Source organism: Mustela erminea, chromosome 1 (assembly GCF_009829155.1).
Source record: "Mustela erminea isolate mMusErm1 chromosome 1, mMusErm1.Pri, whole genome shotgun sequence".
NCBI classification, from domain to species: Eukaryota; Metazoa; Chordata; class Mammalia; order Carnivora; family Mustelidae; genus Mustela; species Mustela erminea.
Genome location: NC_045614.1, coordinates 21,740,191 through 22,020,246, shown reverse-complemented (window position 1 = coordinate 22,020,246; position 280,056 = coordinate 21,740,191). Strand labels below are relative to the sequence as shown.

The 280,056-nt window shown below is 46.4% G+C and overlaps 11 protein-coding genes, 3 non-coding genes and 1 pseudogene across 36 annotated transcripts in view; 7 read left to right on the top strand and 8 right to left on the bottom strand.

Annotated features, from left to right (window-relative positions):
- The window catches only part of NEK4 (NIMA related kinase 4), a 35,510-nt gene extending 2,045 nt beyond the window's left edge, over positions 1-33,465 (top strand). For 3 of the 4 annotated variants that reach the window (XM_032321967.1, XM_032321942.1, XM_032321960.1), the window contains 14 exons: positions 23-289; positions 1,896-2,093; positions 2,496-2,603; positions 4,026-4,180; positions 5,735-5,876; positions 7,999-8,403; positions 12,486-12,635; positions 13,178-13,324; positions 14,001-14,067; positions 14,839-14,948; positions 16,264-16,352; positions 17,785-17,990; positions 18,435-18,568; positions 32,534-33,465. In XM_032321967.1, coding sequence (XP_032177858.1) covers positions 23-289; positions 1,896-2,093; positions 2,496-2,603; positions 4,026-4,180; positions 5,735-5,876; positions 7,999-8,403; positions 12,486-12,635; positions 13,178-13,324; positions 14,001-14,067; positions 14,839-14,948; positions 16,264-16,352; positions 17,785-17,990; positions 18,435-18,568; positions 32,534-32,626 — 2,271 coding nt within the window. In that variant the 3' untranslated portion in view covers positions 32,627-33,465. Of the gene's footprint in view, positions 1-22; positions 290-1,895; positions 2,094-2,495; positions 2,604-4,025; positions 4,181-5,734; positions 5,877-7,998; positions 8,404-12,485; positions 12,636-13,177; positions 13,325-14,000; positions 14,068-14,838; positions 14,949-16,263; positions 16,353-17,784; positions 17,991-18,434; positions 18,569-25,813; positions 25,907-32,533 lie in introns of those variants that run through there. The other variant, XM_032321952.1, reaches the window with a different exon arrangement.
- Positions 33,466-36,692: 3,227 nt separating this feature from the next.
- SPCS1 (signal peptidase complex subunit 1) lies at positions 36,693-38,689 on the bottom strand. The gene is made up of 4 exons (XM_032321906.1): positions 38,273-38,689; positions 37,879-37,938; positions 37,708-37,794; positions 36,693-37,202 (listed from the first exon to the last, which is right to left on the bottom strand). The coding sequence occupies exons 1-4, from the start codon at positions 38,486-38,488 to the stop codon at positions 37,077-37,079; spliced, it is 489 nt and encodes a 162-aa protein (XP_032177797.1). The 5' UTR covers positions 38,489-38,689; the 3' UTR covers positions 36,693-37,076.
- Positions 38,690-38,813: 124 nt separating this feature from the next.
- Positions 38,814-50,287, top strand: GLT8D1 (glycosyltransferase 8 domain containing 1). 2 transcript variants are annotated; one of them, XM_032321885.1, is made up of 11 exons: positions 38,814-38,969; positions 40,646-40,781; positions 43,267-43,320; positions 43,401-43,499; positions 45,911-46,124; positions 47,653-47,770; positions 48,284-48,368; positions 48,714-48,826; positions 49,204-49,370; positions 49,482-49,594; positions 49,767-50,287. In XM_032321885.1, the coding sequence occupies exons 3-11, from the start codon at positions 43,305-43,307 to the stop codon at positions 49,955-49,957; spliced, it is 1,116 nt and encodes a 371-aa protein (XP_032177776.1). In that variant the 5' UTR covers positions 38,814-38,969; positions 40,646-40,781; positions 43,267-43,304; the 3' UTR covers positions 49,958-50,287. The 2 variants fall into 2 exon arrangements, with proteins under 2 accessions (XP_032177776.1, XP_032177766.1); XM_032321875.1 differs by having other exon boundaries at positions 40,642-40,781.
- Positions 50,288-50,369: 82 nt separating this feature from the next.
- Positions 50,370-58,027, bottom strand: GNL3 (G protein nucleolar 3). The gene is made up of 15 exons (XM_032321861.1): positions 57,881-58,027; positions 56,610-56,668; positions 56,111-56,248; positions 55,881-55,994; positions 55,579-55,662; positions 54,475-54,607; positions 53,372-53,484; positions 53,005-53,128; positions 52,528-52,615; positions 51,838-52,012; positions 51,571-51,713; positions 51,352-51,488; positions 51,096-51,265; positions 50,717-50,783; positions 50,370-50,623 (listed from the first exon to the last, which is right to left on the bottom strand). Exons 1-15 carry the CDS (start codon positions 57,891-57,893, stop codon positions 50,541-50,543), a joined length of 1,641 nt encoding a protein of 546 aa, XP_032177752.1. The 5' UTR covers positions 57,894-58,027; the 3' UTR covers positions 50,370-50,540.
- LOC116581828 lies at positions 52,071-52,147 on the bottom strand. The gene has a single exon (XR_004282251.1). It is a non-coding gene; the product is annotated as a small nucleolar RNA SNORD69 (small nucleolar RNA).
- Positions 53,244-53,325, bottom strand: LOC116581847. Its single transcript, XR_004282264.1, has one exon. It is a non-coding gene; the product is annotated as a small nucleolar RNA SNORD19B (small nucleolar RNA).
- LOC116581813 lies at positions 54,357-54,433 on the bottom strand. The gene has a single exon (XR_004282241.1). It is a non-coding gene; the product is annotated as a small nucleolar RNA SNORD19 (small nucleolar RNA).
- A 59-nt stretch (positions 58,028-58,086) lies between the features above and the next one.
- On the top strand, positions 58,087-187,176 carry PBRM1 (polybromo 1). Of its 14 annotated transcripts, XM_032321763.1 has the most exons (34): positions 58,087-58,258; positions 60,653-60,792; positions 61,056-61,181; positions 62,786-62,938; positions 65,363-65,460; positions 74,163-74,310; positions 80,933-81,076; positions 84,236-84,352; positions 89,712-89,780; positions 92,886-92,984; positions 96,097-96,182; positions 97,524-97,619; positions 98,254-98,345; positions 102,026-102,239; positions 106,299-106,440; positions 107,557-107,654; positions 109,723-109,767; positions 116,294-116,570; positions 118,804-118,909; positions 122,090-122,732; positions 126,858-127,069; positions 138,325-138,510; positions 139,418-139,575; positions 140,204-140,467; positions 146,630-146,775; positions 149,892-150,049; positions 170,122-170,305; positions 171,091-171,301; positions 171,926-172,127; positions 175,541-175,705; positions 179,078-179,233; positions 182,376-182,446; positions 182,560-182,776; positions 184,334-187,176. In XM_032321763.1, the coding sequence occupies exons 3-34, from the start codon at positions 61,134-61,136 to the stop codon at positions 184,504-184,506; spliced, it is 5,178 nt and encodes a 1,725-aa protein (XP_032177654.1). In that variant the 5' UTR covers positions 58,087-58,258; positions 60,653-60,792; positions 61,056-61,133; the 3' UTR covers positions 184,507-187,176. The 14 variants fall into 14 exon arrangements, with proteins under 14 accessions (XP_032177654.1, XP_032177659.1, XP_032177681.1 ...); XM_032321768.1 differs by lacking the exon at positions 60,653-60,792; XM_032321790.1 differs by lacking the exon at positions 179,078-179,233 and having other exon boundaries at positions 60,598-60,792.
- On the top strand, positions 127,081-129,447 carry LOC116578032 (annotated as a pseudogene).
- Positions 187,177-190,510: 3,334 nt separating the features above from the next.
- SMIM4 (small integral membrane protein 4) lies at positions 190,511-194,622 on the bottom strand. Its single transcript, XM_032321749.1, has 2 exons — positions 194,198-194,622; positions 190,511-190,851 (listed from the first exon to the last, which is right to left on the bottom strand). Exons 1-2 carry the CDS (start codon positions 194,346-194,348, stop codon positions 190,760-190,762), a joined length of 243 nt encoding a protein of 80 aa, XP_032177640.1. The 5' UTR covers positions 194,349-194,622; the 3' UTR covers positions 190,511-190,759.
- A 2,577-nt stretch (positions 194,623-197,199) lies between these two features.
- Positions 197,200-205,856, top strand: NT5DC2 (5'-nucleotidase domain containing 2). Of its 3 annotated transcripts, none has more exons than XM_032321712.1 (14): positions 197,270-197,501; positions 201,232-201,416; positions 201,552-201,626; positions 201,847-201,902; positions 202,010-202,103; positions 202,293-202,421; positions 202,532-202,592; positions 202,673-202,775; positions 202,887-202,988; positions 203,182-203,263; positions 204,925-205,011; positions 205,104-205,244; positions 205,346-205,410; positions 205,492-205,856. In XM_032321712.1, the coding sequence occupies exons 1-14, from the start codon at positions 197,270-197,272 to the stop codon at positions 205,751-205,753; spliced, it is 1,674 nt and encodes a 557-aa protein (XP_032177603.1). In that variant the 3' UTR covers positions 205,754-205,856. The 3 variants fall into 3 exon arrangements, with proteins under 3 accessions (XP_032177611.1, XP_032177603.1, XP_032177618.1); XM_032321727.1 differs by lacking the exon at positions 197,270-197,501 and adding an exon at positions 197,616-197,724 and having other exon boundaries at positions 205,492-205,753; XM_032321720.1 differs by lacking the exon at positions 205,104-205,244 and having other exon boundaries at positions 197,200-197,501.
- On the bottom strand, positions 205,746-232,983 carry STAB1 (stabilin 1). Of its 2 annotated transcripts, none has more exons than XM_032321688.1 (69): positions 232,730-232,983; positions 228,797-228,933; positions 228,342-228,457; positions 228,011-228,096; positions 227,868-227,937; positions 227,454-227,549; positions 226,845-226,955; positions 226,398-226,594; positions 226,037-226,167; positions 225,729-225,856; positions 225,338-225,426; positions 225,017-225,154; positions 224,744-224,887; positions 224,501-224,563; positions 224,098-224,211; positions 223,960-224,013; positions 223,658-223,738; positions 223,117-223,275; positions 222,669-222,731; positions 222,336-222,431; positions 222,062-222,148; positions 220,954-221,065; positions 220,294-220,480; positions 220,091-220,184; positions 219,803-219,961; positions 218,434-218,529; positions 217,727-217,822; positions 217,541-217,588; positions 217,233-217,363; positions 216,960-217,071; positions 216,480-216,557; positions 216,297-216,395; positions 216,066-216,164; positions 215,795-215,926; positions 215,503-215,631; positions 215,267-215,323; positions 214,880-214,963; positions 214,197-214,392; positions 214,000-214,095; positions 213,858-213,903; positions 213,694-213,770; positions 213,354-213,479; positions 213,075-213,148; positions 212,848-212,922; positions 212,489-212,611; positions 212,136-212,183; positions 211,605-211,682; positions 211,351-211,497; positions 210,746-210,886; positions 210,595-210,654; positions 210,053-210,229; positions 209,886-209,972; positions 209,646-209,795; positions 209,491-209,547; positions 209,207-209,408; positions 208,808-208,957; positions 208,602-208,706; positions 208,316-208,423; positions 208,013-208,206; positions 207,774-207,918; positions 207,560-207,693; positions 207,306-207,471; positions 207,108-207,217; positions 206,895-207,014; positions 206,660-206,809; positions 206,481-206,585; positions 206,230-206,376; positions 206,022-206,138; positions 205,746-205,936 (listed from the first exon to the last, which is right to left on the bottom strand). In XM_032321688.1, exons 1-69 carry the CDS (start codon positions 232,808-232,810, stop codon positions 205,880-205,882), a joined length of 7,722 nt encoding a protein of 2,573 aa, XP_032177579.1. In that variant the 5' UTR covers positions 232,811-232,983; the 3' UTR covers positions 205,746-205,879. The 2 variants fall into 2 exon arrangements, with proteins under 2 accessions (XP_032177579.1, XP_032177584.1); XM_032321693.1 differs by having other exon boundaries at positions 224,744-224,884; positions 232,730-232,982.
- Positions 232,984-235,008: 2,025 nt separating this feature from the next.
- Positions 235,009-268,062, bottom strand: NISCH (nischarin). Of its 2 annotated transcripts, XM_032321701.1 has the most exons (21): positions 267,818-268,062; positions 265,604-265,687; positions 264,854-265,036; positions 256,236-256,284; positions 255,178-255,341; positions 254,725-254,820; positions 253,483-253,578; positions 251,919-252,071; positions 251,222-251,290; positions 250,541-250,726; positions 250,238-250,366; positions 248,975-249,088; positions 248,499-248,610; positions 244,170-244,294; positions 242,964-243,013; positions 240,528-241,937; positions 238,374-238,788; positions 237,797-237,953; positions 237,216-237,344; positions 236,585-236,746; positions 235,009-236,244 (listed from the first exon to the last, which is right to left on the bottom strand). In XM_032321701.1, the coding sequence occupies exons 1-21, from the start codon at positions 267,911-267,913 to the stop codon at positions 235,634-235,636; spliced, it is 4,590 nt and encodes a 1,529-aa protein (XP_032177592.1). In that variant the 5' UTR covers positions 267,914-268,062; the 3' UTR covers positions 235,009-235,633. The 2 variants fall into 2 exon arrangements, with proteins under 2 accessions (XP_032177592.1, XP_032177599.1); XM_032321708.1 differs by lacking the exons at positions 235,009-236,244; positions 236,585-236,746; positions 237,216-237,344; ... (3 more) ...; positions 242,964-243,013; positions 244,170-244,294 and adding an exon at positions 246,822-247,926.
- Positions 268,063-269,460: 1,398 nt separating this feature from the next.
- Positions 269,461-272,590, top strand: TNNC1 (troponin C1, slow skeletal and cardiac type). The gene is made up of 6 exons (XM_032321738.1): positions 269,461-269,541; positions 271,065-271,095; positions 271,324-271,470; positions 271,758-271,872; positions 272,140-272,276; positions 272,363-272,590. The coding sequence occupies exons 1-6, from the start codon at positions 269,518-269,520 to the stop codon at positions 272,392-272,394; spliced, it is 486 nt and encodes a 161-aa protein (XP_032177629.1). The 5' UTR covers positions 269,461-269,517; the 3' UTR covers positions 272,395-272,590.
- Positions 272,591-277,485: 4,895 nt separating this feature from the next.
- Positions 277,486-280,056, top strand: part of SEMA3G (semaphorin 3G) — an 11,574-nt gene continuing 9,003 nt past the window's right edge. For both annotated transcript variants that reach the window (XM_032321680.1, XM_032321673.1), the window contains exons 1-3: positions 277,486-277,688; positions 279,441-279,601; positions 279,698-279,760. In XM_032321680.1, coding sequence (XP_032177571.1) covers positions 277,580-277,688; positions 279,441-279,601; positions 279,698-279,760 — 333 coding nt within the window. In that variant the 5' untranslated portion in view covers positions 277,486-277,579. The remainder of the gene's footprint in view (positions 277,689-279,440; positions 279,602-279,697; positions 279,761-280,056) is intronic.

Genomic DNA, 280,056 nt, shown 5'->3' with positions numbered 1-280,056 from the left:
AATCAACGTGTTTTCACTGTAGTATGTCATCAAAAAGCTGAACCTCCGAAATGCCTCCAGCCGAGAGCGACGAGCCGCTGAACAGGAAGCTCAGCTCTTGTCTCAGTTGAAGCACCCTAATATTGTCACCTACAAGGAGTCGTGGGAGGGAGGTGACGGTCTGCTGTACATCGTCATGGGCTTTTGCGAAGGAGGTGATCTGTACCGAAAGCTCAAAGAACAGAAGGGGCAGCTTCTGCCTGAGAGTCAGGTGGTGGAATGGTTTGTTCAGATCGCCATGGCTCTGCAGGTACTGTCCAGACACAGCATTCCACTTGCTCCAGGGTGACAGGGGGATGGCAAGTGGATTTTAGGAAAATCCTTCCCCAAAGCTTACATGAAAAAAATGTATTTAAAAAAAAAAAACCATTTATGAAGTGGACCTAGGCCCCCTTGCTATAGCATTAGAGTGTTTCTGAATGAATGATGTCTATATTGAAGTAGATGTGGATTTCAGTTTGCAAGGGATACCAGTTCTCTGTTCATTTAGTATTTATACCAAAATCAATTCTAAGGGTCCTGAGTTGACAAAGCAAAAAATGACCATGTCTGTTATCAACTGGTCAGCTGTGTCATACTGGAAGGTGGTTGGGCTAATTAACATGCTTGAACTGTGGGGATATGGGCTTTAACTCCACTGTGGCAGAGTGAGTGGAAATACAAAACATGTCTGTTTGAATATACACACATTCAAATGTGAGACTGTGGAATACCACTCTGGAACTGGGCAGACTTGTCCAGAATGGATTGACCTTGTGTAAATTTTAAGATATGCTGTCTAACTGTTGGTGGGAATGCAAGCCACTCAGGGTGGTAGTTCCTCAAAAAGTTGAAAACAGAGCTACCCTATGATCTAGCAATTGCACTACTGAGTATTTACTCTAAAGATAGAAATGTAGTGATACGAAGGGGCGCGTGCACTCAAATGTTTATAGCAATGTTTATAGCAGCCATGTCTGCAACAGCCAAACTATGGAAAGAACCTAGATGTTCATAAGATGAATGGGTAAAGAAGATGTGATGTGTATATATACAATGGAATACTATGCAGCCATCAAAAGAACCATTTGCAATGATGTGGATGGAACTAGAGGGTATTATGCTGAGCGAAATAAGTCAATCAGAGAAAGACAATTATCATATGATCTCTCTGATATGAGGAATTTGAGAGGCAGGGTGGGGGTTGTGGGGGTAGGGAAGGTAAAAAGGAAACAAGATGGGATTGGGAGGGAGACAAACCATAAGAAAGTATTAATCTCACAAAACAAACTGGGGGTTGCTGGAGGGTAGGGGGGATAGGGATAGGGTGGCTGGGTTATGGACACTGGGGAGGGTATGTGCTGTGGTGAGTGCTGTGAACTGTGTAAGCCTGACAATTCACAGACCTGTACCCCTGGGGCAAATAATAATTATATGTTAATAAAAATAATTTCAAAAAATATATGCTGACTAAATAGAAGTGATCTTGTTATAGTTGGAAATATTATTAAGCTCAGGATTTCATGAGTCTGAGGGGACTGTGCATATGACTCTGTACAAGTTGTCTTCCTCCCTTCAGGGGAAGATTGTAAGTGTATTTTTAAGTGGATCCGTTTAATGCTAAATGGTGAAATTGTCAAAGTACCCAGCAACAGTTGTGAAGGATACTGGTGCAAATTAATGCATAGAACAAAATTTCCTGCCTTGGAAAGTTGTAAATCCCACTTTCTATTTAGAGATGATAGAACAGTAGTGTCTTGATATTTAGATGACTGAGATGCTTTCACTTGTGCAATTGTTGATGTTGTGTAAGAAGTCAAGAATAAGTAAGTAGATAAGTGTTTTTATGTTTAATGAAGTTTTATTTCTCTCCTCAGTATTTACATGAAAAACACATCCTTCACCGAGATCTGAAAACTCAAAATGTCTTCCTAACAAGAACAAACATCATCAAAGTGGGTGACCTAGGAATTGCTCGAGTGTTAGAGAACCACTGTGACATGGCTAGCACCCTCATTGGCACACCCTACTACATGAGCCCCGAATTGTTTTCAAACAAACCTTACAACTATAAGGTAGGATTGAGTTGCATATGCCAGCTCACCCTGTCTCTAGGACAGTATAACTTCAGAACCCATAAGATAGAGAGTCAGAGGGATTCTCTGTGAATTGGCTTAAGAAAAATGTTTTCTGTTTCTCGGTTTTTCTTGAGATGATTTATTTATTTATTTGAGAGAGAGAGCACGCGTGAGAGCGAGAACCAGCATGGGGAGAGGGAGAAGCAGGCTCCAGCTGAGCAGGGAGCCCGACGTGGGGCTCAATCCCAGAACTCTGGGATCATAACCTGAGCTGAAGACAGATGTTAACTGCCTGAGCCACCCAGGTGCCCTGAAAATGTTTTTTGTTTTGTTTTGTTTTCAGAGGAAAAATGGCATAGGCATTCTGACATTTGATTATTTCCTATTTTTCTTTTCTAGTCTGATGTTTGGGCACTGGGATGCTGTGTTTATGAAATGGCCACCCTGAAGCATGCTTTCAATGCAAAAGACATGAATTCTTTAGTTTATCGGATTATTGAAGGAAAGGTAAAGACTATTCTGAAATTAATTGTTTTTAATATTTTAAGCAAGGTTAATTTAATGCAGCTTTGTAAGTAGCTATTGGCAAAAATGAGTCATCCTTGATGTCAGGTAGATAGGTAGGAATGTAAGCTCCTTCCATGGGGAAGGTTGAACTAGAAAGAGAAGGGATTGATCATATTTCAATATTAATTTGTAAAGGTTGCTTAATGGTTCTGAAAAAAATGGCTTTCTGAAAACCATCGCCTTTTAACCACAGGATGTTCAGGTGCCCTGAGAGGATATTCGTAGCTTCCCCTGAGCCACTGTGGTTAAATGAGCCCCATCTAAAATGAGTCTGCTCTGGGCAATGTACCCATTCCATTCCCAGCTTGCTCAGTACCTGGTGATTGGAAGACATTTTGCAATGATGTAAAATAATAATAATAATGATGATGATGATGATAAGTCTACTCTTTGAGGGTGATGCTCCTTTGATAATCACAATTACAAGTAGCCCGTGAAGAGCTGCACAAAGCAGTGTGCATGGTAGAGACACCAGAGCAACCACATGTATATGTTACTTCCATGAGGCTAGCTGTCCTCTGCAGTGTTAGCTATCCACACGCCATTAAATTTCAAAGCTGTAAACTACCTACTGATTTTAATATGCCAAGACTCATTTTCTTAATTTCAAAATATTGAAAAACACAAAAAAAGTAAAATGTACCCATAATTCTACTACTTAAGTCTCAAACGAGAAAGGAGTAAATTCCCCTCTTTTTAAAATTCTTTTCTCCCCTCTGGAGATGGCCATTGCTAGGAATTTCGTGCGTATCCTTCCTAGCATTTTCCTGTCTGTATGTATGTATGTATGTATGTATATATATATATATATATATATATATATATATATATATATATCTCAGTCTGGGTGTATATATGCCCATATACACACAGGTGCTTTTAGAGAGTAACTAAGATGGAATCAGGCAGTACGTATTAGTATACAGCTTGATTTTTTTGCTTAATATACGTGGGACATCTTTGTAGTTTGATAGCTGTCATATTTTTTAAGAAGCTGCCTAGCATTTTATTAGAAGGCTATACCATAGGCTATACTATAGCTAGACATTTAAGTTGTTCCCAGTTCTTTACTACTGCAAGAACAAGGCTGCAGTGAATATCCTGGTACATAAGTCTTTAGGAACTTGTGGTCTTATTTCTGAAGGAGACAATCCTCAAATGGGACTGCTGGTTTGAACGATCTACTTTTATAGTCTCACAACTTGCTGCTATGACAAGGACATTAGCAATATTGCTGTATGCTGGCTCTTTTCTGGTTCTGTGTATGATGGCTTTAAAGAGATATTGGGAAACGTCTACTTTTTCCTTATACTTTGCTTCACAAGACCAGAGTCGTAATTGTGATATTATTTCTCTTTGTAGCTGCCACCAATGCCAAAAGATTATAGCCCAGAGCTGGCAGAACTGATAAGAACAATGCTGAGCAAAAGGCCTGAAGAAAGACCGTCCGTGAGGAGCATCCTGAGGCAGCCTTACATAAAGCGCCAGATCTCTCTGTTTCTGGAGGCCACAAAGGCGTAAGATGCTTCCTTGCAAATAGATGGCTAAATAGTTGAATAAAAGAAGGTAGCTTCTAATTATACATTTATTAAAATTTTTTTTAAATTATAAAAAGTAAAAAAAAAAAGAAGGTAGCTTCTATAATTCTCATATGAGAATTTATGGTGACGTTTTATTTATTTATTTATTCTGAGAGAGAGAGAGAGAGAAGGGAGGAGGGGCAGAGGAAGAGGGAGAGAAAATCTGAAGCAGTCTCCATACCCAGTGCAGACCCCGACATGGGGCTCGATCTCATGACCCTGAGGTCATGACCTGAGCTGGAATCAAGAGTCAGATGCTTAACTGATTGAGCCACCCAGGCGCCCCCGTGGTGAGTTTTTGGAAAATTGCATGATGAGGGCATGTTTGAGGTTTATGTAATTGCTAAAATCAGAAATCTAGAAAACCAGCTAGAGAATCACTTTAACATTCCTCAGAGGGTTCCAAGACACATTAAGTACGATTGTTTCAAAAGGATATATGTTTTAGAAAGCACATGAAAATGAATTATCTAGGAAGCCTGTTACATGTTATGTACTATGTGAGAGTTATGTTTAAAAATCAAGCACTCAAATTTCTGAGAGCTTCCCTGAGTTTCCCTCTTCACTCATAGTTCTCAAGAGAAAAGTTTATTTCTTTGACTTGCAGGGGTTACCTTCACTAAACAGCTCTTCCATGACCTAAGAGTGATGTGATCTCTACCTTGTAAATGTTAGATTTAAGAGCAATACTAGGCAGGCCCCAGGGGATAAAGATAAACCATCTTTTTATTTACACTGTCTATACTTTGCACCAAACAGACCTTTGGCCTTCTACAGACTCGGTCTCATGCTCCTCTTAAATTCTCCAGAGGGTAAGTTAGCTCAGCTGTAGAAACGTCACACTAAAGGAGTCAGGACTATCAATCCTGTACTCTTTTATTCTGTAAGTCCAGGCTAAGCACACCCATCATTCTTGCTGTCAAACTTGGCAAAGCAGTTATGGTATAATTAAAAACATGTGAAGCTTGAAAATTATGCTGGTTCTTCTGTACATGAGGTAATTTCTCATTGGTTTTTCTTGGTGGAATAATCTTGTATTTACAGACAGGTTGCAGAGATTGTACAGAGAGTTTCTGTACACCCTTCCCCCAGCTGCTTCTATCATAGACATCTCATATTACTGTGGTGCGTTTGTCAGAACCACGAAAACCACAACAGTACCTGACTGTTGACTAAACTCCAGACTTGATTTGGTTCTCACCGATATTTCTACTAATGGCCTTTTTCTCTTCTAGGGTCCAATTCAGGATACCACATTGCATTTAGTCCTCCTTAATCAACCAAGTCTCTCGCTTTCTTGGTTTTTCACGACCTTGATTGGTTTTGAGGAGTACTAGTCAAATGTTTTGCAGAACGCCCCCTGGTTTTTAGAAAACTATTTTTTCTTAAGTGCAACAGTTTTTATAATACACACATGCATTGCCCAGATATGTAAAAACGTCTCATCTTCACTATACTGATAATAATTTCTTTCTTTTCTTCCTCATAAAGAAAAACCTCCAAAAGTAATATTAAAAATAGTGACTCTAAATCAAAGCCTACTGCTGCAGTGGTCTCTGGAAATGCTGAATTGAGTCATAAAGCCATTGCCCTCCAGCCACACTCTTCTGAGGGCTCCAAGACATATGGAATGGTATGTATTTTAAAAACCATTAAAGTGATAGGTTATTTAAGCAGGTTGTATGACATGATGTTAGCCATTTTGTAGTGAACCATTCATTGTGTTTAGTGCCTTCCCAATGTTGTGCAGCCATTACCTCTCTCTTGTTCCAAAACATTCCACGTCACTGCGAAAGGAAACCCCAGACCTGTTACATGTTATGTACTCATCCTTATGTTAAGTAATCATCCTCATTCTCTCCTCCACCTGACATCTGGGAACTACCAACGTGTATTCTGTCTCTGTGGGTTTGCCTGTTCTGAGTATTTCATGTAAAAAGAATCATAGTATGTGACCTTTCATGTCTGGCTGCTTTCACTGAGCAGGACATTTCGGAGGTAGCATGTGTCAGTTCTCTATCTGTTTTTATTTCTGAGTAATACTCCACTGTACATATGCACCACAGTTTGCTTTTCTATTTGTTCATTGGTGGATATTGAGTTATTTCCACCTTCTGGCTGTTGGTATGAAAATTAGGGTACAAAAAAAAAAAAGAAAATTTGGGTACAAGTCTTTGGGTCCCTGTTTGCATTTGTTTTTTGGGATATATACCTAGGAGTGGAATTGCTGGGTCATGTGGTAGTTCTATATTTACTTTCTGAGAAACCAACATACTGCTTTCCAGAGGGGTTGCATTTTACTTTCCCACCAGCTAATGCACAAGAGCTCTGGTTTCTCTATAATCTCACCAACTTGTCATTTTCTACTTTTCTGATTCTAGCCATCCTGCTGGATATGAAGCGGTATTTCGTGTAGTTTTGACTTGCATTTCCCTAATGACTAACAACATAGCATCTGCCCATAAGTTTCTTGGCCATTTGTATTCCTTCTCTGGAGAAATGTCTGTTAAGCACTTTGGCCATTTTTTAGTTGGGTTTTTTATATTTTTGTCATTTAGTTCTAAGAGTTCTTTCTATAGTCTGGAGAGTAGATCCTTATCAGATACATGATTTACAAATATTTCTTCTCATGCTGTAGTTTGGCTTGTCACTTTCTTGATAATGTCCCTTTATGTACAAAAGCTTTTAATTTTGATGAAGCCCAAATTATCTGTTTTTTCTTACGTTGCTTATGCTTTTGGTGTCATATCTAAGAATTCCTTGCCAATTCCAAGTTCATGATGATGTATGCCTGTGTTTTTTTCTAGGAGTTTTATAATTTCAGCTCATATTTAGGTGGTTGATTCATTTTTTAAATTTTAAGATTGATTCATTTTAAAAATTAAAAATGAATTTAAAATTCATTTTTAAAATTATTTTTTTCTATTTTTAAGAATCTGCTTAAAAATATTTATTTATTTTGGAGAGAGAGAGAGAGCATGAGCAGTAGGGACAAAGGAAGAGAGAATCTCAAGCAGGCTCCACACTGAGTGCAGAGCCTTATGCTTGGCTCAGCCCCACAACCCTGAGATCACAACCTAAGCTGAAACCATGAGTCAGATGCTTAACAACTGTGCCGACGAGGTGCCCCAGAATTTGCCATTTTGAGCCACCTCTAAGCCTACAGTTCAGTGGGCTCAACTATTCTCACAATATTGTGCAACCATCACCAGTATCTCCCAAAACCCTTTCATCATTCCAAGTAAACTCTGTACTCATTAAGCAATAGTTCCCCATTCCTCCTGTTCCCAGGCCCTGGTAACCTCTAATCTACTTTCTGTCTCTATGAGTTTGCCGGTTCTAGATGAGTGGAATCATACAGTATGTCCTTTTGTGTCTGGCTTATTTCATTTAGCATGTTTTTAAGGTTCATCCATGTTGTAGCATGTATCAGTACTCCATTCCTTTATATGGCTGAGTAATATTTCACTGTTATGTATATATCATATTTTGTGTATCCCTTCATCTGCTAATGGACATTTAGGTCATTTCCACCTTTTGTCCAGTGTGAATAATGCTGCTGTAAATCTTTGGTGAGCAATTACCTGTTTGAGTCCCTACTTTCAGTTCTTAGGGATATTTACCTAGGAGTGAGATTGCCAGATCATATGGTGATTCTGTGTTTAACTTTCTGAGGAACCTGCTCTGCCTTTTTTGAGTTGATTTTGTATGGTGTGAGGAGTCCTATAATAAGTTGGAAGCATATTTTCACTCAGGGTGAAGACAAATGTTTGTCCCAGGAGAAACCCATAGTCATTGCCCCCTTGAAGACACCAGCAAGTCTGAAAGGCCACACCTGCAAACCAGACGTGAGCAATACCTCAGAATCATTAGCCACAATCAGTAAAGTGAATATTGACATCTTACCTGCAGAAAGAAGGGATTCCCTGAGCGCCGGCTTAGTTCGGGAGAATCAGCCAAGACACTTAGATGCTGTTCATGAGCTAGAAGGTAACCGCAGTATTTCTCAAGTGAAGGAGAAGCTGCAGGATGGCACTAAGCCCAGTCCTCAACCCAGAAACCTGACTCCTACATGGTCCCCTGATGATGTCACTGGGGAAAGGAATGACCCAGCGAGACCTCTGCAGCTCCTCAACAAAGACCAGAAGCCGAGAGACCAGGTGAGTGATATGCATGAGGTGCCGGTTTCAGAAAGAAAATGGAAAGTGCAGTTACAAAGATATGAGTTGTGTTGTTCATTGGGTTCTACTTGGCATTTTAGGAAAATCAGTTAGTGTGTGTGCCATTTTAAACATTATAGAAACCAAAGGATAGGACCCGCAGGATTCTTAGACACCTTGTGCCCCCCACCATAGGGTATCTGGTGGAAGCATGCTATTTTTATGTTTTCTCCCATTTCTTTGTTACTCTTCCTTAGGTTTCCACATGGAAGGGTAGTTCCACCAAGTAGGTAACATCACATTTCTTCTTGCACTTGGAAAGTTAGTGCTTGATCTTACTTCTTAAGGAATAAAAAAAAAGTATTTTATGTGTTGGAACCAAAGGGAAAGGAAGAAAAGAAAAGGAAAGGAGCAAAAGGATTTTGATACTAAGAGACTGTTCTGAGTAAATTTAAAGGTTAACTTCTACTTGAATTTAAACAGAAGCTAAGTTAGATGAAATATGGCAATAGCTGAGGATTAGAGAGAAAGCCAGAACATTTGGTGACCTTTTCATTTTTATATGTAAAATATTCTAAAAATATATTTAAGATGTATATTTTAACTATTTTTATAATCTGTGCTAAAATATTTAAATTTGATATATTAAACATATCTTTATATTTGATATCTCTATATGACATATAAAAACTATTTTATACAAATATATTCAAAAAATTTTTTATTTATTTGAGAGAGAGAGAGCACACACAAGCGGGGGGGGCAACAGGCAGAGGGAGAAGCAGCAGCAGGCCCCCCACTGAGTAGGGAGCCAGACATGGAGCTTGGTTCTAGGACCCTGGTATCATGGCCTAAGCCAAAGGCAGGCGCTTAACCAGCTGAGCCACCCAGGCGCCCCTATATTCAAATGTTTTAAATAAGTTTTTGTTCTTATGTAAAAGTCAAAGTAAAGCCATTGGATTGAAGTCTTAAACTTTCTTTGGACACTGGAGTTCTTAGTACTTTGTGGATAACATTATGTGTGTGCTGCTTGTTCTGCTTGACTCTCAAATTACATTCAGATTCACTTCTTTCGTTTTTTTCTGTTTATTTTTTTATTTTTAAAATACCGATTCAGTGGTTTTCGGTGTATTTGTAGGGTTGTACAGTCATAACGTCTAATACCAGAACATTTCCATATCTTAAAGAGAAACCCCATACCCACTAATAATAGTCCATTGCTCCTTGCCCCCAGCCCCTGGCAACCATTGTCTGTATGGATTTGCCTGTTCTGGGCATGTCATGTACAGGCATACCTCAGAGAAACTGCAGTTTCAAATCCAGGTTACCACTATAGAGCGGATATTGCAATAAAGGTTATAAAATTTAAATTTTGGTTTCCCATTGCACGTAAGAGTTACATTAAGGCTATAGCCTAACCACTGTCTGAGCATTCCGCACATCACGATCTGTGTGCTGGTGGAAGGTCTTGCCCTGAGGTCGATTTGCCAACTGATCAGGGTGGTGGTTGCTGAAGGCTGGAGTGGCTGAGGCAATTTCTTTCAACAGGACGACAGTGAAGTTTGCCGCATCTATTGACGCTTCCTTTTACTTAAACACTTAGAAGCCATTGTAGCATTATTAATTGGCCTAATTTTAATATTGTTGTGTCTCAAGGAATAAGAAGGCCTGAGGAGAGATGGAGAGATGGGGAACAGCCAGTCAGTAGAGCATTGGAACACACACATTTGTCAATTAAGTTCTCCATCTTTTATGGATCCTTTGTGGTTTTCCCAAACAATTACAATAGTAACATCAGCCATCACTGATTACAGATCACCATAACAAATGCAGTACTATTGAAAATGTTTGAAACATTGTGAGAAGTACTAAAATGTGACACTGAGACATAAAGTCAGCAGATGCTATTGGAAAAATGGCAATGATAGACTTGCTCGTTGCAGGGTTGCCACAAACTTTTCCATTTGTAAAAAAAACAAACCCACAATTGTCTTTGAAGCATAATAAAGTGGAGCACAGTAAAATGAGGTATGCCTGTAAAGAGAATCATGAAATTTGTGGCCTTTTGTGGCAGCTTCTTTTACTTAGCATGATGTTTTCAAGGTTTACTCATGTTGTAGCATCTACTAGTATTGCATTCCTTTAAATTTTTTTTTTACTTTTTTTAAGGAATTTTTTTTTTTTTAAGATTTTATTTGTTTTAAGGGCAAGAGAGAACATGAACGGGGGAAGGGGTAGAGGGAGAAGCAGACTTTCCGCTGAATAGGGAGCCTGATGCAGGACTCGATCCCAGGACCCTGGGATCCTGACTTGAGCTGAGGGCAGATGCTAAATTGTCTGAGCCCCCCAGGGACCCCTGCATTCCTTCTTAAATTGCCAAATAAATTCACTGTATGTATACACCATATTTTATTACCCATTCATCAGTTCGTGAACATTTGGGTTGTTTTCACTTTTTAGTCACTATGGATAATGCTATTATGAACATTCTTTTTTGTTGTTGTTGTTTCTGTTATGAACACTCTTATACTAGCTTGTGTGTGGACATGTTTTCGGTTCTCTTGGATATATACTCTATGATTGGAATTGCTGGGTCATATGGTAACTCTATGTTTAACTTTTTGAGGAACTCTAGGACTGTTTTCCAGAGCAACTACATCATTTTATTTCTCAACAATATGTGAGAGTTGCAGTTTCTCCTCATCCTCACCAGTACTTCCTATTTTCTGGTTTTTTGATTCTAGCTATCCTAATGAGTGTGAAATGTATCTTACTTTGGTTTGGATTTGCATTCCCTGATAGCTAATGATGTTGAGCACCTTTTCATGTGCTTATTGGCCATTTGTATACCTGCTTTGAGGAAATATCTATTCAGATCCTTTTTCCCCACTGAGATTTTATGTATGTATTTATTTGAAAGGGAGAGTGTGCAGGCTGGGGGAGGAGCAGAAGGAGAGAGAGAGAGAATCTCAAGCTGATTCCATGTGGAGCATGGGACTCCATCTCATGACCCTACGATCATGACCTGAGCCAAAATCAAGAGTTCGCTGCCTAATTGACTGAGCTACCCAGGCATCCCAGAAAATAAGTTTTTTGTTTTTTTTTTTTAACTGTAAATCGATGGGGCATCTCGGTGGCTCAGTGGATTAAGCCTCCGCCTTCAGCTCAGGTCATGATCTCAGGGTCCTGGATCGAGCCCCGCATCAGGCTCTCTGCTGAGCAGGGAGCCTGCTTCCCCTCTCTCTCTGTCTGCCTCTCTTCCTACTTGTGATCTCTCTCACTCTCTGTCAAATAAATAAATAAAATCTTTTTTTTTTAATGTAAATTAAAAAAGTAAATAAAAAATATCAGTAGTCTCAGGTTAATAACAATCTGAGTAATTTAATTAAACTAATTATTTAGTTGGTGGGGCGCCTGGGTGGCTCAGATGGTTAGGTGTCTGCCTTTGGGTCGGGTCATGATCTCCAGGTCCTGGGGTTGGGCTCCTGGCTCAGTAGGGGTCTGCTTCTCCCTCTCCCTTTGCCTCTCCCCCTGTTCATGCTGTCTTTGTCTGTATCTCTTTGTCTCAAATGAATAAAGATCTTTATTTAATCTTCATTAAATATCTTTTTTAAATCTTTAAAAGTATATGTAATTATTTATTTGGGGTCACCTGTGTGGTCCAGTTTGTTAAGTGTCCAGCTCTTGGTTTTGGCTCAGGTTGAGATGTCGATTGTAAGTTGGAGCCCTGCCTCAGGCTCTGCACTGAGCCTGTAGCCCTCTTGGGATTCTCTGCCCCTCCTGTTCATTCCCCACACCCCCCATTCTGTCTGTCTCTCTAAAATAAATTTAAAAATCTTTTTAAAAAAGTAAGTACTTATTTTTATTTGGGAGAAGAGAAAAAAAGCCAGAATATATGGGTAACTGATGTCAGCGCTTTGTTTTTGCCTGTCAGCACTGCAAATGAGCATGCATTTTGAGAAAGACATTCCTCCTTCTCATTTCCAGTTATAATTTTATAATAGTTTGGCCATTTGGAAGTTCAAAAGACTATTTCATTATTCTGTTTTCTTTTTTGTTTGTTTCATTTTATTATTTTTAAGGATCAAGTTCCTGGTGAATGTGTTACAGAAAAACCAGACAGAACCCAATCGGGTTTAAAGCCACAGAGCTCCTGCTCTGAGCCTTCCCTTTCTCGACAGCGACGACAGAAGAAAAGAGAACAGCCCGAGCACAGTGGGGAAGAGAGACAGGTCAGTAGAGAGCTCTGTGGAGTAAGTCATTGTTCTGCAGTTTGGGAAATAGACTTCATTTAGAAGGATTAGCAGTTGCCCAAAAGGCTTGAAAGAAATGCAGGGAGCATGTGGAGGGGGGTGGCAATGGGGAGATGCTAACTATTAGTTTTCAAATCTCAGTGAGTTGGAAACAGAGTAAAGATTTTATCTTCCCCAGCAAAAATGGACAGGTCATCTTGAGAGTTCAGGGAACAAGCTAACAAGAGTAGATCTCTGATCCCTCCTGTGTTACACTGATGAAAAGTTTCTCCCCCTACATAAAATCCTGTCGACACCTCCTTTTTTGAAGTGACTTTCACGAGCACCCTCTCTGTAAGCTTCTTAGATGGTCGTTCACTTTTGGCAGAATTTCTTTTCAATAAACCTCAATGTTTTGAAGTTTTTGAGAACAAACCATTAACAAATACAGAGGAGGCTTATTGGTGGGGGAACTTTGGAGGTGGCTGTATAGGAAATTGATAATTTCCCACTTCCCCCTTTTTTAATTATTTAAATTCCAGGAGGCTGCTCCTCAACTTTTGCCTTCTCTTCCCATTGTTGGAAAAATGGATGTCACATTAACACAAAAAGATGCTGAAAACCAAAGAGGAGTGGCCATTGGGTGTGCTGCAAGCTGTTCGAGGAGCAGGGAGGTGTCTTCATCAAAGGTTTGCGGGAGTGTATATTGGATTTTTTCCCAACCCTATAAAACTTTTTGGTTGTAAAAATCCTGCATATGTTGTGAAGTTTTATATTAAAACATCTTAGCCGGGGCACCTGGGTGGCTCAGTCGGTTGCATATCTGCCTTCACATCAGGTTGTGTTCCCAGGGTCCTGGGATTGAGCCCTGAGTTGGGCTTCCTGCTCAGTGGGGAGCCTGCTTCTTTTCTCCCTCTTCGTGCTGCTCCCCCTGCTTATGCGAACTCTCTCTCTGTCAAATAAATAAATAAAATCCTTAAAACAAAACAAAACACCTTAACCCCACTTTTTGCCAAACAGCTTAGAGGACAAATTTGTGATTCTCAGCAGAAGCTTTTATTGAAATGGATGGAATCTACAGTTCCAGGGATGGTCACTTCCACTTAATTAAGGAAACTAAGTACATTCTGAATGTGAAAAATGCAAAATTTTCCATTTGCCCTTCCGAAAATGAGTACTTCCCAGAAATGAGGGTTGTGATCATTCCTAGCTAGTAGTTGTGACCATGATGTGAATTGGTTTCAAGCAGATACTCCTTTAAAGACCTGTGCAGGGCCTGTCCTATAGTGCTGGATGAGACATCAGACATTGCAGCTGTTATAAAAATAGTGAGTAGGAGTGAAAGTAACTTTCTCTCTTTAAAAGGATCGACCATTATCAGCAAGAGAGAGGAGACGACTGAAGCAGTCACAGGAAGAGGTGTTTCCCTCAGGTAAAGCTTTCTCTTTCCTTCATCTATTGGAGGTTGTTGGTTTGGCTTATGGATATAACATTGGTTTTGACTGTGAGGTGTGAGTGATCAGCATCAGTGATCCATGGGGGAAATTTTTGAAGATTTTTGGAAAATCTTGGAAGATTTTTTGGAAGAATTTTTGAAATTTCTTGGGCTTTTGAAAAGAATCAGCATAGGTTGTTGGGTTTGGAACTTGTGTATCAGAGGAAGAGGATAGTAAAAAGAGATCAAGAGAGCTTTGAGTGACATTAACTCCTGAGAGATTTTAGACAGGAAATGCAGTGAATGTTTAATGTGTTTCTGTGTTCAGATTCTGCAGGTCAGGAAGCACTCTCTTCTCGGGAATAGAGGAACAAAGCTGGGAGAATGGTGCTGCCCTGGGTCAAAGGCCGCGATCATTCTTATTTCTATAAAGACAGTACTAGCAGATTCTATTTATTGAGTGCTGACTCTGTCTCAAGCATTATGGGAAGCACTTTAAGAGCATTATCTCATCTTCTGTTTATGGTAACTCTCAAAGGTAGGCAGCATTGTCTGCATTTTGCAGCTGAGGAAGCTGAGGCTTGGAAAGGTTACATAACTTGACCAGGGTCACAGTACTGGTGGACCTAGAACTATGGTTTAAAATGAGGTGTCAGACGCTGGAGTAATGATGAATATGCTGAGTTACCTCTAGGCTCGAACTTGCTGTAAAGCCCTCTTCTGAGGCCAGCCCACCACAAACAACTGTTGGGGTGCCCGCTTTTTCAGGCCCTTCAGTGAGGAGAGCTTCTCTGAGTGCATCAGGTCCGGGGAAACCACAAGAAGAAGGCCAGCGTGCCCCTGCCCGATGGTTGTCTCCTGACTGCCCTGTGGCTCAGGTACGTTACACAGTCCCATGGAAAAGGGGGACGGGTCTGCATCTGGCAAGACTGATACAGTAAACCTCATAAATGCCAGCTCCGTTGATTTCTGGGACAGCACTGCCTGAATTTACACTTTTTCACGCCTGATAAGAAAAAGAACTGGTGAATAATAACTAAAAAGGTTATTTTTGCTCCATTAAAGGAATGAGTTTTTAGGTGCTCTTATAAGCAGTTGGTAGCTTAGTTACTATCTTTTTTAGGTAGTCTTTACAGCAGGACTTCCCAAGGGTTTCCACTAGGCAACATTTTGCTTATAATGCTGTGCAATGAATATACCCCCCTGCCTGGCCAAATTTGAGTCTCATTTGCTTATCTTTGCCCAGTTTCCTGTTTGTGTCTGAGTTCCTCGCCTAGGGAGGATGCAGGGGCAGCATCTAGTGGCTGAATGGGTAGTTGCAAGGTTTCCAACCCATGTTCATTTTCTGTCTAATGATACCCAGGGAATAACTATCCATTTTTCTGTATTGCAGTTTCTGTCATTATTTCTAGGAACGTATAATTATTTTAAAAAGATAGAAACTTCCTGCTCTTGGGGCGCCTGGGTGGCTCAGTGGGTTAAGCCGCTGCCTTCAGCTCAGGTCATGATCTCAGGGTCCTGGGATCGAGTCCCACATCGGGCTCTCTGCTCAGCAGGGAGCCTGCTTCCTCCTCTCTCTCTGCCTGCCTCTCTGCCTACTTGTGATCTCTCTCTATCAAATAAATAAATAAAAATCTTAAAAAAAAAAAAAAAGAAACTTCCTGCTCTTGCAAATAAGGAAGATTTGTTGCTTTAACAGTATTCTCTGAGTAAGTTGCTTCACTAATCAAGATACTCCTATCTTCCAGAATTGTAAGGTTTGCATGTAATTAAATCAAGCAATCCTTTAAGGTATTTTAACAAAAAGTCTCAGTTCTAAGCAAACTGAGGTTGCTTTTATTGAGGTGGCATTTTATCTAGCCTAAAACTCCTTAGGTTACTAGCCCTCTGCTTAGGAGTGGAGTACCGGAACTCTTCATGTGCTGTCTTCTGGAAAGGACATTTTTTTCATAGCTGAGACTTCCCAGGGCCTTGTAAAACTTTACCTTAATGTTCTTCAGGGTTCACTTGTGAACTTTATGGGTGAATTGGGACATTGTTTAGGTAAAGTAACTTCAACTTTTAGATTATTAGTTTCTTTGGTTAAATTGGACCCAGGTGCACACAGTATCTAGACATTGAATGTAAGAATGTTGCGTGTATTATGTTCTGGTTGTGTTGTCATGTGGAATTCTGTTTTTCCAAACATTAAAGGAAAGGAAACTCATCCACTGTCTATCTGAGGATGAATTAAGTTCTTCTACAAGTTCAACTGATAAGTCAGATGGAGATTCCAAGGAACGGTAAGGTTCTTATTTTCTATCTCTTTTCATAAACAATTTCTACTTTGATTAGTCTTAAACGTGTATTCAGACCTGTAGTGCTGTCATTAATAACTTATAAATGGGTTTTGGTACATGTTAGAGCTAAAACTAATGAACACATCTCTTCTAATGAACACATCTGATTTCATTCAGAATTCTTAGAGAATATCTTCTTAGATCTATGGTTTATAGTTTCATCAGATTTGCAAAAATTTTGACTGTTACTTTTTGGAATTTTTTTGGACTCCCTCTTGCCTTCTAGAGGATTTTAAGTACATATATACTAGATTGTTTAAAGCTGTCCTATAGCTCACTGATGGCGTTCATGTTTTTTAGACTTCTTTTCTGTTTCATTTTTCATAAATTCTACTGCTATTTCTTTGGGTTCACTAATGTTTTCTTCTACAGCATCTAGTCTGCTTATCCTATCTCATGTATTCAACACAGTGTATTTTTTAATTTCCAGGAGTTCTATTTGGGTCTTTTTCTAACTTCCGTGCCTCTCCTTAATATGTTAATGCATTCTTCTACCTTGGAAATGTGGAACATATTTATAATAACCACTTTAATGTCCTTATCTACAAATTCTATCACTAGTATCCCTCTTGGGTCTGTTTCTATTACCTGATTTTTTTTCCTCTTCATAAATGTGTTTTATTTTCCTGCTTCCTTTCACGTCTGATATTTTTGAATGGATGCCAGACATTGTCAATTTTATCTCATTGGGGACTGAGATATTTTTTGTATTGCTTTAAATACTCTTTTTTTTTTTAAAGATTTTATTTTTATTTATTTGACGGACATCACAAGTAGGCAGAGAGGCAGGCAGAGAGAGACGAAGGGAAGCAGGCTCCCTGCTGAGCAGAGAGCCTGATGTGGGGCTTGATCCCAGGACCCTGGGATCATGACCTGAGCCGAAGGCAGAGGCTTTAACCCACTGAGCCACCCAGGCGCCCCATGCTTTAAATATTCTTAAACTTTGTACTTAAAAATAGTTGGGCAGAATTTATACATAGAACCTGGGGCTACTTTCTGGTCTCTCTTTTCTAAGATTTCACTCTCACTTTCTAATGGCTATGGTTGTCTTGAACTCTGTCCATCGGTTTTGCAGGCCAGAAAGATTGGGTTTTCTGTTGTATTTTAGCGGCCTATGGCCTGCCCTTAGGCTCTAAGATGTTGATGCCCCTCCAGAACCTGCCTACAGGTTTTGTACATTCTCCATTGTCTTCACATCCTAGATTTTTGTATTTTGTTGAGTTTATACTTATTAATGGAAGCGTCTCTGTAATAGCTTACTTAGTTATTTAGAAGCAGAGCTTCCTAAATGTTTTGTATCTAATTTTTTAATGAAAAATTCTCATAAAGCCAATGAAATCACAGGGGAGTGGGGAATTATTATTTTTTTCCCCAGGAAAGGTCATACAAATGAAATGAGTGACTTGGTGCAGTTGATGACTCAAACCCTAAAATTGGAGTCCAAAGAGAGCTATGAAGATCTCCTGGTTCCAGAACCAGTGTCAGAATTTAAACTTCATCGGAAGTACCGGGATACGCTGATACTTCATGGGAAAGTTGCAGAAGAAGCTGAGGATCTTCATTTTAAAGAGCTACCTTCTGGTGATCAGTTTATTCTTTTACAGCAAACTGGAGAGCATGCTTTTTGGAGAAATGTGTCACACCGAGAAGATAATGCTCCCAAAATTTTTTTCTTTTTTATTATTTTATTGTTTGAATAGCTCGATAAAAGGCATATCTTGTTTTATGCAGCAAGTTGTGTTCCTGAAAAGCTGCATTCTTTAAATAAATATAAATGCATATTTGGATTTTTCATGTGGCTCTTCCTGAAATTAGACAGTTGTGGATTTTAGATTTAGGTAATGAGACATGAGGCATAAGTTCATATATACATTTGCCATCATTAAAAATACATGAAGTTATTAAATCCAATTCTTGTCAAAGTGAAAAGAATCTTAAAATGACAACTTTTTTTTTTTAAAAAAAACTTCATGCTGCAGTGTTGAAAGTATTTATTTTTTCCTGTTTTTGTTAATTGCTTTTTAGCTGTCATGCCAGGTTCTGAAAAAATCAGAAGAATAGTTGAAGTTTTGAGAGCTGATGTAATCCAGGGCCTGGGGATTCAGCTTTTAGAACAGGTGTATGATCTTTTGGAAGAAGAAGATGAATTGGAGAGAGAGGTGAGTGTCCCATTAGCTGTAACAGCTGCTTATATTATGGAATTCTTTTTTTTTTTTTTTTTTAAGATTTTTATTTATTTATTTATTTGACAGAGATCATAAGCAGGCAGAGAGGCAGGCAGAGAGAGAGAGAAGCAGGCTCCCTACTGAGCAGAGAGCCTGATTCAGGGCTCAATCCCAGGACCCTGAGATCATGACCTGAGCCAAAGGCAGAGGCTTAACCCACTGAGCCACCCAGGCACCCCACTATGGAATTCTTTTTAATAGACTTTTGAAATATAATTAACATACTGTACATTTCACTCATTTAAAGTGTACCATTCAGTGGTTTTTAGTATGTTGACAGAGTTGTACAGCCATTACCACAACCAGTGTTAGAACATTTAATACCCCCAGAAGAGACTCTGTACTCATCACTCTCCATTGTCTACCAAGTCCTCTCTACCCTTCAGCAACCACTGATATTTCGATGTCTGTAGATCTGCCTATTCTGGACATTTCATTTAAATGGACTCATACAAAACCTGTGGTCTTTTGTGATTGGCTTCTTGCAGTTAGCATAATGTTTTCAAGATTCATCCGTGTTGTAACATAGATCACATTCTTCATTGTTTTATATGGTCAGATAATATTCCATTATATGGCCATACCACATGTTGTTTATCTGTTCTCTTGATTGTTCCTGTGCTCCTGAGGCCATTGCTCTTCCTATTCTCCCAGGGCTAGTTCCTAATTGGGTCATTTGCATTACATCGCACCTGCCTTATGGAAACTTTCAGAGTAGTGCCTGAACAAACATTTTTTTTTTTTGTTTAAGATTTTATTTATTTATTTGACACAGAGAGAGATCACAAATAGGCAGAGAGACAGACAGAGAGAGAGATGAGGAGAAGCAAGCTCCCTGCTGAGCAGAGAGCCCAGCGCGGGACTCGATCCCAGGCCCCTGGGATCATGACCTGAGCCGAAGGTAGAGGCCCAACCCACTGAGCCACCCAGGCGCCCCTGAACAAACATTTTTTGACTAGGGTTATACTTCAGAAATATTTTATTTCTAGTTTTTTGGTGATAATAATAACAACAACAGTAAAGCCTTAAATTCCTGGAAATACAGTTGGTTCTCCACCAGTTTTTTATTTTTTATTTCTTATTTTTTTAAAAGATTTTATTTACTTATTTGACAGAGATACAGAGAGAGAGGGAACACAAGCAGGGGGAGTGGGAGAGGGAGAAGCAGGCTTTCCGCTGAGCAGGGAGCCCAGTGCAGGGCTCGATCCCAGAACCCTGGGATCATGACCTGAGCGGAAGGCAGATGCTTAATGACTGAGCCACTCAGGTGCCCTATTTTTATTGTTTTTGTTACATTGTCTCATTTTATTCAGATACCAGTCTAAAAACACATGGTCCAAGAACACTCAAACCAAGTATAGATAGATGTTAAAGACTGGTCTTTAAACATCATAGCCAGTGATGTCACACTTGACTATGATCTCACCAACATAAAACTACATCCACACCTCAGTGGCCACCAAACTATTCAGCAGAGCTTCCTTAACTGTGAGTTGTTGGAAGCTAATAGTTTGAACACTCTTGGTTATTTTTTTCCAGCTCTGAATAGCTGTAAGACTCTCAGCAGTGATTGGTTGAAAGAACCAGCTCAACCTTGGCATACTGCCAAAATGTGGCCAAAGCTTTGAGTAAGTTGGTAGTGCTGGGGCCTTCCTGCAAGGTTATGAACAAACTGAGCCATGTTCCAGGTTGGAAAGTCTGTTATCCTGGATGGCTGCTGAATATCACTTCTCCAGCAATTTAATAATAAATGGTACCTAAGTGTTGTTTTAATTTTTTATTTTAAAATAATTTTAGGGGTGCCTGGTTGGCTCGGTGGGTTAAGCCTCTGCCTTCAGCTCAGATCATGGTCTTAGGGTCCTGGGATCGAGACCTGCATCAGGCTCTCTGCTCAACGGGGAGCCTGCTTCCCCCTCTCTCTCTGCCTGCCTCTCTGCCGACTTATGATCTCTGTCTTGCCTGCCTCTCTGCCTACTTATGATCTCTCTCTCTTGTCAAATAAATAAAATCTTTAAGAATAAAATAAAATAATTTTAGACTAATACAAAGCTGCAGAAAGAGTATAAAGAATTCCTCAATATTCCTTATCTGTATTTCCTGATATTACTATTCTGCCACTTTTACTTCATTATTCTCTTTCTCCATATGTATAATTATTTTTCTATCCATTTGTGAGAATGTCTGTCCACCCCCAGAATTCTTCAGTGTATTTCCTAAAAACAAGAATATATCCTAATATGGGTGTCTGGGTGGCTCAGTTGGCTGGGTGGTTTGATTTTGGCTCAGGTCATGATCTCAGGGTTTGGGGATCAAGCCCTGCATCAGGCTCTACACTGAGTGCAGAATCTGCTTGTGATTCTCTCTTGAAAATAAGTAAGTAAGTAAGTAAGTAAGTAAATAGAATCTGTCCTTATAGAACTACAGCTCAGTGATCAAATTCAGAAAATTAACATAAACACAATACCATTATTGGGGTGCCTGGGTGGCTCAGTCAGTTAAGCAGCTGCCTTTGGCTCAAGTCGTGATCCCAGGGTCCTGGGATTGAGCCCCACTTCAGGCTTTCTTCTCAGTTGGGAGCCTGTTCCTCTCTGTGTCGCTATCCTCCACTTGTGCTCTCTTTCTGTCTAAAATAAATATATAAAATCTAAAAAAAATTTTTTTTAAAGTATACTACCGTTATCTAATTTACAGACCTTACTTAAATTTCACTAATTGTCATGCTGATATCCTTTATAGCAAAAGAAAAAATCTTCTGTTCTAGGATTCAGTAGATTCAATTCAATCAGGTTGAATGAAATAAGGATTACTGTTTTTAATAGATTTATTAAGATATAATTCACATACCATGCAATTCACCCATTTTAAGTGCATAGTTCAGTGTTTTTTTTAATATATTCACAAATATATATTTGCTATCACCACAGTCAATATTAAATATGTTCGTCTCCTTAAAAAGAAACCTTGTACTGCTAGCTGTTGGCCCTCTATCTTCTCCTTTCAGTTCTAAAGAACCAGTAATCTGCCTTTTCTATATAAATATACCTATTCTGGACCTTTCATTTAATAGAATGGTATAAAATATGTAGTCTTTTGTGACTGGCTTCTTTCACTTAGCATAATGTCTTCAAGGTTCATCTGTATGGGAGCGTGTATCAATATTTCATTCCTTTTAATGGGTGAACAGTATTCTATTGTGCCACACAATATGTTGTTCAGTCTTTTCATCAGTTGATGGACATTTGGGTTGTTTCCACCTTTTGCCTGTTGTGACTAAGTTTGGTATAAACATTGGTATACAAGCTCCTGTGTGGATTCAGTTCCCTTGGGTGTATAACTAGGAGTGGAATTGTTGGGTCGTATGGTAATTCTACATTTAAATGTTGGAGGAACTCCCAGATGGCTCTCCAAAGCAGCTGCACCATTTTACATTTCTACCAGCGTAAGAGGGTTCCAATTTCTCCACATCCTAGTCAACAATTACTGTTATCTTTTTGTTTATAGCCATCCTACCAGGTATGAAGTATTCAATGTGATTTTAATTTGCATTTCCCAGATGACTAATGATGTTGAATATCTTTTCATGTACTACTTTCCATTTGTATATTTTCTTGGGAGATATGTCTACTCAAGATTTTTGCCAATTTTTAAATTGAGTTATTTATATTTTAATGAGTTGTGGAATTCTCTGTATATTCTAGATAGAAGTCTTATTATCAAATATATGATTTGTAAATATTTTTCCCATTCTGTGGGAGTGGTAGAATGTCTTTTTACCACCCCTCCACCTTTTTTTAAAATGGCCTGAAATCCTCACCTTTATTTCTTGGCTGGCCTCAATGGGAGTGGGTGGTTGGGGTGAATCTTACTGGTCTGCAAGCAGGTCCAGGTTCTCCCTGTGGGTGCTGGGATGCTTGGGGCCAGCTTCTCCTTTGTAGGCCCCCAACTTTGGGATGCAATGGGTTTAGGCAGGGCCTTGCCCCCTGAATTTCTCCAGCTCCACCTTCAGCCCTTCGTTCATCTCAGGTGGAAAGTGCATTCAGTGTTCCACCTCCTCTTCTTTTTACTTCCTTGATAGTGTTCTTCGAAGCATAAAAATTTTCAGTTTTGATGAAGTCCAGTTTATTTTTCTTTTGCTACTTGTGTTTTTGGTGTAATCGAAGAATACCTTGTCAAATCCAAGATCATTTAGGTATAGCTGTAGATTTTTCTCTATAAAACTATAAAAGTTTATAGCTTTAGTCTGTATATTTAGGTCTTTGATGTATTTGAGTTAATTTTTGTATATGGTTTAGAGTAAAGGTCCATCTTCATTCTTACGTATGTGGCTATCCCATTGTCTGACTCATTTGTTGGAAAGACTGCTCTGTCACTTTGTAAAAAAAAAAGTTGATCATATACACATCTGTTTATTTTTAGACTCTCAGTACTGTTTCTTTAATCTGTGTTTGTCCTTATGCTAGTCCTGTACTGTTTTGTTAACTGTTGCTTTGTAGTAAGTTTTGAAATCAAGGTAGATGAGTCCTCCAACTTCGTTATTTTTCAGAATTGTTTGGCTATTCTGGGTCCCTTACAGTTCTATGAATTTTAGATTTGCTTGTCAATTTCTTCAAAGAAGCCAGCTGAGATTCTTGTAGAGATCGCATGGAATCTGCTGATTAATTTGTGGCGTATTACCTTTTTAATAAAATTAAGACTTTTGATTCATGAATGTGAGGCAATTTTCCATTTATTTAGATCTTAAGTTTCTTTAAACAGTGTTTTACAGTTTTCAGAGTGTAAGTTTTATACCCCGCTTATCAAATTTATTCCTGAGTATTTTATTCTTTTTGATGCTATTGGAATTTTTTTTTGATGCTATTGGAATTTTATACATTCATTTGGGATTGTTTCCTGAAAATGCATAGAAATAAATTTGATTTTGAAAATCTTGACCTTGTGTCCTGCAACCTTGCTAAGCTTATTTACTGGGTTTAATATCCTCTTTTTTTTTTTTTTTTTTTTTTTTGTGGTGATGGACTCCTTGGAATTTTCTCTGTATAATATCAAGTCATCTATGAAGAGAGTTAGTTTTACTTTCTAGTCTGGATACCTTTTACTTCTTTCCTTGCCTATTGCCCTGGCTAGAAGCTCCAGTACAGTGTTGAGTGGACGTGGTGCAAGTGGACATCCTTGACTTTGTTTCTGATCTAAGAGGGAAAGCATCCAGTCTTTCACTATTAGTTGTCTGTGGGTTTTTATAGATACCCTTTATCAGCTTGAAGAAGTTTCCTTCTTTTTCTGGTTTGTTGAGTGTTTTTTTAAATCACAGAAAGCTATTGGGTTTGTCAGATGCTTTCTATTTTGATGATTATATGGCTTTTGTATTTAATTCTATTGACAGGGTGTGTTACCTTAATTGATTTTGGGATGTTAAACCATCCTTGCATTCCTGTGATAAACCTCCCTTGGTTATGTTGTATACTACTACTTGTATGACTTTGGAGTCATGTTTCTTATATTTTGTTGAAGATTCTTTTGTCTGTATTCTTATAAGATAATCTAGTTTTCTGTGATGTCTTTGGTTGTGTTATTGGGGTATAATGGGTTCATAGAATGAGTTGGGGAGTGTTCCCTGATCTTCTATGTTTTTTGGATGAGTTAGTGAATAAGTGGTTTTAATTCTTTAAATGTTTGATATAATTCACCAATGAAGGCATCTGGGCCTGGGCTTCTCTTTGTGGATAGTTTCTTCATTATGAATTTAGTGTCTTGTTATACTCAGATTGTCTAATCTTCTGTTTCTAATTTTGTGTCTTACTAAGAATTTGTCCATTTCTTAGTGTGTAATTATAATAGCAATCCCTTTAAATCTTTTTTATTTCTGTTAAGGTTGGTTATTTAGGAGTGTGCTGTTTAACTTCCACATATTTTTGTTTCCCCAATTTCATTCTGTTATTTATTTCTAATGCATTTTATTGTGGTTGGAGAACATACTAATTATTTTTATCCTTTTAAATTTATTGCGCTTTGTTTTATGGTCTAGCATATGGTCTAACCTGGAAATTTTTCATATGTGCTTGAGAAGAATATTTATATTCAACTCAACTCTTGTTGTGGGGAGTATATTTTAGATTTCTGTTAGTTTTAATTCTTGTTCGTTTATAGTATTGACCATATGGCTTATTTCCTTGTTGATGTTCTGCCTGGTTGTTTTTCCCATTACTGACAGTGGAGTCCTGTGTCTCTACGATGTCACTGATGTCTCCAACTACTGTTGAATTTCTTCCTTGATTTCTGTCAATTTTTGCTTTCTGTATTTTGGTGCTTTGATTAGGTATATATATATGTATTTTTGATTAAGTATTATATATTTATAATTGTTATATCTTTCCGATGAATTGACTTTTATCGTAAGATTTTCCTCTTTATCTCTAGTAACATGTTTTTGTTTGAAAGTCTATTTTAGCTGATATTAGTATAGCCACTTAAGCTTTCTTTTTTTTTTTTTTTTCCACTTAAGCTTTCTTATGGTTGCTGATTGCATGGCTTATCTTTTTCTGTCCTTTTACTTTCAGTCTGTTTGTACCTTTGATCTGTTATGTGTTTCATGTAAATACTATGTATGGTTGGATCTTGTTTTCTTATACACCCTAACATTCTGCCTTTTGATCAGATTGTTTAATTGATTCACATTTAATGTTAATACTGATAGAGTTGCATTTATGTCTGCATTTTACTTTTTGTTTTATATATGTCTCATTTTTTTTTGTTCCTGTATCTCTACTTTACTGCTTTCTTTTGCATTAAGTGAAAATTTTCTAATGTAGCATTTTAATTCCCTAAATAATTTTTTTCCTGTATATTTTCCTTTCCTTTCTTTAGTGGTTGCTCTAAGGCTTATCATATACATCTTAAATTATCAGAATCAACTTCAGCTTTATACTCACTTAATTCCAGTAAGACATAGAAGTGTTATTCCTATTCCCTTTTTCCCTTTGTTGTGACATCATTTTATATATCATACATGCCATATTAATGTTACAAAACCAACACTGTCTTTCTATAATTATTTCTTTATATGATTTTATGTCTCTTGAAGTTGAAAGAGAGGAGAGGAAAGTATGTGTTTGTAACTTTTTCTATAGTAACTTTGTTATTTATTAATTTTTGTGTCTCTTTGTTTATTCCTGTGGATTCAAGTTACCATCTGGAGTCATTTCCTTAGCCTAATACAGCTTTGCTGCAACTCATCTCTTTTGTGGTGTTATTGGCAAATAGATTACATTTCTATATGTTAAAGGCTCAACAATAAATGATACATCCTTTTTAAAAATTGTTTTAAAAAATTAATCATTTTAAAACATTAAATTGTTTAATTTGTGTTGTTATAAGCTTGTTGCTTATTTAATTATAGTAAAATGCACATAATTTCAGATTTACCACTTTAACCATTTTTAAGTGTTTGGTTCAGTGGCATTAAGTATTACCATTGTAACAACATCACTATCTCTAATCTGAATTTATACCAGTTTATGTTCATGTTCAATAACATAAAAAACTCTGCTGCTTTAAAGCTCTGTACCCACCCTTTTCGGTTACTGATGTTACAAAATTACATCTTTATATATTGTGTGAATCCAAAACCATAACCTAGGGGCGCCTGGGTGGCTCAGTTGTTAAGCGTCTGCCTTTGGTTCAGGTCATGATCCCAGCGTCCTGGGATCAAGGCCCATATCAGGCTCCCTGCTTAGTGGGGAGCCTACTTCTCCCTCTTCAGCTCCCCCATACTTATGTTCCCTCTCTCGCTATCTTTGTCATAAATAAAATCTTAAAAAACAAAAACAAAAACATAAACTAGTAATTGGCCTTTTTAGTGCATTGGTCTCTTTAATTTTATAGGAAACAAAGTTACAGTAGTGCTAACTTTGAGACACAATTTTTTGAATGTATCTCTCAATACATGTAGAAAACAAAAGTGGAATTACACACTGTTACACAATACTAACTTTGATAACTGCTCACATATCACCTTTACTGAGATCCTCGTTTGTTCATACAGCTTTGCGGTACTGTCTGGTATCCTTTCATTTCAACTTAACAGGACTCCCTGTAGTAGTTTTGTAGACTGGGTCTGGCGGTAACAAATTCTTCATCTTTTGTTTATTTAGTAATATCTTAAGTTTTCGCTTACTTTTTCCCCTCGGTTTTATTGAGATATAATTGATATATAACATTGTTTAAGGTGTACAACCTAATGATTTTTATATTTATTGTGAAATGATTACCACAGTAAGTTTGGTTAAAGTCCATCACCTCTCATAGTTATAACATTTTTTTTCTTGTGATGAGAACTTTTAAGATCTACTCTTAGCAACTTTCAAATGTATCATGAGTCAGCATGCTGTACATTTAGTTACATTCCCCAGAGTTTATTTACCTCATAACTAAAGTTTGTACCTTTTGACCACCTTTACCCATTTCCATCACCATCCCAACCCCCACCTCTGGCAGCTACCAATCTGTTCTCTGTTCAGTCTTTTCAGAGTCTGCATAAGTGAGACCGTGCAGTACTTGTCTTTCTCTGTTTGACTTATTTCACTTAGAATAATGCCTTCAAGACCCATCTGTTTTTGGAAATGCCAGTATTTCTTTTTCTTGCTCACTTTTGAAGGACATTTTTGCCAGATAAAGGATACTTGGTTGACATTTTTTCTTTCTTCCTTCCTTCCTTCCTTCCTTTCTTTCTTTCTTTCTTTCACTTTGAAAATACTGCCCAGTCACCTTCTGGCCTCCAAAATTTCTGAGATTTCTGAGAGAAATCTGCTGGTAATCATATTGGAGATCCCTTATGTGTGAGGAGTTACTTCTTTCTTGCTGCTTTCAAGATTTTCCCTTTCTCTTCAGCTTTCAACAGCTTGATTATAATGTGTCTAGGTAGGAACTGTTAGTTTCAGCCTAGTTAAGAGTTCATTGAGCTTCTTGGATGTTTATATTCATGTCTTTCTTCAAACTTGGTGCATTTTGCCTATTACCTCAAATCTCTCTTTCTCTTTCTTCCCCTTTGGGACTCCCACTGTGCATATATAGTGGTCTCTTTAAATCCCCCATTAACTTGCTTCAACTGAAGGGGGAAGGGTTTGTAACTATCAGTGAGGACTGCAACAATGTTTGGTGGCTTCTGTGTGTACACCTCTCTGATCAGAAGCAGCAGTCATCTGTCAGTACACAGATCCCCAGTATTTGGACGCAAGGTTCTCATTGCCTTCTCTGGCCCCACAAGCTGTGTGCTGCCTGCTCCAGGAACATCTGCACAGCTGCCTGCCCTCCGGCTCCCCCACCCTCAGGACCTGAAATTAACCACAGTTTAACCTCCAAGCCTTACCCCAGAAACTGCAAGCCTTGAGTAGACTGCAGAGTTCCAAAATAGTTACATTAGGCATTCTGCAGCACAGTTTTTATCCATGTGAGATGTAGTCCTGGTCCTCCTCTGTCATCTTTCATATATATTGTCTTATATATTTACTTTTAAAATCAGCTCAGAGAAGGGGCACCTGGCTGGTTCATCAGAAGAGTATGTGACTCTTGATCTCAGGGTCGTGAGTTCAAGCCCCACATTGGGTATAGAGATTACTTAAGTATTTTTTTAAAAATCATTTCAGTGAAGAAAGGAGAAACAATATGCATTTTTTAAAATTTTTTATTTTTTATAAACATATATTTTTATTCCCAGGGGTACAGGTCTGTGAATCGCCAGGTTTACACACTTCACAGCACTGACCATAGCACATACCTTCCCCAATGTCCATAACCCCACCCCTCTTCTCCCAACCCCTCTCCCCCTAGCAAACCTCAGTTTGTTTTATGAGATTAAGAGTCACTTATGGTTTGTCTCCCTCCCAATCCCATCTTGTTTCATTTACTCTTCTCCTACCCTCTTAACCCCCCCATGTTGCATCTCCACTTCCTCATATCAGGGAGATCAGTGGAACTAGAAGGTATCATGCTTAGCGAAATAAGTCAAGGGGAGAAAGACAACTATTGTATGAAACAATATGCACTTATATTGGGTTTTATTTGCATAATTACTCTCAGGTATAATCTGAAACTGGCCCCTGTAGGAGGAGGGCAGGGAGAGAAGGAAGGAAGAGGCAAACACTCCAGATTGGTAGGTGGTAGTTCTAATAAGCAAGGGAACTCACATATGAGGCTTGGTGTAGGCAGCCACAAGATGAGTAGATCTCCACACCCACCTGCCAAATCTCAAATATTATATATTAAATATTATATATACTACATATTATATATGTAGTATATATACATATGTTATATTAACTGGGTTCAATCACTTATGCTGTCCAGATGGTCTCAACACCACATCATAATCTGAAGGCTTTGTCCTTGGAGCATACTTTGGGAGTGGGGCAGGCAAATGGAATGCATATTCCAGGGACAGGAGGGGATAGGGAACCTCCAATTGCCAGAGTCAGGCTCACAGGTGAACCAGAGGTAACATCCTCTTCATAACCTCCTCCAAAAGCAGTGCTTTTTGTGTTTCCAAGTAAATTGAAGTTGTTGCCCGGGGTCTTACTTTCAGCTTGATGAACTTCCTTTAGTAGTTTTATAAAGTGGTCTGCTAGCCACAAATTCTGTTTTTGTCTGGGAATGTCTTTACTTCACCTTTATTTCTGAAAGGTAGTTTTACTTACAATGGGATTCTTGTTTGACAGTTCTTTTCCTCGATTACTTTGAATGTATTATCCCACTGCCCCTTACTCTCCTTTGTTTGTTAGCTGTTAATGCTATTACTTCTCCCATGTAAGTGGTGTCATTTTTCTCTTGCTTTCATGATTCTCTTTGTCTTTTGACACTTTTTTTTTTTAAAGATTTTATTTATTTATTTGACAGACAGAGGTCACACGTAGGCAGAGTGGGAGGCAGAGAGAGAGGAAGCAGGCTCCCTGCTGAGCAGAGAGCCTGATGTGGGGCAGGACCCTGGGATCTCAACCTGAGCTGAAGGCAGAGGCTTTAACCCTCTGAGCCACCCAGGCGCCCCTTGACACTTACTTTCACGTGTCTGTATGTGGATCTCTTATGTAGATTAATGTTTTTCAGTACATTTGGAAGTTGTCAGCTATTACTTCTCTAAATAATTTTTCTGCTCTTTTCTCTCTCATCCTTCTGATGGTCCCTTTACATATGTAGTTGGTGTGTTTAATGATGTCCCACCTTTTTTTTTTAACATTTTATTTATTTTAGAGAGCGTGAGCTGGGGTAGGAGCAGAGGGAGAGGGAGAGGGAGAGAGAAACAGACTTTCCACTGAGCATGGAGCCCAACATGGGCCTTGATCTCACAATCCAGAGATCATGACTTGAGCCGAAATCAAGAGTCCAACGCTTAACCCACTGAGCCAGCCAGGTGCCCCAATGATGTCCCACATTTCTAAGACAATGTTCACTTTTCTTCATTTTTTCTCTCTGTTCCTTGGATTACATAATCTTGGATTACATAATCTTTATTGATCTATCCCCAGCCCACTTACTTTTCTTTCTGCCAGATTAAATATACTGCCGAGCCCCTCGGGTGAATTTTTCATTTGTTATTGTGCTTTTCCTCTCCAGAATTTCCATTTAGTTCTTCTTATAATTTCTCTATATCACTATTCTCAGTTTGATGTGACATTCCCCTCATACCTTCCTTTATTTCTTTAATTATGGTTTTCTTTAGTTCTCTGAATGGGTTTATAATGTCTTTGCCTACTAACTAGCATCTTATTACTCTGACAGGTAGTGCCTCTCTTGCCTGCCTTCTTTCCCAGTGTATGTGTCATACTCCTGAAAACTGGACATTTCAGAAAATATATTGTTATAAGTCTGGGTACTGGCCTCCCCAGGGAGGGGCATTGCTATTATTATTTGCTTCTATAGTGATTGGCTAGATTTTTTAGTGATGTCTATTTTATCCCTTCTTCCTGTCCCCACAGTGTAAGTTTGATGTTGCTTCTTAGTTGGCGAGGCCTTGGTTGTGTCCATAGCCACCTTAGAATGACAGGGGGTTTGGCAAAGCTCTTTGGACTCTCCTTTGCCCTTACTTCACTCAGCTGTTAAGGTTTCTTAGTTGCCAGTTTGATGGCTGTTTCCAACAGTGCCTTGGGCCATATATTGCTCCATAGACTGATCCAGCAAAATCTGGGCTCCTTTGAAGGGATGGTTCCCACGGTCAGTGTTTGAAATCTGTTTTGACTCTAGGGGGGCTCCTCCCAGCTTCCTGGTTGTCTCCATCAAAGTAGGTGGCCCACAGTTTAGCCTATGTAGCCGTGAATCTATCAGTCTCTTCCTAGTTGCTGTTCACCACTACTTCCAGTTTTGGGGAGCACTTGAATTTCTCCACTCTGTTCTAAATGAGGTCAGTTCATTAAGGAAACGATTTGGTGCTGTTTTAGGTCTTCTCACCCCAGGCAAGATCCTGAGCATAGCTGGGAGTAAGGACAGTAGCATACTTGTATCTGAGTGCTACCCCTCCTTTAGAAGCTCCGTGCGGGTGAGGGGCCTCTCATCTCCTCAGCATGCTTCACCCAGCATGGAGTCTTCACACTGTGGTCTGAGGCAAAGGTGACTGGGGCCCCAGTATTTTCATCGGCCCTGCTCTCAAGGTACAGCCTCCATCTTATAAGTCCAACCTGGTGTACAAATTTCCACCTCTTGGCTGTACTTTCTCAAAACTTATCCTTGACAACAGATACTGGAGGCAGGATAAGATATGCTGATGTTCTGCCACTCCCAGGAAGATTGCCTTTGGACTAGGAGCTGCTGGAAAGGGAGCCCTGTGTTGCTGGCTTCCGCCTGGTTGTGGAGTTTTTGTCTCACTGAGATGGGATGGGGGAGGGAGGCAGTTGGTCTTAGTTGAGATACCACCCACTCTCACTGCTCTTAGTAGCTTTTAGTAGATCTTTTTTTGGGTAAAAAGTGTCTTTATTTGGTATGTACGCTCTCAGGACGACTTCGAGAGACTTTAATGGTAAGTTTTAAAAATGATTTTCACCTGGGGCGCCTGACTCTTGGTTTTGGCTCAGGTCATGATCTCAGGGTTGTGAGATTGAGCCCTGTTGTCAAACTCAGCACACAGAAGGGAGTCTGCTTGAGATTCTCTCTCCCTCTCCCACATACTCTCTCTCAAAAAAAAAAATAAATAAAAAAATAAAAGTAACAATAATTTTCATCAGTTTCACTGAAGAGGGGTCTTCAGAGCTCCCCAGGCTATCATGCTAGATAGATTCAATTGGGATTACATTTTATGTTTGTTTTATCTCACTTAACTTGGGTCAGTTAGGACATTTTTGAAGACTATAGGCCATGTGTTTTATAAAATGACCCTCGGTTTGGATTTGTTTGATGTTGCCTCATGAATAGATTCAGATTATGCATTTTCAGCAGGAATACCACAAAAGTGATATTGTGTGTGAGATGTGTGACATCTGTTTAACACATCAGGTGTTATTTTAGTTCCAGGCATATATTGAGTATCACATAGTATATTTTTTTGATTATTAGTCAGATTGAAATTTCTGTTGCTTGTATTTTTGTGAATGCCTTTGCTGAATTATCTGTGGAATTTTGTTTTATTAATTCTAATATTGTTGTGTTTTACTAAGAGCTCTTTGTATTAATGATATTAATTTGGGGGGATGTATGTTGTAAATTTTCCCCAGTGTAGTGTTTGCTCTTAATTTCTTATGACTATAGTTTTTGATAACTTGAAGCTTAAAAATTTTAAAGAAATTATAGTATTTTCCCATGATTTCTACCTCTAGGGTCATACTTAGAAAAGCACCCCCCCCCCCGCTTTATTTAAAGCTGTTCTTCTAAGATTACAGATGTTTTTTTCTACTACATACTGATTTTCTTTTTATGTTTCCCAAATAGGCACGTTTGCAGGAGCACATGGGTGAAAAATATACAACTTACAGTGTGAAAGCTCGCCAGTTGAAATTTTTTGAAGAAAATGTGAATTTTTGAGAATTTAATCTGCCAGAACTAAAGACCTATTTTTAAAGGTTTTTGGCTTAAACAGAAACCTGTAATAATGGCTGGAGGCCATTCTCTTTTGGAATGAAGCAATGTCACAAAGAAAGAGAAAACCTTTGGCTATTTTACTCTCTTGATGAGGGAAGTCTATTACAAGATGTCTGGTTACTGTTTACTGAGCCTCAAACCACCAACTTTATATTTAGAACTTTATTTTTTTAAGGTACTAATTAGCTTGATTACAGGGCCATAAAATTAGATTGGAAGTTTTGTATTGTACTATTGTGATAAATGCATAGAAGTAAGTATGTCATAGTGATACTAATTGTCATTGTTAGTAATTTCAGGTAGTAGTTGATAAATTATTATTTTTTTTAAAGTCAACTCATGATTCTGGGAGTAGATTTTGAATATGAATATGAAGTTGTACCTACTGTTTGAGCAATGGAATTCCTTTTTTATATATTGATGGATGTTTAGCCTTTTATTTTCATTTAATACGAACTTCATTTACATTATATAAGAATTGAAACTAAGAAATATTTTGGCTTTGTCAATCACTGTTTTTGTATACTGGTCTTTTTTTAAGAGTAATATTTTCATTGGTGAAAACATTTGCTAAAACACTAATTCCCTTTCCAGTTAAGCAATTTGTAAGTGAGATCCAGCTCCTTTTGGTTATGTTGGGACATATTTATCTCCTGAAGTTTTGTCTTCTTGTACATCAAATTATTTGTTGTCTTTAAATGTATGACTGTGTATCACATATTTTATTAGTTGTTTAATAAGGGGTAACTCCCATGTGGGAAATAAATTGTTTTTATAAAAGTCTTGATTAGTAAGTTTTCACTTCTATATTCAAGGGTCTTTAAAAATACCAGAAATGTTTTCACTTTTTATAATTAAAAATGTTACCTGACCTTTTTTGAAAATTACACATAAAATACTCTAATGAAATGTTCCCTTTCCAGTCACGGAACAAGACTTTTTAGTTTTACTGTATGCCAGGAGCTGTGGATATAGTGGTGAGTAAAACACAATACTCCCCACTTTCACAGTGCTCATGGTTTGGTTTCTGAGACCTCTTAGCTTGACTTTGAAGGGTTTATTAGAACTCAAAGGTAAAGCCACCTAGTCTTAGTCCCATTTTGGAGGTAAATCTTTGGCAAACTGGATCTTCCCTGAACTATTCACCATTTCTTGAATGTTTTATGAATCTACATCTTTCTGGAGAAATATCAGTTTTACTTAAGTTTTCTCACTTGTGGCCATAATGTACATATTATTTTCTTAGAATTTAAAAATTCTCCCCCCATATGTTATTATTCCTATTCTGTATATTTTTATTTTGCTTAACCATTCAGTTTTCATCCCAATATATTTGAGTATTCTGTGGTTTTTCTGTCTTCAGTGCTTAATCATTTTTAATCTTATTATAAACACCTTTAAGAGCATGCATTTTCTTCTCAGTATACCTTTGGCCACCTTTCAGACTTTGATATTATTTTGACATAAATTTTTAAATAGTAATTCTTGTCTTGATTTTCTCTTTAAGAAGTGTTCCTTAGGGATGCCTGGGTGGCTCAGTCAGTTAACCATCTGCCTTTGGCTCAGGTTATGATCCTGGGGTCCCCGACAGAGTCCCGCATTGGGCTCCTTGCTCAGTGGGAGCCTGCTTCTTCCTTTGCCTGCTGCTCCCCATTCTTATGTGTGCTAACAAATAAATAAATCTTAAAGAAAAAAAAAAAGTAGTGTTCCTTAACTTCCATATACAAACGTTCCCTGGCTATCTAAAAGTAGAGCATTCCTATGAAACCTTTGGTAAGTTGAAACAGTGAAAAGCAAAGAGTATCCTCCATTTTCTGAAAGTTCATGACATGCTATTTCGCTTTTACGCAAGACCTTCAGTAATACCTGTTTTTGCTAACTGAAAGAAATTTGAAGAGCATTTTCGCTTTAAAAAAAAAAAAGCCATCACTATAGAAGTGTAAGACTTTTGTAAAAGTGAAGTGGCATGAAACGAAGCTTTCAGAAAGCAGGGTATACCTGTATTTTGAAAGCCAAGAAAATGTAATCTCCTTGCTCCAACTGCATTGCAGTGTTACTGAATATGATCTGCCCAACTTTAATTTCTTGGAATTGTTTTCCCTGTCACTCAGTAGATGATCCATTATTGTAACGACCCTATAGGCATTTAATACAGGTGAATTCTGTTATGCACAGACAGAATCACTTGCCTTTATATATTATTCAAATCTATTTATAAGACCTGACCAATAGAGTATTGTAATGATGGAAATGTTCTCTATCTGCATCGTGATAAGGTAGCCAGTGGTCATATATGGCTTTTAAGCTCTCAAAATGTGGCTAGTTTGAGGAGCTCAATATTTTAGTTTTAATTTAAATAGACACATAGGACTAATGGCACCATATTGGATAGGGCAGCTCTGAATGATTCACTCAGTTAAGTATTTATTGAGCACCTACAAAGAGTCACAAACTCTTATTATAGGTACTACACAAACAGCAAAGAGCGTAATGAGATCCCTGTTCCCCTGAAGCTTACATTCTGGGTGGGGCCAAGGAAAAAATATATAATGTGGGGTATATTAGTGCATATAGAATAATGAGGCATACCACTTTTTTTTTTTCCACACTACTTAGATAGGTCAGCAGATGCTTCCTTATAGTCACATTTGAATAGAGACCTGAATGAAAGGAAAGAACAAGTCGTGTATATCTGAGGGAACATGTTTCAAGTATAGAGAACAAGTGCAGAAGTCTTCGTTTGATCACTGGTCCACTTGATATACCAAAATCTGAAAGGTAGTGTTGTTCTACCAAGAGTGTAGCTTTGCCAAACTCTTATGTATGTAACGTTCTTTCTTTATAAGATTTCACATCATATTTAATACCTAATGGTTTCTTTTTAAGATTTTATTTATTTGACAGAAAAATCATAAGTAGGCAGAGAGGCAGGCAGAGAGAGAGAGAGAGGAGGAAGCAGGCTCCCTGCCAGGCAGAGAACCCAACACGGGACTTGATCCCAGGACCCTGAGATCATGACCTGAGCCAAAGGCAGAAGCTTAACCCACTGAGCCACCCTGGTGCCCCAATACCTAATGATTCTTAACAGTGACATCTTCACAGCTATGAAGTATTCTTTTTCCCCATTTAATGCCTTCTGATGTTAAGTATCTGACTTTATCACTATTACCTCTCCTTTCTGCCTGCATCTGCCTAATATATCCTTGTTCCTGTTTTCAACCTTTGGGTGTCATCATGAAAACATAAGGTAACTTGATGTTTAACGTTTTTTGGCAGTTCCCCCCCCCCTTTTTTTAAGATTTTATCTATTTATTTGACAGAGATCACAAGTAGGCAGAGAGGCAGGTAGAGAGAGAGGAAAGGAAGCAGGCTCCCTGCTGAGCAGAGCGCCCGATGTGGGGCTCAATCCCAGGACCCTGGGATTATCACCTGAGCCAAATGCAGAGGCTTCAGCCCACTGAGCCACCCAGACACCCCTGGAAGTTCCTTTTTAATCACATTTATTATTCTTAATAATATGTTCGGTCTTATTTCTGCTGTCTTAACTTTTCTTATCTTTTTTTTTAAACTTCCTGACTTTTGCCATATATTAAGGTCTTTGCTCTTGTTTTTTAAACTTACATTTTATTGTCTTCTCTACTCCTATGGAGAAATAGAATATTATCTATAAAAATCCTCCCACTCCCTTCCCACACACAAAACCTTTAAGAACATTTTTCTCTTCAGCCCTCTGGAAAATTAAAAAAAGAATAGGTTTCTACTTTGGTCCACCTCAAGTAAAGCATGGATTGAATTTTTTCTGCTTAACAAAAGCCTTATTTTAGTGGTACCCAAATATTACCTTCCCACAAATTTACATTAAATTTTTTTCATAGGTGCTTACTGTCAAGAAAGACATCTTTTAGGAACTTTCAGCTACAGGAAATAGAAATGATGCTCTGAGAACCACAAACTTCTAACCTTGGCTTCTACTCATAGGTTTGCTTACAGAGCAATGAACAAAAGACTCTTTAGACACAGACTTGCACTGAGTTTTAATTGCAAACATTAAAACAATTTAACCACTCATAGTGAACTATAAAACTTTGACAGTTAAATTGTACTTTCATTTAAGAGGCATTTATTCATCATTTTGGTAGACCTGAAAGAAACTTTGCATACTTGTGTTTTCTGTTCTCATTTCAGAAGAATATTAAGAAGAGGAGGTCTGAAGTATTTATAAATCAAAAGCCAGCTGAGCTGGAAGTGAAATATAAGGAGAACAAAATCTACACGCAGCTGTGCCAAAAGAGCAGCAGTGGGTTTTAGCTCATGTTTTGAGTATGAAAACGGAGCTCCTCTCAAGCAAAAGGAAAGCAGGTGCAAGAGTAAAGCTAAATCATGAAAAACCTAATTAGTTATTTTTAGCATGCCTCTTAATTTTCCTTTCCCCTGGTTTCTTGTCTTCTGAGCCTGAGTCTTGAACAGGTAACCACTTGAGGGGGTGCCGGCGGTAAATGGGCCATGGAGGAAGTGTCAACTGAGCCAGAACAGAGAAAATCCATCAATATTAAGCATTAAAAGTTTGAAAGAGCATTAGGTATAATGCCTGGTCCCCAAATACCACCTATGCAAAGGGTAAAAACAGCAGCAGCAAAACGGACATTCCAATGAAAACGAGGTACCTCTGCCCAGGTAATTTTAAGAATTGGGTACAACCCTCACCATTTACACATAAGGCTCTAAGAGGTAAAAGATGAGGCGGGAGCATCCTGAAGACTATAGGGAATTCCTGCTAGCTCTGACTTTAAGATTACTAATTGGAGCAGCTGCCAATAGAAATGAGCTGTGTCCTTTTATATGCAGCTTTATCTCACACTTTCTGGCATTCTACTTTTCCAGTGACAGCAAGGTGAAACACTGATGGCAAAAGTAGGTTTCGGAACGTTGGTGACGGTTCCCACTGCTAGGTCCAACCAAACCGGGTAACCAAATTCAGAACGCTTCACACGCCACTAACATCCGAACACCCACAAACTTCTTACCAAACACGAAAAAGCAAATCCGGCCATAACTATATAGACAGTCCACCCGAACTGTTCAGCCACGTACCCGTAGATAAATCCAACTATCTGAAACAAACGAAGTGTATTAATTGCAATCAAGCTGGTTAGGGGAGAGGGAGGAAAAGGATACTATGCAAAACCAATACTTACTGCAGAAAAAATAATAATTCCCTGAAACATCTGTTCGGCTAGCTTCTGGCCCTTGTAATCCTAGGGGTGAAGAAGAGCAAAGCGGGAATTGGTTCCACCACGGAAAGAGGCACGGTCCCTGGCCTGGCTCGCCAGCTTTGGCACCGGGCAACCCCAATGTCAGGGGCCTCCCCCAAAACTGGGCAAGGAATGAAATTCTGGGTTTCCTGGGGGAAACAGAAGCATCCTAGCAGAGCACGGACAGGGGGCTCCTCCCGGAGGTAGAGCGATGGGGACCCGGGAAGCACAATTCAGGAAAGAGACGGCAAGGCAGCCATCCGAGCCAGGAACCGCGCCGCACACGGTTGGTGCAGCGGCGGAGCTGCGTGCGGGGGTCTTGGGGCCGAGTCCTCACCATTTGTGTGGGCAGCGAGCTCAGATGCTCCAACATGACTGGCTGAGAAGGCTGGCAGCCGGGCGAGGGCAGCCAGGACTCGGGGACCGCACGCGCCGGTATCCGATACCGCGGGCAGCTACAGGGGCCTACGGAGCCCAGCAGTGGGATGGCCGCGGCCCCGGAAGCGGATGTTTCCCACAGACCCGAACGGCCCGAGGCCCCGCCCCGCGCCATCGCCAGGCCACCTGCGCTTTCGGAGCCCGCGGTAGCCCGGCGCCCTATCCTCGAGGGCTGAGGTGCTGACGGCCGAGAGGAGGCATCGCGCGCCCGGGAAAGGCTCGCCGTCAGTGCTGTCGGGTGCCCGGAGCCGCGGCCCCAGCCCAACAAACAGCCCTCCCCGGCACCACCTCCGCACAACGGCTGCCGGCGCGCCCCCTGTCTCCATGGCGACCGGCCTTTCCCGGCGAGGACCCCAGCGGCGGGGCTGCCCGGCGGCGCCTGTTCGGCGCCGATCTCCCGCGGTCGGAGCGGCGGGCCGGCTGCGGGTGGGCGGAGTGCGCGGCGGCTGCGGAGCCAGCGGGCGGGTGGGCTCAGTCGCGAGTGCGGGGAGGCCGGCGGCCCGGCGGCGAACTGGGCCCCCGGGCCTGCGGCGCGGGCGCTGAGCTGGCGGGGCGGGCCGCGGCGCGCACGGTGGCTCCTCCTCCTCCGGCTGCAGGTAAGGGCGGCAGCTGGGAGCGTCCGAAGAGAACGGCTTGGCTGCACCCTAATGGAGCGGGGAGGGGTGTCTCTGGGCCTGGGGGGAGCTTCCGGAGCGTCTCCCCGCCCCCGTCGTCCCTAAGTGTAAGGGGGCCCTAATGACTCCTAGAATTTAGAGGGGACTACTTCGGACCACATCCTCGAGAGAAAGGGTATCCCCTTGAAAAGGGGACCCGCCCTCGGCCTTCCCTGCATGAGAATGGATACTCCCACCCGGAGAGTCTCTAAGTTGGCGGTGCGGCGTGCTCGCCGGCTGCATCGGGCCCTCCTAGTAGAGACCCATCAAGGGTTCGCTCTGCCTCTCTTTCAGGACTGGTGTTTACCTCCCAAACTTGGGCTCTCCCTTGTCGCTTTGAGCGAGGTGGGGTGCCTAGGTTTCGGAGAGAAACCGCCCTGGGAAACCCCAGCCTCTGGCCTCTCTGCTGTATTGCGTGTCGGGAGTCCCAGACGGTGGGGTTCTCAGCACTCCCGGGACTGCCGCCCTCATCCATACATTCGGCACATTCACGGTACCTTTTTCTGGGCCACGCAGTGGGCCTAGGATACTAACGTGACCAACACCAGCCGTAGCCTTCCTAGAGCCCAGAGCGTGTCAGGGGAGACAACGGCACCACCCCAGGAATAAGTGACAGCAGGATTTATTCTGGGATAGGGAGGCCTGGGGGGATGTGGGAGCTCAGGGCAAGTGCAGCCGATGTGGGGTTTGGGAGAGTCTCCTGTGAGTCCTGAAAGCCAAGTAGCAGCTAGCCAGATGAAGAGGTAGGAGAAAGTGCATATATCCTTAGTGCCTTTCCAGATCTTTCAGCCTGACAGAGACTTAATAGACTTTTTATTGTATATAGAAATAGACCTATCCCTCCCCCGCCTCTTAAAGTTTTATTTATTTAAGCATTGTCCACACCTAACATAGGCCTTGCACTCACAACCTGGAGATAGTCACTGGCTTCTGAAACTGAAGCCAGCCGGTCACGCTGTGTTATCCCTTTTTAAACGCACTTCACAGTGTGGCATTTGCTGTAAAGGCTTTATGGTGTTGGAGCTATAATATATGATGGGAAAAGGAAATTACCTGTCAGGTTCCATTTGAGAGAGCTCTTTTGTTGGAATCCATGCTGGTCCTTATATTGAAATGTATTTTCATGACTTATTAAAGGTGGTGTTCCCTTTCTGCACCGAGAACCACCATTGCTCCTAATTACAAGACTGTTCAACAAATACCACATGCCGAATACCAGTCATGGTTTTTTGATGGTGAGGCTACATCAGTCAACACTTTCAGTGCGGTTTCTGTTCTCATAGAGCTCACCTTCTAGTTGGGGCACACAGAAATAAAAAAGCAAATGAGATAATTTTGTAATGGAGGGGCTGTGGTGAACTTTACTGATGGCCTCTGAGGGGATGGATAAGGCGACAGAAAGATGGCCTTGGTCTTTGGTGACCTCAACGAGATCAGTTTAAATGGGACCCTAGGACAGAAGTCCGGCTGGAGAGGAGGAGAGGAGTGGAGCGAGAGATGAAAATTTTCCAAGCTTTTAGAGTGAAGGGAGCAGAGAAATGGGTCTGTGGATCAACTGGGGAATGGTGTCTTTTTTGTTTGTTTGTTTGTTTTTTGTTTTTTAATTAACTGGAAGATAGAAGAGCCTGATACGCTGATGGGTCTGATCCAGCAGAGAGGGAGGGTTTGCTGAAGCTGCACCAAGGAAACAGTTAGAGGTTAAGTTACAGAGCATCCATGGCATGGTCTTTCATAAGGCTACATATTAACAAGAGGGTAAGTGGAAATGTATGCACAGCTGCCGAGAATGTGGGGACTAATGCAGGGACTAGCCAATTTAAAAAATGGTGTTCTTTCTCCTTAAGGTTTCTTCACCCATATTTCTGGATATGCCTGTCCTGGCTGTATGCATGTGTGCATGTTTTGTGAGTGATTTGGGAATGTGGAGGTTTTATTTATAATTTCTAAACAAACAAACAACAAAAAAAAAAGAATTTCCGTAGGGAAAAATTGAATATGGCTGATCACGTTCACAGCTGTGTCCTCTTAGAAAAGTACAGCCACTGTTACACATGCCAGGGTCCGTGTGTGTTTTAAGAAATCTTTCTAACCGCATCAGTGAATTTCACTACAAAGATTTGCACCAGGAAAGGAAGTGTGGATCAGAATCATAATAATTGGCAGTGCTCATAATAATTGGCATTTTGCATATAGATAACTGTAGAAGAGTTTTCAAGGCAAGTGGTTTCTGCCCTGCTGATCTCCTTAAGTACATCAAGTACCTGCTAGGATTGTGGGTTTTTTGTGTCTAGCTAACTGGAATAGCACAGATACATACATCTCTCAGTCCACATACTATCTGTTAAGTAACAGTTACTTGACATTGTTGAGCTAAAACACTGTCTCTTGTACCATTAAATAAATGACATTTATTCAAGTGAGGTAGTTTTTTCCAGTCTTGGTAGAAATTGGCTCCAAGCAGCAGATGCTACAGTTTTGTCTAAGCAGCTCCTGGTCAGCCAGTTTCTGGAGGAAAGGCTCAGCTCACCGTGTGATAGAGGCGCACTGCTCAGGGTATATAATGATGTGTGTTCTTTAGAGAAGTTCATTGGTATAATGTACTTTATATATAGTGCTCTCGAAAGAGATAAGAGAGGGAAAGAGTGTGTGTGTATTTTTTAAAAATATTTTATTTATTTATTTGACAGAGATCACAAGTAGGCAGAGAGGTAGGCAGAGAGAGAGGAGGAAGCAGGTTCCCTACAGAGCAGAGAGCCCAATGGGGGGCTCAATCCCAGGACCCTGGGATCATGAGCTGAGCCGAAGGCAGAGGCTTTAACCCACTGAGCCACCCAGGTGCCCCAAGTGTGTGTGTATTTTTGATTGTTCTTTGGGAGTCTGAATTATTTTCTCCCAAATTTGTAGTGTGATTGATAATCCCCAGTTTTTAAAATAATCCTTCAATATATTTCTCTTTTTTCCAAAGGCCTTGAGAAATCAAGAAGTGTCTGATAGGCACAAACTTCTACAGTGAAATTAATTCAGACTTACTTTGATTTTAGAAATATGCTATAATTCAAAGTGCTTTTTGAAGTTAATAGCCTTAGGTAAATGTTAGGTACTCCCAAGGGTGAGAATGAAGTAGCAAAGGATAAAGGTCTTAGGGGTAAGATCATAGTATCCTGGATGCATAAAATCTTTTAAGGAAACATTATCCAGAGATGATGTAGAAATCTGATCATTTAATTTATTTGCACACATATTTTCATTTCCACTGAATTATGATTGTGATTATTTTACATTTTACCTTTTTTTTTTTTTAAGATTTTATTTATTTATTTGACAGAGAGAGATCCCAAGTAGACAGAGAGGCAGGCAGAGAGAGAGTTAGAAGCAGGCAAGCAGGGAGCCCAATGCGGGGCTCAATCCCAGGACCGCGGGATCATGACCTGAGGCGAAGGCAGAGGCTTAACCCACTGAGCCACCTGGGTGCCCCATTTTTGTTTATGTTGTTTGAGCTGTGGGGCTCAAACTCACAAACCCTAGATCAAGAGTCCCATGCTCTACTGACTGAGACAGCTAGGTGCCCCTATTATTATTTTAAGATTTTATTTATTTATTTGACAGAGCACAAGCAGGGGGAGCAGCAGGCAGAGGAAGAGGGAGAAGCAGGCTTCCCACCAAGCAGGGTGCCCGATGCAGGGCTCCATCCCAGGGTCCCGGGATCATGACCTGTGCTGAAGGCAGATGCTTAATTGACTGAGCCACCCAGGTGCCTCTCTCTGTTATAGTTTTAAATGATTTTGGAAATGTTTTTCTCTTTAATTCCAATTAAAACTGGGTGGTATACAACTCAGAACAAGGACGTTTTGTACCTTTGAGGCTGACCTCAGGTTATTTGATTATAGATAACTCAGTCCTTCTCTTATTTAACTAGGAATTTTGAGTAGAAATCCATTTGGAAAACATTTTCATGGTGGTTAGACACCCAAGTATTCCTCCTGATAGAATTTATTTTGGTTTTCATCTGCTGACATTTAATGTACAAGGCTATCTATTTCTCCCAAGTTATTTGCAAGTATTTTATTATCATGACTACTATATAAATTCAGATCTCAATTTGGGTTCTTGGAAACTGTTAATTCAAAATGAGTTTCTGGCAGAAAATACTGTATGTTTCTACATGAATAAGAGTGTTGAGGCATTTTGATGGTAATTCTCATGTACCTGCTGACTTTGGGGGCTTGTTTTTGTCTTGTAGGGTTAAAAACTAACATTTATATAAGACAGAAGAGAAAGATGTCCTTCCGTAAAGGTATGCTCTTTGTACAAATTACGTTGTTTTTATAGCTGCTCAAAAGGTAGAGATTAACGCAGGCTTTTCCTGTGTTTCAGTAAACATCATCATCCTGGTCCTGGCTGTTGCTCTCTTCTTACTGGTTTTGCATCATAACTTCCTCGGCCTGAGCAGTTTGCTAAGGAATGAGGCTTCAGGTATGGGAGCCCCTACTAGTGCCTTGGCATCTGTTGAGGGCCTGGAGTTCCCTGTATCCCGGCATCCCAAGTTACGTCACTAGGCTAAAGGGAAAGAAAGTTTTCTGGTCCTTACAGAAGCTGTTAGGCTCTGGGAAAGGGAGTGGAGGTACTCATGCTCCTGCAGCCTCGCCCCAACCCCTTCTACCAGTTGTGTGGAGGTTTGTTACAGGTTTGATAAGGGTAGATCCTTTTTACTACATCAGAGGCCTTAGGGGAGCCTCCGTGCACTGCTGTCTGCTCACACTGTGGCATGTCACAGGGGGCTTTACAGGTGGGGACAGGTGAGTGACGCTCCTCCTTGATGCCTGCCCTGTTTACTAGTGTCCTGTGGTCACTTTCCTTCATCTGTTACTTTCCTTTAACCTGTGGAAGAGTGTCATTGGGACTAAGCACAAAACCATTAAGCCTACCAACTGATTTAAAAGCCACTTTATTGTATAATTCTGTTGTCAGTTCTTTTAAATTAGTTGTTCACACTGCTCCTGCTTTGGTACTGAGGGATGTTTGAGGCTTCAGAATGTTTCTCAAAAATCACCTTGGGGTTGCCGCACACCATAGTTGACCACAGCAAGAAAAGACTGATAGCTTTCCCCGACCTTCACTGAGTGCTCCGATAGCGTGTTTTGTAACATGGTATATTTACATATATACATATTATATGTACATAAAGGAATGTATGTTCTGGTGGGAACATTTATAAAAATGAAAAAAGCAGTCAAGCTCCATGAGATTAATTTGTTCACTCCTTTATCTCACTTGCATATAGATGATGGCGGTACACGGGAGGTGCTCAGTAAATTTTCATTGAATACATGATTTCATTACCTAGAGAGAACTGTCCTTAAAAGTTCGGCATAGTACCTTCCTGGGTTTTTCTTCCTGTGTATATATTTTTTCTATTATGAGATTATGCACTCTATAAACTGTGCATGACAGGTTTTCCATGTGACTGTATCTGAAGCAAGTCACCATGGTGATAGATACCTTTTTTTTTTTAAAGATTTTATTTATTTATTTATTTGTTTGTCAGAGAGAGCGAGCGAGAGCATGTGCACAAGTAGGCAGAGAGGCAGGCAGAGAGAGAAGCAGGCTCCTTGCTGAGCAGAGAGCCGGATGTGGGACTCGATCCCAGGACTCTGGGATCATGACCTGAGCTGAAGGCAGTGGCTTAACCCACTGAACCACCTGCATCCCCAGATACTCCTCATATATAATTTTAATGCCATGTAGTTTGTCTCCACAGGAAGAAGTCTTGGTGTAGTGATTCAGACTTTTTCTGATGGCACCCTTACAAAAATGTGTTACACAAGAGCACACAAGTGTATCATGTGTACTTATTGTCTGCCCTTTATGATGGTGGAGATTTGTCTGTTTTATTCATGGCTACAACGCCAGTGCCTAGGTACTGCCTTCCATATATTAGGTGTTCAGTGAATGTAAATGAATGTATATTACAAAAGGCTAAAAAGAACCCTTACAAAACAGTACTTAGAGTTGCTGTGTGTGATGCAGTCTGATATGTTCCTAATTCTGTTCCAATTCAGGAACTGTTTTCCTACTCAAATTCTGATTGTGACACACTAAACTGATTTCATGCCTATTTATGGGACATAATTCATAGTTTGAAAAACAACTGGTTAGTCTGTTTCTAGGTTTTCACAATTATAAACAAACTTGTGACTTCTGATTAACTTCTCAGATTTTATCCTTAAGAGAGGACAAGGGGAATTACTGGCTCAGAGGCCATGTACCTGTTTGAGGTTCGTTTATTTATACAAGTAATCTCAGGCCCTGATGTGGAGCTAGAACTCACGACCATGAGATCAAGAGTCACACAGTTTCCCCGACTGAGCCAGCCAGGCACCCACCATTTAAGTTTCTTTTTTTAAAAAATATTTTTATTATTTATTTGACAGAGATTACTGGTAGGGAGAGAGGCAGGCAGAGAGAGGAGGAAGGAGGCTTCCCACCGAGCAGAGACCCCAATGCAGGGCTCAATCCCAGGACCCTGAGATCATGACTTGAGGCGAAGGCAGAGGCTTTAACCACTGAGCCACCCAGGCACCTCCCATTTAAGGTTCTTGATACAAATTGCTAAAATACATTCTAGGAAGATTCTGTTGTATTCCCACCAGTGTTGTATCAGAATTCAGTCCACCAATTTTTTTTTTTTTTTAATGCTTCTGCTTTTCCAAAAGCCTTGTTACACATAGGAAAAAGTTTCTGGGCCATATGCCTCACATTGCAATGAGGGGAGAATGAGGTAAGTATAGTCCTCACCTTACCTCTTTTCATATCTTGGGCTCTCTATTCAAAATCTCATGAGACTGTTTGTATCACAATACCTTCCTTGTGTGTGTTCTTTGCAGATTCAGGAATTGTGGGGTTTCAGCCCATAGACTTTGTCCCAAATGTTCCCCGACAAGCTGTAGACGGGAGACAAGAGGAGATTCCTGTGGTCATTGCTGCATCTGAAGATAGGCTCGGGGGGGCCATTGCAGCTATTAACAGCATTCAGCACAACACTCGCTCCAATGTGATGTTCTACCTTGTTACACTCAATGGTACAGCAGACCATCTCCGGTGAGCTCTGCTTGCCTGATGATTCTGCTTCTAGAGGATGCTCTAGGACAGGCCAGCTGCCAATCCAGGAATTTTTTTTCTCTATGTATATTCTTTTTCTATACAACTGGGATTATCCCACATCAGAACTGCACATATGACATGTTTTTCCATGTGATTGTATCATAAACATTTCCCCATTGTAGGAGAAACAATACAAGGAATTTGTGCCAAGATGTAAATCAGCTGTGCCCTATACACATTGTCGACTCCGGCTGATACCATTTGGTAATGAATTTCTTGGTGAAAGATGCAATATGTTAATTTACATCCTGTTACAATTTCCTTATTTCATGGACATACCCTGAGTAAGTCTAGAGTAAGATGGGACGGGGGAGCAACGGCAAGGTGGTGTGGTGAAGTGAGCGGACGCAGAATCTGGATCCTGGCCCAGAGTGACTGGGAAACATTTATTTAGCCCCTTGGAGCCCATTTCCACATCTCTAAGTGTGGGGTGAAAATACCCAACTTAATGAGAAAATATATAAAAAACACAATCATTCAGTAAATGTTCCTTACTTCAATTGCTGGAACTAATCATAGAATCCTAAGTTGATTAACAAAAACTCACCTAGGTCTTAAAAATGCTCTGAATTCAGATTTATGAAATTTAGTCAAAGAAACATCTTGTCTAACAGGTTAACAGTTGTCAACTTTTTTTTTTTTTTTTTTTTTTAAGATTTTATTTGACAGAGAGCACAGGTAGGTAGAGTGGCAGGCAGAGAGAGAGGGAGGAGCAGACTCCCCACTGAGTGGGGAGCTGGATGCGGAGATCAATCCCAGGACCCTGGGATCATGACCTCAGCTGAAGGCAGCGGCTTAACAACTGAGCCACTCAGGTGCCCCAGTTGCCAAAGTTCTGAAACATTCCTGGCCTTGTGGCTTTCTACATGGTTCATGTTTAGTTGAGAAACTTGTGATGACTTTTTAACCCCCTATTTTAAAAACTCCAAAGCCATCTAAAGTGTAGAAACAAACACTACATTAGAATAGCTACAGAAAGAATGTACAGTACCTACAGTACCTTAGAGAATATAGACTTTTCTTAGAGACAATACCTTAGACTTGGAAGAATTAGTCATTACAGTGAATTAGAGTCTATCATAATGGGGTGATTCCCACTCTGTTGATAATTAGCTTTCACTGCCATCATATTCTGACTTTTCTTCATGTATGTGAACCCCCTTCATGTATGGACCACATATGGTAATGGGATGTTCTCAACTCCACAGGGAGTTTAGTGATCGAAAGTGTCAGCCCAGGGGGAGCACCATCCGTCACCAGAGAATCTTGGTTCAGGCAGGGACGTGGGTGGGCGTCCCCTCACTGCTGGTGAAGAAACCAAGGTTTGCATAGGTGAAGGGGCTGTAAGACGCCTATCTCATCACCAGGGTTCCTCTTACGTTGTGCCCTTGGAAGGCACAGAGAAGGCTGTAGTCTTGGGGACATGGTTATATAAAACTGAAATTTGGTGCTTTATTTTCATCAGGTCCTGGCTCGGCGGCAGTACCTTGAAAAGCATCAGGTACAAAATTGTGACTTTTGACACTAAACTTTTGGAAGGGAAAGTAAAGGAGGATCCTGACCAGGGGGAATCCGTAAAACCAGTGAGTTCTCTGCATCCTTGTTTGTACTTGGGAGTTTAGTTGACTCTAAAACAACATAGGTTTGAACTACAGGAGTCCACTTACATGCAGATTTTTTCAATATGGATTTTTTTGATACAGTACTGTAAATGTTTTTTCTGCTTTTAACATTTTTTCTAGCTTACATTATTGCAATGCAGTATATAATTCATGTAACATAAAATAGGTAAGATTTCTAGTCCATAGTAGGTTATCAAGTTTTGGGGTAGTGACCTTTTATGTGGATTTTTGACTGTCCGGGGGCCGTTATCCCTAAACCCTGCATTGTTCAAGGGTCAGCTGTATTAGAAAAGGACTGGAATGCCCGAGTAATTGGGCGCACTGCAAGTAGCTCCCTGGGGGACCCAGGTGGGGCAGTTCTTGAGCCCTTCCACTATCTCCTGCACGGGCATGAGCAGCATTCTGGGAATTTCTAATAAACGCACAGCCACTGACTGATCTTATGCCAATGCTTCTTTCCTTTTTATTTCCCAGTTAACCTTTGCTAGGTTCTACTTGCCAATTCTGGTTCCCAGTGCAAAGAAGGCCATTTATATGGATGACGATGTAATTGTGCAAGGTACCAAAGACTGTCACCATTGGTGCTTTTCTTGTCCAGAGTGTGGGCGGTTGTGGTGGTTTTAGCATCCTCTAAAAGGTCATCCTAATTGGGAGGAGTGGGCACTTTTTTTTCCCCTCAAGATTGTATTTATTTATTTGAGAGATATCACAAGTAGGCAGAGAGGCAGGCAGAGACAGAGAAAGGGGGAAGCAGGCTCGATCCCAAGACCGAGATCATGACCTGAGCTGAAGGCATAGGTTCAACCCACTGAGCCACCCAGGCGCCCTGAGGAGTGGGCATTTGAGGCAACTTAAAGCGTAAATCTTAACAACAAAGTGTAAATTTTAAATCTGTCTATTTCAGGGGATATTCTTGCCCTTTATAATACACCACTGAAGCCAGGACATGCAGCTGCATTTTCAGAAGATTGCGACTCAGCCTCTACCAAAGTTGTCATCCGTGGAGCAGGGAACCAAGTGAGTTACTTATTGGGTATCTTGTTCAGACACTTCCATGCTCTATAACGCAGGGTAATGGGGGAAAGCGGCAAAATCAGGGAGCTTTCTTTTTTGCGGTTTTACATTCCTCAGTTCATCCCAGAACTCAAGGTTGCTTTCCTATGGCTTGGTCAGTGAACATGACTACCTAATTCTCCTTGAATATCTGGCTTAGTATATTTATTCTAGGTTCCTATTCTAACTTGGAATCTGAGATGTCAACTTTATTTCCTTTACATGGAACCCTCTGCTGATAATCCAAGTAGTTAAATGAGCAGGTTTTTTTCTTTACTATTGGTTATATATCTATTCTGTTTGAAGCAGTAAACATACTATATATCCCATCTGTGTTTTAGTATAATTACATCGGCTATCTTGACTATAAAAAGGAAAGAATTCGTAAACTTTCCATGAAAGCCAGCACCTGCTCATTTAATCCTGGAGTTTTTGTTGCAAACCTGACAGAATGGAAAAAACAGAATATAACTAACCAGCTGGAAAAATGGATGAAACTCAATGTAGAGTAAGTATATAGCTGGCCACCCTGTGAAAACCCTTATTTCAACTCTGGGGACATCTTAAGACTAATTTGTCGGGATTCTCCACTAACACCTTCCATTGGTTCTCTCCCAAGAGAGGGGCTGTACAGCAGAACGCTGGCTGGCAGCACCACCACACCTCCTCTGCTGATTGTATTTTATCAACAGCACTCTACCATCGACCCCATGTGGAACGTCCGCCACCTTGGTAAGTCGAAAAAATCCACCAAAAGGCCTAAGCTAGTAAGGAATTAATTGAAGGACTATTCTCAGGGACGGGATATATCTAGTTTCCTTTAAGTTTTCTCCAGTTTGATGTAGCATTCTTATTTCTAACTAATACTAGTACAATCATTTGGCTCTTTTTCTCTCAATGTAAGGTTCCAGTGCTGGAAAACGATATTCACCCCAGTTTGTAAAGGCTGCCAAGTTACTCCATTGGAATGGTCACTTTAAGCCATGGGGAAGAACTGCTTCCTATTCTGATGTCTGGGAAAAATGGTATATTCCAGACCCAACAGGCAAGTTCAGCTTGATCCGAAGACATATGGAGATCTCAAATACAAAATAAAATGTAATTTATGCTATAAGCATTTCTCAGGAAATCCTCGAAGACAGTATGTGTGGGAAGTAACAGTTGTAAGGCTTCCAAGCCAATCTGCGGCAACCCATGTAAAAAAGAACATTTCAGCTGGGTAAAGAGGACAGACTACCCTGGCTAACAGACAATAAATGTCTCCCATCTGCCTTACCAAGTGTTTGCTTACTACCATGCTGAATGACCAGAGGTGATTGGACTGACAGGGATGGTACAGCTAATTCAACACTGCTGCTTGGTTTTAATTTTGTAACCTTAACCTGTGGTCTGAGCTGTTAATAAAGTGAAACCTACATTTTTCAACAGGTATCTTGATTTTTTGTTTCCAGATAATTAATTATGCTTCTATTCACTCACTGTATAAGAGGGGAATTCTCTTCTTATAGAACTTAAGACACTTTTTTAATTGCCATATTTTAAAAAATATACATATTTACAAAATTTACAGTTTACACCATACTGTACAACAAACTGGTCCATCACTGGTCCATCACACACAATATAACAGCTTAGCAGTCTGTTCAAAATGCTAAGAAGCCACCTTATGAAAGGACTATTATACGTAGTCTGTACTGAAGTCATAAGCATCATCTTCCTCTTCAGTCATTTTATCTGAGATGTAAGATAGTGCTGACTCATCTATATTAGAGAAAAGAAAAGAGATTTTTAAAAAATAGGCAATTTGATACCATGCTGCTTCGTTAGTAAATCCCTCCACCCAAGCTGCCCCACCTGCTTGAGACTCTTCAGGCAGTGCCTCCCAGTCCTCTTCTGCCCCACACATGTCTGAGCTCTTTTCCTGTGGGACAAAGAGAAATAGTATGACATTAGTAACCCTTGTCTGCCATTAATCCAAGGAATGGCGTATCTGGAAAAAGACCCGGAAGGTACACATAATGGGATGCACAAAACTGAGACTAATGATTGCAAGACTTAAAACACCTAAATCTTAAGGGGTTTTTTTGTGTTTTTTTTTTTTTCCTCGGGGGGGGGGGGGGGCGGTAATCTGTTACATACTGTTTAATTTCTCCCTTCAGCCCCTTCCCATTTGTTAGACATTATAATGCTAGAAAACTTCCTTCAGTTTAAGCAACTCAGGCAACATACTTACAGCAGCTTCTTCAACACTTTCCTGGTCACTGTAGTCCTCCCCCTCCTCCTGCTGCTGCTTCTCTTTCTGTTTTGGCAGTTCTTCGGGTATGTCCTTTTCCTCAATTATTCCATTTGTCAGACCCGAAGACTGGAAAAGGATGCTACTGGCTAAACGAGGACCCCTGATAGCTAGGGAAGAAACACAGTGCTCATGTAAATAGAGGAGACCTTTTTCTGGCCCGTCAGCTAGTGAAGACTGTAAACACAAAACTTACTACGTATGCTGTGTGCATTGTTCTTTTCCAGTTCTTCCAGATTAAGGCCCTGTATCATGTTGGTCGCAACGCCCTCATTAATATGTGGAGAAGGAGTCCAGGATGTAGGGGGATGGCAATAGTAAGCCAAGGAGGCACTGGTATTAAACACAAGATTTGTCAAAAATCAGTTACTTCATTCCTTGTGATCCTCAAAATGCCAAAAGAAAGAAGTCTTACCCTGTCCACTCTGACCACATCAGTTTGGCAGCACCTTCTAAATTTGGGCTTCCACCTTTTCGGTGCAGTCCCCTTCTCTGAGCAAGGGATGTAAAAAATTCCAGAGGATTCTTAAAATCTGGAACAGTAAATTTCAGTACCACCTTTAAAAAAAAAGAAAAACTGAAAATGTCATTCATCTGATAGAGTAAAAAAAATTTTGAAAATCCTCTACTTAAAATGCTTATGATGAAAAAGAGCGCAACAGAAGGCGGGGGGTTCTTCTACCTGTCGAGCATCGGCCTGGGACAAGATGGCGCTAGCAGCCTCCACTGGTTTCACCACTTCAATACTTGCTGGACTTCGCAGAGCAAGTGCGCTGGCAGAATTCAGTGGAGACACGATGAAACTTGGACTGTCTAGGACGGTGATTTGTTTGTCCAGGCTGACAATCTGCATGCACCTGGAACAAGAGGGATGGTAACTCACGGGAGCACTGGTTTCCCTGGAGGATGAGAGACAACACGAAGCTCAGGGTTGGATTGAACAAACTCAGCACAGTCTGTCAGATCCGGTTCCTCATCATCAGCTTCATGTTTATCAGAAACACTAACAATGCTCCTCCCCTACTGAAGACAAACACACGGTACAGCTTACATGCTGACCTCACACGCTGTCTGCTCTGCCATGAAAATTTCCCCTCCACCTGGCTGACTTCAATTCAGAGTTGGGGTCAAGCATCCCTTCTTCTGAGGCAGTTTCCCCTTCTCTCAATCTACTTGCTTGTCTTTCAAATTAGATGGGAGCTATTCCACACTAATCAGTTCTTCCCTAAGTCTAGCACGGACTTATCCCTGCTCCTTTCACGGACACCTCTAAAGAAAGAAACAGAAAATGGTCTTCCTTGAGCTATCCAAAAAAAAAAAAAATTTACTCATCTACAATGAAATATCACAATTCTGGAAAAACTCACTTTACCTTGTAAGCCCCATGGATACACCAACATTACATATCCGTTCTTGTTTTAAGCTATTGATGATGCTGCTTTTCCCCACGTTTGGGAAACCTACAAATGGGAAATCCATAGGACGAGAGATTATGTATTGGTAATTATAAAATTTTCATTGCCTTATTTTGGGTTTGCCTGATGTTTGCAGCAAGATCAGAGTTGGATCTGAGTGTCTTCACTTAAACACTAAGACCAATCTTAGCATCTTCATTTCTTGCACAAGCAATCAGAGCAGGAAAAGATGATTAATTCAAACAAACCAGCTTTCAGAAACCAAACTCCTACAGTGCACAGCACAGCACTGAAATAAGCAGCAATTAAAATTTGTTTGTGTTCGGTGAAGTGGGTAAGAAGCTGTTTGAACAAGCCCTTTACTGAGCACCAACCTAATACACTGTTAACATGAGTAAAACCTTGGCAAGTAAGAGATAAGAAATGAAACTCACCAATTACTCCGACCTGAATGGCTTTGCCATAAGCTTCCTGAAAACCTCTGAGAAGCTTCCAAAGGCCATCTTTTCCAACACAGACTTCGCTTTGGAATGGAGCTCTCTTCCTTACCTTCAAATGCTAAAATTCCATGTAATTAATTTAACTACTTCTGATACCCCACCAAATAAAACCCAAGCAATCTGGCTCCAGAGCCCAGCTATTAAAATCACCGCACTATTATCTTTCAGATTATCTCTGGATGAAATCAGAGTTGGATCTTATGAGTTCTCATTTTTTAATCAAGATTTTATATACTCATCATATTTCAGCCATCCAAAATCTGAAAGAACCATACTTCCCACCACGGACCGAAAAGAGTACCTTGACTATCTTGCCCTTGTCCTTCAGATTTGTTGAGGCTCTGAACACCACTGTTGGTAATTCCTTCTTCAAATAATTTAACCAGTTCTCCAAATTCTCCTTTGGTACCAAATCTAATAGGGATTAGGTACAAAACACACACCCCAATTTGGTCATTCTGTTGACATGAATATGCACTATCTGAAAACTTTGGATTTTACTCTTGTCTCTTCAGTTTTTTCAGAAGGATTTTTTTTTTTTTTTTTTTTTTTTTTTAAAGATTTTATTTATTTATTTGACAGAGAGAAATCACAAGTAGATGGAGAGACAGGCAGAGAGAGAGAGGGAAGCAGGCTCTCCGCTGAGCAGAGAGCCCGATGCGGGACTCGATCCCAGGACTCTGAGATCATGACCTGAGCCGAAGGCAGCGGCTTAACCCACTGAGCCACCCAGGCGCCCTTCAGAAGGATTTAAGTGGAAGATGGAAAGAGGGTAAACTCCCTACCATGCTGTCCTTACCTTAACCAAGTTCAGTATCTATACCTCAGTATTTCTTCGATTCCCTTCTGCATTACTCACCCTTCAAAATTAAGTCAACCTATTAAATTATGACCCTACTAACTTAACTCTAGAATTATGTTTCCAGAATGTAAATTACCTGAGCGTTTCCAGGTATTTACCCGAGGGTGACCAACAGTAACTATGGATGGCATTCTGGGTTTTTCTGGCCCTGATGCTCAAACCAGTACTTCCTAAGTGCACTTCATATCATCATATACAGACATTATGCAGATGTGGGGAATATGGCAAACTACCATCACTTCCTAGGTCCAGTACATTGCACAGTAAGCTAAGTAGAGAAACTCAGACTCTTAAATAAGACAAGATAGTAAGTACTGAATGGCCAAGAAAACAAAACAAAACCAGTAGGAACCCATTATTGCTTATAGAAAATACCTCCATCCCACTGCCCAGCACTGTCTTTAGCAACAAGACCATATGCACTGGCTTTATTGAGGTCAGAGTTGGATCTTATCAGTCTTCAGTGAAAGTAAGACTGGTCACATGTTTTCCTCATACCTCACTAGTGCACTGGTACATAAAAGGCATCCCCTTTTGCTCACCTGATTTATTTAATATAAGTACCAGCTTCTTCTGTCCACCCTGGATAATGGCCTCTTCTACCTGGGGACACCTGCAACCAAGAGGATCTCTGGCATCCAACACCTCCAGCACAACATCTGAGGCTTCAATCACCTGGCAAGGCAGAAACTATCAGAGGAGGATCCCTTGCTCTGGCAACACCCTCCGTATGAGTGTACGGGCATCTTCCACTTCGCAAGAGGGTAAGCTCAGAGCTGGGTCTTACATTTTCACTTTGACATGAAGAATGTTAGCATGTTCATCCTTTCTCACAGCAAAGTAAAATACAGGCTTGCTTGGCAGCCTCTGGTCTCCCATGAAAGTGGATTTGAAAAGTAAATACTGAATTATACTCTAATACTGAATTATGTAGTTTGACAGGCCCCACTGGCCTGCCAGGAGCTGCTGAGCAGCAATCATGGTCTAGTCATAGGGAAGTAACCTTGGGAAAATGGGTATTGGGAATAGGAGTTCTAACCCCTGACTTCCTTCACTTAGGTTTCAACAGAGTATTTTTTCCACACTGGTTGCTGGAACGTATTTTCCTCTATTTTAAAAACCACACTATCAACATGTTACTTTAACACAAAGTAACATTTTTGTAAAACATGCTTATAGGGAACTGTTCCTGTGCAAAACTTTTGAACTTTAAGAATGTTTCCTTTAGCTAAACAAAAAAGGCTCTAATCAGAATAAACCACAATAAATAAATAAGCAAACAAACTAAAAAACAGGAGAACTCGGGTGTCTGAGTGGCTCAGTCAGTTAAACATCTGCCTTTGGCTCAGGTCATGATCTCAGGGTCTTGGGATCGAGCCCCCCCCATGCACCCTACTACAAGGGCTCCCTCCTCAGCGGGGAACCTGCTTCTCCTTCTCCCTCCGTCCCTTGCTTGCCTGCCCATTCTCTCTCTCAATCTTTACAAAAACAAAACAAAACAAAACAGGGTAAGTCAACTTGCTGAAGGATTCATCTACCTCAAGTGAACTCCACTTCCACATTTACAGGGCTGGTGTCAGAAAAAGAACGACTCTAGTCTTCTCAACCTCACTACCATTTTTAGACATTAACCTAGACTAAAATACCTTTTTAAGTTCCTGACAATACAACTTCTTCGGATTTTGTTTGCTGGACTTGGGTTTGTCCTTAGCTTTGCCCTGCCCGAATTCCTGCAAGGTAAAGACAAGGGGAAAAGTACACAAAATAAGCACCTCAGGTACAACCTGATTCTCTATCTTCCATGGCTAATTAGGGGCACTGCAAGTGCTATTTCTATTAGTAAGAGTTGGAACTGTCTTCCTGTTCAAGAGGCACAGCTGCCCCTGCCCTAGGTATGTGTTTTTACTTCTACATCAGAACTCTCATTCACAAAGACACTTAATCATACCTCTTTCACAGGTTCCAAGTTAGATGGCTTAACACCAGGATTAGTTTCAAGTTTTCTTTTCTTTTCCTGTTCCTTCTGCCTGTCAAGTCTCTGCTGCTGTTTTAGTTCTTCAAGCTGTGTCCAAGCCATAAGAGAAATGGGTGAGCCCAAGCAATCTGGTGTTATTTTATTTTGAAAAGCTACACATACCCTCACACCACTTGGTCAAAGTTTGAATTAACGTATCTTACTCGTTGTTTCCTTAGCTCAGCTTCCCGAAGAAGAGCCTCTTTAAAGGGAGCACTGTTTGGAATTCCTGGGTCTTTTCTAGGCTTTTTGCGACCCCGTTTTTTAGCCTCCTTCCTCAATTTTCGATGGTGCTCTCGAACCTATTATAAAAATTCTTATCAGTATCTGACTAAACTTGGTTATACCTATAAGATAACCTGGAAAAGTTAAACTGTAACAACACAAAGAACATACGTACTTATGTATAAAGCAGCAAAAACATGTCATCAGGAGACTCTCTGCAGACATTAACATGTTGATCAGAGTTTACAGACTTAGCACCAAATTACTGCACTTACCTACAGCTATACTCCTGATGTCTAAGATTGTGCCCACATACAGTCTATTTAACTTCAAATTCACAAGGTGAAATCCTATTAATCCAAACCTTCTAGTGGAGAAGAGGTGGGACAGAAATGAGTTTAGCATTATATTTAATGTAGCTCTTTCAAGCACACTTACCTTTTTTTGGATTTTATACCGCTTATGGCAGGTCATGCGTTTACTTGCTTTCTTTAACTCTGCAAAGAAACCCATCACAAAACGATTAGACACAGTGATCCATTTTCGTTTTTAGTGACTGTGCTTGGGGGGGTGTCGTCACATCACTTTTCCTATCTAGCAATTAACCAACTCTCAAACCTAATTTAAGAATCATATGTGGTGGATAGTAAATATAGGCCATTCTAAAACCTCCGACAACTTGACTCAGTATATCTGGCACAGAGCCCAGCTTCCTTACTCCCCCTCTTCCCACAGAAGACTAAAATCACTCTCAGAAGCATGTGACCCCAAAGGGCAGGCACTCTTTTTTTTTTTTTTTTAAGATTATTTATTTATTTATTTATTTGACAGACAGAAATCACAAGCAGGCAGAAGCAGGCAGAGAAAAAGGGGAAAGCAGGCTCTATGCCGTGCAGAGAGCCCAATGTGGGGCTGGATCCCAGGACCCTGAGATCATGACCTGAGCTGAAGGCAGAGGCTTAACACACTAGCCACCCGGGCACCCCTAGCACACACCATGAATCACAAGTTAGGACGGAACAGTGGATTTCAGAATTGGCTCTCAGACCTGGCCAGTGCCAGACTGAACATTGCCCAAGAGAGGAAAATCCTGGGCCGCAACTGTCTCAGACACTGTTTAGGCAGGAGACCCAGACCTCATCTTCCCTTTTTTTTTTTTCTTTAAGGGTTTTATTTATCTGGGCGCCTGGGTGGCTCAGTCGGTTAAGCGTCCGCCCTTGGCTCAGGTTATGACCCCAGGATGCTGGGATGAGTCCCCCATCCGGCTCCTTGCTCACCGAGGAGCCTGCTTCTCCCTCTCCCAGCTTGTACTCTCTCTGTCTTCGTCAAAAACTCCCTCGGTCTCTTTATTTTATCTATTTGACAGAGAATAAGAGGAGGCGGAAGGTAAGAGGCAGAGGGAGAAGCAGACTCCGCGCTGAGCTGGGAGTCCATGCAAGGCTGGATCGCAGGACTCCGGATCATGACCCGAGCCAAAGGAGGACGCTTAACAGACTAAACAACCCAGGCGCCCCAGTGATCCTCACTTTTGTCTACCTTTCGCAAAACAGGCCGGCGGTCAGCGTGTGGCCTTCCGACCCTCGCTTCTACTGGCGACCAGCACGACGGCCTATCCGGAGGCTCCCCCATTCCCACAGAAGAACGCCCCGGTGGTTCGTTGACCATCAGAGACAGAGGCCCCTCAACACCCGCTCCCCGATCCCACTCACTCGGTCGCTTCATTCTGGTAGCGACAAGGACAGTGCCGGCAGTGACTGTAGAGGCAGCAGCAGCAACCTGCGTCCCACACAGCCACGTGTAAATTGCGGCCAAGCTCGAGCGCCACGCACTGACGCTATTGCCGTAAAGAGCGCCGCCGCCCGCTCGCGTGCGCGCGCACGAAGTGTCGTGCGGAGCCGGGTTCGCTTGGCGGCCGCGGGACTGGTTTTGCGGCGGCACCGGGAGGGGTGAGGGCGGTGAGGGCGGCGGGTGCTGGAGCGACGGCAGCGGCCGCAGCCGGAGGAGCAATAGCAGCAGCCGTGGCGGCCACGGGGCGGGGCGCGGCGGTCGGTGACCGCGGTCGGGGCTGCAGGCGGCGGAGCGGCTGGGTAAGGCCGGGCCCGGGACGGGCGGGGCCGCTCCTTCTCGGCCGGCTGCCGGGCCTTTGTGTGGGCCCGGGCGGGCGGGAGCAGCGGCGGAGGCCCCGCCCCGGCCGTGGGGACGCGCCGGTCGGGCCGGGCGCGCGGGGCGGGGCACGGCGGCGGGCGTCGGGACGGCCAGGCAGCCTGCCGCACCTGCCGGCCGGGACAAAGGCGCGCTACGGCCCGGAAACTCCCCGCTCTCTCTTTCCCGCCCCTGCGGCTGGCCGAGCACTCGTCGCGGGCAGCTTCAAAGCTGTCAACGTTTCCCTTAGTCCCGAACCAGTGACAGGTCCGGGAAGTCTTTCATTTCTTCCGCAGGTCAGGGCCTCCTTTATTTTGTTGTTTCTTGACGGTTCGGACTCAAACTCAACTAGTTAAAAATTTTGTCTTAATTTTTTATTTTTTTACGTTTTCTAAATGACTGTGTTCAGATCGAATGTTTTTATCAATGGGACTTGTATTTATAGTAGAGGCTAGATATTTAAGTATCTTCTCTTTTTGCAGCACCACACACACACACAAAATCGATGTTTTAAAACTGTACGTTTCCTAGTTTTTAATAATTTCTCACCTCTTAAGATTTTTTTTCTGAAAGAAGCGTAGTTTTGTTGTGATAGAGCAGATACTGATGATTTAAATAAGATAGGCAAAATGTAGAAGAAATACTGAAAAACAATTGGCAAATACACAGTATAGCAGATACAGAAATTATTACTATGGCTGTAGAACATATGTTGGAATAAAACATTCTTACTAACTTACATTCCTAAAAACTAGGACTCCTCAAAAATGATTTTGAAGTGATGTTTATCCATTAAGAGCAGTATGATTTTGCTTTTTTGTTTGTTAACAGATCGCGGGTATTTTAAGATTGGAAGGAAGATAGGAAAGTATCTTTTGAAAAAATCTTTCCAATTTAAATCAGTAACAAAAATGTGCATGGATAAATGGAAGGGCCTTGATCGCTTTCTTTGGCTTTGGGTGTACAAAGTACCTCAAATATTAATATTCTACCCCAAACCTCAAGATTAGTAAATTGTGGTATATATACGATAGCCTATTATCAAGCCATTAAATATCATGGGGAGGAATGTTGATTTGGAAGAATCCTAAGTTAAAACACAAGTTGTGAAACAATACATATGGCTTAACACTTTTGCTTAACAAATAGGCAACTAAGGCATAGAATAAATATAAAAAGCTGTGGATGCCAGTGTTAAGGTTTTTTTCTTTTTCTAGAAGGAAGAATTATTTTTTTTCCCCCTTCAAATCCTGTTTTTCAAGATTTTTGTTCTAAGCATGTCTTACAGTATTGAGTATCACGAGAAATACAGGAGAGTATGATAAGTTTTTATACTGTCAAAATATACCATGTGGGTATAATGAGTCAATATTTTCCCAGTTGCACATTTTAAAATTATTCATTAGTGTCCACTGTAATTTATTGGTTGTCAGACTTTTGGACATGTGACTGTAATTGGTGCCATTTTAAAGCTTGTATTTTAGCTCCAGAATCTATTTCCTCTTCATGGGAAAAGAATTGCTAAAGGGATGCTCACAGTCCTTTTAGACCACACAGACTTTTTTTAATGCCCCACTTGTGTGTACTTTGAATGTGTTTATTATTGAATTGATCATTCATACTGTACCAGTTACAATTCTATAAGCCAGAGCTACAAAAATGAATAAAGTGCTATTCCTTTTCCCAGGGAGTAGTTAATCCTAGAGTTGAAACTTCTTTGTTGTGCTTTGAAGTTTCAAAGTGATTTCATGTACATTTCACAACCGGAATAATCTAAGGCAGATATGCCCACCTGACTGTTCTCATTTTAGAAGTGAAGAAACAGCTCTGAGAGGTTGTGACTCAAGCAACATCAAACAGATAATTCGAAGTGGAGGACTTGGGACTCACATTCTGGTCTTCTGAGGTCAAGTCCTGTTGCTTCTCCCACCTACCTGGCCACATTGCCTTTGTTGTCAGACTTTCAAATGCATTTAAAAATATGTCCTCCGGATAAGAAAATAATTGAAAATTATCCTTAAGTTGCATCTTTTTCTTGTTTTACCAAAGAAAGTTAATGATTTCAGGAGTTTTGGATATTGTGTGGTCTAACCTGGTATATATACACCAACAATTTACAGTTTTTGTCGTTTGCTTTTTAGTGGATTATTTCCGAAAATAATTTTTGCTCACCTGCCAAAATGATTGAAGATTTTGTTTTTAATTTCTTTAAATTTGTGTGTGGTGTCTCTCCAATGCCAATAGGACTTTTGGAAAGAAATGTCTTTCTCTGAATTTTTTTTAGAGAGGGTGGAGTTTTCCAGACTCTGTTCACATGAGCCATTCTTGGTTTGTTCCAGCTTGCCAACACTCGGTGTCACATGTGAGCCTTCCACATGTGTTCACTCTCCATTCCAGCTCTGTGATTGAACTCTGCTCTTACTGACTAGGGGGCATTTGGGCAGGCATGCTTCATTCCTGGAATTGACAGTCATTCCATGTGAGTAAAGGGGAATCGCAGTGAGCCATCTTTAAGCATATGAAAAGCATTTGGTTTTAAAATGGAAAGAAATGTCAGGTACTGTTAGTGCCTGAGCCTTTCAGCAGTTTGGCACAAGAGAACCGATACAGCTATTTTCTCCAGTTCTCTTGTCTTTCTGTAGCAGTTCTACTTGAATGTTTTCTATCTACTCGTACTCATTTTTACTTCTTCTGACCTTTCTTTTTTATTTTCCCTTTCTCTGCCTTGTTCTTCTCTTTCAGTTTTGAATATATTAACACTGCATCAGCACTTCTAAAGCCCTGCCTTCTCCCACTGGCTTCACTTGGCCTTCAGACATAATGAGGAGACTGGCTTTTCGAGGCGCTGGTTGTGCTCTGGTAAAGCTGGTAAATTACTGACCATCTACACCTTTTCTCTTTTCTGTCCTTCCTTGCCTCTTCCCTTCCACTTAAGTTTTGTTATCCTTTCCATAAAGTTTCCCTTGTCATGTTCATCAGATTCACTTGTGTCCTTGTCATAGCTTGTTTACCAAGGTCCTTCGTTTCTTCATCTTAATGAGCTGAGACCAGTTTATCAGCCTTTATGAAACAAAATAAAATCAACAACACTTGGCTGTCCTTGGCTTAAGCCCTTTGAACCTTTTAGCTGTCGCTAATTGTAAACTAACGTACTGTATAACCAAAGCGAGAGGAAGCAGTACTGTCATGGTAGGCTGTTTTTAAATACCATGTGGACCATAGTTCAGAGGAAGAGATAGGAGACTCCTCTTGTTTCTTAGTTGGTTACCAGAATGTTCTATTTGTTGGTTTGTTTTGCTTCTCCTTTGTGTTCCCTGGAGATCCCTAGTTTTTCTCTCCATGCCCACCGACAATCCATTTTTTCAGCTGCTGGTGTCTTAGTTTACCGACATTGAACGTTGATGAGTGAAACAGGAATCAGTTTTTTCTTTTAGTTTTGGAGACAGACCTTTGAAATCACAGTATACTATTTGATACTGTTGTTAAATTGTATAAGCATTATAGGACCTTCTCAGGTAGATACCCTTGCCCTCTAGCTGTGGCAGATCATTTCAGTGGTTGCATTTTTTGTGTTACAGTCAAATGTGTACATTTGTAAAGTTGTGTTAACATTAGATACTAGACAGCCTCCCTGACAGCAAATATTGATGTGTTTCTGGAAGGCCAACTAGGATCTAAAAGTTCCCCTCTGAGGTACTATTCCAGATCATCTGCTGAAACTTAAAGCTATGATTTCAGAATTCATGGGGATAGAATACCTCATATAACTGATAAGGAGGTCAGTCTGATTGACAGAAAAGTCTCAAAACGGCTTTACTACTTTGACATAGGTATGGTAAGTCACATTAAGTGTTTTTCAGGGATATATTTTGTGGCCTTCTTTAATGAATGGAGTGTGTTAATTTTAGAATTCATCTAAAATGCTAGAAGGTTAATTGTCCTCTGTCCCCTACACTTTGGCACTACTCTTTTGCCTCAGGCACTGATTACTATTTTTTTCCACATCATGACCCACCTGGAAAATGATCAGAGTTGTTAGACACACTTGGGAAAAGAGATGAAGCTGTTGACCCCAGAGGGGACTGCCTTGGGGCTTCTGTTCCTGGCTGCCTCAGGGGCTGAGGAGATCAGTACCTCCATGCTGGTGTACCCCTACATGTAGATTGTCAAAGTCCAGTGAGGAGTAAATTTGGGACCAGACACGATTGGGTCACTCAAATGTGGTGACATACGATGGGTAAAATTTTGTTGAATTTGCCCCATCTGAGTTAAAAGTGTAGCATTCTGGTAAGTGAAGGGGCTGAAGCAACAAGGTCCAGAACTTGCACTGAAAAAACTGACAGTTAAGTTTCCTTACAACAGTTAAAATATCCTCCTAAGTGAGCCAGAATCTGGGTAGCAAGTGCCTAGCTGAGGGCTTGGTGGCAGTGTCTAAATTTAAGTATAAGAACATGGCCAATTATTTCTTATAGAAGAAATTGGATTCCATGGGTTCCAAGAGAAGACGAGCTACTTCCCCATCCAGTAGTGTCAGCGGGGACTTTGATGACGGGCACCATTCTGTATCCACACCAGGTCCAAGCAGGAAAAGGAGGAGACTTTCCAATCTTCCAACTGTAGATCCTGTGAGTAACTCGCATCACACAGTTTCTTCCTGCTTTTCCTACTCTTCCTTTAATGATAAGCAGTTAAGATGCAAGGCCTCACCACTTGTTTTTCCTCTGGCTTAATAGTCTTAATCTTTTTTTTATGTAAAACATATATTTAGCCAGTAGTCTTAATAGTTATAATATAATTTAATATTAAGAAATAATGGTGGGTGGAGGGTGGATGAAATAGTTGAAGGGGATTAAGAGGTACAAACTTGCAGTTATAAAATAAATAAGTCAGGGGCGTCTGGGTGGCTCAGTGGGTTAAAGCCTCTGCCTTCAGCTCAGATCATGATCCCAGGGTCCTGAGATCGAGCCCCACATCGTGTTCTCTGCTCAGCAGGAAGCCTGCTTCCCTTCCTCTCTCTCTGCCTGCCTCTCTGCCTACTTGTGATCTCTCTGTCAAATAAATAAATAAAATCTTTTTTAAAAATAAAAGTAAATAAATAAGTCACAGATAAAAAGTACATCATAAGTAATATAGTCAACAATGCTGTAATAACATTGTATGGTGACAGATAGGGCTTATACTTACTATGGCGGGCATTGAACAATGTATAGTATTCTTGAATCACTATGTTGTACACCTGAAACTAATATAATATTGTATGTCAGTTATGGTTAATAATACCTTTTTATTTTAAAACGTCATTTATTTTAGAGAGAGAGTGAGCCAGTTGGGGCGGGGGAGCAGGAAGGGGAGGGAGAGGGACAAGGAGACTCCGCATTGAGCATGTGGATTCTGACGTGGCGCAACCATGAGATCATGACTTGAGCCAAAACCAAGCATCGGACACCCAAGCGACTGAGCCACCCTGGCGCCCCCGAGTAATGCATTTTAAAAATAAAATAAATATTTAAGAATTCTCAAAAAAAGTAATTACTCAGAATGTATTTCGAATAAGAAATTTGCATAAAGTTATTTCTGTTTTGATGAAAAGGTATTTCTGTTTGATAAAAAAGTGTAATCTGCTGAAGTACCTAATTCTAATTAAAAATAACCAAAGGACTTAGAATTCTACAGATCAGAGAATGGTAGACATTGTAATAGAAATATGAATAAAAATATTTTTCTAGGGGTGCCTGGGTGGCTCAGTGGGTTGAGCCTCTGCCTTTGGCTCAGGTTGTGATCTCAGGGTCCTGGGAGCGAGCCCAAATCTGGCTCTCTGCTCAGCGGGGAGCCTGCTCCCCACTCCCCTGCCTCTCTGCCTACTTGTGTGTGCGCGCGCGCGCTCTCTCTCTCTCTCTCTCTCTGTCAAATAAATAAATAAATCTAAAAAATTTTTTTTCTAGTTTTATTGAGACGTAGTTGACATCTAAAACCGTGTAAGTTCAAGGTGTACACTATATTGATTTGATCTATTTATATTATGACATGAAGCCACAATTAGTTTCATATCCATCTTCACCTATAGATGATTCCCCCAAAAATGTTGTTTTCTTTATAATGATTTTATATATATAAAGATTTTATTTATTTATTTAACACAGAGAGATCACAAGTAGGCAGAGAGGCAGGCTGGGGACAAGCCAATTTCTCACGTGGAGCCTAGATTTAGTGTGGCAGAAGCAGATTGTAAACGGATGGACAAATAGATAATAAAGTACACTCAGCTAATGATAAATGCTAAGAAAAAAAAGTTTGGGTGACTCCAGCTGCTCAGGCCCAAACCTTGAGGGGTTTCTCTGTAATGGGAAGGCACTGGCCCTACACAGAACTGGAAAGGGGTATTCCAGGCAGAGGGACCCAGTGCAGAGGTGCTGGGTCAGGAATGGGTTTATTGTGGTGTGATTAGAGAAAGGTGGTCAAGAGGAAGAAGGAGACTGGCAAAGTCTGCCCAGATGCAATTTTATGTTTCAGCTTGACTGGGCTAAGGGATGCCCAGATGTAGTTACTCTGCATTCTCCATGGTCAATTTTAGGAGTTTAGATTTTATTCTGTCAGTAGTAAAAAGCTCCTCTTTTGAATGACTTTAACCAAGAGAGTGATATGAACCAATTTAGATTAAGAGAACAAAACAGTCACAAGTAGTATAAATCTGATGAAAGATACCAAGATGTTTAATCACTTAAATTTTTTTTAAGTTTTATTTAAGTAATCTCTGTATCCAGTGTGGGGCTTGAACTCATGACCCTGAGATCTAGAGTCAGATGCTCTTCTGACTGAGCTAGCCAGGCATCCCTAAACAGTTAAATTATTTAAATAAGGAAATATTGTCAGCATATTTCAGACTTGGGTTTCTGTGGGGAACTGGGGGATTTGTCCATTTTATTCTCTACTTGCCTTTTATGGATATGTTTTTATTAAGGATGATCCTTATACCTACACTGGCTTTCTGTTCATTTCTGATGATTTTTTTTTCTGGTGATTTTTTTTTTTTCCACTTTTCCCATGTATAGATTGCTGTATGCCATGAGCTGTACAATACCATCCGAGACTATAAGGATGAGCAGGGCAGGCTCCTCTGTGAGCTCTTCATTAGGGCACCAAAACGAAGGTGAGTTGGAAGGTGAGTGGGAGGGATTTGGTCCTGGGTCCATGTGTACAGTGTTTCGTAATAGAGTTCTCCACTGGAAGGAATGGTTTAAAGGATACTGGGGTCCAGATTTTAGTTTTGTCAAGATGTAGTGAAGCTTTTTTTAAAAATTTTTTTATTATAAAATATGGCATAAAATTCATACATTTTACATTTTTAAGTGTACAGATCATTAAGGGTTTTGGAGATCTGTTATATAACAATATGAATAATATTGTTATATAACAGATCTCCAAAACTTTTTCAAATTGCAGAATTGAAATTTTGTACCCATTACAAAACTCTATATTCCTTTCCTCCTGCCCCCAACCCCTGGCAGTCAACATTACACTTCCTGTTGCTCTAAATTGGACTATGTTCAGGGTCTTACGTAAATGGAATCATACCGTGGTTGTCTTTTGTGACTTCTTTCACTTAGCGTAATGGTTTCAGGGTCATCCATGTTGTAGCGTATGACAGGGTTTCCTTCCTTTTTAAGGCTGAATGATATTCCATTGTATGGATATACTATCTTTTGTTTATTTACACATCCATTGATAAAACACTTGAGTTGCTTTTACCTCTTGGCTCTTGTGAGGAATACTGCGGTAAACACGGGCATATAAATACGTCTTTGATGCTGCTTTCAGTTCTTTTGGATATATACCCAGAAGTGGCATTGCTGGATATTATAGTAATTCAATTTTTAATTTTTTTGAGGAACGACTATACTGTTTTCCATGTCACTGCACCATTTTACATTCCCACCAACAGTGTACAAGGGTTCTAGTTTCTCCACATCCTTGTCAAACTTGTAGTTTTGTAGTAAGTTTTGAAATCAGAATATATGAGTCCTCGTGATAGTTAATTTTATGTGTCAGCTTGACTGGGGTAAGGGATGCCCAGATATGTGTTTATAAAGATGTCTCTGAAAGAGATGAGCATCTGGATAGGAGACTAAGTAAAGAAGATGGCATTAACCTGTGCAGTTGGGTACCATCCAATCCCCTGAGACCTTGAGAAGAACGAAAGTGGGGAGGAAGGATGAGTTGGTGCTCTCTGAGCTGAGACATCATCCACTCCTGCCTTTGGATCTCAGAGCTCCTTGTTCTCGGGCCTTCAAACTCATACTGAATTATACCACTGACTTTTCTGGTTCCCTGGAAGATGACAGGTCTTGGACACTTCTTGGCCTTCATAATCACATGAGACAGTTCCTGTAATAAATCTCATCCCTGTGTCTGTGTGTGTATATACATATGTGTGTGTTTGTGTATATTTCCTATTGGTTATGTTTCTCTGAAGAACCCTACTACAGTCTTCAACTTTGTTCTTTTTCAGGATAGGTTAGGCTATTTGGGGCTCTTTGAAATTCCATATGAATTTCAGGATGGATTTTTCTGTTCCTGCAAAAAGTGCTGTTGAGATTTTGATAGGTGTTGCACTGAATCTTTAGATAGCTTTGGGAGTATTGGTGTCTTAACAATATGTAACTTTTCTACCCCATGAACATGAGCTATCTTACCATTTATTTGTGTCTTTAATTTCTTAACAGAAATGTGTAGTTTTCGGTGTACAAGTTTCTCACCTTTTTGTTTAATTTATTTGTAAGTTTTTATTCTTTTTGATGCTGTTGTGAATTGTTTTCTTCCTTTTTGGATTGTTCACTGTTAGTATATTGAAATGCAACTGATTTTTGTGTGTGTTAATTCTGTATACTGCAACTTGGCTGAATTCACTTATTCTGCTTGTTAAATTTTTTGAACCTTTAGTGTTTTCTCTATATGAGATCATGTCATCCATGAACAGAGATGATTTTACTTCTTCCTTTTCAGTTGGGAGGCCTTTTCTTTTTGTTCCCTAATTATTATGTCTAGGACTTCCAGTAATATGTTGAAAAGAAGTGGTGCAAGCAAGCATCCTTGTTTTATTTCTAAACTTGGAGGAAAAGCTTTCAGTCTTTCACCAAGTTGAGTATGGTGGTAGCTGTTGGCTTTTCATGTATGGCCTTTGTTGAGGTACTTTCCATTTATACCTAATTTGTTGAGTTTTATCATGAAAGGCTATTATTGAATTTTGTCAGATTCTTTTTTGTAGCAGTTGAGATGATCGCTCGGTTATTTTCCATCATTTGTTACTGTGATGTATTACTTTCTCAGTTTTTATAGGTTGAATCATCCTTGAATTCCAGGAATAAATCCCTCTTGTTTATAGTGTATAATCCTTTTAATATGCTGCTAAATTCATTTTGCTGGTATTTTGTTGAGGATTTTTATATCAGTGTTCATAAAGGATGTTGGTCTGTAGTTTTTTCTTGTAGTGTCTTTGCTGGCTTTGGTATCAGGGTATTGGTGGCTTCACAAAATAAGTAACTTTTTCCTCCAATTTTTCAGGAAAAGTTTGAGAAGGATTAATGTTAGTTCTTCAGGTGTTCACTGAATTTGCTGGTGAAGCCAAAAGTCCAGGATTTTTCTTTGCTGGGAGATTTTTTTTTTTTTTTTTTTTTAAATTCTGATATTGTTAACATAGTGTTAAATTAGTTTTAGGTATACAATATACTGATTCAACAATTCTGTATATTACCCTGTGCTCATCACAATGAGTATACTCTTTAATCCCTATCACCTTTTTCACCCTTCCCCTTACCATCTCCACTCAGGTAACCTGTAGTTGTTCTTTTGATTACCAATTTAGTCTCTATATTAATTAGAGGTCTATTTGGGTTTTCTGTTTCTTCATACTCAGTTTTGATAGGTTGTGTGTTTCTAGGCATTTATCCATTTCTTCTCGATTGTCTATTTTATTGGCATACAGTTGTTCATAGTATTCTTTTATAATCCTTTTTATTTCTGTGGCATTAGTTGTAATGTCCCCTCTTTCATTTCCGATTTCATATGAGTCTTCTTTTTTTTTAGTTCATCCAGATAAGGGTTTGTCAATTATGTTTATCTTTTAAAAAAACCAACTCTTAGCTTTATTGATTTTTTTTTGTTTGTTTTTCTATTGTCCTTGTTTTTGTTTTTGTTTTTGTTTTAATCTCTGCTTTGTATATTATTTCATTCCTCTTGCTTATTTTGGGTTTATTATGTTCTTCTTTATGTCCTTAAGAATGAAGCATATTTTTAAAAATTACTTACAGTCTTTAAGATAGCAGTGAAGTTGTAGCCATCATTGTTAAAAGGAATCAGTTTTTGAAATATACAGAGGCCACAATCGTTATTTTCATTTTGCTTTTTTTCTTTGTCCCCATACTTTTGGGCTTGACTTCCATGGTTCAGTGAAGTAAAACAAATTATTGGCCCAATATGCACATTGCACACACCTCCCTGTAGAGGCTGTGTTCTCCCTGACTAGATCTTCTTTCCTCTCTTGCTATCAAAATAACATCACTATTCCCCACTACTCTCAGTTGAAGCTATTCTGAAAACATGCTGAAGTGTAGTAGACAGAATAATGGCCCCCAAGTAGGTCCATGTTCCAACCCCTAGAATCTATGAATATGTTGGATTACATGCTAGAGAAAAATTAAATTTATCAACTAAACTTTGACTTGGAGAGATTATCCTGAATTATTCAGATGGGCTCAGTGTAAGGGTCCTTAAACAGGGAGGAGGGAGGCAGAAGAGTCAGAGTTAGAGAGGGACTTGAAGATGCTACACTCCTGACTTTGAAGATGGAGGAAGGGGGCTACAAGCAAATGAATGCAGGCAGCCTTTAGAAGCTGGAAAGGATGAGGAAGTAGATTCTTCCTTAAAACCTCCAGAAGGGACACCAGCACCTTGCTTTTTTTCCCCAGCAAGACCCATTTGGAACTTCTGTAAGATAATAAAATTTGTGTTGTTTTAAGCCCTTAAGTCTGTGGTAATTTGTGACAGCAGCTTTAGGAAATGAGTACAATGAGTTAACTAAAGATCTAGATCCATTCGTGATTGTTGATGCCACAGTGGATAAAGGTTAAGCTCAAGTCAGACTTTTCACCCCACAGAGCAGAGCCATTAAGAATGCAGTATCAGCATCTTGAATTAAAGGATGTGAATTAGTCATGGCCAGAAAAGAAAGGTTCTTTATAAAATGAGGTAACTGTCTCCAGATTTCAGTTGGTTTATCATAACGGTCTTTTAAAAGTTGTCCTTTAATTAGCATATGATAATAAAATATTTATTGTTTACCACATGCTAGACACAATGCCAAGCACTTCCTTATATTGTTTAAACCTGAGAAGTATTAACGTATTATTATTGTGGTTTATCGATTAGAACTTTTACACAAGTTCTCAGAACTACTAAAGGATAACCAAGATGTATACTCAAGGCTTTCTGATTATAGAACCTGTGCTCTTAACCAGTATGCTGTAGAGAGGAGCAGCAGCATACTGGACTACACAAACTCCTTGTAGAAAAGTACTGCCCTCTGCTGCCTGTTTCCCACCAGCAGGCTTTGGGGAGCTAGTGCACTGTCTTCTAGCCTCCAAACTGCGATACCCTGTGAGCACTGCTTGCCCTCCCCCAGTGCCGTGCCTGAGGGCACCTGTACTCTTCTGTGGAAAGTGTACGTTTTCTTAAGAGTTTGTGGGAAGCCGTAATTCTCAGAGGTACACAACTGTGAATCTTTGAGCATTTGAGACTTTGTTTTGATTAGTCTATTAAGCTACTTATGCTAAGACATCCAAATTAACAGTGGTTGAAACAAGAAAAATTGTTCTCAAATAAAACTTTTGTTCTTTAAAGTCCTCAGGGCCTGGGTACCGTCTCTTTCCTCTGCTGTCCTTGGGGTGTCCCTCCTGTCTACATGGTCTGAGATGGCTCACCACCATAGCTGTCTTCCAGCCCACTGGGTGAAGAAGGCATGTTAAGGATATGACCTGGATATGGTACACTTCAGCTCTTGTATTGGCCAGGACTTAGCTGCAGCAAGGCTGAGAAGATGCTCATTAGTAGTCACATAGCAGCTCAGAATGCTGCCATCCTGGGGATAAAGGAAAATGTGTTTGGGGGTAGCCAGCAGGTTCTGCATATCAGGCCCAGTATTTCTCACTTACCTGGTTCTAAGTGTCGGTTGTGATTTGGCTGTTCAGCGGCCATATCACGGCAGGGTGCCCTCGCCTTTTGTTGAAGGAGAAAAGCTGTTCTTCAGGCAAGAACGTGTACCTGCACAATTCTGTTTGTGTATACGTAGGCTTGGAGGTCGGGAAGAATACTAATAGTGCTTTTATCTCTGGATGCGGGAGGGACAACTTTTATTATCTTATGCTCTTTTTGCATGTTGATTTAGGTGGGAAAAATTAGTAGAACTCTTTTACTTTGAAAAGCAGAGGCCCTTATGTTGACCTTATCATGTAGAGTGGAATGTTGGGATTCTGATCTCCCTTTTGTTGTTGTGGTAGGTCTGAAAATGTTTGCGAGGAGCCCTCTCACAGAGCTTCTGGGAGAGAGTGTTCTTCTGAGGGTCATGTCCTCATTGGGTTCTCAGTTGTCTACAGATAATCCCCCAAGCCTGATAGGCTGCTGAGGTCCAGCCTCAGCAAGGAGCAGAGTGGACTATGGCCCATCGGGCCCAGGTGGAGAGAGCCACGTGGACATCAGGTTAACAAAGCCCTAAAGCTCACCCTGAGAAGGTCCCTTGGCACCACTGACAACAGCATCATTAGGCCTGGATGGTCCTTTGTTATTACTCACCAAGACCTTTATGTTCCTGTACTTTCTCCAAATAGCAGAATGAGTACTCCTTTTACTCCTCATACTTAATTTCATAGTTCACTAAAATCATAAATAATTGATAAGAGCTTTTTAAAAAAAACTCAATCTATTTTTCCTTTTCTTTTCCCTTCCTGAAGAATTTAATCCAAAAGCCATTAGGTGAGACTGAGCAAACTTGGCATCTGTTGGGAAGACAGGTGGTGTGGTGTGGTGGGGAGGGTTGTGGGTAGTAACAATATCACACATCACGGATTGTCAGAACCTGGGCGTGGTAAACGGGGTTTATGCTGAAGGACTTCCTGGCACAGCATGCTGAGGCCTAAGCGGAGGGAGGATGATGTAGTGGTGGCAGTGGTCTGTCATGGGTCAGTGGTCTGCATGGGGTGTGGCCTAGCCCAGGGCAGGGGGTCATAGCCTTAGTGAGGAGAGGAGAAGCATTATGGGGTGGAGGTAGATAGCAGCAAGAGGAGATGGGTTATACACAGAAGACCAATCATGTATGTAAATACATTGTCAGTAATAGGACTCGGGCTTCTCATTATCTGAGAAAGGGAGTACAAGCAGAAAAAGGAAAGTAGATCAAACTCTGTGGTGTAGGATTGGAATTAGAAATGTTGGTGTGAATTCATGTTTCCCAGCATATGTAGATATAAATGAGTATGTCTGTCCCTAGCTTTGTCCATTTAGACAGCCTGAGAGCAGTAACACACCAGTATATGTGAGCACATCCAGCACCTCAGACTTCATTTTTAAATACCATTTATCATTGCAAGGAACTAGAGTTCTTTGGGGGAAATCACTGATTTTAAGGGCAAGGAAAGTATAAGATGAACCTTACCATCTTAGGCTGCCAAAAAGTAAGCAACTGTTCAGAGGGTGATGGGAGCATGTCAGAAGCATGTAGAGAATACAAACCATCTTGTGAGGACGCCTCCTGGCCCATCTTTGAGCACTTGGAGCATCAGAATAATTAATGTCATGGGTTTTAATGACTTCCAAGAAGGAATCTGGGGATCCATATTGATATAAATAAATGAGCAAATTGATTAGGAATGGGCTCATAGTCTGGAGGTAACACTCCATAAAGTACAGGGAGAAAAACAATAACTTGGTCAGTTGAGAAGCTTGGCAGACACCACTGTAATCAGCGATCAGCATGAGCCTCGCCCAAAATACTGGGACAAGTTGAAATCGTGTGCCACCTGATAGGAGACAGTGTGATGAGCACAGCATCATTTCTGTCACAGTCCTGCTGAAGCGCATCCTGTGTTCATTCGTCAGGAAAATAGACAAATTGAGGGACACCCTATAAAATAACTGGCCCATAGTTACTTGAAAGTATCAAGACCCTAAAAGTTGAGGAAAGACTGAGGACCTGTTTCAGAACAAAAGAAACTAAAGAGATATAACTAAGTGCAGCACACGATTCTGGGCTTGATCCTTTGGCTATAAAGGACACTTTGAGAACAGTTACAGAACTTTTGGAACAGTTACCAGTTTCCTGATTTTGGTGGTTGAGCTGTAGTCCTCGTTTATAGGAAATACTTAATTATTCAGGGGCAATAGGACCTCATGTCAGCAGCTGACCTTCAAATGGTTCAGAAAACATGCTTTATCTCTTTCTTGCAGATTCTGTGTCAGAATAACAAAGGTTTTAAAAATTAACTATATCCTACATATATGGCTATAACATGTCAGCCAAGGTCCCAAGAGAGCTTAAAGCCTTAATGACATGACATTTTTTGTATGTAATAATTTATTTCTTATACCTCTGGAATGGAGTTAACTACCTACCCCTGAGGGAGAATTGAGAGAAATAGTCACTGAAATAATTTTTCAGGAGGTTTACTTGTCTCATGAAATTCCATTTGAAAAAAGCCCCAGGTGGTAATGGGCATTAAGGAGGACAAGTGACGTAATGAGCACTGGATGTTACATACAACTGATGAATCACTGAGCTCCACCTACCTCTGAAACTAAAAATATACTATGTGTTAATTAATTGAATTTAAATAAAAAATTTTTATAAGAAAAAAACAGATTAATAATAATAAACATCCATGAGCCCAAAACCCAACTTAAGAAATTATCACTTATGGGGCACTTGGGTGGCTCAGTTGGTTAGGTGACTGCCTTCAGCTCAGGTCATGATTCTGGAGTCCCGGGATCAAGTCCCACATCAGGCTCCCTACTCAGCAGCGAGTCTGTTTCTCCCTCTGACCTTCTCCCCTCTCATGCTCTCTCTCTCTCATTCTCTCTCTCACATAAATAAAGTAAAATCCTTAAAAAAAAAAAAAAGAAAGAAAGAAAGAAATTCTCATTTATAACCACCTTTAAAATTTCTTGTGTGACCCTAATTATCCCTCCCCTCAAGAGATAATCAATGTCCTGATTTTTTTATTTATCATACCTATGTGTTAGCGTTTTTGTTTTTTTTTTTAATAGTTTGGTCATGTTTATGCCTTATACCCTCTTATCTTTGGTAAGCTCCTTGTGCCAATGACCTTATCTTTCTCCTCTATAAGTTTAATAATTGATATTAGAGCAGTATATATAATAGACACTTGATAGTACTTGGCTGAAAAAGTTGTGTGGTCACTAAGTGAAGAAACAATCCATTTTGTAAGTTTGTAGAGAGCTTTGAAATGTGAATCTCTTTTCAGCCACTGTTGAACTCTACAAAAGGTAAGTTATTTTCATTTGCAGAAGATACTGGGTGACATTGTTTTAGTTCTGGTGCCCTAAATCTTAAATATTTAGCATATAAATATCCATCACAGATGTTATGTTAGGTTTTCATGTTGCTAATATATACTTAGAAAAGAGCTTGCAGATGCACCTGGCTTTTGTTGCTCTCTTTTAGTTCTAATAATGGGAGTAAGTCTAGTATGTTCTATACCTTGGAATGTTGGGCATGACCACAAGTAGTCTTGAAATATAACTTTATATGGGCTTTGGACTAATACCCTTTTAAAAAAATTACAACAGAAATCAACCAGACTATTATGAAGTGGTTTCACAGCCCATTGATTTGATGAAAATCCAACAAAAGCTAAAAATGGAAGAGTATGATGATGTTAATCTGCTGACGGCTGACTTCCAGCTGCTTTTTAACAATGCAAAGGCCTATTACAAGGTAAGAAAGCATCCCGTTTGGACAGTATCCAGTTTGATAATAGTTAGGCTGTTCACTGTTTATTATTCTAGGAGGTAGGTAGTGTTTTCTCATTTGGTGGTTTGAGTTTGTTTCTTTAAGAAAGAGACTGAAAGGGACGTCTGGGTGGCTCAGTGGGTTGAGCCTCTGCCTTCAGCTCAGGTCATGATCTCAGGGTCCTGCGATTGAGCTCCGCGTCGGGCTCTGTGCTCTGCGTCGGGCTCTGTGCTCTGCGTCGGGCTCTGTGCTCCGCGTCGGGCTCTGTGCTCGGCAGGGAGCTGCTTCCTCCTCTCTCTCTGCCTACTTGTGATCTCTGTCAAATAAATGAATAAAAATCTTGGACGACTGCCTTCGGCTCAGGTCATGGTCCTGGAGTCCCGGGATCGAGTCCCGCATCGGGCTCCCAGCTCCATGGGGAGTTTGCTTCTCTCTCTGACCTTCTCCTCGCTCATTTTCTCTCTCACTGTCTCTCTCTCAAGTGAATAAATAAAATCTTAAAAAAAAAAAAAAAAAAAAAGAAAGAGACTGAAGGTTCATATAGCGTGATGCCATTTTTACTTCTTTTGTGTCTGTTCAAATCTTTTGCCCATTTTTCTCTTGAGTTGTTTGTCATTTTCATATCTATCTCAGAAGTTTTTTTTTTTTTTAGATTTTATTTATTTATTTGACAGACAAAGATCACAAGTAGGCAGAGAGGCAGGCAGAGAGAGAGGAGGAAGCACGCTCCCTGCTGAGCAGAGAGCCCAATGTGGGGCTCAATCCCAGGACCCTGAGATCATGACCTGAGCCGAAGGCAGAGGCTTTAACCCACTGAGCCATCCAGGTGTCCCTAGAAGTTTTTTTATATATTCTAGATACTAATCCTCTCTGGTTATATTGGTTAAACGTATCTTCTCCCGCTATGAGGCTTTCATTCTTCGTGATGTCTTGATGAATAAAAGATTATTTTAATATAATCAAAATTATTGCTTTTTAACTTTGTGGTTTGTCATTTGTGTCTTGTTGCAGAAATCCCTTTTATCCGAAGATTATAAGACACTCTTATATTTTCTTCTAAAAGTTTAATAGTTTTGTTTTTCATATACAAGCCTTTAAGGCAGCTCAGATTGGTTTTTACATCTTCTGTGAGGTAGGGTTCTGTTTTGTTTCCTAACAGGAATAAGCAGCACCTTGAAGTGGCCATCCTCTCCACATTTGTCTGCACCATCAGTGCTCCCACCATTTTCATGTACTCATGGGAGGTCCCTTTCTGGCCCTTTAGTTTTGGCAAGTTTATCTGTTACTCGACTACTTTATTCTTGCCTTAGTTATTATGGCTTTATAATTTTTTATCAGGTAAGGAATGTACTGGTTATTGATCATTCTCGGCCCTTTTATTATCTATTTATATGTTAAGTCAAGCATAAAAAAATTGGAGGTTTTATTGGAATTGCGTGGATTCTGTGGATCAGTCATATTTTGGAGAATTAACATAATGGTGCTATCGATTATTCCAGTCTCTAAATTTGATGTGTCATCATTTATGTAAGGCTTCTTTAAATTATTTCAGCAAAGTTTTAGAATTTTTTTGTTAAGATTCTGCAGTGTCATTAGATTTGTTCTTAATATTGTGTAATATGTATATGTATTTTTTTCTTTAATTGAGAATAAATTCACAGTCTTTATTTATTTATTTGGCAAATGCTAATTTTTTTAATTTTCAGGTAGCCAGCATATAGTACATCATAAGTTTTTGATAATAGTGTTCAGCGATTCATTAGTTGCATACAACGCTCAGTACTCATCACAACACATGCCCTCCTTAGTACCCATCATCTCGTTACCCCATCCCTCTACCCCCTTCCCTTCTGTCACGTAGTCTTTTAAAGCATAGAATTCAGGGGTGCCTGGGTGGCTTAGTTGGTTAAGCGTCCAACTCTTGACATCATCTCCGAGTCTTGATGTCAGGGTTGTGAATTCAAGCCTGCATTGGGCTCCACACTGGGCATGGAACCTACTTTAAAATTAATTAATTTATTTATTTATTAGAAAGTATAGAATTCAGCGGGTTTTGGCATATTCACAAAGTTGTGCAGCCATCACTAATACATAATACCTAACTCCAGAATATTTTCATTTCCTCAAAAAAGAAAACCATACCCATTAACAGGTGCTCTCCATTTCACCTCCTCCCTGCCTCTGACAACCACCTTTTCTTTCCTTGTGGATTTGTCCTTCAGCACATTGCATATAATGGAATCAAATACTATCCGGCCTTAGGTGACTGGCTCCTTTCACTGTGCATGTCTTCGAGGTTCATCCATTTTGTAACATAGAAGTACTTCATTCCTTTCTATGACTGGATAATGTGCTGTTATATGGCTGTACCACACTTCGTTCATCCGTTTCCCAGCTGATGGGCATTTGGGTTGTTTCTCTTTAGCTATCATGAATAAAGGTGCTGTCAATTCTGTCACTAGAGTAAGGGTGGCTGGGCATTGGATACAAGATTCTGCATGTGTTCATCACACCTAGCTTGTTAGTTATGTTGTTAAAATCATTTATATCCTTACTGATTTATCTGTACAAACTATTTACCAAATGAGGTGTTTTAAAATCTCTTACTCTGGGTGCGCCTGGGTGGCTCAGTGGGTTAAGCCTCTGCCTTCTGCTTGGGTCATGATCCCAGGACCCAGGGCTCTCTACTCAGCCGGGAGCCTGCTTCCCTCTCTTTCTGTCTGCCTCTCTGCCTACTTGTGATCTCTGTCTGCCAAATAAATAAATAAAATCTTAAAAAAATAAAATCTCTCGCTCTGATGATGAATTTGTCTGTTTCTCCTTATAACTCTGTTGATCTTTTGCTTTATGTATTTTAAAACTCCCAACTGGGAGCATACAAGTTTAAAATTGTCGTATTGACCTAGTAAATTGTACTTTTTTTGCATTATGTAGTATCATCAGTAATGTCTTTTGTTTGAAGTCTGTTTTCTCGGATATTAATATAGTTCTAACAGATTTTATTTTTGTGTTTACCTAGTTTATTTTTCTTCCATTCTTTTCCTTCAGCCTTTTGGTGCCAGTGCATCTCTTGTAAATAGCGTATGCCTGAATTTCTATTAATACGGGTGTTAATCTTTCTAATTGGAATTTCATCTATTTACAGTTTCAGTAATGACGTTATGTTTGGATGTATTCCTGTCATTTACATTTCTACTTTCTCTTTATCTCTTCTTGTAATATTTTTTCTTGTTTTTCCTTCTGCCTTCTTTTGGTTTCATTTTGTTATTCCCTCTTATTTTCTCTTTTCTATGGGCATTGTAAAATCTGTTGATAATCTTTTAGATCTTATTTAGGAAGTTTTAATGTATATAATTAATTTACCAAAGTCAAAAGCTAATAATCAGCATCTTAAACCTCCTTTTAAACAACATAAAAAAGACCTTAGAATAATTTAACTCTGATCTATTTATGCTACTGATATTTTGTATTTTAGTTCTTTTGTGGCAGATTTTTTTAAAAAAGGATTTTATTTTGGGGTGCCTGGGTGGTACAGTTGGTTGAGCATCCGGCTCTTGATTTTGGCTTGGGTTATGATCTCAGGGTCCTGGGATCAAGCCCCACATGAGCTCTGTACTCAGTGGGGAATCTGTTTGAGGATTCTCTTTCCCCTTCTCCCTCTGCTCCTCCCCCTGCTTGCATTCTCTCTCTCCCTCTTTCTCCCTTAAATAAATGAACCTTTTTTTAAAAAAAAAGGATTTTATTTTTAAGTAATCTTTGCACCCAACATGGGACTGGAACTCACACCCTGAGGTGAAGAGTCATACACTCCACTGACTGAGACAGCAGAGCACCCCTTTTGTGGCAGATTTTTAATCTACTCTTTATTCTTTTTTTTTTTTTACTTTATTTATTTATTTGACAGAGAGACAGGGAGAGCAGGAACACAAGCAGGGGGAGTGGGAGAGGGAAAACAGGCTTCCCACTGAGCAGGGAGCCCAGTGCAGGGCTCAATCCTAGGACTCCAGGATCATGACCGGAGCTGAAGGCAGATGCTTAACTGACCAAGCCACTCAGACGCCCCAGTTGATTTATTTATTTTAAGTAATCTTTATACCCAACCTGGGGCTCGAATTCATAGCCCCTGAGATCAGAAGTCTCATGTCCTTCTGACTGAGCTAGCCAGTTGTCCCTATTCTTTATTCTTTTATTGCCATCAAGGAGTCTTCTGTCAATATAATTTTAGTTCCTTTAAAGGTTAGCTATCTTTTCTTTCTGGCTGTCTTTGGTTTCCTTTTGTCTCTTGTGTTCTACAGTTTCATGGTGATGTGTCTGGATATGAATATCCTTTTATTAGTATAGTCTGGGAACTGTAGGGCTTTCTGAATCTTTGGATTGATGTTTTTTAACAGCCTGGAGAAGTTTGCAGCTGTTCTGTCTTTGTATGCTGCCCCAGCCAAAGTGTCCTGCTACAACTCGGATTGTGTGTTCTGCTAGAGCCCTCTCAAGTCTCTGTCTCTCCTAACCTTTCATAGTCCCCTTTGCAGTGCCTTTGTTGCTTTTTATGTAATTTTTTTCTTTCTTTCTTTCTTTTTATTTTTTTTGTAAAGATTATTTATTTATTTATTTATTTGACAAAGAGAGAGAGAGACAGCGAGAGAGGGAATATAAGCAGGGGTGTGGGAGAGGGAGAAACAGGTTTCCCGTTAGCCGGGAGCCCGATGCTCTGTCTCAGGATCCTGGAATCATGACCCAAGCTGAAGGCAGACGCTTAACGCCTGAGCCACCCAGGCGCCCCACTTTTTATGTAATTTCTTTAGTTCTTCTACTTTTCTTTGAAATCTGCTCTTAAACCACACTGTTGAGTTCTTACTTCTAATATTTGTATTTTTCATATTTTGGAAGTTTTCTTTTCAGGGTTTCCTGCAATTTGCTTCTATTTTTCAATCCCATCGTTTCTTTAAAAATGTTCAACATACTCATTTTTCATACTATGGCATAATTCCCAAATCTGAAATACTTGCATGTCTGATTTTGTGGTTATTTCTGCTGGCTTTCTTGTGTGGTTTCATTCTTTTGTGTTTCATGAAATTTAACCTTGAGCTCACATTTCTTGGAACTTGATCTCTAGAGATTGTTTGAGGCTTAGCCTGAAATTGGGTTCATTCAGGGTAGTGTGTTGCTTATCCCAGGCACCTGGCCTGTCTTTATTAGGGCTAGCGTATGATGATTTCTCGGAGGAGAATCATCCCATGCCTCTCCTCTCCCTGCAGTGTTATGGTTGGAGATAAGCACAGGTTGAGCAGGGTGGAGGATGAGGTGGGTAGTGTTGTTCCCAGGCATCACAGAAACTGAATTGTTTTTAAATTCCTGCTTAGGCTGCAAGTGTGGTGTTTGGAGTCCCAGCTTCTGGTGGGCTCTGACCTTTATCTCCTCTCCCTGCAGCTTCAGAGAGCTTTGAAAACTAAAGCTTTAGGTTTATCTTACCTTACAGAAGCCCTCAAGTGGACATCCGCTTCCGTGTTCTGCTCGGTCATCTGGGTTCCTGCTTTTACTCTATTCTTGCTCTTTTGAGGATTGCTTTCTCCTTATTGGCAGCACCTGGATGGATTTGAAAGTTTAGTTTTACTTATTTATTTGTTTATTTTTAAAAAAATTTTATTTATTTATTTGTCAGAGAGAAACACAGTGAGAGAGAGAACACAGGAAGGGGGAGTGGGAGAGGGAGAAGCAGGCTTCCTGCTGTACAGGGAGCCTGATGTGGGGCTCGATCCCAGGACTCTGGGACCTGAGCTGCAGGCAGACACTTGATGACTGAGCCACCCAGACACCCCACTGTTTATTTTAACATTGGTTCCAGCATTGCTTTTACTGGAAAGTTTCAGTTAGAGTTTATCCCTATTATACTTTAAGAAAAGAAGTCTTTAAATAAAGTAGTAAATAGCTTAAAAATAGAAGTGATAGTAGAACAATCGTTAGCTTCTACCAGGACCCTGAGATCATGACCTGAGCCAAAGGCAGCGGCTTAACCCACTGAGCCACCCAGGCGCCCCGGGGCTTACCTTTTAAATTGCGTATGTTCATGTATGAGTAATTAGGGTTAAATTTTTTTTTAAGATTTTATTTATTTACTTGTCAGAGAGAGAACACAAACAGGGGGAGCAACACGTAGAGGGAGAAGCTGGCTCACCACTGAACAAGGAGCCTAGTGGGGTACTTGATCTCAGGACCCTGGGATCATGACCTGAGCCAAAGGCAGACACGTAACTGACTGAGCCACCCAGGCATCTCTGTTAGTGTTAATTTAACAAATCATTGATCTTTTGCCTCAAATCTTAATGTAATGAGATAATAGGTCATAAATAAATAAAAATAATACGATTTCAGAATGCCTTTAAAACATATGCTTTGTTTCTCAGAAGAGGAATTGAGACTCATGTATCTTTTAATCATAAAGATTTCTAAATTTGTTGTAGGAGTTTCAGCATCAATGTCTTAGAATGCTAGTCTCTGCTGGAACAGAATGCTTTAAAAGTAGTTGTTGATTTACAATAAAATACTATTTATTTACTATTTATTTACAATAAAATACTAAAGTATTTTCTTTTGTCTTTGTTCATTTGTACAGCCAGATTCTCCTGAATATAAAGCTGCTTGCAAACTCTGGGATTTGTACCTTAGAACAAGAAATGAGTTTGTTCAAAAAGGAGAAGCAGATGACGAAGATGATGATGAAGATGGGCAAGACAATCAAGGCACAGTGACCGAAGGAGTAAGTGTGCAGCTGGAATGAGTAAGATGGACCTTTGTGAGAGTGGACGAGGCCCCCCTACCTGTGATTTCTTCTGTGCTGCTATGGGCAACTAGGTTTCCTGTGGTGTGGTGTTGGTAACTAGGAGGGTAAGGGGGCATATGACCAGAGATCCCCACTCTGATTACAAGAGATCCTAGGACATCCTGGACATTGAGTGCCATGAGTGGTTGTTTTCATGCGTTGCTCTTACATTAATGCATATTTCCTATTCAGTTTTAAGGAGAACCTTCATATTATCAAGGACTGTTCCAGTTTTGCTGGATTGAGACAGAACAGTAGGCAGTATTGTGATTAAATGTTGGAGAGTCATTGGAATCACCTTAGAAATATTTTTTGTAGCTTGTACTGCTGCTGTTCCCAGAACATGCCAGATGTGCTCTTGCCCCTAGGATTTTGCAGTTGCTCTTCTGCTTGGAACATACGCTTCCTTTGGCTCTTTCTGTGACTGGCTCTTTTTCATGATTCTAACATCACTTAAAATTAAGACAGCTAGGAGAGGACTTTCCTGATGACCTGTCTAAATTGTTTGCCCTGTACCCGTCTTTTCCCATCATCACATCACTCTGTTCTGTGATCCTCAGTTTTTTGTTACTGTATGTTAAATAACTTGTTTATCTGTTTGCATGTTTACTTTCTTTCTTCTTCCAAAGAGAATGATAGCTGCACAGAAAATACCACCTTATTCACCTGTTGCTGGCATCTAGACTGTGAGGGGTGTGTAGGTACTGGTAAACACTTGATGAATGAGCACATGTTTAATTAGAGGAAGAAGGATAATAAAAGTAAGGACATTGCTCTTCTGTAGCTAAATAGTGAGACACCTAAAGATGAGCGTTCCCCTTTCTTCCCTAAGTAAACCTCAATAGGCCTTCTCTTGAAACTTCACAGAGAAAAGAAATGCTAGGTGAATTTCTCAAAAATGTAAATACTTCGGGGCACCTGGGTGCTCGTTCGGTTAAGCATCCAACTCCTGGATTTGGCTCAGGTCATGATAATGGAGCTCCACATTGGGCTCTCTGCTCAGCACGGAGTCCACTTAAGATTTCCCCTCTCCCTATGCCTCTCTGCCACACACACCCACATGCTCTCAGTTTCTCTCTTGCTATTAAAGAAAGAAAGTAACTACTTCTTGGACTCTCAAAATGTAGCTCTTGGGTACCTTGTCACTTCTTTCTGGCAGTTAAATGATTAGAATTAGGTAGAAGGCAATTAACTAGGGATTCCCTGGAATTTTACTCTCCGGTATTAATATAGGAACAGCGATTTCCCCATGCTTTCTTGGGCAGAGGGCTCAGTCGTCTTATAGGCCTCCAAGGTTCTAGTCAAAAAATGAAACCACCTGCATTTAGGACTTGCCTGTGTTTCTTTGGTAAGAAATTGGGAGGATCTTGCACATTCATGTTTATACCTCCCAGGCTTCTTCTTGGCCCTAAGTTCTTGTGAATGGGGAGGGTATTTTCAAGCTTCTCTCTCTTTTTTTTTAAGATTTTATTTATTTATTTGACAGAGAGAGAGCACAAGTAGGCAGAGAGGCAGGCAGAGAGAGAGAGGAAGCCAAGCAGAGAGCCCAATGCGGGGCTTGAGCCCAGGACCCCAAGATCACAACCCCAGCCAAAGGCAGAGGCTTTAACCCCCTGAGCCACCCAGGCACCCCGCTTCTCATTTTTAAATTCAAAATGATTTCCTTGGAGCCTTCCCAGTTGTGGAAATAGGTTCTATGAGTGCATTCGCACACTGCAGCACATGTTGCATGTCATCTGCAACACGTGTTTCCGGAGTAGCTGTTTGGGTTGGGAGGAAAGGAATCTTGGCTGCAGAATATAACTCAGCTCTTTTTGAAACTAACTCTGTGGTACTGTGTTTTAGCCAGGAAGTAAATGACTTAAGCATGGGTATTTTTAGTCTGATTTCATCAGTGTTTTGTTGGTTCTCTAAGCTTATGTAGTTGGAAACTCTCAGAGAATCACATGTTTTATTTGTTAAGTATTTGTTATGTGTTTGTTATTGCCAGGCACTGTGCTGGGCTCAAGAGATGTTAATGTTCTCTCTGTGGAGTTAATGTTGGACCTTAAAATTGAGACTGTACTAAATACAAAAGACCTGTTAGATGAGGACACAAAGACCAATGCTTTTGTGGTTTAAGCCAGAAACACCATTACCCTTTCTTTTGTATGCACAGAACATGGTTCTATAACTCTTTTGTTTAAGATTTATTTATTTATTTTAGGGAGACAGTGAACCTGTCAGGGAGGAGCAGAGGGAGAGAATCTCAAGCAGACTCCCTGCTGACTGCAGAGTCCTACATGGGGTTTGATCTCTCAACCCCAGGATCGTGACCAGAATCAAAAGAGTCGGGTGTTTAAACAGTTGAGCCACCTGGCGCACCCATTTTCTGTAACTCTTGATGCAAACATGCCGTTGCTCACTGTAAAAACCAGCTTCAGACTCAGATCCTGCCTGGCCAAGTACTGTTTGGGGCATATACTTTCCCATGTGGAAACAGTAAATAAGGTAGGAGTAAGTCAGCCAGTCTGCAGGGCAGAAGTAATGTGCATTATTTGATGTGATCTCTGTTTGCTTTTGAGATAGCTAGAATTCTGTCATTACATCTGATAGAGCCACCCCATGGGTAGAAGTATATATTTGCAGCTTTACATGCATCCTTGTTCTACCAGAATATTCAGACTTCAGTAGTTAGGAAGAGCAGATGTAGAGAGAGTCAGGTATCATGGGATATGTTTTCCCTGTCTCAGTTGCTCAGACCCTAAGAAGGTTTGCATTTCCATCATTTCATACATATGGCACTTGAATTTCACTGTTACAGTGTTTACTGTGGAATAGACTTCAGTAAAAGGACCTGATCCAAGGAATTTAGTTGCTGAGGTAACATAAGGAGCCTCCTTCGTTTCATGTATGCCATTCCAGGGGTGCAAGCCCCATGTCCGCATCAGAGCGTTTCTGTGGTATTATTGAATAATACTAAATAAGTAATCAGTACTAAATAAGTACGTTTATAATTGCTTTTTGAATTAATTTTAACATTTTAGCATTGATGTTTGGATTTCTCTCACAGTCATTCTCTCTCTTCTCTCCTTCCTGCTAACCTCCTCCTCCCAGTCTTCTCCAAGTTACTTGAAGGAGATCCTGGAGCAGCTTCTTGAAGCCATAGTTGTAGCCACAAATCCATCAGGACGTCTCATCAGTGAACTTTTTCAGAAACTGCCTTCTAAAGTGGTAAGTGATGCAATTAAAAACAGGTGAGTTAAAGTGTGTTTTTGTTTCATATGGTTTTCATTTTTCAGTACTTCAGAAAATTTATTAGTTCTTAGTAAATAAAGGCATTGGAGGCTGCCGAGTGACCCTCCTTGAGGCCACAGCAGCAAGCACATAGGACATGTTTTACCATTTTATCTTGCCTGAAGGTTGTGAATTTAAAACAAAATTGTTTTTGATTGGTTATTCTTACTGTTTGGTTTTTGTTTTTTATTGTAAAATATATATATAAGATTTACCATTTAACCATTTTAAGTGTATGGTTCAGTGAGGTAGGTATATTTATATTGTATGTCTGTTTGCTTAATTAAAACTCTGTATCCATTAAACAATAACTCCCCATAAAATAAAATAAAGTAAAAAAATAAAATACAAACAAAAAACCCAATAACTCCCCATTCCCTCTCAGCCCCAGCTTCTGGCAACTACCGTTCTGTGTTCTCTATGAATTTGACTGCTCTAAGTACCTGATCATAAGAGAACTCGTACAATATCCTTTTGTATCTGGCTTATCTCATTTAGCATCATTTATTCAGTTTTCATCCAGGTTGGAGCATGTGTCAGAATTTCCTTCCTTTTTAAAGCTAAGTAAATACTCCCATTTGTGCATATACCACATTTTATTTGTCCATTTATCTGCCCATGGACAATGGGTTGTTTCCAATCTTGGTGACTCTTAAAATAACAAAATAAGTTCATAAACTAAGCCTTTTATTTGTAAAAGAGAAGAAACATTCTCTTTGCTCAGGAGACAGAATGAGAATATAAATGAGTTCTTCCTCTTTTAGTTCTGATCTCCTGGTGATAGAGAAGAGAGAGATCTAGTAGTACTCATCTACCCCAAAGAGGAAGAGGTTTTCTAGACAAGTGAGACCCTTTGAAAGTGGCAGGGCCTCTTGTGGCTTCATAACCGAAAGGCAGTGAACATCACTAAAGTCCCACTGTAGCCCATGGAACCACAAACATTTTGATGGCCTCTGCATTCTTGTATTTCTAGACAAGGATATACTTTTAGAAGTACTTCACTGTCGCATGTAACTCCATTGTGATGATTTACTTTTTATCTACCTCCTTCCCACATCCCTCAATTTAAGAACAATTATGTCCATTTTCTTTTGTATCCTTGCCATTTAGTTGGAATCCAGCATGTCACTGGTGTGCAAGAAATGCTTAGTGACTGATGAGCGGCGTGCAGTTTTCCCCATCAGTCATCGACACGACTGGTTATTTAGAGAAGTGTCTTGACTAGTTGTAGGACAGTTACCACATTAGAAGTAAAACAGACAGGCACCTGGCTGGCTAAGAGGGTGGAACATGCAAGTCTTGATCTTGGTGTCATGCGTTCAAGCCCCATGTTGGGTGTAGACTTTACTTTAAAAAGTTAAAAAGAGGACGCCTGGGTGGCTCAGTTGGTTGGACGACTGCTTTCTGCTCAGGTCATGATCCCGGAGTCCCAGGATTGAGTCCTGCATCGGGCTCCCACCTCCACGGGGAGTCTGCTTCTCCCTCTGACCTTCTCCTCGCTCATGCTCTCTCCCACTACCTCTTTCTCAAATAAATAAATATAATCTTTAAAAAAAAAAAAGTTAAAAAAAAAGTTGAAAGAAAGAAAGCATATATGACCACTGCTATTCTAAGTGTGGATCTGATTAGAAAAATACAGTGATTATATTGGTCATATGGTTTAAATTTTAAGAGAAAAGGAAAACTGTACGATGAATCCTCAAAAAATTAAATACAGATTTACCCTATGATCCAACAATTCCACTTTGGGTACATACCCAAAGGAATTGGAAGCAGGAGCTCAAAGAGATGTGTACACCCATGTTCACAGCGGTATTATTCAAAATAGCTAAAACATGGGAGCAACCCGATGGCCCTCAGTAGATGACTAGATAAATGAAATGTGGTATATACATACAGTAGAGTATTTTTCAGCCTTTAGAAAAAGAATGAGGAGAACCTGGGTGGCTTGCTCAGTTAAGAGTCTGCCTTTGGCTCAGGTGATGATCGCAGGGTCCTTAGATCAAGCCCTGCATCCTACTCCCTATTCAGCAGGAAACTTGCTTCTCCCTCTCCCTCTGCCCCTACCCCTGCTTATTCTCTCATTCTCTCTCTCAAATACATAAATGAAATATTTAAAATAAATTAAAAAGGATGAAATTCTGACACATGCTAAAATGAACCCTGAACACATTATAGTAAGTGAAATCAACCTGTCACAGAAGGACCAATAGTGCATGTTTCCTCTTGTAGAAGGTACTCAGAGTATTCAGATTCATAGAGAAAGTAGAATTGTGGTTTCCAGGGACTGGCAGGAAGAGAGAGGGGGGGCAGTTATTGTTCAGTGGGTCTGGAGATTCGGTTTGGGACGATGAAAAGTTTAGAAGCTGGATGATGACCATGGTTGCACAATAGTGTGAAAGTACTTAATGTCACTGAACCACACACTTACAATGATTAAACGGTAAATTTTTTGTATATTTGACCACAATTTAAAAAATATATAAGAAAGGAGTATAGTCTTTATTCAAGACCTACTCTTATTTTGCAGGAGATCATCACCAGTGGTCAAGCCACCAAGGGTGACTTGGAGCAATAAAACATTAATATCCTGGGGCACCTGGGTGGCTCAGTCAGTTAAGCGTCCCAACTCTTGATCTCAGATCAGGGCTTGATCTCAGGATCATGAGTTTAAGCCCCCCATTGGGCTCCATGCTGGGTGTGGAGCTTATTTTTAAAACAAACTAACAAACATGTTTAATATCCTGTTCCTTCATTCCAGGAGAGCTTTTGGGAATACCATGTAGCAAAAGTTGGTTGGAAAAAGCAGGTTCCCATTGGTCCCTCGGGATGTGACAGTTTGAAAGTCAGCAAGGACTGAGATTGGGAGGGCAGGGCAGTTTTTACCTTTCCTTTATGAGCCCTTCCCAAGCTGAATTGGCTGAAGGGGGGGATTGTGAATATGTAGACCCAACAACTGAGATTACAGTCCACCCCAGCCAGGGTGGCCTTGCTATAATTTGTCTTCTGAAGTAGAATTGATAGAGGGGGGGCAGAAAACGGGTTTGATCCAAGCAAAGAAAAGAGTAGGTTTAAGAAAGTAAGGATAAGCTGAGGAATGAGATGAGAGGAAGCATCCCTGAGATCATGCCTTCAGCCCAGTAACTGGGTGAAGGCTGTAGTCTCCTGCTTTTTGTTGTTGTTTGGGCTTCAAGGACTTGAACAGGTTGGAAGAACTTTGAGAGCCCACATAGGAGACCAACTTTTTTTTTTATTAACATATAATGTATTATTTGCTTCAGGGGTATAGGTCTGTGAATCATCAGGCTTACACAGTTCACAGCGCTCACCAAAGCACATGCCCTCCCCAGTGTCCATCACCCACCCACCGTATCCCTCCCCCGCTCGCCCCCAGCAACCCTCTGTTCCCTGAGATTAAGAGTCTCTTATGGTTTGTCTCCCTCCCCGGTCCCATCTTGTTTCATTTTTTGGGGTTTTTTTTGTTTGTTTCATTTTTTTCCCCATGTCCCCCTGCCCTGCCTCTCAAATTCCTCATATCAGAGAGATCGCATGATAATTGTCTTTTTCTGATTGACTTATTTCTCTCAGCATAATACTCTCTAGTACCATCCATGTAGTTGCAAATGGCAAGATTTTGTTTTTTTTTATTTTTGGTCAGCTTCATTTGTTTCTTCCAAGGAACCAAACCTGTAGAAAAGACTTGGGGCAGTGAATACAATGTGGGCATTGTTTTTTTGGTTTTTGTTTTGTTTTTTGTTTGTTTGTTTGTTTGTTTTAAAGACTTTATTTATTTATTTGACAGAGATCACAAGTAGGCAGAGAGGAGGGCAGAGAGAGAGGGGGAAGCAGGCTCCCTGCTGATCAGAGAACCTGGTGCGGAGCTTGATCCCAGGACCCTGGGATCAGAACCTGAGCCAAAAGCAGAGGCTTTAACCCACTGAGCCACCAGGCTCCCCTGTTTTGTTTTGTTTTTAAAGATTTTATTTATTTGAAAGAGGGCACGCATTCAGAGGAGGGGCAGAGGGTGAAGGAAAATCTCAAGCTAACTCCCAATGAGCACAGAGCCTGACACAGGGTGCCATCTCACGATCCCGAGATTGAGACCTGAACTGAACTGAGGAGTCAGATACTTAACCAGCTGAGCCATCCAGGCGTCCCTGCACTGTGGACTTTGTGAAACTCTTCAAGAACATTCCTCTAGCATACTTTACTTATTTTCTTATGATGAGCTAATATTTGATAAGAAATCAGAGAGTGCTTATAATTTTACCTTTTGTGGGTTTTTTTTTGAAGATTTTATTTATTTATTTATTATATAGAGAGAATGAGAGACAGAGACAGGGCATGAGCTAGGAGGAGGAGGCAGAGGCAGAGGGAGAGGGAGAAGTAAACTTCCCACTGAGCAGGAAGCCCGGGCTTGATCCCAGGACACTGGGATAATGGCCTGAACCAAAGGCAGATGCTTAGCTGACTGAGCCATCCAGGCACACCTTTTACTTTGACTCTTTAATGTGGTTTCACTTAATGTGTTTTAGTTTGAAAAAAAATTAATTTGACCAAAATAAGTAGAAGCATTAAGTTAAACATGAAGCTAATAAACTTGCAACCTTATGCAGTTTAAGATCCACAAGAATTTTATATGAGGGGCGCCTGAGTGGCTCAGTTGGTTTAAGCATCCAACTCTTTTTTGGCTCAGGTCATAATCTCATGGTTGTGAGATGAGCCCTGTGTCAGGCTACACGGTTGGCGTGGAGTCAGCCTGAGATCTTTTTCCCGCTCCCTCTCCCCACCCCAACTCCTTCCTCCCAACCCCCTGTCTACTCACAGGTGCGTGTTCTCTCTCTTTAAAGTAAATAAAATATTTAAAAAAATTTTTTTCTATGAAATAGGATAATATTGTGTGATTTAAGTTGAAAAATTAAAAGAGCTTATAAGAACATTCAAAAACATTCTTCTATTTCGTTTTCAGGGATAAATATGTTGGAACCTTAAATTTTAACCTGTGTGATTCTGTGAATTTAGAATTTTTTAAAACATTAAGTTATAGTGTTGGATAATGGCAGTTACCGAATACTACCTATAAACTTGTACAACGTGCTGTTGTGTATTTCATAAATCTCGTTAAAATCAAATTCTTTCTGCTTCAACTATAACAAACCAGTGCTTTACAGCTATGTCTTTAGCCTTGCATCTGACAGAGCTGTTCAGTTGATTAACAGATTGTCAGTGTACTTCCTTGTTTCTCATTTCCTGGATACTTTCTCTTATTTATCATGCCCGGGTTTTTGTCTTCCAGCAATATCCAGACTATTATGCAATAATTAAGGAGCCTATAGATCTCAAGACCATTGCTCAGAGGATACAGGTACGAAGATAACCACATGTAACCATATGTGTTTTAGGGCAGTTCAGCCTGAGATCTTTTGTAGAGGCTTTTAGGAAACAGAAGCGATGTCTTTCTAAGGGGTTATTAACAATATAATAAACAAGTGGAGTGGTAAAACTGATTATAGCTTTGGAGGAGGTAGCATAGTGTCCCTTTTGCATAGTGTCCCTTTTGCATTTTATCTCTAGGGAGGAAAGCAGAATTTTCACTGGCGTTGTAAATCTTGCTCTTAGGACAAAAATTAAAAAGCACTGGCCATAGACGTTTTTAGTTGTGAAAGTCCCATTAGCAATAAAGCTTTGTTGTTTATTCTTATCTGCTTCCAAATAGTTTTAGGACGTCTCAGAGTAAGTTACCCTCAGTATATGTTAGAGGGTAAGGTCAGTGAAAACAGAGGCCTTGTTCTCTTTGAGTGCCTTCCTCCCCGTAGCCCCAGCAGTTGCAGCAGCCAACACTCACTTGGCATTGCCAGGTGCCTGCTCTGTTCTCACTGCTTTGTATGTATTAACTGTTAATTCTGATAGCCACTCCCTGAGGTAGATACCGTTATTATTCCTGTTTTACAGATGAGAAAAACCGAAGCACCGAGCTGGTAAGTCACTGGCCCAAGTCAGCAGCTAGTAAGGAGAAGAGTTGGGATTTGAATCCAGACATTCTGACTCCCGAGTCTGTGCTCTTAACCTCTGCACTGTTACTGCCTCTCCACAGAGTAGGTGCTCAATAGATGTTGATTGAGTTGAATGAATGACGAAATTTAAAACTTGGCGATTAGAGGTTAAGGAAGGTATAGGGAGAAAGAGCTATATTTTACCAGAAATCCAGTTTTTAGAGTTGGACCGACATGGGTTGTCTTCCTAGCTCTGCTCCTTACTAGCTATATCGCTTCGGTCAGGCGACTTGCCTGCTTCCTCTGCTATATGCTGGGTGACCAGTTTGCAGACTCGGAGGGGGCAGGAGTAATGGATGAAGCATTACTCATTACAGAGCACCTATGGGATGTGGCCTTGGTTAGTGTGAGTTAGGGTTCCTCCCAGAGTAAGGAGGGTTTGGGGCTCCCAGTAGATAAAGGAAAGAGGAAAATTTAATGTGTCACATTGTCTCATTAAGAAACGAGACTGAAGGCAAGTGGTTTGCCAGGAGGGAGAAACTTCCTTGGCTTTAAAATTGTAGGAGAGCAGTGAACAGTGACAGTGTAGTAATTACTGGTACCATAATACAGTTTCACAGAATGTTAAAATACAGATTCTCTAATGTATCACCTGGTTTTTAAGGTAGATCCCTAGTTGCTATTGCTAATGACTTAGTCTCCTAGAACCTAAATCCCTGGGGTTTCTAACATCTACCTTGGGGGGAGATGTTTTTGTGATACTGCAGTTCAGATCAGATCTGTATATACACCCCTACCCCAGCCCCAGCCTTCTCTCTGAGACCTCTTTCCTTATCTTGTCTGTTCTTCCTTCCACAAGCTCCATAGAAGCACCTTCTGCCATCACCCTAAGCAAGATCTTGTCCTCTTCTGTCCAAATTATTGTAGTAGTCTCTCCTGCTTCTCTGATGAAGGGCTCTCTGGTCCTTTCTGCATGTTGCTTCCTGACCCTAGCATTCTTTCTATTTTATTCTTCCATTCTGTTCCACAGCCCAGAGCCTTGTCACTTGTTTTCTAGTGCCTCCGCTAGCAAATCACAGTTTCTTTTAACAGTACAACAGAAACCAGCTCTGAATAACTCCAGCAGAAGGGGAATCCTTGGAAAGAGTACCAGATAGCTCATACAATTGTTCAGAAGGCAGGCAGGAGAACTAGCTGTAGGGAAGTAGGCAGAACTCAGGGACATTCATGGCACAGCTGAGGTCATGCATAGTCTTTTTGTGGTGACATTGCCGTTCCCAGTGCCATTTGCCACTGTGGATCCTGGATGTCCACTGCTCCCCTCTGCTTTATTGCCCTTTGCGGGAGTTAGGAATGCATTTTCTCTATTCTCTTGCCCTCACTTTAGTCTCTCAAGACTCCCTTGAGCACGAATTACCTCCCCTTGCCCTGGCTGCCAGGCTGCTAGCAGTGCTGTTACCCACTTACTTGTACCCTCTGTTGTGGAAAGTAGGTTCTTCCCTACTACCTGTACTAGGACTTTTTCCAAATATGGAGGGTCCTCAAGGTGGCTGGCTGGTTCTGTCAGCGGAACATGCAACTCTTGATCCTGGGGTTGTGAGTTCGAGCCCCACCTTGGGTGTAAAGATTATTTAAAAATAAAATCTTTAAGAAAAAAAAAAGATAAACAGAGTGTGCTCAGCTGTTGGATATCTTCACTTGGCAAATCACCAGCTACTCACCTTTGCCTGGCTGTCTGGATTTTGCCTCATTTGTCCTTACTATACAGCCTTTGCTTATGGTCCTTCCTTCCTCCACCCTCTACACCACTTAATTTGGTTTTCTCAGTCTCTTTAGAATGTGTCTGTTCGTTTCTGTGTCCTTCTTGTTAACCCTGTATAACTTCTGCTTAGAGTGTCTTCCTCCTTCCTTTTCTTTGAAAATTGAAGGCAGTTCTCAGTTTACCTGGATTATTTGGGATCGAGTGAGCTTTAAGATATGGCAGCTCTAACAGAGAGCCTAATACATAGTAGGTACTCAAAGAGTTTAACCTCTGTGCTAGACTATTTTATCTGAAGTGGTCTGTAAAACTAGAGGAGTTTTACTTCACACCCTTAATTCACCTTTACTTTACAATCCTTAATCGATTAGTATTCGTGAAGCACTTAGAACAGTGCTTGACACTGTGTGTTTGCTGAATTAAACAACTTTTACATTATTTGATCTTTTAAAAATTGTAAGTTTTTGTGAAACTAACATAGCTCTGATTGTTACGTATCTCAAAAACTTGTGTGTAAATGGACAGTTGTAGTTTATAGAAGAGAAAATGACTTTATATATTGTTCATACGTGTATATTCCAATAAAGTCTTTGAATATGGTGAGAATTTAAAAATATGTGGAATCTTTAAAAAAAAATGTGGAGTTCTTTTTTTCTTAAAGGTCTTGCTGATTAACTTTCAGTTAAGAGGAACTGCTATATTTTGTTGTTTACTCTAGAATGGAAGCTACAAGAGTATTCATGCAATGGCCAAAGATATAGATCTCCTAGCAAAAAATGCCAAAACTTACAATGAGCCTGGTTCTCAAGTGTTCAAGGTTAGTTTTTCGCTGTTGTTGTTTTCATTGGTAAGAGTAGACACCTTAATTTAGAGCCAGCAATTTTTATGCAACAACTTTATTGAGGTGAAATTCACATCATACCATACATTTCACTCAAAGTGTATGATTTAATGGTTTTTACTGTATTCTGAGTTGTGCAGCCATGACCACATTTATTGAACAGTCACTCCATTTGCCCCTAGTCTCCCCATTTTAGGAGCACTGGCTTATTTTCTGTCTCTCTGAATTTACCTATTTTGAACGTTTCATGTAAATGGAATCACACAGATGTGGTCCTTTATGACTGGCATCTTGCACTGAGCATGAAGCTATTAATACATTCATGTTGCAGCATGTATCACTTCTTCGTTCTTTCCATTGCTAAGTAATACTTCGTTACATTTGTATACTATGTTTTAGTTACCCACTTATCAATTGCTAGACATTTGGGTTGTTTCCACTTTACAGCTATTATAAAGAATGCTGCTGTGAACATTCATGTTTAAGTTTTTATGTGGACATAGTATTTTCATTTTGGGGGTATGTACCTAGGAATGAAATTGCTGGTCCACGTGGTAACTATATATTTAACTTCTTGAGGAACCACCAAATTGTTTTCCAAACCAGCTATACCATTTCACATTTGCACTGGAAATCTGCAAGTGTAATTTCTCCACATTCTCAATAACATTTATTTTCCGTTTTTGTTTTTATGATAGCCATCCTTGTTGGTATGAAGTAGTATCTCATTGTGTTTTGAATATTATTTCCCTGATGATTAGTGATGTTGAACATCTTTTTGTGTGTCTATCAGCCATTCACATACCTTCTTTGAAAAACTTTTTAATCAGATCCTTACCCCATTTTTTAATTGGGTTACCTGTTTTTTTATTGTTGAATTGTTAGATTTTTTAATATAATCTTAGACATTAAAGTAGGTGTATGATTTACAAATATTTTCTCCCATTCTGTGGATTGTTTTCACTTTCATGATAATGTCCTTTGACAGAGTTTTTAATTTGGTTAAGTCCAGTTTGTCTGCCTTTTTTTTTTTTTTTAAACTTTTTTTTTATTAACATATAATGTATTATTAGCCCCAGGGATATAGGTCTGTGAATCACGAGGTTTACACACTTCACAGCACTCACCATAGCACATACCCTCCCCAATGTCCATAACCCCACCACCCTCTCCCTACCCCCTTCACCCCAGCAACCTTCAGTTTGTTTTGTGAGATTAAGAGTCTCTTACGGTTTAAGAAAGCATTAATCCAAGGCCATAATGGTTGACACCTGTGTTTTCGTCTAAGAATTTTATACTTTCAGCCCTTAAATCTAAATGTATCCATTTTGGATTTATTTTAGTATACTTGAATTAGGTGTGAGGTAGGAATTTACATTCATTCTTCCACACGGAATGCTCATTTGTCCCAGCACCTTATATTCAAAAGACTGTTCTTTCCCCCACTGAATTGCATTGGCACCCTGTTGAAAATCAGTTGACTTAAGGTGTATGGGTTTGTTTCTGTAATCTCAGTTCTGTTCCATTCATTTATATGTCTGTCTTAATGTAAGATAGAAAGTTTGGTTTTGATCTACTTTTTAGTGAAATATTGATTTAGTCTTTCCTTTAAACTTCATAAATATAAAAAGCAATTTCTGCAGTGCAACACACATTGTGAAATGTCTCTTTCATTTTTTTTTTTTAAAGATTTTATTTATTTATTTGACAGAGAGAGATCACAGGTAGGTAGAGAGATTGGCAGAGAGGGAGAGAGAGCGGGAAGCAGGCCCCCTGCTGAGCAGAGAGCCCGATGTGGGACTCGATCCCAGGACCCTGAGATCATGACCCGAGCCGAAGGCAGCAGCTTAACCCACTGAGCCACCCAGGCGCCCCGAAATGTCTCTTTCATTGCTTTGCAGTTCTCTCCTACAAATTTTACAGTCCTGTAACACAGTTGCTTATAGACATTTTTTGTATTAGTGATAAGTCATTGGGAATTTAGCAGAGGATTTTCAGAAAACCTTTGGGGAGTCAAATCATTTATAGACTTTTGGGCACCTGGGTGGCTCAGTGGGTTAGGCCTCTGCCTTTGGCTCAGGTCATAATCTCAGGATCCTGGGATCAAGCACCATATTGGGCTCTCTGCTAGGTGGGGAGCCTGCTTCCCCCTGTCTCTCTGTCTGCCTCTCTGTCTACTTGTGATCTCTTTCTGTCAGATAAATAAATAGTCTTCAAAAAAATCATTTAGACTTTCAGAATGCTGCCTCAAATAGAGTTGCTTTTGGTAGTTAACCTATCTTCAGCTTTTAATCAATATTCATCTTTTAAGAAACTTTTAGTAAAGGGCGCCTGGGTGGCTCAGTGGGTTAAGCCGCTGCCTTCGGCTCAGGTCATGATCTCGGGGTCCTGGGATCGAGTCCCGCATCAGGCTCTCTGCTCAGCAGGAGCCTGCTTCCTCCTCTCTCTCTCTCTGCCTGCCTCTCTGCCTACTCGTGATCTCTCTCTGTCAAATAAATAAATAAAATCTTTAAAAAAAAATTAAAAAAAAAAAAAGAAACTTTTAGTAAAAATCAGAAACGAGCTATGAAGTTCTTGTATTCTTAGTCCTTGATAGGACATTAATAGTAGAATACTAATAGTTTGTTGATGCAGTTAAGATTGTACATTTTGGTCTGATTATTTTCCGTAAAATAAATTTTAGAGAGAGGTGAAACTAGATTTGATATATTAATATGCTATTGATTTAAGCAAGTATATTCATCCTAAATTTGTGTGCATAGCCTTTAATCTTAGAAGTGTATCTTTGTATCAGTTTTTAAGTCAGTGGACACAGATAGAGTTCATTGAATTTTCACCCATTTGTCCTTGTTCACTGTTAGATCTTTGTGCATTACTTGACTAATTATGAAAGAGCTGGGAGGCTTTTTAACTTATGTATAATTGTGATGATGTTCTCAAAGATGGAAAGGTTAGAGGATGCAGCTTTATGGATAGTAAATGGATGCCTACTCCAAATGGAAGAGTGCCATAGAAAGTGTCCAGTGCATGACTGATGGCATTTTAGACTGTCCCTGTTTTCCTAAACCAAGTAATTTTATCTTGACAGGATGCAAATTCTATTAAAAAAATATTTTATATGAAAAAGGCAGAAATTGAACATCATGAAATGGCTAAGTCAAGCCTTCGAATAAGGTATGTTTTTAAAATGTCTATACTCGGGGCACCTGGGTGGCTCAGTCAGTTAATTAAGTATCTGCCTTTGGCTTGGGTCATGATCCTGGGGTCCTGGGATCAACCACCACATCAGGCCCCTTGCTCAGCACGGAGCCCTCTTCTCCCTCTGCTCCTCTCCTGCTTGTGCTTTCTCTCTCTTTCAAATAAATTCAATCTTAAAAAATAATAATAATGAAATAAAATGTCTAAATCCGTGTGCCTTTTTTATTTACCAAATTTTCTAGCTAGTGGAATCAATGGAAGGGTTGAGGAAGAGCTATATCTATTCTCTTCAGAATCACATTATCAACTGTAATTATACTTTTCAAATGCAATATACTTCTTGTTTTCCACTGCATTGTGCTGCCGAAGCGAGCACAATGCAGTGGAAAACAAGAAGTATATTGCATTTGAAAAGTATAATTACAGTTGATAATGTGATTCTGAAGAGAATAGATATAGCTCTTCCTCAACCCTTCCATTGCAGCTGAAAGGCTTTATTTAAAAACAGTTTGGGGGCACCTGGGTGGCTCAGTAGGTGAAGCATCTGCCTTCAGCTCAGGTCATGAACCCAGGGTCCTGGGATCAAGTCCCATGTTGGGCTCCCTGCTCAGCGGGAAGTCTGCTTCTCCCTCTGCCTGCCACTCTGCTCTGCTCTCTCTCTGACAAATAAATAAAATCTTAAAAAAAAAAATTTTTTTTTGTAAAACAAACAATTTTTGAGGTTAAATACTATTATCTACTCATTGCTATATAGGTACATATTCATATTTAAATGTGACATACTACGTATTAATGTATATTATATATGGCAAGCATCTATATAATATCATGGTATTTTTGTGTTATATTTAATGGTATATATTTATATCGGCAGCAAGAGCATTTAGCCAGATGTCAGGAGATCAGAGTCTCATCCTGGCTCTTTCTTGTGCAAGGACTAGGACTTTGAACAAGTCTTACTTCTGGGATTCCATTGCCTCTTTCAAGAAATGGAAGCTGAGGTGGCTGCTTTCAAAGCTTTCTTCTGACCCTGACATTTCCTTCATTACCAGATCCTTGGTCACTGCAGGGACCATAAGCACTCCAGGACCAGCCCTCATCTTTTCTCTTTGGCAGAGTCCTGCGATTTTGGAGCAAAGTGTTCTGTACAGTAATGGCTCAAATATTTGAGCATTTCTACTTAGAAACAAAACAACAAAAAAAATGCTTGCTTCCTTTTTTTGTTTACCTAGCATTCTGATTCCAGCTGTCAGTTTTCTGAGGCTATTTATTTATTTATTTATTTATTTATTTATTTTTAATCTTATCTCTGGATAGGACTCCAGCAAATTTGGCTACAGCCAGGCTGACAGGTCCTTCTCACAGTAAAGGCAGCCTTGGTGAAGAGAGAAATCCCACTAGCAAGTATTACCGGTGAGAGAGTGAGTGTGTTTAGTCTGAGAACTGACCTTGTTTATGAGGCTAGGCTTACTAGTGTTTGCCTGATGGCTATCAGGAAGTAATTCTTTGGGGTATAATTGGGTTATTATGACAATTGTTATCAAATAACCCTTATTTAAAAGGTTGAGGTGCTATATAGTCGGCCTGACCTGCCTGACTTCTGGAAAATGATTAAGCAGAAGTTGTCAGGGAGTGTTTAATATTTCCAGTAAAATAAATTGTGGAAAAATACTAAAAGATTCTGTATTCGAAATAGAATTTGTGTTCATTGTAGGATATGAACATCTTAGAAGAAAATTAACCAGTAAAGATGAATGAATCTTTATTTTTGTAAAATAAGGAGTAGTGCTGCATTTAAGTAACACAATTGGAAGTAGCCTTCTTTAGGCTTTCTACACCACTCCCTCTCTTTTCAGAGAAAAAATTGGTCTTGGCTAAGATTGCTTATGGGGACTGTTAAAAGTACAAGGATAAATTGAGCATACAGTTGAATAGAAATTGTTTTTCTTTGATGTGAATGTTTTCTTAACAGTTCCTGTTTCCTCTAAAGTAACCAAATTATTATAACCTCTTTCCCTGTCTTCTGATTACTTGTTTTTCTTTGTAGTAATAAAAGAACAGTCCAAGGGGGTCGTTTGTCAGCAATTACCATGGCACTTCAGTATGGCTCAGAAAGTGAAGAGGATGCTGCTTTAGCTGGTGGGTATTAGGTCATGACCAGTTAATGCCTTCTCAGTGAATCTTCTAGTGAAGGAAAGTTACAGTAACTTTGGTCTGGCTGGGAGTTTGTCAGTTTTTGGAGTACATGCTGTTTTGTTGTGTTTTGACTGCACTCTTTCGTTGGCCAACTTATCAAAACCTTATTTAGTGGTATATCTTGTATCTAAGTAAATAAATACTTCTATAGAACAGTTGATTTACTAGCTTTAGCAGATCCTGGTTTCAAGCGTATAATGATAAATAGTGAGTGAGTACTAGTGACGCCATTGAGAAACCCGAGGGAGATATTCATACCATCTTAGATTTCCAGGTCACTGGCTTATATTTTCAGTAGGCTATAATTTCTTCCTGGCTAGAGCTTCTGGTTTAAAGATAATGTTTAAAAAAAAAAAAAGATAGATGTAAATTACAATTAGAGCACCATAGTCAGTTGTCATTTAAACAAGTTCAACACAGGACATTGGACAATAAAATCCATGTAAAAGTACACTATCTGTTAAATAGCAAAGAACAGCTGTAGAGGTATGTTTGATTTCATTGTCTCTGTCTGAAGTATGCTGTAATGTTCTTTATTTTACTACAGACAATTTTTATATGTACAGATAAAATTTATTTCATGAAATTACTCTGACCTATTGTCAGATTTCATCATCAAGTATGAGAACAGATTTTTCCACCTGTGTGTCTTATTTTCTACTAAATCTTGCATAGAAGGTTCAAAATTACTATTAGAGTATAGATGTAATTTTTTGACACTCATCTCAGAATTTCTTTTTAACTTAAATCAAGTCGTGTTACCAGAAATTGAAGGAAAATTTGTTTTTATTAGCTTTGTTTTTCACTGGTTATAAAAGTGACATACATGTTATGTTTAGGTTTCCTTCTAACATTTGGTTACTTCATTAACCTTATAAGTAGCATAACAAATTGAAGGAAACCCCACCTAAAAAGCATTTATTGTTTGTTTTTTTTTCTAATAAATAGTACTAGCTTTCTTCTTTAGTAACCTTAGCTATTAGAGTACTTGCCAGTCAGCTCTGTATGTAGTAGATCTTTTCAGGCTGCTCTGCATAGCTGTTTACCCTTGATTTAGCCAAGATTCTAATCTTTTTGGTTTCTGCTTCCTGCTGCTGGAAACAACTTAGGGGTAAGATACAGTTAAAATAGCAAAGAAGGGATAACTGATGATCTTGGAGGGACAAGAGCCCATGGAGAGAAGACATAAGAATTCAGAACCCCCTCCCCCAAAATTCAGAAAGCGTGGCCTGTGTTCTTGAGGTGATTTGTTTTAGAGACCAACTACTTTATGTAGCCTGGGGCGGGGCCGCAGGGCGGGTAGAGAAGCACGCCCACTTGTAGTCACTCTAAGAACAGAAATGGGGTGAGGGATAGAATCAGAAAAACAGATCAACCTTTCAGTTCTCCTCTGCAAAAACAAAATAAGAAAAGAAGGCAAAAAGAAACAGAGAAAATGGGACAAGTGGAAAGTATAAAGTTGAGAGAGACAACTCCAAAAATTGTATCAGAAATCACATCCGTGTTAATGACCCAAATTTGCCAATTATAACAGTTTTAGATTAGATTTTTTTTTTAAATCAGGTTGTATGCTGATTGCAAGAGACACATCTGAAATGTCAAAATACAGGAAAGTTTAATGTAAAAGGATGGAAAAAGATACATAGGGCAAATAATAACCAAAGGATAGTTACATTGACTTCTGATAGAATGAACTTTTAAACAGAAAGCATTACCAAGGATAGAAAGGATTCACCTCATAATGACAAAAGGTTTATTTCAGCAGGAAAATAAATTACAAAACTTAAAATACATAAAACAACCAGATAGAAGGTGGCAGAGAAAGTGAAAACATTGCCCTAGAGTGGGAGTTCACTGCTTTCCATTGCTAGATAAGCAGCCAGAAAACCAGTGAAGACGATTATTTGAATACACAGCGCTTATTTCTCACCAGTGTGTTTATTTCCTGTTTCCTGCAAAAACTAATTACTATAAGCTTGGTTTGGTGGCTTAAAACAACACGAATGTATTCTCTTTGATTCTGGAGGTCGGCAGTCTAAAGTCAAGTTGTTGGCAGGCAAGTGTTCCTCTGGAGGCTCTAGGTGATAAACCATTCCCTCTCTTTTTCTAATTTCTAGAAGCTACCTGTATACCTTGGCTAATGGCTCCTTCCTCTCTATTCAAAATGTAGCACTCCCAGTCTCTATCTGTCATCTTGTCTCCTTTCTCCTTTGACCTTGCCTGCCTCTTATAAGGACCCTTGCAATGACATTTAGTGCTCAGAGTTTAATCCAGGATAATCTCCCAAATTCAGGATCCTTAACTTCCAATCATATCTGCAAAGTCTCTTTTGTCATATAAGGTAATAGTCACAGTTTTGTGGATTAAGACTTGGATATATTGGGGGGTACTATTCAGCTGACACAAGATGGATATAAACAGGCAAGTATTCCTCTGATTCTTGTGAAACAATCACAGATATTAATCATATACTTAGCCATGAAACAAATTTCAACCAATTTAAAAGTTGGATATTATTTCTGACCATAATACAGCTGTGGTAAACACCTAATCTTTAAAAGGTAAAAGTTAAAAACCCAAACACTGAGGAAATACAAAAGTCTCCAAATGCTTAGGTTTTTCTTTTTAAAAAGGAAAAATTATAATAGGAATTTAATTACCTGAGATTGAACAATAGCAATAATGAGAACAGTATATATCAAAAGAGTGGGGACAAAGCTAAAGCTGTACTTTGGAGAGCAGGTTAGGTCTGAATGTGTCTGTCTAAACAGACAGCTGAAAGTCAATGAACTAGGGACTCCTGGGTGGCTCAGTGGGCTAAGCATCTGCCGTCAACTCGGATCCTGGGATTGAGCCTCACATGAGGCTCTCTGCTCTTCAGCGACTCTGCTTCTCCCTCTCCCTCTGATCTCTCTCACTCTCACTCTCACTCTCAATTAAAAAAGAAAAGTGAACTAATAAACATCTGACATAAGTAAATAATAAGAGGATAAAAGCAGAGACATTAGAAGAAAAGGTAAGAAAGCTAAGAGCAGAAATGAATTTGTTAGAAAGGAAACCTGTGGTAAAAAAGAACAATAAAGTCAGAGTTTTTCTGTTAAAACTATTAATAAAATAGGCAAATCTGTAGTGAGACTGTCAAGAAAGAAACAGAAAGGGGTGCCTGGGTAGCTCTGTTGTTAAACGTCTGCCTTCGGCTCAGGTCTTGATCCCAGGGTCCTGGGATTGAGCCCCACATCAGGCTCCCTGCTCAGCCAGAAGCCTGCTTCTCCCTCTCCCACTCCCCTGCTTGTGTTCCCTCTCTAGCTGTGTCTCTCTCTGTCAAATAAATACATAAAATGTTTAAAAAAAAAAAAGGCACATTTAAAGAGAGAAACTCTTTTGTAACTTTTAAAAAACAGTATAATGTTTTCTGTGTAACACTTTATTCTGTTTCTGTGTAACATTTCTCTAAGTAAATATGCAATTATATTAAGCACTACTGACAGCATCTTTAATGATAGCTGGCAACTCTTCTTTTAAAATAAGTATTCTCAAACATATAAATCTTACTTTGGAAGGTTGTTAAAAGAGCTTTATTTTAAAGCATGGTTCTTTCTTCCCCTTTTTTGTCTTTTTTTTAGCTGCACGTTATGAAGAAGGAGAATCAGAAGCAGAGAGCATTACTTCATTTATGGATGTTTCAAATCCTTTTTATCAGCTTTATGACACAGTTAGGAGTTGTCGGAATAACCAGGGGCAGCTAATAGCTGAACCTTTTTTCCATTTGCCTTCAAAGAAAAAATACCCTGATTATTATCAGCAAATTAAAATGCCTATATCCCTACAGCAGATCAGGTAAGATGCTTTCTACATTACTCGATAGAAATCCATTTTCTTGTGGTTGAGCCGGCACATGTATCTCCTTACTAAAATGGATAAACATATTAAAGGTAAAAATATTTTCACATGTCTAGAGTATATTTTGATTATTACTTCTATATGAAAACTGAGAAATAAATTTGATTAAATACACATTTATACTGTAATAGAGTCAAGGCAAATAAAAACATGATAGGCATATATTTGTGTGTCAGATTATAGACTATAGAGTCATGCAACTCAGAACTTAAATGTTCATTTTCTTACAACTGAACAAAGCACAGAAATCTTTCTGCTTATACTTTTTATTGATTTTTTAAAAATTATTGGTATTTTAAATACAACAGTTAAACTCTATTTAAATTTTTATCTAAAGTTGAATCCAGAATAAGCACAGGCAGCTCTTAGGGAATTCATTAGCTGAAACAGTACCTGAAAGATGGCTCATCTTGGTTTCCTTTTTCTGTTTAAAACAGTCATTGGGGGTTGCCTGGCTGGCTCAGTCAGTAGAGCATGCGACTCTGGATCTCAGGGTCGTGAGTTCAAGCTCCACACTGGACATGCAGCCTACAATCAATCAATCAATCAATAAAACAAATGTTGGGAATTCAGATAGAATACTGAAACCCCACCGCCTCATCATTAAAAATAATAGGAAATAAGTAATATCATAACTCTCACAGTGCGAGTTGGGTTCTACAGTATACTCAGAGGTGACAAGGTAAAAATATATCTCAACTAGACAAAATTAGAATAGGCTGGTATTTATCAGGACAGATAACTAACCTTTCAAATAATAGCAATTAAAATTCTTATACTCGCTGGATTCTAGAAAATGAGATTGCGAACAACATAATGTTTCATGGTTTTGTATTTATAACTTCTGTTTTCATCACTTGATCAGTAGAATTTATGGTGTTTTTACTTAATGCAAACTTAGGAGGTTTTGTACCCAAATAGGATACAGGAAGTCAGTTTATTTGATCCTCTTAAAATAACATGGAAATTAAAGCTGCCGTTCATTAAAAAAATAGTTTGGAAATTTGTCTTTTATACTCTTTGCCTTGGAAAAGATAGTGACAGTCTTATAGGTGTTGAGAGATTCCCTTTTAACTCAACAATCTTTTTTTTTAAAGATTTCATTTATTTATTTGACAGATACAGATAGCAAGAGAGAGAACACAAGCGGAGGGAGTGGGAGAGGGAGAAGCAGGCTTCCCACAGAATGGGGATCCTGGTGGCGGATCTCCATCTCAGGAGCCTGGAATCATGACCTGAGCTGAAGGCAGATGCCTGACTACTGAGCCACCCAGGCACCCCATTAACTCAACAGTTTTTGTCTTTTGTTTCTTTTCTCCCTCAGCCTTTTTTTTTTTTTTAGTCTAAATAATGAGTCTAGTGTAAAGGAAGACATATTCTCAGCCAACCCAAACACCTGCCTACAACCTTCTTCTAAGTTAGAATTTTTTTTTCTTTTTTTTAAAGATTTTATTTACTTATTACAGAGAGACTGAGATCACAGGTAGGCAGAGAGGCAGGCAGAGAGAGAGAGAGGGAGAGAGAGGGGGAAGCAGGCTCCCTGCTGAGCAGAGAGCCCGATGCGGGACTCTATCCCAAGAGCCTGAGATCATGACCTGAGCCGAAGGCAGAGGCTTAACCCACTGAGCCACCCAGGCGCCCTAAGTTAGAATTTCCTAATAGAAACCTTGCTTGGTTAAGTCAGTCATTCTGCACCTTTCCCCCTTTTTTAAACTTACTTCTTGACAGTTGTCTGGCACACAGGTAGAGAGAGGAGTGTGAGGAACAGAAATGACTGAGGCTTAGCTGGTAGCACACTAGAGTTTTGAAGGGTTAGCTCTTAGCGTGACTAATCTACCTCCGTTTCCAAGGACACGTGGCCAGTGGTGCCTGACAGGACCTGGCCTACCTTCCATTGTCTCTGCATCAGAGCAACATGGAAATCTACAGCAGTGCTGCCCAGTACAACTTTCTATGATGGTGGAAATGTTTTCTGTGCCCTGTCCAATATGTTAGCCACTAGTCACATGTGACTATTAAGCACTTGAGATGTGACTGGTACAAGTAAGGAACTAGATTTTAAATTTTACTTCAATTTTAAAAAAGCCACATGTGGCTAGTGGCTAAAGTTATTATACGGCACAGTCCTAGGAAGATTTTTTGGCGGAAGGATGATAGTTGAGTGTCATCAAAAGCAACAAAAAGAGGGGCGCCTGGGTGGCACAGTCATTTAAGCATCCAGCTCTTTGTTTCAGCTCAGGTCATGATCTCAGGATCCTGGGATCGAGCCCCACCTCAGGCACCATGCCCAGCAAGGAGTCTGCTTAGGACTCTCTTGTCTCTCTGCCCCTTGCCCCCCAAGCACATATGCTCTCTTGCACTCTTTCTCTCTCTAAAATAAATAAATCATTTAAAAGGCAACAGAAATGAAAGAGTGGGCAGGAGCTAGACAGTGTGGCCCAAATGCTACCTTCCACTTTGCTGGGGCTTGTCATCCCCATCTTTTATTTCCCTTTGTGCCTATCCTGTCCCCCTCTAATTTTGGTGGACATCAGTCTGATAAATGTGTGCACGTTTATTGTAGATTGTCATTTACAAGTTTGACTTCCACGTCTGTTCTTTGTGGGGATTGAGAATAGTCAGCACATTACTCTCAGAGTAATTACTCTCAGAGTTGGCAGGAGTAAGTCTGAGGCTGTAATTTAAATGCTGAGTGCTAGCCACGTAGGCTGGTACTGAGAGCTGAGTTTGTGCGTGGTTGTTTGCTCTACCCCCGAGGTGTTCTCTGACATTCGTGTCTTTCTAAGCAGTACATGTCTTTCTAAGCAGTGTACAAGTACTTAAGTCAAAAGATTTAAAAGTCTATCCTGTGTGCATACAGAGTTAGGGCAAACTGACTCTTCACTTCATGTAAATGTATAAGGGACATGGGGCACTTGGGTGGCTCAGGTGGTTAGGCATCCAACTCTTGATTTCAGCTCAGGTCATGATCTCAGGGTTGTGGGATTAAGCCCTGCATGGCCTCCCCACTCAGCAGGGAGTCTGCTTGAGAGTCTTTTTCTCCCCACCCCTGCTCTTTTTCCCTGTGTGCATTCCCATGCGCACACACTCTCAAATGAATAAATAAATCTTTTTAAACAAAATGTAGGGATGCCTGAGTGGCACAATCACTTAAGCATTTGACTCTTGGTTTTGGCTCAGGTCATGATCTCAGCATCTTGGGATCATGTCCAGGTCAGGCTCTGTGCTCAGTGCAAAGTTTGCTTGAGAATCTGTCTTGCTCTGCCCCTCCTGTTCATGCTTTGTCTCCCTCTCTCTGAAATAATAAATACATAAATCTTTAAAGTAAAATTTATAAAGGACTTTATGAGAGTTGGTATTAACAACAGCCATAGTGTCTGAAAGATATCAGAATTCTTAAGACTTACGTAAAATAAGTAATGTCAATTTTAAGCCTTCATAATTAGTTGCAGATGTTTGTATTAGAAGAAAAGTAGTCATTGGGCCCTAATGTATCTGCCTCTCACTTGCCATCTTACAACCTCTTAGTTGTACGTATATATATATATATCCCCTTTCATGGTTTGTGAGTACCTTCTCTTTTCATTAACCTTCATGAACTGGAATGGCCTCTTATCAGAAGTGGCTAGATCACCATGGTTCTTCATTAAGGTATCTTAAAACCTCCGTGATTTTTTTTTTCTTCCTGGGGTTTGCATGTTAACCACTAACAGACATTAGTACTTTTGCTAATATATGTGTTCTGTAATTGACCACCTTGGCACGTAGGTCCTCTTATTATTTCTTATGTTTCTGGATTTCCAGGTAGACTGTCATACTGCCTAAATACAATGGTGCTTTTGTCTCCTTTCTGTCTTGAAGGTAGATGGGCCTCTCATCAGTATCACAAGTAAAGAGGTCAGCTAGTGCGTGTTAGGATTTTTGTACTAAACTTTCAGTAAGGGTATTCCATCATTTTCATAATGTAAATTGTAGCCCTGTGTTTGTCTTTCACAGAACAAAACTAAAGAACCAAGAATATGAAACTTTAGATCATTTGGAGTGTGATCTGAATTTAATGTTTGAAAATGCCAAACGCTATAATGTTCCCAATTCAGCCATCTACAAGCGAGTTCTGAAATTGCAGCAGGTCATGCAGGTATGATCCCCCGGATTTGCTTAGCTGCAGTACGGACAACTGGAATAATTCTACAGACTGGGAGTGTGTGTTTTTAAGATACGTGATTTCTCCCAGCAGTATCACATCATTTGTTTCAATTACAAGTACTGCTGAGTATGTTTTTTTAGAGTTGTCAGGAACATGTAGAGTAGGAGTAATAATTTAGACTGGGCTAGCCTTGTGAGTGGAAGAAGCAGGGATTTGTGCGTGGGAGGTAATTTTAGGGCCTCAGGAAGTTTCCCTCCAGTTGCAGATGGTACTCTATCATGTAGATTTTATTTCTTTGGTTCTAGACTTGCGACTGTTAAGGTAGCAAAATTGGTCCTAGGTAAAGGTAACTAATCATCGTACAGTGTTCAGGAATTCATCAGATCCTTTCTGAGAGCACGTCTTAGTGGGCACGGGAAGTCATGGGTCATCTAGGCGTTTTGAAGAAAGGCAGAGATACGAAATACAAATTGTGTCTGTCAGTTTTGAGTAGAATCTTTCTGGAAAAAGAATCCCAGAGCAAGGAAGCAACTAAAGGATTTTGGATCCCCTGGAGAATCTTCATTCTGTGTAATTGATCCTGGCCTCAGTGCTGCGCATTTCATGTATTTCCTTTCGGCACTGCGCATGCATTCCCTAAGTCTGCAGCGGTTGGACTTTCAGCTCTTTGGCAGAAGGTCTTTAAAAATGCATGTGTTGAAAGTAGATCTTCTTTCACCTCTAGCATTAAACCTTCTTCTTAGCCACAGCATCGCTGAAGAAGTCCAAGGCACCAAAAACTGTCTTTAGTGGCTTCACCTAAAAATGGCAGGACACTCCTACAACTTGCCTCAGAGCTTTGAACAAGCCAGTGCCCTTGTAGTCTGGTACTTGAGCTAGTGTTGCGTCCTCAATCTGCCAGATCCAGTTTTTAACCTACTTTTCTACAGGTCGTGCAGGCTTTTGTCAGACCAGGTTATTGAAAATGTTTACTGACTCTTTAATTCTGTGCATCTTATAGTGGTTGTATTTCTCTAAGAGAATCTGCTATGTCTAGTTGTTTAATATTCATACATTCTGGGAGCATTCAGCAGGAGAGCTTGACTCCCAGGGTCTGCTCTGTTTCAGGCAAAGAAGAAGGAGCTTGCTAGGAGGGACGACATTGAGGATGGAGACAGCATGATTTCTTCAGCCACCTCTGATGCTGGTAGTGCCAAAAGAAAAAGGTACATATTCTTCTCATAGATGGAGACATCTATTTTTCTATTATTTTGTTTTTGATAAGTGCAGAAAAATGTGTCTTTAAGCTGTCAGGTATGAATTTGCTTACAAGCTCTCATTATTTGCTAACAGATCTTCTGTTAGAATTCATTTGTGAATCGTATGATCAGCACTGCTGTTGGTACAAGGGCCGGAATGGCTATAGATCGCAAGGACGAAAGTGACAGCTCCTTACAGGGCTTGGCAAAGCATGTTACTCTGTTGGCTGTCTGGGCCATTTTGCTTTAATGTGGCATTTCAGGAGAGCCACTTGAATCTCATTTAGGTAATTTCTACGTGGTGAACTGCAAAAATATTCAGTACTATCACTACAGCAAAGTAAATCATTGATACTCTCAAGTCTTTGGTTTTCCTTATTAATCTGATCTTTATTTGCCATTTTAAGGATGTCAGATTATAAACTACCAAGTCATAACTTCTTGTAGTTGATAAAATGCTAAGCTAGTTGTTTGGTTTTCTCTCTTTCTCATGTTTCTCCGAACTTCCGTCACCCTTCCTTTCTCTCATGGGTTCTGTGGAAGGGCTCTTCACTGTCAGATTCTGAAGCTGGACTCCTATAAAGAATCATGCAAGAGCGACTCTTTTGTCTATGCCTCCCACACAGAGTTTCTCTGGCTCGATCTTTGTCGAACACCATACTCTCCCTCAGCCTTAACTGTCTCACCATCTTTGTAGCAGCAGTTTCTCCAGGGAGGACACCACAAACAAGAAATAAGCTAATTACTAATAGTGGGGGTAGATCCAGAGTTGAATGAAGAAGTCACTAGTAACATTAAGAGATCCACTGAGAGCAGAGGCTTTTAAAAAGTGGTTTACAAAAGAGAAGCTATCCCATCTTTACCTCTTACAAATAGCTTTTGGGAAAACTTTTTTAGCTTTGGGAGTAACTGCTGTGCTATGCCATGGTAACGAAATTGATTGGTGTACCCTGAGATGTGAGTCTCCTCCATTACTGGCCTATGAATTTCATCCTTCCAAGTTCTTAATTCCTTGTTATACCAGGGACAACGGAGGAAAAATGTGAAACCAGATCAGAAACATCAAGTCAAGGACATCTTTGAGTGTAATTATATAACTACTACAGCATCACCTGTGTTTTCCAGATCAGTCACCCATCAAAGATAAAAACTTCTAAGGCAAAAGAAGGTAATGGAGGCAAAGTGATGGTACAGTTAGTGCCAACACCGAATGGAAAGAGATCTGAAACTAGTTGAGCATTACAGCTGTTCTGAGGAAGCGTTAGCCCAGGTCAGATCCTTAATGACCTCTCTGTCTCTGTGGCTTATAGTTGGTGGGACAACCCAAGTAAATCACAGGAAAGTTATTGCTCTAAAACCTCCCACAAAAAGAAAATTGAAGCATTACGTTGTTGAATTCATAAAATCCTCCTTCAGATAAAATGTCTCTATAAACAGGTTTCCTAGGAAGTGAAAAACACAAATAAGAGAAGAACAAATTTAAATCATAGCTAAAGCAATAAAAGAACATAACCTGGTTTTGAAATACAGCCATGAGTAGACAGAGTAAGAGGTTGAGAGAAGTGAGTCCTACGCTTTGAACTGTGTCAAAGAAAGAAATGTTAACGAGCCTTTTAGGAGGTAGCTCGTTATGTTACGAGGTTTTGCTAATGAGAAATAGACTTTTCGGGAATTCAGGCAAACACAGCTGCCTAGTCAGCTTGTCCAGTGATGTCAGGGCCAGGTTTTCTAAGTACCACTTGACTTCTCAATACTGTGTATAATTCTATCTTTGCCTTATTTTTTTCTAATATCAAAAAGTATGGAAAAAAATGTATGTTCTCTTCATTCTGTGAGTACAGTCTTCTCCCCCACCCCTTTGCCCAAAAGTCTACCTGCTGTTTTCCTGTTAAAATGTTCCAAGTATTCTTAATATCTTTTATCCTTTGGATTGGATAAGCCTCTTTTTTCTCAACCGTATTTGGTTTATACATGACCCTCCGATGTTGCTTGTTTTGTTTCTCTTTACATGTAATGTTTGTTTCTGCTTTCCCAGGAACACTCTTGACAGTGAGATGTTGGGTCTCAGGAGGCTCTCCAGGTGTGCAGTCCTTTTTTATGCATAAACGTATTTTTAAAAGTATAACTTCCGTGGCATGGTCTGTACTGATTAGGTGAAAAGTGAAGTCAGCATGTGAAATAAGTTTATTTGGGTGCCAGTCTGTTTTATGAGTGAAGAAAGCAGTATAGTTGAGAAGTACAGTTAGTAGAATAAATTTGGGATTACTTCGCCTCAGTATGTTCTGAATCCTCGATTTGTTGCTAGCTTTGTCAGCAGCCACAAGCCCTCACCAGTCATTGTGGTTGTGCTTGTGCAACAGAAGGTGGAGGCTGAGAATATGACAGTGTCGCCAGTGTCCAGAGGCTGGCAGATGCTGGTGCCCTTTCAGGGATGTCTCTTACACCAGGGGGTGCTGGTAGAAGGATCAAAACCAATGCTGACAGTCCAAGTGAAGTCAGCCTGGGTTGGCACCTGTGTGTTGGGTTGGGGCTTCTCAAGCATGAATACATTCATCAGTCTCTGATCTTGCCCATGTTTTAGTTCTTTGAAAGCATCCATTCTTTTGCATGTCACTTTTGATTTTTAAATTATGAGTTGCCTTATTACAGTCCTGGTCATCATTGTGTGGTGCTTTTATTTTCACCTTAGCCTTCTGGCGTTCATGGAGTGTCATTTGCTGACAGAACACCAGACTCCGCTGTTACAGGCCATAAAGGAAAATGTTTAAGTGTCACCTCTTTGTGCCAGGAACTTACTTGCCAGGAAGCAAGGCAGGTTGAAAACAACTGAAATTGTGTGGGAGCAATGTCTTAGAATAATTGCACAAGGTACACAGTTACGTAGTTTTATAGAACTACATGCATGACTGCCCAAAGAGCTCTAGGAAGTAGGATTTCCCTATCATGCTTTTCTTTGCAGTTTAGATGTTCTAAAGTTATCTGCATTTATTAGAGTAGTCTGACTCCCATAGGCAGTCTACTCTACAAAATTACTGTGTTATTATTATCGTCTTCCTAATATTTTCCTTAAGAAAAATGTTCTTAAATCACAAATTTAAGAAAAAGATCATGGGTTATATTTCTCTTACGTCATTCATAATGTGTATGGCACTAACTCTGGGTAGTAGTAGAAATAGAAATCCAGGGCATTTGGAGTAGTAGTATAACCCCAAGCTCTAGAACCTAACTGCCCAAGTTCAAATCCTATTCTAATTAGCTCTGTGATCTGAGCCTTACTTCAGTTTCTTCATCTGAAAAAAGAGTTGGTAACTGTACCTTTCTTAAGGTCATCATGAGGACCTGGGTGGTTGTTGTGTTTAAAGCCCTTAGAACTGGGCCTAGATGCAGTTAGTACTCAATAAATGCAACTCTGATTATTTTCTGGAAGTAGTTCCTATTGATTGATGTTAAGGCTCGGGAGATTTCTTTTTTTTTCTTTTTTTTGTAGTCCATTATTACTAGCCTGGGAAACTAATTAGAAAAGATTTATTATTTATTAAAAGATTTTTATTAAAAGGTTTTATTCCTTGTAGACGTGAAGATGCAGTAAATGTAGCAAACCTTGTAAAGGAGAGAACCTTTGGGTTTATTTAGCTTAACAGCAGACACCACTGAAACTCTAGGACCAGGGAGTTAAATGCTGGGAGACCTGGGAGCCTATGAACAGGGTAGAGAGGCCCATGGTAAGTGCTGACTTTTGGGAAAGGGAAGGACATCATAAAAGCAGCCTGGTGATTATCAGCTGATTCAAGTCTTAGTTCTGATTGCTCACTTTGTGACCTTGGGTATTTGCTTGACCCCTGTAATCCTCCAGTTTTCCAACTGCAAAGTTGGGATAGTAAGTGTACCTGGTTCTTAGAGCTTGAGGATTAAATGAGGTCACACATACAGTGCTTTACTAGCACAGCCCCTGGCACGCGGAAGAAGTGTTAGCTATAACCATAAATGGGAATTTTGTGTGTATATATGCAAATGTGAATACATATAATTATAAGTGATAGCTTCAGAGGAAATATAATGTTAAGGACGTTTGAGAATATAGTCAGCCACAAAGTATGAGGTTAAAGACTAACACTATGGCATAAAAAAATTAAAGGAAAGATCAGATCCAGAAGGGCTGTGGAGGTTCCTCTAAAACTTGGTGATAAACTAAGAGAAGCAAAAAGTGACAGTGATTGCAGTGGTTCAAGCTGGGTTGGGAGTCAGGAGGATGGTGGTAGTGCTGGCCCTGGAAAATCTGATTCAGAACACAGCCTCTTCCAGCTTCTTATCTTTGTGCAAGTTAGAAAAAGCACCCATTTCTCAAGACACTTCCATTTGTTGGAATCACTGTAGTAAAATGATTTTGTTAGCACAGAACCCATCATGGCCTATCTTCTGTAAAATTCTAGAACTGCATACTTATTATAACAAAGTCTGTTTTTGAGTTGGTGTCCCCTTTTAAATGTGGCCCGCATAAGTACACGATGATAAACAGCCCTGGTTTTGAACTCCCTTAAGATACATTTTACTGCAGTATGTTTAAGGGTGCTGATTAAAAACAGAAGAATGAGTATGCCAGTTACAAGGTCTGAGATTAATGCATTTTTCCCAAAATGGGAAGGAGTAAACAAACAACTTACAGTTAGTGGTCTGAGAGAGGAGGACAGGTAAGATACATAGAGGGGTTCTAAGAAGAATCCGAAAAACAAAGTGACATTGCAAACAGTAAACATAAAGTACAATATAGGGGAATATGGTTTCTGTCTTTTTGTAATTTTTTTCTCATTTCAGAAAGTATTTGAAGTTGCTTTCAAAAGTCACAGATATAATAAAGTTCAGCATCCATATTGGAAAAAGATAAAGCAAATACACTAACCACCCAAGCTAATATAGTTATTATAGGAGAGAATGAAATTTAACTCCGTTTTTTTCTGATAGATTAAAACTAATGGGCCATTAGTTCTCAGTGTCAAAAACAATATAAGGATCAGGAAAGATGTCAACAAAATAATAAAACTGGGTTTGTTCAGAGAAGGTTGTAAGTGACCCAGACAACAAAAGTTTTGCTTGCCTTTGAGGATGGAAACCAGTTACACATGAGATTACACATGACTAGTAAATAGTGAATGATACAAATGGGGAGAGGATACTATTGGTAATGAAAATCCTAAAACAGTACATTTCAGTTATTAGAGTAGTCTGTTAAATAAATTCAGAGTAGTCTCTTAAATAAATTCAGTCTCTTAAATTCAGATTTCACTTTTTTTTTTTTTTTTTTAAGATTTTATTTATTTGGAACACCTGGGTGGCTCAGTTAGGTTAAGCAGCTGCCTTCGGCTCAGGTCATGATCCCAGCCTCCTGGGATCGAGTCCCACATCGGGCTCCTTGCTGGACAGGGAGCCTGCTTCTTCCTCTGCCTGCCACTCTATCTGCCTATGCTCACTCTCTCTGTCAAATAAATAAATTTAAAAATCTTAAAAAAAAAAAAAAGATTTTATTTATTTATTCATGAGAGACAGAGAGAGAGGGGGCAGAAGCAAAGGGAGAAGCAGGCTCCCCAAGGAGCCCAAGGTGGGATTCGATCCCAGGACCCTGGGATCATGACCTGAGCCGAAGGCAAACAACCATCTGAGCTACCCAGGCATCTGGATTTCTTTTTTCTTTTTTTTTTTTAAGATTATATTTATTTGAGAGAGAGAGAGCACAAGCAGGGGTAGGGCCAGAGGGAGTAGCAGACTCTCCACTGAGTAGGGAGCCCAATGGAGTAGGGAGTAGGGAGCCCAGGTGCCCGAGATTTCACATTTTGGATATGTCCCATTCAAAGCTGCTTGGTCTCAGAGCTATCCCACTCTCCTTTTACTTTATTGGCATTCTCCCTAAAATTCAGTAAAAAAGCTTTCCCTCCTCTTTAAAAAACTCATAAAAATCTGCCCTAGAGGGGCGCCTGGGTGGCTCTGTTGAGTGTCTGCTTTCGGCTCAGGTCATGATCCGAGGGTTCTCGGATCAAGCCCTGCATCAGGCTCCCTGCTCGATGGGAAGTCTGCTTCTCCTTCTCCCATTCCCTCTGCTTGTGTTCCCTCTCTCACGTTGTCTCTCTCTGTCAAATAAATAAAATCCTAAAAAAAAAACACTGCCCTGGACCCACTCTCAGATTTGTATTTGTAGAGTATTTGTAGCTTCATCTAGAAAAGTCCAGTGATGATTGCGGGTGATATACTGGAACGAGGAAAGGAAGAAAGCTTACCTGGACCAAGAAAGAAACCTTGAATTGTTCTGCATGATATTCCCAGATTGAGGAGCAATTTCATTTTGAGTTGATTATTGGAGAGAGTTTTTTAAGCTCACAGGTTCAGAATGGGATTTCTGAGTCTTCATTTTGAAGTTTGACCGACACAAGTGAGATCTAAAGAAACCATAACCATCTTTAGTATTTTTTTTTAAGATTTTATGTATTTATTTGGCGAGAGAGAGAGCACAAGGAGAGCAGCAGGCAGAGGGAGAGGGAGAAGCAGGTTCCCCACTGAGCAGGGAGCCACATGTGGGGCTCAATCTCAGGATCCTGGGATCATGACCTGAGCCAAAGGGAGACGCTTAACCGACTGAGCCACCCAGGTGCCCCTTTAGTAGTTCTTGATTTCTGTGATACCAAATTCAGATTCTGAAATTTTTCTTTAGAGGCTCCCTGAAGGTTAATGTCATCTGTATTCTAATTTCTGCCCACATGTGGAGCTCTGTCCCAAGTTCCCCTTCCATTATCCCTTTACTGAGTCCTGGACTGAGAGGGCTATTGCTCTCATACCATTGTGCCCAGATTCCTCTTTGGGGAAATAGTTCACACTGAATGAAACTTCTCCTAACATATCTGTTACTTACTTGACATTGAGACACAAAAATACTAAAAGGAGAAAATGTCAGAAATGATCCCAGAGCCACTTCCTGTGAAGGCACAGGAAACAGGTCTTTCTTTTCTTTTTTTTTTTTTTTAAGATTTTATTTATCTATTTGACAGACAAGGGATCACAAGTAGGCAGAGAGGCAGGCAGAATGAGAGGAAGAGGAGGAAGCAGGCTCCCCACTGAGCAGAGAGCCTAATGTGGGGCTCAGTCCCAGGACCCCAAGATCATGGCCCAAGCCAAAGGCAGAGTCTTAACCCACTGTGCTATCCAGGTGCCCTAGAGGTCCTTTTTTCCTCCTAACTGACCACTTTCTTAGCTCAATGATGTTTGGAAGATAGGCATTTGACACATTTTAAAAAGCTTGACTTAAAGATAGATATTTCTTTTCTCATCTGCTAATTATTCTTTATTGGGGTTTTGTTTCTTTTTTTAAAAAAGCATATTTTGAACTTCGGAGAGAAAATATCTGGCCTTTGGCCTCTTTATGATCCAGCAGTAGAGTGAGTCACTAGACTAGGAGACCCATTTCGTAGGAGATCCATTCAGCCACGTTGTTTGCTTCCGAAATGAACTTCCTTCTATTTATAAGATAGGAAACAGATAAAAAATATTTATCTCTAAGTACTACATTATATGACCTTATAAATGTTTGTTGAATAGACATTAAGTCATAAATCATGTCTTTTTATTACCTACTTGAGTATTCGTCTGGAGACTGCAGGCTTGAGTCTGGCTAGAATTTATCATTGTTCTGAAAACATAACCGATAGTGCCAGAAATCATGGAAAGATCATCTCTTCTAATGATTCACTGGAAAACTCACCTTGGGCAAGTCACTTATCCTCTCTGAGCCAGCTTCCTCAACAAATAGGAGACAGCCTATCTGTTCTCTTGGGCTCCTCTTTACCTCGGGTTCTAATCTGTGGTCCCTTGACTTTGTTCCGTAACACACACATCTGTCGCTTAGCATCACAGCTCACTAGGAGAATCTGGAGAACAAGACAGGGACTCATATTCAAGGATGAAAATTATTCAGGAGCTCAGGTGAACCACAGAGTGTTCATTCCTTTAGCTAGGTTGGGATGTTGGCATCGTGCCCATGGAGCTGGAGGAGGCAGGGACTGACCTAGACCACATAAATGTACCCACTGAGACTAAAAACTCTAGCCTTGCAGATAGCCTCCCTTTGTTTCCTGGTCACCAGGGTATGCAGGTGTCAGAATGGTTGTCTTAAGAGATGGCACATTCTCTTTGTGTTTGGTTTTAGTTTTCTGAAGTGAGGACTGTTAGTAACAGCAGGGAATCAGTGATTTTATTCCATTTTTGCTGTGTTCTTAAAAACAACAACAACAAAAAAACATACTTCAACTGAAAACAATTTCATTTTCATTGGGTGTTAGAGAACATTTTTTTTTAGCATTGCATTTCATAAATATTCTAAACAGGTTTGTCTGGTGTTCATTGGCTGCTCCTGCCAGAGCCACTGTGTTTTAACTATTTAGAAATTCTCCTATATTTGCTTATAACTGTCAGCATGTTTACTGTGTTTGTTGCATATGTAATCAGTAAATTGTAATCATTACGAAGCACCTTCCCACAAGATTAATTTTTCATTTCATGTTCATCCCTACATGAAGAAAACTGAACCTCTTCTCATGTCTCCCCTTTTCTACCTCCCCCCTCAACAGTAAAAAGAACATAAGAAAGCAGCGAATGAAAATCTTATTCAATGTTGTTCTTGAAGCTCGTGAGCCAGGTTCAGGCAGAAGACTTTGTGATCTGTTTATGGTTAAACCATCCAAAAAGGACTATCCTGACTATTATAAAATCATATTGGAGCCAATGGACTTGAAAATAATTGAACATAACATTCGCAACGACAAGTATGCAGGGGAAGAGGGAATGATAGAAGACATGAAGCTGATGTTCCGGAATGCCAGGCACTATAATGAGGAGGGCTCCCAGGTAAGGTTATGGGGGAGTCCGGGGGTGGGCACGTTTCCTTTTCGGTGTTGGTAGTAAAATGCATTTTGAGAGACCGGATCTAGAGGCCTCACTTAGGTTGCTTTTCTCAGTGGTTAGCTTAATGCTTTGTCTTTTCTTAATTGTTAAAATGGCAGTTCATTGCAAAGGTTAGAAGTTTATACTCTCTGTAAGCTGACATCTTAAATTTGAATCCTGCTCTTCCAGTCCCCATGTGAGTTTCTCATCTTCTTCCAAGCCTCATTCTCCCCGTCTGTGCCCTTGTGATACTGATAGTACTTGCGTCAGGGCCATTGTAGGATTTAAACAAGAGAGCATATGCAGAGCACGTAGCACCCAGATGAAAGCCAGCGACAGTAAAGTCTTTGCTCATTGTTAATACCAGCAATAGCCACACTTCTCTAGGGATAGTCCACAAAATGGTATGATTATATAAGAATTAGGATGTCCGGGGCGCCTAGGTGGCTTAGTGGGTTAATCTTCTGCCTTCGGGTCAGGTCATGGTCTCAGGGTCCTGGGATCGAGCCCCACATCAGGCTCTCTGCTCGGCGGGGGGCCTGCTTCCTCCTCTCTGCCTGCGTCTCTGCCTACTTGTGATCTCTGTCTTTCAAATAAATAAATAAAATCTTTAAAAAAAAAAAAAAAAACAGTGGGAAGGGCACATAGTGTGGTAAGAATCCATAGAATTTGGTGGCATGATAGGAAGAAAAGCTTATCAGAAAGACCATGTTAGGAAAATTAGACTTTAGAAGAAAAAAAAAAAAGAAAGAATCAGGATGTCCTCAGAAAGGTTTACCAGTATCAGAAAGCCATCTCTAAGTAAATGATTTTCAGTTCTTTATCGGTGATTCTCCCTTCTTTGATATTTTTGTTTCATATTCTATATCTGTGTTTTTTATTGAAGTATAATTGACATGTAACTAATAGTTTCATGTACAACATAATGATTTGATATTTACACATATTGCACTGTCACCACAAGTCTAGTTAACATCTGTCAGCTTGCATAGTTATAAAATTTTTTTCTTGTGATAACAACTTTTAAGATCTACTCTCTTAGCAACTTTTAAATATGAAGTACAGTATTAATAACTATAGTTACCAGGCTATACACTATATCCTTGTAACTTATTTTATAATTATAAGTTTGTGCTTTTTGACCCCCTTCATCCATTTCACACATGCCCTAACCTCTATGTCTGACAACCACTTATCTGCTCTCTGTCTGTGAGCTTGGGTTTTCTGTTTTTGGTTTTTGTTTTTTCAGAATATAGATGTACATGAGATGATACAGATTTGTCTTTCTCTGACTTATTTCAGCTAGTGTAATGCCCTCACGATCCATCCGTTTTGTCACAAATGCAAAATTTCATTCTTTTTTTAATGGCTAAATAGTACTCTTCTGTGTCTGTGTGTGTGTGTGTGTGTGTTTATCCATTCATCTATGAATGGACGCTTAGGTTGCTTCCATGTCTTGTTTATGGTAATAATGCTGCAGTGAACGTGGATGAGGGTGCATATATCTTTTAGAGTTTCCTTTATCTCCCAGAAATAAAGTAACTTTAAAATCATGTGTTTCCTTTTCTCTTGCTATTACAAAATAAAGTAGGCACTGAGGGTACTTGTGATCAAATTTTCTGTCTTAGGGTGATGCAACTGTAGGGGCCATTAGGTTAGTAACTTTATTTTTGACTATGTATTACCACCCTTTTTCAGTCTTCAGAGAGAGCCTAGCCAGGGATTGTTGCTTTTCACAGATCAGAGGCCAGATTGTGAATTCAGACTGATATTAAATCCCATTTAACAGTATTTGAAGTATTGCTGTCCAACTCTCATATACTTTTTCATTTTTATTTCCCATTGAGCTAAGTCTGCTACCTTGAAGGTCCAGTGCAAGAGAGAGTTGTGAAGAAAGCAACACATGTAATTATGTTTTAGAACTTCTGTAAAAACTTGCAGTGATTCTGCTGCAGTAGTTCTATACTTTAGCATTCATGTCTGCAATTAGAATCACCTAGAAAGCTTAAACAGCAAACCATTTGAGGCTAAGGCTCACCCCGCAGAGATGTGATCTGATGGCTCTCTAGTGGTCTCAGGCTTTATCTCTAGTTCCCAACTAGGCTAACCTGTGTTTTGAAACTTCTTTATAGATGAGTGTTCTACTTCAATAGGACATTTTTTAGAAAATAATTTTAAATATATTTATGGAATACAGGTGTACAACGACGCACACATCCTGGAGAAGTTACTCAAGGATAAAAGGAAAGAGCTGGGCCCGCTGCCCGATGACGACGATGTGGCTTCTCCCAAACTCAAGCTGAGTAAGGCAGCCTCATGCTCATTCTTAGTTCAGTCGGTCAAGAGTAGATTACTGACTCACTGAAATCATGTCTCATTAAGTGGTGAATGTGAACTCACTCTGGCAGGGAGTTTTCTCCTCCTCTGAAACACTCTCTGTATTTTAAGTAGTTCAGTTGTGGAACATATGTGGGGAATAGATTATAAAGTCAGAGGTTTTGTTTACTCTCTAAATGCTGTGGCCATTTTGTAAATATTCAGTAGTATGACTAGGTCTTTTTTTCTATCTCTTATGCCTGCAAGAGTGTAGTGCCACTACACTCTTGGAGGCATAAAAACTACACAGAGTGGTTTTGTGTATGCTCGTTTGCTGAGTACTGGAATTAATTCTAGGGAGGCGCCTGACTGCCTCAGTCAGTGGAGCATGCAACTTTTGATCTTGGGGTTGTGAGTTCAAGCCCCTCATGGGATATAGATACTACTTTAAAAAAATTAAGGGGCGCCTGAGTGGTTTAGTCGGTTGAGCATCTGAATTGGTTGCAGCTCAGGTCATGATCTTAAGGTCCTGGGACCAAACTTCATTGGGCTCTTTGCTCAGCAGGGGATGTTGGGGGGGGGTATCTTCTTGAGATTCTAAAGTTCAGAAAAAGGAAATTTTAAGGTGTAATGTTGATCTCCTTTTCATTTCTCTACTTTGTATTATGAAAAGTTTCAAATGTCTGTGAAGAATGGTACAACAAAGCCCTGTATGTACCAGTTACTCAGAATCGCTCAAGATCGTGCCATAATTCCTATATCCACTTTTTTCTCTCCTTTTTTGTTCTGAATTACTTTAAAGAGAATTCAATGTCATTTCATTTCTACATAGTTCAGTGTGCATTTCTGTATTTGCAGACATTTTCTTAAATAACCATGGAATCATTTTTACACCTAGTAAAATTCGCAGTTTCTTGGTTTCATCTAATACTTGACACATTTTCAAATTTTACTGATTATCGGGACGCCTGGGTGGCTCAGTTGGTTGAGCGACTGCCTTCGGCTCAGGTCATGATCCCAGCATCCTGGGATCGAGTCCCACATCAGGCTCCTTGCTCAGCAGGGAGCCTGCTTCTCCCTCTGCCTCTGCCTGCCATTCTGTCTGTCTGTGCTTGCTCTCTCTCCCTCTCTCTCTCTGACAAATAAATAAAATCTTTAAAAAAAAAAAAAATTTTACTGATTATCTCATGAATGTATTTTTACAGTTAGTTTCTTCACATCAGGACCTCATTAAGTTCTGTATATTACATTTGATTGTCACACCCTCTGTCCATAGTCTAGAGCAGGCCCTTCCCTTTTATATCCTCATGCCACTGACTCTTCAGAAACCAGATCACCTTCTTGTACAGTTTCAAATTTTGGGTTAATCAGTTCACTTTCTTACGATATCAACTAACTTGTCCCTGTATTCTTCTCATTTCTTAAAAAATGGAAGTTTACCCGAGAGGCTTGATGAGATTCACTGTCAGCCCAGCAAGGATGCTTGCTTCATAACACAATAGGTTTTCTGCACGTACATTGCATCACATCTTGAAGCAATGTCCGCTTGAGGTAGAAGCTAAATAAGGTCCATATAACTGCAGTTGATGGACACTACTTTTAATCTGTAAATCCCCCTCCCAACTTTCTTTTTTTTTTTTTCCTTTGCAGTTTATTTGTTGAAGAAATTAGGGCTGTACTGCAGCTTCCCACGGTCTGGGCTTTGCTAATTGCATTCCTTTGCTGTGGTTTATGTGTTCTCGTCTCCTTGGCATTTCCTCTAAATTGGTAGTTGGAGCAAGAGGCTTGATTTAAATTAGATTTGATCCTCATCTCCTCCTTTTGGCACAAAAACCAACTTCAGAGGTGGCGAATGGTCTTCCACTGTGTAGCCCAGTAACAGCTGTTTGTTCTCCCACATGTTAACAACTATTGATGCTGACTCCATTAATTCATTAAAGAGGTATAAAATAACAGTAGTCTGATTTTGTCATACCTTGCTCATTTAGCAACTGGAGTACTTCTGTATAGAGAAACTTTGCCTCATCCAATATTTGGTTACCCAGTAGTACAATTTTTGCTTGTTTGTCTTATTTTGTTTTGGGTTTTTTGAAAGGATAAAAGATAGATTGCTACTGCCCTTTGTTTACTAGTTTCCAAAGCAATGCATTGGTTTACCAGTATCTGCCAACATTTACCCAGTTTGTTGTTCATTTTTATATATCATTAAGAACTACTAAATTTAAACACGTTGCTCCGTTGTAACTCGTTGCAGTTGTTGTCCTTATTGATGCTCCTCTTGTCCCAGGCTGGCCACTGTGTTCTACTGACATGACCACATTGACACATTCTTTACTGCCTTGTGTTTCAAGATGCACGAGGCTTATCCTGTGCCAACTGTGAGTCAGCCATTTGCTAAGGAGCTACTGGTGTTAGTATTTGAAATCTGTATTTCAGAATTATGGCCAGTGTAGTCAAGCTACATGGGGTTGTACCGCTACTGTCATTGTTGCCAGGATTTTCAGAACTAGGAAATTTTGTGTGTGTTTATATTACATTTAAAGATAAAATACATTGTAAGTTCATAGTGATGCTCTTAACTGAGATTATAGCTACAAGATTTTTATTCAGTGTTCTGTTTTAATATCTGGGTCTCCTTTTCTCCTGTGATAAAAATCTCAGTTCTTGGGGCACTTGGGTGCCTCAGTCCAATAAGCATCTGCCTTTGGCTCAGGTCATGATCTCAGGGTCCTGGGATTGAGCCCCTTGTTGGGCTCCCTGCTCAGCGGGGAGTCTCCTTCTCCCTCTCCTTTTCCCCCTCCCTCCACTCATGCTTGCTCTCTCTAATCAATAAATAAAATATTTTTTAAAAGAATCCCAGTTCTCAAGGATGCTGCAGGTGATGGAATTAGAATGTCACATAGCTAGTCATTTGCTTTATTCTACATTTCACAGCTATCTTAACATGATAGTGCTTATTACTCTCACTAAAAATACGATTACTAAAACAGTTTAAATTTGTTTCCAGTTTTTTTTGTCCATAAGATAGACTTCACTAGAGACGTGCTAATTAAATTCTTTTACAAATCACTTGGAACACTCCCTTATGATTATGTTTTACCAACTGTATACAAATTTGGGTTCATTTATTTTATTTTATTCATTTAACATCAAATATCTTCTTTTAGGTAGGAAGAGTGGAATTTCTCCTAAAAAATCAAAATACATGACTCCAATGCAGCAGAAACTAAATGAAGTCTATGAAGCTGTAAAGAACTATACTGATAAGAGGGGTCGCCGCCTCAGTGCCATATTTCTGAGGCTTCCCTCTAGATCCGAGCTGCCTGACTACTATCTGACCATTAAAAAGCCCATGGACATGGAAAAAATTCGAAGTCACATGATGGCCAACAAATACCAAGATATAGACTCCATGGTTGAGGACTTCGTCATGATGTTTAACAATGCCTGTACCTACAATGAGCCCGAGTCTTTGATCTACAAAGATGCCCTTGTCCTGCACAAGGTCCTGCTTGAAACTCGGAGAGACCTGGAGGGAGATGAGGACTCTCATGTCCCAAATGTGACCTTGCTGATTCAAGAACTTATTCACAATCTTTTTGTGTCAGTCATGAGTCATCAGGATGACGAAGGAAGATGCTACAGTGACTCCTTAGCAGAAATTCCTGCGGTGGATCCCAACTTCCCAAACAAACCTCCTCTTACTTTTGACATAATTAGAAAGAATGTTGAAAATAATCGCTACCGGCGGCTCGATTTATTTCAAGAACATATGTTTGAAGTCTTGGAAAGGGCACGAAGAATGAATCGGTAGGTTTTCCAAGCTATTTCTTTTTGAGAAGTTGTGATTCAATGCAAAACAAAAGAAAATTCTGCTTTGATAAATTGTTTCAGCTTAGGTACATGGTTATATTCGGTGGGGTGCTGTTTTGAGTTCTTACTTCGCCACAACATCTAGAGCACAAGCATATGCCATGGGGGAGAGCAGGCACACTGCCACATCATCTGGATCCGGGCCCGTGGGAAGGAATACGGGACAGATTTGAAGATCTGTTGGAAAGCATAAACTCTGAAAATACAGCCTTTTACAGAACGTTTTTTTTTTTTTAAAGGATAAAATGCTTATAATTAGAAATAGTAGTGTGATTTTTTTTCAAGTTTGAGTTCAATCCAAGCATGCTTTGAATAAATTAAAATAGCTCTTATGTTGTTGATCTAAGGTTAGCCAATCTAAATTTGATCACCATTTCTAGTTCCTAAAAAGGCTTCTTTTTTTTTTTTTTATATCTCAGATTTCTCACTTTTAAATGCCTTTTGCAGATATTGAATGTACTAAAAGAAGCCATCAAATTTAAATTTCCATCAAACTTGAATTCCCTTTTAATTTTGATGTGTGTTATGGCTTTGCCAGGCAAGAATGGTATTACTGGCTATTTAAACAATTTCAGTTCAGCAGTTACAGTGTGTCTTCTGTGTGCTTTGAGACTCTCTTGGGGGAATATAAAAAGCTAAAAATACAAACCCTACCTACCTGGAGCTTATAGTCTACCATGTTGAAAGGGGACTTTTAGGCAGTGGGCGTAGAGTAATTCCAGGTGGGAAATCTGGTGAATCCTTCATTTGCTCTGGATCTTGAAAGAAAAATTAGTAATGTTTGCTGTTCCTATTAATAGCACCTGCTCTTTGTAAAGCACCATGCAAAATGCTTTATCTAGATCATCTCTAACCCTTGTAATAGCCATTCTAGGTGATATTCTTCCCACTTCGCATTTTAAGAAGTACACAGACAGAAGTAAGTTGCCTCAAGTCACACAACTAGTAAGTGGGGTGGATCCTATTGTTCCCCGCTACAGAGCTGGTCACCAAGACACCAGTCAGTGGAGCCCAGCCACACAGTGGAGCCCAGCCGTAGATGATCAGGCTGTGCTCTGTGCTCTAAGTCCAACAACTGGGTTAGGACCTGTGCTTAGGGAAACATAATTCCAAGCATGAGACAACATATAACAACTTGCTATGTAGTAAAGATGGTGGAGTAGGAGCTCTGTGCTAGAGCTCTGAAAAGACCTGAGGCATCAGGGGAAAGGAGAATGGGTGGGATATAGATAACACGAATGGTTGGACTGAAGGCACAGGGTTAGAGAATGAATGTGGTCTGTTCAAGAGATAGGGGAGTTGGGGTCATATTGGAGAGGTGCTTGAGTGACACATTTAGGAAATGGTCCTCAATGTTCAGCAGTGGAGATAGAAATGAATGAAAGAAAGGTGGGGAGACATCTTGCAGTCAAAATTTGCATTCTTTATTTTCACTTTTTCAACAAATGTTGAGTGGCCACTAGTTCTAACCATGTTCTAGATACTTGGGGTACATGAGTGGGCAAGACACAGATTCTCTTTCATGGAGCTTAGACTTCATTTTTTTTCTCAGTTTTCTTAAATAGTCCTAAGTCTAAATAAAGTTGCTCCTCTCCTCCACTTCTGCCCTGCCCCCATTCCATCTTGGTTTTAGGTCTGTGGGTCTTGCAAAACTGCATTTGTCTCTTACAACATTAGCAACTTTATCTTTAATAGATGATGTGTCTGTTTTAAGAAATGAGCAGATTTGTATCTCTAGGAAATGAGCTCTTTTCATTCTCCCATTGTTGACATGATTTGCTTTGGAATGAGTTTCTCGCTTGTCCCCAGAGCCTTGCAGAACTGAGGGAAGCTGTTCTTTATCTTTGTGAAAGGGTCGTATTATGACTGCTTATGGTACTTAAGCATAGCCCCATGCTGCTCAGGCAGAGATGCATCATTTCAGTGAGTGATAAACCCTCGTTCTAGCTCTTTCACCAGTAGTGAAGATGGAGATCTCAAAAATACTAAGCTCATGAATTTAATGAAGCTCGTGGGCCCTACATTTCTATGTTGATCCCCAGCAGTGTTCATGCTTCTTTACACTCACCCCTCTCCACCACTGACACTTAATATCACTTAGGACCTTACATACTGAAATAGAAGCAATCTGAAAGTTCCCTCAGGGGACAGCTGTCTGTCCGTCAGCAGTAGTCAGTAACAGCACGGCACGACTCATGCCAGTCAGCCGCTGGCTTCCCTCGTCTGCTGGCAGCATTCCTGAGTTCAGTTCTCTGACTACCTTACAGAAAGGGGGACCCTTGGGAAGGCAAGGACAACGGAGGCACTAAGAGCTTCCTGTACTCTTAATTATTTCATTTTGCTGGATGTCTGCCTTTTAAAGATTACCCACCAGCTAAGGGGAAAAAGTTATTTTCTTTTTCCATCTTTAGTTTTTGTTCTTTTGCATGCAGGCAACACTGATCCTCTTAGATTAATAAATTCTTCATATTACTTTGTTGAAACAAAACAGGAAAGATAAGTCAGGTGTTTAATGGCCGTGTACTACATTACTTCATTACTGAACAGCCTGATGGAATTACAAGTCTGCCCTTTCAGTGTAACAGGAGTTGCCAAAAGTGCATTTTCATTTTTAACTTTATACTTAAAATTGTAAGCTCTTATAAAATGAATTTTAACGTCAAGTGAATAGTCTTAAGACATTTCTGTTCAGAAAACAGGCATCAAAATAATATCAGAGGAGTTTCTTCCCTTGACCAGTTTTATTTTTATTGCTTTCCTACAAGTATTAGCATTTCTGTAACCTAAAAAGATTTTTAAAACCTTTCCAGAAACATTCATTTAGGTTGTTGTTGGCAGTGTTTTTAGATTGTTTGCCAGTTCACCTTTGCTGATGAGGAGAAGCATTCCGGAGGCTTCACTAACATTTGATGCTCTAGTGTTGGGTATCAGCAGGGAGCTGATGGGCTTGCTACGCCTACCCGTGTCCCCCAACCAGAATGTGTTCCTAACTGCTGCTAGACTTTGTGGTTACTTTGTGAATCATTTCTCAGACCCTCGTATTCCTAGTTAATAGAATTACGTTTTTTTTTTTTTTTAAGATTTTATTTATTTTACTTGACAGAGATTACAAGTAGGCAGAGAGAGAGAGGAGGAAGCAGGCACCCCGCTGAACAGAGAGCCCGATGCGGGGCTCAATCCCAGGACCCTGGGATCATGACCTGAGCCGAAGGCAGAGGCTTTAACCCACTGAGCCACCCAGGCACCCCAATAGAATTACGTTTAAGCCATCCTCAGACCACCATGGATTAGAGAGAATAAGAAAATTTCTTCTAGTCTAAATTCTGAAGCTGTTTTTACCCAGTCCTCTCCTCTCATTCTGTAAATGAGGAAAGCGTCTTTAAAAAGCTTTCAGTGTGGCAGATCATTTTTTCCCCATCTTTCACTATGTTGCCTCTGCTGGTTCCCCAATATTATGTAGTCATTTCTGGGAAACTGACATGAACACTGACTCTGAGGTTTGTAACCGTTACAGGATGGATGCCCTCGTGACTTTGCAGTTTAGCGTCAAATATTTGCTGGGGCCTATCAGCCTAGGCAAGCATGATAGAGATTCAAAGAGAAGAAAGTGGACATTGCCTAAATCTTTTGTCAATACTTTATATAATGTGTGGGTCCCTCAATTAAAAGAAAGTAAAAATTAATCCAAGGAATAGAGACAAGTAAGTGTTGTAAGGGGTGTGGAACTCAGAGTAGTCCTTGATCGTGGCAGCCCCCTTCTGTGGCAAGAATCAACAGATGCGTGCGCCTTGTTTTTCCCCAGAAAACTGTGTGAGGCCTTTTCTTTTACATGAGCTGTATAAGAAGTGAGCCTTAAGAAAGAGAAAACTGGTGGGTATGAGGCTTGCTGAGGTAAAACGGCACTTCACGTTGTTCTAAAACTTTCAAGGAGATACCTGCTGAATAGAAGTACCATTATACCCATTAGCGTGTTACGGAAGCATTGGGTAGGGTCCTCCATGTAGCCAAGGTGTGGGAAGGAAGCAGCTTGTGTGTCAATAGGTACTCTTGATGCCCTTGTAGGACAGACTCCGAAATCTACGAGGATGCGGTAGAGCTGCAGCAGTTTTTTATTAAAATCCGTGACGAACTTTGCAAAAACGGAGAGATCCTGCTTTCACCAGCACTCAGCTATACCACAAAGCATTTGCATAATGATGTGGAGAAAGAGAAGAAGGAAAAATTGCCAAAAGAACTAGAGGAGGATAAACTAAAACGAGAAGAAGAAAAAAGAGGTTGGTTTCTTTTCATTTTATTAAATATGAAGAAATATTATACTCTGTTCTAGTTCTGGCTCTCCAAGCCAGCTGTGGGGATGAATCCTGTCTATGTGAATGTTGACTCTTTCAGAATGGACATGTTGAAATAGGAATGCTTTTGTCGTCCTCGGTTTGGTCATCAGACTATTAACAATTGAAGTGCTGTGTGACACAGCTGTGGGCCCTAGTATTTCAGGAACGGTCAGTTAGCTCACAGGAGTGGAGCTCACCAGGTCAAAATACTATTGGCAGAAGAAGCCTGGGGGCCTGCTTGGAGCTGGGGAGCATTCTCAGCAGTGAGTGCATCAAGATTCTGCCCTGTCATGTGGCAGGACGGCTTTCTTCCTCCAGACTTGGGCCAGAGGAGATGATACTTTGGTTGAACCACAATACTAGGAGGAAATATTTATTTTCATTGTATCAGCCCCAAAATGTTACTTTGAGTTACTTGCTAGAATTTAGAAATATTTTGACAGTGGGAGCTTTTATTAGAAATTTGATCATTTCTGGACTTGCTAGAGTCACTGTCATGGCCAGCCTGCTGGCCCTGCAGCCAGTGGTGCTGCTGGTGGCACCAGCATGGGGCTGGGGCAGCCAGGACTACCGGGACTGGGACACCGCCACACCACTTACCCACAGGACGTGGAGCACTAGGCTCACTTCGTTGACGTACATCTGTGACTGGGACATACTGGCCGCGCTCTCCACGGGGGAGGCAGTGCATGGCTAGGCTTTAGTTGATGTCTTCTCGCTCAGCATTGGGCCCCTGGGCGTGGGCAGCAGCGTGCCCTACTTCTGCCTGAGCCCACTGCAGCTGGCAGGAGAATCCACATGCTACAACAACCATGTCTTTGGCATAGACTAACTTCTGCAGGAAACATGTATTTGATCCCCCAAAGTCCCCTCTCTACTCACATAATACTGTCAGGAGCTGTTACTAATGTGAATGAGATGGAAATGGACTTCGCCAGACATTCACTGTTCATCCAGTACCCTGAGATGAAAACCTGGCCTTCCAGCCATAATTGGTTATTTGCTAAGGTGAGTTTAACCAGCGTCTGGATCCTGGACCACTTTGGTGGACCAAAAGTAGTGACACCCGAAAATAGTAGAATGTCACATTTTAGTGAAATAGAATGCAGCAGATTTAACAACACCAAGGAACTTGCCTAGGATGGTTTATACAGACTTTAAGGGCTTAATGTTTGTGGAACACTTCCTACATTAACCAGTTTTCTTTCACATGCTGGTTTATTTGCCTGCTTGCTTACTTGTTTACAAAGTAGAGTTGGACTGTTACTGGATTTCTTGGAAGATGTGGTTGTTAGATTTTTTTTCATATTTTGAAGCTATTTTCATAGAGGTATGTCTTTCATTATAGGTATTTTTCCTTATAGTTTTCCGGCGGTGCTCCTCTGAAGAGGAGCCAGTGCCAGATTCAGATTGCCGCTTGGCATTTGAAGATACTCAAAGACGTGTCCTTAATTTCTGGAAGCCACTATACTAGAGAGAGGGCCTACCTCATCCACGGCCGCACCTGCACTGCCCAAGCCCATGTACCCGCATATGTGTGGCCGAGACACGCATAGAACTTTCTCCTTGTGGTCCATCTGTGTCTAACAGGCCTGTGTGGTTTGATCCAACATGGGGCAAAACTATTTCTTAACAAAGAACATCTCTTTTCACTTTTCAAATCTAGAGTATAAATGACCTCGAGGAAAAGAAGCTCAAAAAATATTTCCTGAATTCGATTTCCCCACCTAAATGGACACAGTATAATCAGTGTCCTCCACTCAAAGCATGTATATACACACATGTACACTTTATATTATTTTCTATTTTGCCTTCAAATGGGCTTGCAAAAGAAATAAGAAGGATGCAGGGAATTTTGTGTAAGTCATTTCTGGTGTTCTTTTTTAAGTAAAGTTTACCAGACATGGACCAGAGTAAAACCCCCCTGCTCCCAAGTGCACTCAGTAGCTTTTTAAGCAGTGCTGCCCTCAGCAGTGGCCTAAGGCTTCCTCAACTGCTGTAAATCTTTAAATAGCTCCCGTGCTGTCACTGCCTAAATGAGGTCATCAGGGAGAAAATAACATGATTTAAAAAAAAAAAAAAAAACACATTTCTTTGGAAAAGAAAAAACCATTTGGTTTTATTACCTATATACATGATTCAGAAAATGTTACAAGGTCATGAAGAGATGTATCAGGAACCAAGCTGCTGAATCCTTAAATGGATAAGAGGAATGATGTGGAGTACTAGTCGTTATGTTTGAAAACTACTAAGTTAACTAATGTTTTTTGTTGTTTTTTTTTTTTTTTTAAGATTTTATTTATTTATTTGACAGAGTGAGCAGGTACAAGCGGGGGAGTGGCAGGCAGAGGGAGAAACAGGCTTCCAGCTGGGCAGAGAGCCCAATGTGGGTCTCAGTCCCAGGACCCTGAGATCATGACCTGAGCTAAAGGCAGATGCTCAACTGAATGAGCCACCCAGGCACCCTAAAGTGAACTTCTTAAAATCCAGCAAACAGCTTCCCTTTAAGAGAAATGATTTAGGGGTGCCTGGATGGCTCCATTGGTTAAGCATACGACTTTTGACCTCAGCTCAGGTCATGATCTCAGGGTTGTGGAATCGAGCCCTAGTTCAGGTTTAGTGAGGAATCGCTTGAGATTCTCCCTCTTCCTCTGCCCCTCCCCCTGCTTGCTCTCCCTCTCTTTACAAAAAAAAAAAAAAAAAAGATTTCTATTAAACTTGGTAAAATGGGTTTTTTACTCAAAATAATTAAAATCATTATTTTACTGAGGAAAGAAGAAATTTGATCATTTCTTACAAGGCTTTTATCATTATTCATTCTTTTCATGAGACAGCTAGCTACCTTTTTTGAGCATTATTGACACACAATGTTACATTAATTTCAGGTGTATTTCTTATAGAGTTCACGTACATACCTAGGATTGTGATTTTCCAAGAGTTATGTTAGTCTTTAGCATCACATTTGCTTAGGGCTTTTCTTTCTGTAGGTAAGAAAACAAAATAAAATTGATTTAAAGCAAATTCTCTCTTTTTTTTTTTTTTTTTTTTTTAAAGATTTTATTTATTTGTTAGAGAGAGAGATACAGAGCGCAAGCACAGGCAGACAGAGTGGCAGGCTAGAGGCAGAGGGAGAAGCAGGCTCCCTGCCGAGCAAGAAGCCCGATGTGGGACTCGATCCCAGAACGCTGGGATCATGACCTGAGCCGAAGGCAGCCGCTTAACAACTGAGCCACCCAGGCATGCACAATGACATATGCAAAGAAGAGAAGGGAACCTGATTGGCAAGAAAATTTACCACCATAAAGCTAGCTGCACAGAACCCAGCCACTTTGCCGCCAGAGGGGATGTACTCATTTAGGATGACGATAGTGTATGTGGTTGAGGGGTGTCTTTGCCAGCTAAAAGTGATCAGTACAGAGGTGAATGGGGTAAACCTGCAGCTTTGCTGGTCAAGATTACAGCTGAGGTTGAGGGATATCCTGGAAAGTAGCCACAGAAGGTCTGACACAGCTCTCACATATTCTTTGCTGACTGGAAAACTGTGCCCATGCAAGCAAGATGAAAGAACCTAACGAAAAGCAAAATACATTTTTGCTTACTTGAAAATTAATTACAACTTTGAATGTGTCCCCCAAGCCACATGCACATCAGTTAGCAGAAGGTGAGTCCTTCTGAATTTGAGGTGTTTGAGGACAGTCTTCACCTAAATCATTGGCTGACCCTTGGCCAAGCAGACTTCGGTGCAAACCTTCATTCCATGTGTCTTAGAATACTTATGTTGAGAGTCTCAGAGGACAGAAGAGAAAGAAAGGGGAAAAATACTTGGAATGGCTGTAAATTTGAAATTTGTTGGAAAACAGTAGCCCATGACTCTAAATAAAAACACTAAGTAGACACAAGGAGAACCACTTCTAGTTACATCTGCTGAAAGAAAAATCTTGAGAACAATAGTATGGTAATGGCTCTGAAGAAATAATGGAGGTCAGAAAGCGGGACATGATACTCAAAAGTGCTAAAAAGGACAAGAACTGAATAAACCAGTATAACCAGTGAAACTATCCTTCAAAAAATGAAGCTGAAATGAGGCATTCCTAGATAAACAAAAACAGAATTCACTGCTGGCAGATCTTCCCTGTAAGAAATACCAAAGGAAGAGCTTCAGGCCAAAAGAAAACAGCACCAGATGGTTGGCTCAAATCCACAGGAAGGACTGAAGAGTAGTGGAAATGGTAAATTTGGTAAATATAAAAGTCTGCCTATGTTTTTTCACTTTTCTTCTCTCAGTTTCTTCCAAAAACTTTAGGATTGTTTAAAGAAAAAGGTACAACCTCATTGTTAGGTTTACAGTATTTATAGAAGTATTATATATGACAATAGTAGCACAAAGGAATGGAGCTATTTCGGAGCAAAGCCGCACTAGTTAACAAAATCAAGTTAGGATCAACCTGAAGTAGATGGTGGTAAGTTACAGATGCGTATTGTAATGCCACTAAAAACAAATAGCAATAAAAACCCAACGGAGGAATTAGAGAAGTGCTACAGCAGAAATACTTGCTTGGCACAAATACTTCCTAAAGAAGGAAAAGAGAAACAAAAAACATAAGACATGTAAAAAACAAATAACAAAGGGCAGACATGAATTCAGTCATATCAATAAGTAACTTACAGAGGCGCCTGGGTCGCTCAGTTGCTAAGTGGCTGCCTTCAGCTCAGGTCATGATCCCAGGGTCCTGGGATCCAGCCCCCACATCAGGGTCCCTGCTCAGTGGGGAACCTGCTTCTCTTTCTCCCTCTGCAGCTCTCCCTGCTTGTACTCCCTTGCTCTTTCTGTCAAACAAATAAATAAAATCTTTTTTTAAAAAAAAGTAAGTTACATAGGGGCGCCTGGGTGGCTCAGTGGTTTAAGCCGCTGCCTTCGGCTCAGGTCATGATCTCAGGGTCCTGGGATCGGGTCCCGCATCGGGCTCTCTGCTCGGCAGAGAGCCTGCTTCCCTCTCTCTCTCTCTGCCTGCCTCTCCATCTACTTGTGATTTCTCTCTGTCAAATAAATAAATAAAATCTTAAAAAAAAAAAAGTAACTTACATATTATGAGTAGACTAAACACTTGGATCAAATTGCAGACTGAATTTTAAAATATCTAACTCTATGCTGATCTGCAAAGGACTTGTTTCAGAGCCGAAGGCAAAAATAAGCTGAAAGGAAAAGAAGGGGGAATGATGTACTATTGAGTTGGAGTGGCACCATCAATACCAAATGGACTTTTAAGAGAAGAACTATGACTGGAGACAGAGGGATACCTCATAATGTTAAAAGGGTCAGGACATTGGAACATGTAGTATTTATAAATGTATATACATCTAATAGTGGAGCCTCAAAATACATGAAGTAAAAACTGATAGAATTGAAAAGAGAAATAGTTTAATAATTATAGTCTCAATACTCCTTCCTAAGCAATTGATGGACCAACTAGACTAAAAATCAGTATCTTTTCTCACTAGTTGATAGACCAACTTCAAAAATACAAAAGACTTGAAATAGCATTGCTGTGGACTGGAAGTTTACATTCCCCCAAAACTGATGTGTTGTAGCCTCCTCTCCAATTTGATGGTAATTGGAGGTAGGGCCTTTAGGAGGTAGTTAGGTTTGGGTGTGGTTGTAGGGGTCGAGCCACCACGAGAGGACTGTTACTGTTGTAAGGGGATGAAGAACAAGTTGATGACTATTTGTGAACCAGAAAGTGAGCTGTCACCAGACACCAGATGTGCTGGCACCTTGATTTTGGATTTTCTGCCCTCCAGAGCTAAGAAATGAATGTTGTTTAAGCTACCCTGGCTATGGTGGGTTTTTTACAGCAAGATAAGACATGGACTGTCAACCGGCTTGATGGTTGACGTGTGAAACACTGCACCCAGGGACTACAGAATACACATTCTTGTCAAACACACAGGCAACATTATCTCGGACCATACGCTAGGTCATGCATCAAGTTTCAGAAGATTTAAAAGGTTTGAAATACGAAAGTTTGCTCTCTGAACACAGTGGGATTTAGACTAGAAATTAGCAACAGAAAGAAATCTGGAGAATCCCCAGATATTTGGAAATGAAGTGGTTCACCTCTAACCCATGGATCAAAGATGTTACAAGAACAATTAGAAAAATCTTGAATGGAATGCAATGTATGAAATGTATTTAATTATTAATTAAATGTATTAAATTAATGAAAACAATATGTTAAAATTTATGGGATATATCTAAAGCAGTTCATAGGAAGAAATTTATAACTTTAAATACATATGTTGAAAGGAGTAAAGATCTAAAATAGGTATGTTTCCACCTCAAGAAGTTGGGGGAAAAAAAGCCAATCAAACCTGAAGTAAGTAGAGGAAATAATAAAAATCAGGATGGAAATCAATGAAAGAGGAAACAGAAAATGCCAATGCCATAATGGGTGTGACATTTGGGAACAATCCATGTTGTTTCTACTGACAGAATTTTGTATACTTAGACTTTTTTTTTTTTTTAAGTTTTATTGACACTTCTTGGCAATGCAAAATTAGTAACAGCTGCTTCTTAAATTACTGTAAGGCTGTTCTGAAAATGTGGCCTCTAGGCAAACAGCATCAGCATCACTTGAGAACTGATGAGGAATGCAAATTCTCAGGCTTTTGATCTCAGTTCAAGTCTTGATCTCAGCTCAGGTCTTGATTTCAGGGTTGTGAGCTTTTAGGCCCCACTTTGGGCTCCGTGCTGGGCGTGGAGCCTACTTTAAAAAAAGAAATGAAAATACTCTTGTCCCACTCCGGACCTATCAGTTCAGAAACTCAGAGGGTGGGACCCAACAGTTTATGTTTTAGCAAGTCATGTAAGTGGTTCTGATGTACACTCAGTTGTGGGAATCGCTGCTCTAAGGCTTTAACTCTAGCGGAGGAGCAGGAGCTTATGACAGTACCTGCTGTCTTGCTTCTTGGTGGATTAGCAATGATAATGTGAACCCACTAGGCAGCCTTGGTACTGACATTTTTTTTTTTTAATTTATTTATTTGACAGATCATAAGTAGGCAGAGAGGCAGACAAAGAGAGAGGGGGAAGCAGGCTCCCCGCTGAGCAGAGAGCCCGATGTGGGGCTCGATCCCAGGACCCTGAGATCATGACCTGAGCTGAAGGCAGCAGCTTAACCCACTGAGCCACCAGGTGCCCTGGTACTGACATTTTATAAACTGTTGGTCACTGCCCTTGACTGATCCTTTGTTACGAGGAAATATTTCCAGCGACTTCATCTGTGAAAAAGGCTTGTGATACAAAAACAGAGCCCCGTAAAGAAAAAACACAGTAGGAATTGTTCATTCCTTTCCCATTGCTGTGCCTGTCTCAGGAGCCTGCAGGCCTTTGCTGACAGGAGGAAGGGGAGCCCTGCTGCACAGAGCTGCTTTCTAAGGCTGCCAAGAGCAGCCCTGTTAACACTAGGCTTTTTTTTTTTTTTTTAAGATTTTATTTATTTATTTGACAGAGATCACAAGTAGGCAAGAGAGGCAGGCAGAGAGAGTGAGAGAGGAAGGAAGCAGGCTCTCTGCTGAGCAGAGAGCCCGGCATAGGGCTCGATTCCAGGACCCTGGGATCATGACCTGAGCTGAAGGCAGAGGCTTTAACCCACTGAGCCACCTAGGTGCTCCAACACTGTTTTTTAAACATCAACTCAGGGACTGTATTTTCCAATGGTGGGACTGGAAGTAGGTAAGAAGTGGTGCTTTGCCATACAATGTGAAGCAGCACTAGAAGGACTAATGAGGAAGGGGGACCCGGAGGCTTATTGTAACCACGAGAGGACCGTAGTCTGCTTTAGATCACCCTGTGTCAGGTGACTCAATGAATATTAAAAAGACAGCAAACCACCAGGAAGTAGGATAGTGGTTGTATATGTCAGTCAGCCCTCTATGTCTTTAAGCCGTAAGAGGAGGTGTCTTAATAATGATGGAAATTAAAGGAAACTAGAAGATCTCACACACCCTGTTTTTATATTAAATGTCAGAACTAACCACTCATACAAGGGGAAGTAAGCAAAGGTAAGAGAACATGGAGGCCTTTCACTTTCTGCACTGTACAGATGCCTACTGCTAGTACATCCCAAAACACCTCTAAAATGATGGAAAGGGGATTTTAAAGCAAAACAAAAGACATAAATGTAAACCATTCCCCTCCTCAAAAAAAAAAAAAAAAAAAATGAAGAGAGAGAGAGAGAGAAGGAAAGCAACGGAGAAGGAGATAGTGGCAATGAGAGTTTGGGTAAGTTGCCGACACTGCCTTCCCTGCCAGCATCTGATGAAGAAGAGTAGTAGGCCTGCAGGTGAAAGCCATCTGCACCAGCTACGCCCGCAGATGGAGGTGTGAAAACAGCTGAAAGTCTACATTTAAAGGAGATGAACCTCTGTTCCCTTCCCCAACCCTTTCGGTGATTGCACTAAAGTGTCTAGATCGAGAAACAGCAGCTGTCTGAAAGGCTAGAGGTGCAGTTCTGAGAGGATGTATTCTAAGTCGTGAGACCCCTTGCCCTTTAAACTTGTTAGCTCTGGCATGCCGGCAGTCACGCTTACGGTCAGATTTTTCTTTTGAGGGATGGGTCTGGCAATGGGGAGAAAATTGTACATAGAGAACTTCTAGTCAGCGTTTTGTTTTGCTTTGTTTTGTTTTAGCATTTTGCTAAATATATATTAATGTGTCAAAGTAACTGGTGATATAACAAGTTAACACATTGTTATAGGTCAAAGTCATTCAGTTTTAAAATGTTTTTAATGATGGCAGAAAGGAAACATTTAGAGAAGGATTAGCAGATGAAGAAGAATGCTCAGAGGCAATGGAACAACAAAGAAGGAGAAAGATAACAAAGAGATCAGCCCAAGAGGCTCAGAATCCAAGTGATTGCAGGGCACAGTTCTGCCAGGCTTTCTGCCAGTATGTAACAAGGATCTCCTTTCCAGCAACATTTTCTTCATTTCCAGCTGTGCCTTCTACTGCCAAGTCCTTAAGGTCCATTTCTCTGCCAGTCTATTTAAGGCAGCAGAGGGCTTTTTCTCTTCTCAGAATTCTTCTGGTCTCTGTTTTTGTCCAATTCCAAAGTCACTTCCCTATTTTTTAGGTGTTTGTTGCGGTAACACCCCTCTACCAGGTATCAGAATCTCATGTAAATATTATCAGCCTTATGTGCTCAAAGGTCCCAAATCTTATTATCTAAATCATTTAAATGTATGTATATGGGTATGATCTCTCCTGGGACACAATTCCTCTCCAACTGTGGACCTACGAAACTAAAAACCAAGTTCTTTGCTCCTATAACATAGTGACGGCACATGCATGGGATAATGAGAGACATTCTCATTCAGAAAGGGAGAAATGGAAGGATTCATTAGTTCCAAGCAATCTTGAAATCCAGCTGGGCAGAGTCATTAGAAATATTCCTCTGTGGCTCAGCACTCTGCCCTCTGCATCATCTTTTTTCATGAAAGGTAGCATATGTTTGCAGGTGAGCGCTTTTAATCAGCCTGTTTCCTTTCTCTAGAATTTTGGGGGTTTAACTAGCACTCTTTCATTTTGTACTGTCTCTGTACCTTTTTCAGTTCACTATGTTCGTGCTGGTATATAATCTGAAGAACCTTGTGAACCTCTTGTGTATCTTACAGGGATTCATTTGACTAATCAAATACTAGATAACATTTTCCACCAAAATTGGCAAAATTTTTTAGAAATGATGTGGGGCCACCTAGGTGGCTCAGTCAGTTAAATGTCTGTCTTTGTCTTAGGTCATGATCCTGGGATCTTGATTGAGCCCCACATCAGGCTCCCTGCTCAGCAGGGCATCTGTTTCTCCCTCTCCCTCTGCCCCTCCCCCGACTTGTGCTCCCTCTCTCAAATAAAATAATTTTTTAAAAATTATAATAGGAGTGTTGGGGCAAGAATGGAGAAACAAACGCTTGTGGCCAGACAGTGAGGCACTAAAATTGGTATAGACTTTTGGGGTTGGTTTGAATATGCATTTTAAAAAACGTTTAAGGGGCACCTGGTGGCTCAGTCAGTTAAGCATCTGCCTTTAGCTCAGGTCATGATCCAGGGGTCCCAGGATTGAGTCCTTGTCAGGCTCCCTGCTCAGCTGGGAGCCTGCTGCTTCCTCTCTCTCTTCTCCCCCTTGCTTGGTGCTCTCTCTCTCAGTCAAGTAAATAAATCTTTTTCAAAAAGCATTTAAAATGCTTATTTCCAGCTGTTGCATTTATAGGAAGTTATCATAAGGAAATAAAGATGTGAGCAAAGCTTTATCCTCAAAAGCACAAAACACTGGGGTGTCTCCTGGTTGGCTCAGTCAATGGAGCGTGCCACTCTTGATCTTGGGGTTGTGAATTCAAGTCCCATGTTGACTGTGGAGATTACTCAAAAATAAAATCTAAAAAAAAAAAACCAAAAACAAAAACCCTATGGTATTTGCAAATGATGGCTTGCATAGCAGCCATCAAAAAATACTATTTAGCAAAAATAAGTCTTATTGAAGAGCATTAATCTTGGGAACTGCTCAGTGTATCTTTTTATCATTATTATTATTATTATTATTACTTATTTTAAGTAATCTCTGTCCCCAAAATGTGCCTTGAACTCATGACCCCAGGATCAAGAGTCACATGTTCTTCTGACTAAGCCAAGCAGGTGCCCCTGTTCAGTGTATATTCAGTGTAGACATACATAGTTTACATTATATTGTATGCTACACATATTCCATATTTTTTTTCAATTCTAAGATTCCATTTTGACATACCCACATAATAACTATTGGGGGAAAATTTTTCAGAAGCATTGATAGAAGGGAAGTATATATGAGATTATTTCCAGGACTGCATGATTGACAGGTAAGCTGTTTTCTTCTTTATACCTTTCTTTATCATCCAGAATGACACACTGAGCATATATTATTAACATGGTTATTTTAATTGTGTAAGTCCTTTGTTTATTTTGCATTTACTTAAATTAATGACAGTTGGTTGTAACTCAAAAAGGCAAGTTTGTGTAAAGGCTCTTGGGAGTATGGATATCATGCCGTTTGTCCTGAATCCTGCCCTTGAAGGTCTAGGAAAGCATGAAACATATTAGTACATGTTGTTTGAATCCCACATCTGATCCCCACATCCCATTAATGGGAACATTTTTATCTTTTTCACCGAAGAAGCTGAAAAGAGTGAAGACTCCTCAGGCGCCGCAGGCCTCTCCGGCTTACACCGCACGTACAGCCAGGACTGCAGCTTTAAGAATAGCATGTACCATGTTGGAGACTATGTCTACGTGGAGCCCGCAGAGGCCAGCCTGCAGCCGCACATCGTCTGCATTGAGAGGCTTTGGGAAGATTCTGCTGGTAAGTTTGTTTTAAATCAAAGGGCAGATTGGTAAGCTGGGACTGTTTTACTCCTCCTTGGTCCTCAGGGAAGAAAATTGTAACTCAGACAGTTATGCCTTGCAACAGTAGTTGTTCTGCATTGTATCGGTAAGTAGAAGTAAGCACCAGGTATGTGAAAAACGTCGGATCTCACACTCTCCTGAGTGGCACAGTTGAGTCAAAGGAAATGCCCCTTCCTGAAGTGAGGTTGAGATTCATTCACTCAACTGCTGCTATTTCTTAAAAACACACAGTAAGCCAGACTGGAGGATGGCAGAGCCTCACAAGAACTAAAGGCTCGTGTTTTACCCCTCGCAGAACCGCTTTGGAACAAATCACAAATAAAAAAGAAATTATTATAGTGTGACATGTGTCTTGGCCTAGAATTTGATTTCAAAAAGGCGTCCTAGAACAGCTGCCTTTCATGTAAAATATGGAGAACAAATAGGAGTTAATGAAGCCAGAAGCAGACAGAAACGTGATCTGAGGCAGTCCAGTTCCCTCAGCTGCTCCTCGTGAGATACCTTTGTCTTCCTTCTCCTGAGTGCTCACTGTATCCCTTCTATGCTTTGGATGCTCTGTCCTTACCAAAGTGCGGTCTGGAGTGTGTCCTGGCCCCAGCAGACTAGGGCAGGTCTCACCGCCTTCTTCATCCTATATATTATACATCCTTTAGTATGAGGGGGAACGTAGCATTTTTTTAGGCCTCGTTATGCTTCATTACTTGAGAATATCATTTCTTCCAAGATAACGATTTTAAGACACTGTGGCCTAAAAAGCACATTGTTCAGGCCATGGCAGAATGGATGGAGATTTTGCTCATTTTGCAAGAATGTGTGATTTCTATTAATGGTAATTTCCTCTCTGTCTCCCTTTTTGTTTTGAGGTGAAAAATGGTTGTATGGCTGTTGGTTTTATCGGCCAAATGAAACATTCCATCTGGCTACACGGAAATTTCTAGAAAAAGAAGTTTTTAAGAGTGACTATTATAATAAAGTTCCCGTTAGTAAAATTCTAGGAAAATGTGTGGTCATGTTTGTCAAGGTAAGAAACTCCTTAGTCTCCAAAGTACAAATCATTCCATGAAAATAAAATTTACAAACACAAAAAAAGTTGTATTTATAAATCAGACCCTTTAAAATTTGAAATTTTTTAAAGCTGTGTCTATATGCCATTGTGTAAAGATTTAGGAGGAAATTAATCTGATCATGATGATGAAATACCACCATTTGCTTGCCTACAATATATAGCTAAATGCAGTTCGCTTAAATTTTTTTATACTGCCAGGCTAATTTTTGAGGATGACGTTTTCTGAAAGATCATTAAAAATTGTCAGTGTGCTTTTTAGGTAATAAAGTATACCTTTTGTGTATCCATCTGATACAGGCACATTGAGCCCTGCCCAAAGCTTTTAGGAACATTATAGCAGTGTGAAATGCTAATATATTTTCAAAAAGGTAGTTGGTAAGCTAAAGGGTATGTATTTAATAAGGCTCTTCTGTAGCAGGGAGAGGCTTGTACATTGCTAACCATTTACTTACTGTTTGTTGTTAACTGTCAGAAAGTCTTAACAGGCTAGTGTTGGCTTGATTGATGTGTGGTTTTGGTTTTTTTGGTTGACTTGTTTCCAGAACATTCACCTAACTAATAATCTTATTCTTATGTCTCCCAGGAATACTTCAAATTGTGCCCAGAAAACTTTCGAGATGAGGATGTTTTTGTCTGCGAATCACGGTATTCTGCCAAAACCAAATCTTTTAAGAAAATTAAACTGTGGACCATGCCCATCAGTTCAGTGAGGTTTGTCCCTCGGGATGTGCCCTTGCCTGTGGTCCGAGTGGCGTCTGTATTTGCAAATGCAGATAAAGGGGATGACGAGAAGAACACAGACAACTCAGAGGACAGTCGAACTGAAGACAATTTTAACTTGGAAAAGGTATGTAGTTAAAAGCCACACAGAAAAGGATTTTGCATTTCAAAATATTTATTCCAGAAAATAAATGAATAAAGTATTCAAATGCAGAATGAAAAAGAGTAACAATATAAAACCTTAGCCAAACAGAAGGGAGCTATAGGACAGAAATTAATGCTTAGAAAACAACAGTAGAATTGAAAAATAGAATTTAAAACTAAATCCAAGTGCTAATCCTTTGATAAGTCCAGTGAGATATACTGTCAACTATCCTAATAAAAAAAGAAGGCAGTTAAGCTCAGACATACAAATGTAGAAGAAATTTAAAGACTTACACATTTCTGTTAATAAATTTGAAAGCCCGAATGAAATGAATAATTTTCTAGGACACTCTAAATTACTAAAGAATCGGGAGGCCTGGGTGGCTCAGTTGGTTAAGCAGCTGCCTTCGGCTCAGGTCATGATCCCAGCGTCGTGGGATCGAGTCCCACATCGGGCTCCTTGCTCGGCAGGGAGCCTGCTTCTCCCTCTGCCTCTGCCTGCCATTCTGTCTGCCTGTGCTTGCTCTCTCCCCCTCTCTCTCTCTGATAAATAAATAAAATCTTTGAAAAAAATAAAAATCAAAAAATAAATAAATAAAATAAATAAATTACTAAAGAATCAAGAAGAGGGGTAACACGTAAGTGGACAACAAGAAGAAATTTTTCAAAAATGTTCTGAGAGCTAATCAGAATACTCAGGTCAGATACTTCCATGGGTGAATTCTTTTAACCCTTTAAGAGACCTATAGTTATAGTACTGTTTAAATTATTTTAAAGCATGGAGAACAAAGAAGACTTCCCAGTTTATTTTACAAAACCAGAATAACCATAATTCCAAAGACTGACAAAATTAAAACAGAAAAACTGAAATTGAGCCTAACAGATGAATGTTGATGCAGAAAATACTTGGAGAAAGTGTATTTTTATTTATAAGTGAAACCAAGTTAGTTATTTAAGAACAATATGACCTAGTAGGTGGGAGTTCATTCTAGAAATGCAGGAGTTGGTCAAAATTAGGAAAATTTAGTAATATACTTCATTATATTATTATATCAAAGGAAAGATTATTTGATGAAGTATAGTAACTGTCTTCATTTAAGTTTTAGAAGGATATTTCCTCAAAGCGATTTTTTTTTCCTAAAGATTTTATTTATTTATTTGACAGAGAGAAATCACAAGTAGACGGAGAGGCAGGCAGAGAGAGAGAGAGGGAAGCAGGCTCCCCGCTGAGCAGAGAGCCCGATGTGGGACTCGATCCCAGGACCTTGAGATCATGACCTAAGCCGAAGGCAGCGGCTTAACCCACTGAGCCACCCAGGTGCCCCCTCAAAGCGATTTTTGAAAGTTATGTTTATTTCTCATGACTTAAGCCTGCTTTGCTCTACTATTATCTATATTTTTCTGAAAGTAGCCAATGAAGACAAACAAAAATAGTAAAAATATTGACAGTTAAGTGGCAAAATCTTTTTGCAGATCATGGGGGAGCAATTAACTAAAGTTTTGAAAAACAATTCAACAAATAGAGATTTCAAAATCCATATACAAGTCAATAGCTTTCTTACATAAACAAAACAATAATCCACAAGAGTTTTGAAAGAAAGGTGAAAATGTTGAATATACTTTAGCAACTGTTAGGAAAATCATGTAGAAGAAAATATCTTGATTCACCTTAACAAAATACATTCAGAAATAACCTTGAAAGGAGTATTTGGAACCTATGGGAAGAGAAACCGTCTACTCACGGACATAAAAGATTTGGATAAATTTTTTTCAGAACTTGACAAAATGGGGTGTCTGGGTGGCTCAGTTGGTTAAGTGTCTGACTTCAGCTGAGGTCATGATGTCAGGGTCCTGGGATCGAGTGTTGGCCTCCCTGCTCAGCAGGGAGTCTGCTTCTCCCTCCCTTCCTGCGCCTTCCCACCACTCATGGACACTCGCTTGCTCTCTCTCTCTCTCTCAAAAAATAAAATCTTGGAAGAAAAAAAAAAGAATTTGACAGAATTATTCTGGCTTTCTCACGTAAGAATAAACATGCAGCAGTCACCAGGAAAAGAAGGAGGAAAATAGTAATCAAAGTGCTTTGCCTTGCCAGATGTTATGGTATTTATATATTATATATAGAGAGAGCAAAACATATTTTTTTTGTTTTTTAAAAGATTTTATTTATTTATTTGACAGAGAGATATCACAAGTAGGCAGAGAGGCAGGCAGGTTGGGGGGGGGGGGGAAGCAGGCTCCTTGCCTTCTCTCGGCTGAGCAGAGATCCCGATGCGGGGCTCGATCCCAGTACCCTAAATAAGATCGTGACCGGAGCCAAAGGCAGAGGCTTAACCCACTGAGCCACCCAGGCGCCCATATATCAAAGTTTTATTTGTTTAGCTAATCTCTGTATCCAAACATGAGGCTTGAACTCATGACCCCAAGATCAAGAATTGCTTGTACATTGCTAACCATTTACTTACTGTTTGTTGTTAACCAGGAGACCCTGTATATTTTGTTATTTATAAAAAATTGAGGTATTCTAGTCTGTGGAAGGAATAGGCTTTTCACAGTTAAAATCCAGTATATAAAGGTAGTATTTTAAATCAACAGGAAATGATGGAATTAAATGATACTGGGAAAACTGGTAGCCATTTGAAAAAGAAAAAAAGAAAAGAAACCATCTGAACTCTCATTCACATCATATTCCAAAAAGTAATAATACCAAAAACAAAAGCAAAATGGAAGAAACAGTACCAGTTGCTAACATAGGCAGATTTATTATTATTTACCTATATTCTTTATTTGTAAGGTTGGAATGGGTCCTTTCTATACATGATATGAAACCCAGGAGGCATTAAAGTGGAGCGAAAGTCTTCAGGACAACCTTTTTTTTTTTTTTTTTTAAAGATTTTATTTATTTATTTATTTGACAGACAGATCACAAGTAGGCAGAGAGGCAGACAGAGAGAGAGGGGGAAGCAGGCTCTCCACTGAGCAGAGAGCCCGATTCGGGGCTCAATCCCAGGACCCTGAGATCATGATCTGAGCTGAAGGCAGAGGCTTAATCCACTGAGCCACCCAGGTGCCCCGACAACCATTTTTTTAATGCAAAAAGCTTTTAGAAATCTGGGGAAGAAGTGACACTAGGAAAATAGGCAAAGGACTAAATTGATCATTTATAGAGGGGAGACAGCCCACAAAAAGTAAGAAAATCTGTTAATCTAGTAATTTTCAAAAGCCTGACAGGTTGGCAAGAGTTCTGAAGATTGCTAATGCTGACAACACCTGCTTTGGGTGTGAAGCAGGACACTTCTCTCCCATCCGTGGCATTCCCCTTGACCCAGCGTCCATTTGATACTAGGGAATGTGGTCCAACTCAGTACTAGGTGCACCGAAGTCTTCTCCACAAGGAGCAGCATCAGTGTTATTTGTAAAAGCAAAAACCCTTGGCCAGACCCAAATGCCCATGAATAGGAGTTGAGTAAAGTGTCAGACATCCATAGCTTGCCAACTCTGTAGCCAGTAAGCACAATGAGGTAGCTCTATATATGGCACACAGAAGATTGTCCAAGTCACTTGGTAAGAACATGCTCATAACTAACAGGTGGCAGAATGGGATCTGGTTTCATTATTATTCAAAAAAACTCAAACTGTATGTTTACATACCCGACTGTAAAAGCAATGTGGAGAACTGCTGTGTGCTGAACCAGGTGTTTATCTCTGGGGTTGGATCACAGAAGATTGCCTTTTAAGTTTTACATGCTCTAATGTTTGAATTGTTGCCCACAGATACATTTCTTTTATATAATCAAAAAAGATAAAGCCTTTATTTTTTTTAGATTTTTTAAAAAATTTATTTATTTGACAGAGATCATAAGTGGGCAGAGAGGCAGGCAGAGAGAGATGGGGGGAAGCAGGCTCCCCGCTAAGCAGAGAGCCCGATGCGATGCGGGTCTTGATCCCAGGACCCTGGGATCATGACCTGAGCCAAAGACAGAGCCACCCAGGTGCCCCCAAAAATAAAGCTTTTAAATTGTCAATATAAAAACTGGAAAAAATTGACTTCTTTGTGTCTTAGAAAAGAAATCCATTTTAGTGTCCTAACAGTGTTAAAAAAGAAAGGAAGCTTGGGAAAGAATATGATATTTTTTATACTTTGTCAATATGTTGGGAATTATAGAGACATTAATTTTGAAAGAATAAGAAATACCAATGGAAGCCAACATGGGAATTAACACAGATTTCTTACTAGAATTCGTAAGTCTCCAGGGTCCTCTCTGTGCATGATTTTGTTTTTGTTTTTTTCTTTTGTCTCATCTTTATTTTAATACTGCCTGGCCAAAACAAGTCATTCCTGGAACTTTTTTTTTTTTTTTTTTTAAATTCCTGGAACTTTAGAGCAGAGAGATTACTTTTAAAAATTAAAAAAAAGAAGAACTTCAGAATAGAACCCATTCCTAAAAGAAAAAGGGGTGTTGTTGTTTTTTTTTTCAAGATTTTATTATTTGACAGAGAGAGAGAGTGCACAGGCAAGTAGAGTAGAGGGAGGGGAAAAGCAGGCTCTCCACTGAGCAGGGAGCCCAATGTGGGCCTCAATCCCAGGACCCCAGGACCATGACCTGAGCTGAAGGCAGATGCTTAACTGACTGAGCCACCCAGGTGCCCAGAAAAAGTTCTTCTTAATTTCAGGGCCTACTTCATAGTCCCCACTCCTGCAGGTTCCTCTCATCCATTATATGTGTTATTTTCCAAGAAGATCATTTATATATCACATTTGAAGTCATAACAAAGATTAAAACAAATCACTTGGACCTTCTGAAGTAGATTTTTTTTTTTTCAGTTTGAAGTTTCACATATTCTCAGGGAGATGCAGTAGAAAATACTGGGATTCTATAGTTTCCTCAGCTTTTATACGTTTTGGAGTTAATATGTTTAAAACACCTCATGCTGTGCCCACTTTATGCATCAGATCAGAACTTTTTTTTTTTTTTTTTTATCTTTTTATTCGAGAGTGCTCTCAGGAGTGGGGGGAGGGACAGAGGCAGAGACAGAAGCAAACTCCCTGCTGAGCACAGAGTCCAGCACGGAGCTCGATCCCAGGACCTTGAGATCAATCATGACCTCAGCCAAAGTCAGACGCTTAACCAACTAAGCCACCCAGACTCTTTTCTTTTTTTTCTTCTTTCTTTTTTTTTTTTTTTTTTTGCCAAAACTATAAAACAGCAATAACGAATGGGTGTTCAAGTGCTTTTCATAAGTCAGGCATTGTTCTGTGTACTTAACTATGGAATGTGTCATTGGAGATTCCTAACAGCCCCATCTGATGGGTGCACTGCCTTCATTTTACAGGTGAACTAAGAGGTCAAATGAATTTGCCCAGTGTCACAGCAGCCAGGAGGTGACAGATCTTGTAATTTATTCAGAAAAAGAGTGTATGTGTTTATGTCACAGAGGCTATACTATTCTATTCCAGAATAAATCAAAACAATGACAATTTTTAAATTTTTAAAAAATTTCATTTAGAACCATCAGTTGTTAATGCTAAGAAATTGAGAGCTCAGTAAATGTAGTGAAGGGACACCTTGCGCAGTATTTACTCCTTATCCTCCATAGCAGTGTGTGAGTGAGGCTGCTCCTGAATGCTGATGTGTCCTCTTCAGTGCTCCCCGGCCCCCACTGCAAGGCTATGGGAACGGGGTGGAGGAGGAGGATAAAAGCATCTTGGAGTAACTTTTTTTTTTTTTTAAGATTTTATTTATTTGACAGAGAGAGAGATCACAAGCAGGCAGAGAGGCAGGCAGAGAGATAGGGGGAAACAGGCTCCCTGCCGAGCAGGGAGCCCCACGTGGGGCTGGATCCCAGGACCCTGAGATCATGACCTGAGCCAAAGGCAGAGTCTTAACCCACTGAGCCACTCAGGTATTACCCTTGAAGTAACATTTTATAAGACTTAAGTGTAAATTTAAAATAAATGCAGTATTTAATAAGACTGAGTTTGGTTTCAGTACCCTAGTCTTGGTTTCTGATCTTCATCTAAACTTCTGTTTATGGTTATTTTTTCTTTGAAGTTAATATGAAGGAAAGTCAGCTTTCCTTTCTTAACCTCCTCTGTCTGCTCCTTGATTGTCAGCTGCCTATCTTTAACCAGTTTCCTTTAACACAGGAGAAAGAAGATGTCCCTGTGGAAATGTCAAATGGCGAACCAGGTTGCCACTACTTTGAGCAGCTCCGTTATAATGATATGTGGCTGAAGGTTGGCGACTGTGTCTTCATCAAGTCCCATGGCCTCGTGCGCCCTCGAGTGGGCAGGTGGGTGTTACTGAAGCAGGGAGGATGCAGTTGGGTCTGAGAGATTTGGGTAGAAATTCATCACTCTTTAGAGTGAAGTCAGAGTCGTCATCATCCCCTTGACAATGCTGTAACTTCCCCAGCCTCCTCACACACATTCACCTTGCTTTTGTCTCTAGCCACACTTCCTTCTCTAAATCCTTCTGTGAATTTTTCTTTTTTTCTCCTACCATTTACTGAATTTTTAACCCAGGAATCCCCCTGCGTACCTCACATGATGAACTCCTTTAGCTTAACTTAGAGATAGTACTTCCTTAAGGAAGCCTATCCTGTCCCTGCAGACTGGATTAGGTCTCCCCATTACTCTCGGAGCGCATATCAGGTTATTTTACTGTTGAATTTCCATACCAGACTGCAGATGCCCTGAGAATAGAGGCCCCATAATTTGCTCACCGTTGTATTCCCTGCATGGTGCATGAAACATAGTAGGGGCTCAAATATTTGCTGAACAAGTAAGTGAGTAAAAGTGTGGTTGGGTGGCGTAGAACGGCAACGAAGGAGTCAGGTATGCGACTGGGCAGTAGAGGATAGTGGTTAAGAGTGGTGGGTCTTGGCGTGAGTTCCAGCTCTGCTAGCTGCATGTCCTTAAGTAAATGATTGACTTCTCTAAGCTCACTTCCTCATTCCATTTTTTCTTCATTCAGCAATCATTTATTACAAACCTAGTATTTGCCAGGCTGTGAGGATACATTAGTGAATAAAACAAATATCCTTAGTCCCATGGATCCTTGTTGCAGCGGGAATACAAACAGTAAATGTTGCAATAAGTAAAGGGTACAGAACATTAGGTCATGATATGTTCTGTGAAAAAAATAGATCGGTGTGTGGGAAATCAGGAGTGCATGGTCAAACTGAGGAGGTACAGAAGTTTTTTGTTTTTTGTTTTAAAGGTTTTATTTATCCATTTGACAGAGACCACAAGTAGGCAGAGAGGCAGGCAGAGAGAGGAAGGGGAGCAGGCTCTCTGCCAAGCAGAGAGCCCGATGAGGGGCTCGATCCCAGGACCCCGGAATCATGACCTGAGCTGGGCAGAGCCTTCAACCCACTGAGCCACCCAGGCATCCCGATACAGAAGTTTAAATAGAGTGTATATAGGCCTCACTGAGAACTGACAGTTGAGCTAATACTCGAAGAAACTGAGGGAGTGAGTAATGTGAATATTGAGGGAAAAAGCTTTCCAGGAAGCGTGAGTGGCCAGTATGAAGACCTGAGAGAGAAGTGTGCCTGGCCTGGCCAAATGTGGACAGTTTGTTGCTGGACAAGTGAGCCGTACGTTAAGGTAGATGGGAAGTGAGGGCCATATATATGTGGACCTGAGAGACCATTGTCGGCACTTGGGCTTTTACTGAATTAAAGAGAGTACTGTTGGATTCATTCATTCATTCATTCATTCATTTATTTTAAAGATTTTTATTTTTTTATTAGAGAGAGAGCCTGAGTGGGCCGAGAGGCAAGAGGGAGAAGCTGACTCCCCACTGATCATGGAGCCCGATATGGGGCTCAATCCCAGGACCCTGGGATCATGACCTGAGCTGAAGGCAGACACTTAACCGACTGAACCACCCATGTGCCCCCATTGGATTCTTTTAAGCATAGGTGTGATATCTGAATTAGTTCTTAGCAGGATTGCTCAGTCTACTAGTTTTTGAGAGCAGACTCAAAGGGTCAAAGACAAGCAAGGAGATCTGCTAGGAGGCTGTTGCAATAACCCAGGCAACCATGATTGCTGGTTTAGACCAGTAGTTAGATCCTGTGGTGAAATGTGGAGTTAATAGGATTCCTGATAAATGGGATGTGGGGTCCGAGAAAGAGAAAGAGTCAAGGGTGACTTCTGTGTGTTGGCTTGAGGAACTGAAAGGGTGGAGTTACCATGAACTGAGATGAGTAGGTTTCTTCATGTCAGAAACCACAGGACAGGGGCGCCTGGGTGGCTCAGTGGATTAAAGCCTCTGCCTTCAGCTCAGGTCATGATCCCAGGGTCCTGGGATCAAGCCCCACATCGGGCTCTCTGCTCGGCGGAGAGCCTACTTCCCCTCCTTCTCTCTCTTTCTGCCTCTCTGTGTGCTTGTGATCTCTGTCTGTCAAATAAATAAATAAAAATCTTTAAAAAAAAAAAAAAAAAAGAAAAGAAACCACAGGACAATAGGGACATTAATAATCCCAGCTTGCTGGGAGCAATTGTGACGAATGGTATAATACCTAACACTTAGCAGTCAGATGTGCATTTTTACTTTTGTATAGGGAGATAATATCTCTCATCAGACTCTCAATGGTTGAAGGGCTGTTACACCTTAGCACTCAAAAAGGTCATGAACCATTACCTTAAAGAAATATCTGTGACTCGTGTGAGCTGACCCCAAATACGGATAGTTTATGTGTTTCGTCAGCTAATGAATCCAATGACAGGTATCGCCCTCGGCGCACAAGGACGAAAAGAACCCTGGCTCGGATGCATCTTCTCTCTCTATTTCCGCAAGTCTACACACTTACATACGCTTACATGACCAATCAGCGAACAGGGTACAGGAAGGAGCAAATCAGGCTGTGCATCTAAATGAACAACTTCGCTAGCAACCAATGCTGTTTACTTCCTCTTTGGGCGGTCCGCTTAGTCTCACGAGGCAATCCTCACCTGGCAACTAGCCAGGCGCCATCTTTTAATGGCGGAGGCCGCCCTGGCCAGGGGCCTGCCTCCGACAGACAGGTGCTTAGTTTTGTTTTCATCATGAGCATTTCAGGGGAAAAAAAAAAACCCTGGAGGTTAGCTGAAACTTTTAAATCGTATGCCTTGGTATTGTGTGTTTTTTCCCTCAGATGAATAGCCAGTGGTGTCTCCCTTTCCGTGTCTTTTCTTGTGCTCAGAATGGGGGAAGTCAAGGAAATTGTCTTATTATCATATAATAATATATAATAATATATCATATAATAATATAATTATCATATATAGTCTACAAAACTCCTCCAAGTACTAAATATCATTAAGTTTTTGGTTAAGAGAATTTTTAATAGATTAATCTTTCAAGAGTGAAACCAGTCAGAATTCTATTTTAATGGAATTTCTCCATTTTTCCCCCAAGAATTGAAAAGGTATGGGTCCGAGATGGAGCTGCATATTTTTATGGCCCCATCTTCATTCACCCAGAAGAGACGGAACATGAGCCCACAAAAATGTTCTACAAAAAAGAAGTATTTCTGAGTAATCTGGAAGAAACCTGCCCCATGACATGTATTCTGGGTATGTATTTATGCCTTTTCATTTAATCACGTCCATTCTACAACAGCTGATTGAGTACTTCTGTGTTAGGCACTGTTCTAGGTGCCAGCTATACAGCAATCAAAAGACCAGAATCTCTGCCCTCTTAGAGACTTAACAGTGGGGCAGAGGTTGGGGAATCAGTAAATAAATTAAGGCTATAGGACATCAGGTAGTAATTAGAGCTATGAATGAGAATCAGGCAGAGGAGAAGAGGACAGAGAGTCATGTTGAGGGGAGGTCTTGTTTTAGTGGTCCCCAGAAGCCTTTCTGATAGGTGACGTTAGCAGAGCCCTGAAGGCAGTGAGGAAGAAAACCATCTGAACACAGACATGCCCTCGTTTTTATTGCACTTTGCTTTGGTGCAATAAAATGCTGTTTTTCACAGATTGAAGGTTTGTGGCAACCCTGTAACAAGCAAGTCTGTTGGTACCATTTTTCTAAGAGCATTTGCTCACTTCATATCTCTACATCACATTTTGGTAATTCTCACAGTATTTCAGACTTTTTTTTTTTTTTTTAAGATTTTATTTATTTGACGCAGAGAGAGAGATCACAAGTAGGCGCGGGGGTGGGGAGGGAAGCAGGCTCCCCGCCAAGCACAGAGCCCAGTGCGGGACTCGATCCCAGGACCCCGAGATCATGACCTAAGCCAAAGGCAGAGGCTCAACCCACTGAGCCACCCAGGCGCCCATCAGACTTTATTCTTGTTTGAGATGCCTGGATGAGGAATTCTTTTTACTGATGAGCAAAAACGGTGGTTTCTTTTTTTTTCCCAAAGATTTTATTTATTTTTATTTATTTATTCATTCATTTATTCATTCATTCATTCATGAGAGACAGAGAGAGAGAGAGAGGCAGAGGGAAAAGCAGGCTCCCCTCAGAGCTTGATGCAGGACTCAGTTCCAGGACCCTGGCATCATGACTGAGCTGAGAGCAGACGCTTAACCATCTGAGCCACCCAGGCACCCAAGACAGTCGTTTCTTGATAAGGAATCTACTCATGGTAAAATTGGTTGTGAAGACTGTTAAAATGACAACAAAGGATTTTGAAGATCACGTAAATTAGCTGTTAAAGCACCAGCAGGATTTGAGAGGATTGACTCCCAAGTTTGAAAGAAGTTCAACTATGGGTAAAATGCTATCCAAACAGCATCACATGCTACAGAGAAATCATTTGTGAAAAGAAGAGTCAATCGACGTTGCAAACTTCACTCTAATTTTAAGAAATTGCCACAGACACTCCAACGTTCAGCAACCACCATCCTAATCAGTCAGCAGCCATTATCATCCGGACAAGACCCTCCACCAGCAAAAAGATGGGACACCTGATTGGCTCAGTCAGTAGAGCATATGACTCTTCATCTCAGGGTTTTGAGTTCAGGCCCCAGTTGGATGTAGAGTTCATTTAAAAAAAAAAAATTGCAGCTTACTGAAAGCTTAGATTGTTAGCATTTTTTAGCAATAAAGTGTTTTTTAATTGTTGTATGCATATTTTTTAGACATAATGCTATTGCACACTTAATGGACTACAGTATAGTATAAACATAACTTTATATACAATTTTATAAAAATCATTTGACTTGCTTTATCGTGATACTCCCTTTATTGAGGTGATCAGGAACTGATCCTGCGGTATCTCCAAGGTATGACCACATTGGAGATTTTACTCCTTTTAGGGACAGCAAATGTGAAATGCAAAGGCATGGTACCCTTAAGGCATGGTATCTGGGCCTGTTTGAGACACAGGGAACAGCTGGTGGCCAGGGCAGAACAGGAGGGTGTTGCTGCGCACGCAGAAATGGTAGGTCTACTAGACTGTGCTGAGAGTGAGTTCGGAGCAGATAGGAAGTCCTGGTTGTGAGCGGAGAGCCGCATGAGCCAGCACGTGCACTAGAGGAATCACTGTGCACAGAGTATGGAACATATGTAAGAGTGAGGTAGGAAGCAGGGGGAGGAGTTAAAAGACTTCTGCAATCTCCTTTGGACTCTTAACCCTAGCAATGTTACTGTCCCTGATGCAGAAATGTGCTGGGCTCACGTCACTGTTTCTGTTCAGCCACACTTCTGAGTGCTCATGTGCACTCTGCTTCTCAGGTGCAGGTGTGCGCTTCCAACTGCCATTGTCTTCAGCGTAGTGTTTCTTCTTGCCCTGAATTAGTGCTGCAGCAAACCAGCTCCTCTTCCCATCTTTTGGAATAGTTTTCCAAAAGGTTACTAGGTAAAAGCTTTAAAATGATTACACATGGTTATAAAGAAGCAGCCACCATGCTTACGGCCAAGAGGAAATCAGTGTTTTACACTTAGACCTTATTTGATCACGAAGTTACATTGTTTCAGTGTTTTGAGTTGAGTTTTTTCAGAATTGGTTATTTCTGATAGTTAAACACATTTTTCTCTTCATAACCTGGTGCACCGTGGGGGGAGAGGGAGCAAAGGCTAGTGCGCTTATTAAGTCCTTCTTGAGTTTCTGTAGCAGAGTCTGTCCTCCTTTTAACTCATGATCCAGACTAAAAAAGTGCTCGAAGACCTTGCTTCCTAGGGTAAACCCAGCCAGAAGACTCAAGGCAGATAGCAAAGGTGAGACTGAAGTCTCCTTCGTTAGGGTAACCATATTGTTTATTGCTTTTTTTCGAAGTGGTTACCCTGGGAATTACATCTTAAATTTGTGGCAATCTGGTTTGAATAGTTTGAATCAATACTGCCTCAGCTTTTTTTCTTTTTTTTTTTAAGATTTTATTTATTTATTTGAAAGAGAAAGAATGAGAGAGAGAGCATGGGGGGTGGGTGTCAGAGGGAGAAGCAGACTCCCTGCTGAGCCCGACGCAGGACTCATTCCTGGGACTCTAAGATCATGACCTGAGCCAAAGGCAATCGCTCAACCACCTGAGCCACCCAGGAGCTCTGTCTTAGCTTCTGTTGTATATTAAACCCTGCTCCTGTACAGTACCATCCCTCCTGCCTTGTCTAATTGTCAGAAATTAAGTCTTTTCACTGTGTGTGCCCATCGGCAAGAATTTCTAAATACTACTTTATGCATTTGTCTTTAAAATCTTATAGGAGGGAAAAGGGAGAATTAGAAACTGGAAATACAATATTGGCTTTCATATTTACATATGTGGTTACCTTTTTTGGTGTTTTTTATTTCTTTGTATGGCTTCACATCATTATCTGATATCCTTTCATTTTAGCCTAAAGGACTCCCTTAAATTTTTTTGTAGAACAGATCAACTAACAACAAACTCCCTTGTCTTTTGTTTATCTAAAAGTGTCTTAATTCTTCTACTTTGAAGGTACTTTTGCTATATATAGAATTCTCTATTGACAGTGTTTTCTGTCATGCTTTCCATCAAATTTGAGAAGTTTTTGTCTTTACATAGTCTTCTCCTTTCTCTTTCCTCCCTCTGAGATTCCCCTTAGGCCTACGATGGTTTGCTTAATGGCTTGTCACAGGTCTCATGGACTGCTCATGTTTCTTTATTCTTTCTTCTTTCTGTTCCTTCAGACTGATCATCTCAGTTGGCTTATCTTCAAGTTCACAGATTCTTCTGCCTATTAAAATCTTCTAATTTTTCATTTCAGTTGTTAACACTTTCCAGCTCCCGTGAGATTTTTTCTTTTTTTTTTTTTTTTTAAGATTTTATTCATTGTGAGAGAGAGAGAGAGAGAGAGAGCGCGCACACAAGCATGGGGGGAGGGGCAGAGAGAAAGGGAGAAGCAGGCTCCCCACTGAGCAGGGAGCCCCATGGGGACTCCACCCCAGAACCCTGGGATCATGACCTGAGCCGAAGGCAGACACTTAACTGACTGTGCCACCCAGGCACCCTTCAGCTCCAGCGTTTCTTTTTAGGCATTCCAGTTCCTGTCTTATTCTTGATAGTCTCTATTTGGTGAGTCAGCATTCTGATTTCCTTTGGTTCTTTGTCCATAGTTCGCTTTAGCTCTCTGAGCATATTTAAGACAGTTGGTGTAAAGTGTCTGCCTCATAAGTCCAGTGTCTGGGCTTTCTCTGGGATGATTTCTTTTCTTTTTATCTTGTGTATGGACCATACTTTCTTAATTCTTTGCATGGCCTTGTAATTTTTTATGAAAATCGGGTATTTTGAATATCATACTGTGATACCTCTGGAAACTGGATTCTCCCCTTTCCTCAGGCTTTATTGTTACAGCTTACTACGGGTCATAGTTGCTCATTTAAACTGTTTTTGCTATTGTGTGTGGTCACTGAAGTCTCTGTTCTGTTAGCTTAATGGTCAGCTAATGATTTAATAGAAATTTTCTTAGATGCTTGGATTAAACAAACAAACAAACAAAATTCCCAATCTCTGCAGCTTGAGGCTGTGTCTGTGTTGGAAGACACTTTCATCCCTCGGCCTGAAGTTTACAACTCTGCCTTTGCCTTTGCGTCCCGCTTGCACAGGGTTTGACGGTCAGCCAAAGGTGAGAGTTTAGGGCTTTTCGGTCTTTTCTGAGCATGCATCCTGCCCATGGCACGTGCGTGGCTTTCTAGATTCTCCCGGATATGTGGAAGCTTTTCAGAACTCTTATTCATTCCCCAAAGTATCTCACTGCCCAGCTTTTTCTGCCAGGCTTTTTCACATTTGTACTATTTGCCCCAACTGATAACCTTTGTTCCAACTGGCACCATCTGGTTCATTTGCCTTCAGATGTTTTCAGCAGAAGTACCATAGCCACTTCTCTGCCATGAGATTCCAAGTTAAGTGAAATAAAGACAAACCCTTTGTGTTAGTCCCTCAGAAAGCCACCCATGTTGGTCAAAACAGGCAACCAAATTCTTTGGAGAATGCTCTGCTCCTTCCAGCACCAGAAACTCACACTAGGAGTGTGGGCTGCCATCTTCCTGACTGCTGCTGAACCAGAGGAGAGTGAGGGGGATGAGGCAAGAGTAAGTTAAAATGCCACAAAGCTCTCCTGCTTACTTGCAGTCACTTTTTTTCTTGATTAAGCATTCATGTAGTTGTTTGGCTGTTTCCCAGAGTTCTGATAATGTTGATTCTGAGTTTCTGATGGCTTTCCTCATTGTTTCTGAGAAAACAGAATGTTTCCTTTCTTTTCCATTGTTTCTGAGGAAACAATGTTTCTAAGAAACATTGTTTCTGAGGGCCATTCTGAGAGAATGGCCCTTGGATCCCCCTCCTTGACTATTTTCATCGACAGGGACACCATCCTTTTTATAGGTACCTATTCAAATGTGTTACACTCTGTAGTTTATAAACTACATATCCGGGATCATCTTTATTTTTCACCATGACCCCGTACAAAAGGGGCTGTCATTCTCAGAAAAGTAAAGTTACTGTCTAATACATTGGCCAAAACTAAAGCCTAGGTCTTCTCGCTTCTGCTTCTGTACTGGTGTTTGGATTCTTGGTTTATAGCCAGGTGGAGCACTGTGGAGGGTGAAAAGAGGTGCCAGTATTATTAGGCAGGATACCAGCCATACAATGAGATGCATGGTTACTTTCTCTTGAGGTAAACCCCAAATGGAAATGCGTCTAGTGGTCACAAAAGGGAATCTCAGCCCAGCTTGTGCATTTCAGTATCCACCCCTTAGGAAGAAAATGTGGGTTTTTTGGTTACGTTTTATATTGACTTTCACATGCAAGGAGGCAGATTATTTTTAACTAATTTGTTTCTGTGGAGAGCAACAATTTAAGGTATTTAAGCTTTAGAAGTTTTATAATTTTATTGTGTTCACTGTACACAGTGTTGAATGTAAATTTCATCTTTGTCTCCCTGGAACAAAAGTTTTAAAGATAATTAGGTGAGTGAGGTATAACATTTTTATAGACCTGATGGGGGCATATTTCACTTAGTCCTGTTTTGCTGTTATACGTATGATTTTTGTTCATTGCCTTCAGTAACTTAATATGGTAATTAAACAGCCACAGAGAACTTGCTTTTGGGAATGAACATGGCCACACCTGACAGAAACTGCCTCCATCCTTGGGCACTTGGATCGTAAAATTCCCGGGAACCTGGGTTCCTGAAACATGCCAATTCCTAATTTATTTGCAGGTTCTGTTTTCTTCATAATAGAATTTTTTATTAGAATTAATAAATGGAAATACCAAGATTATCTATATTTTTATTTATCATCAAAGAGCAGTTAGAAAGTTGAATTTTAAAAACATACAATTTACCTTAAATACCTGGGAATAAATCTTTTAAAAAGATGTATAAGACTCCTGTACACACACACACACCAAAAAACCATGTGAGTCAGGATGCCTGAATAGCTCAGTCAATAAAGCGTCTGACTTTTGATCTCAGCTCAGGTCTTGATCTCAGGGTCATGAGTTCAAGCCCCGCTTTGGGCTCCACACTGGGTGTGGCACATACTTAGAGGAAAAAAAAAAACACCCTACGAGAAAATGATTGAAAGGATTTAAAGAATGCCTAAATAAATGAAGTGATTCATTGTGTTTATAACGGGAAAACTCAGTATTTTAAAGAAGTCACTTCTCCCCATATTTGGTATATCAATTCATTATAGTTCCAGTCAGAGTCCAGCAGGTTTTTATAAGTTTTGTATGCTTTATTAAGTGAAGCTTCCTGGGCTTTAAAGCCAGGATGTCTTTCAGTGTTTTGTCAGGGCCTGGTAGGAACCCCAGGTCAGGACACAGACCACATCCATTCCAGGGGTATTAGTCAGTTTTACTCTTGAGCTGTGAGCATAATTTTTACCTTTTCCAAATCTCTATTTTTCCTTCTGTGTATTATGGAAAATGTTAACTATGCCTTCTCTTAATTGAAAAGCCTTTATATTGTGTAATTCAAGTGCTTGTGTGTAAATCTGAGGCAGTGATAGTAATCACAGCTGTTTTAAGCTTCTGAAATGTTTCTGACCTGTTTTTACATGTTTTAGGTGTTTTACATGTTAATGTTTAATAAGTTATTAACTGTGAACACTCGTGTTAAGGTTGAGAACAAAATGAGGGGTGCCCATATCCCTCTTATTTAATCGTGTTATGGAAGTACTAGTCAGCATGGTAGAAGTAAGAAACAAAGTCTACACTGAGGGAGTTAAGAATGTGATAATTAAGGAAGATCAGCTTGGAATTACTTCACACAATAAGAGAAGTGAGATGATTGAGTACAACATGGATAATACAGCAACTGCCTTAAGAGATTCAATAATGGGGCGCCTGGCTGGCTCAGGCAGTAGAACATCTGCCTCTTGATCTTGGGATCGTGAGTTTGAGCTCCACATTGTGTGTGAAGATCACTTAAATAAAAAGCACTTAAAAATTTTTTTAATAATTATTAATAAGAAGATAAAATACCTTGGGATAAATTTAACAAGGTATGTGCCCCACCTGTATAATGAAAGTTTTTAACTGCTCCTCTTAATGCATTTTTTTAAAGATTTTTATTTATTCATTTGTCAGAGGGAAAGAGAGCATAAGGAAAGGGAGGGGCAGGCAGAGGAAGAGGAAAAAGGCTCTCCACTGAGCAAAGGGCTGGATGTGGGACTTGATCCCAGAACTCTAGGATCATGACTGGGGCTCAAGGCAGATGTTTAATGGACTTAGCCACCCGGGTGTGCCACTCTTGATGCATTTAAGAAGGAATGCTTGAACAAACTGAAAAGCATACTATGTACTTGAATAAGAAGTCAGAACATCATAGAGATTTCATTCTCTCTAAGTTACTCTTTAACGTGATCCTATGAGATGTACCAATAGGAATTTTCTTGTGAAGAAGTTGGGACTTCAGCTGATTTTTAAAATAGTGTCAGAGACAGACAACAAAAAGAAATTAAAGGCATCCAAATCGGCAAAGAAGAAGTCAAACTATCACTCTTCACAGATGATATGATACTATATGTGGAAAACCCATATGTTCCTAGAAATATCGCCAATGGCAAAAATAAACTATTGGGACTTCATCAAGATCAAAAGCTTTTGCACAGCAAAGGAAACAGTCAACAAAACCAAAAGACAACTGACAGAATGGGAGAAGATACTTGCAAACGACATATCAGATAAAGGGCTAGTATCCAAAAATCTATAAAGAGCTTAGCAAACTCAACACCCAAAGAACAAATCATCCAATCAAGAAATGGGCAGAGGACATGAACAGACATTTCTGCAAAGAAGACATCCAGATGGCCAACAGACACATGAAAAAATGCTCCACATCACTCAGCATCAGGGAAATACAAATCAAAACCACAGTGAGATACCACCTCACACCAGTCAGAATGGCTAAAATTAACAAGTCAGGAAACGACAGATGCTGGCGAGGATGTGGAGAAAGGGGAACCCTCCTACACTGTTGGTGGGAATGCAAGCTGGTGCAACCGCTCTGGAAAACAGGATGGACGTTCCTCAGAAAGTTGAAAATAGAGCTACCCTATGACCTAGCAATTGTGCCACTGAGTATTTACCTCAGAGATAACAAATACAGTGATCTGAAGGGGCACGTGCACCCGAATGTTTATAGCAGCAATGTCCACAATAGCCAAACTATGGAAAGAACCTAGATGTCCATCAACAGATGAATGGATAAAGAAGAAGTGGTGTATACACACACACACACTCACACACACACACACACACACACACACAATGGAATACTATGCAGCCATCAGAAGAAATGAAATCTTGCCATTTGCGAGGATGTGGATGGAATTAGAGGATATTATGCTTAGCGAAATAAGTCAATCAGAGAAAGACAACTGTCATATGATCTCCCTGATATGAGGAAGTGGAGACGCAACATGGGGGGTGTGGGGGGTAAGAAAAGAATAAATGAAACAAGATGGGATCAGGAGGGAGACAAACCATAAGAGACAATTAATCTCGCAGAACAAACTGAGGGTGGCTGGAGGGAGGGGGGTCGGGAGAGGGGTGTGGGGTTATGGACATTGAGGGGGTGTGCAGTGGTGAGTGCAGTGAAGTGTGTAAACCTGGCGATTCACAGACCTGTACCCCTGGGGCTAAAAATACATTATATGTTTATAAAAAAAATAAAAAATTTTTTAAAAATAGTATCAGAGAGAAACAAAAATCGGGAAAATTCTGAAAAGCATGTTAGGGGTAAGGGTCTGTCCTTACCAGCTATTAAAACATTATAACTTAATAATAACTAAAGTTATTTGGGGTGCCTAGCTGGCTCAGTCGGTAGAGTGTGGGATTCTTGACCTTAGGGTCATGAGTTCAGGCCTCACATTGGGCATGGAGCTTACTTTAAATAAAGTAATTTTTAAAATAATTAAATTACTTATATAATATATCAGTAAACAGATTATTTGAATAGAATAGAAAGTTTAGCTGTAGACCCAAGGATAAACTAACATGATAAAAGTGGCATCATAGATAAGTGGGAAAAGATGGATTTTTCTCTAAGTGGTATTTGGAAACAGCGTAGACATTTGGAAAGAAACAAGATTGTATTCCTCCCTCACATCAATTTCAGAATAAATTCCCAGATAAATTATAGATTTAAACAATCAAAATGAATCTGCAAAGATACCAAAAGAAATGATGGGAAAGAAATTTTGATAACCTTTGACATAAAACCTAGAACCCATACAGGAAAAGACAGATACATTCAGCTGTAAAAGTTGAAAATGTGTGCATAACCAAAACTGGCAGAAACAAAGATAAATGATAACTTTGGGAAAATATTTGAAATGTATGTCATAGATCACATTTCATATATGAAGAGCCTCTATAAAGCAGTTAAAAAAGCTTGATATCAAACAGAAAAATAGGCAAAGGATAAGCAGACAGTAGTTAATAGTGGTTCTTTTTTTTTTTAAGATTTTATTTATTTATTTTATTTTTTTTTATTTATTTTTTATTTTTTTAAAGATTTTATTTATTTATTTGACAGACAGAGATCACAAGTTGGCAGAGAGGCAGGCAGAGAGAGAGAGAGGAGGAAGCAGGCTGCTGAGCAGAGAGCCTGATGCGGGACTCGATCCCAGGACTCTGAGATCATGACCTGAGCCGAAGGCAGCGGCTTAACCCACTGAGCCACCCAGGCGCCCAAGATTTTATTTATTTATTTGACAGAGATCACAAGTAGGCAGAGAGACAGGCATAGAGAGAGAGAGGAGGAAGCAGGCTCCCTGCTGAGCAGAGGGCCCAGTGCAGGGCTCGATCCCAGGACCCTGGGATCATAACCTGAGCTGAAGGCAGAGCCTTTAACCCACTCAGCCACCCAGGCGCCCCTACTAGTGGTTCTTTTTTTTTTTTTTTTTTAAAGATTTTATTTATTTATTTGACAGAGAGAGATCTCTGTCAAATAAATAAATAAAATCTTTAAAGAAAAAAAGTACCCACATGTTCTTTTCTTTTTTTTAATTACCTATAAAATTGTCAAAGATTCCAGTGTTACTGGCTGACAGGAACATAGGGAAGTGGCATTTGTCTACTTTGTTGTGGATTCATGAATGAACATAACCTCTATGGAAGATAATTTGATGATACCTATAATAAAAATTAAAGTGTACATACCCTTGACCCAGCTTTTTTTTTTTTTTTTTAATTTTTTTTTTTTTTTTTTTTTTTTTTTTTTTTGACAGACAGAGATCACAAGTAGGCAGAGAAGCAGGCAGAGGGAGAGGAGGAAGCAGGCTCCCTGCTGAGCAGAGAGCCTGATGTGGGGCTCAATCCCAGGACCCTGGGATCATGACCTGAGCCGAAGGCAGAGGCTTTAACCCACTGAGTCACCCAGGCACCCCTGACCCAGCTTTTATACTTCTAGAAATTTATACCTCAGATAGACTCACACATACACAAAGTGATAGATGTCTTAAATTGCTTATATCAGCATTGTTCTGTTTCAGTAGGAGAGCAAAAAATTGAAACAACCTAAATATCCATCAAAAGGGAACTGGTTTCAATAAACACAATGTGTTAATACCAGCAGTGATCCTCAAGATACGTTATTTTACAACAAAATTTAGGTGTAAAACTGTAAACAACATGCTACCATTTTTTATTGTTAAATACATAATATAAGATAAAGCATTTTAACCATTTGCTTTTTTAAATTTATTTTTTATTAATGTATAATGTATTATTATACATTATATTATGGCTGCATAATATTCGTGTGTGTGTGTATCACATCTTCTTTATCCATTCATCTGTCAGTGGACATCTAGGCTCTTTCCATAGTAGAGTTATTGTGCACATTGCTACTATAAACACTGGAGTGCACGTGCCCCTTCAGATCACTATATTTGTTATCTCTGGGGTAAATACTCAGTGGCACAATTGCTAGGTCATAGGGTAGCTCTATTTTCAACTTTTTTTTTTTAAGATTTTATTTATTTATTTGACAGAGAGATCACAAGTAGAGAGAGAGAGAGGGAAGCAGGCTCCCTGCTGAGCAGAGAGACTGATGCGGGGCTCGATCCCAGGACCCTGAGATCATGACCTGAGCCGAAGGCAGCGGCTTAACCCACTGAGCCACCCAGGCGTCCCTATTTTCAACTTTTCGAGGAACATCCATCCTGTTTTCCAGAGTGGTTGTGCCAGCTTGCATTCCCACCAACAGTGTAGGAGGGTTCCCCTTTCTCCACATCCTCGCCAGCATCTGTCATTTCCTGACTTGTTAATTTTAGCCATTCTGACTGGTGTGAGGTGGTATCTCACTGTGGTTTTGATTTGTATTTCCCTGATGCTGAGTGATGTGGAGCATTTTTTCATGTGTCTGTTGGCCATCTGGATGTCTTCTTTGCAGAAATGTCTGTTCATGTCCTCTGCCCATTTCCTGACTGGATTATTTGTTTGTTTGTTTGTTTTACTGGGTGTTGAGTTTGTTAAGTTCTTTATAGATTTTTGGATACTAGCCCTTTATCTGATATGTCATTTGCAAATATCTTCTCCTGTTCTGTCAGTTGTCTTTTGGTTTTGTTGGCTGTTTCCTTTGCTGTGCAAAAGCTTTTTCTCTTGATGAGGCCCCAATAGTTTATTTTTGCTCTTGTTTCCCTTGCCTTTGGTGATGTATCCAGGAAGAAGTTGCTGTGGCTGAGGTCAAAAAGGTTGCTGCCTGTGTTCTTCTCAAGGATGTTGATGGATTCCTATCTCACAATTAGTTCTTTCATCCATTTTGAGTCTATTCTTGTGTGTGGTGAAAGGAAATGGTCCAGTTTCATTCTTCTGCATGTGGTTGTCCAATTTTCACAACACCATTTGTTGAAGAGACTGTCTTTTTTCCATTGGACATTCTTTCCTGCTTTGTTTAAGATTAGTTGACCAGAGAGTTGAATGAAGGTCCATTTCTGGGCTCTCTGTTCTGTTCCACTGACCTTTGTGTCCATTTTCGTGTAAGTACCGTACTGTCTTGATGATGATAGCTTTGTAATAGAGCTTGAAGTCTGGAATTGTGATGCCACCAGCTTGGTTTTTCTTTTTCAACATTCCTCTGGCTCTTTGGCCTCTTTTCTGATTCCATACAAATTTTAGGATTATTTATTCCATTTCTGTGAAAAAAGTTGATGCTATTTTGATAGGGATTGCATTAAATGTGTAGATTACTCTAGGTAGCGTACACATTTTCACAGTATTTTTTTCTTTCAATCCATGAGCATGGGACGTTTTTCCATTGCTTTGTGTCTTCCTCAATTTCTTTCATGAATATTCTATCGTTTTCTGAGTACAGATTCTTTGCCTCTTTGGTTAGATTTATTCCTAGGTATCTTATGGTTTTGGGTGCAGTTGTAAATGGATCAACTTCTTAATTTCTCTTTCTTCTGTCTTGTTGCTGGTGTATAGAAACGCAACTAATTTCTGTGCATTGATTTTGCATCCTGACACTTTACTGAATTCCTGATTCCTAGCAGTTTTGGAGTGGAGTCTTTTGGGTTTTCCACGTAAAGTATCCTATCATTTGCAGAGAGTTTGACTTGTTCTTTGCTGATTCAGATGCCTTTTTTTGTTGTTGTTGTTGTCTGGTTGCTGAGGCTAGGACTTCTAGTATTGTGTTGAATAGCAGTGGTGATAGTGGACATCCCTGTGGTGTTCCTGACCTTAGGGGTAAAGGTCAGGAACCTTTTACCATTGAGAATGATATTCAGTGTGTGTTTTTCATAGGTGGCTTTTATGATATTGAGGTATGTTCCCTCTATCCCTACACTGTGAAGAGTTTTGATCAAGAAAGGATGCTGTACTTTGTCATATGCTTTTTCTGCATCTGTTGAGAGGATCACATAGTTCTTATTCTTTCTTTGATTAACATACTGTATCACATTGATTGATATGCGGATGTTAAACCAATCTTGCAGCCCTGGAATAAATCCCACTTGGTCATGGTGAATAATCCTTTTAATGTACTGTTGGATCCTATTGGCTAGTATTTTGGTGAGAATTTTTGCATCCATGCTCATCTGGGATATTGGTCTGTAATTTTCCTTTTTGATGGGGTTTTTGTCTGGTTTTGGGATCAAGGTAATGCTGGCCTCATAGAATGAGTTTGGATGTTTTCCTTCCATTTCTATTTTTTGGAACAGTTTCAGGAGAATAGGTGTTAATTCTTCTTCAAATGTTTAGTAGAATTCCTCTGGGAATCCGTCTGGCCCTGGGCTCTTGTTTGTTGGGAGATTTTTGATTACTGCTTCAATTTCCTTTCTGGTTATGGGTGTGTTCAGGTTTTCTGTTTCTTTCTGATTCAGTTTTGGTAGTTTATAGTCTCTAGGAATGCATCCTTTTCTTCCAGATTGTCTAATTTATTGGCATATAGTTGCTCATAATATGTTCTTATAATTGTATTTCTTTGGTATTGGTTGTAATATCTCCTCTTTCTTTTTCTTTTTCTTTTTTTTTTTTAAGATTTTATTTATTTGACAGAGAGAGATCACAAGTAGGCATAGAGGCAGGCAGAGAGAGAAGGGGAAGCAGGTTCCCTGCTGAGCAGAGAGCCTGATGTGGGGCTCGATCCCAGGACCCTGAGATCATGACCTGAGCAGAAGGCAGAGGCTTAACCCATTGAGCCACCCAGGCGCCCCAGTTTTTCCCTTTTTAAAAAAATATTTTGTTCATTTATTTGAGAGAGAAAGAAAGAGAGATCACGAGTGAGAGAGCAAAAGCAGAAGGAGCCAGCAGAGGGAGAGGGAGAAGCAGACTCCCCATTGAGTAAGGAGTTCGATGTGGGACTCCATCCCAGAACCCCTGGGATCATGACCTGAACCCAAGGCAGACGCTTAACCAACTGAGCCTCCCAGGTGCTCTTGTGATTTCTCCTCTTTCATTCATGATTTTATTTATTTGGGTTCTTTTCTCTTTTCTTTTTGGTAAGTCTGACTAGGGGTTTATTAGTCTTATTAATTCTTTCAGAGAACCAGCTCCTAGTTTCATTGATCTGTTCTGCTGTTCTTTTGGTTTGTATGTGACTGATTTCTTCTCTGATCTGTATTATTTATCTTCTCCTGCTGGGTTTAGGCTTTATTTGCCATTCTTTCTCTGACTCTTTTAAGTGTAGGGTTAGGCTATGTATTTGAGACCTTTCTTGTTTCTTGGAAAAGGCTTGTACTACTATGTACTTTCCTCTAAGGACCACTTTTGCTGTGTCCCAAAGATTTTGAAGAGTTGTGTTTTCGTTTTCATTTGTTTCCAGGAGTTTTTTAAATTCTTTTTTAATTTCCTGGTACACCCATTCCTTCTGTGCTAGGATGCTCGTTGGCCTCCATGTATTTGAGTTCTTACCAGTTTTCCTCTTGTGATTGTGTTCAAGTTTCAAAGCACTGTGGTTGGAAAATTCAGGGAATGATCCCAGTCTTTTGGTACTGGTTGAGACCTGATTCGTGACGCGGATATGATCTATTCCGGAGAATGTTCTGTATACACTAGAGAAGAATATGTATTCTGTTGCTTTAGGATGGAATGTTCTGAATATGTCTGTGAAGTCCATCTGGTCCAGTGTGTCATTTGAAGCCCTTAGATCCTTGTTGATCCTTTGCTCAGATTATCTGTCCATTTCAGTGAGAGGAGTGTTAAAGTCCTCTACTATTATGTTACTGTCGATCTGTTTCTTTGATTTTGTTATTAATTGGCTTATATAATTGGCTGCTCCCATGTTGGGGGCATAAATATTAACAATTGTTAGATCTTCTTGTTGGATAGACCCTTTAAGTATGATATAGTGTCCCTCCCCATCTCTTATTAGATGTCTTTGGTTTAACATCTAATTTGTTTGATCTAAGGATTGCCACCCCAGCTTTCTTTGGATGTCTGTTGGCATGATAAATGGTTTTCCACTCCCCACTTTAAATATGGAGGTGTCTGTGAGTCTAAAATGAGTCTCTTGCAGATAGCATATCAATGGGTCTAATATTTTTATCTGACCTGATACCCTTTGTCTTTTGATTGAAGCACTTAGACCCTTTATATTCAGGGTAATGAAAGATACGAATTTAGTGCCACTGTATTGCCTGAAGGTGACTGTTAACTGTATATTTTTGCTCTTCCTTTCTAGTCTATGTTACTTTTAGGCTCTCTTTTTGTTTAGAGGACCCCTTTCAATATTTCTAGTAAGGCTGGTTTGGTTATTGCAAATTCTTTTAGTTTCTGTTTGTCCTGGAAGCTTTTAAACTCTCCTTCTCTTTTCAGTAACAGCTAGCTGGATGTAGTATTCTTAGCTGCATATTTTTCTCATTTAGTGCTCTGAATATATTATGTCAGCCCTTTCTGGCCTGCCAGGTCTCTTTGGGATAGGTCTACTGCTAATATCTACTATTGTAGGTTATAGACCTCTTCTCCTGAGCTACTTTCAGGATTTTCTCTTTGTCTCTGACATTTCTAAGTGTTACTGTTAGATGTCAGGGTGTTGACCTATTTTTATTGATTTTGAGGGGGGTTCTCTGTGCCTCCAGAATATTGATGCCCATTTCCTTCCCCAAATTAGGGAAGTTCTCTGGTATAATTTATCCCAATATATCTTCTCCCCCTACTCTCTTTTTTCTTCTTTTGGTATCCCAGTTATTCTAATACTGTTTCATCTTACAGTATCCCTTATCTCTTGAATTCTCCCCTTGTGATCCAGTAGTTTATCTCTCTTTTTCTCAGCTTCTTTATTCTCCATCATTTGGTCTCCTATACTATTAATTTTCTCTTATGCCTCATTTACCCTAGCAGTTAGACCCTCCATATTTGATTGCATGTATGTCATCAATCGCCTTTTTTACTTCGACTTGGTTAGATTTTATTTCTCCATAAAGGGATTCTCTGTCGTCTCTATCGTCTATGCTTTTTTCAAGCTCAGCTAGTATCTTTTATAATTGTCATTCTGAACTCTAGTTCTGATAACTTACTAATGTCCATGTTGATAGGTCCCTGGCAGATGATACTACTTCTTGTTCTTTCTTTTTGAGGTGTGAGTTTTGTTTAGTCATTTTTTCCTGACTACCTGAATGAGATAACAAAATGCTAAATTGGTAACAACAACCCCAGAAAAATATATGCTAAACAAATCAGAAGAGACCGGAAACCCTGGGGGGTAGAAAAAAGAATATGATCAGGCTGGTGAATAGAACAGAGCCACACACTAGATTCTGTGTGTATTTTGGTCTATTAGAAGAAACTGCCTCCCAATATTTAAAGAAAAAAAAACTGGTTATAATATACATATGTGTGTGTGTGTGTGTGTGCGCACGCGCGCACGCACGTGTATATGTATATATGTGTATACATACACACACACACACACAAATAAGGGTAAATCCATTGTAGGGATGGAATATGACTGTAAAAATGAAAATTTAAAAAGATTTTTTAAAAGGAATTGATAGGAAGTTGGTTGAGAAAAGAAAGAAAAATTGAAAAAAATACATGATCAGGCAGGTGAGTAGAACAAAGCTATGTACAAGATTTAGGGTATATTTTGGTCTGTTAGAAGAAACTGCATCCCAAACTTTTAAAGAAAGAAAAACTTACATATTTACAAAGAATAAGATTAAATACAATGAAGAGGTAGAATATGACTATAAAAATGAAAATTAAAGATTTTTAAAAAGGAATTGATAAGAAGTTGGTTGGAAAAGGAAAGAAGAAAAATTTTTTAAAAAGAGAGAAAGAAAAAAATAAAATTTTAAAAATTAACTTTGGAAGATTAAAGAATCATGGGAAAAAAGGCCATGAATTCTATGTGTTGTATTCCCCTATCTCTGGAGTTCCACAGTTCTCTTTGATCGGTGAACTTGGTCTTGGCTGGATGTTCTTTTTAATCTCCTGGGGGAGGGGTCTGTTGCAGTGATTCTCAAATGTCTTTGCCGGAGGCGGAATTGCACCACCCTTGCCAGGAGCCAGGCTAAGTAATCTGCTCAGGTTTGCTCTGGGAGCTTTTGTTCCCTGAACGCTTTCTGTACAGCTTTGGAGGACGGGAACGAAAATGGCAGCCTCCCAATCTCCAGCCTGAAGAAGCCAAGAGCTCAGGGCCCCATTCTTCAGTGCGTCCTCAGAGAAAAGCAGTCAACCCCTCCCGTCTCCCTGGTCTCCGGCAGCACTCCCAGACTAAGCGTTTCTATCTCTGGCGCACGGCACTCTTTGGAGTCTCCAAACCCAGCAGATTCCTGCTGTGTACTCCTGCACCACTCCTCCAGGAGGAGGAAGGAGGTGGGTCTCCCTGGATCTGCCACTTACGGAGTCCCTGCTCAAAGAGCAGTGGTCCAACTGTGCCTTGGATCACAGTTTAAGGTAACCCCGAGCTGAGAGCCCACTGCTCGGCTCCATCTCTGCCGCCAGCTTCCCTGCTCTGATACCTGGCAGCTCTGCCACAGACACCCCCGATCTTCCTGTGACCGCGCAGGACCTGAGACCACACTGTTCTAGCGTGGGCTCTACTCCAACCTGGCCACTGGGAGTGACATCCCTCAGCGGAGCAGACTTATGAAAGTTCTGATTTTATGCTCCGCAACTCTCTCACTTGCTGAGAGCCAGCTGACAGAGGCTCCCCCTCACCTCGCGCCGTAGTCTCTCTTTCCTTTTATCACCTCAGATTCACTTGTCACGTCCTGCCTCCCAGAGAGCGGTGACTTTTCTGTTCATAGAGTTGCTGCTCTTCTATTTCCTGTTGAGTTTGTAGGTGTTTGGAATGCTTTGGTAAGTGTCTAGTTGAATTCCTGGGGCCAGATGAAATTTAGATCTCCTACTCCTCCACTATCTTGCTAGACCTTGAATTTTAACGATTTTTAAGTGTACAGTTCAGTGATTCTAAGTCTCTTGACGATATTATGCAACCATCACCACTGTTCAATTCTAGAATTTTTATCTTTCAGACAGAAACTTCTGTGCCCAGCAAGCAGTAACTACCCATTTCTCCCAGCTCCTGATAATACCTGTTCCGCTTTCTGTCTCTATGAATTTTGCCTATTCTAGGTAGCTCATGTAAGTGAAATCATGTGATAGTTGTCCTTTTGTGTCTGGCTTATTTCACCTTAGCATTATCTTCTCAAGGTTCATCCAGGGTATAGCATGTATCAGAATTTTATTCCCTTTTAAAGCTGTGTAATATTGCGTTATATGTATATATAACATTTTGTTCATTCATCTGTTGATGTCCATTTGGGTGGTTTTCACCTTTTGACTGTTGTGAGTAATGCTGCTGTGAACATTGGTATACAAGTGTCTAATTGAGTTGTTATTTTCAGCTTTTTGGATATTTACCTAGAGATATAATTTCTAGATTATATAGCAATCTGTTTAACTTTTTTTTTTTTTAAGATTTTATTTATTTATTTATTTGACAGAGATCACAAGTAGGCAGATAGGCAGGCAGAGAGGGGGGAGGAAGCAGGCTCCTTCCTGAGCAGAGAGCCCAATGCAGGGTTCGATCCCAGGACCCTGGGATCATGACCTGAGCCAAAGGCAGAGGCTTTAACCCACTGAACCACCCAGGCGCCCCTCTGTTTAACTTTTCGAGAAACTGCCAAGCTGTTTTCCATAGCAATTACACTATTTTACATTCCCACCAGCAATGTACAAAGGTTCCAATTTCTCCACATCTTTGTCCACACTTATTATTTTTCTGTTTTGTTTTGTTTTGTTTTTTAAAGATTTATTTATTTATTTATTTGACAGAGAGAGAGAGAGAGAGACAGTGAGAGGGAATACAAGCTGGGAGAGTGAGAGAGGGAGAGGGAGAAGCAGGCCTCTACTGAGCAGGGAGCCCAATGTGGGGCTTGATCCTAGGACCCTGGGATCATGACCTGAGCCAAAGGCAGACGCCTAGCAACAGAGCCACCCAGGTGCCCCATTTCTGGTTTATTTTTGTAATGTAATAGCCATTCTAATGCGTATCAACTGGTATCTCATTGTAGTTTCAATTTGCATTTCCCTAATGATTAATGATGTTGAGCTTTTTTTGATGTGCATATTGTCCGTTTGTATATCTTCTTTGGGGAAATGTCTATTCAGATCCTTTGCCTGTTTTATAATTGGGTTGTTTGGTTGTTGTTGAGCTATAGGAGTTCTTTGTATGTTCTGGATGCCAGACTTTTTTACCAGAAATATGATTTACACATACTTCTGTGGGTTGCCATTTCACTTTCTTGAGAGTGGGCTTTGAAGCACAGAAGTTTTTCATTTTGATGAAGTCCAGTTTATTTGAGTGCTTACGATTTGGATGTCACATCTGTGAAACCATTGCTTAATAGAACGTCATAACGATTCATACCTATGTTTTCTTCTAAGGGTTTTATAGTTACAGCTCTTACATTTGGGTCTTTGATCCATTTTGAGTTACATTTTTGTATATGGTATGAGGTAGGAGTCCAACTCCATTCTTTTGCATATGGAAATTCACTTGTCCCAGCACTGTGTGTTAAAAAGACTCTTTCTCCCCACCTTAAATTGTCTTGGCACCCTTGTCAATAATCCATTGCTTGTAAAAATCCAGTTGTATGGATTCATATCTAGACTTTTAATCTGTTGATTTGCACACTTATCCTTACACCTGTGTATCCCTTTTATATCTGACTTTTGAATCATGTGAATGTATTCATTCAAAAATAATAAAAATTTTAAAATAATTGTTAGCTATAGCCACAGTTCACTCCTTTAATTTCCCTCAAATCTTTCTTTCAGGAAAATGTGCTGTGTTGTCATTCAAGGACTTCCTCTCCTGCAGACCAACTGAAATACCAGAAAATGACATTCTGCTTTGTGAGAGCCGCTACAACGAGAGTGACAAACAGATGAAGAAATTCAAGGGACTGAAGAGGTTTTCACTCTCTGCTAAAGTGGTAGATGATGAGATTTATTACTTCAGGTAAAGTTTGAAAAACAAAAGAGAAAAGAGCACTTTAGCTCTTAAAAGGAAAACTGATATCAAAATCGTTTAGACCATAGTGGTTTTTTATTTTTCTTAGGTCTTAAACTAGAACAGTATACATTTCAAATAGAAAATGTTAATTCAGCTAAAAATTAAAGGAAAATCATCCTAATCTGCTGAGATGTGGTAATTGCCCTTGACATGGACTCCAGTAATTGTAATATGGAGGCAGAGTCCTTGAATCTGGTTTATAGCCTGTTAAAAGATTGCCTAGTTCCACAGTATGAAAATTCTTTTCACTATATTATATGGGCAACTAGATCCCAACTTTGGACCCAGTACTTCTGTGGGTATTCAGCGCTACCCTTTAAAATACAAACATCCATGAGTACATGTGACTTTTATAAATACACATTTAAGTTCTTTCATTTGCTGATTTAGAGTATACATTGCAGATTGCAGATTTTTTTTTTTTTTTTAATTTTGTTATTACCTATGAGAGAGAGAGAGCGCGCGGGGAGGAGCAGAAGGAGAGGGACAAGCAGACTGCACTGAGTGCAAAGCCCTGTTGCACCGAGTGCAAAGCCCAGCTTCAGGGCTCAATCCCATGACTCCCAGGAGCATGAACTGAGCTGAAACCAAGAGTCAGACGCTTAACCAACTGAGCCACGCAGATACCCCAGGAAGTCTTCTAAATCTTAAACCAAAGTGTTGCTTTCTGATGAATCCTGGAATGGTGTTTGGGGATTTTATTTATTTATTTTTTATTTCACTTCTTTTAGAAAACCAATTGTTCCTCAGAAAGAGCCCTCACCTTTGTTGGAAAAGAAGATCCAGTTGCTAGAAGCTAAATTTGCTGAGTTAGAAGGTGGAGATGATGATATTGAAGAGATGGGAGAAGAGGATAGTGAAGTCATTGAGCCTCCTTCTCTACCTCAACTTCAGACCCCCCTGGCCAGTGAACTGGATCTCATGCCCTACACACCCCCACAGGTGATGGTGACAAATTCCTGTTACTTGTCTTAGTCTCAGCTTTGGTTCATAGCACGCTCAGGCCAAAGGAAGGAGACACCTAGCCCCCACATATGTGAGCTTCAGCCTGCAATTCTGCAGGAAGGAACTGATTTTTTTTCTTTCTTGATGCCACTAAGAAAAATTTTTAATTTCTTGTCTTTTTAAAATGTGCATAGATAACTATTTTTAAAGCCACATTAAGTTAGAATGCTCTCCCTGCCCTGTGTTAAAGGAGAGCAATGAAGAGTGGCATCGCCCTGTTACCCTAGCTTTTACTGCTCATATCTTTCCTCTCTCCTATTGACCCTCATCTGGGTGGAGGTGATCCCTATTCGTATTTTTTCCTCATTCAGAATTTTCCTAAGACATAATTGTGAGGTCATCATTACAAATTACAGTCATGGAATTCAGTGAAACTTTCATTTATTTGTTATATGGTAAGCGGCAAGGAAGAACTTTTTAGACCAAGGAAATGGCCAGCTCTAAGTTAAACATGTCTACAGAACAGTAACTATTGAATCACATGTTCCTGGCTTCCAGAAACCTTGAGCAGTTAATCAAATGCGATGTTCTGATGCGCTATAAGAGCTTTCTGTCTTACAGTCTACCCCAAAGTCTGCCAAAGGCAGTGCAAAGAAGGAAGGCTCCAAACGGAAAATCAACATGAGTGGCTACATCCTGTTCAGCAGTGAGATGAGAGCTGTGATTAAGGCCCAGCACCCAGACTACTCTTTTGGGGAGCTCAGCCGACTGGTGGGGACAGAATGGAGAAACCTTGAGACAGCCAAGAAAGCAGAATATGAAGGTAAATAGAAACTAGGCGCAACTATCTCAGTTTTCTAAGCAAGGGGGTGTTTTCAGGAATGCACGTGCATAGATAGGTTTTACTCTCTTGTTCTTACCACTTGCACATGAACTTTGTGTTGGGGACTGTCTGAAATGGCTCCCGTCCAGCAGTTTAAATGCCAGCCTTGTCCTGACCGAGCAAGCACTGACCCTGACTTGGCCTTTGATCCTGGTGGGGTGTTGTTTTGTTTTGTTTTGTTTTGTTTCTTTTTCCCGAAAAATTTCTCAAACAAATATTTTGCTATTAAAATTTGCATGGTTTTCTTCTTTCATTGAGTCCTGTAAGCACACATGTGTTGAGCTGGGGAATGATTTGTACAATTAAATTATTAAATTAGTATATTAAATTAGAATTTTGGTTAAAATTCATCTGAAAGGGGGCTTTCAAAATTAGGATTTATTATGGCTCTTGATAAGCCACACGTTTAAACTCCAGGCTGAGGCTTGGCTGAAAGCGCTTGGTTTCCTAGGCCAGTCCTGGCCTGTACTATGTCTGCATTCATAGCTACTTTTAAGGCACTTGAAGTCTCTGATAAAGCTCAATTGCCTTCATTTTCCTTTTACTCTATAATTAAATCATTTGGGGCCATGAGCTATCATTTAAGGATTTGGTGGTTCTTAGCCTTTAGGGACAAGTACTTGAGAGAGATTTGGGGTTTGGTTTTTGTTTTTGTTTTTTAATGTCAGGCATACCTTTAATAAATGAGTAATGAACATTAGCTTAGGCAGTACTCTTGCCTTTGGAGCTATATTTTTCCATTTGGTATTGTATGTGATGGTTCATTTTGCCAGTTTAGAGCTATCTCTCAGTGTTTCACCACTGTGGTCAACCATAACTCTTCTTGGCTAAATCCATTATTTTCTAGGAAACATAAATAAATTAATTAGGGCTGCCTCCTTTATTAAAGTTTATGGTGTTCCCCCCCAAAATTTTTTTTTTAAGATTTTATTCCTTTCATTTATATCAGTTGATAATTATAAAATTATCTGACAGGCTTCCCCAAAGATTTTCTGCAGAATCCTAATCCTGTAAGATGTTAGCCAGAAAAACCTTTGTGGTAAAACCAGTTTGAGAAGTACTCCAGACATTCACTCTTGGAAACTTACAGTGCATATTCCCACATTAAAGTCTTTAAGACCTACAGTAAACACCTGTTTTTTTTTCACCTGGCATTTTCTGAAACTTGACCGAGTATTCATATAATACCTTCTAATATCATAAAGAACAAATAATTTGCAGAATTCTCTTTAAGAAACCCTAGTCAGTTCCATAAGAACCTCAGACTTTGGGGGTGGGGGGAGAATGTCCAAGTTTATAGAGCTTTGATATTTCTGACCTTAATGATAGTTAAGACCAAAGATATCACTCCACTGGAGGAGCATTGGAAATGAAGCTCGCTTGGGTGTAAAGCCCCTTCTAAGTCAAATGAAGCCCATACTCTGTGGCTGGTTATTTAGAATGTGAACAAGAAAGACAGATGTGTCTGGATGTAGTGTAAAAGTCAAAACACTGGAGCAGGGCTGAAGAGAGTGAGAAATGATGGCTTCTAGGAAAGTCTCCCATATCCAAAGGGAGTCTGAAATTCAGGGAAAACCGAGTGAGATGAGTTGTGTATAATTCAGCAGTGTCTGTCTAAAACAAAATCTGAACTTTGGTTGTTGTGACCAAAACCCAATTTGGTTTTGAATTCAAAACCCAGAGTTTGGAGTTTGGCTGGCTTCATTTAACAATTCTCTTTTCCAACATAGCCCCTTGGGCACTTCCTGGAAAGAGCCAATAGGTAGCCAGTCCTGTATCTGATGCACAAATCTGAATTTTTCTTTTTTCAACTTTTTTTTTGCTCTCCCATTTTACTGTCATTTGTGTAATGAAAATACTAGAGTTTGATGTGGGGGTCTAGGTCATTCAGTGTTTTTTTTTTACTGCTCGCACAAGGAAATGGGTTGTTCAGTTGGCCTTTGTCCCCTCACGCTCATTGTACAGAGGATCTGTAAACTGGGACAGTGTTAGTGAGTGATGACTTGCCTATCTGGCAACTCTGTCGTAGCCTGGGAAGCTTTGACTTGCTTGACTTTCACATTCTTATACACTAACAGAGGACTGGAGCTGTTGCTTCTTGATTCTCTTTAAAGCCATGGGATCTCAAGCTATTTTCCACTCCTTCGATCAGCCAACAGTATCTTTTGAGTTCCATGTTGGAGGGTTAATGTGTGGCAGTGGACTGTGCTATCATGAGTCAGGACCACATGTTGCTGGTTCTCTCTGTAGCCTTGGACAAGTCACTACCTGTCTCCCAGCCTCAGTTTGCCCTGTGAGGAGTAAGGAAGCTTTCCTTTATATGAGTAGTGAAGCAGTATAAGCCCTGTATTGTGGGTGTGTGGGGAATACACATTTCTAGAGTTTTCTAGAAAGGGTCCAGGCTGTTAACTCCTAAAAAGACTGGGAATGTGATTGTTGGGGACTACTGGCTATGGAGGTACAGGACAGAACAGCTCAAAGGCGTAAGAGACATAGCAACGTGTGTTCCACAGCCCAGAACTGGCACAAGCAAATGCTCCTCTTGCATTTTGGATGAAATAAGAGTGAATTCTTGGAACTTTTGCTGATTTAGGATAATTTATGGTCACTATTGAACTGCTCAGCTTCAGGAAACCTGGTTCTGGCAGTACATGTCCATTGCTTCATATGTGTATACATATTCCCTGCTTTGAATGACTGTAGCCTGGAGTATTTTTCCCTTGGGGTTTATTAAACATGACCTCTTGGCTTAATTAGGATGTAGAAAGTAGTGTTTATTTTCCCTAAAACCTTGTGGAGGAGGCAGTAAGCTACTTTTCCCTTACAGAGTTAATTTTCTTCAGCTGCTAAACCCCATGACACTAATGACAAGAGTCCTCAAATCATAGTAAAATTGGGTGCAAGGAATCAGGAAAGTAGTGTAAGTAACAATTGTGCCAAAAATTATAATGGGCCATGGAATTGCTTCATGTTGAAATTATGAATAATTTGTAATGCTATTAATACTAGAATAATGGCAGCGCTTCTCATCTTCAGGGTGCCTTGTGAGATTAACCACGTTGGTTTCGCTGCTGACGTGTTTAAATAAAACCTGTGCTTTCTGAATGTGTGTTGCAGTCTTAACATTCTTGAAATCTTTGCAGACCAGTTCTCAAGATGGGATAGGAAAGCTGGACTCTAGGTTACCAAGTGAAATCGGCCCGACTCCTCCTGTGTTGAGACTAGTCATCTACTGTTCCTTCCGTTGAGACAGAACTGTTGCCTGTGTTTTTACTAGTCCTGTTGAATGCAATGGATGGTATTTTGAATTCCTGGGTTAAAAACAGAATTGAAAATCTGAAATGCCTTTACAGAGCGGGCAGCTAAAGTTGCTGAGCAGCAGGAGAGAGAGCGAGCAGCACAGCAACAGCAGCCGAGTGCTTCTCCCCGAGCAGGCACCCCTGTGGGGGCTCTCATGGGGGTGGTGCCACCACCAACACCAATGGGGATGCTCAATCAGCAGTTGACACCTGTTGCAGGTAAAAACAGGAGCTAAGACCATTTTTTTCCACTTTTAAGAAATTCCTTCATTTTTTTTTTTCTCCAATGAGGAGTAGGCCACAGTCTTTAGGCTTTTCTCATGGCAGAGTCAAAGTTTGAAGTCGTCCATGTCGTCCTTATATCGCCTATCCCATATGGGCAATGCCTCCCCTCTGCCCCAGAAATGGGCCCTGGGCCCAGCCCTGGGGATTGGTAGGGAGCAGCTCTAGCCTGGCTGTGGGCATGGTCTGGCGACATATCCCACCCTAGACTGCTCTTGATGTAGAGCGCTAGAGCAGGAAGCATAAACAGACCCTGAATTCCGTTCTGGAGGGACTCGCAAGAGAAAACACAAAACTAGCATTCAGGTGATGTCGATTCTCCCCTCTCATTCCAGTATTCAGTTTGCCTTGTTCTGCTGCAGCCATCCTTAAGACACTGGCCATTTAAAAGGATTTTTGACAATGAATTGTAAATCCTTTCTTGGTCACTAATGTGCATGACTGCTAAGTGGAATACAAAGTCCTTATTCAATTCATTGTGCCCACTCTGTAATGCTTTTCTATTTAATTACATTAAACTGCATTTTCTGTTAGTATCCCAGTCACATATTTTTAAAAAAAGAAAAGAAAATGATGAATGTGGTTTGCTTGTGTGTGTTGTCTCTGGTTCTGGTGGCCATAGCAAATTTGGCTATTCTTGAATTGAATATCCTTGTCCGACCTGTCTCCAGTGCAGACTGCTTCTCGGGTCCCTCCTTTGTGATCTCCCTAAGCCTGGTGAGATCTGTTCAAACCACCTGAGTGTCTTCTTAAGCAAGCGGTCTGACCTCTTTTCGCAGGGAGTCCAGACAGTGTTGTTCAAGGCAGGCTCAATGGGATGCTGTTTTTGTTTTTGCTTTTTTGTATTTGCTTTTTAAGGAAGAGTAGCATAGGATAACTTTTCCATTGTCGCTCCTACCTTTTGTGATGGCAAGTTCTCACATGCACTGTCGCTGAGCTCAGCAGTTGCACTCGCCAGAGCACATCTGAATCATGGCTTTTCAGTACTTTCAGTGTAACTGACGTTGATCTAACAAATCTCATAATCGCCTGCTCTATTCCATGGCCCATTTTGGTTAATGGGGTTCCAGAGGGTTTTATAAATCAGACCTTGAACATGGGGACTTTGAAAGTTAGAATTCCCTCCTTGACATCCTGTTTTGTTCTGTTTGATACGTGATCTTGTAGCACTGTGCCCTTGACTAAAAAGCCCGGGGACACACTACCAAAATGAATTCAAACAGCTAAAAACATTAAAACACAGCAGCTGCAGCATTTTAGCTCCCTGTTGGGGAATAACATCACAGCGCTCTGATGGGTGAGGAGGGTGGGACCCCTTCTAGAAAGACCCTACTCCATTATTAAGCATGTGTTGCCCAGATTCCGGGCCATGGGAGTGAAGGGTAAGCAAGCAGTCTCGACAGGCAATAGTCTTTGGTCCACAGCAGGAACTTCGCAGTTGAGAGGGTGATTTTTCATGGGTTTACAGATTGCTTAGGGCCCAAGTCGTAGCCTTGTTGCTGTCTGAGACCAGCTTTGCTTACAAGCATTAAAGCTCATTTGAACACATGTGACTGGGATAATAAGTGCCAAAGTACAGTTTAATGAAGACAAGTGTCATGTCTTTCAGTTCTTAATAATTTCTTCAACCACAGCCCGTGAAGGCTGCGTTCAGATGGGCTTTTGTAATTGAAAGCAAAGCCTCCCGACATTCTTAAACTCCCACCTACTTGTCCCTAAAAGCTGTCTCTGGTAGCGTGGTTAAGAGGCCGTTTGGTAGCTTTGATTTCCTATGTTTAAGATGAGTGTCTGTACAAAAGTAGTTTTTACTCTCTGAACTCTCATTTTTAAAAAAATGAAACTCATAATCCTGTTTCATGTATAGAAGTATTATTATTTAAAATTCGCTTTACTGGTTTGTGTAAGTTTTTCAGTCAGCTTAGATAGGACTCATGAAGCAGGCTGAAGCAATCTCAGAATTTTCAGTAATTTTACAGCTTCAAAAGACTAAATAAACTTTTATAAACAAATACCTTTCAAACAGTCCTTGAGGGAAAGTCAAAGAGTAAAATCCTTAGAATGTGGAGTTTTCCACTGTTTCCCAGGGTCCCTCTACAAAGAGTATTTTATAAAAACGAGCTTTGGCTCCAGTCCCTCAAGCCTCCCTTTGTGCAAGAAACTGTGACCAAAGGTGATTGCATTTTGGGGGTAGTCTTATGTTCTGTTTATTGTGATCATTTCAAATCCTAGAAGAGTCAAGTTGTTTTTCTTGCTTAAAAAAATGTCCTGTGGCTTTAAAGGTCTTTTGCTAGGTGAGTTTTTGACATTTTGAAATTATTTTCTTCCTTTCACTCCTTTTGCCAAAAATACTTGTTTCTTGAAACTCTTCCCTAGCCAGGAAAAACTATTTTGTGTTGTGAGGATGCACTTTGAAAATAAAGGAATAAAAACCTCTGTTCACAGAAGTTCTGTACCTCATTTAAAATGTTCCCTGTTAACTGAAGGTTTACGTGAGGGCTTTATGTGAATTCGGACACAGAAGTAACAATTGCATTTTCTCATGCCAGCAGAGCCTGATTCTCCAGCCATTCCTTCTGAGGTCTGCGTGCCCGCTACCAAGTGACCTGGGCTTAGTTTGGCTTGGGAGGGTTTAGGTTTTATCTTTATTTTACCTGTTTTGAGATCTAAAGATGAAACATCATCCATTGTAATGGCTCTTCTCTGTTCCCCAGCTCAAGGCTGAGCATGATCCGTTTTTACCAGTAGTAGTGGGGCTAGAAGGGAGGGGGAAGCCTTGAAAAACTTTCGACCCCACCCACCCCGCCCCCAGCTGGAGAACCATGCTTTGTGATCAGGGCTGTGCGCCTCATCTCCTTCCATTCCAGTTTCCCCTCATGTATACCCATGACAGGCATATGAGTGTGGGCAGAGTGCAATGATGGGGTTTCTACTGATCAATTAGAATCGCAGTCGCAGAACTGGTCACTCTATTTGAACAGCTTGCAATAATCATGACCTTGGGAAGGCTGTTACTGGAACTCCTCTTTATTATTATTTAACCGAAAACATGCAGCGTATTTATCCCAGGGAAGATAACTACAAATAATAATATACTAAGTACTAATTCATCCACAGATGTTGGATTTCATATTTGTAACTTTTTATTTTGTTCATTATTGCAACAAAATAATTGCACTAATTGCCGTTATATCATGCAGTACTAAGGGCGCTTTATTCATTGGTAGTGCATGTGGCGGGGGGGGGGTTGGTATTACTTAGCTCATGTTGCATGTTAATGATGCATGTCTGAAATTTGTTGTGTCCTTCAAGGCATGATGGGTGGCTATCCGCCAGGCCTTCCACCTTTGCAGGGCCCAGTTGATGGCCTTGTTAGCATGGGCAGCATGCAGCCACTTCACCCTGGGGGGCCTCCACCCCACCATCTTCCGCCAGGTGTGCCCGGCCTCCCGGGCATCCCACCACCGGGTAAGAACTTCATCCTCATTCACTCATTAATCTCATCTTCATATTCTCTTTTTTCCTCCGTCAGCCAGTTGTTCCAGGAGGTAGCTGCTGCCCACTGTGGCCAGCCCTTTCCTCACTGAGAAGCCCAGGGCTGCCAGCAGCAGGGCCTGTCCTGTGTATTAAGCAGGCAGCTCAGCACCTGTGCCCTCAGGCAGCTGACTGCCTAGCAGCGGCGCAGGACACATGGCAGAGACCAGACTAAGCAGACCACGGGGCAGAAGGCATGCTCGCACACCACTCACACAATTTGACATGTGCTCAGAATGCCAAATACAGCCTAGAAGGCCACGCCCTCATTATCAGTGAATGAAGTTTCCCAAATTGCTAGTTCCAAGTCACATATGAAAGCACTTTTGGTCCTGAGTGCAATTCTTCCTCTGAAGGAAGGTTCAGTTCTTACTGAAGGATTGTCTTCTGTATAGAATCCTTCATCTCCTGCTTCTCAAACAGCCCTTCTAAGGGGATTGGAGAGTCATCAGTGATGATGAAGAAATCCTTCAGTCAGTCATTCCAGGAACAAAAAGGAGGGAGGGAACAAATTTGCAACCAACACATTTTCTGTCTGTGAGTCCCCTAAGAAGTATGATGTAACATTTTAAAGAGCACCAGCACCCCACCCTACTGACTGCAGACACTGATGTAGCTGTCACAGAATCTCAGAATTTATTCCATGTGGAAATACATAAATGGAGTTCAGGAAGAACTAGAGGTTTACTTTATAATTAGTAAGTTGAAATACTGTGAAAGGAAAATCACAGGCTCCCATATTCATAGTAATTTCCATCGTATGCAAAAGAGCTGGGCTTTAGCTGTAATCTAGTTGGAGGGAATGTGACCTGAAGATAACTTAGAATAACATTTGGTCATTATCCAGAATATCCACTAACGGCCTGGCCCAGATGACAAAATGTAGAATGTTAGATTTGCTTACACCAGTAGTGGGTTATACGGAGTTTGGAGTTCTAGAGGGTCACCCAGCAGTGTGCAGGGCGAGTGAACCTGGGGGCTTGGCCTAGAGCCTCTAGCCACACTCCTGTGACTGTTGTTTAGAGAGTGGCCAGAACTCCACACACAGGTTTGATCCAGATATACTGAGGAGGAAACGTTTATGGGACTGGTTGCTTCCTATAGAAATGGTGGCCCGTGTGTGAGTCGCTCTTGCAGCACAAGTCAGTTATAAAATGGGTATACCCACGTGACCTGTAGACTTGGCCTTCATTCTGTGCCCTCTCATCTTGGCATTGGGTATCTGACTGACTCAGACCAGGTTGGACTTGACTTCCAGGTGCATGTGTTACTCACTGGGAGCCACATCTAAGGCCAGTACCCTTTAAGTAGCAGATAACCTTTTGGTGGGTATTGGGCACACTGTGTCCCTTTTCTGTGCTTCAGGTTCCTAACTGCAATGGAGGCAGCACACATACACTTGATTTTAGTCGGAGAAACAGGAAGAACCCCTCTTAGTGCCCACACGTGCGCACGTGCGCACATACAAACACACACACACACGTACCCATCAGCTTAGGCTTTAAGGAGAGGACTCAGGGAGCTCTGGTGACTCAGTCCACATTCTCACTAACTTCCCCCTTGCATGGCCTCTGTAAACAGGAAGCAGGGAAGTGTGCTCGCACAAGCACACACACATATCTGCTCAGGCTTTGAGGAGAGGAGGCCTTAAGGATCTCCTGGTGACTTAGCCCACATTCTCACTGGCTACCCCCTTGCATGACATTTGTAGACAAGAAGTAGAGGGAATTGCTGAGTTGTTTGTGCCCTGCAAAACTAGAAAAAGGCAGCTCAGGGAGGCCCCCTGCGTTATGGGATGTGAGGAGGGTGAGTGGGGGGCAGTGGCGCACAGGGGTTGTTAGTATGTTGCTGGACTAGCAGCTTACCCACCACAACCTCTTAAACCAGTCACAGATGAGCATGAGGATCCTGCTGTGGTGATCCAAGTAAACTTCTGGGTACTTATAAAAATCCCTGCTTTGTAAACAGAGGCTTATTTTTATGTATTACTTCCTCTCTAACAAATATCTAATCCTTCCTGGAAGTGGCCTTTAGCAGTTCTTTGTCTTAGAATAGTGGACTGGGTTCTGCCCGGCCAAAATAGCAACATTTTAGAATCCAGAGAAACTAGCGTATGAAGTGAACTCCTTTTGATCCTTCTTTGTAGCTGGCAGGACTTGTCTAAAGTTTAAACAGCAGCACACCAGGGTTTGGGCTATAGCTTATTAGTTTTTAATGAAGCGGGACCCTTGCTTATTTCAGCTTCTGTTTAGTGAATGGACAGGACAGTCCCGAGATTGAAACAGCCCCAGACAGTATATTTAGGACATCTCACCATTATCAGCTCGTACCTACGGGACAGAAATTGCTTGTGAGGAATCATCAAGGGAAGTTCACAAAATTATTCCCAGGTACAGAGTACAAATATAGTAGGTCCATGAAGTGTCTTTCCCTTTGTCATTTTTGCATCTGAAGTGACAGCAGCGAGGCTGATCTGCCTCCAGATGGTCCTTTTCACAGAGCCGCTCACCAGACGGAAGTGCCCTGTCCGCCAGCATTAGTGACTCCTGTTAGAAGCAGAGGTGCTGGGGCCCGTGAGAGGGCAGCAGGGATGTGCCTCCCGTCTCCACGGGGCTCACTAAACTGTGCCCTTGCACAGCCTCTTCCCTTGTGTCCCTGCTCTTGAGCCCGACGGCAGGACCATTACTGCCAAAATGAAACCTGGGCTTCAGTTGCAGGAAAATGTGTCGTCAGAAGAAAATTACTTTGAAAATAGAGACCTAGTCCGACTAAGCTGACCTAGGGGAATGTTAGAATTGTATCCAAGGTTCAAAGCATTTCTAAGCCATGAATAATTAATGCACATCTGACAGGTTGTACTAGCATTATACTTAAAGTACCTAAAAAAACAACAGAACGTGAAATTTTCTCTGTGAATGCTGCATCCCATTTTGGGTGCAGAGGGTTCCTATCGAAAAAATTCAAGGGCAGAGATCCATAGGTTTGCATTATAAATGGCATCATTTCTTATCAGTAGTTTTTCAGTAGTCCTCTCAACCCAGAGCCTCTAACTGTGCCATTGCATTCTGAATTATAGGTGTGATGAACCAAGGAGTGGCCCCTATGGTGGGGACTCCAGCACCAGGCGGAAGTCCGTATGGACAACAGGTGAGACTCTCAGTTGGATTTTCTAGGACTTGACAGAATTCAAGTTACCCTCTTTCTCAGAGTACGTGCCAGGTGTTTTTTTTCCCCTCACCGTGTGCTCTGTGTTCTTTCAGGTAGGAGTTTTGGGGCCTCCAGGGCAGCAGGCACCACCCCCATATCCTGGCCCACATCCAGCTGGCCCCCCTGTCATACAGCAGCCGACAACGCCCATGTTTGTGGCTCCCCCACCGAAGACACAGCGGCTTCTCCACTCAGAGGCCTACCTAAAATACATCGAAGGCCTCAGTGCTGAGTCAAACAGCATTAGCAAGTGGGACCAAACCCTGGCAGGTAAGGAGTCCTTCTTCAGCAAGCCTTTGTGAGGTCCCACTGCTGTTGGCATTATATTGTAGGGTAGACACCACTTTTCTTAGAGGAGTAAAATGAATTCTGTAATAGAAGGTTTGGAGCTTTTTTGTAGAGTGACAGCACACACTGAAAATGGGGCTTTTGCTGTATTTCTGAGTTTTGTCATAAATATCACTGCTCTCTTTTTAAGTGTATTCTGAATTTTTTCAATCCTTTTTTAGGCATTTGGGTATTAGTGTAGATGCATTTGGGTAAATTAAAAATTCCTTCGGTTCAGGGGCATCTGGGTGGCTCAGCCGGTTAACCTGTTTCAGTTAACCTATCGAGTTACTTATTCAGTTCAGCAGACTTAATGTGTTTCCAGTACATACTAAAATAACTTGCCTGGGGCTCTGGGTGGCTCAGTCAGTTTAAGTGGCTGACTCTTAATTTTGGCTCAGGTCATGATCTCCGGGTTGTGAGCTCAAACCCTAAGTGAGGCTTCATAGTGGGCAGTGAGCCTGTTTAAGTTTCTTTCTCCCTCTGCCCCTCCCCCCCATAAAGTTAAATCAAATTAAATTAAATAACTTGGCTGGTTTCTAGAAGGAAAGGGACAAGCTCCTACTCATCATTCTTCATTTCTTTTTTTTTTTTTTTTTAAGACTTTATTTATTTAGTGCCAGAGGGCGGGAGCAGGAGGGAGGGGCAAAGGGAGAGGGAGAGAGTCTAGAGCAGACTCCATGCTGTGTGCAGGGGCTTGATCTCACATTGCTGAGATCAGTCACCCTTGAGATCGTGACCTGAGCTAAAATCAAGTGTTGGATGCTTAGCCGACTAAGCCATCCTGGTGTCTCTCTTTCTTCCTTCTAAACCAGTTTGATCATTTGATTTCTTTCAGAGTAATAGGTATGTTTTCGTTTTCCTCACATTTCCCTTTTTAGGAACTTTTGTTAACACTGAAGAATTATTAATTTTTTAAAGAGCTATTTACTTGAGAAAGAGAACAGTGAGGAGAGGCAGCGGGAGAGGGAGAGCAAGTCTCAGACAGACTCCAGACTGAGCACAGAGCCCAACCTGGGGCTTGAGTTCATAACCTGAGTCAAAACCAAGAGTTGGACGCTTAAACGACTGCAGCACCCAGGCATCCCTGGAGGAACGATTAATCATCAGGACTTCCTGCAACACAATACTAGTGATTAGATCTTTTAGGTGTTTGTGCAACTCTGATGTTCCCATTCACAGAGAATTGTGTTACATACACTGTGTAGCTCTTTTGTTAAGTCATTATTATAAATTAGAGAATTTCTAAAAGACAAACCATAAAGCAGTAAGACATCCTTAGCTAGGTAGCCTCGTACCCAAGTGCACAGTTTTTTTAAAAAAAGATGCCTAATAAAATGATAGAGAAGACATTTGCTTGGAAATACCCTGCAGAGTTAAATTCATAATACTTAATAAGTGTTATATGCTTTAATAAATAACCAGACCTTAGGTCTGAGGGGGAAATTGTTACCTTAAAATTCCTACTTTTCTTCCTCTTGTGTGCATTTTAATTTTCAGCTCGAAGACGCGATGTCCATTTGTCAAAAGAACAGGAGAGCCGCCTCCCCTCTCACTGGCTGAAAAGTAAAGGGGCCCACACTACCATGGCAGATGCCCTCTGGCGCCTTCGGGATTTGATGCTCCGAGACACCCTCAACATTCGCCAAGCATACAATCTAGAAAACCTTTAATCACATCAATTACGTTTCTTTTATAGAAGCATAAAGAGTTTTGTGGAACAGTAGCCATTTTAGTTACTGGGGGTGGGGGGAGGAACAAAGGATGATAATTTTTATTGCATTTTACTGTACATCACAAGGCCATTTTTATATAAGGACACTTTTAATAAGCTATTTCAATTTGTTTTTGTTATATTAAGTTGACTTTATCAAATACACAGAGATTTTTTTGCATATGTTTCCTTCGTTTAAAACCAGTTTCATAATTGGTTGTATATGTAGACTTGGAGTTCTTTTTACTTGTTGCCATGGAACTGAAACCATCAAAGGTTTTATCTTGGCTTGGGGTTTTGGTTTTTGGTTTTTGGTTTTGTTTTTTTATAAAAGTACAAACAAAATGAAAAAAATACACACACACACACACACACACACGCACGAGAGTTTACAGATTAGTTTAAGTTGACAATGAAATGTGAAGTTGGTCCTAGTTTACATCTTACAGAGGGGAGTGCACTGGAGTCTGCTTTACGTACTTGAGTATCTTAAGCCACTTCAGCAGAAGCTGTCTTTTATAGTTGAAGTGAGAAGTTATTTTAGGTTACAGGTGTTTGGCAGACCTGGCACATTTGCTCTGTTAACTCAGAGACTTGCTCCAGAAATCTGAAGTCAGTGCTGTGCATTCTTCTGCCCCTGGTGCATCTCCCGGACCCCTGGAGGGGGGAGCATGGTTTCTTGTGCTCTTAGTCATCTGTGGTGTCAGTTAGTTTTGCAGAACACGTGCACAACCCTGAATAATCTTTAGTCTTGGCAGGTAAGTTTAAGGGTACTTTTGATCTGTTTATATTGAATTCACAGTTTATGCCTATACTTGCTAGATGATTTAAAATTTTAAATCTCTTACATTGAAAACCATTAAGTTCGCCTTGAAAAGCATTGAGGTGTGCATAGAAGTGATTTATTTTTTAAACCTAACACCTAACCTAACATAGGGAAGGGAGTGCATAACCAGATACGAGCTTTGTCAGAAGCATAATTGTAAAAAGGGTAGATTGTCTACATAAGCACGTATGTTTTCATGTCTTTATTTCCTCACCAGATGTGGCTTTTTTTTTTTCTTTCTAAGTTTCAGTGTTGTAATTCTCAACCAGAAACTTAAGGCTTTCTAAAATGTTTTTTAAATTTAACTTGTGCTTTTGAATTTCAGGAGAAAGTAATTATAGTCTAAGAAAATACTCACCTAAAAAGACCAATATGGATCCCAAACATTTGGGGTTGACCCTTTCTCTTTCACATGAGCCTAGAATGAGTATCTGGAGGCAGCATATGATTCGCTGACAGGTTGAAAAGCACCACACCTGGATTCCCCTTGAGGTTTTTGAAACCTGTTTTTTTGTAACAAGATTGTTGCCGTTTTGGTGGAGCTTCCCTTGCTGTTTGTAAATTGAGAGAGTGACTCTCACAGGATACTTTTTTCTTTTAATCTGGTATGAATCAATACCTGGATATTTAATTGCCATTCTTACGAAATCATGGGGACAAAAGTGTGTAGAATGGAAACAAGTCTCTTGTATTCTAAATACTTTAAATACAGGAGGCCCTTGTAACCTCATTGCCTATAGTCAACCACTGGGTCTCAGTTTGCATCAAGTGTTTTGAATAATTCTGAATTTTAAAAAATGTATTGCAATAGTATGTCATTACCTTATTGTTAAACTGAATCAGAGAAAGAAATCTTCACTTCCTAGTGATTTGGGCCATTGAGTCATCATGGACTGTATAATACAATCAGATTATTTTATTTCTAGACATTCTTGAATTACACCAAAGAACCTGAAATCTAATTTTGGTTAAGTTATTTATTTATTTCATGCACCCATCTTATTTCCCTTTTTAAGGTCTGGATGAGACTTCTTTGGGAAGCCTCTAAAAACTCTTCACTGTGGGCTAGGTGGGGCATTAGAAGCCAGGGCACTCCTCCTCCAGGCTCCTTCCCAGTGTCTAGAGGTGCTGTAGAAACCATAGATCCAGCCAGGGGCTTCCCTAAGGCAGTGCAGAGCCGGGCCAGGGGGCCAGTAGGCAGGCCCTAATTAAGTTTAAAAAAAAAAAAAATCTATGTATTTATTTTAGAATCATGTCTTTCTGTATATTAACTTGGAGAGTATCAGTGAATATATAGGATATAAGATTTGAGGTCAGCCATCTTCCAAAAATGATAAGCCAAAAAAAATTTTTTTTAATGTCCTGACTTAAGAAAGTACAAGTGAACTATATACATCTTTCCCCTCCCACTCCATGAATTTTAGGAACTAGTGATATGGCTTAGAAAGTTTAATGGCCTAAATATTTTCAAAATGTAAGTTCATGTTTATTTGGAGGAAAACCTCTAGGTTTAAAATAGTATGTCAGCCAACTGATTTAAAAGGCCTTTGAACTGCTTTGATTTTGAACCCACCCTTGTCTTCCTATGAGGAAGAACTGACAGGGGACACTTGTGTGAAATCTCAAACTGGTGTTGTTGACTTCTGAGCTTGAACATTTTGCAGACCTAATTAAAAACTTGGTTTATTCTAATTTCTGTATCAGAGGAGGTTTAAGTGGTAACTAGTCCTTTAACATGTATGTATCATATGTTTGTTCATTTAAAGCTTTTTAATCCAAATAAAAATGGAGTTTGCAAAGTGATTTGGATTAACCAGGTTTGGTTGTTCTGTTAAAGCTGTGTCAGATGTTAGGTTCAAACAGGCTTAATTCCTGCAAGTCTTGATTCTGTGCTGACAGGGTTATAGCTGCCAATTTAAGGGAACAAAACTCCTCAGGTGGAGGTCAAAGTCAGTGAGTGAGCAGACCCTGGTTCAGGGCTCAGGCTGCATTAGCACAGGCCGAATGCAGCCACACTGCAGCTCAACACGCCCCACGCCACGCCTCTCAGGCAGTCAAGGAATTCCTAACATGTCCTCATCGTGGGCAGAAATACAGGTTGAAGTTAAAATTGGAGAAGTATTGATGGTGGAAGGTAAGGAAAGCATGTCTTGTATCATAAAGCATTGTAAGCCCTTTGTCAGTCAGGTGTCTGTGGCCAGAAGAGACGGGTGGCCCAGGTTGTCTTTAACATGCTTATAAGCTCTTAAAAACATGACCACACTTTTAATAGAAGTGTTGGTAAAATCAACCAACTGTTTTCCTCTAATATCACTTTGCAAATCCCTGTGGCTCTGTATCCCTAAGTGTTTAGGGCTGTACTGCCATCTGTGCTTACGAGCATATTTTGAATAATCATTGAATAGTCAAACATTCCCACTGAACACTGAGCGAACAAATACTGCTGTGACTCTGTTCCTTTTCAGTTTGGAAGTGTGCTAGATCAGCCAAACGAAAGTTCAGAGCTGAACACATAATAGACTGCTTCTGTCCCCGGAACAGATGTGGCATTGATGCCTTGTGGGTTGCACATAAATGTGACAAGAAATTCCCAATTCAGTGCACATGTATAGAGTGTGAACTGATACTGTACTGCTTTTCTAGGAGAGAATTGCTTTGGAAAGCACCAAGGTCCAAATGTGCACTTTTTTTTTTTTAAGATTTTATTTATTTATTTGACAGACAGAGATCACAAGTAGGCAGAGAGGCAGGCAGAGAGAGAGCGAGGAAGCAGGCTCCCAGCTAAGAGAGCCGGATGCTGTGCTCAATCCCAGGACCCTGGGACCATGACCCGAGCCGAAGGCAGAGGCTTTAACCCACTGAGCCACCCAGGCGCCCCAAATGTGCACTTTTTTACAGAGAAGTAACTTGGTGTGAAAAATTGAGACATACGAAAAGAGAAGAGAGATCAATGTGTTTAAATTATACATCTGAGATTTAGGCAAGACTTTCAGGATAGAGGGCAGTCCCCTTGGGTCCCCTCCCTTCCCAGGAGCTTTGTACTACCACTTTGCTATCGGTCAGTTAACCATGCTTTGCTACCCCCTCACCAAAAGACTTCCAGAATAGGATCATTAGAGGGATCAAGATAGCCCTCATTTATTGAGAATCTGCTGCGTACCTAAGTTAACTTTCCCTATCAGTTTATCTGGTAAAGTGAAGCACTCCAAAGCCCACTTTCCTTAAAATTTTTAAAAGATTTTATTTATTTGACAGAGATCACAAGTAGGCAGAGAGGCAGGCAGGTCAGGGGTGGGGGAGAGCAGACTCCCCACTGAGCAGAGAGCCAGATGCGGGACTCAATTCCAGGACCCCGAAATCGTGACCCAAGCTGAAGGCAGAGGCTTTAACCCACTGAGCCACCCAGGCACCCTACAAGTTCACTTTCCTTACCCAACACCATAGTGGAAGTAAATTTCAAGCAATAAATGCTAATTCAATTTTTGTCATTCTAGAAGTACGATTTTTAAAACCTGGGTCATTAGAAGCTTTGCCGCACAGTTTACACTAGGAGGCACTGCAGTCCTATAATTGCATGTAAGAGCATTGCTCTAACCGTTTTTAAAGTTCCCTAAGTAGTTCCTGTGCCTACTAAGTCAGGCAGAGTCAGATTCTGTACTAGGAGGGTTAAAGTTTGTTTTAAGGTGAATTTAAAAAGCTTTCACCTCAGTTAACAGAGGTTAGTTTTTACCCTCTAGCATCGAAACTGATATGCTCCAAAAGTACCTTCAATTTAATGGAGTAATTGCTTTGCCAGTCTCCTTGTCTTGAAGTGACATTTCTTATCTACAATGACATTTCATTGTTGTCCTTCAGTAAAGCAGCACGCTAATACAGATTTTTTAAAAAAAGAAAGAAGAAAACTCTTTAAGGAATGTTAAACATGCATTTGTAGCTCGTGATTTTCTCTGGGGTGCAGACAGGGAGGTGGCCCAGGGAGGGAACCCACAGCAGACATGTTAGTTGACGGTTTTATTAGCATTTACAACTTCCCTTTGTAAACAGTGTGTCCATTACATATTCTCTGTATATATCAGTACTAAACTAAAACCAGGATGGGGGAAGCATGGAATAAGGCCATGTTTAACTGGAAGAATGTGACCACAATGTAATTCCTTAACGCTGTAGTCTAACCACTAAAATGCCTGTGAGGTTAGGTTCACCAGGAACTCTCTAGGCACACAAGTGCACAGGAGAAACACCTCCCTCTCCCTGGTGCTGTGGGTCATCACTGGTCTTTGCATGCAAGCCATCTCTGAGCAGTGATTGAGCTGGTATGGGTAGTGCTTGAAGGAGATCTGAGTAGTCAGTGGCTTGCTATTTATACTGAATTGGTTCTAATATCAATGGACTGAAATTAGAAAAAAAAAAAAACCCTAGAAAAGCTTGGGAAGCTAGGTTCGTGGCAGAGATCTTTAACCTGAGATTACCCTGTGGCCTTAAGCATCTGCTTCTGTAATATTCATGAGGAATTGTTAGAAACCTAGCCTTCTTTAATATAGAGATGTGTTCTTGATTAAATAGATGTTGGATGTAGTTACCAAGCTTGGAGTAAAAGGAAAAAAAAATGGATAAAGCCTTTGTTTTTGCTATCAGCTGACCCAGACTTACTCTGGGTCAAATTACAAAATCTCTCCCCAGTAGACTATAAGCCTCTGACTTAGCTGAAGTCTGTGGTGGTTTTATGGTTTTGCTTTTTCAGTGTGAAGGTTCACTTTCTTAGCGAAGAAGCAATGTCTTTACCTTCAACAGCTTCATGAAAGCACATCTTCATCACAGACAAGTATGAAGCCTCCCCACTCTGGAGTCTTCTGGAGCTCCAGCAGCCCTTGTATGTTTGTGGGACAGGCAAAAGAAGGGGTTATTTCTGTTCACAAGAGCACCTGACCTGAGTAATGTATGGTCAGGAATTCCCACCAGCCTTGCAAAATGGTGACAGATTGGTAGCTGGCAGAAATGTAATCTGCAAAATTACCCTGGTTTAAATAGTCCTGGAATGGAGAGTTTACTTTTATGTCCATGATGAAATCTGAATTCTGCAAAAAAGTAAGGTTATCAATGTGTGGCCTAGAACAAAAGACTCACAAACAATTCCGACTGTACTAAAAAAGCATCCTGCTTGATCCATGAATTGTTTTAAGAAATATTTCATAGAATAGATTCGTTGGGCAGGTGTGTTTCACGAGGAAATAGTTTTACCGTTAAGTGTTGTCCAAAAGTGACTTAGGAAGTATTGAAGCAGACAGGAAAACTATAAAAATTCTTTGTCAAGGCAGTTCTGAATAAGAACAAGAGATCCAAAAGGTACATTTTCAAAGGAGTTGAAACCAGCAGTGAAATTTCATATTCACTTTATTGACGGCTGAAGTTCAGTCTCCGATGCATTTTCCATCCTCCTCTGATACTGTCGTTCTGAGGCTTTTCTACGGTAGACATCATCTGTGTCAAATAAATATTTTACTTAGACTTTTAAGAAATAGGAATTAAAGGTACTTAGAACTGATTAATTTAATGAACAGTCTAGGTCTGTCAGCTTTTTCTGAATCTCATTGTTTTAACTCAAGGCCAAAATAAACTTCATTTAAAACAAAACTTGGAGGGGGGTGTGCCTGGGTGCCGCGGTCAGTTAAGCGGCTGCCTTTCGCTCAGGTCATGGTCGCAGGGTCCTGGGATTGAATCCTGCATCGGGCTCCCTGCTCCACAGCAAGCCTGCTTCTCCCTCTGCCTGCCATTCTCCCTGCTTGTGCACATTCTCTCTCTCTCTGACAAAATCTTTAAAAATAAAAAATAAGTTAAATGCAGTTCTGCACATCAATAACATGGTGAGAGTCCGTGTCTTCAAAGACAGGATCGTGTCCTAGCACACCTCTTAGCAATGTTTTAAGACTTTCCTCACTTCCTTCCCTACCCCACCCCCCAAAATGTCTATTTTCTCCGAAATCATCCTTAACTAAAGTGTCTCAAAGGTGCTGCTTGCCCTTTGGCTCTGCAGCTCCCTTGCCCGTCGCCAAGAACTCAGAGTGGGGAGGTCAGGTCAGGTCCCTTGTTCTCGGCTATGCTTTTCCACACTGCTGATTCTCCACCCTCTTCCTTTTTGGCTTTTGCCATCTGCCACAGTCTTCTCTGCAAGGGCACCTGCTCTCTCCTCCCCTTCAATCACTGAAAACGCCGACATCTAGGTCAGGCTCCGTGACCTGTCCTGTGCTATCTTCCCAGGCAACGCCACCCGCCGTGAGGAAGAAACGCTCGTCCCCTTCGCCTCCTTGACTTCTCCAGTCAACCTGTGCCATCTACTTGCAGTGCTCTCTCAAATAATTCACCCTGCTCCGACCGATTCCTCTACTACCTTTCTAGACATTCTATCTTTGGACCTCTATTAAGTTCTTCCCCAGGCACTTGGCCCCTGAATACCCCCTCAGCCCCACCTTGTTCTATCTTCCTGCTCAAACCAGCGGCAATTCCCTCCTAGCAATATCAACTTCTTGACACACCTTCAAAACCCCAACTACAGATTCATCCAGCTGCCCTCCCCCATCCCTCCCTCTGCTTTGCACTGTGGGGCTAACTAATGCATTTAACTGGGCCCTCGCTGATGCCTAACAACCCTGTTTCCTCAGTCATGACCCTGACCCACCCTCACTCACCCCCAGATGGCCATGAACTTTCTTCACACAGATCAGTCATCAATAGAGAACTAACTTCTAGCTAACTTTCAAGGGCTACTGCTATCGCCCTGCTCTGATCCCAACCTCTCCTACCTTCTCAAGAGCCAGTTATCTGCAGCCTCTCTCCACTCCCCTTTCCTGACCAGCATCTTTGTCTGTCCTGGAGGGCTGACCTCCCATTCGCCTAGTCAGAGTACCTGGACCTCCTGTCTTCTGTGATAAACCCTCCTGGTTTCCCTATTTGTCTCTCCAGCCATTGCCAATCACCCTTAAAATGTTGGGATTGGACTCTGACTTTCATCACAATCTGCTTCCGAATGACCCACAAACCCATATCCATGGCCCAGATGTGCCTCCTGAGCTTCAGATCTGTATAACCATCTCCACCTTAGCATGTCCAAAACAAAGTCCAGACTGTCCTGCCAGTATCCCCCCTGCACACCAGCTGTCCTACCGGAAGCCTCCCCTGCTCATCCCGAGTCCACTCAATCACCAGGCCCTGTCAGGACCACCTCCCAGGTATCTCTCAAGTCCACTCACTTCTTGGCATCCCGTCTGTCCCCACCCAACCAGGCTACCGTCTCAGACCTGAACAGCCACACAGCCCAAGTACTCTTGCCCCCTCTCCCCAAGAAGCCATTCTCCTCATGTGATAATCCACTGCTGCTTAAAACCCTTCAATCCTTTGGGTACAGTCTTGGTTCTCCAGTCCTGTGGCCCTGCCCAGGCACATTTCTAAGCACTTCATCCCTCACTCTGCTCACCTGCAGTCCCTCAAACAGTAAATATCCCCACCATGGCCCCGTGTTTGCTCTCACCACTAGCATGAGACACCTTCAACTCCACGAACATTCCCCTCATCTGGCTGACCTACTCAGTCAGTCTGCAGTCCCCACCTGACATGGTAACTCCTGGATGCCTTCCCTGCACCATCTGATCCAACTGAGGTAGCCCCACCCAAGACCACCATTGCCCCCCCACACACACACACACTTCCCCTCACAGCACTGATCACAATTAATAGTAATTGACGTTATGATGGGTCTCTGCCATTAGAACCCTTGTGGAGTGGGGGACTCTCTACCTTGTTCATTATATACTCTCATGGGTGCTCATTAAATACGATGAATGGATAAACAAAAGGACTAATCTTTAGAAACACTAATGTAACTGTTTTTAAAATAAGGGTTGGGGGAAATCCCTGGGTGGCTCAGTGCGTCTGCCTTCAGCTGAGGTCATAATCCCAGACTCCTGGGACCCAGCCCTGCATTGGATCCTGCTCAGTGGGGAGCCTGCTTCTCCCTCTGCCTTTCTCCCTGCTTGTGCTCTCTGTGTCAAATAAATCAAACTTTAAAAAGTGAAGGGTTGGCTCCACTGGCTGGCTCAGTCAGTGGAGCTGCAACTCTGGATCACAGGGTTGTGGGTCTGAGCCCCATGTTCAGTATAGAGATTATTTTTTTTTATCTTTTTTTAAAGAATTTTTTTTTTTTTTTAAATAAGGGTTGGCAGTTCATAAGTGACACATGTTTCTAGAGAGGGATAAAGCAGAAAGGACCTAGGGGGTGGGAAAGTCTTTCCAGAAGAACTGGCCTTTCCAGAGCTAGTGCTCCACAAAGCAGCGCCCGGCACTCTTTCCACAGTGCTGGACGCTGGTGCCAATGACTGCCCGGCAAAGACAGTGGTAGTTAGGCAGGCAGAGCAGCTCCTTCCAGGGTTTGGACTGAGGAGTCCGGAAGAGGGCTGGCTAATTAGCAGGAGATTCCCTGAATCTTCAGGATCCCACTCCCTTCCACGGCGCTGTCAGCAAGTCTGTTCCTTAGGACCAAACAACGTCACCGGCCCGCAGGGACGCGGGGCAGGCTTGAGAGCAGAGCGTCCTGCGTCAAGTCACGTGCTCTCCCCGAAAGTGCAGGGAAGGTCTTAAGGTTGGACGCAGACATGCCTTTGTCACCCCGGGCCGCGAACGGAAGCGTCCTTGCCCTTCTAACCACGGTAAGAGCAGCTCAGCGCTCTGAATGGAACAAGCGGTCTGCAACCTAAGACCGTCCCCCAGGACAAGGGGTCCCTAGCCGCCTCCTGCCTTCCTGAAATGAGACGGACCCTGCTGCACCCCCACTTACAGAAGGTCTCCTGGCCCACACGCAGTTTAATCATGATCCACTCCATCGTTCCTCCCAGGACAAAAAAAAAAGGCAAGAACCTGTAGACGCCGAATCGATCCTTCCCGGGCACCCGCTGCAAGACCCGCTTCACCTGGGCCCTGGAAAACATGCCCGACCCAGGTCGTGGAGAGGGGTACGGCGGAACCGGGAGCCGCCCCCCCACCCCCGGACTGGAGCGCCCAGCTACAGCCGAGCCCGGACGCCTACGTCGGCCCTGACCCACAGCCTGGCGCGTGCTGAGCTGAAGGAACACCGAGCCCCCGACCCAGAGCCTGAACGGCTCCACCAATCAGAGTGCCGTAGGGCGCGCGGATCCTCCAGTCCGAATGCGGCGAAGCGCGCGTGCTCCGTGAGGTCGAGCTCAGCCGGAGGGAGCTGGCGCAGGCGCCTCGGCTCTGGAGGCGGGGCGGCCCGAGAGGGCGGGGCCTCCCACGTGGCGTCGAGCGGGCCCTGCCCGGGCCTCCCCTTTGCGAGCCAGGGCTCGTCGGAGTTGGCCGCCGCACCCCCTACTCTGCCACCGCCATCTTTTTTCTTAAAGTCCTGGTAGAAGTGATGACCTGCTCTGGTGGTATAAACATATACTGCGCTTTACTCTAAAAGGCAGTCATGCAATGCTTTGCATTTATTTCAGGGTCGTGACTGATGACTAGAATTCTAAAAATAACAGAATCCGATATGCATTTTTTTAAGATTTTATTTATTTGACAGATCACAAGTAGGCAGAGAGAGAGGAGGAAGCAGGCTCCCCGCTGAGCAGAGAGCCCAAATGTGGGGCTCCATCCCAGGACCCCGAGACCACGACCCGAGCTGAAGGCAGAGGCTTCAGCCCACTGAGCCACCCAGGCACCCCCCGATATGCATTTTTGAAAGGTGAACTTTATCATGATCACAAAAAAAGTCCAAGCAATCACCTCGTGCGAACAACCCTGATATTAATAGAAGCTATCTTGTTTGGGGCACTTACCCTTACGCAGGTGCATGTAGGTCCTTTTTACGCATCACCTTCTTATTCACAATAATCACAGAGCAGCAGAGCGGCTCAAGAGCATGGGCTTTGTCAAACCACATCCCTTGCTCCACGAAGTGGGGCCTCTCTTTGATGCTGTGAGGATTTAGAAGTAATACGAATAAAGCACTTACCATGCCAGCAGCATGGTAACTGATCCATTATCGTTAGCTAAAACACGAGGATGATAGCGTGACAATGATATGCTGGGTACCAGCTCTTTATATGTATTCTAGAACCTAGGGACACTCCCCTTTATTTACATCATCCCGTTTTATGGACGGGAAACTGAGAAATTAGGAGATTAAGCCAGGCAGGAGCACCAGAGCCTTCATTCACGCTTGTTGAGTCCCTGTGCATGCTATAAGGGACTGTCACTTCATCACCTAAGGCTAGAAAAACAACAGGGGCCTATCTTTGAGAAGGGAGACAACTATTGCACAGTCTAAGAACATCAAATGGAAACAACGTCAATAAAAAAGTTCGGTGGTGTGAACACAAAATATACAAAAATAGGCTGGAGGAGAGAGAGCGCAAGCAGGGCCCTTGGCATGGATCACAGAGTCTGGAGCTGAACTGCTGGCCCAGAGCTGCTTCCTGAATCACCTGTTTTCTCCTGGGGCCTACCCTACCCAGCTCCCTGCATACTGGCTTGGTGGCTCACTCCAGGTTCTCCTCTTGGTGGCTCTGGGAGCCTGTCACCGCCGGGCACCCATCTCCCACCCTGAGGAAGCTTACTTATGGACAAGTCCCAAAGGCCGACCTAGCTCAGTTGGGCTCCCATGGGACTACCCTTTGGCCTCCATCCGTGCTCCTCCCCCGCCCCACCCCAACTCCTGGCCCAGGATCTGGCCCACGGTTGGTAGGTTCTCAGCCAAGGTGCAGTGGATATTCAAAAGCACAAATACACCCTTAAACCAGGAGGAGCACCTCAAGGAAAGAGTGTCCAGCTAGCCAGCTCCCCACTGATGGGGCACATCGGTGCTCTGTCGGCCGCCTCAAGGCCTAGCGTTAGGCCTGGGACGCAAGCGGACTCAGGAAAAAGCGGACTCAAGACTCAAAAAAACAGGTGGAGAATGGTTGCAAACAGGGAAGCAGAATGTCTATGGAAAGTCTGGAGACTAGAAGACTAGAAGAGACCACAGCATCTCAAGAGGGGCCCCGTGGGAGAAAGCGAAGGGTGGGGTCGGTGAGGTCGTTTGCTGAGGTCAGAACCAGGCAGGTGCAGTGACCCCGGGCCCACCACTCTGCACTGCACCGCTATGTCCTCGTCCTCCAGCTCTGAGTTAAAGGGGATAACCTGCATACGGTACAGGGAGGGACCAAGAAGGAGCTGCTTCAGCGGGCGTGGGCGGCACTGTGTGTCCCTGCGGGTCCCGGGGTCTCACCCGGCTTGGGGCTAGCACCGGGCTGCGCGAGGTAAGGCCTCTTTATTCGCTAGAGTGAAACGGGCCGGCCCCTGGTCTGCGCGGAACAGGACCCCCAGAGCAGGACTGGCGGGGAGCGGCGGCGGAGCTGAGGTCAGGAGGACTTGGGGTAGGGTGGGGTGGAGAAGGGGCAAGAGGACCCGGGAGCGAAGGGGGAGACAGGGACCCGGGGGAGGGGGAGCCGGGGGGGGGTGTCAGGGCGGGGGGGGGTCGCCATGCGCTGGCCATCCCCTTCCCGCTCCCCGGCCGTCCATAGCCTCAAGGAGACGGCTGTTCTTGGCCCTCCGACCTCCCGGGAGCGGGGCCGAGGGAGCGGCCATCACTGCCGTGGCGACCGAAGGGGGGCGCAGAGCGCAGAGTCCTTCTCGGCCTCGCGGAGACGGGGGAGGGGGCCCGGGAGTCCGCCCCGCCCCGCCCCGTCCCGGGACCTCCCGCCCCCCCGGGCCGAGGGGCGCGCCCATTGGCCGGCCGGACTCCGCGCGCCGCGTCCATTGGCCGGCCGCCGTGAGGAGCACGCGGCCACCGTGGCGGGCGCGCAGTCGGAGGGCGGCGGAGTGGCCGAGGGGCCGAGGGCTGCGCGGGCAGCGCGCGGCGGGCATGGCGGGTGCGGGGCTGCGGGCGGCCGCTCGGCGCTGGCTGCCGTGCAGGGGCCACGGCGGGCCGCGGGCCTCCTCGTCCACGCCCTCCTGCCCTGGCTGCGGCCCCCCGGGTCCCGGCGCCCACTGCCCGAGCGCCCCGCGCTCCGCGCCCGCCCCGGCGCCCGCGGGCGGCGCCGAAGTCAGCGCGCACCTGTGGGCTCGTTACCAGGACATGCGGAGACTGGTGCACGGTGGGTGAGCCGCAGCGGGACGGGCGCCGGGGGTGTATCCGCGCGGCGGCAGGCGCGCGTCCAAGCGACGGACAGACCGGCCGTCCCGGGCGCCGCTCTTAGGGGAAAGCGCGCTGGTGGGGTTCGCCAGGGTCCCAGAGCCCCAAGGCCCGGCAGCTCTTCGGTGGAGGCTCCAGCGGGTCGTCCCGGGGGGCTCTGGGGCCGCCCCGACGCCCGGAGGCAGGTGGGCCGACGGGAGGTTTGTTCCCTGACTCCGTCTGCAGCAGCTCGGGGATCCCGAAGCGGCCTCCGGAATGCGGAGCCCCCACCGTCTTTCCTGGCGGTCCCGCCTGCAGGGAGGCTGCGGCGGAAATGCCCCCAACCCCTTGTTCTCTTAGGGGCCCTTAGTTGGGGCGGGAGCATCGGGACAAAGCCAGCTGGCGGCGCTGCCAGACCTAAGCCGACGCCGACTAGACTTTGCAGATACCTCTAAATTGCGACCGAGGTCGGGAGCACTGTCAGCCCAGGAGGGGAAGCTGTCGGTTGGAGAAAGGAGACCAAGTCGCCCCAGGGCCCTGGAGTCCACAAGGGTGGCGGCATCCTTGGCCACTTAACCTCCTGGCCAACCCCCACCCCCAGAGCAAAATGGGCTGATGAGCCTTGAAGTGTCTCCTGGAGAGGCCAGGCTGCAGTGCCCTGATGAGGGTGGAGAGCTGAGAGTGCTCTGTACCTGTCCCCGCGTCTTCAGAGGCTCTGCCTCTGTGGCAGGCAGATGTGGTTTGGGCTTGACCCTATCACTGACCAGCGTGGGGTGTTCAGCAGGCCTCCCCCTCTCAGACCTTCAGTGGCCACAGCATTAAACACAGCCCTGGGGCCACTCTCACAGGGTTGTGGGGATGACTCAGAGGGAACCAGGCCAAGAAAGGGCAGGGAGCTTCCAGAGGAGCCCCCAAGGGTGATGCTGGTCTCATTGTCTGGTAAGACAAAGTGCCCTGTCTGGAAGATTCCAGCTGAGGGAATGCGGCTTCCACTCCAGCTGTGCAGAGAGCAGAACGGTGTTCACCTGAGACATACAGGGAAGAATAGTTAAGACCCCTGAGGAACGGAGCTTCCGAAGCCCTTGGGCTTCACAGGACCCCACCCTGCACTGCCTCAGTGGAGAGGACAGGCCTGGGGTGCTGTTTAGGAAGAGGCGTTTGCTTCTGGGTCTGGAGAAGACCTTCTGCAGAGCAGCCCGAGGAGCCTGCCTGGTAGGTGTGGGAGAGAACATAGTGAGGTCTGTTGGGCTTTGTCACCCCAGGTGTGCCAGCATCTTCAGATCTCCACAGAGACAACTCTTGATCTGAAAGGGGCAAGGTCCTTTCCAAGATGCCATGATGAGCATCAGCATGAGCCAGACTTGCACCCCTGAGTCCTAACTCAACCCTCTTGAATGGGTTTTCTGGGGGAGATTCTGGGGACTGAGATACGCCTTTGGGCTAATGCCTGTGGGCAAGACTTGGCCAGGGAGCCGGGCCCCAGGCCACTGCCTCTCCACCAGTGTGGGGATGCTGGAAGGCTAGGCCTAGGGGGAGAGTAATTAAGGCAGGTGGACTGACCTGAATTTGAATCTCAGTTGCCTACTACTGGGTGGTTTGGAGCAAGTGACTTCACCTCCCTGAGTCTGTTTCTTCCTCTGGGTGATGGATGAATAAGTGTGACCACCTCACAGGGTTGGAGTGAGGCCTGGACATGGTGAGCCTCTGAGGCACGCGGCATGTGCACCCAGAAGCAGCTGTGGGGACGGCACCTTACAGCTGCTGTGGGGAAGAGTCGGCCCTACAGCCTGGGGCAGGAGTGGGGCAGGCTCAGAAGAGGAAAGGGAGGGTCTGCACAGTGAGCCCAGTGAACCTGGGAGGCCAGTGCCCATGAGGGGTACGTCTAGCTCACTGGGCCCCACGTACCACTGCAGCCCTCTGGAAAGGACTGGGGCCTTGTGGCCCCCAGAGCTATGGTTTCCTCAGTCCAGAAATCCAGTCAGGAGGAAAGACCCCGTGGGCTGCTTCCCTACCCTGCTTTGTTCCTCAGAGGATCGTCTGTCCATGGGAATGTCCTCAAGGACAGAGCCAAAAGCTGGCCATGGCCAGCACCATGCCAACAAGGGGCCACACCATCAAGAAGATTCCTCCTTCCTGGGGGTCTCCTGGACACTGTACCAAGAGTTACCATTGGCACCCAAGAACTCAGGCCCGTGAGGAGAGCAAGGTCCAGGGTCCTAGTGACCTCAGGGGCATCTCAGAAGCAGCTCCCTAGAGAACGGAGGTTGGCTGTGTCTCACGTGCGTCCAAGTGAGAAATACTGTGTCTGCACCCACCAGTCTGAAACAGCTGCTCTCTGCCAGGCTTCTGTTGGCCTGGGGCCCCAAGCGGAACCAGCCACACTTGTTCCCACACCCACGCCCTGCACTGGGCTCCTTAGGAAAGGGGGTAGGGACGGAGCCTGTGTTCCGAGGGGGCCTCCAGGGCAAATGGTCAGAGTGTGGGAGCTCAGCAGTGTCTGTCTCTGAGCACAGACCGCTGCCAAGAATGCCGCACGGCCCAGGGCTTCTGCTTCAAGGCGATGCCTAGTTGTGGCTGAGGCAGGAATTCCCTGGAGGCTTGGGCTGTTTGTGTGGGCCTCGGCCACAGGTGGGAGGTCTCAGGAATGGCGCTACCTGGAGCCCCGCAGGACTGTGCCCTGTGTCCTAGTCCTGCCTGCCCCTCTCTCTGAGTGATGCAGGGGACTCCGGGACAGGGAGATGACAGGTTCCGGAGACACATCGCCCACGTAATCCTACATTTGCTGCGGGGGCAGAGCAGGAATGCGGCACAGAGAATGTTCCCTGTGACCCTCTCAGTGATTCTGTAGGTTGGCATGATTTTGATTTCCCCTTTAAAGATAGGGAAACTGAGGCCCGGAAAGTGAGGTGACTTTTCTGAGGTCACAGCTGTGAGAAGGAGAGCTCGGCCTGACCTGTCTGACCCCAAAGCCGAAGCCCTTTTCCCATGGACCTCCCCTCCTGAACAGATGGGGAAACTGAGGCAGATGAGCCTGGGACCCCCTTCACCCTCATCTGCCTCCCTCGGAACCTACTCTGCACAGTGTACCACTCAGCCCCCCGTAGCAGCCAGGGGCCTGGGATGGCTATGACCACGTCCCCAGTGGGGAGCAGCCTGGTTACTTGCCCCACAACCCAACATCACACGTCCTGCCTGTCGTAATTAGCAATGTTCCCTGGCTCGAAACAGCAAATGTTATTATGTAGACTGGCGGGCAGCTAAAATCCGATTAGAGGGGCCACAAGCTGTGGCAGGTGCACCAAGCAGGGAGTGCGAGTGACAGAGGAGCTGCCTAGTACCCCCCATTCCTGTCACGTCCCTCAGGCCCAGCTCAGGCTGCAGGCAAGGTGGAAAGTTCTGAGCAGAGCCACGGCTCAGACGGGTTCACAGGAGTCTGGAGGAAACATGGGCTCAGCGCACCTGCTGAGCTGCGGGCCTTGGTGTAACCCCAGACGGGGCCTTGGCCCATTGCCAGCTCTGCCTTACCCCCAACCATGTGACCCTGGGCAGGTGGTCCCTCTGAGCCTCACTTTGACCATATGCAGCCTGGGGCTGAGATTATGCATCCTGCGTGGTTTCACAAGGCTCCTGGGCCTGGGCACCTGGAAAGTGCTTGGTAACTGTTTAATGCCGCTGGGTTCACCTCCTCCTCATACTGCATCTCCTCCCTCTAGACCTCCTGCCCCCGGAGGTCTGCAGCCTCCTGAACCCAGCAGCCATCTATGCCAACAACGAGATCAGCCTGCGCGACGTCGAAGTCTACGGCTTCGACTATGACTACACACTGGCTCAGTATGCAGATGCGCTGCACCCCGAGATCTTCACTGCTGCCCGGGACATCCTGATCGAGCACTACAAGGTGAGGCTGGCCGGGCAGGGGGCCCCGGCACTGGAGTGATCCCAGGCTGAGGCACGGGGCTCCCCTGAGGCGGCAGCCCCTCCAGAAGTCTGTGCTGATGCCCCTGACTCAGCCTGGCCCACTTCCCCTCAACAGTACCCAGAGGGGATCCGAAAGTATGACTATGACCCCAGCTTTGCCATCCGAGGCCTCCACTACGACATTCAGAAGGTGAGTGCCGAGGCCCCGGACCCCAGCAGCCCCTTCTGACGGGATGTGCGTCGGCACTACTTCCTTAGCCCCTGTCCTCTAAGGGGACTTCCTCTCGACGGGCACATGATCCCCTCAGTACCTTCCCATTGGGGCTGTAGCCCAGAGGCTGGAAGAGGCTGTCCCAGGGCCAGTGCAGACCCCTTTCTCCCCACCCCTCCCACTCCTGTGGCGCTCCCAGAGCCTGCTGATGAAGATCGACGCCTTCCATTACGTGCAGCTGGGGACGGCCTACAGGTCAGTGCAGACTTCTCGGCCACACCCTGCTTCCCCTCCACCCCCAACTCTACCGGGGCCTCGGCTCTGGACTATTGTGGACTCTTGATGTCTGCATACCCGCCCAGGGGCCTCCAGCCTGTGCCTGACGAGGAGGTGATTGATTTATACGGGGGCACCCAGCACATCCCACTGTACCAGATGAGCGGCTTCTACGGCAAGGTACCCACTCATGGGCCGTGGCCCCGGGCAGCCTGCGCAGTGATCTCATCACAGGGGCCGCTCCCTGGGGCGCTGCCCTGACCCGCGGGCAGTGCCCACCCTAGTGTGGCAAGCCAGATTCAGAGCCTGTGACCTCCAGAACTGGGGGCCGAGGCCGGGGGCTTGCTGAGGCGGTGGTCCCCTCTGCAGGGTCCCTCCATCAAGCAGTTCATGGACATCTTCTCACTGCCGGAGATGGCGCTGCTGTCCTGCGTGGTAGACCACTTCCTGGGTCACGGCCTGGAGTTTGACCAGGCGCACCTCTACAAGGATGTGACGGTGAGGACCTGTGGCCTGCCTCTCAGGGTGGCAGGGAAGGTAAAGTTGGCCACAGCAGGGCCCACTTCCTAGGCCCTGCTACAGCCTCACTGTCCCTCCACTGCCCCCAGGATGCCATTCGGGACGTGCACGTGAAGGGCCTCATGTACCAGTGGATCGAGCGGGATATGGGTGAGGATGGGCTGTAGCCCCTCCTGCGGGTCCCTGGGCAGGGCGCTGGGTTGGCCCTCACAGACCCGTGTCCCCATTAGAGAAGTACATCCTGAGAGGGGACGAGACGTTCGCTGTCCTGAGCCGCCTGGTGGCACATGGGAAGCAGCTGTTCCTCATCACCAACAGCCCCTTCAGCTTCGTGTGAGCCGCCTGGGTGGGGAGGAGGGATCGGACGGGCTGCCAGAGGGGTCTTGGGCCCCTCCACCTCGCTGCTGCCTGTCCCACTTCTGCCCTACCTCTGCCTCTGCCCAGGGACAAGGGGATGCGGCACATGGTGGGCCCCGACTGGCGTCAGCTCTTCGATGTGGTCATTGTCCAGGCAGACAAACCCAGCTTCTTCACCGACCGACGCAAGTATGGGCCTCGCTGGGGTGATGGGGCCGGGGCGTGGGAACCAACCTTTGCCTGGCACCCTGCATGCTTGGGGTGGGGACACCCCCTTGTCAGCACGTGGCCAGTGGAGATGGTGCCTACGCGCCACCCCCCCCCAGTCCTGCCCCACACTGGAAATCCAGCCCTTTACCGCCCCCTCTCTGTCCTGCACCAGGCCTTTCCGAAAACTCGATGAGAAGGGCTCCCTGCACTGGGACCGCATCACCAGCCTGGAGAAGGGCAAAATCTATCGGCAGGTGAGTGCCATGCGGGTGGCCTCTCCCTGGCCCCAGGTTGCAGAGGGGGCAGCTGCACGGCCTCCTGGGCCCTGCCGCACCCCGACACGCCTGCCATGCCTCTGCCCCCTCGCACTGTGTCCCGGGACACCAGGGAACAGCTGTGAGGGCACAGGCCTGGTCAGGCTACCTGTGTTGGAGTTTACTGCTCATTAGCAGAAGGAGTCTGGACGAGTCATTTGGCCTCTCTGTGCCGTGCTTTTCCTCATCCACAGAAGAGGTAGGGTGTAAACAAACCAAGAAAAGTGTTCTCCTGAATTGTGGTACAAAGCCCTCACATTATCCAGGCATTTACTGAAAGTCCCCCAGACGATCAGTGGCGCTGTTACTTGGGGCTGACCACCCTGCTACGGCCAGACCAGCTGTAGGAGCAGCTCACAGGTCTTCAGGGGAGACCCCTTTTCCTAGCTGGTGTCTAGGAAGATGAGAAGGGGGCCTAGGGGGCCTAGTGCCAGGGTGGGGTGGCAATTAAGGAGCAGGATTAAGGCATTTAGTCCTGGATGGAATGCGGAAATCCTGGCTGAGCTGGTCTCCTTGAGGGTGGAGGTTCCGGGGGTGGGGGTGGGCAGCCAGCCTGGGGTATCCAGAGCCGAGGCCTGACCTGCAAGCAGTACTCCTAGCCCTGTGGCCCCAGCTCTCCATGGTCTCTTTTTGGGCTCAGGCTCGCTCTCTCGGCTCCTTTGTCTCAGCATCTTAGCTAAGCCTGAGGTGGGTCATGCACCTTTGTGGGGAACATGGGACTTTTTCTCCTTTGGCAGCTTTTAGCCTTTTCTTTATGTCTGATCTGAAATTTCACTGTGTGTGTGTGTACGCACACACACGCACGCCTTGGATCCTGCTTACTTCTCATCTTTGTGCTCCCTCCCTGGCTCCCTTTGCGGAACCTCAGGCTCCATCTTGCCCGATGCAGCACCTGGCCCTCAAGATTCTCTCTTGGTGCGGGGCCCATCCTCAGCACACACCCCCTCGTACCTGACTGCCCACCTGAGCTGAATTCAGCAATCTCCTGGCCGCTTGCAGCACGGGCTGACTCCTTTGTGCCCAGTGTGAATTCTGCTCATTGCTGGGCTGTGGGCTCCCGGCACCTGCCCCAGCGGCTGCTGCACTTCCTGCTCTGGGCCCCCTGCCCCATTTTCTGCTCTCCCGAGAGCCTCCTCTATTGTGTTTAAGCCTGACTGCCTTCATCTCTTCTCTGGCTCTGGAGCCGGCGGGGCAGATGGCTCTGCAGTGAGCTCTGCCGGGTCCCTCCGGGCTCCCTGGGAGGACAGGAAGGGCCGCAGGGCCAAGGGCTTGCTGCTGTGGTTTGTTTCCCACAGCGTGGGATCCCTGGGGCGGGTGTGAGGCCACAGGGAGGGGAGGCCCTGGAGGCACAGGGCACCGTGCCAGGCCCACAGGAGACTTTCCTGGGGCAGGCAGACCCCCTTCCCGACTGTGAGGGGGAGGAGACCAGGGCCAGAGCCCCGGGTCAGTGAGGCCATGGGAAAGGGCAGCTGGGCATCCAGCTGGAGGGGCCTCACTGCCTCTGGGGATTTGGGAGGGGCAGTGGAGGACAGGGCGGGGTTCCGGCAGCCCCACGGGAGCCCCCAGTACACTGTGCTCAGCGGTAGCCCCATTCTCCGCAGGGAAACCTGTACGACTTCCTGCGCCTGACAGAATGGCGTGGGCCCCGCGTGCTCTACTTCGGAGACCACCTGTACAGTGACCTGGCGGTAAGCGGGCAAGGCTGGGCCCCGTGAGGAGAGGAGGAGGGAGGGACCCCCTGCTCGTCACCGCTGAGCCCTGCCTCCACCCTGCACGGCAGGACCTCATGCTGCGGCACGGCTGGCGCACGGGGGCCATCATCCCTGAGCTGGAGCGCGAGATCCGCATCATCAACACGGAGCAGTACATGCACTCGCTGACGTGGCAGCAGGCGCTCACGGGGCTGCTGGAGCGCATGCAGGTGGGGGAGGGGGCAGGGGCGGGGCGGGGGGAGGGGGCGGGGCGGGGGGGAGGGCAGGGCTGCCGCCCAGGCCCACCCCAGCACCCTCTGGTCTCCCACAGACGTACCAGGATGCCGAATCGCAGCAGGTGCTGGCGGCCTGGGTGAAGGAGCGGCAGGAGCTGAGGTGGGCCGTGGGGGGCGTGGGAAGGGCCTCCCCGCACCGCGGCTCCTGGGCCCCCTCGAGTGCCCTGTCTCTCTCCCACAGGTGCATCACCAAGGCCCTGTTCAACGCCCAGTTCGGGAGCATCTTCCGCACCTTCCACAACCCCACCTACTTCTCCCGGCGCCTCGTGCGCTTCTCGGACCTCTACATGGCCTCCCTCAGCTGTCTTCTCAACTACCGTGTGGACTTCACCTTCTACCCGCGCCGCACGCCCCTGCAGCACGAGGCGCCGCTCTGGATGGACCAGCTGTGCACCGGCTGCATGAAGACGCCCTTTCTCAGCGACATGGCCCACATCCGCTGAGGGCGCCTTTATTGTCCAGAGCAGGTCCTCCCCCCCACTCCTGCCCCATCCACGCTGGGCCTTGGTCCAAGGCGGGCAATAAAAGCCGTCTCCCTCTCGCTCATGCCTCTGCTCGGCCCGGCCGCCTCACTTGACCGCGAGGATCCTCTGGGTGTCGGGGAAGTCGTCCTCCAGCAGTGAGTCCTGGGGGTGGGGAGAGAACCCTTTGTGGCTGGACCAAAACCAGGCCTCGGGCCCCTTTCTGCCGCCCCTCAGCCCCCACACTCACATCAAAAGGCTCGCAGAAGGCGTCATGGCTGCCAAAGACTGGGTTGGGGACAGAGACCAGGGTTGGGCTGGTCCCTTCCTGCCACGGGGTAAAGTCCTCCTCAGCATCCTCTTCTGCCTGAGAAGAGAGGTGTGGTGAGGGACCTCTAAGAAGGTCGATGGACCCAGGCATCCCCAGCCCCCTCCACTCCCCCACAACATGGCCCTACCTGGAAGGCAGAGAAGCCAAAGCCTGTGGCCTTGCCTCGAGCACGGAGGTAGAAGGCTCCAGCCACGACACCAAGCAGTGCTCCAGCCGCTACCACAGCCCCCACGCCTGCCGCCACCGGTGGAGCCTCAGGGGCCACCACTGCCCGCTGCAAATAAGGAAAGCGTCAAGGCCAGGCAGGCCAGGGCTGTCCACTAACCCCCTTGCTGTTCTGCTATCCCCCACCCCCACCCCAGTCCATCACCTACTCACCGGCTGTAGGGGAGCCAGAAGAGGCCTGGCCAGAGCGTGAATGATGCCGTTGAATGCCATGATGTCCCACGTGACAACATGGCTAACCACAACCGCCCCTGGGGCCTGTAGGAAGACCAGAGTCAGGCCGAGTAGGTGAAGGCTAGGGCCTGCGGGGGAGGTGTGGTGGCCAGACTCACCACAGGGGCCCCAGAACTGTTGTCCGGGCCCACAGCACTGAAGACGAGGCTGAGGCCCGAGTGGGCAGGGAGCACAGTGTGCTGGCTGGCATTGGTGCTCAGGAAGGTGGCGTTGGAGGCGTGCAGCTCCAGGTCGGGGCCACTCAGCGTCTGTGGGCGAAGCAAGGCTATTGGCCCAGGGCAGCCAGAGGTATGGGTATCGGGCCTGGCTTTGCCCACAGCCCCTGCCAGTTACCATGTTGTCCAGGAAGCCTTCATTGACAGGAACAAAGAGTGTCTTGTAGGTGAGTTCATCGTCCAGGAAGTCCAGGAAGTCGAGACCTCGTGGGGTGGCATTGGCATAGCCCAGCAGCATCTGGGAAGCGGGGGGAGATAGGACCATGGGCAGGCTCCCTCCCCCGGGACCCCAGTGACCCCCACCACCACCACACTGTGGGCCCCTGCACACCCCATAGAAGGTGGAGAAGTTGGCGGTGGCAGCCAGGACATCGAGCAGCTTCCCGTTGCACATGCTTGTCCCGTCACCCACAAAGCCACGGCGGCACCGGCAGGCCACATCTGCGGGAAAGGTGGTTCAGGGGATCAGTAGGTAGCGGCCGAGCCAGGGCATGGTGGAGGGTGGGGTTCTGGGGTAGGGGCACTGCACCTAGCTCTCGGTAGCAGTAGGCGTCCCAGCACTCCGAGCGGTTCTCCCGGGCACCTAGGCTGATGACGCCCACCTGGCCACCGCCACAGTCGGCCGCGGGGAAGATGACCGGGTGGGCTGCCGAGCCGTTGGCCAGCCAGCCCACGAAGCACAGGTGGAAGCCCAGCTGTAGGGGAAGGAGGGGGTGCTGAGACCTCAGGCCCAACCGGAGGGGCCCCCACAGGCTCGGCTCCAGACCCCTGGGCCCCACACACCTTCTGGGCAGCAGAGAGCTGAGGGAGAGAAGCAAGAACAGCTCCCTGGGCCCCACAGGCTGCCTCGGCCTCTGAGAAGTTCAGGCCATAGGGACCACTGGGGGCCTGGAGGTGGAAGACCCCAGCCTGCTTCTCTGCAGAAGGGAGGGACATGTGATCAGCCCGGTGGCACCGAGGGCAAGCAGGGCCACTGGGGGCGGGCAGGGAAGCACACCCTGGAAGTGGAGGTCCGTGCACACGGCATCCACGTGGCAGGGTGGTGGCTGGCCCAGGCAGCGGTCCACGGGTGGCTCCGGCTCCTCCAGACACTGCAGTCCGTCACCTACGTAGCCAGCATGGCACACACAACGCCGGGTGTTCTGGGGCGGGAGAGCGGGCGGGTGCTCTTCAGGGACCTGGGGGGCCACGCTGTGGAGCCTCCCCGCCCTGCGGCTCGGCTCCCCGGCTGCTCACCGGGCCAGTGTTCAAGCAGTCAGCGTGTTCGTGGCAGCCCCCGCGCCGGGCGTCCGCACAGGGGTCACGGGCCCGGCAGCTCCAGCCGTCGCCCTCATAGGCGGGCAGACAGGTGCAGGTGACCACGGTGCCCACTTGGCTGCAGTTGGCGTGCTCGCTGCAGCCACCACGCCCCTCCCGGCACAAGTCCACCACTGTGGACAGGGAGAGAGTGGCAGGACGAGGGGACAGGAGGGGACAGGAGGGGACAGGAGGGGCCAGGGCCGGAAGGGCTCCCGCCTCGCATCCCACCCCCGTGCTCACCTGTGCATGTGCGTCCGTCCCCTTCATAGCCCAGGCCGCACTCACAGCTGTTGTCCGCACGGCACACGGCCTGGGGTGCGCAGGGTGGGGTACACACAGGCTGCAGCTCTGTCCCCCAGGGCCCACCCCACACATCCAGGTGAGAAGCTGCCCTCCTGGAGGTCCCCCTGGTCCCCCTCCCACCCACCCCTCAGGGCCTCAGCCTGAGCGTGCAGTCCGGACACGCGCCGGTGTCGGCAGACAGGTACAAGCGCGCAGGGTGGGCACAGATGCCGAGAGCACTCACTCAGTTGCACCTCACAGCTCGGGCCTGTCCAGCCCTCATCGCAGAAGCAGGAGCCGGAGCCCCCCAGGCCCTCATCACAGCGCCCATGGGAGGAACAGTGGCAGGCTGGGGAGAGGGACGGGCAGGAGGATAGGGTCAGTGCGGGGGTCCCAGGGCTCAGAGGACAGGGTAGGAGGGGGCGGGTTGGGGGGGGCGGGACAGCCCACCTTGGCACTGGGGCCCAAAGGCCCCCGGGGCACAGAGTTCACACGCCGTCCCTGTAAACCTTGCGTGGCACTGACACTGCCCACTGCCACTCATGCCGTCCATGCACACACCATGACCGCTGCAGGGGCTGCCAGCACCACCAGGGCAAGCTAGCAGGTGGGGGAAGAAAGGGGCTGGAGATCTCCTCAGGACCCCCTACCACACGTAGCCCCAGACCGGCCACACTGCCCGTCCTGCACCTGGGACAATCAAGCCCCTTCCAGTAGCCTCACCACCCCCCAAGCAGAATCCTAGATACTGCACCCAGTGTAAATTCTCTCACCACCCACACCTGCCCACCACCCCACCACCCCAACACCTGTTCTCCAGAGCAGCACCTGCGGCCTCAGGACCCTCACCTCGGCACTCACTGCCATAGTGACCAGGGCAACAGCTGGGTTTCCAGGTGGTGGTGACGCAGTTGCGGTGGCAGCCCCTGCCCAGGCCTTGGGGCTGGCCCCAGAGGCTGGACCGGGCCCAAATGCTGCGCAGTGCTAAGGAGTGCAGTGGAGGGGATGTCCAGAACTTTGAGTAGTATCGCCAGCAGGTCTCGGGGCTGCCCTGGGCCAAGAGGAGTCCAACAGTCTGAGCTTGGTGGTCCCTGGGCCCTACCTGAACTCCCACCCGGCTCCCAGGGCCTCACCTGCTCCTGTGAGCCCTCAGGACAAGGCGGTTCCAGCCCACAAATGCTGCAGATCTTCTGGAAAGAACAGAAGCCAACAGCAAAATCAGATGGATGGATGGGACAGGTCAGCTAGGGCTCCTGCCTGTCCACCTCTGACCTGTGGCCTCTCTCACCAGTCGCAGTGGCCGAGTCTCAAAGCGGTCACAGCGGGCACCAAGGCCAGGTGGCTCCAGCAGCTGGTCGATGCCATAGGCCAGGCCACCCTCAAAGGGCAGGTGCCGCTGCACGATGCGGGCGTCTTCCTCCCCCACTATGAGCTCACCCTGCAGGCAGAGGAAGGAGAGTTTGTGGGGTCACAGGTGCATCACGGGCCCCCACTTCCAGAGCCCCTGCCCCCTGCTTCCCAGACTCACCGGCCGGGCACGGCTGCAGGAGAAGGAGATGGGGGTCCCATGCATTGTGCGGAGTGGGCCCAGGTTGGGCAGGTCAGATGCCAAGGCCTGAGAAGATGGAGCTATGGTTAGAGCTGAGCGGACAGGCTGGGTGGCAGGCAGACCAAGCACTGGGGGGGGACACCCACCTCAATGTTGCGGATCACATGGCCCCGCAGGATGGCTGCCAGCTTGTCACGGTGGTCTTCATGGTGTAGCCAGGCCTGGCGGTCAGCCGGCAGGGCCCGCAGGGCAGAGTCTGTGGGCCACAGCATGGTGAGGGGCCTATGCGACGCATCCTGAAGCAGGGGCAGGAGGCCAGCCTCCTGGCAAGGGTTAGCAGAGGTGTGACAGTCAGAAACTGGGGGCCGGAGGTAAAGGGATGGACCACAAAGTCCAGGAAGGGGCTCCAGGTACCCAGATGGCCCTCCAGCCAGCTGCCTTCTTCTGTAGTCATCCCAGGCAAATGCACGTGGACATACATGCAGGGATAAACTTGCACACCCCTCGACTATTCTCAGGTACGTGGGCACACAAGCACACCCTGTGCTCACATGAGGGATCAGAAGGCCTGTGCACACACGAGGCACAGGGTTACACACAGAGGAGCGTGCAGACAGGTGAACATACACACATCAACTCACACACGGACAGGCACACGGCCACAAATGCCCGCACGCGGGAGCAGTACCTTCACAAGGCTGCTGAAGATCTTGTAACCAAAGCCCTCCGCCGCAGCGGTGATGTTCCTCTGCGGGAAAGCACAGGTGAGCCTTGAGGTCAGGCAGGGAGGGAAAGCAGGAGGCCCCTGGCAAGCTCCCAGGCCTGTGTCCAGGTCATACCCGCAGGGCAGGGGCAGCGTCAGGCTCCCAGTGTAGCACGTCAGGAGGCAGCAGGACCCGGTCGATAAAGTGCAGGACGCCGTTCACCGCCTCCTGATCGCTGCTCACCACCCGCGCGAAGTCATTGACATAGATGCTGCCCTGGAGGCCGGGCCGGACCAAAGGAAACCCGTTGGTGGGGCGCTCAGAGTCTGAGGGGGCGGGGCCCCAGCTGGGGGCGGGGTCCCCAGTGGGCCTGCACTGGGTGAGGCTTGGGACAGAAGGTGGGTGGGGCCAAGACCGCAGGGAAACACCACCCACTGCCTGGCTGACCTGGTGAGGTTGCGGGAAGAGCGAGCATCGACACAGGGCCAGGCTCAGAAGTCCTCAGCCGGAGGACAGGCCCTCAGTGGTGGGCACGGTCCAGAGACGGACTCACTTATCTCCCTCTCACTAAACCCCGTCCCGGCCCAGGGGAAGTAAAAGGGTCTTCAATGTGCAGGGATAGGGCTCGGGTGCTCGCCCGCAGGGCTTGAAAGCTGCGGCTGAGTCTGAGTCCTGGCTCTGCGAGGTGGTGGATGCAGGGGCGGACCAATGTGGAATAGGGGGTAGGGGCCTGGGCCCACCTCCCTCTCGTGGATGCGGAGCGGGTGCCCCGAGAGCGTGGTGACATAGCCTTCCTCCAGCAGCTCCTGGCTGCTCAGCCGCCGGCAGCCAACCACGTGGTAGCGGAACACGAGCTGGCGATTGGCGCGAATCCGAGCCAGCTCATCCTGGAGTGGGAATCATGAGGGTAGAAGGAGGCCTTGATTGCTGTCCTTGCCCATACCCACTCCTGCCCCACAGGGCCCATCCCTTCCCAGGGGGAGGGTTGCTTTACCTGCGACAGGTTGGTCATTAGGTCTGCCCGAGGCACAAAAATTGTGAAAGGCCCATCACCCTTGAGCTCCTTGTATTCCTGTGGGGAGGCAGTAACAGCTTAAGTAGAAGAAGGGCAACTTGTGACCACCTCGGGGCATCTGTGGATCCTCCAGGAAAGACTTGGACTCTCAGGGTCGCCTGGGTGGCTCAGATGGTTAAGCCTCTGCCTTTGGAGCAGGTCATGATTCCATGGTCCTGGGATCGAGCCCTGCATCATTAGGCTCCCTGTTCCGTGGGGAGTCTGCTTCTCCCTCTGCCTCTATCTGCCCCCTCCCCCACCCAGCTTGTGCCCTCTCTTGCTTACTCACTCTCTCTCAAATAAATAAAATATTAAAAAAAAAAAAAAAAAAAAAAAAGACTTGGACTCTGAGAGACCAGAACAGCCAGCCCCCTAACCAAATGAGAACATGGAGGTCCAGAGACCGGCGGAACATGCAGATCAGAGAGGCCCAGGCCGGACCGAAGAATTCGAAGCCAGCTGGTCACTTACCAGGAGGTGGAGGCTGAAGAATGAGGCATGCCTGTCCCGAAGGAGCTCCTGGGGGAGCGAGGATCAGCTCAGATTTTGGGTGGCCCCCATTCAGGGCCTGGTGCCTGTCCCAGCACCTGCGGCCCAAGGTCTGGCCAAGGCAGAGATGAGGAAAGGAAAGCCGGGGGTCTGAGCTGGGGTCAGGATTTGTTTCATGGATCATAGCTGGGTCAGGCCCAGGTGGAGTCAGGGGGTCAAGGTCATGGTCAAGGCCAGGAACAGGATCAACTCTGGGGTCTTAACTAAAATCGTGGGTCAGGCCCAAGGGGGTCACAGCCAAGGCTGTGGCAGGGGTCCAGTTTGGGCACCATTACCAAGCCGACTCGGGCACGGCAGGTGAAGCCATCGCCCACGGTGTGGGCCGCGTCACAGGTGCACGTCCTCTGGCCATCCCCTGCGCCTTTGCACACAGCATAGGGGCTGCAGCCTCCATTATTCTGATGTGGGGACAGGAGAGAGACAGGGTTGGCCCCATCCAACCCTGGGTAAGGGACCATGAAGACTCCTGACCAACCCCCCCAAAGCCCTGTTTGCTACTCAGCGGTCAGATTTGAGCTTGTGTGAGGGTGACTCAGCCTTCAGAGGAGGCCCCTAGGACTCTGAGGGGGGCAAGAAGGCCTGGTTCCCGCCTCAGCCCCTTCCCCTGTGAAATGAGGTGGGGCTGGGTCCTGACCTGGGAGCAAGGGTCCAGGAGGACACAGGTCCGGATGCCATCCCCGCTGTAACCCTCACGGCAGCTACAGGAGACCTGTCCCAAATCATGATCAGTGTGGCTGCTGGGAGCCAAGAGCAGACCAGCACTCCGGACAGAAGGAGCACCTCCTCTCCAGCCTGGTCTGTGGGGGGCCCCACCCTCTGAGGGAAAGGCACAGCCCCAGTGTCTGCATCTGTTGTGCTGACCTGCTGAGGGCCCGTGGGGATACAGTCAGCATGGACGTGGCAACCCCCGTGGCGGATGAGACAGCCGTTGGCTTCTGCAGGGGGAGACACTGGGATGAGAGGTGGCCCTGGGCAGCCCTTTCATTCAATGGTGCCTTCAATGGCTCACTGCCACGCTCTCAGTGCCCCCCTGCCACGCTCTCAGTGCCCCCCATGGGCCCCTCAGCCTCTCCTGGCCTTATAAGCCTGAAGCCAGAGCCCTAGCCCCATGTCCGCCCAGGGTGGGGGGCCCAGCCTCACCCTGGCACAGCTCCCCATCTCCTGTGTAGCCATCATGGCAGGTGCACGTCCGCTGCCCGGGGGCCACCTTGGTGCAGTTGGCGTGGGGGGAGCACCCCCCATGGTTGTTCGCACAGGGGTCCACCTCTGGGGGGCAGAGGATCCCAGAGAGTTGTGAGGAGCCGGCACAGAGACAGCGTGCGCACAGGGGAGGAGGGCAGGGGAGAAAGGAAGTGGTCAGAGGGAAGGGTGAGACCCGAGACCCCACAAGGACTGGAGAGGGCTCTGCAGGGAAAGCATCAGGGTGAAATTACATGGAAAATCTCAGGGTGCATGCCCAGAACATTCCACGGGACCCAACCTGAACAGTAGCTGCCGTTGCCGGAGTATCCCGCAGCACAGACACAGGCTGGAGCGGCCGCCGAGTCCTGTATGCAGCTGGGAGGGCCAGTGTTAGCCCAGCCTGGGCTGTGCCTGACCCCAGGGGCCCTACCCACCCACCAGCCCGAGGCTGAGCTCACTCACTTGGCATTGGGGTCGCACTTCTTTGGGCATTGAGGGCCAGTGATCTCTGGGAAGGGTGGGGGCAGGAAGAAGGTTCTGGTCGTTTGGACCTGGGAACCACCTCCCCAGGAGTCACCCGCCTCTCCCCCTTGAGGCTACTCACTCTGGTCACAGCGGGGGCCCTGCCAGCCCACATTACAGACACAGCTGCCGTCCCCTTGAAGCCCCTCTTGGCACAGGCCGTGGGCACAGTCACAGACTGGGGGCGGGACAAGGGAGGACAGGAGTTGCCCAGTGCCTCCACCCTGACCTGGCTGGGCGGTCTCTGTGTCTCTGTCCTCTGCCCTCCCCAGGGCTCACCTCCAGCACAGTTGGGCCCATAGCGGCCCAACTCGCACATCTCGCAGGCGGTTCCATGGAAGCCCTCATGACAGCGGCACTCCCCGCTGCCCAGGAGCCTGTCCTGGCACTGCCCATGGCCTGAGCACACGCCGCCCTGGCCCCCTGGGCATGGCTCACACAGTGTGCCAAAGAAGCCGGGGCAGCAGTCGGGCACCTGTGGGGAGGGGGCAGGGAGAGGCCCGGCACAGGCCAGGTGCGGGGAAGAGGGACGTGAGGGGGCGGTGGGGACAGGTCGCTAAGCCAGACAATGAAGCAAGCAGGAACCGGGGAACTGGAGGATGCCTTCTATGACCCTCTCCGTGGCAGGGGTGAAGAAAGGGAGCCTCGGGCCAGGGACAGCTGTGTTGAATCCCGCAGGGGGGGATAATGCTGGGCCCACAGTTTCCCCTGGGTCCTGCTTGATGGTGTCCAGGCCGAGCTCCTTTTCCCTCCCCCGAACCCCACTCCCGGGGGGTGTGGCCACAGACAGTGGCCCCACTGACCTCAGACCTCTCCCTCTGGGCCCTTGCTCCACTGGGCTCAGCCTAGTCCCAGCCCTGATCTCTGCCCTTGAAATCTAGTCTGGGGTCCTCCCCTGGACCTGCGCTCCCGCCTCCCCGCTTGTGGTCAGACTCGGGGGTGTGGGGTGATCCTAGGCAAACCTGGATTCTCTTGGCACATGTGTAAGAGCAGCCCCGGGAGAAGGAGGAGCCGGACTTGTAGACGCAGCTCTTCTTGGGGGTGTCCTGGAAACGGGGACAGGCGGGAGGGCTGAGCCTGCGGCTTGGGTAGCGGCAGGTCAGTGGACGGGAAGACAGACAGACAGCTAGCAGTAGATGAACAGGACAGGAGATCAGGGAGGGATGGAGGCAGGAGGTCGACTTGGGCCCAGGCATCCCAGCCTCAAGGAGACAAGGAGCAGCCCTGGCTGTTCTATCCCCCACAACTGGGCCAGCCATCTGGGTCCCGCATGGGGCAGGGTGGGGGGCGCGGGGACGGTAGACACCTGCATGCAGAGCAGAGGGCACGGCTTAAGCCCCTGTCCTTACCTCTAACTGGAAGCCCTGAGTGCAGCGGAATCTTCTGGAGCAGTTTACACATTTCTCCTGTGGAGGTTGGGGGGAGTCAGGTGGTCTTGGGGTGGGGCCCCCAAACCCACCTTCCTTCCTCTCCGACCCTGACCTAGTGCCCCTCCCTGGCAGCCAGGCCAGCCAGCACCTCCCAGCTCTGAACCCCCTCAGTTCTTCTCCCCACACCCTGCCAGCCCCGGGCCTCGGCGTCTCACCCGCAGGGACTCGGCGTGGCTGTGCAGACAGCGGCTTGAGCCCACGGTCAGGACCCCCGCCAGGCCAAACAGTGAGCAGCCAGGGGCCTCCAGCACCGGGCCTTCGAGCAGCACATGGTTCACCTCGGGCTGCAGAGTGCGGAGGGAGGCTGAGTCCACCTCCCAACACTGCCACCCTTGCCGTAGGGTTACGGGCTGGTGGGGGGCTGGTGGGGGGCGGGGAGGGGGTCTCCCAGGACAGTTGGTCTTTGGAGCAGAGGTTGCAGACTCTCAGCTCGCCACCCCCACAGACCTGGCCACTATGGTTGTAGAAGACGAGCCAGTGGGCCGGGCCCAGGAGCGAGTTGCGGTGTCCCCCTCTCTGCAGTGTCTCCACGGAGAGTGCCTCCCCCAGGATCACGTGGTGCCGCACAGTGTCTGCGTCCTGGCCGGGAAGCCAGATGGAGAAGCTCGGGGGCTCTGGGGACAGCCGAGGGCCCAGGACTGTCCCTTGGCCGTGGGATGGGGGGCGGGTCACTCAGAGTTCCCCTCCCCCTGCAGCGGCCCCATCCCGGGGACCTCACCATGCTGCTGCTGTTGCCACTGGCCTCCAGAGAGCGGTTGGTGGGCACGAAGATGGTGTAGGCTGTGGCGGCCTCAATCTGGGGCACCAGCTTGTGATGCTAAGGGCAAGGGGCCGGGGTCACCGATGGGCCTCACTGCCCTAAGGCTGGTCCCTGGAGCCAGCGGTCTCCCTTCAGGCCTGGAGCCATGCACCCCAAGAGGGCACACCCCCTCTCTCCTCTGTTGCTTACCTGCAGCAGGTCCCGGAAGAGGCGGAAGGCGGGCACCAGGTCCAGCTGCTGCAGCACCCCCGTTGCAGGCAGCACGTCCCCCCTCGCAGGCAGTAAGACCTGCCGTGGGGAGGCCCGGGGCTGGTCAGCACACCAGCGCCCCCCAGCCTAGGTGCCTCCCCGCACAGACCCCTCTGGCCGTACCTGGCTGAGGACATGCAGGACACCGTTGGTGGCGAGGAGATCAGCTATGTCCACGCTGGCGTTGTGCACCCACACCCTCTGGAAAGCAGCAAGCAGAACTCAGCCAGGGGTAGGCACATTTGGACACTTGGGAGTCGGCATGGCACCGACAGAGTCTGCAGGGCATGCGGGCCTCTGGGGGCGGCCCCCAGCCCAGGCTGGACCCCCTCAGAATTGAGCATGGCTGCCCCGATCCACACCTGGGCCCATGCACAAGAGGGACAGGTGAGCACATGCAGACATGGAACCGCAGGTGACATCTGGCAGGACGGTCACTGCTGACACGAGGACACAGTTCTGAGGACCCCCTATGCTGGCCCTGGACAGGTCCTCGGGACTTCAAGCTCAGCCCCCCGGGGCCCTGGTCTGGGAAGCTGGGGGCCTGCAGTTCCCTCCCATGCCCCGCACGGCCCCCTCCGCCACCCAGGGTTCACCACGTACCCCACTGATGTTGTGAATCTCCCAGCGTGTGTTAGGGCTCAGGGTGGCCACATCCCGCCCACCCAGCCGGGCCAGCTCCTCCTCGGAGAAGGCTCCCTGGAGAAAATGGGCCCTGTGGGGCATGGAACCAGGTTAGTGTAACCGACAGAGACCTCTGGGACTGGGCTCTACCCCCAAGAGGTGGATATAAGCCAGGATGAGAGCCTCTGGGGAGGGGCGGGCTCTCACACAGAAGGCTCTTCCCCACCCTGGGCCCCTGCCCCGGCTGCCCACCTGACCAGCTGCGGCAGCGCCCTTGGCTGCAGCCAGAAGGCCTGGTCCTCAGGGCTCAGCCTACGGATGGCGGACTCAGAGGGCACCAGGGCTGTGACTCGGCTGTCGGTGGGAAGAGTGATGCCAGCACTCTGTACGTGTGGTGACGGGGGACAGGAGGAGTGATGAAGGCGGCTACCTGAACCTGCTTGCTCCCAGCCTCCAGGCCTGCCCCCACCTCCAGCTCTTGGAGATTTTACACAGCACCTCTGCATCCAGGGAGGCTTCCTGGATTTGAGCCCCAACCACAGTATTCTGCCCTGTCCTACCTTGATCCACTGGTAGAAGACAGAGAAGTGGGCATTTGCTTCCAGCTCCTAAGGGGAGAGAAAGAGCTGAGATCATCAGTCTAGGAACAGATCCAAGGCCCTTCCTCACCAGGACCCCGAGTATTGTCCTTTCCCACCTGAGGCACATGAGAGGACTCCCCTACCCAAGCATAGGGACCCACTCACCCGGAAGATGTCTCCGTAGCAGCTGAAGCCATCACCCCCATAGCCAGTGGGGCACGTGCAGACCCTCTGACCTCCCCCCACTGCCCGGCAGGTGGCCTGGGGTGAGGGTGGGGCAAAGAGACAGGGGCCTCCACTCAGCACGCAGATGGCAAGCTGGACCGCACCCAGCCTACATCTCACCCTTCTTGTCTATCCTCCTGCCGTTTGTCTTGCCACCTGGCCCCACTGTCTGTCCAGCCAGCCAGTCTACATTCATGTTGCTCCCTTGGTTTGCATGGTCCTGCTCTCCAAGCTCACTAAGCATTTGACATGAGTCCCCCCCCACCACCCATCATGACAGATGGGTAGGCAAAGCCCAGGGCAGGGGAACACCGAGGAGGAGAGGCCTGCACTGACAGCAGGAGGAGCTAGCCAGCAGGCCTTCTGGAATGCACGGGCAGAGGTGCCGTGGTATTAGGGCGGAGTGAGGTTGGGGTAGCCACCAGGGCATGAAGTTGGGGAGGGGCTGGCGACAGGAGGCAGGGCAGGGGCTGGGGCCTGAACAAGGAGTGGAAGCCCCGCCCTGTGGGTGAAGGGGTGACAGGGTCTAGATTTAGGGCTCAGAGCGATTCCAGTCCTGGCCATGGACAGGGACACCCACAGAGTGGACCAGAGCCAAGGCCCACCCAGAGAGCCTCCCCAGGCCCCAGGCCCCCTCAGCCCCTCACCAGATCATGGCAGCCACCGTTGCCTGCCCGACAGGGGTCAATAGGACTGCACTCGTAGCCATCCCCGGCGAATCCCAGCTTGCAGGTGCACCGGCTCTGGAGAGGTTGGGAGCAGAGGGTCTCAGCTCACCAGGGGCAGTTACCCTCTCCTCCTCTGCTCCCCCACTCTCTGTGGGCTTTGTCCCCTGGGGAGGCCTGGTCAGACCTGAGGCGCATCTCCCAGGCCCCTCCATGGAGACCCCTGCTCCAGACCAGGAGCCCGAGGCGCTGAGGGGAGCCGGGCTCTTGTGGGGGGGGGTTCCCGAGAAGGAACGGCGTTGGCAGGGAAGCATCTGAGGAGATTTGGTACCCCTCTGCTCTCAGGCCTGAGAGAGGCCAGCAGCGTGTGGGGAGCAGGCAGGAATCTCGGAGGCTGGTCCCAGGGATGGTGGCACACACCCACCACCCTGCTCTGAGCCTTCCCACTCAACGCCCGTGTCCGGGACTCATCCCCCACTGCAGCTGAGTGGCCGGTGACACTCCCAGGTCCCAGTCGCCCTCATGGGCAAGTTGGGAGCATGTCAACCTGTTTATTCTAGTCCTTAGCTCTGTGCTTTAGAACCAAGCAGCTCCTTGTGCAGCTAGGGGTGCCGGCCCTCGTGGCCAGCTGGGCGCTCAGCACCAAGGCCCCAGAGGTAGGGAGGTGCAGCCATCGTGGGGCAGGTCCCTGCTCACGCTGGCCCCGAGCCAGGCCTGGCTTCCCCGTTGGCATATTAGACATGTGCCGCCCGGTGCTTGGGGTCACATTCCGACCTGCCTCAGGAGAAAGCTCCAGAGGCTGAGACCCTGTGGCTGGGGTCTGAGTTTGCCAACTCCACAGCTGCACTTCCAGGAGTCTAGAAGGTTCGGGAATGTCACTCCCCTAGGGCCGGAGTCTCCTGCTTTGCTCAGCACCACATTCCTAAGTCTAGAACTGGGACAAGCGTGTCAGGTTCCCCGTGGGAACCCGATGAGGGAAGGCAGGAACTAGTTGTCAGAAGACAGTGGCTCTGAAGCCAGGTAGAGCAGAGGACTCATGGCCCCGGTTACAAGAGTCCTCATCCCTGAGGGACCGGAGCCACAGCCTTCTGGAGTGGAACCAGCAGCCTGGGGCTGGCAGTGGCACACGCCTTCAGCCCCAGCCTTGTTGTCTCTCCCACACTCTGGCTGCTTCTGGACCTGACCACACGACCTTTCAGACCCGGGATCTCATGGAGACCCCAAGGTGGAGTTCTCGGAGTGGCTGCTCCTGGAGCCAGACTGGGAGGGATGAGAGTCCCCTGGGACCAATACCCCCTCCCACGCCCCGCCTCTGCTGCCGCGAGCCCCCCCCCACCCACCCAAGCCTCACCTGCCCGGGGCCCACGTAGCTGCAGAGAGCATCGGCGTGACAGCCGCCCCTCGCATCCAGCTCGCACTCGTCGATAGCCACACAGACGCGGCCGTCCCCGCTCCAGCCTTTGTGGCACGTGCAGTGGTGGGTGCCCCGGGCCCCAGGGACACACTCGGCCTGTGAGAGCCATGGTCGTGACCCGGGGCTGCAAGGCAGAGGGCTGAGGGAAGGCGAGTCCCCCCCCACCCCACCCCCCACCCCCCACCCCCCAGGTCAGGACTTCAGGAAGGGGCCCCTGAGACTGACATTTTCCGAGCAGCCGCCACGGTCTGGGTTGGAGCAGGGGTTGCTGGGCGTGCAGGAGAAGCCGTCCCCCTCAAATCCATCGAGACAGACACACCTGCAGCAGCAGAACGGAGGGCCTCCCGTGAGCCTCTGGAAGAGGCCAGCGGCTGAACAAACGGACACGCACGGTCAGGAACAGGGCAGAGAGGAAAAGGGACACTCACCTGGGGACACCCCCCTGGCGGATGCAGCGGGCATGCTGGTGGCAGTTCTGGGCCTGCTCCGAGGGCCCACAGCTTCCCTCCGACTCATTACAGAAGCGGCCGCTGAAGCCTGGAGCACATGTGCCCTGCTGACACACCCCCCCGCTGCCCGGACGGTTGTCGCAGAGCCCGTGGACACAGCCGCAGTCTGCAGGGAGGATATGGGAAAGGGAAAGGTGAGGCAGGGGCAGGGCTGACGGGGAGCCAGGATACGGCAGGGGGGCGGCTGGGAACGTGGAGGACGGCCACCAGCCCAGAAGACTTCGGGGTCACCAAATCAGGGGCCACCCCTTACTCGGTGGGCAGGCAGGGGAAATGCAAGGGGACAGCAACCATTCCTTGCTATCAGTCACCCCATTCTGGCTGCCCTGCCCCGAACACCACCATCCATGGCTCTTACGGTGCATCTGACCTGACTCCTGCCTGCTTTGGATTAAACCCCAGCTCTCATCAGGGCGTGGGGGAAGGAAACATCATCTATTTTTGTTCTCAAATCCTCCCCCTCCCTCTGGCTTTCACCCTTCCTCCTGGGGATCCATTTCCCTTCTTGGGGGGTCCCCAGCCCCCTCTCCAAGCAGCCCCTTCTCTCCCTGGTGGGCCGCACAGGCTGGGACCACCCACCTTCCTGGCACTGGTCTCCATGCTTGTTTGGGTTGGAGCAGATGTGGCAGGCGATGCCCTTGTAGTCTGGGAAGCAGAGACAGGCCCCGTTGCCCCGGACTCCATCGCTGCACTGGGGTGGGTGGGAAGCAGGACCAGTCATGGGGTGGGGACTGGCCACATCCCCTCCCTGCACACCCACACCGTCCTCGGGCTGGCTGGGAGACCCTGCTCCCCCTGGAAGGCCTCACCCTGGAAAAGATCTCTAAATCACTGGCTCCCAAAAAGACCCCAGCCCTGGAACCTTCATGGGTGACCTTGGCTCAACCTAGAAATCCACAACTCCTGTGCTGATCCCTGGCCTGGCACTAAAACAACCCAGATGGTAGCAAGTGGCAAAAAACAGAACACCCAAGGAAACCACTGACCGGGGCTCCTACTGGCTCAGTCAGTGAAGCGTCTGCCTTCGGCTCAGGTCGTGATCCTGGAGTCCCTACATCGGGCCCCGCATTGGGCTCCCCGCTCAGTGGGGAGTCTGCTTCTCCCTCTACCCCTCACCCCACTTGTGTGCTCTCCCTCTCTCTCAAATAAATAAATAAAATCTTAAAAAAAAAAAAAAAAAAGGAGAACCACTGACAAAGAACCTTTAGGAAAACAGGAGCCAAAATCCAACTACTCAATTATTTCTTTTTTTGTGGTGGACAGCAACGCAAGGTTTACTAAGTGATAGTACAAAGCTCCCAAAGAGGGCAGGGACCCAAAAGTGTTGTCCTAATTCATTCTTTTTTTTTTTTTTAGATTTTATTCATTTATTTGCGAGAGAGAGAGTGTGAGCCAGAGAGCAAAAGCAGGAGGAGAGGCAGAGGGAGAAGGAGAAGCAGGCTCCCCGCAGAGCAGAGAGCCCGACGTGAGACTCAATCCCAGGACCCTGGGATCATGACCTGAGCCGAAGGCAGCTGCTCAAGAGACTGAGCCACCCAGGCGCCCTGCCCTAATTATTCCTAATTTAAATACTAAAAACCATATGGCCCAACTTCCACTGCCTGGATGTGGGAAACCCAAGGCTGGCTGAGACACACAAGGAGCCCTGACTGACTCACACACCTCCCCCCAGGGCAGGGGGACTCACATTGCCTTTGCCATAGCAGGGGTTGGAGAAGCCCCCAGGACACTGGGCACAGTCAGGCCCAAAAAACCCCTTGCAGCAGCCAGGTTTCTGTAAGAGACAAAAGCGCGTCGGAGGGCTCATCTCTGGGTCTGCCATTCCCACCGCCCGGGCCGCTGCTGCTCCCACAGCCCCCTCTGTAGAGCCAGGCAAAGCCCCTCTCCCAGGGAGGCAGGCCGCTCCGGCCCCGAGGGGAGGCCCGGGCGACCGCACAGTGAGCACCTTGGCCCAGGCTCACCAGGACTGTCTGGTTGCAGCTGTGAGCACAGCCCTTCCTCAGGACGTTGAGGCCGGTAGGGTCGTGGGTATAGACACACTCCTTGGGGAAGCTGTCCTGGGGTGGGCAGTGCAAAGCAGGTCAGCCGGTGTGGGTGCTGAGCCGGCCCCCCTTGCCAGGCAGTGCTGGCCCAGAGATCCCTCAGTGCTCTGGACCCAGCACCCCTCCCCTTAGTGGGGCTGAGAGGGGCTGAGCCTCCGGGTCCAGCTGAGCCACACAGCCCCTCCTCCCCGCCTTGATCCAGGACAGCAGTCTTGCTGGGCAGCCCCGAGGGCCGGGCCAAGGGACACTCACCACCTTCACGCTGTTGGGTGGGCACGTGCTCGTGTTCAGGGCCTGGCAGTCCACACAGGAGCCCTGGGCAGGGCAGGGGGAGGCAGGTAGAGTTAGTCCTGGTTTATTTATTCAGCAGATACTAGGAAAGGGGCCCGGAGCCAAGGCCTGAGGTATGAGAGAGTCAAGGACAAGAGGGCCAGAGCAGAAGGAAGAGCAAAGGCGAGGCCGTGCCCTGGGGAAGGGCTGAGTGCGGGAGTGAGGCAATCGCAGCAGGAGGCAGGATCGGTGGACCAGAAGATGCGGGAGTGATCTCGAAGGAACAACCGGCAAGACTGCTAAGGCCTGGCGCTGGGGGAGGCAGGTGGGTGCATGGGGCCGGGGGCCAGGCCCCGGGCCCACCGGCAGCCTCCCCACCTGCTGGAGGAGAACAAGTGGGGCCGGGCCCACAGGTTAGCCGGCAGCTCACCGCCACGATCTGGTGCTGCTCCTCGCTGCAGAGCTTAGGCAGGATGGGCAGGATGGTGGGCGGCAGCAGGACGCCCTCCAGCATGTGGATCACACCATTGGAGGCCAGCACGTCCACTCTCCGCAGTGGGACGCCCTCCGGTCCCAGCAGGATGCGCCCCTGCAGCAGAGCCCGGTGTACAAGCTGCCCAGCCCGGCAGGCCCCTGGGCCCACTGCCGCCCTTACCCCTACAGCCTGGCCTGCGGATCATCTCCTCTTCCCTCTCCCTGGCGGTGCCGCCTGATCCAGCAAAACCACTCCAGACTCCGGGCCCTGAGCCACATGGAGCGCCACCCCCCGAGACTTGCGCCCACTCTCCCCGTCTTTGGAGCCGACCCGCTCTGCTGGGCCCCAGGAGAGGAATTTGATCAGTGCCCACCACCCACACGGCCCCCCCAGGGCCTGCCCTCCATGGGGCTTGGAGCACAAAGGCCTGTCTGAAAGAGGCCCCACCAGCCCTTCCACTGGCCCATTCATTCCAGACGTGGTTGGTGGAGCTCACCTCCTCGGAGATATTCACGGCCAGGACCTGGTTTGCCATGGTGAGGACCCGGCTCTTGGAGATGAGCTTCTCAACAGTCAGCTGGGTGGAAGAGGGGGTGGCCTTAGGCCAGGTGCGAGCCACACCATAGGGCCCCACACGGCTCTGCCCAGGTGACTCACAGCTACCACCTTGGTCCCCACCATGAGAGTCCAGATGGCTGGGGAGGGGAGAAGGGGCCCCAGGAGAGCAGGACCTACAGGCAACCTTCCAGAAGCCAGCTGCAGGTGCAGGCTGCTCCCCTGCCCAGCAGAGCTTCTCACCTGGCCGTGGCTGTAGATGTGGTACTTCACCAGCTCCTGCAGTTTGGACAGACCCTGGCAGGGGAGAGAGTACTTGGCAGGGGCCGCTGGAGTCCCCGGTGCCCTGCTGCCCCCGTCCCTCCTCCCCACCGAGCTTACTGCCGTGAAGAGGTAGATCAGGCGGCCATCGCGCAAGTTGTCCACAGCCTCATTGCTTGGGGCGAAGACCGTGAAAGGCCCAGGCCCGTCCAGGATGGAGGGCAGCCCACAGTTCTGTGGTGGTGGGAAGGAGGCTCAGGGAGGCTCTGCAGCCAGCCTCTGCCTCTGAGCCCAGCCTGGGCCCTGCCACCCTCAGCCTGCAGGGATGGTCCGTGAGGAAGTGGGAGATAGCAACAATGGGTCCATGCTACCACAGAACCCCAGGATGGTGACGGGCAGGTTCTAGGATGGGGGCATGGGCAAGAGCCTGTGCTGCTCCAGAGCCCCAGATCACGGGAGGTTAGCAATGAGGGGTCCCTGCACAAAAGAGGAGACTGGCTAGGGCCTTTCCGCCCAAACTCACCTCCAGGATGGTTTCAAAGCGGCTGAAGGCCTCAGTAGAGGCAAGGATTTGGCCGATGGTCCTCTGCAGTGAGGGATGAGCATGAGAGCCCCAGAGAAAAGCAGGAGGCTGCTTCAGCCCCGGGGTGGGGGGGGAGCTCTGTCCCAGCCCCACCCAGAACTGGCCGCTCCACTCTCTGAACTCTCTGGGGGTCAGGGGTCACCCAGGGGCTGCAGGTGGGGCGAGGGGAGGGCGCTGGCTTACCTTGGGGTCCTCAGGCAGCTCTGGTGGGGGCTGCCATTGCAGGGCGGTGACCAAGTGGAAGACGCCGTTGGCGGCCGGGTAGTTGGTCTTGTGTATGGCGAACGTCTGCTGGGGCTGCTCCTTGTACTTGTAGGTGTACTTCTGCTGAGACGTGAGGCCTCGGGCTCATCCACGCCACGCGCCAGCCACGGATGTTCCACCCCCACACCTCCGCCCCGGGTGGTGACCCCCACCGGGGTGCCCTGGTCTCCGGGCTGAGGTGGCCCTCCTTACCGTGAAGCGGTTGAACGTGACGATGATCTCCTGCCCCGCCAGCGTCCACCACCTGCGTGTCTGCTGGGTCCCCGGCTCCTCCAGCACGTGCTGCCCTGCGATGATGTGCTGTTTGCAGAGCCGCCGGGCAAGGGACGCCTGTGGGCACAAGGGGAGTGGGGCGCTGAGAGGGCCCAAGGTGGCTGCTGGTCGCCATGCTAACCCGGTCCCAGACACAGAGGGGATGAGAGGCCTCCCAGGCCTCAGGGCCTGAAAGCCTGGGGCAGGGTCCAGGAAGGAGGCCAGGGCTGGCAGCCAGCTCCTCCAGGGGGCGGGGCTCACATTCATGATCTTGGAGGTGACGGCCGAGAGGGACGGTACCAGCACAGTGAACGGGCCCGACGTGGTGAGGATCTCGCGGCAGCCCTGGTCTGGGAACCATGAGAGGGGAGATCAGAACGGATCTGGAAAACCCTCAGGCATCAGTCCTAGGTTGTGGAGAGTTGGGTGGAGGGCACTGGGCTTAGGTCTAGGGTAGACGAGAGGCACCAGGATGGGGGGTGCGGGGAGCTAGCTCCCACCTCCAACCACACACCCCAGCACAGCCCACTGCTTCCACAGCTTTGGGGCAAAGAAACGGGGCATGTCTGCAAGGTTTGCCCCTCACACCCTGCCAGAAATGCGGGACATAAGGGACAAGCTCACAGGCAGGTTGGGGTGGGGGGTCACATACCCAGCATGGCCAGGGAGACTCTCAGCCGCAGGAACACCACACCCAGCTGGCCGGCCTTCTGTATCTCGTGCAGCAGGTGTCCATAGCAGGCACGCCCGTCCCCCACCTCGCCCTCCTTGCACACACAGCTAGGGCCGTGGGTAGAACTGGTCAGAGCAGGGCGTGTGGCCAGTCCCTACCTCCTGGCCCTCACCCTCCTGACCCCGTGGGCCCTCGAGCTGAGGATGCACCCATAGGCATCCTTGCCCCTGCCCAGACCACCCTCTCCACTCTGTCCCCCGTGCCCATCCCGAAGCTCATGTGCCCACCTGATCTTCCCATCAGGGGTCACCTGGCAGGTGGCTGACCGGTCACAGGAGTGAGGGAAGCAGTAGGCGAAGCAGCCCGCGGAGGCATTGTGGTTGGCGCTGACCAAGCCTGGCTTGCATAAGCAGGAGGCCTGGGCCCCCAGGCAGGGGACGGAGGGTGGCGTCACATTCATGAGAACCACGGGCACCCACAAGGCTATGCTCAGCCGCCAGCCACCCTGCCCGCTGAGGGCTGCCATCCTCTTCCCGTGTTACGAGTGGGCCAACTGAGGCTCCCAGGAGGCCCACGATTTGCCCAGGGTCCTGTCGCCAGTGTGGGTGGGGGGCCACGGCACGGGCCCGACTCAGGGCCCTGGCTCACCTTGCCCGGTCTCTGGTACAGACACATGGTGGAGTTGCTGGGACAGCCACCGTAGTTGATGGTGCATGGGTCCTGGGGCAGACACACTGTCCCATCGCCATGGTAGTCCTTGGGGCAGCGACACTGTGCCTGCCCCGTGGGGCTCACCGAGCACTGGGCCAATGGGGAGCAGGGTGATGGCTGGCAGGGATTAGGGGCTGCCAGGGCAGACAGAGAGAGAGTGTGTGTGCCCGAGTGAGCTGGGAATCCAGGAGCACCATCCCCTCTGCAGCGATGGCCCAAAGGGGACGTGAGCAGGTTGATCCAGACCTTGGGGAAAGGCCCTCCCTCAGGGACACGTTGTACTTTCTGTAAATGGCCAGACTGTACTTGTGGATATAAAAAAATGTCCTCCAGGCCCATGCTCAGCCTGACCTTGGGTCTCTGGCCTCTAGGTGAATGACTTACCTCGGCATTCTCTGCCCTGCTGGATGTGACCAGGCAGGCAGCGGCAGGAGGGAGCCTCTGCAGAGCACTGGGAGTTCTGGGGACAGTTCAGGGCCCGGCAGACTGGCAGCTCTGAGTGGAGAGCGGGGAGTATTGTGGTGGCTCAAAACTCCAGGCGGGGAGGAACACAGGTGTAAAGATGCTCTCCCCAATTTGCTGTGCAGCTCTGGTCAGAGCTTTGCCCTCTCTGGGCCTTTGGGCAGTGGAGGACTCAGATGACATTCCCTCCCTCTGACCAGCTGTGCGCCTTTCCTACTTCGAAAGAAATTAGGGTGAGGGCAGGGGCACCTGGGAGGCTCAGTGGGTTAAGCCTCTGCCTTCAGCTCAGGTCATGATCTCAGGGTCCTGGGATGGAACCCCGCATCGGGCTTTCTGCTCAGCAGGGAGCCTGCTTCCCGCCCCCCTCTCTGCCTCTCTGCCTACTTGTGATCTTTCTCTGTGTGTCAAATAAATAAATAAAATCTTTTTAAAAATAAAAGAAAGACAAAAAGAAAAGAAATTAGGGTGAGGGCAGGCAGCTGCCCACCCCTGAGGCTCAGGCCCCATCCCTCCCCCCACAGGCCCGCCTACCTTGGTCACAGCGGGGTCCGGTGTATCCAGCAAAGCACAGGCAGCTTCCATCCCCCAGGGGGCCGTGGTTGCACACACCGTGCACACAGCTGCACTCTGGGAGGGACGTACAGGGACACTGAGTCTGCATTTCAGTCTCGGGAGTTCAGAGCTGTGATGCAGGACCGTAAGGGTGGTGGGAGCCAAAGGGAAGCACCTGGCTTAGCCTGAGGACCTGGGGGTGGGGGGCGCTTACTGGAGAAGGCCTCTGAGAACAGCACAGGGCTGGAGGTAGAAAGATAGCTCACATCCCAGGAGGGGGAAGTATGAGACTGAGGGGCTGGCAGGAAGCCTGCTGGGGGCTGGCTAGACGGGCAGGTCTCCTTGGGCCCCGAGTGGGCAATGGCCCCGCTCCCTTGCCTGGCCAGCGCTCACCTGATTGGCAGTTGGGCCCGAACCGATTGGGGTCTCGGCACTCCTGGCAGGCAGAACCACCGAAATTTTCCTGGCAGGGATTTGTACCTGGTCAGCGTGGCCCGTCTTCGGCACCCCCAACCCCAGCCCTGCTGGGCCCTTACCTTGCACACACAGGTCCCGTTCCCATCTATGCCATCCAGGCAGGTCCCACGGCCATGACACGGGGTCTCAGCACCCCCAGGGCACTCTGTGGACCCCACCCCCACCAGAACTCAGCGGTGCCCTGAAGAACTCATGCTGCACCCCTGACCCCAGCAGCTCTGGGCAGCCCAACCCCTCCCTGGGGCAGCTGGAGCCAGAGAGTCAAGCTGTGTGGGCGCTCTCACGAAATATCCATTTACTGAGAAAGCTGAAGGAGACGCAGGCAGATGCTACAGAGAGGGAGCCCAGGGATGGGGTGCGAGGAACAAAGCTGGGGCCCCCACCCCGTACCATAACACTGGGACCCCCAGTAGCCAGGGCAGCAGGCCTTCTCTACCACATCCTTCCAACACTCCAGGCTGCAGCCACTCATGGACATCAAAGAGTCCCCCAGCTGTACCTCGTAGCTGGGGACAAAGGTGGACAGGGTGACCGGAGGGCCTCCTCGTCGGCAGCCTCCAACCCCCCCTCCCCACCGCGAGTTCTAGCGCTCTAGCTCTACCTCCCCTCTCTCCGCCTGGCCCAGAGCTGAGCACAAGGCCTGGCACATAGTAGGTGCTCAAGAAACACCACCTGCCCCCGCTCCCCCTTCTTCTTCCCTCCCTATCTCCGCCCACTCGAGGGGCCAACCAACATGCAGGCAAGTGACTGCCCTTCCTGCCCACACCTGCCAGCTCTCCCTTGCCCCCCGCCCCGACCCCACAGATGCTCCTGGAAGCCATGAAGGCAGAGGCAGAGAGTCCCACCGGCAGTCCTGAGCTATCTTCTCTGGTAGCGCCCGGAGCCAGCCTGGGGGGCACATCCGCCTCTTGATGGCCGGACACATGGTGCAGGGGATACGCGTGACAAACTTGGTCTTCACGTCGCAGCGTCTGGACTGCACCTGGGCCACGGGGGGTTTGGAGTGAGAGGCCCGGCCCCTGTGCCCAGTCCTGACTCCACTCCGATGGAGCCAAGGCCCAGCACCCCTCTCTAGGCCTCACTTTCCCATCTGTCCAGCAGTGAGGCCAGGGAAGGCCCCGGGACACAGGGACACCTGCCTGTCACTGCCAGCGTGTTCCTACGTCCATAGCCATGGACTTCGGCCCTCCGCCCAGGGCCACAAACACACATACGAGAGCCCCAGAGTCTATAGCTCCCGACACAAAGAGAACATAGCCATTTTGTTCCACCTCCACCCATTCAGATGGAGAAACCGAACCCCAGACCCCAAACCATCCGGGGCCTGGGGATGTTGGGGACCGGACGGGTCTTTCATGCTAGTGTCCCTTATCACCTTGCACTGAAAAATCAACACTAAATGCCACGTAGATGCTGCCTAGCGCGGACAGATCACACCTCGGGGCTGACCCTCTGGCCATTGCTTTGCCCAGATTGTGCCCCCCGCGTGCTGCCCAATGACCCGATAAGCAAGTTCGAGGGCCCGCGTGGCCTCTCCAGCGGGTGGAGACCCAGCAGCCAGCCCCAGACCCGAGAGGCAGGCTCATGTGAGCAGGTGTGCACAAGGGGGTCTGCATGCCTTCCTGCACTCTGCCCACAGCCTGGCCCCCGGCCCCTGGCCCCACGCACCAGCCCAGACCCAGGGGGCCGCGGGCCATCATTGGGTGGGCGATGCTGGCAGCAAGGAGGCTGAGAAGACCCAGGTGGCTTCCCATGGGAGGTGACAATTGAATTGGGGTTGAAAGTTGCCCATGAGTTGGCCAAGGTTGTCCCCCTGGTAGAGGGGACAGGAGAGGCAAAAGTCGGGAGGTGGAAGGAGCAGACGACCTCGTATGACGAGGTGAAGAGCTGCCGAGGAGAGGGCCCAGGGGCCGGGCCAGCGAGGGTGGGGATCAGGGCAGCGGGGGGTTGGTTTTAAGTGGGCCTCTGGCTGCTGCAGGGGAGCAGGGGTGGGGGTGGGAAGGAGGCCGTTCCCGGAGGGTGCTGAGTGCCCAGAAAGCCCAGGCTCGCAGTCCCATTCCCTGGCCCGCACGGGGCCTGCAAGTCCTCCATCCCTGGGGCTACCTTTACGGATGGCAGCCCTGTGCCCGGAGGAGGGAAGCTTCCGTCTTGGTTATAAATGGGAGAAGGGACCACAGGACGGTGCGTGTGGATGGAGAAGAGGGTCCAGGGGCCTGGGCCGTGGGTTCAAGAAGATGTTCTCGTCTAAAAAGTGCTGAACACACTGTGGTTCAAAGGCAGTGAGCCAGAACATCTCTTTCCTAGAACACATTACAGACGCGAGGCCGCTTAAAGCAAGAGAAAAGGAGAAACAGCGGCCTGGCACGTTCTTCCGGTGAACACCAGAGTCCCGGGGTCCCTCTGCCGCTGTGATTTGGCTCTTCCCGCTCATGCCTCTGCGGTTGGCAAGGAAGGAAGTTGCTGAGAGTGGCCTCAGGCCGAGCCGTGGGGCTGAGAGCTGTGGTCTCATTCCCCACCCCGGGGCTCTGTCTCTGCTGAGCCAGGGAATGTCTAGGAAGTTGGGTAACTCTAGGGCTGGGCAGCTGCTGGCTCAGGGCAAAGGCACCCTGGAGGGCCACCTGGCCAGGCGGGCTCAGCTGCCACAGTGGCCGCCACTGGCCCAGGGACTGGCTTTCAGAGGAATGGTCGGGCCTGGCTAAGGGCTCAGGAGAAAGGGAGGGAAGGAGAGAGAGTGGTGGGGTTTGGAGTGCGGGGGTGAGCACAGGAGGAAGCAGGAGCCTCCTGTCCCCATGTCACACCCTCACACCCAGACTGGTACGTTGGGAAATGTGTGTGAAATGGTGAAGGGTGTTTAAGCCAGCAGGCAAGTCCTACTTCTTGTGGGGGAGCACACCGGGCCCCTCTGCCTGAAGGGAGCACCAGCCTCCCTAGCCCTGTCTCGCCACTGGTCTCTCTGGATCACAGCCCAATGCTGAATCAGATTCCCTCCTTCCCGGGGCACCTCGGGACTGCCTGAGCCAGGCGGGGACTGGCCCCCAGTCCCGCCCCGATCCAGAGCTGATTTTGCAACGTCTGCTTCCCACAGAGACAGACATGCTGCTAGGGAAGTTGAGGAGACATGAGGTATTTGCCTGTTGTAAGAAGGTGGGAGAAATTCCCCCCAAGCTGGGGTCTGGGGCCCCTCCCTCAGAGGGACAGCACCCCATCCAACTGCTGCCCCTTCCCGAGATCTGTGCCCTTCTTCCTCCACGCCCCAGCTTGAGAACACAGGCTCCTCCAGCACCAGCACAAACGAGGCAATGAGTAAAAGACTTTTGCACGGACAGGGGCTAGGACTCCCCTCCTACAGGAAGCCTTCCTTGCCTCTACTGCCTGAACCTGTCTGTGTTTGCGTTCTGATTCTGCCCCTCACTGGCTGTGTGACCCAGAGGTCTCCCGTACCCCGTTGAACCTCAGTTTGCTAACATTTAGAGTGAGCCTCGTGCTGCAGGGGTGCCGGGAGGGCTGGGTGACTGAGGACAGGAGAGAAGTCCCGCACTGCCGTGTCCCTGTCCACAGGCACCCCCAGGACCGTCTGCCGGGCCCAGGCTGGCGGAGCCTCAGCCAGAGAACACAGGTCTCTGACAAGGAGAAATTCCAAGCGTGCGGCGGCGGCAGGCCTTTGAAATTCCCTTGTACTCCCCTTACAGGGAAACTGAGGCATCGAGGGAGCAGGAGCCCACTTGCGGGGCTTGGCCCAGCCTAGAACCTTGGGCCCTTCTACCGCCACAGTCATCCTCACAGCTTCCCACCCACGAACCTGAAGCTGGCAGTGAGATCCTGGGCAGGTCCCTCTTCTCTGTACCTCAGCCTGCCCGCTAGTGATACGGGGACAGCAGCAGCCGCCCCCAAAATCAGATGGACTTAGCCTCACAGGGTCCCTCCCCTCATCGACAGGCAGACCCCGGCCAGGCAGCTCTCTCCATTCTCAGGGTGGGAGGCTCTCCCAGAAGCTCCAGTGGGGACAGCATTCCCGCTCCGGGGCCTGCGTGAACCCGTAGATGGGCAGCTGGGAGGTGGCTGGCATGCACGGCCCTGCCAGCCACACCGGGACCCCTTTCTCTGGGGGATCACAGGTCAGTCAGGAGCACAGCTCCAGAGTCAGCCTGATCTGACTCTGTCATCCTTGGGCTCCGATTCCTCTGGGGGAGAACAGGACCCACTGCCCAGGGTCCTGGGGATAATGCCCGGCTGTGCCCCGGCCGTGCCCAGGCTGTGTCCTTGGTAAACGGCAGCCCTCAGGTTTGGGAGTGTTACTGTTGGCTACCACTTACCTAGAGGACTAGGGGTGAGCAGACCTCCTTCCGCCCCGGGGCCGGACGTGGGCACACACATGTGTGTTCCACGTGAGTCTGTTTGCTAGCCTCTGCAGGGTTCGGGGGCGATCCTAGCTTCAATCCCCAGGCCGTGCTCACAGAAAGACCAAGCCTCAGTCTGGGCAGGGAGGCCAGGAGCAGGGGCCTGGCTCTGTCCCCCTCAGCCTCAGCCTGGGGAGCCACAGGATGGCTGCCCACACTGCAAGGGGGCTGGCAGGCTGAGCACGGTCGGAGGAGGGCAAGGCGACACTCTGCCAGCCCAGGCAGCTGGACCCATACTGCAGCCTGTGGATGTGGACACACCGGCACAGCCCTCTGGTCCCGCTGCCCTGTGTGTCCCCAGACCCAGGCCCACCCTGTATACGCTCCCTTCCTGCTCCCACCCCTGGATCCCACGTCCCCCTGCACCTGGCTCACACTCACCTTCTGCCCCCTGGTGAAGCTGGAGCCTGCTAGGCAGAAGGCCAGGAGGCAGAGCAGGAGGCGGCCCCGGGGCCCTGCCATGGCTGGTGGTGGCTGGCAGGCACGCCGGCCGGGATGGTCAGGGAGGCCAGTGTGGGGAACAAGCTCCGGGAGGCAGGCGCAGGGGTGCAGGGCGGGCCGGGGCGGGCAGAGGCTTTAAAAGCAGTCCGGAGGCCCCGCCAGCTCACCCCCACAGGAACCCGCCAGGATTTCCTCCTGCTATCAGCAGCCTGCAGGCGGAAGGGAAGGTGCTGGCCGCTGACCCCTGTGTGGTCGGCCTGGGCCCTGCTCGGGGCTTCCTGACCAGAGACCCTCCCCCTGGCAGCACAGCCCCTGAGCCCACCATGAGCCGCAGCCTGAGCCCCAGTAGGGGCTATGCAGCCACCCCCTATACAAACCACTGCCCAGCTGTCCTCTGCAAGCCCGGCCTCGCTCATTCAGAGGCTCTGGGGGTGTGGGTGGCAGTGGGGGGCCCTGGGGGGGCTCCGGCGGGTCAGGGTAGGGCAGCCCTAAATCAGGTCTGCCGCCTCCAGCTTTCCAACTGAGAGCAGCTGTGGGCCTCGACTCCCTGCCGGGCCCGTGCTAAGCAGACAGCCCATCAGACAGTTCCCTGGCTCACCTGCCCCAGCTACCCCTCCGCCTGGTCCCTGTTACCCCTTCTAGCCCTTCTTTCCTCCTAGGGGGCCTCCTGGCTTCCCAGCGTGCTCCACAGCCCTCTGTGCCTGACCAGCCCCACCTTGCCCGCTCTGGCCGCCAGCCTCTCCACTCCCCTAAGCTGCCGTTCTGCCCCCAGATCCTCTAACAGGGACTCACCCTAAGGTCAGCCTCAGGTCAAGGGTCACCAGCTGTCATCACCTCAAATCACAGCACTTGCTACCAGCTGACCCTGTTTATTTCATGTACTCTCCGTCCCCTGCTGGAATGTCAGCTATGGGCGAGCAAGGATGGCGTGTGGCCGCTTCACACGGTGGGGGCCCTGTGCAGACTTGGGGGAGCATGAAGGAGCCAGGCAGTTACCTTGGTCGCCCTGGTACCGGTAGGCAGACCAGGCGCAGAAACTTTAAGAAATCTGCCTAAAGTCTCTGAGCTAATCAGCGGTGGGGTCCCGTACTCAACATGTAAGGCCCGAGGCCTGCACAGGCCCATGCACACGCCGCCCGGCCTCTTGCCAGGAGATCCTGTCCTCACAGACCCAGACAGGGGTCAGCTGTCATGTGGGTCCACAGGGCCTCCTGGAACAGTAGTCCAGGGAGCAGACCCTGTCTCTGGTCGTCACTACCTGTTTACACCGAACAGATGGAGAGGGGCAGGTGGCCATCTGTAAAGGCCCTGGAGAAGCCTTGTCACCTGCCTCCTCCTCTCCGTCATCGGGCCTCTCTCCGCCCACCGGCTAGAGGGGCCTTTGGGCTGGCCTTATGAAAGCTGGCTAGGGACGTTGTGAGTGGGGAGAAACCCCTGCGCGCCCTGCAGCCTTCTTGACGGCGATGGCTCCTCTAGGCCCTACTGCGAGCACCAAGAGAGGGCAGGAGCAGCGGGCTAGGAGCAGAGTTGACCCTCCAATCACCCCTTCTTCAGTCCTGCCTGGCCCAAATGGCCCTAGGACCTTGGGGCCTGACACTCCTGATTGGGAGAGACAAGTGGGGCTCCAGAGCCCGGCTCTAGGGGTAGGAACGGGATGAGGAAGGGTGAGACACACAGCAGGCTCCCCAAGAAATCCCGGGTCCTGGCTTGGCAGGTCCCCCTGAGGCAATCCCCACCTCTCTGAGAACACCAACAGACTACCCACCACCTGGGGACGCCTCCCACAGGGCTTCCCCCGCCCCCCCCATGAGCCTTCTTGGGGTGACACCCAGCACCCACCCTCTGCAATCCCAGACTCTAGGGCTTACCCTCACAACACACTGCAGCTTCAGCGGGGACATTCCAGACCTGCAGGGGGCAGAAAGCCAGTGAGCCAGGGTGCCGCATGTGCCCGGAGGCTCAGGGTGGAAGCCCAGACTGGCCCAATCCGAGGGCCCCCTCCTACCTCCCCTGCGCCAGCCCTCCGAGGCCGGCCCACTAGCGCAGCCGAGGGGAGCTGCTCCCCTTGCCTTTCATGCCCTTCTCCCTCCTTCCTCTCCCCCCCACCCCCAGGAGCTCACCTTCCTGCTTCCCTAGGAGACCCTCTCCCTCGTGCCAACCTGGCCCTGGGCCAGCGCCGGCAGAGACCCCAGTGGCCCTTGAAATAAAAGACAGAGACTCTGTCAAACTGCGCTTTATTGGAATAGAGAAAACAGGCGACAGGAATCACACTCGGAGCTGGCAGCTCTAGGTCCTCTGCCACCGCCCCTTTCAGCCCCGAGGCCTGGGGACTCCTGCCCCCACGGGGCTCTCCCACTCGGTCGGTCCAGGAAAGGCTCCACTCTGGAAATCCGCACGAGGCGGGAGCTTCCGATGTGCATTTTGCTACCAGCCTCACGATTAGCAGCGAACGCCCACAAGGACAGCACACGACTAGACGAGACATTTCAGCGAAGGACAGAGAAGAATAAATCAGACCCACGGCGCCACGTGTGAATAACAGTCCCACGACAGGAAACACGACACTGGTGCATCAGCCGCACCACCCCAGGGACAGGCAACAGAGCCATAGGAGGTGGAGGGCACGGGGTGTGGGAGGTCCTGGAGGGGGCTGGCACTTTCACTCCTAGCACTGGAAAGAAATCACTGAACGCATACGTTCACATTCTCTGCAAGGACGGTCCAACGAGGGTACCCAGAAGTGGGGAGAAACACTTTAAAAAGAATAAAGAAAGCCTGCTTCCCGCTCTAGTGGGCGCCAGGCCGGACACAGCGGGTGGCAAGGGCTGCCCATGGTGGCCTGGGCTAGCCGGTGAGCTCGACGGGCAGCTCCCGGCCGCACAGGGCCTCCCACTGGCGAGCCAACAGCGAGATGAGCTTCTCGCGGCTCTCAGCACTGGGCACGAACACCTGCCACTGGACCTCACGGCCCTGGCCAGCTCCACCAGGACCCCCCGGCACCTCGCCGAAGTGGTCCAGGGTGACGTTGCCCATGAGGTCGTGGCCTTGCACGTCATCAAACACAAGGGTTAGGGCCTGCGGGTAGGGCTGGTAGCCCATGAGCACGCGGTCCAGGTCCCGGACGCGGCGGCCGTCGTCCAGCCGGTACCGGTCTCTCTGTGGTGGCTCTTTGGCGAACTCAGGCAGTGGGTAGTGCACAAAATCTTCATCCAGGAGGAAGATCTCGGCACTGGTAAGCAGGAGTGTCTTAGGGCGCAGCATGCTCCTGCAGCGCCCAGGGGGCGGCGTGCCCACCTGGAAGGCCTGCACATACAGCAGGATGCTGAGGCCCGGGGCCTTCTCTGGGTCGGCCATCTTCTGGGCCACGGTGTATGTCAGGTCTCCGATTTCCTCCTCACTGGGGTAGGTGAACTTGACACGGCTTGAGTGGATCAGCTCATAGTTTTCCAGCTTCCCTGCAGAGAGGGGGGCCCACCGGGGTCGTAGCCTGGCCTGGTTGGTGCTGGGGCCCAGAGCACCGGCCAACCCAAGCCATCCATGGGGGCAGGATTAGGGGCCGGCAGAAGCAGGGGAGTACTCCAGGCCCCCCCATCCTTGGGCAGAGACCCACAGATACTTGAGATGGATCTGCTGGGTGGCTGAGGGTTTGCTGGAATGGAAGCTCTGGTGTGGAAAAGGCCACAGAAAACCCTGGCTGGCTAAGCACGGAGGAGAGAAAGCGAGCAAGAGAGAGGGAGTTCTGGGCAGAGAGAGGCACTCTGGGGCCTGCTGCGGCCCGAGCCAGGTGGGGGGTACCTGTGGTCTTGTTCCCAAACTCGGAGTAGAAGTCCTTGTCGACGGGCTCAGGCGAGGGCGTGCGCTCTAGTGAGGACAGCACACCCATGAGGTGCTGCAGGAAGCAGTGTGTCAGGTAGCTGTCCCGGGTCAGGCAGGTAACCACTTGCATCGGGGAGGAGCCTGCGGGACAAGGGGCTGGTCAGGGCTGCGGCCACCTCTCCCCCACCTCAGCCCTGCCCCCGGGGCCAGGAGGACCCACGTGGGAAAGCATCATGGGGCCTGGGGAGATAGCGATTTCTCTGGCCGGAAGGGCTGTGACATTTTTCTGGAAGGGGATGCAGAGGCATTAGGGAAAAAGCTTAGCTTTCTCTCTTCAGGAAGTGTGAGTCAGAAACATCCTGCCCGTGAGCCCTGGGCCCACTCTCCCTGCCCGCCGGGCACTTGGCCGCCTCGGTCCCCGCCTCGCACTCAAGCCCTGTGGGGTTCTGCATGCTCAGCAGTTCCTGAAGCTGCTTCCTCCCGCGCCGGTGAACGGGCTTGTGAACAGAGATAGCTCAGCCTGTGATAACGCACCCACATGTGGAAGGTGCAAGCCCACTGGTGACACTGGCCTTCACCCAAAATAGGACAAAGCACAGCGGTCACTCACCCGTCAGCCGGAAATGCTGGTCGAAAAGCCCAACGTTGACTGCCTGCAAGTCGCTGAGCTTTAAAACAAAGCACTGGGAGATGTGGAAGGGACTGTTGTTGTAGTCCGTGTTCTTCTGATGCCAGAAATCTGCAGCGGAGAGACGGGCACCAGCTGTGGCACTGGCTCTGCCGGGCAAGCATGAGGGTCCTGGGTGTGCAGTCCGTTCAGCAGAAAGGAGGCCCCTTGGCCAGCCTGGCCGCTGGACGCCTGGCAAAGAGCTGCCCCTGCCTCTGCAGACCTGAGGCCTCAAGGGCCGCACATTCTAGGGTCTAAGCCTTGCCTGGCTCAGCAGAGGCACCAGGAGCTCTACAACAGGCCACGGGCTAAGGCTCCCAGTAGGATCCCAAGGGACAGAGACTGCCCAACCCCCTCCCTGTCCCTGCCAGTTCCTGGGCCCTGGCCAGGCCCTGCCTCACGGGCTGGCTGTAGGTGTCTCGTGATAGTGCCAGGAGACATTTTGGTTATCAGGCCCCTTCCTCACACAAGGGAGGCTCGGCTCGGCTGGGCACAGACAAGTCCCCCACGGCCGCAGTGCCTACCCTGCAGGGGCTCTGAGAAGTAGCGGCGGAGGCCATCGTGCAACACAAAGTACACGGCTTTGGTGGACAGCAGCACGCAGGCGGTCACCTCCAGCCCTGGAGTCTGGTAGAACACCACTGAGGACCACATGAGGTGCCTCAGCTCCTCGTTTTCCACCTGGACACAGAAAAGCTGGGTCTGGGCCCACAGCAGAGCAGGGCAGGGGGCACAGAACTCGCTTCCAGGCCGTGCCCACCTGACAACAGAGCTCTGGGCAGGGCAGCCCCCACTCCATCAGCCCCACAGCCCTGGTGACCTGCACGGCCCAGGGACATACCTGCAGCCCTGGATAAGGACGCACAGGACCCTCCCCACCTCTGGCCCATGTGTTTATAAACTTGGAAGCAGAGAAGAACCGAAGAGTAGGAGAGGGAGTGAGGCAGGCTGTGTCTGGGGCCCAAGGTGAGGAGCGGCCACAGGGAGAGGTGGTGACGGGGAAGACAGCGGCCCAGGGAGGGGCAGCCCAGGACCTCCCGCCCCGGACTCCAGCTTTCCGCACAGGACGGCCAGCTGGCGGGCCCCACGCGGGGCCGCTACCTCGGCGATGCTGCTGTGGAACAGCTCGATGACGGTGCTTCCCTGCAGGCTGGCGATGTGCTGCAGCGACGGGCAGGCGGGCAGGTGAGACGGGATCTGATTCTCCTCCGACGTGGAGCGGATCAGGTGCTCACTCGGGTACTGAGCGGGGGCCTCCACTGGCCCCGAGGGCTCGGCCGGGGCCGGGCTCTCCGCCGGGGTCTCCTCTGGGGACTCCGCCGGGCGTGAGGCCTCTGCGGGGACTGGAGCTGGAAGCGAGGGCTCCACCGGGCCTGTGGCCATTGCTGGGCACAAGGCCTCTTCCAGGGCCAAAGCGGGGCCCTCCCCCGGGGCCAGGTCCAAGGCTGGGGCCTCCGCTGGGGCTGGTGCTGGAGCTGAGGCCTCTGCTGGGGCCTCCTGGGGCCGCTGGTCACTGCTGCCTCCCCCGATCCCCCAAGAAACACTGAGTTAGCATCAGGATCCCGAGGGGAAAGTCCTATCACACACAACCTCACAGTGTGATGGAACAAATGCCACATCTGAGATCACCTGGGGATATCATCTCCAGGCTCCCCACTGGAAGCAGAACAAAGGGAAAGTGCTAGGCTTTGCCCTTCGAAGTGAGATTAGTCAGGGGAAAGACAGGCTGTCTGCTATTCCAGGGCTGGGATGGCCAGATGTGTGGCCCATGGGTTAAGAATTCATTTTCAGAAGGTTGTAGAAGGATCAGAAATGCTACTCCTGAGTTCAGAACTTGGACCAAGGTGTCCACACCCAGGACCTGAGTGCAACTAGAGGTGAGAACCCAAATCAAACAGCCCCTCAGCTTGCCTTTGGGTCCTCCTCAGGCAGCCCAGGCTCTCCCCGCACCCCGCCACCATACAAGTAGCCACACTGAGTTTTCACTTCTGTTCTGAGCATAAGATCAAACAATGCTCAGAACCCCAAAAGCTCCGGTTAGAAGCCGACCCCCGAGGCGGGGAGGACCCTACAGGTGGCCTCATGCCCGTGTCCAGGCTGAGGGGTTCTTTTGGACATCACCCTCTCTGTTAGGACATCCCAGCTGTTGAGAGAATTCCCTGGGCGGTCCCCCCTCGTCCTGCTGCAGAGATGTGTCTGCTGGGACAGAGCAGGGCAGCTGTTTTCTGCAAGCAGTCCCCACTGTGGCCAGGTTCCAGTGAGGCTTGGGGACAGCAAGGAAATGGAGATGAGGTGTCACCGCTCAAGGCCTCAGCACAGGGGCAGGGAGAGGGAAGGCCATGCAGGGTGCCTTGGGCACAAACTGCTCTCCAGCGCCTGGAGACCTGATGGCGTCTCTAGGAGGGCATGGAACTTAAGCTGAGGCCAAGAAGGGTGTCTGATTCATTCAGGGAGAGGCTGGGAGTCCCTTGGGAACCTCAGCTGGGGCGCTGGGATGACAGGCAGAGGCATGAGATGCTGACTTGAGGACAGGGTCTCCACCGTCCACCAGGACAGAAGAGAAAATGAGGGGCTCTCCAAGGACAGGAGGACCAACAGATGAAGGGCTTTCTTGCCTAGGCTGGGGAAGCCCCAGCACATGTGAAGCCAGGGAGCAATGGCAGAAGCCGGGCACCCCTCAGGGCACGAGGCCCCTCTGGAGTTTTGGGTGTGGGTGAGCTGAGGGTATGATCACAGCTGCTCATAGGCCTCCCTCTAGCCTCAGCTCCAGATGGCCCTGAAGGAAACTCAGGCAAGGAGCCAGGGGGAAGCCAGACAGAGGGGGCAGGAGCAGAGGGCAGAAGAACAGGACAAGACTGCCACCACTTCCCTCTCTGTCTCCCCTGCTGTAAGAAGGAAAGAAGCTCTGAATGCGGGAACCACCCGCTCTCAAACTCAGACCTCAGACGCTCTGCTCTCAGCCAACAAGCTCCTCTGGAGAGAACTCACAGAATTACATGCAGAGAGAGAGCCCCTCAGTGACCCAGTCCTTCCTGAAAGGGGGAATACAGCTCACCACCACAGTAAGGCTTGGCACGGGGCATCAGAAGGAGACAAGGGCAACGCTGAGGCTGGTCAGAGGCCAAGGAGGAAGAGAGGACGGGGCCCACCTGGGCCCACTCACACATGCACACATTCACCGATGTGATCTGGGGTGAATGGTCTCAGACACAGTGCCCACCCCCGCCCGCCCCAAGAGCCTGTGCTCGGTCTCACCTGGCCCTGTCCTCGGCAGCCTGGCCTTCCACGAGGGGGCTCTGGGACCGGGCCCCAGTCGCAGGCGTCTTGGCGATGACCACAGTCTTTAGGTCCTGCAGCGAGGCCCGTAGCTGGTTATAGATACGCAGGAAGTGGAACTTCTCATGGGGCAGCACGAAGATGGCAGTGACGAAGCGGTAGCCCACGAGCAGCTCCAGCACGTGGCCATCGGCGAAGGCGCCCCGCGGTTGGGTGCAGCTGCGCGTGGGGTCCAGCAGCACTGTGGACAGCGGCACGCGGCTGAGCTTGAAGCTGTTGCGGTTGCGACAGTTGTGGGTGCCACGGTTGGGCATGGGGTTGAAGTCGGCCTTGATGACGTTGAGGTGCTGGGGCGTGAGCAGCAGCCAGTAGGGGATGGCAGCGGACTTGACAGCCTCGGAGGGCGCGCAGCAGGAGCGCCGCACGGCAGAGCAGAGCGTGCAGCTGGCCCACTCGATGTTGCCCGAGTAGTCGCCGGCAGCCGTCTGCACCATGCGCTTGTCGCTGTAGACCAGGTAGACGGGGAAGCAGCCCTGGCTGCGCTCCTGGCAGCCGCCCGCCACCTTGTAGAAGGTGAGCAGCTGGCGGAGGAACTCCTGCAGGGTGGTGTGGCTGCCATAGAGCACGGGGCTGCACAGCATGGCCATGTGCTGTGGGGCGAAGCAGGAGCGCAGGTCGGCATGGAACCCGTGCAGGCCGGCGGCGTCCGAGATGATGAAGAGCGTGTTCTCGCTGTGCCGCACCTTGAGTACCAGGCACAGCTCCGGCATGAGGAAGCCGAACTCGGTGAGGTCGCCGTGCGGGAAGCAGAAGACGAAGCGCAGGGCCGACAGGATGTGCTGGCTGCTGCCCCGCGACTCCTGGTGCGGGATCTCGAAGACCGCGATGCCGAAGTCGGTGAGCACGAGGCAGGCGGCGAACTGGCGGATGCTGTCCTGCACGTGGATCAGGAAGCACCACAACACCTTGAGGATGCGGATGTGCTCCAGCAGGAAGTCCTCGTCCGCGCCCAGGGCCCACTCCAGGGCCAGGCGCTCCTCCTCGCCCTCCTCCTCCTCCTCCTCTTCCTCCTCCTCCTCCTCCACCCGGCCGCCCTCCTCCTCTTCCTCCGCATCCGGGGGCCCCATTTCGAAGTAGCGGTTCTCCGCGGCGTCCTCGTCGTCCTCGTCGTCCTCGTCGTCCTCGCCCTGCTCGCCCTGGCCCTCCTCCCGCTGGTTGGCGGCCTCGATCCAGGCGGGCAGCTGCCGCTCGATGGCCTGCCGGATGAGCGTGCTCAGGCGCTGGATGAAGTCCTGGTTGGTGGCCGTGTAACCGATACAGGTGAAGGGCAGGAAGATGATCTGGCCCGACCCCGGCACCACCTGGACCTCCGGCTCCGCGTGCTCCGGGCTGTGCGGGGAGAGGCCAAGGTCATCTGCACGCTGGGCTGGACCGGCCCTACCGACCACACGCAGATCCGTGTGCTGAACCCCTGGGTCCACAAGTGCCCCAGTGGGGAGCCAGGGTGCCTGAAGGCGGGCCTGACAGTTCAGGGACAATCTACACCCCCAGGGCCCAGACCACTAGCACTCAGCCCCACCTTAGCCACACCACGCAGGCTCCCCAACCAAAGCACCACAAAGCCCTCTCAGTTGCACAGATGCTGGCTGCGAGCCCCAAAGGGAACAAGAGCTCAAGGGCATGAAGTCACTTACTGACCATGGTTCCCTTCAAGGGCACCCAGGGGCCTCTGGGATGGAAGTCAGGGAGTAAGCTAGGTGGGTCTTAGGACTTCCACATTTCAGTTCTAGCTCCTCTTGGGGCGCCTGGGGGGCTCAGTCATTTTAAAGCGTCTGCCTTTGGTTCAGGTCACGATCTCAGGGTCCTTGGACCCAGCCCTGCATAGGCTCCCTGCTCAGCAGAGAATCTGCTTCTCCCTCTCCCTTCAGCCCCTGGCCCCAGCTTGTGCTCTCTTTCTCAAATATACAAAATCTTTAAAAAAAAAAAACAAAAAACAAAACTACCTTCTCTTGGGTACTGCTCCCCTCCGTGAAAATCACATATAGAACTTCTATAAAGTGTCAGAGAGTGAACACCACAGGTTTTGGAGGAGCCCATCCACATAATCTCTCTTTTTTAAATCGTACTTCGAGAATATAATGATCATTCTCAGCTCACAGGCTGTACAAGGTAGGCCGTGGACCAAACTGGCCTCGATGTGCTGACCCCTACTCTGGGGCAACATGTCCAGCAAACTTCAGGGATTAGGATGTGGAAACAGATCAGAGCCCATCTCGTTGCTGTTTATATAGTCAAAGAAAGAAACAGCTCTGAAGGACTTCTATGAACAGACTATTAACAAAATCCCACTGGTTCCACTAGTCCACAGTTGGGCATGTGCAGAAGGCTCAGATGCCTTCTTAAGCTCTTCCTCACCTCACACCGCCAACAGCTCCCGGGATGTCCCGGAAATCATCAGAAGGTGCCTGACAAAGAAGAACATGCAGTGAGCCCCCACCTGCTGCAGCCACCCCCTGGCATTTACTGGGGGCTGGACCCTGAGCCAGGCACCCCATCCCAACTCACCACCCTGCAGGAAGCTCCTTCCCACCCCAACGCTTCCCTCGGGGACAGATTCTGGGCCCCAGAAATGCTGAGAGAGACTCAGCCAGTTACACGGGAGTGCACAGTGGAGCGGAGACTGCCACCTCTGTCCAGCCCCAGCCCGTGCCCGGGGTCAGCACCTCTGCCACTCTGCAGCTCACCACGTGTCTGAGGTCTGGCATCCCAGTGCTCCCCATGCCACCCCAGAGGGTGCACACGGACAGCCTACCAATGTGGCAGCTGGCCTGCAGAGACCTCAACGAGCAGAGGCTGTGCAACACCTGGCAAGGCCCTCCCAGTGGTCTCTGGGCAGTGCAGAGGACCCAGGCCTGGGCACCTCCGACTGTGTGATCCTGGGGAGAGGGAAGGGAGGAGTGCCAAGGAGTGCTGCGACAGAGCAAGGACTCTGCAGCCTGCCCAGGGTCACAGGGCCATGACCTACTGAACACAGGGCTGGATGGAGGCCCAGGAGCCAAGCGGAATGCCCACATCACACTTGTCTTCCTCCTCTCTTCCCAGGACAGAAGTTCCAGAACCCTCAGCAGCAGCCACAGAGGAGGTGCTGGAGTCGCAGTGTGTCTGACTACTAGGGTAACATGCAGGGGCCGGCAGAGTAGCCCAGTGAGCCCGGTAACAGCAGAGAAACTCTTCCTGATGGGCATGAGACCCAAACAATCCCCACCTCGGGCTTCCTGAACTGCCTTTCCCAGAATAGTCTACGTACAGGGGCTAAGGACCACCTGGCTTTGCCTCCAAGGGCCTACCTAGTGAGAAAACTGCCTGTTCCTATTAGTTCCAAGAATGACAGACAGATGCACACACGCGCGCGCGCGCGCGCGCACACACACACACGGACGGACAGACGGAACACAAACTGCTCATCACAAAGCAGAGTGCACCAGGCAGTGGCAGCATCTGCTCCAATAGCAGCCAGGCCACCTCCACCGTCTAGCCAAGGCCAGTCCTACTTCCGGACAGCTGCAGGCAGAACACTCGGTCCACAGCAATAAGCAATCCCCAGAAGGAGAAGGGTGTTACCTGTCCGGAAGGGATGGACTCCAAGGAATCAGAGCATCCCCGGGCAATGGGCCGGTCCTCGGGAGTCAGACTGTCGGTGGATGAGAGGCTGCTGGCCAGGGCCTCCTCCTGCACGAACATGATACCTAGAGAGACCAGGGGTGGGCGGGCAGGGCAGGCAGGGAGAGTAGCCATTCAACAAACACGGCTGGGCCCTCAGGCTACCGGCATGACTGGGGGCCTCATCAGACCCTCTAACCCAGCCACGTGGATCACAGAAGAAAAGTTAAAAATGGAAATTTTGACCTCGAAGAACAAAAGACTGCTTATCTAACTTCAGGGCAGGGACAGACTTTCTACACCTAAACCCAAAGGAAGACATGGACATGTGCGTGACTACCAAACGTCACCACCAAACTTCTGGAAGAGAAGAAACCGAAGATAAAAAGGATATGAGAAAAAAGTACTTGCGATAGTTGACAAAGTAGTGTGTCTTTGATCTATAAAAGGCTCTTCCAGATAACAAAGATGGGTGTTGGGGGGGCGGTGTGTGTGTGCTGGAAACCCCGTTAGGAGACGGCAGGCATAAGCAGCCATCCCACAATGGAACGGCTGCCAGAAAGAAGATGGGAAGCGAGGCGCACCCCATGAGGAACCGCGAAAGGGCAAGCCGAAACACGACCTCTGTTTTGCCTTGCTTTGGTGAAGGTCTGACAGCCTGGTCTGGCCTTGGCCTAACTGGGCAGTGGGGCACGGGTGTGGCAGTATGTCCATCAAGAGCCTTCAACGTGTTCACTCCTGGACCCTCTAAGAGAATGGCTGAACTTGGCCTCCCAGCCCACTCATACAACACCTCTACGGGCCTCACAGATACGCAAGGGCTCGGGACTCATCGCGCGCAAGGCCAGGCCTTCTCGCAGGTGGTGTTCCTCCAGGGCTGGTGAGGACAGACTGTGCTCGGCACCCAGGGCTGCAGACCGCTCCCCACTGACCCTCCTCCCATGGGCCACATCCACGGCCAGCGCACTGACTCATGCACCCCAGAAACACCTGGCGTTCTTGAACCCTGCTGAGGCTGTTTGAAGAATACAGCTTGCCTGGGCCTGTTACTTCACTCCAGACGTTTTCTGCAGTGGGTGAGGGTAATGACTTTTTTTTTTTTTTTTTTAAACATTTTCCTAAATGTAGCTAGCTGGGAGAAGGCTGAACTCTGACCCCCCAGTTTCACAGAGGTCTGAAGGGGCCCAGAGCTTGCCTGGCTTTGCCACCAGAGACCATGGTTCAGTGAAATGACTGAGCTCCAGGGGTCATGGACCTTTGTGCAGCTCAGCTGCCCCCCAGGGACAGGACAACTCATGCAGCCCAGGTCTTCTGCCCACGGACTAGCCAAGCCAAGAGCCCAAGCCCAGAACACCCCCCACCTCCCCAGGAAAGCAGCAGGTGCTAGGCACAGGCAGCAGGAAGGCAGCAAGCACACAGCCATGCACAAAGCGCACTGTTCTAGCCCGGAGTCCGCCCCTCTCCTCCCGCACACGCTCAGAGTCTCTCTTCCTTTGAGGTCCACCTCACATACCACCTCCACTGCCAAGTCAGCTCCGCTCCAGACACGCCTCTCCCTTCTACAAACGCCCCCACGTCATCTTGCCCTGTTCTCCCTTGGGCACACACGCTCACCTCCCCAAGAGGCTCCAGGTTCCTTAGGGGCACGATTCCGGTCATCTGGAATCGCCCGACAAGGATGCAAGGAAGGGAAGCCCCTCCTGGCCACACCCGAGGAGCCAGGAGCCCTGTCAAGCGCGTCCCCAGCGTCAGCTCATGCACGCCTCTCATTATTTACCACAGTTCATCAACTCTAAGATGCGCGGATGGGGCGCCATCTTGGTCTCAGCAGCTGTCCACGGAAGGCTTTCACACGGCTCCATCACGAATGCCAGCTGGCTGACCGCGCGCGACTATGAGACGCCACTGACCGAAAGACACATCTCAATTTCAGAGAAGTCACGGGGTGGAAACGGGTGCATCTTAGAATCGATGAAGTAGGGTATATCCGCTTTACAGTTGAGAAAACCGAGCTTCAGAGAGGCTGCAGGTTGCTTGAAGGCACTGGGCCAGGGCAGCCGGGATGCACTGAGCTGCCTCCCTCCCAGGTGCCTGCTCCTGACCACTTCTCTACGGACCTGGCTGAAGAATCAACTCTGGCATGTCATCCGTCAGCCCCTATTGGTCACAATCCTCCATGGCTCCAACAAGCTGGCTAACAGCTCCTGAGACAACCAGAGGCCTGGTGTTAACGGGGGAGCGCCCAGTGTAGTCACAAGCACGTTTAGCTCTACCCAGGGAGCAGGCTGGGAGCAGAGCTGCTCCCTTCTGGAGAAATCCTGGCCCATCCAGGCAAGACCCTGGACAGGCAGCACACGGCTGAGCTCAGCCCTCTGTCGATTCCTCCATCTCAGGGAGAAAAAGTCACGTTTTCTCACCACTACCCACCCACACCCTGTTTGGAACTGAGGAAACGTGGACAGGGATAGTCTTTCTGCTTCCTTCCTGGACCATGGACTCTACAAACAAGTGGTCAGGAAGGGTCACTCAGGATGAGACGAGAGGCATCAGAGCACCTAGATGGGGCCCAAATTCTGTTGTTTCTCACAAAAAGGAAAGAGATGTGCACACAAAGACGTCCACTACAGTTTTATTCATAAGAGGTGCAAATCTGGAGACAACGTCTCAATGTCTGGTAGACGGCAAACGGGCGGGGGGTGGGGGTGCGGGGACAGACTACAGTGAGCCACTCTGTGACACGTCTCTGGCAGTGGGGCAGACACCCACCTGCCCAACCAGGGGATGCCTGCAGCTGCAGCCCCAGGGGCAGACCCCTCATTTCCCGCACCCGCGGTCTGCACTTTACCGGCTGCTTCTCCGCTTGCTCGTCTACTCACACACTCACTCGTTCATCGGTTCAGCAAACGCTGACTGAGAACCGGCAGGTGCCTGGCCTCGAAGACCAGTCGCATCTCCCCGTCCCCCAGAGGCCTAGTCCCACGGCTTCTCTGCAGGCTGGCCGGTGCCGTGACAGGGCAGCACGCACTGGTGGCCCCCAAGAGGGCTTTGGCCCGGCGGCAGGGAAGCTTCTTTGCAGCGATACAAGCCCCCCTCCCCTTTCATGTAAAAAAAATAAAACCAAAACTTCTCGATCAAGAGTGTTACAAAAGCGGATGGACAATTCCTCTGGCCCTTAACACCACCACTGCGTTCCCATGAATTCTCGTGGATTCGTTCTCCTACCTCGGGGTCATGAGCTTGGTGTGCCGCCCAGCCACAGGCGTTCTGATTTAACCTGAGCGCTTCCCCTCTCTCCCTAGCCAGCCCCCACCTCTCTGAAGTGACGGCAGGAGGGCAGGAGAGCAGCTCGCAGGACAGCTCGCATCCTCTGAGGCCCCTCACGCCCCACACTGGTTAGCGTGAGTAATGCTGCAGGGAGCATCTCCCCTCCCCCTTCCCCATTCACTTATCCCACTCAGATAAAATCCCCACCAGCGGGGTTACCAGGTCAAGGGGTGGGAACGTTTTTCTGGCTCTTGAAACATAGGGTCAAACTGTTTTCCCAAGACCTCACACCAAGTTCTGCGTCTCCAGGAGCCCGGGCGGGCGGGCGGCGTTCTTTCCTGTGTGTCCCGAGCCTTGGCTCCACTCGGGACGGCACACCCTCCCCTCTTCCGTGGGGGCCGGGCCAGCAGACACTCTCATGGGACCTGCTTCACTCACTCATCTCCGAGGATGCCTGGGTTCAGAGGTGAAAGCCCTTTGAAAACGCTAAGACAGTGGGTGGGTCTCGGGAACTGGTCTTCCACGGGTCCACAGACGGCCCGTCTTGGGCCCACACACACACACGGTGTTTTGGGGCTGGCTTGCACCACGAGAGCCATAGAGATGAGGCAATGATTAAAAAAGAAAGTTTCTACACAGGGGCCGGGGTGCCCGAGTCAGGAAGGTCACCAGGCCTGGCGTCCTGCAAGCAAGGAGCCAAACTGGCCATGCTGCCTGGGGGGAGCAGGGTCCTTAAAAGCAGCAGCCCCGAGAAGCCTGTTCACAAGGCAGCCTCAGGGCTCCACTGCAAACCCATGGGATCCTACAGGAACCGGATGTGGGATTCAGACCAACTGGGGGGCCCTTGGTGAGCAAACAACAGAGCTGAAATCAAGCCAGCAGACCCCCGCCTCCCCGAGCTACCCCAAGAGGTGCCGCCTGAAGACAGCAACATACCCCCCACCCCATGTCTGAAGCCTGCCCAACCAGGAGGCCCAGGCGGAACCTGTGCCACTCCGCTAGCTGGCAAGACATGTACACAATTACCTTGGTTGGAGAGGATGGGCTGGGGCAGGGAGGCCGTGGCAGGAGCCACACTGGGAGGGGAGCCGCTGGGTCGGATGCAAGGGGCAGCGGAGAGCCGGGAATCCTCAATGACCTGAGGAGGAGTGCTCGAGTCAGCCCCCGGGGGAGAGAAAGGTCAGGAAGCACAGATCCCGACACAGCCACCGGGGAGGAGGAAGGAGCTCCCGGCTCTCTCGAGAGCGGTGATGGTGAAGGTGGTCAGGCCTAGTCTGCAGCAACCCTGAGAGGCCTGTGCTGCCCCTGTGCCTCCCTCACGTAGGGGAGAACGGGGGGGGGGTGTGTGTGGCTTTCCCCAGCTCGGCAGCCCAAACACAGAGGGGTGCAGCCAGGACGCAGGGGCCCTGTGCGCTTCCCGGCCCAGTCCCACGGCGAGCCAGCTCCCCTCTCAGCTGGCTTTCCTCACTGTCACTCCCGTCACCTCCCACACAAAGACCCACCTTCTTCTCTGGGTGGCTCAGCTTTGACTTGACCTCCTTGGCTTTCTGAATTGCTTTGAGCACTTCCACAGTGTCCAGCTCCTTCTCTGTGGTCGCGGTGTTGTCCAGACAGACCTACAGGATTCAGAGAACGGCCGTCAGCGCAGGGGCTGACAGGAGCAGCGTGGAAGGGGCGCTGCAGATGTGTGGGCCAGGCCCCGAGAGGACACGGGAGACCAAGGGAGGCTCTGCCCCCTGGCAGGCGAGCTCTCCACCCCCCGTGGAGGTGACCTGGGAGCTCCCACACTGCCTGGGCCATTTTGGGAGTCCCTCTCTGAGAAGAGGAGGCAATGGGACAGCCTTGCAGGTGGCTGGGAGCTGGGGAAGGTAGTGACCTGAACCAAGCCCCCAGTTAGGGCGAAATTCAGATCAGTTAAGAGTGAGGGGAGGCCTGGGGAACTGGGAGGGCAGAGGCACAGGGAATAGGAACAGGCAGATATAAGATGGGGATGTGACTAGTAAGCAGTGAGGGGTGGCACTGTGGTCGCTGGCCTGTGGAATAGCTGACACCAAACCATGCAGCCACGGGGTGGGGTGGGGGGGTGCCTGATGGGAGGGCAGGGGAGGAGGGCATCTTGTGGACACGGTCTTGGTGATAGTGTGAAGAAAGGGGTGCTCAGGGCTGAAAATAGATGAGGAGGGTGGCAGGGGAAGGGTGCGGACAGACGCCCAGGTATCTTCTGGCCTGGGATGGTGGGGGGATAGGCCTGCAAGAGTGGAAGGCAGGTGAGTCTGCCTGAGGACCTGTGACACTGGCATGGCGGCGGGGGGGTGCCCACACGCAGCAGGCAGCAGACCCTGGGCCGGAACACTTTGGCAAAGGGGGGCAAACCCTTCATGGTCTGCAGTCTACAAAACAAAGCGTGACTCTAACAAGCTAAAGACAGTCCCTCCACCCTGGGTCCGTGCCTGCTGGTTGGTGGGGAGCCGTCCAGGCCTGAGGCTCTGACACAGATGACAGGACAGAGGCCAGCAGGAACCTGGGTGGCTGGTGCCCCCACAGAAGGAGCAGGGAAGCCTCCTCCTAGTGGCGGGTGTGTGTGGGCGGGAGGGTGCGCGCGCGCGCGCAGACTTCCCAGAACCGAAAGGTCCCTTGGGGCCAGCGGTGCTTCTGAAGCAGGGAGGTGGACAGAACAGCGGCCATCCCCTCCAGCGCCGCCGGGGCAAAGCCAGACTCCACCCAGACCGTCTCTCCAACAGAGCAGACCCGCCTCAGCAGCTTACCTCGGAGGCCCGCTCTCCGAACTGCGCCAGCACCTTGGTCCGGTAGTCAGGGAGGATGCTCAGGGGGTTGCTGAGCAGGGCCACGTGCTCCAGACACGGGAGGCTGCCGATGCTCCTGACCTCCTCCAGCTGCAAGAGACGAGCCCCCTTCCCTCACCCCTCCTTCGAATGCTACGGCGACAGGCCAACATGACCGATGGCCTCTCTTTGACGCAGGCCAGCTTTACGATTTCTTCTTCAGGGGGAGAAGCTCTGAGGCAGAGCCACCCCAGGACCCCAGGAGCCTTCCGGGCTGAGGCTCACCTGCTCGATCCTATTGTCACGGAGGTCCAGGCTGACCAGGGAATAGAGCTTGTGCAGGCCACTCAGGCTCTCCAGGAGGTTGCCCGCCAGGTTGAGGGTCTTGATGTTCCCCAGTTTGGTGTGCACCCCTTCCAAGGAGGAGAGCTTGTTGTAGGACAGGTCCAGGTGCACGAGGTTGTAGAGGTGCTGCAGTGGCATCAAGAACAGGGTACAGTTGGTTCTGACCAAGGCTCCGCAACAGGCGGGCAGCCCTGGATGGTGCAGGGGCCTCCCCACCTCCAATGCCCACTTGCCCCAGAGAGCTACTGGCAAGTGCCACCCCATGCTCCCTGGCACATGCCATGGCCTCCCAGAAGCATCACAGCCCACAGGAGTGGGGCGAGCTGCGAAAATCAGGCTGTCCGTCATCGTGATGGAGGCGTATGGTCATCACACTCAATTTCTATTTTCACGTCTTTCCCCCACTCTTTGAACCTAGAGCAACGATCGCCCAGTCCATGGGAACACCAGCAGACCCTGACTTTACAGACCTCCTGTGCACCCAGACACCTTTCAGGGGTCTATGAGAGAAAACTCCAGGGGACGGCCAAGCTCCCAAGGCAGCATCAGCCTCCTGAACTCTCAGAGGAGAACGGGACCTCAAGCAGCCCATGGAGGGTAGTCTTTAAAGACACGAATTACCTGCAGGTTGTCCACAACCAGCACTCCATTGTGACTCAGGTCCAGGAACTCAATCTTTGGGATCAGTTTCTTGACAAAGAGAAAGAAGAGAGATGCCTGAGGTTACCCTAGGAAGGGGGACTTTGGTGGCCCCTGTACCTGGTAGATGGGACAACGTGAGACACTTCCTCCTGACTACAGACGCCCCAGCTGGACATCTCTGCCTGTCCCAGGGGCAAACAGGGCCCCCAGTGCTGAACATGGGCCACTGTTCCTAAGAACCCCTGGCTTGTGAAAAGGACGGTGGCAAGGTCCTGGATGGGGAAGGAAGTGCATCCCTCTTCTCAACCCTACCCAACCCCACCAAAGAGCACAAATACCGGAATCATTCTCCTCTTGCCCAAATGCTATCAAGATGTCACTCTTATGGGGGTGTGTCTGGAATCCATGAAGTGAATTTCCCACTCCACTCCCTGGGAATACCCTCACTATGTTTCTCTATCAAATGTACATTTGATCAATAGACGTCATTGGGCCCTAACCACTACCTCATCTATTTCAATGAATCCACTCAAAAATTAACTTAAAAACTCCAGGCAGTGCACAGAGCATGGGCACAGGTTGTCTGTGGTCTTTCTGGAAAAGGCCAAGTTGCATACTCAACCTCCGGGTGTGACAAGGCCAGAGAAGCCCCTGGTGCCTACAGCTGAGAGCATACCACAGACTCGTCGATCTCTGAGATGCTGTTGTGGCTCAGGTCTAGAGTGGTCAAGGCCTGCCATGTGGGGATGACGGCAGTCACAGGGCCTTCCAGGGCTGTGCCTTCTGGCTCCCACTCGTCAAATTCCGAGGCTTCGGGAACAAGGACTTCCTGTGTAAGAACATCTGTTGAGCACCACACTTGGCCCTCACGCAACACAATCGTTGCAAAATTTCAGGAAGGGCTTCAGCATATTTAGCATGTGGAAGTGAACTTGCATTAAAATGGGCTTCAGCTCATATGGCTTTACCCGATTGTGAAATACCTGAAGCGCTTGGCAGCCTAATCGCCACTTGGAATGTGTTCTGACCCTGCCTCATTAGCAAATGCTTTTCAAACGAAGAGCCTTGTTCTCCATGGTGATCCCGTTTCTGGCTTCAACCTCAGGAGCTCAAGACCAGCAATCACAGCGTTTCCAGGCAACTAGGCTTTCCGGGCTGGCGCCATGGTCCCTACCGAGGACCGTGGGCCATTACTGTCCATTACCGTCCATTACTACACAGGGTAGAAACAGGGACGCCATCAAAGCGCAGGAAGGCGGGCCTCTTTGTCCTGCAGTTGATTTCCGGAAGACCTCTCCTCCCTCAATGGACTAATTTGGGCTCTTTGAGCGAGGCCGCAGGGAGCCCCTCGGAGAGGGGCCAGGTTGCCCAATGCCGTCAGCTCTTTATATAAGCCTCCTAGCTCAGCCAGCAGCCTCACAACCCCACCAAACCCGTATCTGCATCAGACACCACAAGTCATTAAAATAGCTACCCTGTTTGTTCTATCTCAGTGGAAGGATTTGAGCATTGCTCAGATGGAATCCATAAAAAGGTACATAGAGAAGAAACCCCTTACTTTCTCAATTCAAGTATTTCTGTTGCTCACACACAAACGACAGAGCACAGCATTCCTACAACCCGGCCTGTCTACTTCACGTGCACTCAGAGCAGGACACAAAAAGTGCTGAGCCAGGACTTCACAAGCTCAAAGAAACACGTCAGTCTAATGAACATTCTGCCACTTGCCACCGCTTAGCAACTTGTTCCCCTCCAAAACCAGGGACGTTTCAGGGGGTGGGGGTGGGGAGACCCAGTGCCTTCAACTATCTTGTTCAATAGTATGGGTTTCTTTTCTTTCTTTTTTTTTTTTTTTTAAAGATTTTATTTATTTGACAGATAGAGATCACAAATAAGCAGAGAGGCAGGCACAGAGAGAGGGGAAAGCAGACTCCCTGCTGAGCAGAGAGCCCAATGCGGGGCTCGATCCCAGGACTCCGGGATCATGACCTGAGCCGAAGGCAGAGGCTTAACCCCCTGAGCCACCCAGGCGCCCCAATAGTATGGGTTTCTGATGAAGGCAGAGACTGACGCGTCCCGGGGACGGTCCAGCACTGGGAGGATCTGCACGAGTGTGGGGCTGCCCAGGGGAAGGTCCGACCTCCGGGTCCGGCAGACAGCAGGGACATTTGCACCCACCCTTGGCGCGCAGCACAGGGCCCTGCCCCTCAGTGCCCGGGACAGGAAACAGGTGCACTTACCTTCATAGAGGTTGCGGAGAAGCGGACGCTCATTGTGGCTAAGGTGGGCTTCGATGCCACGAGTCCCCGGATGCGCCTGGCACCACAGTGACTTATCTGGAACAAAGAACAGATGCGTCTCAGAAAAGGCTATAAGGGCTGAATGAAGCTTGGCAGGTGAAGAGGAAAAGCGGGCTCTGGAAAGCAGAACTTGAGAGCAAAAGGCCTTGGGCACACAGTGAGGACACAAAAGACCCTCTTGCTCACCCAGCCCTGCTTCACCGGCCCTGGCTATCCTGCAGCAAGGAGACAGGGCTACATGCCCCCGTACGCCCATGAACGCCACCCACCGGCAGACCCCAACCATGGGGCCTCCTCAGCCTGTGAGCCGAGGCTGGATTGGACACTCCTCTAACTTCCCAATCCTTCCTCAGCCAGCTCTGGCAGAGGCACACACCATAGGTTCCCGTCTAGGGATGTGGTCCCCTGGGACTAGCCCAGAAAGGTGCAGGCAGAACAGTCCCATGGGCAGCAGAGGCTCTGGAGTTAGACTTGACTGAATTCAGATCCCAGCTTCCCCTCATTGACTGTGTGGTCCTGGCCAAACTTCTTACCTCCCTAATCCTCAGTTTTCTCAACTGCAAAATGGGAATAAAAATACCCACTTCATAGGGTAGTCAGGAAGCTTCCAGCAGGAAGTGTCCATGAGGACACAGGGCTGAACACAGAAGCCATGCTCTAGAAATAGATGCTTTAAAGGCATTTTTTAAAAGTACCCATTACTGAGTCTCCTTGCTTTTAAAAAACGTTTTAACGAAACTGACATCTCGAACCCAGGAATAGGGTAGGAAGTAATACAAAATATTTCCTGTTAGATGTGGGCACACTGGAGAGCAGAGAGCCCTCAAAGCCCTCTGCAGTTGTGTCCTGGGAAACACAGACTGGAAACTGGCTCTGCCTGACCCTCAGGACGCCCTCCCAGCCCTTCAACTTGAACAATAAGAAGAAAGAGCCAAGTGCTGGTGCTCCATTCTGTCCACATGCTGCCTGTGACCGGACCAGCCCAGAGCAGGAGAGGCCCCTCTCTCCAGGCCTTCAGGTGGGCCTTACTTACCTAGCTGGGGTCTATCACACACTGACAAACGCAAAAGCAACGGCGCCTAACGGGTAAACCCAGACACTCTCTGGCCGCAGATAATCAGAGGCAAGACCATCCCCTCGTGGGCTCTGCCCCACCTGGACTCCAAGGGCCCTGGGCCTTACCTCCACCTGGTGAAGAGACTTGAATATTGACAAATCAAAAGGCAGGAGTTGCTCCTGAATGTTGCTGGTCCCAAACGGTCCTTCTGTGCCTGAAACCTGCGGCCAGACACGGGGCTTGAATCAAGGACGCTGCAGCAGCAGCTGTGCAACCTGACTCGCGGCTCTGCTGGGCTACATGGGGCGCAGGAGGCACATACCTCCGCTCACCACTTGCGGGGTCAACAAAGTTGGCTGAAGCCAAAGTTTAAAGGGGGTACTGGGTAACGACTGCCCCCTGGTGCTCACAGCCAGAAGTGCAGTGCCAAGAACACCAAAGGTGGCCTTCCCCATCCCAGGGCACATTCAGCCACCTTTACACACACACACACACAGAGCCAATGAGTTCCACAGCCCCACTGGGGCTCCATGCCCACAAACGAGTGGCAATCCATGACCAAGCTGCCACAGCTTTACCTTCAGGTACTTAAGGCGACAGGTGAAGTCCAGGATGTGCCCGAGGTCAGTCTTGGCATCCCCACTGGCACAGGTGGGCTTTCCCTGCTGCAGCTGCTCGGTGACCGCATAGAGCTGCAGGGGCCCGATGGCAAAGACCTCGCCAGCCCCCAGGAGCTGTTCTCCTGCAACAGCCATGCCCCCCCGGGTGAGTGCACGGCCCCAGCCTCGGTGTGCAGCCAGGGCATCGGCCCCCCTGGCCCATAGTCAGCAAGCACTCAGGACGAAGCTATGGTCCTGAAAGCACGCTGGGCAGAGAGCAGACCCAGGTCACATAATCACAAAGGAGGGAAGGGCCCTGAGACCGTGCGACTGGAGAGCCTCTCTGGGCTGAGGCTGCTTTAGGATCTGCGCGCGGAGATGAAGCCGATGTGAGGCTGCCCAGGGGCAGCAGACCCACCCCACCCCCTCTAACATGCCCACAGCCCGAGGTCAGCTGAGGCCTGAGGGGCCAGCCCAGGGCAGGACCTGCAGGCAGGCAGTGTTCACAACCAGTGCTCGCTCTGCCCCTCCCAGCCATGTACCCTCGCGTCCTCAGGGCCCTTCTCTGAACCGCCTGGAAGGCAGGCAGTGAGATGCCGGACACGGGGCTGAGCAGCAGAAAGCACTGTTAGCTACTGTCACTAGGCTCTCTGCTGCATGGCCGTGACCCAGGACTGGCTTTTGTTTGATGTCTCAACTCTCTCCGGTAAGGACAGAGCAGAGGGCATCAGCTCACCCACCTTCCAGAACTCCCACACAGGACTCTGGACTACATTCTGAGCCTGGGGTTAGCCACTGACATGGGGACTCAGGAGTCCTAAAGTAAAAGACCACAGCTTAGACCTGGCTGCCTGTGGGGCTGGTGGGCAGGCGGGCAGGCAGGCTCGGCTGTGGACCAGGCCCTAGGATTTGAGCAAGCATGGGGAGGCGGGCCCTGGTGAGGACTTGTCGGCAGTTCTGGGCCACCCTGGGTCCCTGGCTGCCTGACAGGGCTGGACCAGTGGCACCCACTGTTTCGGGGACTCCTGGCCACACACCTTTTTCAAAGAGCTCCTCAGCCAGTGCCGCGGTGATGCCATTTATCTCCTGCAGAGAAAACAACCCACAGTTAGAAAGAGACCCTGTCCCCAGTCGCTGGGACTCACAGTCCCTGCTAGCTACTCTCTCTGCTGCTGCAATGCCAGCTCTCCAGAAAGCTAATAAAACAGAGCTTACAACACACACCAAAAGAGAGAGTAAACTATAAATCAAAGTGCCTAGGAAGGGAAAATGAGTATTTCCAGTCCTGTGGACACGTGGAATGTCGCTTCAAAGGAAGAAGGGAAACAGACTATCGCAGCGGCGACAGCACGCCCAGGTACTGGCCGACACGGGAGGCCTGGGAGGCCGGCAAAACCTGGCTGTCCTGACCATCAGCCGGGAAGCGGGCAGCTCCCAAAACCGGCCCCAGAACACCCTGGGAGAGAGCATGACAGAGAAAAGTCCTGTTTCTTCTGAGAGTGACTCTTTCTACTTTCTTTCATGTTCCAAAGGGGCCTGAAGAAAGAGTGAGCGCAGGCTCTCTTCCTGTGCTCATCCGTCAAGCCCTACAACAACAAACCACTAGGCCCCAGGGCCCTAAGCAAGAGGCAGGAAAAGCCGTCCTTTAAGGAGGCCTGAAAGACTGAGCCCGCAGTCATATTAACAGCTGGTGTGCTGGGACCTGAACCGCGCTGGGCACGCTCCGTGGCCCCAACACCCCATGTGAGAAGATGGTATTTTGAACCCCGTTTCCCAGATGAGCAGACTGAGGTGGGGAGCTGCTGTACTCGCCAATGTTACAAGGCCAGAGATCAGCAAAGCCACCTGGCCTTGTAGGTTCCCTCTGTACATGATCCACTGCCTCAGCACTTCCCGTGTGTGATCCTGGGGAGGGCAGGACCCCAAAGCCCCCAGCCCCACGTCGGGCAGGTAAAAATTTTCATGCATGGCCAGGTGGCAGCCAACAGGACTTTTGGTAAACAGGCCCAGATGGAGGCCGCACGTTGCCTTCATGACTCATGGGAACATCTCTGCCACGAGGACGTGCGAGTCACATGTTGACAGGACTCCACAGGCACCAGGCTGTGGGAGACAGGGTGTCCTTTTCCTGTTTTCCTTTGTGGTCTGTTTGTCTCCCTTTTATCTTTCATACATGATGGATATGCCGAAGGTTGTTTATATGCCGCAAATATCTTCTCCCCGTCCTGCAGTCTTTTTACCTTTGTTTGTGGCGGTTTTCCTGACACACAGAAAGGCTTCATCTGTATAAAAGTTGTTTAATCTGTGATTCTTTTCCTTGGTGACTTTAGGGCTCTTCCCCCATCCCAAGATTATAAAAATATTCCTCTAATTTTTTTCTTTTAAGATTTTATTTATTTATTTGACAGACAGAGATCACAAGTAGGCAGAGAGGCAGGCAGAGAGAGAAAGGAAGGGAAGCAGGCTCCCTGCTGAGCAGAGAGCCCGATGCAGGGCTCAATCCCAGGACCCTGAGATCATGACCTGAGCTGAAGGCAGAGGCTTAACCCACTGAGCCACCCAGGCACCCCTAATTTTTTCTCTTAATACTTTATGCTAGCTTTTAAAAATGTGGTTATTTCTCTAAACTGCTCAAAATTCAGTTTACATATAGTATGAGAAGAACCCCCCTTCGACATCACCAGTGGACAAAAAGCCCAGTGGTGGGAAAAATAAGCAAACATGGCCCCAGCGTTAACGGGTGCAGGGTCTGGCAAGATCCAAGGTCAGACGCAAAGGGGCCGTCAGGGCTCCAGCCGGGGAGGAGAGAAGCTCCCCGTTCAGGCTGAAGTTCAACTTCAGTCTCGCTCAACAACTGAAACTCCACGACAGTTTTCGTGAGTACAGTGAAGAATTGAAGATTAGTAAGAGCCTGGAATGATCCAAACACTCGTTTCTCTACCAACAGTTTCAAGTGCCGTGGCTGGGGTCTAAACCAGCGCTTCCCGGCCCACTGCCGTGAAAGAGGCAGGCTCTTGAGCAGCAATTCTCAGGCCCGTGCTAGTGACACTAGGGCTCCCAGAAGGTCTCCCTCTGGAAGGGGATCCCTGCCCTCCATCTGCAACTAACAGTGTTACACTTCTTTGGGCAGCTGAGCTCAATGTCCCCTAAGGGGACAAGGCCGGTATTTCTGGAGTACGGAAAGCTGCAAGATAGCGAGGGCCAAGATTTCATGCTAAGCAGAGGGCGGGTGTTTTTTTGTTTTGTTTTGTTTTGTTTTTTAACTTCTGAGCCATTTTAAAAAGCAAACTATGTGACAATTCCTCTCCACTCCTCAGGGCACAGGAAGTACACGCTGCTGTAACACTGTCTACTTTTGCAACACTACCTACTTTGTTCACCAGGCTCGTCTCCACCTGCGGAGACTTCATCAGAGACAACACAGGGATCCGGCGGCGGCGGCCCGAGTCTAGAGCACAAGCCTTCTATGAGAAGCACTTCGTTGGCTTCCTCAGAACTCTGGTTAAGCCAGCCTGACATGCAGAGCAAAGGTGTGCAGAGTCAGTACTCCCCACTATACCCGCCCCGGTCTAAGTCACTGCAGATTCTGCTAGGAAGTCACCCGTGGGGACAGGTGACTCCCACACACCTCACCCAACCTAGGCGGAAGGGACCTAAAGTGCCTCGGGGTGCCACAAATGTCTGAACTAAGATGTGTTTTTAAAAAAGACATTCTTTATACCTCAAAAGAAAAAAAAATCAATTAAAATCAAATCAACGGGGCACCTGGGTGACTCAGTTGTTAAGTGTCTGACTTCGGCTCAAGTCATGATCTCAGGATTCTGAGATCGGGCCCCACATAAGGCTCCCTGCTCGGTGGGGGGGCCTGCTTCTCCCTCTCCCACTCCCCCTGCTTACATTCCCTTGCTCACTGTGTCTCTGTCAAATAAATAAATAAAATCTTTAGAATTAATTAATTAAGCTACTTAAAAAACCAGTACCACCCAACCGTAAATATCCTATGGTCCCGTCAGCCAGCTGCCTACCAGGATCCCGAGCTGCGGTGCGCCCTTGGGCGGCAGCGTGAGCAGCACACACGTGCCCCAAACTGGTCGGGGTGTAGCTCGGCGGCTACCACTCTGTGTGCGTCCACACACACAGAGCCTCCCACAAGTACACCCTGCAGCACCTGTGCCTGTGCCCAGGAATGACCCCAGGCCAGCCCAACACTCCTGCCTGGCGCACACTCCCCCACAGAACGCTGGTTAATGGGGCACAGACTAGGGACTCAATCACACGTCACTGTGTGATTCACACACACACAGGCGAAGGGGCAGAGGCAGGGCAGGACCCCATGTAACTCTTATTTCCTGACTGTGGTGAGGCATTCTAGGAGGGCTCAGGTATGTTATGTGCAATATGGCTTTAAGTAAAAATAAAAATTCCCTATTGAGAGATTCAAGCCTCAAGTTCACCGGAGAGCTCCAAGGCCATAAGCTGCAGGGAAATCTGTCAGCACTTACAGCCTCAGTACTTTGCAGCTCAGACAAAGGACACAGGTGGACGGTAAGGCTAAGGTTAAGATGGTAACAGTTTGGGGCACCTGGGTGACTCAGTCAGTTACGCATCCAGCTCTTGATTTCCACTCACATTATGGTTGTGGGGCCAGGAGACTGAGGCCACATCAAGCTCGGTGCAGAGCGTGGAGCCTGCTTAAGATTCTCTCCCCCCCACCCCTTGCCCCTTGTGCACTCTCTTAAAAAAAAAAAAAAAAAAAAAAAAAAGCTTAAAGTGTCAGGAAACTGCCTCCTGAGCCACTGGTTGACATCCTGCCTCAAAATGGTATGCTAGAAATCCTTTGTGGGGTCCACTTCTTTGAATTTGAAAACCTCTGCTCATGGGGTGCTGGGATGAGGTCTGTCACAGAGACCTCCAGCAGTGCTGAGTCACAGCTGTCTAGAGACAGAGCCCGGCAACAGCCCCAGTGCCAAGGTGTGCCCTCTCACAGCAACACAGGGCTGCCCTGGCCCCTACATGCCCCATCTCAGAGTTGGCCACAGAGAGAAGGGCTGCTTTCTTCCTTGCCATCAAAACCCACACTGCAAAAAAATGAAGTTGGAACCCCTTACCTCACACCATAAATAAAAACTAACTCAACATGGATGAAAGACCTAAATATAAGCGCTAAAGCTATAAAACTTGAAGAAAACCAAGTTGTAGATTTCTGTAACCCTGGCCTAGGCAGTGGTTGCTAAGAACATCCAAAACACAAGTGACCAAAGGAAAAAAAAAATGAATGAACCCAAGTTCATCAAAATCTCAAACTTTTGAATTTCAAAGAACACTATCAAGAAACTGAAAAGATAATTCACACAATGGAAGAAAGCATTTGCATATCACATTTCTGGTAAGAGCCTAATATCCAGAATATATTTAAAAAAAAAAAAAAAAAAAAAAAAACTAGAGTGCCTGGTGGCTCAGTGGGTTATGCCTCTGTCTTCAGCTCAGGTCATGATCTCAGGGTCCTGGGATTGAACCCTGCATCAGGCTCTCTGTTCAGCAGGGAACCTGCTTCCCTCTCTCTCTGCCTGCTTCTCTGCCTACTTATGATCTCTGTCAAAAAAATAAATAAAATATATATTAAAACAAAACAAAACAAAAACTGTAACTCGGGGCACTTGTGTGGCTCAGTCGTTAGGCATCTGCCTTTGGCTCAGGTCATGACCCTGGGTTGCTGGGATTGAGCCCCACATAGGGCTCCCTGCTCGGCAGGAAGCCTACTTCTCTCTCCCTCTCTCACTCCCCTTGCTGTGTTCCATCTCTCTCTGTCTCTCCCTCTCTGTCAAATGAATAAAATCTTTAATAAAAAAAAAAAATAAATAAAATAATAAAAAATTTTTTAAAAAACCTGTAACTCAACCACAGAAACACAAGTAACCTAATTTTTTAAAGTGCCGAGGACATCTGAGTACCTGTCTCCGATGAAGATATGCAAATGATGAATAAGCATATGAGAAGAGGCTCAGTCTCGTTAGGGAAATGGGTATCACACAATACTACTTCATGCCCACCAGGATGATTATCAAAAAAGTGGAGAGTAACAAGTCTGACAAGGATGTGGGGAGATGAGAACCTGCTCACTGCTGATGGGATTGTAAAACGGTGCTGCCACTCTGTTAAAAAATTTGGCAGTTCTTCAAAAAGCTAAAGTTACCATATGACCCAGCAATGCCACTCTTTAGGCATACCCAACAGAAAGGAAAACCTATGTCCACACAAAACCTTACATAAGAATGTCCACAGCAGCATTATCTGTACTAGCCAAAAAGTGGAAACCACCCAAACATCCATCAACTGATGGATAATGTCGTAATTGGCAGAATATGACTCAGGCAAAAAGGACCAAAGTACAGTACAAATGGACCTTGAAAGCATCATGCTAAGTGAAAGCAGCCCATCACAAAGGCCATATTTGTATGTTTCCATTTTTATGAAATGTCCAGAACAGGCAAATCTGTGGGGACAGAATGTTCATTAGTGATTGCTGATGGGTACAAGGTTCCTCTTCAGAGTGATGAATGTTCTGGAATTAGTAGGAATAGCTGCACAACTCTGTGAATATACTAAAAGCAGGGAATTGTGTACTTTAAATGTTTTGGGTTTTTTTTTTTTTGAGATCTATTTATTTGAGAGAGAGAGAGAGTGTACGTGCAAATGGGGGGAGGGGCAGCGGGAGAGGCAGAGAGAGGGAAGCAGAGTCCCCATTGAGTTGGATCTCAGGACCCTAAGATCACGAAATCAAGAGTTGCTTAACCAACTGAAACAACCCGGGTGCCCCAGGAATTGGATATTGTATAAGAGTGAATTCTGGGACTCCTGGGTGGCTTAGTCAGTTAAGCATCTGCCTTTGGCTCAGGTCATGATCCCAGGGTCCTGGGATTGAGCTCCAGGTTGGGATCTCTGCGCATCAGAGAGCCTGCTTCTCCTTCTCCTGTTCCCCCTGCTTGTGCTCTTTCTCTCTCTCTCTCTCTCTGACAAGTAAAATATTTTAAAGAAAAAAAGGCAAACTACTTTAAAAAAAAATGAATTTTATGATATGTAAACTATATTTTAATAAAGAAAAAACCCACGCTCCTGACAACCAGAGTTCCCTGCGTCCACCCTGTCAGCCCCATTAAGAAGTGGAACATGTTGAGAATAATTTCAGAGAGGACACTGAAGGGACAAAGGCTGGCAGAAATATTCCCTAAGAACCCCCAGCCTATAGAAAAGGCTGACGAATCTTTCAGGCCCTCGTTGTTTCAAACTCATTTGAAGGTCTAGTGGTTCTCAGGTGAGATTTCGCCCCTCGGGGGGATACTTGGCAATGTGTGTGGCCATTGTGGCTGTCACAACCTGGGGTGGCTATCAGCACCTAGAGGCCAGAGATGCTGCTCAACAGCGCATGGGACAGCCCTCGCGACAATTATCCACCCCTAACAGTCAACTGTGCTGCAGCTGAGAAACCGTGATTTAATTTCACAATGGGTCAGGTAGTTCTCAAAAATCCTTGGATTTATATAACCCAGGGGCCCTTCTGAACAGTAATTTCAATATGTCCAAACCGTTCCAAGCAGTAAAATATGCCTTAACACAGAACCTCAGAGATGTGGGCCGGCCAGCGCAGGGCCACCTCAGGCAAACGGCTCTCCAATGAGCAGTCCAGGCCTTTCCATGCTGGGGGCAGGGCAAACACACTCCTCGAAGACCCAGGTCGTTAGCCACGAAGTGCACTTTCAAAGGGCTGCTTTTCAACTTTTATCCTTAAATGGCTAACCAAAGCTTCCTTAAAGAACAGCATTTCCTAAAATACTAACCGGTAAAGCATCTGAAATGCTCTCGTAAGGAATGGAAATTTTTCCTCACATAGGAAAGTATATGTGAAAAAAAACATCTACAACAGGAAACTGCCATGGACACAGTTGTTGGTACGCACTGAATAAAATCCAAAGCACATATATATAGATACAGCCCATCTGTAAATGCCACCCATTTTCCACAGCCCCTCCAAGCTTAGTGACCCAACACTAGCATCGTCACCAAATTTCCTGGCTCTGTCTAGCACTCCAAAAAGGGTTCATTTGTCTTCTCTGAAAGCACTTCAAGGAAGTTGTGTTGTAAACGCATCTGAGCCTTTAAGACCACAATCCACAGGTCCCTTCCTGAAAGGTGAGCCTGAAAAATGGAGTGGATTCCTTCGTATCTTCACCACATAAAAAGAAAACATGTCAATTATCCAAAAATCTATCACCCAGAGATTAACTACTTCTAGTCCTGTGATGTATGATCTTTCAGAATTTTCCCAGGCAAATATACTCATGTTAATTTCTTTTCACATAAAGAGGACTGTATCCTACATATCCATTTTATGGCACCCTTATTTCCTGTAGTAACATACTTATTTACCTGTGTCAACAAATCCACAGCTGCGCCATCATTTTCTTTCTTTCTTTTTTTTTTTTTAAAGATTTTATTTATTTATTTGACAGAGATCACAAGGAGGCAGAGAGGCAGGCGGGGATGGGGATGAGAGGAAGCAGGCTCTCTGCCGAGCAGAGAGCCTGATGTGGGGCTCGAACCCAGGACCCTGGGACCATGACCTGAACCGAAGCCAGAGGCTTTAACCCACTGAGCCACCCAGGCGCCCCTGCACCATTTTCTAGCGGAATATCTGGTTACAGGGTAGTACCCCTTGATTTTTTGGAAAAATGCCTCCTACTGGACTTTTTAAAAACATTTTTTTATATGAGAGAAAGAGAAACACAGACAGAGAAAGAGAGAGAGCTCGGGCCTGAGAGGTGGGCGGAGCAAAGGGGAAGAGGGAGGGAGAATCCCAAGCAGACTCCCCACTGAGTGCAGAGCCCAATGAGGGGCTGGATCCCACAAGCCTGAGATCACTCACCTGAGCTGAAACTAAGAGTGGGTCACCCAACTGAATGCGCCACCCTGGCGCCTCTCCTATTGGACTTCTGATTGTCTTCAGAATTTCACTCCTATCCTGGAACGTACCTATGTCCTATTCACATGTGCCTGATTGCTTTCCCCCCAGAATAAATTCTCAGAAGTGGAACTGTTCGCTGTTTTTAACGTTTGGGTTTCACACGGCCGAACTTCCCTCCATGAAGTGTGACAACTCATCCTGCTACCAGCAGCCCGTGAAAGTTGTCCAGCCATCCGGAGCCGCTCCGGAACACATTCCCAGTGGAGTCTATCTACCCACCCTCAGCAGCTCAGACCCTAAAGATGCCCTCCAATGGCCATACTTTGCCAACACAAGCTCATTCCTTGGCCCCGAGCTGTGAACCAACAATGAAACTGTCCTCCTCTACACCAGCTCTGGCAGCTGTTTCTACTCTACCCCCGTCCATTTGGTAAACTAGCTTAAATACCCACAGGCTGTTTCCATACACAAAACGCCATGTGGTAAAGGAAAACCTCTCTGTGGCCATGGTCTTATGCAAAGCAAATCTGTCAATAAAAATGTTTCTGCCCACATGCCACTGGAGTGATGTTCCCCATCTTCTAACCTCGGGGTCCAACTCCAGCCCGCCTCCCCTGAAAGCTGAGGCTCACGCTGGTTTGCTGCCTCAAGCCTGGTGGTTGTGGGCTGGCAGGAGAGACCCAGAGAAGAACTTACGTAGAGATGAAAATGTAAGAAGTGGGCCAGCACGCTGGGGGCCACGCCAGGGAAGGCGGCCAGGAGTGTCTGCAGGTAGATCTCCAGATCCTTCTCCCTCTTTTCCACCAAGCTTCTCGAGTTTTTCCCAATGATCTTTTTAGGTGGAAGCAGATTTTTATCTATTTTCTTTTCTGCAACCAGCTATAAGAAAAGAGAAGCATGGTCAACCACAGCCCCAGAGGGTCTGCCACAGTGCAGGATCCAAGACAAGCTGCCTGAGGACAGGTGCTCGACCAACTCCCACAGCGCCTTCTGGCAGTGGTATCAGAATCAGTGATTCAACCTGGACATCTGGAATTTGGCCTCATCAGACATACCAGGACAAATGCAGACGAGGAGATCCATCTGGAGCCTGCAGAGACAGAAAATACCTCCAGGCTCCTCAAAACCCTCATCTTTTCCAAACCAGAATGAACGCCCATCAGGGCAGCGACCTGTTTTTAAAGCACTCATGCTGCAAACGACCCAGAGAAAGGTGGCTCTCTCCCAAAGCAAAGAAAGAAATGGAATCACAGTGAAGTATTAAAGTAGGGGCTCTGGAGTAGCTGTAGTCAGGTGGAGCAAGTTTAAATCCGTTCCCGCCCTGGGAAACTGACCCTTACAGACATGGAGCCGGTTCGGCCCTCAATTTAACGTGTGCCAAAATGGAAATGCAGCCTAAAAGCCCCCCAAGGCCTGAGACACAGACTCCCAGTTCTCAAGAGTTACCTTTTCATGTAGATCGTAGAAATCGCTGTAGCGGTGCTTGACTGTCCATTCGTGGCTGCCGTCAGTGACCTGGATGATATAAACCTACAAAGGAGAAACCGACAAGTCCTCGCCCAGCCAGACACAAGGAAAACCCCCGTCCTCCCCTCAGCAATTGCGGCAGACCACCCGGAACCCCCAGGCCAAAGTCAGGCTGCCCTTGCCAGCTAGCCTCTGCAGCTGACCGTTGCTAAACAGCAGGACCCCTCACAGCTTCCTCCATGATCCTAGCACCAGCTGGCAGGCACCTGGGAGCAATCGGGGGTCTATTCAACAGTGAGGAACAAAAAAGGTGACCATCTTATCAAGCCATCTCTTTAGTTTTTTACTTCCAGCCTCCAGCCTGAGCTGCAGGCCAGGCCACCCACTCCCAAGAGCGACAGAACAGGGTGGGGTCTGGCAGGACTAGCTTTTCTGCTGTTATTATTTCTCTAGTTGCCCTGACTATATCCTAGAAGCAAGTCCCTTCGCAAGGCTTTCAGCCGGTTCCTGGCTAGGATTTCTGCTGCTGAGCCAGGCGTCAGAGCACTAAGAAGCTGACGAGAGGGTGGGGGGAAGGGCAGTGATGAACCATCAAGACCAGCAGAACGCTTAGCGGGGTTAAGGGAATGGGTCTTGGAGTCAAGGAAGACCAGAGTTTAAAATCTGATTCTGCCATTTCTTGGCTGGCTTATGTAAGTGACTGGGAGCCTAAATTCTCTCTGAGCCTCAGTTTCTACATCTTAAAAATTTGATAGGATTAGTAACTGAATAAAGTAATTCAAGCAAACGCCTTGCACAAGGTCTGACATGCAGCAAGTGTTCAACAAAAGGTGTCTTAATAATATTAATAATAATCAGCACACGGAGACAATCCGTCAGATCAGCCTGGATCACCATGTCCCCCATACCCATGAAGGCGGGGCTCAGCTCTGCGAAATAGGGAGAGCTTTTTAGAGATGACGTCCTCACTGAATGCGCTCATGGGCGATGGCCTGCCAGCCATCAGCTCAGAAACCTCAAGGTTCACCTGGTAAGCGCCCCCCCCCACCCGGTCCTAGTGTCCCGCCCCTCTCTGCAGCAAGCAGGGAAGGGGGAGGAGAAATCATCAAATCAGCTGAAACCTCCAAGGAAGAGCAGCCATTTCTCCAGGGCCGGCCTGTTGCTCCAGGATCCGCCCCCAGCCCCTTCCCAGCCTGCCAGCTTCCCTCCCCCTCCTGCCGCCCAGGAAAGGAAAAAGAGCCAGAGAAATGACCCTCAGGAGGAGGGTTAGGATGAGGGCCAAAGGGGTGGGGTGAAGGCAGGGCCAAAGCACCCCCCCCAACTCTCCACCCTCAGGGAACAAAGAACAGGAGGCTGGGAGATGCTCAATACGCCCCCACCCCAAGGCTAGTCCCTGCCAGACCCAAAAGCCTGGCGACCAACTCCATCCAGATCCAGAAAAGCCTCCCAACTCCATCACAGTCTGGAACTCCACCCCCCTTTTCTGTTCTCCACCTCCCCCACAGCCCTGAAGTGTGTGGGCGGCTTGTTGCCTCAACAGGCTCCCTTCGCCCAAAGCCATGAAGACCCCTGAGGTTCCTGGGTCTTACACTTTCAGCCCAGAGCGACCACCTCAGTTCCCCCGTGTCACGGCTCCATTCCTCCCCCAATCTGGTCTCTGCCTGACTCCCAAAGCCTTGGGGCTCCAAATCGCCCCTCATTTTTTAAAGCAAAGCTCAACAGCGACCCCAACCTCCACCCCCCAGATCAAGGCCCCGTTCCGTCTTCTTCATGGCCTGCAGGACCCCGAACCTTTCCCCGATCATCCATCAGAGACCCCTCCCCCTCCCGGACCCCCTGTCACGTACTCCCGGGCCGGCGCCCCTCCAGGCCTAGAGAATCTAGAAGGGCCTCCACCTCATCTAGACTCCCGTCTTCTACAGACCCTCTTTATCCCCATATCTTCCCCAACGCTAGCCTTTATTTCTGAAAGCGTACCCCTTTCCCAAGCTCCCTCCCTGGGACCTACCCCCGGCCCCTGTTCCTGGATCTGCGAAACCCATACCCGTTCCCCAGATTCCCCTCCTCGAAATCGAGGCCCCCGCTACCCCATCCTCCCCGATGGCGGGGCCCAGATCCCCTCAGTAGCCCCCGACTTGGGACTCAGGGTTCCAGCCGCCACCCCCAGTTCTGGCGCCCGCGCCCCCTGCACACCGTATACGTGTCCACGAGCTCAGAGCCCACAACCCGCGCCTCCTTGACCGGCTCGGCCTCTCGCTCCGGCCCGAAGCTGCGCGCCACAGCCGCCATGTTTCGGGCTCCGCTGCTGCAGCCGCCACCGCCGGGCGCAGACTGGCAGCAGTAGGGGGCGGGGTCAGCGTCCCACCGCCCCCTCGCCCCCACCGCCCCCCGCCCCCGCCGCGCGCCGCGCAGCCATCTTGGCCCCGCCGCCACTCTCGCCCTCGCCCCGCCCCTCGCGCGTAATTGGCAGCAGCCGCCGACAGCGCGCGTGCGCAGGTCGCAGAGGCCTGTGTGCTTGTGTAATTTGTGAGCGGAGCTTGTGGCGTTCTCCGCAGCCCCGGAGAAACAGAGGCACCGTGCCGGGGAAGCTCTGGGCATTGTTACTCGATGCCCGGGAAGGGAGGACGGAAGACCTCGCACCTTCCGGGCTACCCGAAGCAAGTCACTGCTCCATCCGGCCTCTGTTTCCCTTCCAGAAAAGGGGCAGTAATCGCGCCGGCCTGGTTCTCCGGCTTTCTCCCTGTAGGGCACGAGAGGATTGAATGAGATGGAATGAGCTGTGCTTGAGAGGTCAAGCTGGACAGAGTAACTCTGCGCCAGTTCCTAACCACTCTGAGACTTGGAGACCTCCTCTATTATGTGGGGATAATCCATGCAAGGCACAGCGCTCAGGGCAGGGAGCTGGTGTAGTCATCGAGAGGGGGCTCTGCCTTTGGGTAGAAGGAAGCGATATGTGCTGGTCGTTGAGTGCAAGACCCCCAGATGCTGTCCTGCGGGAGTTCAGAAGGTGGTGGGGGCAGGCTGGCCCTGGGTCCAGAAGCCACAGTGCTAGAATAGGGAAGGGCAGACACAGAGATGGAGCCCTAAGCCAGGGGAAGACCAGGACCCCAAAGAGGGAGATAGTAACAGAGCTGGAGGGGAAGAGCCTAGCACAGATGGGGCATCTGTAGGTGTGTTCATTGACTAAATGCAACTTACCCAAACTCAGAGCTAGTACTGCTCTCCCTGGGGAGAGGAGAGGTCTTGGGCATGGATGCTCTAACACCCCCGGCTGAAGGGTTACAGATAGCTCTGTGCTAAGGTGGGTCAATGACTTCTTTCTCCAATGTTACAGAGCTACGTACTCTGAGCTTGGCATTTGAGGCTTCTCCTGGCAGGTCCTCTCCTTGCATACTGCTGGCCAGTATTACCCCTTCCCCAACAGGTTTAGCTTAAGACAGGGGCTGCCAAGTCAGCCATACCCTGAGCAAGTCACTAGCCCTCTAGGAGCCTCCGTTTCCGCATCTGAAAAGTGAAAATAATATTGCCCACTTCCTTGATTGGAGCTGAGCTGCTGTGTGTCTAAAGGCCTGGCCTGGGGCCCACTACTTTGCAGCACCTGTCCTTTCCTTGGCTCGAGTTTTCATTCATTCAAGAAACCTTTCCGGAGAGTCCCCTGGGAGCCATGGAGGACAGAGGGGAAAAGATGTGGTCCTTGCAGCCCTTCATCTGCTCCCTGCACTGGGCAGAGGACACAGGGATTCAGGCCAGCCTGAGATCACCAGGGCTGGGGGAGGGGGTGGAGGATACTGCACGCAGGGGTGGGCTGGGCTGGCCCGGAATGCGGTGGGGCAGGGCTATTTAAGCCCAGGACTGGCTGGCAACCCCAGCAGCCTGCCCTGTGAGCCACGAGCATGGACGACATCTACAAGGCTGCGGTGAGGGACTGGGCAGGGCTCAGGGCTGGAGAGGGTGGGCCCACTGGGGGCTCACTCAACTCACGCTGGGGGGTGAGGTCATCCCACAAAGGTGGTGGGGGACCCAGGAGAGGGCCCGTGCAACTTTCAGCCCAGGGCTTCAAGGGGATGGTGGATTGGGCATTCCAGTTCCGGGGTGTGGAAGGAGTCAGGGGTTCAGGGTCTGGAGAGGAGCTTTTAGGTGGGTGGAGGAAGTCCCTGCTTTTAGCATCATGTCTGCTCCTGTCTCCAAGTGTCTGTAGTCTGTGTCACCATCTTCTAGTCACATCTCCCTTCACTCATGTCTGTGGTCTCTGGATCTTTGCCTTTCTCAGACTCTTTCCATCTCTTTGTTGCTCCCAGCTGCCCCTCTTAATCTGCTGCTGTCTCCCTGTCCCTCCTCCCCAGTCCTGCCCCTCACACTCTGCTTCTCACACTTCTAATCCCCCACCTACCTCCAGTTCTTCGGAAGGCTGCAGATGCTGTGGAGGGTGGGACAGGAGCTTGAGGAGGGGGCTGGAGAGCCAGAATCCTGAGCTGGAGAAGGGGCTCAGAAGTCTGAGGCAGGCAGGGAAGCCCTGGGCGTGGGGGAGAGTCAGCAGAAAAGGAATAGAGAACCGGGGCTACAGCCGCCATCAGGCGTAGGAGGCTTGGGGCTCAGTGGTTTAGCCAGGGCTGAGTGCTGGAGAGTAGTCACTCCAAGTCCCTGCCGCATCCTAGGGTCACTGAGGGGCTTCAGATACTAGTCCCTCCCAGGAGTCGGGGGTGTTGCTGACCTGCCCCTGCCCCAGAGCCAAGGACATTCGGCCCAGACAACTGTCCCCAAGGGAACCCCTCCCTCAGCCCTGGGAGTACAGCTCCACTCCCCGGCCGGAAGAGCTACAGCTGGCTCTGGGGCTGTCCCTGCCTATCCTGCAGGAGTCCATGGAGCTGGGGGAGGGAAGCCCTCCACCCTGTGCCCATACAAGGCCTGGTGGGGCTGGGGACTAATTTTGGCTCCTGAGGCACCAGCAGGCCAGGGGGCCAGATAACGCTGCCCCACCCCCTGCATGCCAGAGTCCCCAGAACAATCACCAGGTTTAACTTTGTTCCCCGTTAAAAATAGCCCAGTGGCCATCCCGGTCAGGTTACAGTGGATGGTTTTGCCTATCCTCACACTGGTTTTATTGTCCCAACCTGAGGGACAGCTGTCCCTCAGGCCACCCAGCTTGGATTTCAGCAGGGGGGGCCAAAAGGGCACTTGAGTGGTCACTGACTATTGTTACTCAGGGTCACCTTGGCCCTGGAGGGGGCACCAACCTGTCACCCTGGCCCTAAGCCTGGCCTCAGTGAGGCCAGCTGGGTAACCTCAGGGCTTTGGCGGGTAGGGAGGGAGGAGTGAGGACTGTGACCTGGGAATGCCCTGCCTCTTCCTGCCTTCAGTTTCCCCATCTGTGGAATGGGTTGATTTCCTTAACAGCAACTAACTCCTGAATCTGAGTCCTGAGACCTCCTTTTCTCTCTAGGTAGAACAGCTGACAGAAGAGCAGAAAAATGGTGAGTGCTCCAACACATATGGGGGTACAGTGGTGCCGGGCTGGGAGAGCATAAGGACCCCAGAGGCTGGGGTCCCTCTTACTATGACCTCAGAGGTCTTGGAGGGAAATGGGCAATTGGCAGGTAGCCCCAGAGGTCTGGCCTTCTGGGGTCCCGGCTTCTGAGCCCTGGCCACCCTGTAACTCCCCCAACCATCTCCCCTCCCTCTCCCCCTGCCTACGGACACAGAATTCAAGGCAGCCTTTGACATCTTCGTGCTGGGCGCCGAGGATGGCTGCATTAGCACCAAGGAGCTGGGCAAGGTGATGAGGATGCTGGGCCAGAACCCCACACCTGAGGAGCTGCAGGAGATGATTGACGAGGTGGATGAGGACGGTGAGCCCTCCTACCCGCCCCCCCCCCAACCGCCCCCACGGCCCCAGACCCACCTCAGCCTCAGCCTGCTTGGGACCCGAGTCCTGGCTCTGCCACTCATTACTCAGTGCCCTTGAGGGAACCCGTTAGCCTCTCTGAGCCTCAGTCATGTCATCTATGAAATGGGCATGACGACCGCACTCATCTCATAGGGTTGCTATAAGGGTGCGTGCAGGGACAACACCAGGGCTCAGCGTTGAGAGCATTCTAGCCATCCCTCACTGATGGCCATGCCGCGCCCCTCGCAGGCAGCGGCACAGTGGACTTCGATGAGTTCCTAGTCATGATGGTTCGGTGCATGAAGGACGACAGCAAAGGAAAGTCTGAGGAGGAGCTGTCGGACCTCTTCCGCATGTTTGACAAGTGAGTGCGCCTCCCTGGACCTCTGACCCTGACCCTAGCTGAGGCAGGGAAAGGGGACAGTCTTGTGACCTCAAGGCCTCAGTCTCCCATTCTGTGCAGTGGGAGAATGGGATGTCCCTCTTCCCAGCAGCCCCGCCTTGCCTCCTGCGGTCATGGGTGGGGCTGCCTCTTCCCTTCCTCTAGCCTGCACCAGGAGCTCTGAGGTTCGCTTCCTCCCTCCCCCCTGCCCCTTTCCACCTGCTCCCCCCCGCCCCCGCCACCACCCAGAAATGCTGATGGCTACATAGACCTGGACGAGCTGAAGGTGATGCTTCAGGCTACAGGCGAGACCATCACGGAAGATGACATCGAGGAGCTCATGAAGGATGGTGACAAGAACAACGATGGCCGCATTGACTATGACGGTGAGGGGGCGCTGCTGTGCCGGGCCCCTGCTACCCACACCTGGCCAGACCCCTTCTCTGACCTGGGCCTGCTCCTCTCTTCACAGAGTTCCTGGAGTTCATGAAAGGGGTGGAGTAGACACCAGCCCTCGCCCGGAGTTGCCGGTGCCACCTTCCAACTCCAGCCGGGCCCTGGGGTGGGGGCAAGGGGCTGGGGTCCCCAGGATGTGAGCTTGGGTGTGTTGTCGACCCTCCCAAGGAGGGGGTGGGCCCTCCCTGACTGCCTCCCCCAGCCCTGTCGTAGGGAATGCGATTAAAGCTCTGCTCCCTGGATACCTGCTGTCTGGCTTTCGTACCCCAGGGGGCTGTGGGTGCTCTGAAGTCCATTTCCTGCTTGCACTTCACCTGTCCCCCTACACCGTCTTCTACCAGCAGCCTTAGGTCGGGTTGGAGATGACGGTGTTCCATGGCTCAGTGGCTCCTTTCTAGGACTGCTGATGCCCAGGCCCCATCTCCAGAGTTTCAGCATTTGGACTTGGGGTGGCCCAGGAATCCACAGTGAACATGCTCCTGGGGGCTGTGGCTTTGGTCGCCAGTGGGCAGCTGAGAGGTCCTGTGCTTGGAGAGAGCAGAGCACCCTGCTAGGCCCTGGAGGCCACTTGGCATGGCAGCCCAGCTCCTTCTCAGCTCCGGTTGTGGAGAAGTGGGTTGCTCTGGGGGCTCAGTGGGCTGTGGCACTTGCATTTCACACTAGTGGCACTGACTGCCCAGGAATGAGGGGCACACCATCTGCTCTCCCTCCATTCACCCATTTGCCAAGTGAGGGGCCCAGAGAGGTGCAGGGACCTGTCAAGGTCATCAGTGAGTCTGGTGACCGACAAAGACAAGTGGCTTCCAGCCCGGGGCTCTGTCTGATACACCAGGTCCACACCGGTGTAATTTCCAGTTCCCTTGAACCTTGGAGGCTCCAGCAGCCCACTGTCCCTTCCTGATGGAATGGAAATGGAAGGCTTGGTGGCTCTCAACTTAGTGGGGGTCAGAGCAGTGGCACTGGCCTTGAAGAGGGTGGCAGCAAGGACATGGCGGTGTCAGCAGTGGTGCTCGCAGAAGCGACAGCTGGCCATGGTGTGCAGGCTCCAGCCAGAATGCCAGCAGCTGTCCTTGATCCACCCAGCCACTCCGAGGCCTCTCCACCTGTGCCCTGGCCTTGGCATTCTCCAGACAGGCTCAGCATTCCGGAGACAGTCTTGGAATTCTGGAGATGCCTCCAGCGGAGGCCAGAGCTACGGGAGCTCTCCGGCTGCCGGAGAGCAGTGGGGTCCCTTCAGGCCTACCCTCGGGAGCTGGAGAACTCAAGGACCTGTGCGTTGTACCGCGGAGCAACGACATCCTGGGAGAGGAAGCAGAGCCGCCGTGGGCCCACCTGCCCTGGTCACATCCCTACCCTGTGCCCGGCATGGGCCGGATGCTGCAGCCATTCAGAGGGAGGCTCTGTCCCTAATTTCATGAAATTGACCGTCAGCTCAGGAAGACAAGAGGGTGATGAATGCAGTGAGGGAATCGGTGTGGTGCTGGATTGGGGATTATGGAGACGCGGTGGCCACGAGGCAGGAGTGGTATGGGATCCTGGATGATGTGCGTTTCTGGTGGGCCAGTCACAGAAGAGAGAGTGAATCTTCTGTACGTGTCCAAGTCGTGATGCCTCTGGGACAGGGTGGTGAGGATGTCCAGGCAGGGCTGGAGCTAAGTGAGGGGGCAGAGAGTGCTCTGCAAAGTCACGTGTCCTGAGTAAGAAGGGCTTTCCTGGCCCCGGGCCCGGTGAGGCCCCTGGGGAGACTGAGTATAGACAGGTGGATCTCTACCTCACCCGCCATCCCATGTGGGTAGTCCAGGAGAGGAGGTGCGGCCAGGGGGATGGGAGAGATCCTGGCTGAATGAGGAGTCCCGGGAGCCAGGAGGGAAGGGTGGGGACATTGAAATCCGCTGCTGGCCCTGGCGTTAGGGACCTGGAGGCCCCCGAGGTCTTGACCATGTGGCCACGAGGGTTTCCTTGGAGCCCGACTGGAGGGGAGCAAAGGAGCGAGGTGAGATAAGGGAGCTGGTGGGCATGGACAACACTGGTGCAGCTTCACAGGAGATGCGCCGCAGCTGTGGGGAGACCTGGAAAACAGGGAAGCTCCTTTAAAGGTGGGGTAGAGGAATGCGTGGGGCGGGAAGAGGGGACCCCGAGTGAGGCTGGCAAAGGGTGATGCGTGATGCAGGGGTGAGGTTGCAGAAGGTGAGAGGTTACAGGTCTCTGGGGGAATGTTTGAATGCCTGGATCCAAGCTGGGCAAGGGGAATCAGGCTGAACGCACGAGGGAAGAACTGTGGCGTCCACGGGAAGGGATTCTGAGTGGAAATGCTGGAGGTCACATCCTTATCAGTGGTGAGTGAGCTGGAGGATGAGGACAGTGGCTGAGGCCTGGGCAGGAGAAGGTGGCTGTTGGTGAGGAGGAGTTAGGGTCCGGGCACCTGGAGGACGTGGGCTTCTGTTGGGATCAGGAAAGGAGAAGAGAGAAACTCCGAGAGTTAAGCTTTCCATGAAACAAAAAGGAGAACGGCTGGGCCACTATCAAGAGGTTACATGGGGAGGCTGGGTGGTGGTGGGGGGGAGTCCGTAGGGAGGGGAGGCTGGTGATGGTCCCCGTGTCTCTTTTCCAGAACGAGGTTGGCTGGGGAAGAACTAGAGACATCCAACAAGCACGCACACCACAAGAGCTCACAAGCTCCCACCACACCCAGCATTAAGATCCCGCGTGTGCATCATCTACTTTGTTCTGCTGTGTTTGGTCCCCTCCATTTTTTCTGGGCTATGTCATCCTTTGCCTAGATAGAGCTTCCTCCATGAAGTCTCCCTTGATTTCTTGATCAGAAACAATCACTGGAGTCTCCTGCTGCTCCTGCCTTTTCGTAGTACAGTCGTCTGGTTACTGCCTACTGCCCCAAGAGGCTTTGGTTTCTGGGGGTGGCCCCACTGCCCTGCCCAGGGCCTGACGTAGTGGAACCCCCTGCAGTTCCCTCTGTGTCCATTAGATGGCATGAGATGCCTGTGGCTGGACCCATCGGTCAGTGGGTATCAAGGGTACACTTGGGGTCCGTTTCCAAGTTGTGGCCAGTAAGCAGGGGCCTTCACAGGAGATCCTCACCCCCTTCCCTGACTGGGGAAATGAGGCTTAAAGAGGGAGAAGAGCTGCCTGAGGCCATACAACAAGTTAACAGTCGCTCTTGGGCTCTCAGCCCCAGCAACAGGCCGTTTTTCTGCAGTGTGGAGTGAGCTGCCCAGCACATCCGCTTCCAATATACCCGGGCCTCCCCGCAGCCTTAGCTAGGGGGGCTGGCTGAGCTGAGACCCCCAGGGCGAGCTGGCAGACTGAGGAGTTGTTGGGCCTCCTGATCACAGCTGGTGGCCACATGCTAGTTGAGGGGCTGTCCAGCTCAATCTTCAGCCAGACTTTGGCCCTCAGCCCAGTCTGCAGGCTGAAACAACTCCCCAGGGAACTGGAGGCAGAGGGGCTCCACCCTCCTGAGGGCCCATGACAGCCCCTGCACAGGCACACCTCACCAGTGTGGAGCCTGGCTGCTCCCCAGCTATGGAAGGAGGAGACTGAGGCCTAGAGATGGGAAGGCTTTGGCCAAGTTTCTTGGAGAAGCCAGAGGTGGGGTGGGTTGACGCTAGTCCCTGACCTCTCTGAGTTGCCCCTCACCCAATGCCAGGTCAGGACCCCCCGGGGGGAGGCATGTATGTGGGTGGCAGGGGGTGATGGAGACAAGGAGACAGGGTTCCAGGTCCCTGGGTCCTTCTTATGCTGACTCAAGGAGCCAACCTGTTTCCCTTCCAGGGATGAGATGGGGGTGAGGAAGGAAGGATCTCAGGACCCCAGAAGTCCCAGAAGAAAACAAGAGTCCCAGGAGGGGGCAGGGCTGAGCAGGGCCTGTTGTCAGCCTGCAGTGTGACCTGGGCCAGGCCCTTCCTTCTCTGATGGCCCCAAGTGTCTTGACCACCATCGAAGAGCTCAGGCTGGTCCATCTGGGAGGACTAACTTGCAGCAATTTCTAGGATCCTTGGAGCTCCAGCTCTGGTTGACGTCTGAGATCTTAGTGCCTAGAACCTCAGATTCTGAGTGAAGGGCTCTAGGGTGGGATGGAATGGCAGCCGCGGTGGGGGGAGATGGGGGCTGCTGTGGGATGGGGGGCATAGGGAGGTCCCCTCACTTGCCCCTATTTAATCCCTTAGGCTTGTCTCTCCTTTGTCCCTCTTCTGTGGCCTGCCTGCCCCTGAATCAGTGTGCAGGGCAGAGGGAATGGGGGATGGGGTAAGTGTCCTACCTCCACCCTCACTCTGGAGGGACATAGGTATAGTGTCTGTGTGCAAAGGGGAACTCTGGGAAGAACCCACTACTCCCTTGGTGACACTGAGGCCTAGAGCTCTGGTGGATCTGCAGGGCTGAGGGATAATGGGGGAGTCCCGAGCATGGAGTGCATCCTGTCCTCTGCCCCAGTGAGCTGGGAAGGGGCCTGGAGGCCAGACAGGGACAGGCTTGGGTGGAGGAGGCTGGGCTCATCTCTTGCCAACCCCAGATCTATGAAGTGTGGCCAGACGTCAAGCCCCCACCCAAAACATGGAGTCCCTTGGACTGGAATGACCCTCCCAGGCAACTTAGGCCCTGCCAGGGGAGCTGGGGAGCCAGGCAGGGCTTCAGGGAGCTGGACCCTCCTGGTATCAGGGATCTGGGCTCAAGTCAGTTTGTTTCTGTCGTGGGGTCTCTGTCATGGGCAATGGAAAGGCAGGGAGCAAAGGAGGCCTCAGCTAGACGTCCAGCCAGCCCAGCAACCTCTGATCTCTGACCCCTGACTTTTCCTCCAGGCTATGTCTTCCCCTCCCCCTCCCCCCCCCACCCCCACCCCCCCCCCCCCCCCCCGGCCTCCACGACATTTTGTTGGAGCCTGGGGACTTGCGTTTGTGGACATTTCATGTAAACCACCCACACCCCAGCCGGGAAAGAGTTTCCCCATTGGGAAACTAGCCAATGTGACACAGAGGCATTAACCACGCCAAGGAGGGTGGAGAGAGGGGCAGCAGGTGGATAACGGAGGCGGGGTGGGCCTCCTGCTGCTCCCTCCCTCCCTGCCTCCCTCCTCCTTCCCGCCTTCTGGGCCCTACAGGGGGCGGAGCCGCTGCCTTATAAGTGTCAGGCCTGGCGGCCGCGGAACAAACAACAACCAGCAGCCAGCACCGGACCCGGGGCACCTCGACCAGCAGCGTGGTGCCCTCAGTTCCCCAGCATGGCCCTCTCGGCCTGGGCCATCTGCTGCCTCCTGGGGGGCCTCCTGCTCCACGGGGGCAGCCCCACCCCTGGCCCCAGCGTGCCCCGCCTGCGGCTCTCCTACCGAGGTACCAGCAGTGCACGCCCTGTTCAAGGGTGCGTCTGTGGGAGCCCTGGACCCTGTGACATCCCCGGCTCAGGGGTGCCCAGCCAGGCGCTGGGCAGCCTCTTCTGCCCGCCGGAGGGATGCGGTCACTCCCACACAGCCCGTGGGAAGGACTTCACGGTCATTCCCGGAGATGGTGATCCAGCTGCAGCCAGAGGCGGGACCTGGGAGGAGGGCAGGGGCAGGTCCCCGGAGGGGGGAGGAAGGAGAGGCAGAGATGCAGGGGGACCACTTGAGGGGGGCTTCTGAGAAAAGGAGAGAAGCATGGAGGTCCTGAGAGGCCTCAGTAGGGATGGGCAGGGAGAGATGGGGAGGGATGGAGAGGACAGGTCTGGAGGAGGTGTGCACTGAGCACCTGTGAGAGCCTGGGCCAGCAGCCTGCAGTGGAATCCCTCGCCCTGTCCCCACAGCCTAGAGGCCCCCACCTCCCATCTGCCTCTTGTAGCCCACTTCATAGTGCTGGCTTTTGTCCTTCCCTGTCTGTCCCAGAGGCTCTTCACAGCCCAAAGGGGATCACAGCCTCCCCTCTTGGCCCATCCTGGCCCAGGAGGTGTCCCCGCGGCTCTAACCTGGTATTCCGTGCTGCAGCTGGTGCAGACTTCTCTGAATCTGTGGGGGTGGTCCACGGGGAAGGTCCCTGAGACACTTCTTGGGGAAACCAGATGGGTGATCACCTTCCCTGGGAACCCCAATCCAAGCGGGACACCCAGCCTTCTCTGGAACATCTGGGAGAGGAGATATGGTTCTACTCTGGAGTCCGTGGTTGGGTCTGGTGGTGGTGGTGGTGGGGGGGGAATGTGGGCCTGTCTTGGGAGCTGTGGACTGGGGCAAAAGTCAAGCCGTAAGCAAAAGCTTAAATAGGGCAAATTCCCTTGAAAGTACTGTCAGCCATGGAGGGCTTCCTGGAAGAGGCTGTTGATGAGTTTGGGAATGGAGTGGGGGCGGGCTTGCCACTTTTGGGCAGGTGTGGGATACCTGGCTTTCCCAGGGGTGGACAGGGGTGGCCAACGCCCCTTCCCACCACATCCTGCTGCACGCCCCTTTGGCCACCTGTTACCTTCACCTCCCTAGCCAAACCCCAGGAAACTATTTCAGGATCCTCGGCTCCTGGGCCCAGCGTCCCCCGCCAGCCACCCCCCACAGCTGGGGCCTGGGAGGGCAGTGTCTGCGGAGGAGAAAGTCTTCCTTAGTCGTATCCCTGGACCAGAGCCTTGGGCTCCACCTGACCATAGCCGGCCTTTCCCATACCCAGGCCTTTGCCAGGTGTTTCCTCTGCTGGGAACGCTCTCCCGTGTCTGTCCACCTGTCCCACCGAGTCGGCCTTGCCCACTGCTCACACTCACTCAGCCTCCCCCTGGGCTCTTCCCAGCACTTTGCCCAGCTTGCTACCATAAGTTCTGCTGGTGGCGCCATCTTCCCTGGGGACCGGAGTGGGCGCAGAAGGGCACAGATGGGAAGGAGATGTTAACTGAAAGATCAAGGGACTAAAGGATGAAGGGGTAGGAAGCAGGGCTCAGAGCCCCCTGTCCCACCCACTCCCAGGAGCCGTTTCCCAGAAGCCCTTCAGCAGGCCTGGGGCCGGAAACATTTTCCAGATGTGGGGTGTGTGTGTGTGTGTGTGTGTGAATGCACAGCTGGGACCCTCCAGCTCCACACCTTAACGGAGGAAGTGGGCACAGCAGTACGCGCTAACTTCCAATCTGCTCCCTCCGAGATCTCCTGTCTGCCAACCGTTCAGCTGTCTTTCTGGGTCCCCGGGGCTTTCTGGACCTTCGAGCCATGTATCTGGATGAGTACCGGGACCGCCTTTTTCTGGGGGGCCGTGATGCCATCTACTCTCTGCGGCTAGACCAGTCGTGGCCGGATCCCCGGGAGGTGAGTGGGACGGAGGAAGGGAGGGTCTCTCTGTGAGCTGGGAGCTGGACGGGGAAACAGGCTGTGAGATCAGGCGTCAGCCAGGCTCTCTTTCAGGTCCAGTGGCCACCGCAGCCAGGACAGAAGGAGGAGTGTGTTCGCAAGGGAAGAGATCCTTTGGTGAGTGCGGTCAGGAGAGACTGCCTGGGTGCCTGAGGGGCTCAGTTGGTTAAGCGACTATCTTTGGCTCAGGTCATGATCCTGGAGTCCCCGGATGCAGTCCCGCATTGGGCTCCCTGCTCAGTGGGGAATCTGCTTCTCCCTCTGACCCTTCAGCTCTCATGCTCTCTCTCTCACTCTCAAGTAAATAAATAAAATCTTTTTTTTTTTTTTTTTAAAGAGTGACTGTCCCCCAACCATGACCAACACCCAGGGCTTGACCCCCAGGACAGCCTGGGGCCACTCCCCAGGGGTAC

What these genes read in the sequence shown, in the direction of transcription:
- SPCS1 (XM_032321906.1), bottom strand. Translation starts at nt 38,488, where the DNA reads ATGGCGCGGGGCGGGGCCTCGGGCCGTTCGGGTCTGTGGGAAACATCC. An exon ending in GCTCGCTGCCCACACAAATG is followed by an intron (nt 37,939 to 38,272) that starts GTGAGGACTCGG and finishes CTTCACCCCTAG; the next exon opens with GATTACAAGGGCCAGAAGCT. An exon ending in GAATTATTATTTTTTCTGCA is followed by an intron (nt 37,795 to 37,878) that starts GTAAGTATTGGT and finishes CGTTTGTTTCAG; the next exon opens with ATAGTTGGATTTATCTACGG.
- GLT8D1 (XM_032321885.1), top strand. An exon ending in TGACGATGTAATTGTGCAAG is followed by an intron (nt 48,369 to 48,713) that starts GTACCAAAGACT and finishes TGTCTATTTCAG; the next exon opens with GGGATATTCTTGCCCTTTAT. An exon ending in GTGGAACGTCCGCCACCTTG is followed by an intron (nt 49,595 to 49,766) that starts GTAAGTCGAAAA and finishes TCTCAATGTAAG; the next exon opens with GTTCCAGTGCTGGAAAACGA.
- GNL3 (XM_032321861.1), bottom strand. An exon ending in ACAAGGGCAAGATAGTCAAG is followed by an intron (nt 53,129 to 53,371) that starts GTACTCTTTTCG and finishes ATGGAATTTTAG; the next exon opens with CATTTGAAGGTAAGGAAGAG. An exon ending in CCCAGGCCGATGCTCGACAG is followed by an intron (nt 51,714 to 51,837) that starts GTAGAAGAACCC and finishes TTTTTTTTAAAG; the next exon opens with GTGGTACTGAAATTTACTGT.
- PBRM1 (XM_032321768.1), top strand. Translation starts at nt 61,134, where the DNA reads ATGAGGAGACTGGCTTTTCGAGGCGCTGGTTGTGCTCTGGTAAAGCTG. An exon ending in CCCACTAGCAAGTATTACCG is followed by an intron (nt 97,620 to 98,253) that starts GTGAGAGAGTGA and finishes TTTTCTTTGTAG; the next exon opens with TAATAAAAGAACAGTCCAAG. An exon ending in AGGGCACGAAGAATGAATCG is followed by an intron (nt 122,733 to 126,857) that starts GTAGGTTTTCCA and finishes ATGCCCTTGTAG; the next exon opens with GACAGACTCCGAAATCTACG.
- SMIM4 (XM_032321749.1), bottom strand. Translation starts at nt 194,348, where the DNA reads ATGTTTTCCAGGGCCCAGGTGAAGCGGGTCTTGCAGCGGGTGCCCGGG. An exon ending in TGTGGGCCAGGAGACCTTCT is followed by an intron (nt 190,852 to 194,197) that starts GTAAGTGGGGGT and finishes TATTTGACACAG; the next exon opens with ATGATGTCTACCGTAGAAAA.
- NT5DC2 (XM_032321712.1), top strand. Translation starts at nt 197,270, where the DNA reads ATGGCGGGTGCGGGGCTGCGGGCGGCCGCTCGGCGCTGGCTGCCGTGC. An exon ending in TGAGCGGCTTCTACGGCAAG is followed by an intron (nt 202,104 to 202,292) that starts GTACCCACTCAT and finishes TCCCCTCTGCAG; the next exon opens with GGTCCCTCCATCAAGCAGTT. An exon ending in AGGGCAAAATCTATCGGCAG is followed by an intron (nt 203,264 to 204,924) that starts GTGAGTGCCATG and finishes CATTCTCCGCAG; the next exon opens with GGAAACCTGTACGACTTCCT.
- STAB1 (XM_032321688.1), bottom strand. Translation starts at nt 232,810, where the DNA reads ATGGCAGGGCCCCGGGGCCGCCTCCTGCTCTGCCTCCTGGCCTTCTGC. An exon ending in GAGCTGTGAGGTGCAACTGA is followed by an intron (nt 208,424 to 208,601) that starts GTGAGTGCTCTC and finishes CCTGGGGGACAG; the next exon opens with AGCTGCAGCCTGTGTGTACC. An exon ending in CACGGACCTCCACTTCCAGG is followed by an intron (nt 207,694 to 207,773) that starts GTGTGCTTCCCT and finishes TCCCTTCTGCAG; the next exon opens with AGAAGCAGGCTGGGGTCTTC.
- NISCH (XM_032321701.1), bottom strand. Translation starts at nt 267,913, where the DNA reads ATGGCGGCTGTGGCGCGCAGCTTCGGGCCGGAGCGAGAGGCCGAGCCG. An exon ending in TCGGAGAGCGGGCCTCCGAG is followed by an intron (nt 249,089 to 250,237) that starts GTAAGCTGCTGA and finishes TGAATCCTGTAG; the next exon opens with GTCTGTCTGGACAACACCGC. An exon ending in GGAGCTGTTGGCGGTGTGAG is followed by an intron (nt 241,938 to 242,963) that starts GTGAGGAAGAGC and finishes CTCCCCGCACAG; the next exon opens with CCCGGAGCACGCGGAGCCGG.
- TNNC1 (XM_032321738.1), top strand. Translation starts at nt 269,518, where the DNA reads ATGGACGACATCTACAAGGCTGCG. An exon ending in GACAGAAGAGCAGAAAAATG is followed by an intron (nt 271,096 to 271,323) that starts GTGAGTGCTCCA and finishes CTACGGACACAG; the next exon opens with AATTCAAGGCAGCCTTTGAC. An exon ending in TGACGAGGTGGATGAGGACG is followed by an intron (nt 271,471 to 271,757) that starts GTGAGCCCTCCT and finishes CGCCCCTCGCAG; the next exon opens with GCAGCGGCACAGTGGACTTC.